General features: G+C 33.1%; 4 protein-coding genes and 4 pseudogenes across 24 annotated transcripts in view; 3 read left to right on the top strand and 5 right to left on the bottom strand.

The window, feature by feature from the left end:
* Window positions 1–64,190: 64,190 nt before the first annotated feature.
* LOC120607448 (uncharacterized) lies at window positions 64,191–64,309 on the bottom strand (annotated as a pseudogene).
* A 3,517-nt stretch (window positions 64,310–67,826) lies between these two features.
* LOC120607581 (uncharacterized) lies at window positions 67,827–67,942 on the top strand (annotated as a pseudogene).
* A 60,362-nt stretch (window positions 67,943–128,304) lies between these two features.
* On the bottom strand, window positions 128,305–178,674 carry TMTC3 (transmembrane O-mannosyltransferase targeting cadherins 3). Of its 3 annotated transcripts, XM_039869004.1 has the most exons (15): window positions 178,487–178,655; window positions 173,495–173,546; window positions 170,387–170,603; window positions 168,160–168,378; window positions 163,516–163,615; window positions 159,981–160,096; window positions 159,374–159,546; window positions 153,826–154,078; window positions 149,127–149,275; window positions 147,319–147,439; window positions 145,325–145,436; window positions 139,422–139,525; window positions 138,005–138,174; window positions 134,614–134,840; window positions 128,305–132,918 (listed from the first exon to the last, which is right to left on the bottom strand). In XM_039869004.1, exons 3-15 carry the CDS (start codon window positions 170,582–170,584, stop codon window positions 132,107–132,109), a joined length of 2,754 nt encoding a protein of 917 aa, XP_039724938.1. In that variant the 5' UTR covers window positions 170,585–170,603; window positions 173,495–173,546; window positions 178,487–178,655; the 3' UTR covers window positions 128,305–132,106. The 3 variants fall into 3 exon arrangements, with proteins under 3 accessions (XP_039724938.1, XP_039724939.1, XP_039724940.1); XM_039869005.1 differs by lacking the exon at window positions 173,495–173,546 and having other exon boundaries at window positions 178,487–178,674; XM_039869006.1 differs by lacking the exons at window positions 168,160–168,378; window positions 173,495–173,546 and having other exon boundaries at window positions 178,487–178,669.
* Window positions 178,675–178,749: 75 nt separating this feature from the next.
* Window positions 178,750–265,709, top strand: CEP290 (centrosomal protein 290). 16 transcript variants are annotated; one of them, XM_039868999.1, is made up of 55 exons: window positions 178,750–178,862; window positions 179,263–179,344; window positions 179,641–179,770; window positions 179,923–180,000; window positions 181,042–181,111; window positions 181,374–181,420; window positions 183,681–183,824; window positions 188,015–188,068; window positions 188,819–188,971; window positions 193,725–193,907; window positions 194,507–194,596; window positions 197,263–197,385; window positions 198,521–198,644; window positions 202,387–202,559; window positions 203,256–203,418; window positions 204,885–204,985; window positions 205,058–205,145; window positions 206,133–206,245; window positions 207,421–207,513; window positions 207,790–207,874; window positions 208,497–208,639; window positions 211,525–211,689; window positions 212,075–212,224; window positions 213,850–213,965; window positions 215,065–215,167; window positions 215,258–215,488; window positions 218,801–218,974; window positions 222,726–222,837; window positions 225,743–225,948; window positions 226,855–227,006; window positions 228,611–228,722; window positions 229,366–229,821; window positions 230,617–230,781; window positions 231,390–231,497; window positions 231,711–231,845; window positions 232,992–233,258; window positions 233,826–233,933; window positions 234,585–234,784; window positions 237,591–237,804; window positions 238,735–238,872; window positions 240,319–240,540; window positions 240,888–241,010; window positions 245,456–245,601; window positions 245,939–246,094; window positions 249,071–249,194; window positions 253,759–253,893; window positions 255,051–255,137; window positions 256,537–256,701; window positions 257,215–257,337; window positions 258,295–258,467; window positions 259,327–259,468; window positions 260,447–260,520; window positions 261,112–261,206; window positions 263,990–264,069; window positions 264,979–265,209. In XM_039868999.1, the coding sequence occupies exons 3-55, from the start codon at window positions 179,669–179,671 to the stop codon at window positions 265,207–265,209; spliced, it is 7,515 nt and encodes a 2,504-aa protein (XP_039724933.1). In that variant the 5' UTR covers window positions 178,750–178,862; window positions 179,263–179,344; window positions 179,641–179,668. The 16 variants fall into 16 exon arrangements, with proteins under 16 accessions (XP_039724933.1, XP_039724925.1, XP_039724929.1 ...); XM_039868991.1 differs by having other exon boundaries at window positions 179,263–179,347; XM_039868995.1 differs by lacking the exon at window positions 178,750–178,862 and adding an exon at window positions 178,891–179,072 and having other exon boundaries at window positions 179,263–179,347; window positions 264,979–265,709.
* Window positions 196,737–196,854, bottom strand: LOC120607636 (uncharacterized; annotated as a pseudogene).
* On the bottom strand, window positions 236,924–237,042 carry LOC120607562 (uncharacterized; annotated as a pseudogene).
* Window positions 265,710–265,959: 250 nt separating the features above from the next.
* RLIG1 (RNA 5'-phosphate and 3'-OH ligase 1) lies at window positions 265,960–276,787 on the bottom strand. Its single transcript, XM_039869007.1, has 7 exons — window positions 276,527–276,787; window positions 273,620–273,737; window positions 271,341–271,436; window positions 270,476–270,592; window positions 268,655–268,852; window positions 267,463–267,632; window positions 265,960–266,194 (listed from the first exon to the last, which is right to left on the bottom strand). Exons 1-7 carry the CDS (start codon window positions 276,614–276,616, stop codon window positions 266,006–266,008), a joined length of 978 nt encoding a protein of 325 aa, XP_039724941.1. The 5' UTR covers window positions 276,617–276,787; the 3' UTR covers window positions 265,960–266,005.
* Window positions 276,788–280,115: 3,328 nt separating this feature from the next.
* CUNH12orf50 (chromosome unknown C12orf50 homolog) overlaps window positions 280,116–288,358 on the top strand; it is a 33,924-nt gene continuing 25,681 nt past the window's right edge. For 2 of the 4 annotated variants that reach the window (XM_039869330.1, XM_039869329.1), the window contains exons 1-3: window positions 280,116–280,170; window positions 282,407–282,526; window positions 282,876–282,996. In XM_039869330.1, the coding sequence (XP_039725264.1) occupies window positions 282,515–282,526; window positions 282,876–282,996 (133 nt within the window). In that variant the 5' untranslated portion in view covers window positions 280,116–280,170; window positions 282,407–282,514. Of the gene's footprint in view, window positions 280,438–282,406; window positions 282,527–282,875; window positions 282,997–288,358 lie in introns of all 4 variants that reach the window. The other 2 variants (XM_039869328.1, XM_039869327.1) reach the window with 2 other exon arrangements.

Below are 288,358 nucleotides of genomic sequence, written 5' to 3'. Positions count from 1 at the left end.
TTTTAGAAAACAATAGTGAAATACAAAATTAAACAAATGAAAGTCACTTTCTATTGATACTGTGGGTTAAAATGGGGCATTTCTTCCTTTTTTAGTGTTTTCTTCTATGGCTGCCCACCATCTACACCTGTTCCTACACTGGGGAATCCCTTATTGCATAAATTTTGGTGGGAGGCAGAACCTAGGCTCTCACTTGGCAGCTCACAGTGGTTTCATATTGTCTCCGATGGCCCTTGACAACTAGGATGTGGACACATGACCTAGGATGCTCCAACTTGCTGATTGCCACTACAGAACTAGAAGAAGTGTGCAAAGATATGGGGACAATAAGAGACTGCTCGTGGTGGTGGTGAAAATTAAAGAGACCCCAGGGCAACACTGTCAAATTCTGTGTCTGGGTGTTCTGCCCAGCTTCTTTGATTCCTGATCATTTTCTGAGTCTGGTATTTTAGCCTTCTAATCTCATTTCAATAAGTTATTTATCTGCTTAAAGTATTTAGAACCACGTAATATCATAGTTTTGCAACTCTAAGCCCTGACTAAATAGAAGTTGGGAAGATTATTTTATAAAAACTTGTTAAATGTCTAATAGTGTATCATGCACTGTAGATTCAGCATTAAAAAAAAAAAAAGATAAAAATTCTTAACCTCTTCGAGCTTGCATTTTAATGAGTGGGACAGGGAAGTACAATGGGAAGACAACAAATAACGAACAATCCAAACAAGTAAAATACATATTATATTCACTGTGGAGAGCTATGGAGAATAATGAAGCAGGGAAGGGAATGGATTGCTGGTGAAGGGTGTTCAGCCGATGGAGATTCTATAATTTTAAATAGGGTGATGATGGGATGCTCAGTGAGAAGACAGCATTTCAACACAAGGAATAACTAAGGGCCTGAGGCAGGAATGTGCCCAGTGGTTTGCTATGAAGAAAGCCCGTGTGGCTGGAGTGGCATGAGAGACTGTAAATGAGGGCAAAGAAGTCCGGTGAAAGTGATGTAAGGTCTTGAAGCCATCGTCAGAATGTTGGCTTTTATCTTGAGTAAACAGGGGAAGCCATTGGAGAATTTTGAGCAGAGCCATGTCTTGATTTAATTTAGCTTTTAAAGGGATAATTCAGGCTGCTAATTTGAGAACAGAATGAGAAGGGGAGGGGTGTTGTAGTGAGAGTGGAAGCCAGAGAACAATGCATTATCTCAATAATTCCAGTGAACAGATGATGAAGGCTTCACTAGAAACAGTGAAGACTGAATTTGTTTTTTTATTTGTCCCATTCTGGTTACTTTTACTGTTAATTTACATTTAAGAAAACACTAATAGCTGGTCTTGCCTTTTTCACATTATAAAGTCTTCCTTAAATCAATGTTTTCCAAAAGCTCTACTTCCTATTGAAGAACGCACTATATAGTATATATTTTCCTGTTCACTTTCCAGTTTTTGTTTTAAGGATCCCAGACACACTACCATTGTCTTTGGATGGCTAGTGCAAGAGGCAGCTGCCCATGTGACATTATTCTGTCTCCCTCAGAGGATCCTCTGACTCCGGCTGAAATATCCACACCAAGCAAGTTACTACTCCGGGTTAAGACCCTGCAAGTGTATTACTTCCCATATGTACATTATATAATAATTTAACTTTGAATCACCATTAACGTATTAGTTCACATTAGTCTACCAAGAGCACATGAGAGATAAGATTTAGAAAGAAAAATCCCAAAAGGAGGAATCCAATGCAGTAAGGATATGGCTGGAGGAAGTAACTGAGGCCCAGGATTCAGGCTAACAAGGACAGTAGTTCTTCACCTGGGAGAGCAAAGAGAAAGTGACACCAGATTTTACATTTTTCAAAATTATATCTAGAGAAAGGCCCACTATTAAACACAACATAATTAGGTACCACCAGCCCAGGACCTAATAGAATTCATTGACCTAAAATTAATCCCTTTTATAAGTCAAGCAATATTTAAGAAGAGAAATATAACATGAACTGTCCTTTGTTCTTAGTGTCTCTCCCATTTTACAGGTATTCTGTGAGTTTTCCAATGGGAGGACTTGAAAATATTATTTTCCAGAGGCAGACTTCCAAATCCTTCTACTAAGACATTGGACTTGTGAGTAACTAAAGGATTGAGGACCAGGAGACAGAGCTCTAGGATAGATATAGAGCATGACATAAAGTCTTCCTGTCATGTATTTTCCAAAAAATATTTGCAAAGCTAAATTTCTATTCATGACCCAATATCTAATTATAACAGGATATATAAACCCCAGCCCTCTTAACCTAAAAAAGAAACATCTGAAATTATTCTCATTTTTTTTTAATGTCATGCAATAAAAATTGCCCTTTGTGCTCAATCCTTACTTCTTACAGTGTTTGCCATAGTCTCAGAACAAAGACACACCTGCCTCCACCCTCCCTGTCTGGCTCAGACACTCAGTAGGTAAATATTTGCTGCTACAAAAGGCAGTGTGCTGTGACAGAACAGCAGGAAGCGAATGAGAGTTGAAGATGCATAGATACTCCATGCACAGGTATGAAGACTCAAACCCTGGCTTCTGTACTTAAGAGCTTTAGAACACTGGACAAGGCCCTACATCTTTCTGAGTCTCAGTTTCCTTGTGTCAAAAATGGGGGGATAGTGCTTAGCTGGCAGGATGCTTATAAACATCAAAAGAGATCATATTATAAATGTCTGGTACAGTGTTGTTCAGTTAGAATATCTAGGGCTGACAGAAACATAATACTCAACTAAAAGTTACTTCAGTGCAGGCGGGCTATTTTTTTTCAAAGAACAAGGATTCCCTGGATTGGTTCTCATGCTCAATGGCATCAGAGATCTAGGCCGGTTTCTCTATAATTCTCCTGGCTACAGTAGCTCCAGGTATCATGTATGGCACGTATGTGACAAAGTCTAAAGCAGAAAGGTGAGTATTTATCTTTGCATGTCTCTCACAGGAAAAATCCTCAGAAGACCAGTAACATCCCTTCTGATTTCTTTAGGCTGCATGAGGTAACATGACTGTATAAGGGCTGCAAGCAAAGCTGGGACAGTGAGTATACAGCATTTTTCCTTCCTTACGTAAAGAGGACTCTGCAGCAAAAGAAAAACTGGGAGGGACATGGCAGTTGGATAGAAAGGCAATTATATCCATTTCTGGTGCGTGACTTAGAAAGCAGTTATGTTAGTTCCCTTCTCACTTCAATTGGAAGCACAATATAGCAGGTGTTGGCAGATACTTCTAGACCACTGTACTTTCTTTGAAGTTTTCAGTGTACTAGCTCACATGCCCTATGTCATATGGAGCTTTCTTCTTGACCCACCATCTAGATTCCTATTTCTCAAATATAACTAAGCTGCCTATTAAAAAAACAGCAATTGCAACAAAAAAACAACAAAGACAACTTCCTTTTCTTGCCAGGCTTACATCCGTAGGCATATGCTGCAGTTAGACAAAGGCACTGGCATGAAAGAAGAGCTGGGTTCCACACTATTGCTTGCCTCGGAATGCCAATAAAAGTGCACAGCTATCTCAGTTTTACCCAGATGGATTTACCTTTGATATGTAACGTGTTACTTCCCACTCGTGCTGGTCATATTCTTTTGTTCAATCTATTCCACGCAGTGTTTTTTGTTTTTGTTTTTTTCTTGAAAAAAGAATATTAAATGTTATAAATAAACCCCCTCTCTCAATTGCACAGTGGCCGGGAAGGACAGTGGAGAACAGTCAGTGATCTGGGAGGATCACAGAGCTAACAAAGAGGAAAGAGTCATGGACCATTTAGGCTTGGGGGACAGCACTGAAGTAAACTAGAGCCAGTGACTGTATTTAGAACATAAAGCAGCCAGTATTTTGCAAAGAGCAGGAGGAAAGCAAGGCCTTTGTTAAAATTAGTTGAAGAAGATGTAGGTCTTAGAAGATGTACTTAGAAAAAAATACACAGACACATTCAGAAGTAAAACCAAAAAATAAGATAGAGACTTCCCAGCATAGACAGCATGGGTGAACATATTATGGGATAGTGAAAAGACAGGACAGAGTCCTCTCCAGACTCAGGACAGAAACTATAATGCACATGGCCAGAAACTATAGTGCAAATGGATTCTTAATTATAAGAATTATAAGAAACTATATTGCACAGGACAGAAACTATAATGCACATGGATTCTTAATTTTTTAATGAGGAGAAACTGGAGGTTGGTCACAAGACCAGCTATAACCATATTATAGTTATTTACATATGAATCGACACAGGAAAATATATCAGTATAAGCATGTGTGTGTAGGGGTGTGGGTATACATGTGTGTCTGTGTAAATATAGATTTTTAATCCTTTTAAAATGAATCTTTTAGCCATTATGATACCTGTATTGGATGGACATTGATTATAACAGTCAAATTTTTGAAGACTAAAATGGAAAAACAGAAATATCTTGGATAATTTTTTAATCTAGGCTAAATTCTGTTTTAATGTGTTCTTTATTATAATAAAGTGTCCAGAGAAGATAGTTTTGATTTTTAAGATTGAGATACCTGAATTTATTAGTAGAAAGGAAAAATTCCACATTTGGTGATTATTTTCAAAATGTTTTCTCCATATTTGGTTGGTTCCTTCAAATACATTACAAACACTTTCGGTTAGAAACTGCTTCTTCTTTGTTATTTTATTTTACTTCTGTGTAGCACCTTTTAAAATACATTGCACATAAGATTTGATTAATACATTTTTGGGTTGCTCATTATCACTCACAGTTTTTAACTCATTCTTACACTTCAGCACGTTCACAAATAATATATAACTGTGCTTATTTATATTGGTTTTATATTAATTTGGACATTACAACATTAGCTTATTGATACACTCCCTGTGAATGTTTAATATAGTGAAAATGTGTTAATTGGCTTGTCCATTAACCATGTGGCCTGGAAACTCACAGTAAGCAACTTTGGGCATGCCATGGCCCTTTAAGAAAAACACCAGTGGTCATCGTTGTTGGTTCGTTAGATACTGTATCTAAACATACACAAAATAAAACCTTCAGGATTTTTTTTCAGGATTCTTAAATATCTTTTCATCACCACTTTAAAGCTCTGTTTGTGTGTCCAGATTTTTTGTCCCCTAAAGTAAACTTATGTTTGCCTGAAGAGAATGTACTCTATACTGAGCTGGGCTTGCAATGATCAGTCTAGAATTAGACTGCAGCCTAAGAATACTGGTGTTGCCCACCCAAATCTGTAGGGTAGATATGACATGCTGGGAGTTGTCCTTTCACTCTCATCGTTTTGGACAGCTGAGGACTAGGTACCCTATTACCCTCCAAATGAATGATGAGAGAAATGGGTTTAAAGCTTTCACCATCCCTATTATAAAGCAAGGAGGATCCCTGTTAAAACTTTTACAAAAGTGTTCATCAACCCAGTAAACACAGAGTTGAGAGTCAATAGCTAAAAAGAGTAGAGAAAGAGAGGAAGATCTTTGTTTGTTTACTCTTTTGCCATGTATTTTCAAAACACAATGGTGGGAGAAGGTTTGTTCGTTTTTCCCATAGATACTCCTTAGGGAATGCATTTAAACAGAACAAAATAGTCTTTCTATGACTCAACAGAAATAGAATTTGTAGTACTATTTTTTTTAGCTTAAATATGATTAGGTGAGAACATTCCTTTGTTATTTGTTTCCTGTACTCTAAAGGTGGCATTTAATGTAATCTTGTTTCACTTGGATTTCTCTCTGACAAATGAGAATGATTAATTTTTTTAACAAAAATTAAAGTATTTTCCCAAACATCTCCAGATAGACTATTTTTATTAATATAAGATGAAAGTATTTTGTTTCAAAGAACTAAAATAACTTAGGTATCCTCTTCGTGGTTGTAACATTTTTGTCAGGTATCTTGGATAGGTATTAGGAAGTAGTCAATAAATCGTTGAGCACTTCATAGGTGTTATTATACATAGGGACAGGGAGGTTCATTACAAGCTTAGATGCTCCCATCTCGGGCTTTTTAAAAGCATATAGCGTGGATAAGAGCAGGTGAGAAGCACAACTTTTAACCAAAGATATGACTGGAAGCCCCAATCAGAAGCTGGCTTTCAACAAGAATGAGGAATCATCAACCTGTTTAGTTCTTCCATTCTTGATATTTTATAGTATTTTACTTCTTCAGGTAACCCCTATTTAGGTGCTCCATTTCTCCTACTCATTACAATTTCTCTCAGTAGTTCAATTCCAAGTTAATGTGTTATCTGTCTAGGGACTATTCTAATGTTAAGTTTCTCCCACAAGAAAATGAGAAGAGTTGTTATATGTTAATGAAATTATAAACATGAGATGATGTACAATTTGGGCCTTAGTTACTTTTGAAGTCATAAAATTATTTTCATGTATTCCATTAAATATGAACTAAGCCTTTGCAAAAACAATACTCTTTCCTTTCATACTGCATTTTTATACTGTATTTTTAGTCCTGTTGATGTCCTGATAATTACTTAAGTATCTTTTAACAAAATGTATATAAACCTTTGTATTAAACCAAAATGAAAGGCAAGAGTAACCATTATCTTGGGGGAAAGGGCTTTCACAAGAATTTTAAAGTTAATATTATCTTCTTCCACTGGTTGTTAACATAAATGCCAAGGGAGAAGAAAGAGCAATAATATATGAATAAGACTTTAGAAAACATCCAGTGTCTGCTGGCCCTGTGCATACATTCCACAGTATACACTGCTAAGACTTGATATATATTATCTCTAGAATAACATTCCTATAGTTCATTTTAAAAGGATAGATCAATAAGGGTATTGTTGATGCTACCAAAGTATAATAAGGTACAAGAATTCCTTGTGGTTAAAATAACAATAATGGGGTCTCACTGGGGAAAAAAGAGAATTCTGTCAACATCACTCCTTTCATTTTTCAACCTTGAATTTTTTTGTTGTGTTATTCTGTAAAAGCCTTCAAGCTATACATTTACTATTTGGGAACAAAGACTAGAATGTTAGTGCTTATACACAGAGTTGAGATGAAATTGGACCACCATATAGAAAAGATCCTACACTAGAAAATGGACACATAGACTCCTCCAAATACCTCTACGTCAGTGAAACTGGATATTACAGAATCTCTGGAGCTGGCACTTTACAAGCACTTGTGTGAATTCAGAGGTCAGAAACTAAACCTGCAATTTTTATTTGTTGCCACCATGTGAAAGTGGTCCCCTAGCCTCAGCCAGTCAAGTCACTATTAACACTTAAGCATCAGGCAAAATAGGAAAAAAATAAGTGCACTATTCCTAATTGTGCAATTTTGATTTTGTATCATAAGTGCTGTGGCTCAATTATGTTAAATAGATCAGACAAAGGCGGAATGTAAGCTCAAGATGAGATGAAGCAAACTCTTGAGGGCATTCAAAGCAGTAGCCAATGGTCTGTGGACATTTTTAAAAAGTGAAAGCCTAGACTTCAGCCCTGACCTTCTAAATACAAATCTGACTAGGGTATGGCTTAGGAATCAGTTTAAGAAAAATTCTCAGTTCATCCTAATGCACAACCTTGGTTGAAAAACAGTAGTATAGGAAGATATTGGGAAAAGAATATCGTGATAGGAATTTAAGCAAAAGATGGAGAATCAGCATTGGACAGATACTCAGTTATTAGGCTGAAGTACAAAAGAGTATATTGTTCAAAAGGAAAGAGCTGAGATGGGATCACAAAGAAAACTCTTCAAAAATAGTAAGGATGCTTTTTAAAATTGATAAATAAAAAAGTTTCCCCTGCTAAGAGGAAGATTGGGTCTAGATTTAAGGATAGAAGTGAGCCTCCAGATATGGGATAAACAACTTTGATACAGTATTTGGAGGAGATTTGGATATTAGTCATGGAATCAAAGAGATGATTTTAGTATACCCTTCTTCTGGAATTTTCACTTCGGTAAAGAAAATTCACTTTTCATTAACCTGAAAAATCATTAATGGATTAAGTTAGCAGGAGATAGAACAAGGATGAGCAGGTTTTAAATTATAGCCTTTATTTGGAAAATACCCTCATTTTAACCTGCTCTAAATCAGTATGCAGGAATTCAAAAGGAACAAAACCACTAACAGCAATTCCTAGTGTACATGGCAACTAATTCACAGATCTTGGTCCACATCAATCTTCATGCCTTATATTTTGTACAATTGATTCAAAATGGATGCATGGTCAACAAATATTGACTAGCTCAGTATTTAGACAAGCAAACTCAAAATAACTACCTCTAAGTTCACCGTTGTTTATAGTAACTAAAGCAGCAACATGTATAAAATAGGACACCATGAGTTTTTATTAGCTCATTTTTCCATTAAAAAACACTTTATGCCAGTTGCAAAATGAAATTGTTTGCTTTCCTCTTGTTTCTAGCTTGGATACCAGTTGACAGTTGGTCGGCTGTTTCTCAGCCAAAAATTGTCTTTTGTATTTTAACTGTTCCTCTAAAGAAGCCTAATCCTGCACAAGAATTGCATGTTATTGTAGTATGTGTTCATACTTCAATGGCTTCCTTCCCAGCAAAGCACATTTGTTATTTTTCCTGAATGAGCTTAATAGGAGGTGATTAAAATTTGTCGTCACACCTAACATCTGCTTCAATATCAACTGCATTGTGCTTTAGAGTGGTAAAAGTTTCACAGACAAAAATATACTGACCCCGAAGTCAGTGCACTGACAACTCTTGCTGGAAAGACCTTGTGGTCAGGAGGTAACAGCAGAGCAGCAGAGGCAGGCTCATTTTTCTGGATACCTCATTTTATCTTCTTTATTCAATCATCTATACTTATGCAGAATACTTGTTCATAAACATTATTTAACTGTTTGGATAGGGAAATAATAAGAGTAAAAATGAAGAGCAGAAAGGTGAGGATGCCCTCAAGTTATGCTTTCAGTTTGTAGTTTTTGAAAGAAAAAAAAAAAATGAGCCCAGTTATTCTTTATCCACTTAATTACAGTATTAAAACTCAGAAAAAAAAAATGAAGTCCATGTAATGTGCAAAGCCATGTCTTTGGCTGTATGAGAGACAGATAAAGAAGTCAAGCCTGAAAGGAAAGGTTAGAATTTAATCACATGTTTTCTTGTTCCCCAAGTGTTTCACATGTCAGTATCCTGTCATATGCATGTCCTGTCATCACAAGAAGATTAAAAATTCAGCTGTAGAGTAGGACTTGAATGAATTGCCAAATATCTGATTATAAAGAACAGAATTAGTTGTTTTACCAAATATTGCAGAGGCTTTTAAAATCATACACCAAATGAATGACGCAAAGAAAATACCTTATTTCACTTTTACTTAACTGGATTTAAAATTTGTATAAGTAATAATAACACATCTGTTTAAAACACATTAACCATTTGAAACATGCAATGAAATGCTAATAATCTCCCTGTCTCATCTTTGGCTCTAACTTCATGAGTTTAGTTTGTATCCATGCAGGTTAGTGTGGGAAACTGCATGTCACTGTATGTTTATTTTGCATTTTCCTGACCTCTAATAAGAATGGATATTTTTTGATGTTTCTAGTAATTTAAAAACTTCCAGAATTTTCTAGAGCAGGGCTAACAGAAATTTCTATGATGGTGGAAATGTTTTATCTGTGCTGCCCCATATGGTGCCACTAGCCAAATGTGGCTTTTGAACACAAGAATTGTGGCTAATAAGACTGCGGAAATAATTTTTAAATTTTATTTAGCTTTAATTAATTTAAATTTAATTTTGTGCATGTTCCCTGTGGCTACTATATTATACAGCACAATATCTAGAATATCATATAAATATACAGTTAAAGACTTCTTGCTATATTATAAAAAATGAAGCCTCTCATACAAATTTCTCTGCAACCTAACTTTGTTTCATTTAAATTGTTTCATTTAAAATATGTCATAGACTTTAATCCAGGTCACTACATATATATCTAACATCCTTTTTTAATAGATGCATAACTTTAAAATCCATAATCTATTCAGCCGTATTCCTAATGATTATTTCTTTTTATTACTGCTGTTATACTTTTACAAAGTATTATAAAAAAAATCATGTATAATCATACAAACCTTTACCTTTGTGCAAATGGCTATATTAATGTATATTGTCAATAGTATGTACATTTAAAAATTTTAATAGTTACCAACAGATTACGATCTAAATCTTTCCAAAGATATTATAATATAGCACATTCTCATGAGATATAAATTTGTGGGCCAGTTTCCTTATATCCTTGCCAGCAATAGATAGTAATAAGCTTTTTATTTTTTGCCAATCTGAGTAGAAAACTGCATGTCATTGTAATTTTAATTTGCATTTCCCTGACCAGTAATAAAAATAAATATTTTTTAATGTTTACTGGTCACTTAAAATATGTTGACAATCTCTCACTTCAAAGTCATTATCTTCTGATTCTACCTCAAAAGTAAAAGCTAGAGATCTTAAACTAAGTGCATCATAAATGACTTTCTAGGTCTCAAAGAACCAACTTCAAATATGTAGAGTTGAGATTCAATTTATATAGATCTATTACTTAAAATTACAGTTTGCTACAGAACTATTTTTTTAGCATCCAAAAAAAAGTGTATCCACATGTACCTTATAGCTATCATATTAGACAGCACAATATCATAGTATCTAAAGTTTCAGATAGATCTATGGTTAAAGACTACTTGCAACATTAACAAATATCAAACATATTTTTATAAATTGAAAAAGAAAATTCAACAGCAGTGTTTCTTAAAGTGTAGTCCAAGGATCACTTGCATCAAATCAACTGGGGTGTTTGTTAAAGAAACTAATTTGGGGTTCCCATTCTAGACTTGATATTCTGGGTGGTATCCTGGAATCTGCATTTTAACAAAATGCATTATTTTTGTGCAACTAAAGTTCTTAAAACCACTTCATTTGAGAGACTAAAATAATGTAATATTATTTTTGTTGTTATTTAAATCTAACCAATTTTGCATAATTGAGACAAAAAGTAATCTAACATGAAAGTTAATTTTGGAAATAAACTCCAAAATACTTTTAGAGTAATGAACATACTTTTTGCCAAAAACATCAGTCTATATTAATAAGTATTAAAGTTTTTGTAGGCATTTGATGGCTTTGAGGATCAACCAAATAAATATTAAAGCAAGTGTTTTGTAAATAGACTTTTATTAATGTTATTGTAAAATATCACATAAAGTATTTTCTCAACCTTCTAATTTTAAATAACTACCAAAACACATGTTATCTACTAGGAAAACATGATAAAATTAAAGGACATTGCTTTAAATAACAAAGGACCAAGGTTTAGATTTGGTTTTTGTGTTTAGTTATGTGAGGCATTACTCTTAACTTCTCTGACAATGGTTAAATAATATGTGAAGTGAAAATTATAGTATCTATTTCAGAGAGTTGTTCTAAGAATTTAATCAATGATCATTCATGAAAACCACTTTGCTAATTATTAAGTGTTGATTACTATTATTATTTTAACAATTTAGGAACACTTTTAAATATGACTTTTACAGGATATCAGAAAGATAGTGGAATAAGAGGTTCCAGCCCTCATTTCCCAACAAAAAACACAAATTTGGCAAACACTCACAGACAAGAATATCTGTGTGGGATCCCAAGAGTCCAGTTAAAAAGGCAAAGCTCAGGACAAAGGGATGTTCCCTTGGCTCACGATTTCTTCCATGGAGAAAAAGAAAGAGCAAAGTGAGCACCGGCTTCCAGAGCCTTATGGGATGTTGTCATACCAGCTCCATACTAAAAATGTAAGGGGATGAGCTTGGCTGAATCACTTGGGAGGAACTAAAAGCAGGGAGAAAAGGAAGGGCTCACAGCAACTGGGTGCATAAATCTCAGTAGTTGGGTGTGGATCCTGCTAACTGGCTCAGGGACTCCACCAAGAGTCTCACTCACAAATTCCATAGGATGGACAATTTGCCTGCACATTCCCCCCACACACCCATCAGCCAAACAACATATACCTCTAGCATCCCTCATACCACCCCACGTACCCCACTACACTGTGCCCCATGTGCCCGAGAATGTGTGCAAACACCTGCAGACAGCACATGGGTCTCAGCAGCAGGTGCAGATCTTAGCAGCCAGCTCCATTCTGTAGGATTGGAAAAGATATAACCTTGAATACTTTAGGGCATTGCTTTGGGAAAATAAACAAGAGGCTCCCAGCATCTGGCCTGGCTTTGCAGGATGGAGAGAAGGGACAGACTCCTAAGACATTCCTTCCAAGAGAAAACAAGAGGATCCACACAAAAGATCTGAAAGACTCCCAGAATCTCTCACTAGACATACTAGTGAAGGTCTTTCTCTGCTAAAGCCAGTCAGTAAAGACTGGAGGAGGTGACTATTTCTTCAAAGGTAAAGATAGCAACACAAGTATTCAAGGAACACAAAGAAAGGAAATATTTTTTTTTTTGTTTTGTTGGTTTGGTTTTTAATCTTTACTTTCAATTCCAAATAATCACTTTCCTTTTTATTACAAAAGCACTAAACAAACATGGACAGGAACGAAAAATTGACATTTTCAAACTATCTGCCTTTAAAAGGTGTCTCAGTAATCCCGTCACCACACACATGTGAGGCATAGACAACAGGCAGACAGTTCTCAGTAATCAGGACTATACCATAAATGTGTGATCTTTTTACTTCACATATAAAAGATAATAAATGAATCAAAGCATATCACTAAAAAAAATCATCAAATCACAAAGGAAGACAGCAAGAGAGGAAGAACAGAACAAAGGAACAAGAAAATAGAAAACAATCAAATGGTCATGGTAAGTCCTTGCCCAGCATTAACTACTTTAAATGGAAGTAGATTAAATCATTCAATCAAAAGACGTGGAGTAACTGAATGTATAAAGAAGCGAGATCCAACTATATTCTGCCTACAAGAGATTCACTTTGGCTTTAAGGACACATACACATAGGTTGAAAAGAAAGGATAGAAAAAGATATTGTATGTAAATGTAAACCAAGAAAGTTGAAGTAGCTAAAATAGGTAAAATATATCTCTACACAGAAAACTATAAGAAATTGATGAAAAAAATTAAAGACACAAATAAATAGAAAGGTGTCCCATCTGCATGGACTGAAAGAATAATGTTGAAATGTGCATACTACCCAAAATGATATGCAGATTCAATGCAATCCCTATCAAAATTCTAATGGCATTTTCACAGAAAGAGAAAAAACAATCCTAAAATTCACAGAGGACCTCAAAAGACCCTAGAGTCAAAGCAGTTCTGGGGGCATCATACTTCCTGATTTCAAACTATATTTCAGAGTTATAGTAATCAAAACCATATGCTACTGGCATAAAAACAAATGCATAGACCAATGGAACAAAACTGAGAATTTGGGGGAAAAAAAAAAACCACACACGTGTATGGTCAACTAATATTTGACAAGGGACCCAAGAATACTTAACGGGGAAAAGATAGTCTCTTTAATAAATGGTGCTGGGAAAACTAAATATTCACATGTAAAAGAATGAAATTAGACCCCTATCTTACACCACTCACAAAAATGAACTCAGAATGGATTAGAGACTTAAATATAAGACCCGAAACCATAAAATTCCTAGAAAAATACATAGGAAAGAAATGTCTTGATGTTGATCTTGACAATGGTTTTTGAATATGGCACCAAAAGCATAAGTAACAAAAGCAAAATCAACAAGTTGACTACATCAAACTAAAAGGTTTCTGCACATCAAAAGAATCAACAAATTGAAAAGTCAAGCTATGGAATGGGAGAAAATATTTGTAAACCATATATTTGACAAGAAGCTAATATCCAAAATATATAAGGAACTCAAATAATCTTTTATTTGAAATAGGCAAAGGATCTGAACTGACATTCTTCCAAAGAAAACATAAAAATCACCGACAGGTACATGAAAACATGCTCGACATCACTAATCACCAGGGAAACGCAAATCAAAACCACCATGAGGTATCACCTCATATTTGTCAGAATGACTATCATCAAAAAGACAAAAGAGAAAAGAAACCCTTGTATACTGTCGATGGGAATATAAATTGGTACAACCACTATGAAAAACGTAGTGTAGAGGTTTCTAAAAAAAATAAAAATAGAACTACTGTATGATCCTGCAATCCCACTTCTGGTTTATACCCAAAGGAAATAAAATCATTGTCTTAAAGGGCTTTCCTAACTCCTATGTTTACTGCAGCACTACTTGTAATAGCCAAGACATAGAAACAACCTAAGTATTCACTGGTGCATGAATAGATAAAGAATATGTAGTATATGCATAAAATGGAATATTATTTAGCTACAAGAAAGAAGGAAATTCTGACATTTATGACAACATGAATAAATCTTGAGGGCATTATGCTAAGTGAAATGAGAGAAAGACAGGTACTGTATGACCACTTATATGTGGAATCTAAGAAAGCCAAACTCTCAGAAACAGAGACTAGACCAGTGGTTGCCAGGGGCTAGGGAGTAGGGAAAAGGAGATGTTGGTCAAAGGGTACAGACTTACAGTTATAAAATGAGTTAATTCTAAGAATCTAACATACAATAAGGCAATTATAGAACACTACTGTATTGCATATCTGAATGTTGTTATGAGAATAGATCTTAAATATTCTCACCACACACACACAAAAAAGATAATCATGTGAGGTGAGAGATACGTTAACTAATTTTATTGTGGTAGTCATTTCACAATATGTAAGTGTGTCAAATCATTACATTTTAAACCTTAAACTTACATGATGTTATATGTCAGTTATATCTCAATGAAGCTGGAGGTGAGGGGAAGACAGATTTTTAAAGAGAATCCAAAACCTAAAATTCCTAAATTATATGTAAATGTTGGGTGCAAAATACTCATGTGTGTATTTAAGTGACTTACTTTGAGTTCATAAGATCTAGAACAGAGATTAGAAAGTAGAGTGCCCACTTGTGTTTATCCTAGGAGACTAGGTAGATGTATGCTGTTGATGACAACTGCTCCACTTCTCCTTTCAAAATCCCTAATTGAAACATCTCAGATTCAGACCATACTGCCAATCAGCTTGCTGGACCAACTTTTTCTACCATGACCTGAATAATGGAAGCGATTTGTCTTCTGTATTTTTTCCCCATCTATTTACCCCATTTGGGATTCACTTTTCCCCCCTCAAGTTTAGATATCATGGCTTATCATTTTAATCATGATATTGCCAATTTTCATATCTTCTTTGTTCCTTTGTCCTTTTACTACATCTATCTGGCAAAAAAAAATTATCTTTATTTTTATATGAAGTAATATATCTGCCATATCTGTGCTTTAAACCAGGCAACTGAATGCTTCTGGAGCAAAACACACAAGTGACAAGTTGGTATGATTGTAAAGTGATGGCCATGTGCTTCAACAGTGCCCTGAATACTGTCCAGCAATTCTACTGCAGGATTTTATTCAGCTCTCAAACATTGCATACATGTTAGCTTTTCACACCTTTTTGACTTACTTCAATTTATAATACCTCTACCTTACACCTTCATTATTAGCAAATAATCTCACCTCCTACCTTAGAGAAAATATGTCAGTGGATTGAAATTACCTTAACTTTCCATTAACAAACATCCATATCTATGAGCCATTGCACTCTTACATCTCTTCCCTTCCTGATGCAGTTGTTAAGGTGCCCTTCCTCCTTCTTAGGGCCCAACTGCGCTCTGTATTCAGGATCTTACCCTCTGCCACCTTTTCAGAAGACTTGCCCCTTAGTGTGCTCTTTTCTCTTGTATCTTTTCACCTTCACTTACCCTGCCAGATATTCCCATGAGACATTTTCAGTTCTGTGTTCCACCTTTAAAATAATCTTTTGACCTTACATTTCATTCTATCTATGGTCCAATCTCTCCTTCCTTTTATAGTCATATTTCTTTTCAGAAATTATCTATACTTAATGTCTCCAATTCCTTACCTCCTATGTATTCCTTAATCTATGCAAGTTTGACTTCTGCTTGTATCACTCTACTGGAATGATCACTGCTAAAGTTAGCAATGACTAGGAGGGCCACATCATTGAAACACTTTCACTGGACAAACTAGGACATAAGGTCTCCTCATCCACTGATCTATGTGTTGCTAAATTTAATAACAATTTTTCCTCATCTTACTTAACTTCTCAGTAGCATTCAATTGTTCCTAAAATATGCTCTTCCCTAATTGTCTGAGAAATCCTTCCTACCTCTCTTCACACTCCTTAGTCTCCTAGTCCATTTCTTTCTCATTTACTTGAACATTGGATACCAGAGTTTTGCCAAGCTTAGTTTTAGACAACATTGATTCCCTCATTAATACTCTCTGCCCATATAATTCCACCAATTCCCATGGCTTGGATTTTCATCTCTATATTAATGCTTTCAGAGTTATCTATCCAGGCTAGACTTCTCTGAACATCAAGACACAGCAAACTCCCTAGTTGACAAATTCTGGTGAGAAATTTAACATAAGGATGCTTGAGAAAGGAAAATAATTTGACATTTCTTTTCACTAATGTTCTTTAAATATTTGTTAATGAAACTTTTTGTAGGAGAAAGAAAAAACTATTTACTAAGAAGATTATTATGCAGAAGCACTTTTTTACTGTTACTATGTTTAGTTACCTTGAAAAAATTGACAAAAACTCTCCCATATTTGATTTTTCTTTTTTTCTCTTATAGTTTTAAACACCTTTAACAAAATAATTTAAAAAATAAAGAGATTTAAATATAAATATTAACAAGATTTGTAATGGCTTTGAGGCCAGATCCTCATTATTGCTTCTCTGTGGTCACTATTAATTAAAAAGTTGTAGTATTCCTATCACTTGATCAATTTCTTCATATCAAAAATACTTGAAAGAAATAGTTGAAGAAAATTTAGGGTGATAAAAATAATAACTAATGACCTTGTATGGGTCACATAGCAATGTGAAGACACTTGAATCTTAAAATCCAGTTCCTGTGAAAGAATCAACTGAGAAAAATCTTTACTTCTACAAAAATATATACATATGTACAGACACATAACTGTCTACTCTTACTGAGTATATACTCTTCTCCAAGTTCTATACCAGAGGTTTCATACAAGTATACTAAAAAAAGAGCTCACGTTTTGGTGTTACAAAGATCTGGTTTTAAAATCCCATGTTATCACTTATTAATGGTGATATTTTGGACAATTTTCTTTTTAATTTCCCTAAGAATCATTTGCTTGTGTAAGTGAGAAACAGTAAATAGGTTGCTGAGAGATTAAAAAGAGTATATTTAAAATACCTGATACAGTCCCTGGCTCATAGCTCATAATAACAGGCTTTATCTTTATCATCATCATCATCGTCATCATCATCATCACCACCACCACCACCACCACTATCATCATTATTGCCTATATTATCTATGAACCCGCTTTAATTTATTTAATTTTATTTCACATGCATTTTTCTTGCCATGTACATGTGATAAAGATTATCATCCTCATTTTACATGGAGAAACTAAGACTCACAGTAATCCAGCTAATAACTGGGAAAAGGGGGAGTTGAACTCATGAATGTCTAACAATGGAGCCCCTGCTCTTCCCAAAATACTATAACTATACCGTGTAATTTGTCCCGATATTTTTTTAGAGCAACTTTCACATATCTTTGCTCACACAAATTCCAGGATCTCTGACTAGTTTGGACAAAACAAGAATTTCATAGTGCCAATGGAATAACGAATTGGGACCAGGGAGAGGTATGTGCCAAAATATGTGTACCGGTACCTTATTGAGAAGCAAGCTACTGCTACACATACACACATATGAATATATACTCATATCTGTGGCATTAAGTCCACATTAAAGTCTATTTCTATAATGTTAATGCACAATTCAAACTCAAGCGACACCATGTAATATTATATAAGTAGAGGGAAAGACTAATTTTTATCATTTTGAATTACTTTCCTGTAATCCTTTTTGAGGTTCTAGTTTTTAACAATTTTTAATCTCCTGTGCAATCTTAAATTTCCCGAGAAAATTCATCTGTAGTCTAAGGATATTCTGCTTTGTTGAAAAATAAAAGAACATATAATTATGGCATCATTTACGTAACTGGAGTTGCTGGAGCTTGCTTCTAACACAGACAAAGCCTCAGGAAAGTCTTGAAATGTGCAACAGATGGCATTGTCAATAAAAAACCAAAGCTGTGCCTAAAGTGCCTTTTGGCCAGGAAAGAATTGAGATGATTACACTTCTCCTGAGATAAATAGATTAAGATCTACAAGGCAGTGTTTAATGACTCTTAAAATTGTAACCGCAAGTTACTATATACATACCTTTGTTGTCACCAGTCAAAAAGTAGTTAAACTTTTTCCAAGATAACATATAAGTTTTCATATATGCATTCATCCTTTATAACCTGGAATATTAATGGATAAATAAGAAAAGATTACATATGTTTATTTCATGTCTGGATGGTCTGTTTAAACATCTGAGTTTCGTTGGTACATTGATTTAATAATAATTTCAGTGCATAATTTTTTGCTGTACTAAGGCAAAAGCAATACTGAGAACACAGGCATAAGTAGACAAAACAAAAAGAATCTTTGCTCAGCAATGCCAACTCTACTCTTACAGCAAGGAAGAGTACCTTTCAGCCCTCCTGAAGGTATTCTTAATTAGACATTCAAGTTCTCTACACACTTCATCATTTCGGTACTTGCCTAGAGACCTATAAAACCATCAGAGAGTAACATTTTGCAGTTTTAATGTAGAAAACTAAGGCATGTTACATCAAATCAAACTGTCTTGCAGTGAGCTGTTTTGGAAAGGTTAAGTTCCAACCTTTCATATTAAAATGCTCAACCACCCTCTATTTGCTGTAATGCATATTTGGCAAAATATGTGATGCAGGCTTCTAATATTTATGAGACTACTCGCATCTTTTATGTATGTATAAAAACATTTATCATGTTATTTTGATGTTTTTTGCACACAACTAAGAGACAACGTTGTTCAGTGTTTAAGAACACAGAATCTGAAGTTATCATAAGGATGAAGCTTAGCTCTACACCTCCTACTCATGTGGCTTTACACAAACTTTTTACCTTCTCTAAGCCTTAATTTCTAGTAGCTATTGCTTGTTTAATGGAGAAAGTATTATTTGCCTTCTAAGGTTATCATGAAGAAGGTGAGATCATTTATTAAAAGCTTCCAGTGGAGTACCTACCTAATTGTAAGTGCTCGATAAATGTGTGTTGAAATGAAGAAATGGATGGAGCTAGAGAGAAGAGAGTGAGAGAAAGGGAGTTTGATTCTTTCTAAGTTAGGGGTTGGAGAAATGATTGTTTCCAAGGGGTAGAAACATGAAGAAGCAACGGGTAAACACATAATGACTTTTACAAAAAACATGCTATCTAAATATCTCATAACTTCATAAAAATTACATAGCTCACTGTGAAGTTTTAGTTACTGGACAAATTTATTTATTTTTTATCTATATTTTTTGTTTTAATATTTTTTTCTCTTTAGGAGCAGGTATAGGAGATGTGAACTAATCTTGATATTGCAAGAGGGTGGGGATAATGTAAAAATGGAACACACCTAAAATTATGCTAAATTTTCCCTCTGCCTGGCAAAATCATAACAACGTGTATCTGGCATTAGTTTCCCACACCTCGTTACAGACCAGTGCCAAAGGAATCCCCAAACATCCAGGTACTGTTTTACTTTGGTCTGACGACAGTTGAAGTTTCAGTGCCTCCTGTTTCTTCTCAACAGAAAAGGACATTCATTTCTACCCAGCTCAAAGTTTATCTCCCTTGTACAAGAATGTGTATTCTATCATTAAATCTAAAACTGCCTTGACATGTTGTTATAATACCTTATGAATGTGGAAAGTTTTTTGAGACCTAATGTGAAACATGGGAAAAGGTGTGATCTGGCCACCCTTTCATATGTTTAGACTGGAACAACAAATCACACTTTCTCGGTTTGAGCACTATAGTCAACACATTCATTTTAACTGCTTTTCCTCTTACTATCCCTTTGAATGCTGCTAAACTGTATTACCACTTTCATTTAGAAATAATTGGACTTAGGAGGTATTTTGTTTTCAGTCTTTCCCATACAACTAAATTCTGTAGTGGAGTAACAACCATGGGAGAGCATCTGAAGTTCTCATTTGATAGGAAAAAAAAAAAAATGTCAGCAGGAACATGTCAGCTTTTAAGACAAATTTTAAAATATTTCTGCAGTGAAACAGAAGATCCCGGATATGGCAACTATTGAGAATTTACTAGATGGCAAGTACCATGCTTAGTATTATGCTTAATTATCTTTGATCCTTAGTTCAACCTTATAAAGGAGATATTATGATGAGAAAATGTCTGAGAGATGTAATTTACCTAAAGTCATAGAGAAAGCAAGAAGAAATTGGAGGTTTAGAATTCCATCTGAGTAAAAAGCTTGAGGAATACATTTATACGATCACATTTTCATGGGCAAATACTGTAGTTTACCAGACAAGTTTTGGCACTTAAGCTGAGCAAAGCATTGTCCTGGCACTGAGAATATACCAGAGAAAAAGCTGGAAACAATCCCTGAACTCATGGAGTTCCCAGTCAACTAAAATGACAGACATTTAAAATTTGCTTTTAGCAAGACAAAAATATCCTATGCATGTTCATAGGCTTCTCCTCCCTCCAATAGACAAATGGGAAATGAGAGCCTATTTTTCCATTCTATAACCTCCTTCCCTTGTAATAAGAGAAAGAGAATCCTGCTGGAAGAGATGATCAGTCTATATAACATATATATACTTTTGTTATTAACAGAACATTATTATAAAATATATTGTATAAAAACATTGTATATTTATAGATTTATGTGTCTGTCTGTCTATCTATCTATCTCTCACAAAGTTGAAGGTTTCATGCTCCCTGATTTCAAAGTATACAACAAAGCTATAATAATCAAAATAGTATGGTACTGGTATGTGTGCACACACACGACACATAGGTCAATGAAAGAGAATAGAGAGCCCAGACGAAAACTCTCACTTATACAGTCATTTAATCTGTGACAAAAGAGGCAAGAATATAAAACGGGTGAAATGACAGCCTCTTCAATAAGTGGTGCTGGGAAAACTGGACAGATAAATGCAAAAATATAAAACTTACATTGTATACAAAAATAAAACTCAAAATAGACTAAAGACCTGAAACCATAAAAATCCTAGAAGAAAACATAGTCAGTAAACTCTGTAACAATAGTCTTAGCAGTATGTTTTTGGATATGTCTCCTCAGGTTAGGGCAACAAAAGCAAAAATAAACAAATGGGACTAGATCAAACTACAAAGCTTCTGCACAGTGAAGGAAACCATCAACAAAATGAAAAGACAATTTAATGAATGGGAGAAGATATTTTGAAATGATATATCTAATAAGGGGTTAATATCCAAACTATATAAGAAAATCATACAAGTTAACATCAAAAAACACCAACAATATGATCAAAAAATGGGTGGAGGATCTGAAAATATATTTCTTCAAAGACACACAGATGGCCAACAGATATATGAAAAGATATTCAACATCACTAATAATCAGGGAAATGCAAATCAAAACCACAGTGAGATATCACCTCACATCTGTCATAATGGCTATTATTAAAAAGTAAACAGATAACAAGTGTTAGCAAGGATTTAGAGAAAAAGAACTCTTGTTCACTACTGGCCGGATTGTAAACTGGTTTGGCCACTATGGAAAACAATATAAAGTTTCCTCAAACAGTTAAAAATAGGACTATCACGAAACCCAGCAAAAACACTAACTCAAAATTCAAAAAGATATATGCGCCCCTATATTCACTGCAGCATTGTTTAATGTGGCCAAGAGATGTGATACACACGCACACACACCCACAGATGGAATATTACTTGCCCCACTTACAGACAGGCTCTTTTCAACCATAAAAAGAATGAAATCTTGCCATTTGTGACAACTCGATGGACCTAGAATGTATTATACTAAGTGAAATAAGGCAGACAGAGAAAGACAAATACTATGTAATTCCAATTATATGAGGAGTTTAAAAAACAAAACAATGAACAAATGAAACGAACTCATAGATACAGAGAACTGATGATTGCCGGGAAAGAGGGGGTGGAGGGGAATGGATGGAAAATGTGAAAGGAAATAAGAGGTGCAAACTTCTGGGTATAAATAGCCATGGGGATGTAATGTGCAGCAAAGTTAAATTTATGTAAACTGGTAAAAAAATTTACTGATCTTAAGTTCCAGCTGATGTTGAGGTCCTATCAGAAACCTAACAGTATGTGGCATGGAGTAATATTTGATGATATTAATCTAATATATATTAAAGCAATTCACTCAAAATTAAGAAAAACATGGATGATTGTTTAGTTGTTTTTTTTTTTCAACAATTCACTCACAGACATTTAAAATCTGCTTTACTTCCTACCACAAATAATGTTACTGTTTTATGAATAAACAGTTTAATCTTCAGCAAGCTCCTTTTCTCCAATTTATAGCACCTAGTTCAAAAAAACCCCAAAGAAGCCAGGGAACTTAGTCACAGATGTCAGCACTGAGTGGTAGCAAAAATAAAGAGCTCTGACTTCAAAGACTTAGAGAAGATTTGTCACAATGTAATAAAAAGAACAATCATTACAGACATCATAAATTGCAGAAAGGGCGGGAAACTCAGAAATGAAAATGGGGAGATAAGTCAATTTCCACTGATATCGTGTTTTCAAAGTTCCCTCACTCTTCAGCATCCATCCAGACATCCAAATATGTCCTTTTTTTGTGTGCCTGTGTCTCAAATTAACTTTGTTTCTAAAAATCTCCCCCTCCCACCAACAAGGCCACTCAAAACTCTCTTTCAGCAAGCTGGAAGAGAAAGACTTTTACCAATTGAGAGCTTTGTCAGTTGGGTTGTACTTTGCAGTAACAGTGCTCTCTTCCCACTTTTATCCTGGAGCTTTAAAAATGTATCTTTTAGGTTGGTCTTCTTTGATGTTTGCCCTATCCATGGACAGGCTTTTTCCACAAAATGACCCTCAGCAGGTATGGGGTTGCATAGTCCCTGGTGGCCACAAGCTTGAAAGAAGATTCCTCTTTTCTCAGAATCCCTAGCAATTCCTCGAAAAGGATTCTGGTTTCATGGCTGAACCCCACAGCTGTGGAAGAAGGTAGAGCATGTCTCAATTTGGGACACCACTAGGAGAGAAGGAAAACTTTTTAGAAGAAAAGAGGGAGGCACTCTGTTACCAGAAGAGCAAGGGTGCAATAATTCCAGAAGGCAGTTTGAAAGAAAACTATTGGAGAGCTCGGAACTACCATTCCCTCAGTGACCCAGATCTCTGGGAGGCAGCAGAAAGATACTAAACTCTTCCGCAAAAGATAGTGCTCGGCAACTACCTTTCCCCATATGGCTCTTTGGGGTAAAGGATGGTGAGGCAACCAAGACGTACTAGTCTCTCTCTAGTATATCCCACTGGCTGGATGGAGTCAGAAGTAATGGACAAATGTGTAAGTTCGTATCCTTTGGGAAGCAGATGTCAAGATAGATTTAGAAATGCAAGAGATTTACTGGAGGTAGATTTTAACTGTGAAAGATAAAGAAAAGAATGAAAAGTGACAGACCCAATGTGAAAATGAGGCCTGTGAAAGGAGAGGGTGCAGATCAGAGCATTGGCTGTCAGGGCCTCAGACTGCCATAGTTTTGAGAAAGACAGTTTGCTCCAGCACAGATTTCCCACACATGACTCTGGTGTCCCCACCATGCTCAGTCCTTGACTGAGCGCTGCCTAAGTAGCAACAACCTCAGCTCCAAAGCTGAGGCAGATCCTGAAGGTACCACAGCTGGATGCCGTTAGCTTCCCAGACTCCCTGTGGCAGGTTCTCTTGCGAAGGGAAGTATGACTATCATTTCCTTCATGGCTGCTGCAGCAAGGGAGCCTGGAAATGCAGATTGCTGTGTGCAACCCTCAAAAACAGAGCAGAGCAGGAGAAAGGAAAGCGAATCTAAAGGCAAATAGGGTAATGACTGGCACATGGTAAAGAAAGTATACGATAGAGTAATTATATTCAATAATTGTGGTAAATAATGTTTACAAGACCTAGATTTGGAAACATTGATCTAAGATTAAAATTGTCTAATAATTCTTTTTAAGAAATTAACTTTTTGAATAAACAAACTGTATGCATATGAATGTTAAAAACCATATGATCCACTTACAAAAGAAAGCCATATTATAGCCTAAAGAAAATAAAGCTGGAACAGACTTCATAATCACAGATTCAGCCTTTCTCCTCCTTTTGTAGATGTTGAAACAGTCTCAGATAGATTGAGTGAGATGCTCCAATTCAGAAAACTAGTTTGTAACAGAATCGATGCTAGACCCCAACTTTTTGACTCTTGTGAGATGTTCACATCAGGGATGCAATGTTTATATTAATTTATAAGCAATACTTGATAGCTCCACACAACAGAACCTAGACAACTTTGGATTTAAGTCTACTGCTGTATGAGGTGAAAAAACAAAACAAAACAAAAACAAAAAACAAAAAACTAAAAACAGCCTTATTGGCAGTTTATTCCTTAAGCTGACTTTATTAAAAGTGAAATTACAATCAACCAGCCACCCCCCCAAAATGAAAATACCTGTTTTATTACTTTGGCAGGTTTAACGAATCTCTAAAAATTTATGTTATTTATAACTTATTAGTTAGGTTAAGAAGTGTCAGCCTAGGAACAATCTACTAATTGATCATTTAAAATATTTTTATAACTGTTGTATATACATCTAGAAATATACTTTAAGTAGTTTTCTCATTCAGAAAAGGGCATAACAAAGGCATATTAAAAGGTCTCAGATTGATAATAAAGTGTACAAATAATTGTAATGAAACTTCAAGTTAATTGTCTTTATTGAGATTAAGGTACCATCCAATTATAGACTCCTTGAAGATTTCTAAATATATGCCATGTTATTTATCATTTGCCAGATAAACACTGTGGCTTTATTACTGCTTAGCTGTGGTAAAGTGTTGTGTTGTAAAATGTCAACGTGTAATATATTTGTTCACAAATAGTTACACCCTGGAATGTTGTAGTTTAATCACTTAGTCCACTAAAGAGACTACAGGGGATTATTATTTAAAGATATCTTAGAGAAATTGCCCCTAGAAGATATTCAAACACATATGCATTATCATCTGTAAAATATGACTAAAACGTGTAGAAATCTTGGTACATTAAATTTTGCTACACAAAATATACAAGGACATGAAAGGTTAAAGTTATAGAACTAAAAGACTGGATCAGTGTCTTGGGAGCAGTGTTATTATAATTTTAATTTTTGAAAGATATCTTGCACAACTTGCTGAGTAAAGTACTTAAAATGGCCATGGAAACAAAGAAAGTGATAGGAAAAAATATAGATAATTTAAAGTCCTTAAGAAATTCAAAAAGAATTTTATAAAAATACAGCCACTGCAACTTAATGAGTAAATATTATTTAATGATTATCAATTTATGAAAATATTTTACAGATTCTATCTCTGAGCAAAAGCCACACAGACAGCAGAAATACAGTTTCTCTGAAAGGCTGATGAAAGTTAACAACACTGCATTTGTCTATAAAAACAAATTAAGAGACGTAATATTTAGAACAGCCATGGCAATGACACCATAAAATGTTATGAGATTAAAAATTTATTTTAATGCATAGTTTTAAAAGTAACTTCCAATACATACACCTCCATAATATGTACTTTCAACAAGGCTTTAAGATATTCTGAATGTTAAAAATGTATTTGATGTACTAAGATGCAAGTACAATGTCATATTTTACGAAAGATATTCAGATGATCTTGGATGTATTGTCGGTAATTTCATATTTCAAAGATGATAGGTAAAATTCTGGGCATCTTGTAATATTTGTAACAATATAATTGTAAATATTGTAATAATATTTACAAGAAAAAAATAAAAGCCATCGGTGATTTATGAGCCATGAGAATTTTTTTCAATGATCTAATCTAGGCAAAATATGTAGTGTAGTTTTAAATTCTATATTGGGTTCTACCTAACTCTCCTAAATATACAGCAATTCACGATAATAAAGTTTCTGCAGTCCTAAGGTTTGGAAAATTGAAATATATTTTTGTTTCCCTAAGATTTTGTACTATTTAAAAAACACCTCCTATCATTTTCTTCTAAGTTATAACTGATTTATTTTTTCCAGATAAAGCGTTGCAACTGAACTTTAATGTAACCGTGCTAGCACATTTCCATCCTTTCGAAGGTTTGTACTTTATGTCATTGAATACATATTTTATTTTTTGCTTGAGTATAGCTGCAGGTATGCCATGGGGAAGGCCAGATCTATTCTCCCCTTTCCCTCAAAGTTTCTTCACACCATCCTTTAGGAAGAAGGGCACTGCTATGATAGATCAAGTTTAAGAATATTTTTTAACTGTGTCTAAAGAGCTAGAACTGGGAAGACAGTCACCATGTCAATTAAATTTTAGCAAGTTAAATGTTAGCATGCAGACATGAATCTTCCAGATGATCTCATGAGATGAAGCGAGATAACCTTCAGGGCAGCACTTTCCTGGGATTCAGCATGTCATTTCCACTCACGTGCCTCAAGATTTCAGTGACAGGGTAGTTCTGTCAATTAGGACAATCCCCCAAGTGACTTAAATTACTCTGTGACTTAAATAACAAAGATGTGTTTTTCACTCATGCTAAATGCTCATTGCAGATCATGTAGGGGCAGACACAGATGCAACATCAGTATCAGTCAGATATATAACCTCTACTTTTAGTTACTTACAATGCATGTTAATGCATTATATTATGAATTGCTTCTATTTTATTATGAATATTAATGCTACACTTAAAGTGGCAATTTACGTGTGTAGAGAAAAAATGTTAAAATAGTCATGCAGCTATTATAGTCAGAGGCAGTGTCTAATAATATCAAACATGAAGTACAAAGACATTTTTGATGTTCTTCAGAAAAAAATCATTTTGTTGGTGGGAATTAAACTAGAAGTTGATCTTGCTTCCAAAAGGAGTTGAGATGGAATGTGCTGTACTACCTCAGGGCCAGTAGAAAACAGAGGCAATTGTCAGAGGGTGCTCAGCAAAGGTAAGAAAGCAGTATAAAACTCCACATATTCAGAGGACAAGACAAATCCTGGCAAATGGATAACTGACAGCATTTTGAAGAGCTGGGTATATTAAGCAGTTATAAGGATTTGGTGGCGTGTGATTATTGCTGAACAGAGTATTATTTAATTTCTTTTTACCTTTCAGCATTTTTCAAGCATTATAAAACAGAAATGTATATTTCAGAAAAAAAAAAAGAAGCAATCAATGAGTCTTATTTAAAACTTTTAATCCATTTTAAAATTTTGGTGTAAGGAAATAATTTAAATATAAAATGTCATGGGGCATGAAGAAGTCAGTCTACAGAATTTGGATGGAGGCAGAGATTGGGGGAAGGGAGGGAGGGAGGGAGAGGGAGGGAATTAATTTACAAAAATAAAACTTCTCACAAAATCTCTTAGCAAAGTAGAATTACAAGGTTATATCAGATCTCCACCATATATCATTTGTAGTAGGTGGTACATATTAATGTTTCTATTAACCATATAGCAAAATGTCAATAGTTCTAATTCCCCACAGTTGGTGCCATCATCACAATAAAAATTTGTTGTCTATTGTAAAAGCATAAATTAGCAAATCCCATGCAGGTATGGTTATATATTGTGCTTTATGTCAGTTGAACCCAAATTTATAATTATAGACAAAGTCTGGAGCTCAGAATATAATGATAAGGAGAAAGAGAGCTATTTAGGGCTTGCCCCTGAGATATAACAAATTTTCAAAAGGACATTACCGTTAGTCTCTGAAAAGGCTGACCCTAGACATCAAGGTTCATAGAATCAGCAGAAATTCCTTTGCTCAAGCTTGTCCTGAGAGCAGCAGAACAGCCTCTCTTCAAGGAACAGTACAATTGTGACAGCAAAGACATCTGTAATTAAGAGCTGAAAATAAGGACCCTTTCTCTATTTTATGAGTACCACTTAAGCCTCCAAGATCCTCATGTGTCTCTAGAGATGAGAGATTCCTCTCTTCAATAATATGAGTTTGAATTTCCGAACTGCACAGGAAGAGCTGAGATCTAAGAAAAAGATCTTAAATCAATAAAAGAAAATGAGATCGCTTTGCCCAAGGAGGGGCCATTTGTTTTGTTTTAATTGAAATGTTTGACAAATAACATTGTGGAAATTTAAGGTATACAACACATTAATGTGTTACAGTTATCTGTTATGATTCCCATTGTAGTGATAATTAGCATCTCTATCACATAATTAACCTAAGAAAAAAAAATGAGGAAGGAAGATGAGGTCCCTAGCATCAATCTACTTTTGACATTCTGCCTCCAAAGCTGTCTTCCCCATTTAGAATACTAAAGAGGACTATTAGACCCTTATTTCTCACGATTCTTTCCGGTATAATTTTCATTTCTTATAAAGTCTTTCTATTTAATTTTCCTAACATGTTATTACCGCCCTCAGATTAATTCATAAGAACCTAAATAAAGCTAGACATTTCAATAGACAAAAAAAAAAAAAAAAAAAGGAAATGTGGTGATATTTCTTACACACTTGATTTTATTTTAAATTTGTTTATTTGTTTGTTTGTTTTTTGGTCTGGATATTCATTCATTTATTCATTCAAAAACACTTACTAAGTACTTACTATGTATTGGGCATGCTATTTAGTGCTGGATAAATAGTTATAAACAAACCAGCCATGTTCCCTACTTTCATGGAGCTCAAGGTGTATAGCAGGAAAAGAACAATTAAATAGTAGATATATTGGTTCTTTGAAGGAAAAAGATGGGATTATGGGAGAGAATAAGCAGATAGACCTGTTTTAGAAAAAACATGGTATCCATGGATTTCTAAGTGATGCACCAATGATGTGAAGTAAGAGAAGCAAAGAGCCATGAGGCAGGAAAGAGCCGGGCACATTGAGGAATTTAACAGAGGCCAGCATAACTAGAGAACAGTAAAAACTGGGCACAGTGGCATAACATATGGTTGGATATTAGGCAGAGCCTGAACTTGGCAGGGCCTTGCAGATCATTCTAAGTAATTTGGTCTTTATTCTAAGCACAGTGGGATGTTTTTGGAGGATTTTAAGTAGAGAGAGGTGATGCGGTTAAATAAATGGTTTTAAATGACCATTCTGGTTGCAGTGAGAAGAATGAAAATGAGGAAGATTAAGAAGGCAAGTGAACTGGCCTTCTAGCAGTGCAAATTCAGACACACAAATGGTGGTCTTATCAAGAAGTGATAATGGTGTGAAGTGGGGAAGTGGTCAGGAAGATATAAACATACGCTTTGGAGATTAAAATGAGAAGAGTTGAAGGTTTTAACACCAGAGTTTTGTGAGTAGATTGGGAGGAAGGTGATGTCCCATTTTTTTCACTTGGTGGATGCAAGAGAGTGCCTGCCATTCACTGAGAAAGCTGGATCTGGATAAAAATTGAAGTGCTCGGGGGTGGGAAAAAGATCTGTTTTGGGATATGTTAAGTCTGAGATCTTTATGAGACTTACTGTTCAAGTATTAGGATGACATTTAGACATATTAGCCCAGAGTTCAAACAAGATTTGTGGATGGAGGTTTAAATCTGAGAGCCTTTATGTAACTGTGATATTTACAGCAATGAGTGTGATAAGATCACTTAGAGAATACAGAGGGAGGAGAAAGGAAATATATATATGGAATGTTAACAAATGGTATGCAAACCTATCTACAAACTAAATTTCTAGGGAAAGAGCATGTAATTTGGGGGTCTGTTATAATTGATTTTACTATAATTCTGACAAATTTTAAAAATTGGAATAAAACAGAAGAAGATTATCCACTATTGACCTTGGCCTGAAGGTTTACTTCCTTTTCCATGGATGTCAATGTCATTAACAAAATTCCAAATGATTTTCTAGGAATCAGTGCATTTAAGAAGTAACTTGATTAGCTGAGCCACTGGGGAGTAAATGATAATTTACCATGACAATCGACTCAAAATTGATTATTACTTTCTTGAGCACTCTTAAATAAGGTGTTAAATTAAATTTTCCTTTTCAGATTAAGAGTAGTGGCTATGTTTTCTGGCTCTGGAAGTTTATTAAACTACATGGAGTATTTTATTACAGAGTATAAGCAAATCAGATACTGTAGAATTTCTCAGGCCAAAAGAGCTTATAGGAAATTAGAGTATTATTGCCGGGTATAAACATTATTATGTTAATTACTGTCTTCAGGTATTTAGTGGCAAGAAAAACCTTACAAGTTTGCCAAGGGTACTTCCAGACAGAGTTGTACATCTATTTTTGAGGAAATACTAGGCAGACAGCTTCAGATGCTCTCAAATACTGGAGCCAGGAAATATCTCAGGATAAAAAACCCTCCACTACATTTGTCATATTAAAATCCAACTATGCACAGAGAAAAGACAAAGAAACATGATAAACTGAAGAATAACATATGTTTAACACAGCAAACATATAAAAAGGCTTAAACGTCACATATTAGTTAAAAGCATTTGTACTTTTTTTTGGAAATCTGAAGAAAAGCATGCAGTGAAATGAGAAACAGAAAAAAAAAACCTCTTGGCGTTTTAGAAAATGCATTCTAATTCATAAAAATATAAAATCAGCTTTATTTTAACTAATAAATTTGCTATACATGACCTTCCCTGATATAATACATATTCTATCCAACTGCCACCTTATACAAGGCTGCAAATATCATAGGTATTTAGGTATTGTAAATAGTCTCAAATTACATCTCTGTAAAAGTCCTAAGCTACTGAAAAAAATAAATCGGAATATATTGGTGTTTACAAAATCCTTTTTAAAGTAATAAATGTGGGTGGATCACTTCAGTTAAATATATTTCTTGAACTAGCTTATTTTTTTTTAAAGACAATGGAAGTTTTAACAAAGTGACAAAATTAAGACAATTCAGTTTGTAGACCATTAGGCTTTACATTTGAAGATGCACTGTGATTAGAGAAAGAGATAGATTTTCCTTTGACAAATGCCAGTTTGATTTAAAAAATGAGATTAAATGTCAAAGACATACTGCTGGATATTGCGTGTTAGAAAACCACAACCTCAGATTTTATACCTACACTTAAAAGCTTGGCCAGAAGTCTAAGCGTAAAATATGAACGTGCCACAGCCCTGGGTCCGGTCATCCTTGGCTCTCACTACCCTGTTGCAACAGCTTTCTAAGGAGCTTTTTGTTTTCCTCGAGAACTATTTTTTTTTTGAGAATTTATCCCTGGTCAAATGTCTTGAACTTTCTGATCCTGCTCTTTTGTTTAATCTGATAGTTTAGCCAAAGACGATCGTATCCTAAATCTTTACTTGCTGACATCTTATTCAGCCTTCAAAGTTCTTCACAGAGAATAAATGTCCCATGTTCCTCGCTATTAGAAATAATTTTCTTGGTGCTTTTATGGACAATATCATCACAATAGCAGCATCATATGTTCAACACCTACTTTGTGTCAGGCACTGTACTAACTACGAGTGTTAAATACTTTTTCCAATTGACAAAAATCTTTGCAAGGAAGATACTACAATCCTTACTTCATAAGAAAAGAAAGCTGAGTCATAAGATTATGAGCTATAATTATTAGGTGACTCAAAGAAAACCAATTAACTTTCTGCCCAATGTTACTTGGTTAGTAAATAGGGGAGAAATATTTGGAACAGAAGCCTGCCTTTAAATCCCAGCGGTTAGCCTGAGTTGTCATCATATAGGATCATAAGCTCCCTCCAGGCAGAAATTAAGCTTTATTTATCTTCTTATCCTCTAGCATTTAGCACAGGCTCTAGCTTTGCATAGATCAGAGTGTCCATGAATAACAGTTGAATATGTGGGATCCTCTTTTTATTCTCTTTCTACTAATTAATGTGGTGAACTTTCAAATACTCATATAGAATGGACGATATAGTAAGACATGAAAAGCATTTCGATAGTTTATTTGTTCATGGCTGGATAGTTAAAATCTTTGGAAGTATAACTTTTGGAGATATGTAATTATCAAGAATTATACGTTGCTCTGTTAGCTAGTTTCTCCTGGAGGAGTTCCTTTAGCTGATGGGGTAGAATGATGTAACAGGTGACTTGGGGTTTGTAGTTTGGTCTTACGGGAGTTGAGATTGTGAAAGTTGGCAGAACTCATCCATCGGAGTGGGCCTAGAAAGCTTCATTGTCTGTCTGGGTGGTAGATACAATAGAGCAAAGAATGTATCAGCCCTCTTTGGAGAGAGAAGGGACTTTACCAGGCAAGGAACAGGGACCTAGAAATTCCTTAATATGGCATTCTAGGCCTATAATGATTGAACCCCTATTTCTCTCTAGCTCATCATGCCCATCTTCTTGCCTTCTAATCTCCAGTCATCATGAGAAACAGTATTTATATTCCTCTGAATAAGCCAAGCTCTCTCTCATCTCAGGGGTCTGGACATGCTATTTCTCTGCCTAGCAAACAATCTACCAAGCTCTCATTTCTCCATACCCTCTCCCTTCCCAGGAATGTTTATTTATAAAAAGGTCCAGATCACCTTAAATGTCACCCCCTCTAGGAAGCCTCTCTGTTCCCTGAAAGTAGAGTAGGTCTCATAGCACCCTGTGCTTTTCCCTATTGTAACACTTGCCACACTATTCTTGCATTGAACTTCTCTCACGCACTAGACTCTCATCATGTTGAAACTTATTAGATTATTGGTTACTGGGATGATTAATTTTATATGTCAATTTGGCTAGGCCACAGGACCCATATATTTTATCAAACATTATTCTAGATTTTTCCATCAAGGTATTTTTAAGATCAGAGTAACAGTTAAATCTGACCTCCTGGAGGAAGAAGAAATTTTTTCAGCAGATGATCTTTATACTGCAAATGTAAATCTTCCCTACATCTCCAGCCGGCAGGTCTATCCTGCAGATTTTGGACTTAGTAACCTTCATAATTGTGTGAATCAATTCTTTAAAAAATTTCTCTCTCTCTCTCTCTGAAGAACTCCAACTAATGCAATCACTACTGTATCTTCAGCATTAAGCATAGTGCCTGGAATATAGACTTGGTCAAATAAAATTTGATTAGGTTAAATAGATCTGACTTGAAAGAGAGAAAACCAATGCAGACATAATACCGAGACTTCTCTTTTAAGATTCAGGGACATGCACTCAGGTCAAGCTACTGCACACAGTGATTGGTTTGTTAAACTGAGAGTTCCTTTCTCATGATCTAGTACAAAAAAAAGCAGAAAATAAAGGATCCCCATCCGTTAACATTTTAGCCCATGGATTGCATGTAATTGGCACTCTAAGCGAACCTACTTTTAGCAGTTGTAATGGTACTTAGCCAACGGTCTTAAATGCAAAATTCTTAAAATCTGGCCGAAAGAGGCAAGTGCTTGATCTTGGTGGGATTATGTCAGGTTTCTCAAGTCATTAGGAAGGAGACACTCTCAGAAAGAAAACTCAGCTTTTCTGTCTCCCAACATCTTCATCATCATTTAAAATCTATCACACATCCTAGAATTGTAAAAGATTTTAGACTTGGACAGAATTCTTAAGAGTATTTCCCAACTCAGGTTCTTAAATATCCTATGTGAATGATGAAACGGTTATAGAAAATGACCTTATATAGTAGACTTTCTTGTTAGCCAGTCAAGTTAAACTTCTCATCTAGAGCAGCCTGGGCATTTACTAACCCCAAGAAATGCTTGGATGGGTTTGGATGAAAGATTCTGGCTAGAGGTTAGGATTTAGTACAGTTAATTCATGACTCTTAGAGGCAATAATTTTGTGTGCAATATAAAGAATAGGGAGGTCATTGGGCCCAATTTTAACTCATTTCTTTAAATGAGACTGATTTGTCCAGCTTTTCACTAATTTTGATAATTTCTCTGCTTTTCTTTCAGAAAAAGAGTGAAACAATACAAGCAAAAAAAATTATCAAGCAATTAACAAGCAAAGAAGCTGGCAGCATCAGGTAGTAAAAGATGAGAAAGGTGAAGGGAAATGGAAATTTGCAAATCCACAAACTGGATAATCCATTCTAAATCCAAAATCAGCATCATCTTTTTTCCCTAATAAACAGTTTCTTAGTTATATATTCTAATTTATAATCTAATCTTGTTAAAACTTTCATTCTACTTACAAAGTCTTAACTTGGCTCCAAGTTTTCTTTCTGTGTTCTTTTGAAAGGTTTTTCTGAAAGAGCTTATAAATAACTAAATATATTTTGGTTTTCTCAAACAAATAAAAGCCATGGTGACAAGTTTCCTGTGGATACTATATTTTTGCTGCAGGTATGCTCTTTTGGGCTCCTAGACCCACTTAACCCCATTCCAATGTGTGTGTGTATGTGTGTGGCGGGGACAGGTGGAGAGTAGATGCCTAGGGCAAGGCATGGGGAAAAGTCTCAGAGTTTCCATGCCCTTACCAGGCATTCCACTCTCCCAGCCCCTCCATGTGTTCACCAACCTAGAAGCCCTCCGAACTCAGTCCTTTATGGTTTTTGCAGCTTGACTGATTAAACCATTGGCCACTGCGGATTGATTCAATCTCCAGCCCCTCCCCGCTTCCTCACCCCAGGTCAGAGGGTAGGACTGAAAGTTAATCACATGGTTGGTTCTCAGGGCAACTAGCCCCCATCCTAAGGTATGGTCTAAAAGTCATCTCATTAACAAAACAAGACACCTTTATTGCTCTCATATCTTATATTCCAAAGGTTTCAGGAACTCTGAACCAGACAGGGGTTCAAAGAAGACCAAATAGCTATTTCTTATTTAAATTACAGTATCACACATGCTAAAGCATATTTTGAATGTGATCTATATAGTGTCAAAAATAGGTCTTCCCAATGTTATTTAATGTTGCAAACCAGTTAACCATGTGCTGTCCAATAAACAAAACAAAGTTGTTTATTTGGGAACTAAAATAACAAGCAGTGCATTCTGCATTAATTTTAATTTCCCATGCATTCCTCAGCTTCAAGGTTATTTATAGACTTTTTCCTGGAATAATTTGTAGTTTAATGGTAATGTTTAAAGCTACGGGAAGTGGCTTTTGATATCTTTCAATGTGAGGTTTTTTTTCTTTTCTTTCTTTATCCATTTGAGGAAAAATAAAGGATATGGATAAAATAATGCAGAAAGCATTTGAGTGGGAAACTGTGGTCCCCACTGATTAAGAACCACAGAAATAATAACTCTCATGCTGTACTTTATAAACTATGCTTTTGCATGTATTACCACAATTCCTCTCAGAATCAATGCCAATGTTTAGTGATGATCGAGTAAGAAAGAATCTACTTCATTAAAAGAAATCCCCCAATCCATCTACTTTCCCTTCAAGACTCTCCTTTTTTTTTTGGTTCTTTCAGTTGGATTTCTGCTTCACTCTCTCAGCAGGAGGTGCAGAGATTACATATAAATTCCAGAAAGTACTCTTACAGCCTTGTGCATTTTGGCATGACTAAATCAGAACAACCTTGTCGAAGAGCTCTGCAATTAAACTCTGAAGAAAAAGACAAGATCTGGCCTAAAAGCCACCACATTAAATAGCATATTTCCAAATCTATAAGCAGTGCCAAAAGATCAATAGCAAATGATACAACAAACAACAACAAAAAAAGACCTTTACAGAGTTTCTTACCCCAATAAAAATTGCACACTAATTTTAATGTCAACACAACTTTGTATGAGTCATTGCTGATGTTCTCTCTTTCTCAACCACTTGTCTCCTTAAAATTTGTAATTTTGCCTTTATCTCTTTTCTCCATTCTCATTTTGAGATATGCTTGTTGTTTTCCTTTGGTGCCATGGACCATTTTGCTCCAAGACCCTTAAAAGAATCATCTGGGATGATCTGCCTTCTCTTCCCATTATACTCTGACCTAGTAAATCTCTGCTCATCCTTAGCTATGAGGCCGAATGTAAAACCCTTAGAGAGAACTTCTTTATATTCCCTACCTCCAGTCTAAGCCAGTTTCCCTTCTGTATGGCTCTCATAACCCATACACCTTTCCAACTTCCCAACTTAACACAGGTTCTAATTAAATATTTAGTAATGGAATATTTGGTTAATAATTTTTTCTTCACTAAACTGTATGATCCATGAAGAGAATGACCATGCCTATTTTCCCATCATTATATCCATAAAACCTAGCAAGTATCTGCTAAATGACTGAATGGATGGGTGGGTGGATAATTGAATGGAAGGAAAGAAAGAAGTAAAAATAAAAGAGGAATGGATGGGTTCTCTTCTGGTAGATAAACTCTCTAATTCCAGCTACTGAGGGTATCATAATGTATAGAACAAATTATCCAATAGAAATGTGAGCCACATATGTCATTTTAAACTTTCCCATCGCCACATTTTTAAAAAGAAGCAAATGTAATTAATTTTAATATATTATAATTCACCTAACATATCCATAAGATTATAATTTCATCATGCAATCTATATGAACTATTTTAATGAGGTATTTTTTCCATATTAAATCTTCAAAACCTAAATGTATTTCACCGTTCTGGCACAACTCAATTTGAACTAGTAGTATTTCAAGTTCTCAAGAGCCACATGTCCTTGCAAAGTCTGGAGAGGCAGTGAAGCAGATTTGCTAGAAGATTATGTGCATGCAGAAAGATACTAGAGGGAAAGGCCAAGTACATTTTAGAAGACAAAGTTGAAAAGACACTGGATCAAAATAATTGTTTAAGTGAATGAAGAGGAAAAATTTTGAAAATAAATTGTCCTAAGTTTATTTGGGCTACTATAACGGTAATGCCACAGGCTGTGTAGTTTATAAACAGAATTTTATTTCTCACAGTTCGAGAGGCCGGGAAATCCTCTCTGGAAGATTCAGTGTCTGGTGAGAGCCTAATTCCTGGTTCACAGATGGTGCCTCCTTGCTATAACCTCATGTGGCAGAAGGGGCAAGGGATCTCTCTGGGGTCTGTTTTATAAAAGCACTAATCCCATTCATGAAGGCTCAATTCATGACCTAAGTACCTCTCAAAAGCCTTATCTTCTAATATCAATACATTGGACTTTAGGTCTCAACATATTAATTTGTGGAGCCAGGGGAGCACAAATATTTAGTTGATAGCAAGATGAACATTTCTGTTTAGTTTACTGTCTGGCCCTTATCTGAATATTATAAAATATTCAGGACGAGAAACTCTCACAAAAAATAAAGTCATTTTTTCACTAAAATTTCTGCAAGATAAGAACACATAGCAGTTGTGAGAATGCCACATGAGAAGGGGAAGAGTGGGAGGATACCATGATGGTTTAGGAAGGAGATCCAAAGGGGCAGGGGCAACAGTTTTTGTCAATACTATTTTTCCCTCAGATAATGTGCTGAGTGAGAAGTATTATTTATAAAATCCATCTATTTTAAAGCCAGCTAGACCTGGATTTTAATAGTGATTTAATAGTAGCTTTTCACCAGATACGCTATGCCTATATTCTCGTCTTTAGAAGAGATAGAATTATATTTAATTGAATAAATATATGAGAGAGTGCCATGTTTCTCCAAATATATTACATATATGTAGGGTGATCAATCATCCTGGTTTGTCTGGTGCTCTCTCATTTTTAGCACTGAAAGTCCTCTGTCCCAAAATCTCTCAGTCCTGGACATACTAGGATGTTTAGTAACCTTGTGTACATGTAAGATAATTTTTATGGGAATTCTTGTAATTTTAATAATTATATATATTAATAATATTTAAAATGTAGTTCTATACACACAAAAAAATGCCAGTTATTATTTATAAAGTTGGAGCTATAATGGGTAAGGCTGTGGGACTCTAACTGAGACCGGCAGTACAATTTACAGCATAGTGTTCTGGCATGAATGTCTATGAATATTTCAAACCTTCGAAAACTGAACTCTGAGAATAACTCTTTAGAAATGTGACTAATTGATATAATGTGTGTCACTAATGAATATTTCCATATACTCGATTTCCTTGCACATTGCTGAGGGTTTTTTGTTTTGCTTGCTTTTTTTTAAAGAGCAAAATTTTGGTTCTTGTGGCAAAATTTTGAGGGTAGGACATAAATGAGGATTGAAAGTATGGAGATTTGTATATGTAAAGCACCTTTCATAGGCCTAGTATATAGTGATGCCCAACAATATTTTGTTTTGTTTTCTCTTTCTTCTTGTGGTTAGTAAGAAAACTTAGTAGAAAAAGGCATTGAAATCAGACAAATCAAAATTTGAATCCCAGCACTGCCAATGACTGATTGGTAGACTTTATGCATGTTATATACTCCTTTCGGGTCTCTGTAAGAGGATCCAATTCAAAACGCCATGAGGATTTTCAATTTTATCAAGATGTCAGTTCTTCTCAAATTGATCACTGAATTCATTCAAGGTAATCTCAATCAAGTCCTAGCAACAATTTCTGGCTTGAAAGTAATTATAAACAGATATAATGCTTTGTATCAGAGATGGTAAGGTTCTGTGGGAGGAAATAAAGATCTGAAAAATAGTGACTCATATATGTTTTTCTTATTCATATAAAGTAATTCCAGGGATAGGCTTCCCAGGGAAATATGAAAGCTTTACATTGTTATAGATCCAAGATCCTTCTATATTTTGCTCTACTAAATGGAGATTGCATCTTAAAACTCGCCTTATAGCCAAATAGACCTGCTGGAGTTCCAGCCATTACAACTCCATTTCAGGTAGCTACAGTAATCAGAACAGTGTGGTATTGGCAAAAGTATAGGCAAATAGATCAATAGAGTCCAGAAAAAGACCCATATAAATATAGTCTTGGACAAAGGTATAAAGCAATACAATGGAGAAAAGGTAGTCTCTTCAACAAATGGTGCTAAAACAACTGGACATCCACATGCCAAAACAAACAAACAAATAAACAACAACAAAAAACAATGAATCTAGATATAGACTTTATGTCCTTCATAAAAATTAACTTGAAATGGATCACAGACCCATATGTAAAATGTAAAACTATCAAACTCCTACACAATAGCATAAGAGTATGTGATGACTTTTTAGATACAAAACCAAAGACACAATTCATGAAGAAAATTTATAAGCTGGATTTTATCAATATTAAAAACTTCTACTCTGCTCTGAGAAAGAGATTGTCAGGAGAATGAGAGACAAGCCACAAAAGATTGGGAGAAAATATTTGCAAAAGACATGTCTGATAAAGGACTGTTATCTAAAATATATATTAAAAAAAAAAAAACTTAAATTCAACAATAAGAAAACTAAGAACCTAATTTAAAAATGGGCCCAAGATGTGAACAGACACCTCATCAAAAAAGATATACAGATGGTAAATCAGCATATGAAGATACTCCAATCATATGTCACCATGGAAATGCAAATTAAAACGAGATACCACTACACAACTATTAGAATGGCCAAAATCCAGAACACTGACAACACCAAATGCTGGTGAGAACATGGAGCAACAGAAAATCTCATGCAGTGTTGGTGGGAATGCCAAATGGTTCAGCCACTTTGGAAGACAGTTTGGCAGTTTCTTATAAAACTAAACATTTTTACCATATGATCCAATAATCATGCTCCTTAATATTTACACAGAAGAATTGAAAATGTATGTCCACACAAAAGCTGCACATGGATGTTTATAGTAGCTTTATTCGTAACGGCCAAAAAATTGGAAGCAACCATATGCCCTCCAGTAAGAGAAGAGATAAACAGGTACATCCAGACAATGGAATATTGTTTAGCGCTAAAAGAAAATGATTTATCAAGCCAGGAAAAGAGAGGGTGGAAACTTAAATGCATATTACTAAGGGAAAGAAGCCAGTATGAAAAGGCTACATGTCATATGATTTCAACTATATGACATTCTGGAAAAGGCAAAACTATAGAGATAGCAAAAAAAATAAAATCAGTGATTCCCAGGGTTGAGAGGGAGAGAGGGGAATAGGTGAGGCAAAGAAGATTTTTAGGGCGTGAAAATACTCTTTATAATACCATAACAATGGATACATATTATTATACATTTGTCCAAACCCATAGAATGTACAAATCCAAGAGTATATACCAATATAAACTGCGAATTTTGGATTAATATGTGTAACTGAAGGTTCATCAATTACAACAAACGTACCACTCTGGTGAATGATGTTGATAATGGGAGAGGCTGATAATGTGTGTATGTGATGGCAGGGGATATATGAGAAATCTCTGTATTCCTCTCAGTTTTGCTGTGAACTTAAAACTCTTAAAAATTAATTTTCTTAAAAATATATAATCTTGAGGATTCAATGAGACAATTGATATAAAGCAAAATGTCTATACAGAGTAGGCACTTGGTAAATATTAGGCCCTTTTTTCCCAGTCTTCAAAGTTCCCATCAAATAGAAGAATCTGTATTCTTAAATTTTCTGTGACATCAGGGAAAATGTCACATCTACTTCAATTTTCTTCCAACTATCTTCAAGCGTTGAGGTATAATAGCAACTAGGACTGTTAGAACAAAACTAAACAAAACAACTCAAATATGTGATATAAAGCCCAATGCAATTATGACAGTATCAACTTAAAAAGAACTAATATGTTCCAGTTGCTGGAGGAAAAAAAAATATTTAGATGTCTTGGAGCTGTAATATGCTTTCTCAGTGAGTCTAGAAAAGCTACATTTCCATGTCTCTCAAAAATCTTTTTTACGTGTAAGAGTATACTCCTATAATTTTCTTCCTGAGGAGAGGATGAGAGGAGAGAGGAAAGAAAAGTATAAGAAGAAAGAAGTAATATTTTATGAGTGCCTTCTATGTAACAGGAACTGTGTTAGTACTTGACATGAAGCATTTAAACTGTAATGATTATATAAAATTCAAATTCATATAAAATCAAGGATATTAGGATGTATCTGCTCTTAGAAGTTAAAAAAAAGATAGTGATGGCCCAATATTCTTATAATAGCATTGTTTGGTTCAAACTCTTTTAGTTCTAAACATTTCAAAATATATTTTTATCCTTATTCTCAAGGGTCTGTTATTTTTAACTTTCCAGTACTGGCTGTCTTATATAAATATTTCTTTCTATTGATCTTAAACACTTTGAAAGTAATGTTAAAAAAACTACTGTCCATGATATAGTTAAACATAAAAGAGGAAATTGCGTGCACTTTAAATTGCAAAATAAACCCTTTGGTTCCAATCTGTGTACTGCTATCACTAACAATCAAAATAAAAATCTTGTGGTTCTATTTCTGTAGGACATGTTTGTCTCAGAGAAACATGTTGGAATCCCTTGGCCAGAATCTTTGCTGAAGACTATGTTTCTATGAGAATCAAGCCCTAATGTCCTAAGGTTTGTCACATTAACTCATCTTCTATGAATTTAGAATGATACTAGCTATATACTATGTATGAAAGAATTGAAAATAGTCACTCAAATAATTTTTCCGTTATATTTAATCTTCTCAAAGTACATCACATGAGAAAGATTGTTAGGTCTTTTCTTAATAAAACCATATGCTTTTCAAAACCATGTTGCCACTAAATAAAATAGGTGAATGTATAAAAGTAAATGTCAACTAATATAGGGAGGTCATGTAAAATGAGGAAACAGAAATCTAAAACCTTTGCTAGACCATTAGCAGCATGCTTTTCCACCAAAAGTCACTGACTCATAGAAGAAAAAAATACAAATTAAAAGACAGCTTAGAAAGCATTTCCAGTGCCTTTTAGAAAAAATACTAGAATTGCTGGATGCTTTTTTCTTTTCCTAAAGCAATTCTCAATAACAGTGAAACTAAACATACACAAAAAACAACTGTGAATAACGAACAATATAGCAATCAAATAGTTTCAGTATACGGCTAACCAGAGAGAGAGAAAGACAGAAAAAAATACTCCCCAAATTCATTCACATCTACACTCTCCATATTATTGGGCAAAATTATCACCCACCTAAGCACCAAGTTCACAAAATGTAGCCTAAGCCTATATTAAGTGTAATAGTCTATTTATACTTCTCCTAGCAAGAATCATTCCTCAGAAACCTCATTCTGGTAATCCACTACACTTGACTTGGCATAAGAAGACCAATGTTCAGGTCCCAACTACATCATCATTAGAGAAAATGACATCAACAATTTACTGAAAAGAAACAAGCTTGTTTACAGTAGTGTTATGTGAATGGCATTCTAGAGCATTCTAATCAATGGTAGCTCTATGAACAAAGGCCTGACTGACTCTGTAAGAGTGTATGGAAATGCAGTCCAGTGAAATTAAATGCAGAGGAAGTTAGATGGGGTGAGGACAAAGAGCCAGATATGTTTTGAACAGGTGAAGAGGTGATGCGAAAAAACAGAAACAGAAGGAGAAATCTAAGTGTTATTGACATAAATATAGATTTGCCAATATTACATAATTTTATCATACCACGTTTTAAAATTCTATTTTTGTCAAAATATTGTAACTATAGATGTAGCTCATTATTAAAAAATGATCATCATATAAATGAATTGACAAAAACATTCTTACTGATCTGGGCAACCAACCAATTCAGACCTACTTGTTCTAGAAAATATCTGCTTCATTTTCCAATATAATAAACCATTTAATATGACTCCTCATAACATCTACCTGTCTACTAATTCTATCATCTGTGTCATTTTGTTTCTGTATTGACTGACTATTCTCCTCATTGTGGGCTCTAGTTTCCTGTTTCTTTTCATATCTGTTATTTTTTATTGGATTTTATACATTGAGATATGTTGTTGTTGAGTATTGGATTTTTGCTTTGGCATTCTATAATTTTTTTTTTTCTGGAACACAATTAAGTTACTTGGAAACAGTTTGATCCTTTCAGGACATGATTTTTAGCTTTGTTATTTGCTTCCAAACAGTCTTTAGTCTAGGGCTACTTCAGGTCCACTACTGAGGCACTCCTCTTCTGATGACTCTATTCAATATCCTGTGTGTTAGGAGGCTCTCTGTTCAGGTACTCCCTATTTGCTGTGGCCTGGAAACTCAATGCAGGTAAAATAGGCAATTCCATGGTTCAACTCATTTATTTCCTCTTCTAAGGAATCACTGTCCCGCACTGCCTGTTGTCCAATATACAAAAACCATTGTTTCACATATTTTCTTTTTGTAAAGTTGTTTGAAGGGGGAAGGGAAGGTCTCCTTCTGGTATTCTATTATGACATGGAAGTATTACTTGCCCGCCTGAATATATCTTAATTCAGAAAACCTCAAATTCGGCCCAAATACTCTGCTTCTAACCTCACATATCTTTCTTAGCAAAAAATTTGTTATGATAGAGAAAAACATGAGACCTCTCCGTGGGTTAATCTTATTAACCTAACAACATTATACTACCCAATATTTCAAATTTTCTCACTTTTTTTTGGTATGCTGAAGTTTTTATTCTTGATAAGGATGCCATAAAAATATTTTAGATATTTAAATAGTATTCTGTATCATTCAGGGTCCATTCAGGAGAAAGAAACCACTCAGTAATTTCAATAGGTATAAGAAAAGAAATATTAAGTATTTCCAGGGAACTAGCTACTATAAAAAGATGAAAGAGAATTTTGAAGGATATTATAGGACTGGTGAAGAATACAGAAGGAAAGAATAAACTTGAAGAGAGGCCTGTTTCCCTAAGCTGAGATTCAGACCTCTTTGGAGAAGGTATGGTGGCAGCCTACTGGATGGTGATGAAATTAGCAGGGTTACCAATGGGTCAGAGTTGGTCTATGATCACTAAGCCAAGGCTGGTAGATAGGAAAATGTAGGCTGAGACTGGTATACTTGAAGGCGAGCACTGTTGTGTGTCCTGCATGCTGCTGCTGGCTGCCACAGACTGCAGTAGCCTGTTGAGAGTGGGTATGCCTGAATCAGAAAGGAAGTCCCTTCCTCCTGTCCTCTTACTCCACAGCCCTCTACTGGCAAAGGAGAAATGTTTACAAGACTGAGCTCCAGGATCACAAGCAGGGGACTAGAGTTAAATTTGGAGTTAAGAAGCAGTAATCTTTCAACTGGCCCATGCTATGATTTCTTTACTTTCTCTTCTCTTTATTTCCTGATGGGATAAGTGTGATTATAAAAAGAAGGAAGGAAATAAGAACCAACTTAAATGGCTTGACTAAAAACCACTCTGAGGCTAAACATATTTAGTAAATGTGAAAATTAAAGATGTCAAAATTAATATATTTGAAACAAAATGTGTCTGGGTATCCCCATAGAAAGTGTTTGTACATCTTTGGGATAAAATTCCTCTATGATTTAGCTCATGCCTACTTCTCTACATGCATTCCTCCCTGCTCTAGCAGTATTAAACTTCTTTCAGTTTATACCACACATTCTGTTGTTTCTCACCACCGTGCCTGTAGTTATTGTGTCTCCTCTGTTTAGAATTCCCTTTCTACTCCATATCATTTCAGGCATTACCTTAACTAGAAAGCTCTTCCCTGGCTTATTTAACTGTACTGAATTAAATGCCCCTCCTCTGTGCTTCCACAATATTATCTGTTTATCTCCATCGTCACTTAACTTATTTTCACTGCACTATTTTATTGTTGATTACATGGACTGTGACTATTAATCTGTATGTCCAGTATCTAACAAAATATGGTTTTATGTCATAAATAAATAATAAATAAATGAGACAGCCATAGTTATCCAGGAAAGATTTTATAGGATCTTGAAGAAGAGCATTGTAAAAGAGATGTATCCAGTAGAGATATAAAATACATGTTTGATAAGATTTGGTGATAAATTATGGAGGTACGGAAGAGAAAAAAAAATGCAGAAATTCTTACATGTTTTCTAATATTTTAGTTTAGGTAAATTGATAGGAATAATATTGTTAGAGCTAGTAAACACAGGAGAAAGGCAGACTTGGGCCTGGTGAACAGCAGAGTACATTGACTATATATTGTCATATTAAAAAAACAAATGAAAAAAAATAAGCAAACCATAGGCTTAAGAGTAAGTATACTTTTTCTATGAGGGACCAGAGAGTAACTATTTTAGATTCTATAGGTCTATGGGTCCCAGGTCTGGCTGGTCCCAGGTCTGGCTATGATCCAGGCTCACAGCTAGGAATAGGACCCCGGATTTAGAATATTACATTAGTGTAGTAGGGTGACTGTGCCTAAAATATGCAAACATAATTCATCTTATTGTATCACGCATGTGTGGCTGAATGCCACTATTGTACTTTGATATATATGGAGCCCATGTGGTCTGCTAGGGAGAAGAGCAGCAGCAGAAGTGCGCTCCCCGCAATAAAGTTGGTGCCTGCCATTTCACTCTCATGTTGGCTCCTTGTGCATTCTTCCAATTGGGTGTCTCACCACTGAAACCTTCCCTTCTCTATCAGCTCGGTGCTGACAAGGTCATACAGTCTCTGTCACAGTATTCAAATGTGCTATTTTAGCTCAAAAACAACAAAGGAAAAAATTACAAGTAGTGGTTTGGATTTAGTATATGAGCTGTACTTTGCCATCCCATGTGCATCTTTGCAAAATGCTTGAGAATTAGTGCATTTTCTTGTAAACTGATAAAGGAAACAATCAAGGTTTTGTTTCACCTTTCCTCTCTCACCTGCATCTTGCAGTTACCAAATAGCTGATGACAGGTTTCTTTTTAGAGAAGGAATCAAATAACAGATGCAAAAAGCAATAGAATATCATCATTTTACAACCCCAAGTGAATTAAGGAATCCACATAATTATCAATGAATGCTAGTATCACAAAAGAGAGCTATCCAAATATTGTATATCTCCTTAGAGAAGTATATATACTATCTATGAGCGGTCTTGCCAAAAATATAAAACAATCATATCAAGCCTCTACCTCTAATTACCAATTTGTGGAGTGCAGAGAAAGATGTTTAGTGATAATATAAGGACAGACTCAGTAAAACCTAACAAAATTCAGATAGATAACAAGAGACTCTATACAATAGACTGGTTAAAGAAAAAGAGGCTACTAGTTAGGTTTCCAGTCTGGCATGCAAGAAGCTGGAAGTTGCTGCCGCATCATTCTAACAAAAAGTAAAAACTTGAACTGAAAAAGCAACAACTCTTTCTTAGCTTCATACAAGAAGTGAGGTCACAGGGCAAACTGCTGTCCCCAAAACTGTAGGGACTACCAGGAGAATACAAAGAATCACAACTTACCAGAGTAAATACCCAGGAGCACAAACCTCTGCAGGAACCAGTGCAGGAAGGAAAATCAAACTGTAATTGACAAACTGCTGGAAGCTCAGTGTGGACAAGTCTGAGAGAGGAAAAACATGGAGGCCGCCCACACCCTGTGAATTTTACCTCTAAGAGTAGAACCAGGTTCTCACAGTGAATATGGGAGAAAAATCACCTTGTGCTTCTGACAGGGTAAGGGAAAAGGAACCATTTTGAAATACTCCAGAGCACTATGTTCTTAAGAAGGTCTGCTACAGGTGAAACTATTTAACTGGAGCCTTACCTGCTGAGGTTTTCTCAGAACCTAAATGACCTGGGGGAGGGGAACCAATTAAGGGAAAGGCAGGTTGCAAAGTGAGAAGCCAGGGTGAGATTTACAGCCCGAGTACAAGTTCACTAAAAGACTAAGACCTATTCATAGGACTAGAGAATGCTTCTCCTCCCCACCATGCCTTACCACCACATTATCAAAGGCCTATTTGTAACAGCTTCTTTTACCCAGTATATCATTTCTAGTTAGTAAGAAAAAATTATAAAACATGATAAAGGGCAAGAAATAGTTTGAAGAGACAGACAGAGCAAGCATCAGAACCAGACTCAGATGTGGCAAATGTGTTGGAATTAATAGACTTGAAAGGTAAAACTGTGATTGAGATGCTAAGAACGCAAACTTATAGAAACAGAGTAGATGGTGGATGCCAACGGCTGTGTGTGGTGGGTATGGGTGTGAAAGAGAGGAAGAAATATTGCTAGAGTACTAACTTTCAGTTATAAGACAAATAACTTCTGGGGATCTAATGATTTCATTTCACAATATAATCATTTCACAATATATACATGTATCAAATTATCACACTGTACACACTGAACTTACACAATGTTATATGCCAAATATATCTCAATAAAACTGAGGGGAAAAAAAAATGTTAAGAGCTCTAAGGATAAAGCAGACAGTATGCAACAACGGATGGGTGATGTAAGCAGAGAGGTGGAAATTTTAAACACCAAAAGGAACTGCTAGAGATCAGAAAAACTATAACAAATAAAGAATGTCTTTGATGGTCTTACTAGTAGACTGGTCACAGCTGAGGAAAGAATCTCTGAGCTTGGGAATATCTCATTAAAAATCTCTAAAACTAAAAAGCAAAAAGAAAAAGGATTAAAAAACAGACCCCAAAGTCCAAAAACAATGAGACAATTACAAAAAGTGTAATTGTATCAGGAATTTTAAAAGGAGAGCAAAGAGACATAAACAAAAGAAATATTTGAAACTATAATGTACTAATCTCTCTACTTTTTTCTTCTCCCCCTGAGGAGTTTCCCAAATTAATGTCCGACACCAAACCATAGATCCAGTAAGCTCAGAGAACACTAAGCAGTATAAATGACCAAAAACAAAAACAAAAAATCCACCAAAAAACTACACGCACCCACACATACACATATAAAACCTAACCTAAGCATATCATTTTTAGACTACAAAAAAATCAAAGATTAAAGAAATATTCTGAAAGAAGCCAGAGGAAAAAACATAGAATGTAAAACATCAAAAGTGAATCTAAATGTAAACTGTGGATTGTATGATTATGATTGTTAAGGGTATGGTTCTGGGCAAAGATATGCTAACGGCCAACTTCTGCTTCTGTAATCTGCTTGCTTGTTTAATGTTAACTAGGGTGTGGTTAATCTGTTTGCTTGTTTGATGTTAAACCAGGGTGTGGTTCTAGTCTTTATAAACTGCCTCTTTTGGGAGCTCAGGCTGATCTCCTCGAACCCTGCATGGTAGAGTCAGTTGCAGGCTGGCTAATAAAGGCTCATAATTCATCTCAATTGGCTCCGTGGGTCTTAGAATTGATCGCGTCACAACAATGATGTGTCCATGTAGGTTCATCAGTTGTAACAAATGTCCCACTCTGGTGAGAGATGTTGTAAATGAGGAATAATGCATATGTAGAGACAGGGAATATATGGCTAATCTCTGTACCTTCTGTGCAATATTGCTGTAAATCTAAAACTGCTGTAAAAAGTAAAGTCTATTTTTAAATTTAAAATAAAGAAAAATATGAAAGGGAACCTACAGATTAAATATATGATAGTTCTTTATTTGTAGACTGAGTAAAAAAATAAATATACAAAACTTTTTAAATTAATGAGATAACAAAAGATATTTAAACACTGGATATTTGATAATTCTGAGAAATTAGGTTAAATTTTTTAAAGTATAATAAAATTGTGAGGTTTCTTAAAAAATCTTTTTCTTATAGACACAACTAAAATATTAAACATGAAATTGTGTGGTGTCTAAGATCTGCTCTGAAACTATCAAGGAAATAATGTGAATGTGGCATTAGGGTAAATGAAATTGTTCATAAATTAATTCTTTTAGATGCAGGATGAAAGGAACATGAGGTACATTATACTAGCCTCTCAATTTTTGTATATAATTAAAATTTTCCTCAATAAAGAGCAAAACGATTCAAAAATTTCATACATACACACACATATATATAAAATGAATACTCTTACTGTGAATTATAATAATAAAATTAACACACTTGACTACCGAATTTAAGTTATAATACCAATACTTTTACATCTAGCTGGTTTTCCTCCCTAATCTCGTCTCCTTTAAGTCTATCCCTAGTGGTAACCATTATCCTGACTTTTTATTATTCCCTTCAGCTTTCATCATCATTATCATCATTTTATTGTGTTTCAGAAGTGATACTAAATATTTGGTTTTGCTTGTTTTTGAGCTTTAAAAAAATATTGTCACAATTTCATAATCTTCTGGAATTTGCTTTTTTCTCTCTATTATGATTCTAAACTTCATTCATATAGTTCATTTCACTTAATTTATATAGTTATATGAGAACATTTATGGCATAATTATAATTAATAATTTAAATATCTAGTTTCTAAGTAAACAAAAAGTTCTGGAGAGAAGGCAACATGACTTTTCAAGAGTTTTCTCATCTAACAAAAGATAAGCTACATGATAGGTATTTAATAAGTGCACATGTAATAAATCTGAACAATAAGTATTTGTATGAAAATATAGCTAACGTGCTTCAACAACTACAACAACAAAAAAGTGGAAATGATTTCCTCATGAAAAAATATTATTTTAAAGTTTTAAGGTAGTTTAGCTGTAAAAAGGCAGAAGTTAGAGATTCCTATACTAAATGAAGTTGAGTATCGACTAAATCTTTAACTTGAGGTCAACTTCTAAATTATCACATAGCATTAAAATACATGCTTTCTCAAAGAAAATCTCATTTATATTTAATTACATAAAATTTAAATTCTAATTTTGATATTCAGAGCAAAAATGTAACCAATTATTTTAAGAAATGAATAATAATAACTATTTTAGTTAATTGAAAATTGATAGATGACTGGCACTAAAACTGAGGGATGCCTTGAAGTCAAAGTTGATGAAGGAAAGATTAGTCTTCAGAAAAGAATGTGGCTCAAGTTTAAACATTTCTTTTTCTTATAGGAAAGATTTTACGCTTGGGATAGAGGCCAGTAATTTATTATGTTAAGTTTTCTTTAATAGCACTCTGGTTACTCTCAATATTCAAACACAACCACTTCACTGTACAAACTCAAGCATTATACTTTATTTTTATTACTTTTAGGAGATTGTCATACTATTGAATTTAGAAAGGGAAAACTAATATCCTCATTGATATTATTGTTGACCAAAGCACTTCTTTGCAAGAAGCATGTCTTGGCCAACAATGGCTATTGCTTCTTTAGATAAAGCCTTATAAAAAGTTCAGAAGGAAAATGATGAGCCACAATTTTAATACAGCAAATGAAACTATTGCTTAGTATTACTAAGAGCTTTTAAAGTTGCAGTAGAATTTGATCAACCTGAATATAAAGATAAATAAATTTATGTTAAATATTTCGTCTCCTTTCCAGTTGCCATACTGTTTGGTTCTTCTTCTGTTTCTTTCAGAAAGAGAAATTTTCTACTTTCAATGAATTTAAGAGAAAAAAAAAAGACAATATTATTCTCTAGGTTTAGAATTTTTATCTCTTCCCTTCAGTCGTAAATCTATTGTTTTTGTTGGATGCAATTGTGGACATAAAGATATGCATGAATCCCAGAAATTGGCAGGTGTTGACCCTTTGAGAAAATATATGTTTTCTGCCTTTAATAATTATTCCCATTTGGCTACCATTTTTTCATGGTACTCATGATTGAAGCCTCAAGCCTGCCAAAATTTAATAAAAATTGTGTTATAGGTTAGGCTTTGTTGCTGTGCCTATCATCCAGTATGACAAGAAATGATAAAGACATGTTAAATGGAGCTGGAATAAGGCTGATGGTTATTGAAATAACCACATGATGTATAGTGACAATGTGGACTTTCTCAATAGGCCAGAATTATACTGATATTGATATTTATATCCCTTTGGGGATTTTAAAGAGTCAAAAAAAGTCAGAGCCACTGGGCCCGTCAAGCAACCTCATCAGTTTACTTTTAGTATGTCACATTGATATGATCATATTCTCCATATGGCATAATATAAAAATGATTTTAAAGCACTGACCTAACATATTAAAAATTAATTGAAGGAATTCTTCCTTAATAATAATATTCTGAATACTACTGCTATTAATTAAATATTATAATCATCATTTTTGAAGTAAATGTACTTCAGTATATATCAGTTCCAAAAATATTTTGTAAGTCAATGAATAGATATTAAAATATAAAAATCCTTCACATTACCTCAAAAGAAAAATACAGTATTATTATTATACTATTCTTACTCTTAGATGATTAGAGATATCTTATCTATCTAAATAATTTCCTATATTATAAATAAAACTTGGGTCCACAGGACTTTAGAGTACTATAACAGGTAAGTACATGGGCAAATATAAAAGATATTTTTATTATATAAATTTTTTAAAAGATAATCAACTGTTTAAAATAAAAATGGTAGCAATATAGTATGGGTTTTCTATCAAATGTAGATTAAAACATATGACAGCAGTCACACGAAACTCAGAAGAGAGAAATGGAAATATACTATAAGAGTTGTATATTACCTGAAAGAAGATTATACTAAGTTCAAGACGTGCACTATAAGCCATAGATCCATGTCATTAAATAACACAACAAAGAATGTAGATAACAAGGCAACAAAAAAAGATAAAATAGAATCAATGAATACTAAATTAATACAAAATAAAGCAGAAAAATGTGAAAAGAGGGGATAACATGTGGAACAAATAGAAAACGAATAGCAAGATTATAAATTTAAACTCAGCCATATCAATAATTAGTAAATTGTAAATAGTCAAATCATCTCAATTAAAAAAGCACTAATTATATGATTGGATTTTTAAAAAAGCAAGACCCATATTATGAGTTGAATTATGTCTCCTTAAGAAAGTATTCAAGTCCTAACCCAGACTGCCTTATAATGAGATCTTATTTGAGAAAAGATTTCTACAGACATAATCAAGTTAAAATGAGGTCATTAGGGTAGGCTCTAATCCAATATGATTGGTATCCTTCTTTATAGATACAATTTGGAGAGACAGTCAAAAGACAGACACACAAAAGGGAAGATGATGTGAAGACACGGGGAGAACACCATGTGAAGACAGAGGATTAAACTGATGCATTTATAAGCCAAAAAATGCCTGAAGCTAGGAGAGATGCGCAGAACAATTCCCTCTCTAGCAACACAAGAGGGAACATGGCTCTGCTGATATGTTGAATTAAGACTTCTGGCCTTCGAAAACGTGAAACAATAAATTTTTGTAATTTTTAAAATAATTTTTAAATAATTTTTAAAAATTACTTTTGGCAGACTACTCCACCATCTTGACCAGAAGTTATAAATTTCTGTAATTCTAACACTTCCTTCTCAATAATGAATTAAACAAGTAGAGACAAAATTAGCAAAGATGTAGAAGACTAGAAAATAACATTATTAAACATATCTTAATTGACATTTATAGAACATTACAGCCAACGAGAGCATAATAATTGTTCTTTGTAAGTGTACATGAAAGATAAACCCTATTCTGAGCAATAAAAGAAGTCTCAGTAAATTTAAAATCACTCATGTCATATAAAGCATGTTCTCAGACCACAATGAAATTAAACATGAAATTAATTACAGAAAGATATATGAAAAGTTTTCAAATATTTGGAAATATAACAACACAATTCTAAATAACCCATGAATTAAAAAAATCAAGTGAGAAATGAGAAAGCGTTTTGAACTGAATGCAAATAAAAACATAATCTGTCAAAATTTGTAGCATACAGCTAACGCAGTACTTAGAAATTTATAGTAGTAAATGCCTATTTTAGAGATGAAAACATCTTAAATGAAGGGCTTCATCTTCTACCTTATGATATATCTATAAAAAATCCATCACTAAATTAGAAAAATTAATTAAAACTACATGGTCACCTCAATAGATGCAGAAAAAAAAAGAGCAAATAAGACCCTAAGTGAGAAGAAGAAATAATAAACATCAGTATGTATATCAATGACTCAGTGAAACAGAAACAGAAAAACAATATAGAAAAATCAATGAAACCAAAAACTACTTCTTTGAGAAAAATCAATAAAATTGATGAACCTATAATTAGACTTACGAGGAAAAAAAACCTAGAAAAACAAATTACCAATATCAAGGATGAGGGAGATGACATCACTAGAAATTTCACGATGTTAAAAGGATAATAAGAAAAGAATATGAACAATTTTTTGTCAATTAATTTGATAAGTTAGATAAAATGGACAAATTCCTTGATAGATACAATCTATCAAAGCTAACTTGAGAATTAATAGATAATCTGAATAGCAATACATCTATTAAAGGAATTCAACTCGTAGTTTACAAACTTCACACATAGAAAACTCTAGGCCCAGAAGGTTTCACTAGTGAATTCTACCAATAATTTAGGAATAAATAATACCGACTCTGTGCAAACTCATCCAGAATATTGAATATAAGGCCATCTGATATTACAATCAAATATATTAGCAGAAAAGTAAACAGAAAATCACTATCCTCAAGTTCTTAATAAAATTTTATCAAATCTAATCAGATAATAAATAAAGGATAATTTACCATGACCAAGTGGGGTTAATCCTATAATTGCACAGTTGCTATAACATTAGAAATTAATTAACATACTTCACCATATCAACAAAAAATTTCTTAAAAACCTATATAATCATCTCAATAGATGCACACAAAGCATTTGACAAAACTCTCACATCAATTCTTATAAAAGCTGTCAGCAAACTAGAAATATAACTTCCTTAACCTGATCAAAGGTATTGAATTTGTTTCCTATTGTTCGTATAACAAATGTCACAAATTTAATAGCTCAAAACAATGTAAATTTATGTTATAGTTCTGGAGGTCTGAAATTTAAAATGAGTTGTTAGGGCTATATTTCTTCTGAAGGTTCCAAGGAAGAATCTATTTTCTTTTCTTTTCCAGCTTCTAGAGGCTCCCTGCATTCTTTGGCTCATAATGAATGGAGAAATACATTGTTTATCCATATAATGAAATACTATAGAACAATAAAAAAGAAATAAACTACTCGTACACATACAAACATGGGTGAATCCTAAAATAATTTTGTTGAGTAACAAAAAAAAAAAACAAATAAAAAAATACATGCACTATGATTTCATCTACTAAAATTTCTAGAAATTACCGAGTAATCTATAGTGATAGAAACCAAATTAGTAATTATGTAAGCATGGTTGGGGATGAGGGTTGAAGAGGGAGGGCAGTGACTAGAGTAAGATATTACAAAGGGGCATGAGAACACCTTGGAGGAAATGGATATATTTATTATCTTGATTGTGGTTTTGGTTTAATGAGTAAACCTAAAATTGTACACTTAAGTATGTACAGTTGTTGTAAGTCAATCATATCTCAATAAAACTATTTTAAACCAAGTTAACCAAATTCTTTAACAGTTTTTGGCCTTTTATGTTCCAAGAGCTAACATTTATATTAATAAATAGTAAGTGTGCTAGTTTACATTGTATCTGGAATTTGGATACATATCCAAAATTTTTGACCTCAAGGATCATGTTATCAGATGTTAACTGTGGGTCAGATTCCACAGAATTTAAACAGCTTTGGCACTTCTGAAGATGAACCTAAAACAAATCAGAAAGAAGTTCAACTTCGTGACACTTAAGGAAGAACTAAGATCTATGTGATTGTTTGAGGATTCTGAGATGTTAAAATTGCTCAGATGTCTGAACACATTTATTTAGTGCTTTCAAATTCAGTAAACAAAATGATCATCACAAAAAGTCTAGTTAATATCCATCTATACACCTGAAACTAATATAATGTTATATGTGAATTATACCTCAATAAAAAATATTCGATAAACAAAAAACAAATTTGTTGCTGGGAAAGGAGCAGGGGAGAGAAGTTAGGATAGCAAAGGAAAACTAGTGGTGATGTTTAGTTATTTTATGAGTGTGAAAAAATAATACTTCAGATGTTACACCACAATAAAGATTCTTAACCTGTCATCCAAGAATCTCCAGGTTCCAGGGATGGGCTCAAAAACATGAAAATGTTTCATGGACACACGTATACTTTTCCTGAGAAGACAGCTCATAATTGGAGGCTTCATAATCCAAAATATTAATTACCATTCAATGATTAAATCAAGAAAATATTTATGGCAAAATTTAATGGAAATATTCCAACCTGTTTTGTCTTCTGTTCTTCATTAAGATAATTTTATGACTAGCTGGCTGATTTTTACCAGCTTTGTAACACATTATGAATCTCTTTTACAATGAAAAATAGGCTCTCGCCAAGTATGCTATTCAAAAATTTACAAAGTAAATGCTAGTCTTGCTTGAACAAAAGTGAACCAAATCTTTCTAACCAGTTCTTCTCTTATCACATGTATAGGATTATCAAATTTATTGTGGACAATCAATAGTTTATAATGTCAATATTATTACTGCAAATATCCTGTTGGGATAACATTCAGTAGATTAATAGAAGCTCCAATTTCATTAAAGGTAGTCAAACAATTTACCTAAGTGAACCACCTGCATGTGTATTCTGAAGTCCTTATGACATTTTAACATTTTTCAAAATATTTTTAAATGGTGATGGTTAAAGGTAAATATACTCATGCTATGTGTTAGGAAATATACACATATGTGAGTAAGCCTTCACCAGTCTTCAATTCTGTTTCCTTATTAGTCCTCTTTTACATTTTTTTCTCTCTCAGCTATTACATAATTTATAGCTATCATGATCTTACTTTTTCTGACAAAACCTTGTAATACATTGGTCAGTTAAATAATTTCTCAATCACTCTTCTCCAATCATGTCTGTAAATATCTAGAGGCTAAGAGCATACTCCTCTGCATAGTGCTACTATTTGCATGTATATTTCCATCTATCTCATCTACCCCAAAATGTTCTAAGCTATGTCTTAGAAATGAACCGAAAAACTGATTAGAACCCAATCGTAATTGTTCTGCTTTCAAATATTTATACTCAGTATGTTCCACTCAATATTCTTTCATTTATCCTCTACTCTCACTCTATTCTATCATTTTCTCCAACCCTTGTTAACGTCCAATGTTAACATCATTTTTATAATTTTTAAAGTCAATTTCTTATCAACCAGAGCCCTCTTCCAGTCTCTCAGCTGTAGTTATATTCTCAGCTATGCGTTTATATTCCTTTGTTTAATATCAAGAAGCATGTTTGTCTCATTTGTTGTGTTCAACTGCAACCTCCCTACCCTGTCTCTTCCACTTTGAGAAATAAGGAATGAGGTTCTGCCCATGTGTTTCTTTTCTATTCCTAATCTAGTTCAAAAGTATATCAACACTGGGGAAATAATTTGTCAGTTAGATTATCTCAAAAAAGGAAAATGAGAAGATTGTAGCAAAGGAGATAAAATGCATAAGCATGTTGCATGCAGAAGGCACTCAATTAAATGGTTTTAGTTTTAGATGTTGCTTATTATTCCGATACTTTATTGTGTAGTCTGAGTGTACCTTAATTTTAATTTCTGTCCTGAGGTCAATTTTTTTTGCTTGTTTGTTTATTCATTTTCTATATTCTGTACAAAAAGATGACTTTAATTTATGGTCACAATTCAAAAGTTACTCCAGCATGTATTTAAATGTTCCTCTTTTTATTGATTTCTTGAAATGTGATGAGCATTTTGGACACCTATGTAGATCCTTTTACAGCTTGAAAAATTGTTTTTTATTGAGTTTTTTATTATTACTTGTTCTGGTATGTTTTTTTTTCCTGCTAAATGTATTATATACATATATGAATTCTCTATTCTTTATATGCCATGTTTTCATATTCTCTATCATAATTTTCTTATATTTGCTCTTTCTCTCTACATTCTGAAAAGGCTTTGGAAGTTTCTTTATACAACTGACTTAATTCTATGCAATATCATTTCTACTCATTTGCCTACACAATGAATTTTAACCACGCTATCTTTTTCTTAGTTTCTTGAAATCCTTTCTTAGTCATTTCTCTTTCTACCTCTTTGTGTTATCCTCTTAACTGATCATGTTTTCTCCTTATGAGTTTCTGCTCCTGTTTCAAAGAGGACGAGACTTCTTATATTCTACTGGGAATGTCTACCTATTTTCTAAATCTTAGAATAAATTATATTTTAGGTTATTTTCAAAAATATCCTCTTCCTGTTAGTTTTCAGTTGCTGCTTCTTTTCTCTTGCTCTGCAGTATTTTTACACTGCTCTCTTTTGCTTCTTTTTCTTTAGCTATCTTTGAAGGAGGCCAAACCTTTTCAGTTTTTATGTTTGTCAGCAAATTGTATGGATTGCCCTTGGTCCAAGTCATACATTCTTGAGTAATGGTTAAATCTCTTTCAAATATACAGCTGGAAAAGGTTGATATAAATAACTCCTGAATAAATTCTCAGTTTCTTGCAAGGATATACCTAGTTCAATGGCTGTTATGCTTCCTACAGAAAATTTCCTGTTCTCGCTTCTGAATGATAAACGATATAAATTATTGCAATTCCCAGGACATATTCTTTCTCAGGTTTTCTGATAGCCTCCAATCCTTACTATAGTGTTTTATTTATGGAAACTACACCTCTTAGGTAGTAATGCTCAGTTACTAGACCTCCATTGTCCAACTGACTTTCTAAGATATTCTTTCTTTGAATTTTCTTTCTTTGTTAGGAGGCAAAAAAAAAAAAAAAAAAAAAAAGGAAGTGCAATAACACAATAAATGCATAATAGAAGAACAGTATTTTAATACTCTGCTTGCTACTGGTGTCAAGTATTCCAATCATTGAAACTACAGTGGATAGGTGCAAAGTATCATCTCTATTTAAGAAGTGAAATCTGGGTGACCTGTGAAGTGAACTTTAGTAAGATTTTTGTTCCCTAATCATACATTCTTGCATACTAAACAAAGACTTCTTCCAAAATCTGACTTTAGATTGTCTGTGGACTTCAGTGTTCAGTGCTGTTTTTATAACAATTTCTACCATTATCTTCATAGATATTTCAGTGGGAAGTAAGAGAGAAGGCACAGGAAACTAACAGCCAAATGCCATTTAAGTGAAAAGTCCAGGTGGGGATATTTTTGCTTCATTAATTAATTAATTTCTCTTTCTTGTTAACCAATATTAAAAATCAGTTTTATTTTGGTTAGTTGGACCCTTATTTAATAGTTTTTTTCATAGGCATCTTCTATAATTCCCAGGTTTCTCTGGTGTTATCCTTGTGTTCTTATTATATGTTACTACCAAGAGTTATATTGCAGAAGTAACAAAGGAGAAAAATACAGAAGAAGTTTGATAGCATCTGATTGGTTTACTTTTGCATAGTTTTCATCTGAATTTGTTTATTTTTGAAAAAATACTGGAAAAGTAATTAATGCTTTTTTTTTGGAAATTTACGATGACTAGCACTGTACCAAGTGCTTTGATGTTTTTTCCTACTTAAATGTTTGAGTCAGGTTTCTTACAGCAGTTTGCATCATTAATACAGATGAGACAAAATGAACCTCAGAGAAGTCAAGTGAGCTGTTCAATGTCATACAACTTGTAAGTGACAAACTAAAATTCAGCCCAGCCCACTCAGATAGGGAAAACTACTGAGTCTCTGGCCTTTTCAGATACCATATGAACATTTAACATATGAAAGCGGCTCACATATTTATATTTTGTGCACTGTCTTTAAGCAGATTCTTAACCAATATAAACATTAAGTGAATTGTGCTGATGACAACACTTTCGGCTCTTCGTTATTCTGCCTTGTGCTAAAAGACAGTTTAGCAAAGCGAATAGATACAATCTTTTGAAAAATCTTTCTACTCTCTCATAACACCATAAACTGTTTATAAAACTAAAATATTTGTGTCATCATTTCCTGCTTGTTATATAATAATCTACTATTTGAAAATACTTGTTTTGATAACTGGAGTCTGTTTTTAATGATTTTGGGAAAACTGAGTCTTCCAGATAGGAAGACTTTGAAAGAAAGTTTTGGGGCCTATTCCTACTCTACCATCTGGAAATGTTAGGGATCCTGTCCCTTAGTTATAAAATAGTCAACGCTAGCTCCCAGCAGGGTGCTACACCACTGTTCTTGTCTAGCCATAAAGCCTGCTGGGAGGAAATTGGAGTCAACTTCACTGGAGTAAAATTAGTATGAATATGTGGGCAAATATAGATTAAAGTTATAACCCTAATGGTTGAAAGGTGGCAACAGTGAGAAACAGTCTCCATAGAAACTCAGATACAGGCTATTAATGAGCCAGATAGAGAGAACTTGTGAGAGAGAAAGTGAGCCACAGAGCTGAACCATGCCAGGAATTCTGCTTGAAAATGAGACACAGGAGAACAAGGATGAGATCCAGCTCTGGAGAAATAAACAGAAGAGTATATTCGGACACAGACTCAAGCCAGCTGGTTGAGTCAGACAGTCTTGCCATCACAAAGTTGGAAAAGCAAAGAAACCCTGAATAGTAAGATGGTTCGGCACAAGGGAAATGATGTCACCCCGCCTCCCACCATCACCATCATACACACATGTATGTAGGAAAACACATCTTGTAGGAATGTACTTGTCCTTTCACAATGTTAGGGGATGAACAAAACAGGATAAGTAGCTTTGTGATCTTGTCAAAACACATCTTGTTCAGGCATTGTTTTATAAAAAGTCAGGTTTCTTACAGCAGTTTGCATGCTGACACTCAAGAGAACTGCAAATCTCCATTTTATCTTTTTATTTGATTATTTGCCCCTCTACAATAGCTGAAATAAGATCTTTGCCGATAGGTTGAACAAAGATGTGAATTTTGTGAGTAAAAAGGGCAACCTATATTACAGAATTGATTTTAGAAGAATAAGAGAGATACTAATATATATTGATGGTCTATTACATGTGAGATGACCATGTAATTACATATAGACAGTATATATTATTTAATAGACATCTGAAACTTGGGCATAAATACATATCAAAATACCTACTGACAACTTAGTGCTAGAGAACAGTGTGATTCAGGTATCAATGATCAACTCCTTCCAAGGATAATTGGTAACACTCATCCATTGTTCCTCTTTTTTCTTCTCACGTTAGTCACAGAGACAATCCATCCTGGACTGATCAAGTCTTTTTCCTAGAGGTAGTATATAAGTCACACCTATTTATCTCTAAGTTAAACATAAGTTTTCAAACATAAAGCATAAGAACAGCGTTCATATTAGTTCTCTTGCTTTAGCTGTGTCTCTGTTTCTTTAGTACAACAGAGCTCCTTGCAAATGGAAGGAGTTTACTAGGTTCACTTTCTTCTGAGTCACTTTTGGGAAAATGTCTGTACCAAAATAACTTTTGATTCTTCCCTGGAAGGTTGCTCAAACATATTTCTGACTATCGATGGAAAAAGAACAATGGCCGAGGTCTATAGAAAAGATTCTATCTTCTACATCCCTAAAACACTTTATGATTATTTGATTAAAAATTGAAAAGTTGACTATATCCTTGATAATAAAAGTTATCCAAATCAATTTCGTGATTTTACTACTTAATCACTTCATGGACTCTGAATTAGCTGTAGAAATTAGGTGATATGGAAATGTATCAAGATTTCCTCTTAGGAGTTATTTGATAATACTTATTAAAATTTTAATTGTACATGCCTTGGCATTTCTGGTTCTATGAATTTGTCCTTATATATGTACAAATCCTTAAAGATACACACACAAGCACACTTGTTGCAGCATAATTGGTATTTTTGAAACAGTTCAAATGCCCATAAATAGATATCTGGTATATTAGTTATAGAATACCATGCAATTTTAAAAGAATGTAAGAGTCATTATAAAAAGATATCCAAATTATATTAAATAAACAAGGCATGGGTTATTGCATATAATACAATCACATCTGTATTTAAACATATATGTCTTTGAAATGTTGTGTGTACATAAAGCATTGCTAGAAGGTCATGAATGTTATGGTTTACAATGCTTTACTCTAGAATGTATGCTAGAGGTCAAATGAGGAAAGGATGTTTTTCAGTATAAATGTTAGCATAAAAAATCATATGTTATTTTTATAATAAGAAGTTTAGCATATATTTTTCACCCAACAAACCATAAAGTTTGATAAAAGTAAGCACTCCTAACTCCAAGCCCCTAAAAAGGGAAAGGTCTTTTGAATGAATATAGTGATCCAAGAAAGAAATATTGGCTCCTATTTCCCATCTCACTTCTTTCCCAATCTTGATTTTATATAGGACCCTCTTAAGGTTTAGGCATCCCCCAGAGGATAACTATGATTAAAAATGAAGATCACGTAAGTGACATCTTTTGATCTTGACTTGCATCTTTAGTTTCCTAGGGCTGCTTTAACAAATTACTACAAACTGGGTGGCTTAAAATAACAGAAATTTATTCTCTCATAGTTCTGGCCATTAGAAGTTTAAAATTAAGGTGTTGGAAGGCCATGCTTTCTCTGAAGCCTCTGGGGGAGAATTTCTTCTTGCCTCTTCCTAGCCTCTGGTTATTGTGGGCAATCCTTGGTATTCCTAGGCCTGCAGCTGCATCATTCCAATCTCTGCCTTGATATTTACATGACATCTGCTCCCCTGTGTCTGTCGGTCACTGTGCGTCTTCTCTTTTTAAAATAGTTGGATAGAATTAGGGCCCATCTTAATTCAGTATGACCTCATTCTAACTTGATTGCATCCATAAAAACCCTGTACGTCCAAATGAGGTCACTTTCACAAGTACTGGGGTACAGGGTTTCAGCATATGTTTTTTGTGAGACATATTTTAACCCATGACTACTTGATCTTTTTAGATCCTCTGTATTAAGTTGCTTATTTTATAAGATGAATCCTAAGGGATTGGTGTGACTGCTGAATTAGCAATGTTGATCCCACAGCAATCTCAATTTCTAATGGGGCTCAAAGCCTCTAACTGTCCCACTCTCCATTCTCCTCACAAACAAGCTTTTCAGAATGTAGTTATATCAGAAATGAAGGCGTGTCTTTCCCTGGGCTTAACACCTCCTAAAACCCAATTTGAAGAGTTTCAACTACTTGGTTCAATTACTTTATATAATTTAGGATGATAATAGAAATAAAACATTTTTAAGACTTAAACTTGCTACATGGAACAAATGCTTTCTGATGTAGTGTGTATTTAAGTATTTGAAACTAAACACACAGAGTAGAATTCTTCTCTGTTAGCAAGGGGAAATAGCCATAACATAAAATGTATCAGCAATGTCATGATACATACAAGTCAAATACCAATTTTAATTTTTACTTCCCTCTTCAAGAATGGCTGATTACAAAGAGCCAATTCCATGGTCTCCAACACACTCACAGAAGTAAGCCTGTGTGAGCTTGCCATGTTAAAGCCCTTCTGCTCTTTGACTTTTGAGAAATTCCTTTGGCTGCTTAATTAACCCTATGAATATCCTAGGCCTCCAGCAATCAGGATGCCAACCTACTAGAGCACCCCTCTTGCTGCAAACTCACAAAAATGCTGGATAATACATTTTTTAAAAAGTTTTAAATACAAGCATACCTTGGAGATACTACAGCTTCTGTTCCAAGCCACTGCAATAAACTGAGTGTCACGATAAAACGAGTTGTAATCTTTATGCTGGTGGAAGGTTTTGCCTTCAATCTATAAAAAAAGGCAACAATTGTGAAGCACTATAAAGTGAAGTGCAATAAAAGGAGGTATGTCAGTAAATAGCTGAGCTTGCAGGAAAAAAATCCCAGGTGTCAGAAATCAAGAGAAAATTTAAAGCAAGAGTGATAAGTACCTAATCTTTAACCTTATAGAGACTTTAACAGCTAAGGCTAGTGATTTGTTGTTGTTTTGTTTTATTCCATTTTATTTTTAATGGATAATGTAGCTACATGGTTCAAAAATAATAACTCTATAATAAATAGTATTTTTGTCCTCATCCATCCCCCTTCTTCCCATAAATAAATTATTACATTAGTTTATTATGATCCTTCTAGTGTTCCCTAAGCAATAATAAACACACATCAATGTACATTTGTTCTTCCTTTATACACAAAAGGTAGCCTACCTTTTGTATGCAATCTTATGAGATTTGCTTATCTTTTTTCCAGGTAATAGTGTATCTTGGAGATATTTCTACATCAGAACATAACATTTCCTTGGTCTTTTAAAACACTGCATAGTATCCCTTTGTGTAGAAAGCAATTATTTATTGATGAACACAGGTTGTTGCAGTATGTAAACTTGTAATTAGACCATCATGTACGTTTATAAACATATCTGCAGGATTAATTTCTAGAAGTGGGATACTTGGATAATAGAGTAAATTCGGTTTATTTTGAGCTATTACCAGAGTGCTCTCCATAGAGGTTGTACTGTATGACAATGTGACCAGCCTGTAAGGAATGTGTCTTCCTCTGCAGACTGGCACACAAGGAGCATGTCAAATTTTTGGATTTTTTCTAATCTTATAAATTTGAAATGGCATCTCACATCTCACATTTGCATTTATTTTATTATGTATGGTGATGAGTATATTTTCATACATTTAAGGATTTTTATATTTCTTTTTCTCTGGACTTTATATCTTTTGCCCATTTTTCTACTGGACAGTTGTGTTTTTCTTACTGATGTCGTGGAACACATTGTACATGAAAAAATTATATAGGGACTACATAGGGAATTCACAAAGTACAGAAAATACTACATAAAGCCTGTACTCTGAAAAAGATGACCTGCAAAAAAAAAAAAAAATCAGAAAATAAATAATTTATGAAAATCTATCCACTAGGTCAAGGAAGAGACAGAAATTTCTGGGTGTTTCTCACAAGCCTATTTCTGGTTGCTCTAGGGACGAATAAAAAGCTTTCTGTGAGAAATTTCTGTGAATCCATATTTATAGTAGCTTCTTAGCATGGAGATTCTCAAAGCTTAGAGAGTAACATGAAAGTTGTTCTAGAGTCTGTGAAATTCTGGAATGCACTGAAAACTCTGAAATCAAATAAAGAAAACAAAAGTGTTTTTAATGGGCTATAATCATGAGAAAATTGAATTTTGAATATTTGGGGATTTACTTTGCAGTTTTGACCCAGGAACAAGTTGTTTATTGCAAGCCTACAATTTGCTATTCCTTAAAACAGAGCAAATATACATACATGTGAAAAACAATGTTCTTTAAACATTATTGTTTGTTTGTTCGTTTTTAGGCGAGGCAACCCTTGGTTGACCTCACAGACTGCAAGGACCTTGTCAGCTTACAATCCTTTATTTTTTTATTTTTTATGCCTACAGCACCCAGTCTTCCTAGGTGGTCTCCCATCCAAGTACTAACGAGACCCAACCCTGCTTAGCTTCCGAGATCAGACGGGATTGGGCTTGTTCAGGGTGGCATAGCCGTAGACTCTTTTAACATTATTGTTACTTTAACCTATTTTTAAATATTGTGAAATAGTTTAAACCTACAGAAAAATATGTAAAATACTATAATAGAAACCCAAATACTCTCATGAGTTACAACAAAGGTTAATACATTGTTTTAAGACTCAGGATAGGCTACTTATACTATGAAACAAACACCTTCAAGACCTCAGTGGCTAAAAGTACAAAGCTTTCTTTCTACCTCATACTTCATATTACTAGGAGTCAGCAGGGAAGTTCTACTCATTGAAGTCCCTCAAGGTCCCAGGCTGACAGAGTCTTTACTATCTCCTTCATCCCAACAAGAACTTTCTGCATTTGCCACAGCAGTGGGAGAGAGCATGAAGATTTGTACACCTGGGGGTAACACAAAACACATATTTGCATGTTTCATTGGCCTGTGCAAGTCACATGGCCATCCTTACACTCAAGGTGTGGGTAACCCTTCCTAGTACCTGTAAAAAAAAGAAGTACCAAAAACATGGGCAAGCATTTTTTTCAAAAAAAACTCAATAAAGAGACTGAATAGACTAAAATAAATAAATTTTAATAAGATTAAGTCAGAAAAAAAGTACAAATAAACAAGGGAGCATTAAGTTTGAAAGAAATTTAAAAGAATGTAGCATGAACAATGTAAATACTACTAACCAGAAGAAGCTATTACTAATGTCCATCGAAATAAACTTCAAGGTCATAACAAAATAGGTAGGAAGAACAGCTATAAAAATGAAAGAAAATAAATTCATTGTTTAAAACTCCCTTCAAAGAAACACTAGAACATTTAACTACAATTTTATACAAATTCTTCCACAAAATTGATTAAGAGAAAATACTACAACAAATTTTAAATGGCTAGTAGAACTTTGACAGCATAACCAAACAGGACAGCACAAAAAAGGAAAATTGCAGACCAATGTAATTAATGAAATGTTCTCAGAAAAACATAATGACCCAAATCCAGAAATATATAAAAGACAATGTATAATGACCAAGATTGCTTAACATTAGAGAATCTATTAATATAAATCACCATAACATAATCTCTTTTAATAGATTAAAGGAGAAAAATTGTATAGTTATTATAACCAATGCGATTAGCATTATATGTAAATCAACATTCATTCATGCTAATAAAAAACTAGAAATAAGAGAAATTGTCTTAATTTAATAAAAGGTATATGTAAAAAATCTTCAGCAAACATCACATATAATAATGAAATATTAAGGCATTTGCCTAAAAATTAGGAACAAGATAAAAATGTTCTCGCCTATTCAATGTTATACTGGAGTTCCATATTATACTGGAATACTGTATGAATGTACAATATTCAATAATTGCACTATTGGAGAGAAAAATATGAAAATAAAAAAGCTTATAAAGGAAAGAGAAATATGTCATTATTGACAAATGCTCTTGTTCTCTAAATATAGGTTTCCAAAGAATCAACAGAAAAATTATTCAAATTAATAAGAGAATTTAGTCATACTGTCATATACAAAATCAATATGCAAATACAACTAAAATTTTATATGTGAGTAACATATATTGAAAACACAATTTTTATACATTAAAAAATTACATGAATTAAGAAGATGGTAGTGGTACACACAGAGAAATTTGATTAATGTAACAAAAATGTGAGCCCCAAACAAATTCACGAAATCCGGAAATTCAAGCCATGACAGAGCTGGAAATGCAAATCAGTGGGAAAGGAGATACTGTTCAGCAAATATTACAGAGAAATCTAGTTATCCATGGGGAAAAAGGTAGATAAATACCCTGCTTCACAACATCAAGTTTAGATGGATCGAAGACTTAAATAGAATATAATGAGAATGTTTAATGACTACAAGGTAGGGAAAGAGTAATTAAACAAGATTTTTAAAAAGCCAATCATAAAGAAAAAGATTGATAAATGTGCTACATTAACATTTACAACTTATTTTAGTAAAAGACCCTATAAAGAGAATAACAAGACAAATAAAATAGTAAGATCTTGAAACAACCAAAATATCCCCAAGGATAAATAATTTCAATCCTAGAAATGTAATAAAGATATTGCATACATATTCATAAGTATAACGTAAAAATTTTTAATTGTGGTAAAATACACATAACACAAATTTTGCCATCTTAGCCATTTTTAAGTGTAATAGTTCAGTAGTTTTAAGTACATTCATATCGTTGTGCAACCAATCTCCAGAATCTTTTCATCCTGCAAAACTAACACTCTGTACCCATTAAACAGCAATTCCCGATTCTGCCCTCCCTCGGCCCCTGGCAACCACCATTCTACTTTCTCTGTCTGTATAAATTTGAGTACTCTAGGTACCTTGTATAAGTGAAATCATACCATATATGCCTTTTTGTGACTGGCTTATTTACTTAGCAAAATGTTCTCAAGCTTCATTGATGTTATAGCATGTATCAGAATGTCCTTCTTTTTTAAGAACAAATAATATAACACATTTTGTTTAACCATTCATCCACTAATGGACACTTGGGTTGCTCCCACCTTTTGGCTGTTGTGAATAATGTTGCTATGAACGTGTTCAAATATCTCCTTGAGACTCTGCTTTCAGTTCTTTTGAGTACAGAGCTCCAAGTGGACTTGCTGGATCATATTGATAATTTTATTTTGAATTTTTTGAGGAACTGCCATACCATTTCCATAGTGGAAATGCCATTTTACATTCCCACCAACAGAGCACAAGGCTTCCAATTTCTCCACATTCTTGCCAATATTTCCTCTTTTCTGTCTCTTTGATAGTAGCTATTCTGACAAGTGTAAGATAATATTTCATTGTTGCTTTGAGAGTTTGCATTTTCCTAATGATTAGTGATGTTGATCATCTTTTCATATGCTTATTGGCCATTTGTATGTCTTTTTTTGGAGAAATTTCTGCTCAAATCCTTTGCCAACTTTTTAATGGGTTGCTTGTTTTTGTTGTTGTTATCACATTGGTGAATTTTAAAATCCATAGAATTGAGCCAAATAAAAGTATAGAGAAATATATGCATTATAATTTTAGCATAAAGCTTGAAATAGGCCAATTTAAATATTGTGTTGTTTTCTTACTGCATACACATTTGATAAAGCTATAAAGAAAAACAACAAAGTAACAAAATGCAGGCTGTTGGAAGGATGGGGAAGGATGATTTGGAGATGAACACAAGCTTCACTAAGGTTAAGTGTTCTATTTCTTAATATTCACATTATTCACACAGTTTCATATGGGTATTTGCATTATTGTTTTTTTTAATAGTTCTTATGTATTATGTACAATTCATTTTAAAATAAAAAATTAATAAGGAAGGAAAGAAATGGTGAAAAAGAGGGCACTCATAGATTGAAAGCATCGGGATGTGAATTCTTCATTTAAAGAAAAAAATTACTAAATGAAGAATTTTAGGATGTGGTTCCATAGTGTAGTGGTTAGCGCATCTACTTTACACGCAGAAGGTCCTGGGTTTGTGCCCCAGTGGAGCCATAGTCCATGGTCTGTGGCCATGCCACCCTGAACAAGCCCGATGTCATATCTTGGAAGCTAAGCAGGGTCGGGCCTGGTCAGTACTTGAATGGGAGACCACGTAGGAAGATCAGGTGCTTTAGGCATAAATAAGAAGAAAGAAAGGAAGGAAGGAAGGAAGGAAAGAAAGAATTATGACCTGTGATGTTGAGGTCATACAGTGCATTTGTGTATAGGTACTTGGTATGCAAGATACAGGGACACAGAATATGCAATGTAGTTATCATTTGTGTCTGAACACAACAGGCGAAGCCAAATTAAGAAATCAGCAATGTAGGGATTGCTGTTTTGTATTAATAACAGCAAACATTGAAACCAATGAAACACAAATGTATGTGTAAACAATATTTCAAATGGATTTAAAATATTGAATGCAGAGTTTGAAATCATGATTAAAAAATATTTACAACCCGATCGTTAAGAATAAAAAGAAAAATGAATAAGCAAATGTCTCCCACATTTTCATCTTCATCTTCCATAAAAAGAATTGAAAATTATTGAAAACAAGATAAATGCAATCAATGAATAAATGGATAAAAAATTTCTGGTATGTATATATACAGCAGAATATTATTCAGCCATGAGAAAGGAGGATATCCTGCCATTTGCAACATGTATGCATGGCGTGCACATAACGTTAAGTGAGATAAGTCAGACAAAGAAAGACAAGTACTGTATGATATCACTTATATGTGGAATCTAAAAAAGTCAGACTGATGAAATACAGAGAGAGTAACATGGTGGTTACCAGGGGATGAGGGGTGGAAGATAAAACTGATGTTGTTTAAGGATATAAACTTGTAATGGGGAGTAAATAAGGCACAGAGGTCTAATACACAGTATAAGGAATATGGACAGTAGTATTGTACTACAATCATCAAACTTACTAAGAGACTAAACTTAATTATCTCAACTACTAAAAGAAAGAATAATTAATTATGTAATGTGATAGAGGTGCTAAATAGCGCTACAATTCAATCATATTACAATACATAAATGTATACAATTAACATATTGCACACCTTAAATTTACACAATGTTATATGTGAAATATATTCGACAACAACAAAAAGAAGAAGAACAACAAAAAGAAACATTACCATTAGGGGTGCTGGGGCACCAACTTATTTCTCAGTTCATAATTAAAGTAAAAAGTTAAGCCTTTATCCTGCCTTTCTGTAGGAACTGTATGATAGAAAGAGCAAATAGCCCTAGTAGATGAAGAAAATGTTCTGTCATTGAAAAATCCCAGCTAATACAAGTTGGCAAATGATGTAATTAAAAAATTACACTTTTTGCAATTCTTACATAAGTAAATGACTCAGGCAGTTAAAACAGAAAATAGATAGTTAAAACAGAAAATAAACAAACAAACAAACAAACAAATAAATAAATAAATAAATAAATAAATAAATAGCTGATAGGGAAATTTAAAGTGAAGAAATCAAGCTTTCACTATTTGAACTGCGTAAACAATTTCAGTGTCATTAAAAACCTGAAAGTAAATGCTTCCCGTTGTGAGGTGGTGTGATCAGGGTAGAATGACTTTTGAAATGTACTCACTTAAAAAATAAAAAAGAAGAAGAATTTAAGTCTAATCAAGTTTTAAATCTAAATTCTCTGAAAATTTTGAGTTATTAAAGTTAAGTAATACCATGAGGAAACATTCCACAGAGCAGCTCAAATGGTTTCTTTATCAAATCAGTTCATCTTGCTTTCTTTGTAGAATATTATAGTTGCTTCTAAAGGGATTTCTCTGCCTCTAAATTCTTATTCTTCTTTACTGCACAGTTACACAGATAATATCATAAAAATTTTTTGGCAAGCTATGAAAACAGAGTCACTAAATAACCAACTATTAAGCACCTACTGAGCTTAACAATATAGGTGTATAAATAAAGATAAATAATACATATAATTCCTTTCCCACCCACTTTAGCCTTCATCTCTTCTAGGGAAAAGCAGAGATAGCATGCCTTTTTCATTTCTTGTGTCTTTATTTTTCCTCTTTGTTCTTTTCATTTTTCTCTTCTGGTCATAGATGGCTAAAATGTCCTGCACTTTTGAAAGGTTTTGTTATATTTATTACTTTAATTATTCTAAATACCATTTAAATTAATAGATCAAAGTAAAAAGAACATCATAATAAAATGTTTTTATATCTAGTTCACACAACTCACATAAAAAGTATGAAGTAGGTTTAGCCATTATTTTCCAAATTTCATGAAGAAACTCGTTAATAAAGTATGTGCTCAAGAATGCACACTTACAAAGTAAAGAAGTAAATATTATTAAACTTTGTACTTCTATGCTAAATTTTTCTTGCCATTATAATCATAATAAGTCCATATTTTCAAACTAATTCTCAAAATTTAACAGTAAATATAGGTTAGGAGAGACACCTGAAGATAGTTTTACCTGATCAGAATTACTTTATCCACAATATTTCCAATGTGGAAAAGAACAAGATATTTGCTGCAAATAGCTTCCTAACATTTGGAAAATTTTAGTGATGATAATTTTGTTAATTTCTTCTTAGTCTCGTGCAAGTCAGTATATCCAGCATGCTGAGAAAAAAGTATGAAGCAGATAAGTCTAGAGAATGAGAATTATTTGTAGTATTAGAGTTCTGATTTTTAGAATTTTTTCAAATTTAATGGAGTGTGTTTATTTAATCTGAGGCATTATATCTCTATTATAAATGTAGGTCTGATCTGGAGGGAAAGATTTTATCCAATTCTGTTTAATGTCCTAAAGAAGCTAATTGTTCCTAATAAAAGTATTTGCTAGATTGAAGAAATTCTCGTAATGCATTCAGAAAGTTTATAAATAGTAAAAATGCAAATATTCCAACTCATCACTAGCAAATTCTGTCAAAGCTTTAAGGAACAGAAATGATTAATACTATTGAAAATATTTCAGATCAAAGAAATAAAATTCTAAAGTCTTCACAACATAAAAAAGAAAAACTATAGTTCAGACATAATATCATTCCAAAACTTTTAACTAACATAATAGCAAATAGAATTCATCTGAACAGTAATAATACAGTATAACAAAGAAATTAATGTCAGAAATGAAGGAAAGATTTAATTTTAGAATATCTATTAATATCATTTTTATAATAATAGGTTAAAAGACAAAAATTTAATCATCTTCAGAGATATCAAAAGACATTTCATGTATCTGCCAACCATCAGTATTTTTAAATCTTATTATATTAGATCTAATAGGTTATATCCTTGACTTTATATTTAAATATATATAAAATTAAGAAGCCATCATAAGATTAAAATTCCAAAAAATATGTAATATTACCTAGGAAGAGACAGAGACCCAGAATTTTTCCTCCTTCTTTATCTGTTTATGGGAGAACTCTTAGGGGTGACCTGGGGGAGACACATTGCAATGTTATAGGCAACAGGACGTCCTTGGCTGGGGCCCAACCGAAACAGACCATTTCCATAATTTAATGGATTGCTGCTGTGCCTGTTCAATTTTATGACTCGGTGGGTCAGATCAAAAGGAGTTGCATCGTGATTTGATATCCCATGGTCACCAGAAGCATGCCTAGAATTACTACTTTAATGTTGAGTAGGTTCTACTTTCTATGCTCTAAAAGGTATAGTCTTGTTCTAGAACCCCAAGGATCTCTAACTCTTCTGTCAGGACATGCCAGAGATTCCTTATCTATCATACTCACTTTCTACAACATGGTACTCGCATATTGAAATCTAGAAAAAATTTTTTGAAAAAAATACAAATAATCAAAATTGATCCAACTAAAAGTAGAAAGCATTAGATCAACAATCATTAAAAAAAAATGGGAAGAGTAGTCAAAAGTTATGTTCTAAAATGCAAATTTTATTATTTCAAACAGACTTAGAATTTTTACATTGATTGGGTTATAAAGTAAGTCCTAATACATTTCAATGTAAAATACATTTCACGCATTTTCTGACCACAATTAAATTAAGTTAGAAGTAGAAAATCTAAATTAAAAATTCTTTTTAAATATTTTAAAATATACTTTTAACCATAAGTTAAACTCATGATTGAAAGGAGAAATCAATTTATAAATTACAAAATATTTTAAACCAAATGAAGGATAAAGATAAATTAACTTGAATTCTGCTTGTTCGGGTAGGATGTTAGAAGTATGAGAAGAGAAATGACTGAGTTTCATTAAATTTAAAGATTACATTCACAGGAGTTGAGGTAACTAATCAAATAATTCTGTAAAACAAAACAAAAAACTCCACTATCCTATAAAGCAGTTGAATTGTAGTAATCATTTATCTTAACTTTGAACAGGCATGAAAGTTCAGTCCTTGTTAAAATTGTTAAATAGACTAGGTTTGCTTTCAAAGGCTTCCTATTTCTTCTTTTGGGACTCCTCTTTTTGTTTTTGCTCTCTTTTTCTATACAGAAATCTTAATACTCCTTCTTTGCTCTCTTCCTCAAAGTTTGACTCATTCAGGCACTGCCACATGAAAGCTATGTTCCAAAATAGCTTTCATGCTTTCATTTCTAAGTTTAAAAATCTGCTTGTGACTTATGGCATTTTCACCATACTGTTGAAGTTCACATGTGCAGTGCACTCCCGTGGGTATTCTGACCATGAGAGCTTTGACTCTTCCTTGTTCTCTCAACAAACAATTCCAGGACGCAGAGAACTCAAAAGGATATTGGTCCAAGAAAAAAAAAAGTATCCTCTTTAGTTTTTAAAGTATACCATTAGTATCAGTATTAGTATTTATTAGTATTAGTATTAGTATTAGTAGTATTAATACTAGTAGTAAAGTTGTGATGCTTTTCAACTGATCAGTACATCAGTGTGTGAAGACATCATGTTAATGAAGAGTGGTGACTTAGAGGAAGTAATTCTAATTAGGCCAATTCACCCTAAAGCATACATTACTGATGCTCTCTCTTAGAAAACGTAAATTTTTTTCAATCATTTTTATTTAGAAACATCACGATGCAAATTGAGAAATTTCATGCAAAATAACTATATAACTTTGTCTGTTTATATTTACCCTATTTAATTTTAAATAGGATAGTCAACATTTTATTGGGACAGGCTATTCTAACTTGCCAATAGCCCCTGTGGGAAGGAAGTCAGTTTACCTAGATGACAATTCATTTCTTTCTGTAGAATTGAAAAAATAGTAAAGGGTTAGATAAATACTGAAGGAGTTAAATTACTTGGATGTTCTGAGGATAAATATGTGCTAATATATAATAATACACAAATAGAGTTTTCTAATTAAAAATGAAGGAGGACAAGAAGGAGGAAGAAGAAACAAGAAAGAAAAAAGAAAGAAAAGGGAGGGAGGGGGAAGGCAGGCAGAAAGGAAGGAAGGAAAAGAGAGAGAGAAAGGGAAAGAGAGAAAAAAGGAGGAAGGAGAAAGGGAGAAAAAAATTAATGGCAAGACTTTGTGTCTTCAACAGATCAGCTCCTGGAGGAGGTAGGACTAAATCTTATGTGTTACTGCTTTTGAATCTTCTGTACCAATGTTTACATAGTAAGCATCCAATAAATACATGTTGGTTGTTAGAAATAATTAGCCTGCAAATATATGAGATATATGAGAAAATTTTTGTTTTCTTTTAGAAAAATGAAGCCAAACAAAAGGGAAAAAAATCTGAAGCTATGAAAAAGGAAAAAAAAACAACAACGAATGTATTTTTCACAAAGTTACACAAGCTACAGCAGAAGGGGTTCATACTTTTCCTATGACATGATTCCATTTGATGCTGTACTATCAGCATCAGCCCACTGGTACCCTGCCATGCTCAGGCCACTCATAGGTGAGACTATTGAGGAGAGACCTCCAGGAACTAAAAAGGAGTTATGAAAATTAGAGCATTCTTCTCTGCTTTTTCTTTGATAACTTTAATATTTTTCTAGGCACATAAGTTACTTTGCCACATATTACTTTCATGATTAAGTACTCAGAGAATTTACTGTGCCTAAAATGACCCAAAATGTGGGAGAAGGTTATAATTCTAATTTAGTCAGGATCTGAGTAAATTGACAAAATCTAGATAACTCTAGAATCAAGAGATGGTTCTTGGGAAAAGACTCAGAAAAATCCAGATGTGTAAATAATGTAGAGTTGGCTAATCAAAGAGAACATTTTTTTCCTTGTCCTTGCTCCTAAATTAACTATCATTCTTTCTCTGATAACCAGCTCATATAAATAGATTTAGAATATAACCATAAGGAATCAATTAGTTCAATAAGCATGTATGAATGCATCTTATGTCGCAGGCATAATATTAAATTCTGGGATGGAGAGGAATGACCCCTTCTCTCTCTAGTAAAGAATGGAGAGGAACGAATGGATTCTTTTATTTCACAACATATCCAAACATTTACTATGTACTAAACATATGATAGTTACGGAATTAAAGCAATGAAAAAGACAGATATAGACCCTGCCTAAAGAAGTTCAGCATCTAGTGAGGACACAAAATATAAGAAGCGATTAAGTATAATTTAATAGCATTAAGGAGATATAAACTATATGCTATAAAAAATAACTGATTATTGTAACAGATCATTTGCAATTCAAAGTTAAGTACAACAATAGAGGTATAAGTATGTGAAGTGGGAGCATAAAGGGCTTCAAAACACTGACTGAAGTCAGAGGAAGGCTTTCCAGAGAAGGTGCCACTTGAGCTGGAATGGAAAAGTTGAGTAGAACAGGCCAGATGAAAGATTTCAAGTAGGAGTTGCAGAGGGAAACTACATATCAGAAGCCATAAATATGTCAACAAATCTGGCTTGGTCAGGAAACATTAAGAATTTTCTTGAGAAGAACAGTAGGGTACATATCAAGGGGTGGCGTAAATAACACCAGAATGGGAGATTAGCTACCAAATGTCACAGGTGATAGGAGCAAGCCAAAAAAATTCTCACATTTTCCTGTAGGCAAGGAGCCAAAATAAGTACTTAAGCAGAAGGACATAATCAACATTTTCTTTTTCTTTCTCGCTTCCTTTTTTCTTTCTTTCTTCTCTCTCTCTTCACTTTCTCCTTCCTTCCTTCTCTCCCACCTCTTCTTCCCTCTCTTTCCTTCCTTCCTTCCTTCCTTCCTTCTTTCTTCCACTGTTAAGTAGAGTAAAGTAAAAAGGAGACATTGATAGAAGAAAACCCAGTTAGGAGATAATTGCTAAAGTTGAAATGAGCAACAATAAGCATCTGGAGAAAAAGTAGAGACTAGAAATGAAGTGGTAAAGATAAGATTGAAAAGCATTTCTGAGGTAGAATTCATAGGGTTTGGTTACTACATGAGTGAGTTTGTTTGGAAGGCAAGATACAGGGGTCAAATAATAAAATGTAGGACTCAGGAAGATTGAGATTTCCAGCCTGAAGCCTAATTAACATCATTGACTTAAAGGGATGATTCAAGAGAATGGTAATGTTAGGAACAAGGAAAGTTTTAGAAAAGAAAAAGAGATCTCCTTCGCAAATTTAAATTTTAGGTGTCTTTAGAAATATTAAAGAAATGAAAGAGGACATTTCAAATGGTTGAGTTTCCAGTGTATGACTCAGTGCACAGGGAGAAGTTTCTGCCTGCTCTGAGAATAAGAGTGGTATGTACACAGAAGTCTAGAGGTGGAGAGCGAGGAAGTTGAGGGAGTTTTCTAGTGAACACTCCTTCCTCTGATAAGAGGCATTGTTACCTGCTGGGTTCAGGATGAAGGCAGGCTGAGGTTAAGAAAAGAGATTGGAGTCCAGTTGAGCATGGGAAATAAAAAGAAAAACTTACCAAATACAAGTGAAAGATTTACCATGGAGCCAAAGTCAAGATGAGATTAAAAACTCTAAATGTATGGTTTCATGATGGTTTACAGCAAAAGAGGAGAAAGTAAATGGTTGGGTTATTCTAAAAGTTAAAATCTAGTTCCTCCATGGAAAGCCACAATCAGAAGTTTGTAATACTTTGGCACAAGCTAATAATACATGTACTAATATCTCTGGGATTTGTAAATATGTTAGATTTGGTTAGAGAGAACTAAAGTGCATTATTGGCTAGAAGGAACCAGAAAGATTAAACTGAGCTCTATTGATCATTAAAGTATCATTACTGACAGTTAGCAAACAGCTATACTAGATCATCTTGTGTTATTTTAGCCAGTTTAGAAAAGTGAACTTTATCTTAAAATATATCTCAATTAAAGATACAAAGCAGCTGATTGAATTTATTATTTTTAAATATTGCCTTTTCAACTGCAGTGATATTCTTAGAGTGTTCTGTTTTCAGCATTCTCTGAATAAAAACACATTCACATTATGAATTTTTATTGAACATAGCAAAAACTTGTTGTTCTTCTTGGTCTTTAATTATTTTGAGTATTATTAGATGGTATGATGCATAATGACTGGTCATTGATCTCTGTTGACCTGGCTCCAATGAATATTAAATACAGATGGAGAACTTGTAATAAAGAGCAAAACACATAGGCAGCTATTTTATTCCTTTGTCTCCTGATTCTTGAAGTTGAGAGACGTGACAACAGAAACATAACAGAGCACAGATATTCATTGCTTGATATGCACAGGCTTATCTTATTGGTTATGTGTGACCTTTTTTTGAATGGCACAAAAGGAATTGTTGGAGATACTGAAGCAAAATATTTATGCTCAAGTTTATCTAAGCACATAAATCTCCTTTTATCATGAAAAATTATATTTAGTGTTCTTTTGAAAGAGGATTAGCTCCTTTAAGGGTAAAAAGATGTTTTGTCAACAAGACAATTCCAGGAAATTATGCTCAAATTTGGAGGCCTGTGGTAGAGCAGCAAACATAGTGTATTGAAATCGACTTATGTGACTATTCTTGAAGTTATCTAGTTTCCAGAGCTCTCATCTCCTGATTATAAGCTCAGAATTGCCTCAGAGTTTATGTAAATGTATATGCCCCCTCAGAATCTATAGCTTTTTTGAGGTGCCTTATTTTTAACTTTAATGCCTCATATATACTTTTACTATCTTTTTCTATCTCTATTCTAGAGATTACAACATGTATGTTGAATTTAATATAAAATATTTGACTTTTATACTCCTCGTCGTTCTAGAACTTTAGAACACTTTAATTCCATTTCTTTTAGTGATAAATTGGACTATTTTTCCCAATTCTTCACTCCTTTTCTGCGATAAACACCCATAATCTTTGCATCTGATGTTAGAGTGCCCCCACTAGAGCAAGCTGAATATATTTCCATGATGTATTGATAGTCAGCTTAGCCAAGCAATTTGCTTCAGCCAGTGGCATGTTAGCGGACATGAGCAGAAGTTTTAAATGTGCTAAAATAATTTGTCTTGTATACTTGCACCGTTGTCATTGCCATGAGAAGGGAGTGCCCATGGTCGCAGAATCAGATGTACGGAATATACCTGATATAGAACTGCAGCCTGCAGTGAAGCCCAGTTGCACTGAGACAAAGTTCAGCTAACCTGTGGACCCATGAGTGATGTGTGTGTGTGTGTGTGTGTGTGTGTTTATAAGCCACTGAGGTTTGGAGATTATTTATTATAAAGTGTTATTACAGCACTAACTAATTAGTAAAATTCCTGTTTAGTTACTTATTATTTTATTAGAGAATAACTGAAGAAAATTTGACTTCTACTTAGTGGTAGCTTCAGCAAACTTTAAAAATTTCTCCAGTACTACAGCTATTCATTGTTCTTTATTTGTTCCTAATTGCTATATATGTAATGTTAATTAAGTGATTCTTTTAAAAATATCACTGTTACATAAATCTCTCCTTGAATAGTTATTCAATTTTCAAACATTTAAAATTTTTACACAAATTTTCTACTATACCAATAAGTATATTATTCATGTAAGTTTCTGGGTATTTTTAATCCCGTACTCTGTAAATTCCCCTCTTGTTTTTCCTATTAACCTAGAATTTGCTTACTATTGAATGACACTGTCTGCAGATCACTTAAAATAAAATATATTTTGTAGAAAAGACTTTTTTACAGCACATAATTTTGTCAAATAAGATAATTTATATAATATTGAATAAAGATTTCATAATTTCTAAACCATACTTTGTCCTACAAGGAGTGAATTATTAAATTGCATTCATTCAACCTAATGAAAAGCAGCTCGATAAAAATCTGAACTAGAGGTAGTGTTAGAAATGTAATGAATTATTAAAAAATTATTTAAAAAAAGAAATGTAATGAATTAAAGTATACAAGTTAAATATGTTAAATTAACTATTGTTAATTTAATGTTTAGAACATTATGGAATGTTTGGAAGCCAAGCATACAAGTTTGGAAAAGGATTTATCAATATAGCTTAGGTTTATGTGGATATAGAACTATTAAAGGAAATTCTAATCCTGTCAATTAAAAAAAGTAGCAAAGTAGGGATGAAAGGAGGTTAATATTGGGACTTGATGTGGGGATGAGGTTAACTCTTAGGAATTAAGATCAAAAGGTGAAAAGAAAGCTCTTCTGCGGCTAAAGGTGAAACCCTCTTCAAGAGAAGAGAGTGTCATGGTTCTTTAAGGGGAAATTGGAGGAGTGGCACCAAGATGGAATCGAGCTCCAAAGGAAGAGAAAGCTTTGCTTCAGTAACTATGCAAACGAGACTAATCTCACTGGGCCGACCCTGGTACCTGGCATTTGGAATCTGTGGCAAGGTGTGGTGGTGGTAATGACAACATTTATATAAATGAGATAAAACGGCAGCTGAGAAGGATCTGCGACAGTGTGCAATGGATTGGCAGTAGCTGGACCACCAGTGAAGAGTTTGAAAGACAAGGAGAATCAGGATCTAGAAGGATGCCCTTGGCTCCCACAGCATGGTGGTACTGACAACATAATTTGAGGTCATAGAGCTAGAACAGTATCTCTGGGGACTAACAATAATAATTTTCTATTATGTTGTCTGATTCTAATGATTAATCTTAATCCAAAGTAAGTAGATAAATCTTGTAACAAATTTAGATGCCTGGCTGCCAAGCACGCATTTCATTTAACTGACTTGATAAAGCTAGAGAGAGAGAGACGTAGAGGAGAGACTCTAAAATCAGACTCCTTGAATTTGAATCCTATCCTGCCATTCACTAGTTGTTTGACTTTAGTTGGTAAATTTCTCTGTACCTCAATTTCCTCATCTATAAACTGCAAATAATAATGGTAACACTTTCATGGGGTTGGTATGATGATTAAATTAGTTAACACATGTAAAAGACTTAGACCAATTCCTGGCATGAAGTAAAAATTAAATAAATTCTAATTATTATTATTACCCACTTTATCAAAGAGAGTATACGAGGCCCTCCCTTGTTTTCTTTTCCTATTCCCCTAAATAAAGACCATAATGAAAATACTAAGGAGTGGGAGAAAAGAACTAGATGTGACTCATGATAAATTCTCAATACTTTTGCCTTTGTGTACGCTTGCTTGAGAATGTATGGGGAGTGAGAGAAATACCTCTCTTCTTTCCTTCTCCTGGCTACAGCCTGGGAAACGAGGAGACAAGAATGCTCAATCTTACATTGTGGAAGAAAGAGACAGATGATAGAATTACCTTGGTAATGCCTTGACTTCTGGATGGGTGGTATGTTTGCCTTTCCCCTTATTCTGACTTTAGGAGGTGACTGCTTTCATGAAATAGTTCAGATTTAATACATTCATTTTGAAATAAACATTACTAAATTTGGAAGGCAAGCAATTTTAAACTAATGGAAAATGACCAGAAAAAAATGCAAAATACAAATGATCAATGTTTGTTGCATAGGAAAAATTAAAAATACAAAATCAATGTTACTTCATGATATAATACTAATGTGTAATTATTTCTAATTTTATATATACTTAATCAAATACTCATGGGCTAGATGAGTTTATAGTAAGTATTAAAATAGTACAAATAAATGAAAATGTATAATAGAGATCAAATCTTCCTTGGCACCACAAGGTAGCTGAATGAGACTTCCTAAGAATAAAATATTTAAGAAAATCTGAACATGAGAGCTGAGTGAATAAATTATGGCATGAAATGAACTATAATGTAGCCATTAAAATAATGCTAAAGATCTACATTTTTTGAAATCTAAATATGTTCGTGATATATGTTCTGTGATAAAAAACTGATTATAAAGCAGTTGTGTAGGTTTAAATAATTTTAATTATTTAAATTAAAAGGAGGGGGCAAGAATGTGCATGTCTCTGTATGTGTGTATGTCTACCAAACATTTTGAAAAATATATATAAAAATGTTAATACTGGTCATCTTTAGATAAGAGGATTAACATGGTGTTCTTTCAAATTATTTGTTATTAATACTTAAGATTTTATAACATATATTTATTATGCATTCAAGGAAAAAAGCATTAAAAAAGTATTATTTTTAAAAAGTTTGATTGAAAAATGTTAAGCTTATTCATAAAATGTAAAATTTGTTCCTGCTTTCATCTGAATCACTTTTGAAGGGCACTTGAAATGGTGATCAAAATTGATTGCAAAAATTAGAATGAATTTGTCTTTCACTCTTTTAATGTGTAAACTTGAATCAAATTAGACTTCCAGAAAAGATGATGGTATGAGTACACATCTGCATAGCACATGAATCAAAATAACAAGCACAACAGAAAACAATAAAGGAATCTCCATTTATAAAGAAATTAGCAAATTACCAAAATCCCTTACTGTATACTCTAAAATATATTTGCTGTTTAAAGTAATGTTCGATCTAAGTAAAAGAAAAATACTCAGCTCTGACCCATATCTTCCACAATCAAGAGTGGGATGCTGTTTGGAGAAGAAAGTAAGTGGTATCCCCCCAAAAATTCCTTTACTTGGAGATTGGACCCCTTGTAGTTTGGTTAGGCTTCAGGAGAAGTGTGGGTCACCATTTTGGATTCCTTAGACCAAGGGTCCTCAATCCCTGGGCCATGGACTGGTACTGGTCCGTGGCCTGTTAGGAACCAGGTCGCAGAGCAGGAAGTGAGCAGCAGGCCGGCAAGTGAAGCTTCATCTGTATTTGCAGCCGCTCTTCAGCACTAGCATCACCGCCTCAGCTCCACCTCAGATCATCAGGCATTAGATTCTCATAGGAGAAGCACCGGCCCCTGGGGCCAAAAAGTACCTGGGGACCGCCGCACCTAGACCATGAGCTCTGTGAAGTCAGGAACTGTAATGTTTGCTGTTAACAACCTTATCCTCAGTTTCTGGCATATAGTAAAAGTTGAATAAATATTTGTTGAATAAATGCCTCCAGTTGTTTTCCCTCCTTCATAATGGCAGCAGCGAAAGAAGAAACAAAGTGGCAATGTCATTTTAATTTAACAAAACCCAGTTTCATAACCAGAAGGAAACAGCTGCTCATCCACAGAGCAAAGTTAACCAAACAGACATAAATAAATATTCATCCGTCAAGTAAAAATCCTGTGAGCCTTAGAGCATTACACTGATATGGAAATCTGCCAGGATGACCTGAATTGGACTCTAAAATAAAAGAACAGCTAAAATCCAGGAGACTTGATGTTTGAAATAATGTGAAATCTCATGCTATTAATTATTGTATTGTTTTTAAGGAGGATGTAAGGAATCTTCCCAATAACTAAATTATAATGATAGACCCGTTATAACACTAGACTAAATGACAATCTTGCTTTTCTAGATGGCCCTTAATAAATTAGAGTACTAAGATATCTTCACTGATGCAGCTTTAATCAAAGACTTGTGGACTCAGACCAGCTCCTGAGAGATTGCACAAAAACTATATGAGACTCACAGGTCTGGTATCAAGCTGTGTCCTATGCACCAAGAGGTCACAGAAGTCCACCAGATTTTAGAATGGACTCAGGATTTTATGGCCTTGACTTCTAAGAATATTTTTCACATCTAAAATTCTATATTTGTTGTTAAGGTGCAAATTCATCAAAAGTCATATTACATCTAATTTTGGTTAGACATTTGTTAACATCACTTTGACAGTAACTTTTATTTTATTGTGGAAGAAAAAAAACATGACATGAGATGTACTCTTTATTTTATTTTTGCATTAGCTCACTTTTTAAAATTTAGTTTCAAGTATACAGTACATTGGTTAGACATCTATATAGTTCATAAAACGATCCTCCTAACTGTACCCTTTCTCCCCTGACCCTCCATCATGCCAATGTATTAATGCTAACTGTATTCCCCATGTCATGCTCTCCATCCCTGTGATCATCCATCAGCTACTAATTTGTACTTCTTTAGCCCTTCACCTCATTCTCCCAGCCCCCAAACCTCCTTCCCTCTGTCCGACACCAAATTGTCCACTATATTTGTGAATCTGTTTTTTATTCATTTGTTCTGTTTATTCCTCAAATTCTGCATATAAGTGAAATCATATAGTGTTTATCTTTCTCTGTCTGACTTAAATACCTTCTAGGTCCATCAAAGCAATATCTTTGCCATCCCCTTTCTTTTCAAATATAGGGGTCTTGTTTTCTTATCCTTTCAGCCACTCTATCTTTTGGTTGGAGCACCTAATTCTTTTCCATTTAAGGTACTTATTGATAGGAATGTGGTTATTACCATTCTTTATTCCTGTTCTTGATACATGTCTTTTCTTCTTAAAGAAGTCCTTCCAACATTTCCTGTAATACTGGCTTGGTGGCAATAAATTCTTTTAGCTTATTTTTGTCTGGGAAGCTCTTTATCTGTCCTTTAATTCTAAATGATAGCTTTGCTGGATAAATTATTCTCGGTTGTAGATTCTGGGTCTTCATCCTGTTGAATATTTTTTTGCCAAGCCCTTCTGCCCTACATAGTTTCTTTTGAGAAATCAGCTGCCAGTCTTATGGGTTTTCCCTTGTATGTAATTATCTGTTTTTCTCTTGCTGCTTTTAATATTCTTTCTTGGCATTTAAACTTTGGCGTTTTAATTATGATGTGTCTTGGTATGGGCCTATTTGGATCCCTGATTTTTGGAATTCTCTGAGCTTCCTGGGGTTTTATGTCCATTTCCTTCACCAGGTTAGGGCAATTTTCCATCATTATTTCTTCAAACAGCTGTTCAACATCTTGATTTTCTTCAGTTACGCCGATCAGACGAATATTTGGAGCCTTAATAGTGTCCCATATCCTTCTTAAATTATTTTTATAGTCTTGGCATCTTATCTCTTGCCATTCTGATTGCATGTCCTGATTGGCTTTCCTGTTCTCTAGATAGGGCATTTGATCCTCTTCTTTATTCACTTTGTGTATTCTTTTGTTTATTCCATTTAACATACTTCATCTCAAATAATGTGTTCTTCATTTCAGACTGGTTTTCTTTTATAATTCCCTTTTCCGTTTTCATGTTTTTTATCTCTTTGTTGAAATTCTCACTGAATTTATCTACACTTCCCAAAAGTTCATCGAGTATCTTTATAACTAGTGTTTTGAACTCTACATCTGTTAGATTACTTGACTCTATTATATTTGGATCTCTGTTCTGTTCTGTCATATGGTTTCTATTTCTTTGTCTTCCCATTTTGGCTGCCTTTCCGTGTCTGTTTCTATGTACTTAGCAAAGCTCCTAAGTCTCCCGGTCATATTAGTGTGGATCTGTGAAGTAGGTGTCCAGTGGCACAGTCCTGAGAGGTTGAGCTGCAGGCCAAACTTAGCCCAAGCCTCTCCCCGTCCAGGGCTGCCTGTTAAGATTCAGCAAGCAATCCACAGATGCTGTGCTTATAGTTGCCTCAAAAGACCACACCAGAAAACGAGGCCAGCTGCCTCCAGTGTGAGTCTAGGCACTGCTCAGCAAGGAGAACCTGACTCACTGAGGCTATATCAGGATGTGGCTTGGGTGGAGCCTCGAGTTGGGGAAGGCAGGGTTTCAGGGAATCCTCTGGGTGGAGCGACCTCTGTTATCCAGTTTGATGACATCTCAGCTATGGCAGTGCTGTGTCTGCACACTAGGAGAGGGGAGGGCTCAACAGGGAGCAATGGATACTGTCGGCACTTGTACAGAGTGAAACTTGCCTGGGCCCTCACTCTGAAAATGTCTCCCTGTAAGTCCCTCGTGTCCCTGCATGCAGCTGAATTGGCACTGGTGCCTAGAGCAAGTAGGTTCTTCACCATGAAAATCCGCTCGCGGATGCAGCCCCTTTAAGAGGCAACTGCTGCTGCCGCAGCCTCGGTCTCACTGCTGCTCAGACCGGGCAGCCCCGCGTCCTCACCCCATCCTACCTTCTGCTGTTGCAGGGTGATTTCTTGGACTTCTCACTAGTTATATGGCTTGTTCTTCTAGATCTCAGGCAATTTTTCCTTGCTGCGGCTCCTTGTTTCCATCACAACTTTGATTTGGTTGCCAGAGGGATGAACAGAGCCTCTGTCATTTACGCCATTTTTTTTCTCTCGAGATGTACTCTTTTAACAAAATTGTAAGTGTACTTACTATACATTATTGCTACCTATAGGCACTGTGGTGTACAGCAGATCTCTATCTTGCATGACTGAAATTTTATGCCTACTGAACAGCAAATCCTCGTTTCTCCCACCCACAGCCCCTGGCAACCACGATTCAGTTTTCTGCTTCTAGAGTTTGACTACCTTAGAGAGTTCATATAAGTGGAATCATGAAACAGGTGTATATATAACTCCGTATTTATAATTATACATGTATGTGAAATTACATCATAAGTCAAATTAAAATAAATAAGAAAATAAGTGCAATAAAAGTGTTAATTGGGACTGTAGAAAAACTAAATAACAAGATACCAAATAGAAATGCCTTAATTATCTATATATGCAACGTATCCTTGTTCTCAACAATCTATGACTATAATAAATTTATACTTATTTACTTACTCAAAAAGTCATAACTTATTTAGCTATAAAAATAATTAATTTGTCTTTTTTTTTTAACTCATCTGTGGGTGAAGACTAAATTATATACTTATAACAGCCAAGATCTTAAAGCAGAAGTGTATTTTATAGGGATATATTGAATAAATAAGGGAGGTCAAAGCATAACATAAATAACTGAAAAATTACTCTGGCTAACTTAAGCAAGAAGGTTAAATTTATTAGATTATTAAGATAGCACAGAGAAGTGAAAAACACTGAACCATCATCCTGCTTTGACAAAGTCTGGGGACAAAGGCTGCTCTGGGTCTTCAGCATTAGAAATTGTTCATTCTTCTCTTGAGTGTTGATATTAGCTATCCCAGTGCTAACAATCATCATTCTCCAGGTGACTCTGTTCAACTTTTGTATTTCCAAGAAAGAGAATTAGATTTGCCAAACTTAGATCGGATATCCCTGTCCTTGATAAATCGGCCCGGCAAGTGTTTTTGGGCAGGCGGTGGTGACAGTGACACAACCACAGGGTAAAAACTGAAAACTGAGCGATTGCTCCAATTTGTATCACTGCAGTGGGTTATCCTTGTAGACAGAGCATGTTCTCTTGGGGTAGAAATGGATGATGGTGCATAAAGAACCCTCTCTGAATGTGGCTTAACCACAGGTGGGATTGATTTAAGACTAAACCAAGGAGTTATATCTCTTAAATTTATCTGAATAAGCAGAATGTAGTATGTCAAAATCCTACAAGCCTGACCTATTACTTGGATTTAATATTAGAGCTCTTCCCTCTTTCCTTTTCCTCTAGCTTCTATTGAGAGAAACAGTGGCCACCTTTTTCTTTGCTCCATTTTTCTTAAGGTTGCTTAAGAAGTGAGACCTGATTTCTCAATGACTTATGCAGTTCTGTGTTTAGCTCATTAGATGTGGAAGGACTGCATCTTGTTGTCTCAGCACTAACTCTAAGAATCAGACAATATTGCACTAATCATTTGCTATAAAATACAAGATCATGTCTACCTTTTTTAACCAAAATGGTATATTCAGAACATAAACATAGTCCAACATCTTATAATTCTCAGACTTTCTCTCTTTTTAAGGTGAAATAATCATAAAAATATTGTAATATTTCCCTTATACAGGAATATCAGAAAAGACATATGGCCAGGTGTTTTAGTTATTTATTACTTCATAACTTATTATTCCAAAATTTTTAGCAGCCTAAAAAACAAACATTTATTATTTCACTGTCTCTGTGAGTGAGAAATCCGAGTGCAGCTCAGGCAGTGCCTCTGTCTCAAAGTTTTTAATGACATTGTTGTTAGGGTACTGGCGAAGACTGCAAGCTCACTTAAAGTCTCAATGGGAGAAGATCCTTTACCAAGTTATCTCATCATGGTTGTTGACAAGATTTAGTTCCATGTGGCTGTTGAAATGATGGCCTCAGTTCTTTACTGGGTGGGCTAGAGGCCTCCCTCTTTCCTTTGCCATATCAACTTCTCTATAGCGTAGTCCAAAACATACCATTTGGCTTCCCTCAGCAAGCAAGCGAGAATGTGAGAGAGACTGCCAAGACAGAAGCTATAGTCTTTTTGCAACGTAATCTTATTAGTGATATCCCATCATCTCTGCTACATTCTACTTACTGGAAATGAATTACTATGTCCAACCCACACTTAAAAGGAAAGAATTACACAAGGGTGAAAATCCTAGGAAGGAAGAATCATTGAAAGCTCTCTTAGAAGCTGCTTATGACACCAGGTAAAACTAGATCTGTGATTCCTTTAATACTGTAAATACAGGTTTATTCTGACATTCAGAAAATAGAAGCAAGTCATAACATAAAATAAAGAACAGTAAAGTAATAGTAAAACAGAGCTAGGACTTTGGGTAAAAAAATGAAAGGCATTTATTATTATGGTTCTATAAACCAAGAGGGAAAGTGATTCAATTGCTAAGACAGATTTTCATTGGCAAGCATGAGGAATTTTACACCACACGTTGACTAGGCCACAGATTTCTGTACAAGTTTTAAGAGTGTGCCAAGTTACCCTCTACAATAAGTAGCTGCCAATTATGACTTGTGGCTATCGATAGAGAGTTAAGTAAAAATATTGGCAGTATAGAAAAGCCTTGGAAAAGAAACCCTTGTCAATACAATAAAAATTTGAACAAGTATTAAAATAATTTTAACAAGTTTATTAAGATCCATAGGAAGAAAAATGCAACAATTTAAACAATTTTTATTAATATGAAAGCAAACTGGGGGCAAAGGAATTCAAGAGCTGTGAGCCTCTTTCAGCTCTATAGGAAATGAGCCAGTTACACCTCTTTATATGAAAAACAAGGAGGATAACCAAATTCCTTAACAATGAAATAATTATATTATATTATATTACTCTTCTTAATGAACTACTCTGATCCAGATATCCAGAATGAATGCCGTATGGGATGGGTGGAGTAGCTGAGAAAAAAAAACAACACAGAAAAAGAAAATTGACAGACACTGGAAGAACAACTTAAAACATCCAATTTGGATATGTTAAGTCAATAAAACATGTTCTAACTAAGAATTGGCAGATGGTCTATCTTGCTCATCATCCTGAAGATTCATCCTGAAGATGACAGGAAGCTCTCTTGTATGTTTTATTTCAAAAAAAATAATGAATAGATAAAGCTAATAATGATACACCAGTACCCTCTTTGAAAATACAGGAAAAAAATTTTAAGTAAACATTTTCAGATCAATTCAACAGAGAATTTATAGGAACATAATGATTAAAAGCTTTACAAAGATGTCAACAAACCAGTGGCCCCAATATTTCTAGCAATTTAGCAAGACTTATGGAATGTCAACAATGTGAGGAGCACTGTGTACCAGAAGGAGGAAGCCAATAAATCATAGTTTACATAATTATTTTGTAATTATTTATAATAATATTTATTTAGAAAAAATATTATTTAAAAAAATTGAAAAGAAGACAATATAAAATCACCCATGATAAACATGTTTAACATCTTGATATGTTTTCTATTAAAAATTATGTGTTTTTATGTATGGATATGTATATGTAAATTTTAAATATTGATATATAATTTTTATAAACTATTTTGCAAATTTCTTTTTTCCTGCTTATGATGTTAGGGTTTTTTTTCTTATATTACTTAATATCCTTTTAAAAGCATGACTTTTAGACTATACCTAGTATTCCATTTATGGTTATAACATAATTTATTACAGCTACTCATATAATAGATATTAGATTATTTGCAATCTATATATTTATTTTGTTTACTTTTGATATTCATGCAGTGATAAACATTGTAAAGCAAATATGTACTGGTCATTTATAATGCAGCATACAATGTCTGCTTTTAAAGTTCCTACTTTGGTGGGGAAAAAAAGAGGTTTAAACAATTTCATTGACATATGGTAAATTCTAAAAGACAAAATCAATTGCAATTCAAATACAGGCAATGGAGAACTACCTGCCTTCTAATTGTGTAAACCAGTGAAGGTCTCACAGAGATCATTTGCCTGTGTCTTCAAGGAAGAATATGAGCTTGTTAGATAGACCGTGAACTCAAGAACTCTAGACAGTGAATATCACATGTAAAGGTAGCATTTGAAGTGTGCTTTCTGTTTTCTTCTTGAAACAGTTGTCTCACGATTTCCATGACTAACAAACTCTCCCTCTCATCCTTTTATCTCTTGTCAGAGGGGAGTACACATATTTTTCACTTGTTTTCTGTTTCTAACAGATGGACTTTAACTCCTAACTTTAACTCCTAGCTTCCTGCCTCACTCCTCAACCCAGAAAAGATGGCAGGTTCTATTATGGTTGAAAGTCATTGGTCCGTACTTCATGTCAATCATCTGCTACCACTAAGAATTCAAATGTCTTCTCTTTTTTCTCTACCAGTTCATTGGAAGGCAGAAAATTTAAGTTAGTTTTTCAACGCCAAGTTTACCCACAAAAGAACTTTGCTAAGATATAGATGGGAGGTATGAGAGGTGCCAGGGGCTATCATAACATTCTAGTTAGTTCATTTAGCTCTCATAGGACTTCAAGAGTTCAGCATCGATTAAGACAATATTATAGTCTTTACTTTCTTACACCCTATTTCTCAGTTGGTTCTGCACTTGACAAAGAAAACAGGTTGCTATGTATTGACTACCTAAAATCCCAGTAATATGTATATGATTTGTAATCACATTTCATGTGCCATGAGAAGAATTAGTGGTTGGTTGGATACAATTGGTGAGGGAGCGAGAAGCTAAAATGATCCCCAGATGCTAAAAGAGAATCTTTACAGCAACAGTGGCAGAATAGGATAAATACAGTGATTCTGGGTTTTGCTTGTTTTTTTTTTTTGGGGGGGGGGGCGAGGGAGGGTGCTTAAGGTATCTGTGGGGCTCCCTGATGGACAAGTCAAGTAAGAAGTTATAAAAAGACTTATAGCCTTGTTATGTGAGATATACAGCCGTGTTATATGACAAGCCAAAAGTTCATTTCTGAACACAAAAGTTGATCATAAACCAATAAGGAAAGGAAGTCGATTTGCAGATTATTAGAGACAAAACAACATAATCAGAAATAGCAACAGTCCTATAAAAAGACTACTATGACCTAGAAAGAAAACTTTTAGTAATGAGAACTATTGAAGTCATTTTATTAATTTGAAACTCTGTATAATGTGAAGGAAAAAAGGAGCCATGACGATAATTTGCTGATATCTCTATTCTTAAAAAATGAAAGTATGCTAGCCTATCTCATTTTCCTCTTCTGCCCTAATTTCAACAGCATTACTATTACATCATTAACTGGAAAATGTCAGTGGCTTCAAGGCCTAAGTGAAATCTTACCAGACTAGGTAAAGGAAGTGTTCTAGATTATAGTTTAATGTGTAAACTCTGACAGCAGAAAGTACTCCAGTTTTTAAAGAATAATTTATGATTCAAAAGCAAGCAGGAAAGTGCCTAGCAGGTATGTGAAAGTATTAGCTACTAAAATAAAATATAGCTCCTAAGAGGAGTATATTTGCAGTGGGTGACAACCTTCCTTACCATTTTTCTCTTAATAAATATGTGTCTATTTGTAGTACTTTGTCATTTAGCTAGCTCACTAAAAGTAACACACAGTGTGTCACATAAAGTAGCATAATATATGTCAACCCAAGCTTCTGTAAATTTACAAACCCGAAAGGCCATTTTGCTATTTCACAGTGCTAACAAATGGTATTCTTTACAAATAGTATAAAAAAAATTGCAGGACTTTAAAAGAAGGAGTGAGAAATCACATCCAACTGGGTGACTAAAGATAATTTCAGAGAGGTCAAACTTAAGCTAGACCATCAAGAATTTTGACAGATGAGGATGTGGCAGAAAGAAAAAGACTAGTAACATGGATAATTTTCAAAGTACATTAAACATTGTAAAATGAAATTTGATATTTTGAAATCAGTTTTTTTTTCTCTCTCTCCCTGCTACTTTAACACTATTGGATTTTAGTCAGGTTAACCTCCTGAGAACCGGTAACCCAAATGAAAATGAGCTCCAGGCCCTTTTTGAAAATTTATGGCACTCATAAAGGGCCCCATCAATTCCTTTCTAATTTTCCTCTATTCTCATCTTTTTTGTTTGTTTGTTTTTTCCTATTTGGCTCTGATTTGTGGTCCTGGCTCTATTTGAAACTACATGTTTTACCTTTAGGGTTTCGGTGTCTACATTCAGTCTCTCTAATTGTTGGTTATTAATTCTCCCTGATAATTTATTGATATTCAACCAATCCTGTGACATTTCCCACTCTAGATTCTCTGATAGAATGGCTCTCCTTTGTTTTGGTCTTTTGGGACATACACCTGGTGACAGGAGCAGTTGGCACCAAGGGCAGCCTCACAGGAATTACATGAGGAAGGATTTAGACAATGTCAACCATGGAAGTTATGTTTGTTTTATTGCAATTTATTTTTTGCTGGTAATAAAACAAACACATGCTCATTAGAAGGAAGTATAAAAAGAAGAGAAAAATCATCTGCAATTCTACTACTCATGACAAACATTATTGACCTGTTGATATATTTAGTCCTAGTCTTTCTTCTGTTTGTTTATATACATATTTAAAAAAATAAGTGTGTTCATAGTACTTATACAGTTTATACCTTGCTTTTACATATTTATCATTTTATCATGATTATTTTTCAGTATTAGTAAATAGCTTTGACAAATGCTTTGTTATGGCTGTATATTTTAACATACAACATGATGAAAGTCTATTATTAGGCATTTATGGTTTTTTTTATTTTTTATTGTACAAGAAACCATAATATCTAGTGGCCTACATATGTGCAAGTCACAATCAAGGAACAATAGATATAAAACTAAATGTAACTAAAAATACAAGTTTTATACTTGCATCTTGGAAAAAAATCTTAGGGAACCCATTCACAGGTCACTGAAAGTTTTTGTGACATCTCTAATCATTTGAGTCTATATAAATATCCTCTTACTCCTTAAAGTTTTACCCACTAAGTATAGCATTTTTCAGTGGATCTTGTCTACAGCAAATATTACTGTGATATTCTAATGGTGATTTTCTATTTCCCTTATTTCTTCTGCATCAATTATTTGGAATTCTTCTATAAGGAAGATTTATCTCTTTCCTTTTCTCCATTTATTTATTTATTTATTCAGTCATATATTTATATCAGTATAGACTAATATTTTGAGGGGGTTATAATACAAAAATATAGCTATTATTTTTTTAAATTGTTCTAGCATTGGCCATTAGGAACTGTCAGATAGGCTCCTTTGTCCCTTTGACAAAATTCCATCTCTGCATCCTTTTTTTCTATCATCTATCTATCTGTCATCTATCTATCTGTCTATCATCTGTCTGTCTATCTATCTATCTATCTATCTATCTATCTATCTATCTATCTATCTATCTATCTATATTTCCTTACTTTATAGTATTATACAATGTGTTGTTTATTTTGAGTTTCCCCTGACCAACCCTAGTATAAACCATTTTTCCAAAGAGACCAGATCCCTTTTATTGGAGAATTATATTTAGTAGTCAAGATCTAAGCACTAGATATATTCATTGCTACTAGGATGTCATTGCTCATAGACCTTCTCAGCAAGCAGAGCTAGGAAATATGTGTTTGCATAACTACCGATGCACACATATCTATATTTATGTATGTATCTATCTGTATATATATTAAAATAAACATGAGTTTACACTATTACCTCCAACTCTAATCGAACATCACAAGGTTCATGCTAGTCTTTTCCCCACTTGCTTATTTGTAAATTCTTTTTCTGAGAAGACTTATCCACAACAACAGTACCATATAGAACAGTTCCATGCCCCTAAAAATTCTGTTGTGTAGCTGCTATACAGCTATGTTCTCCCTTCTTTTCTAATCCCCAGAATCTGATGATTTGTTGTCTATTCCTATAGTTTTCCTTTTCCAGATTGCCACATAAAAGAATCACATAGTTGTAGCCTTTTGGGGATCTAGCACTTTTTACTTAGCGAAATGAAGCAGTGTTTTAAAAGTATTTCTTCTAAGCCCCAGAGGATAGTGAGGTATCACAGAAGTCCCTCCCAGCAGGAGGTGAGAGAGATATAAAATGAAAAGCACTTTGAGTCTTCTACCCCTGCTTGATCAGAATAAATGTGCTTTTTTATCTGTTATATATGGGTTTCCATATGACGTTCTCAAAATGTTTCTACTGGTTTGAAAGTGTTTTATAAACTATGATCACTCTGTATTAAGACAATATTAGTAGTAATGGAGAGTTTGGAGTAGTTGGAAAATATGTTAGAGAGGAAGAATTGAAAATAATATGAAGGTATGTCTACACATTATTTTATTGGCATAGATTCAGCATGGTGCTTGGCATGTGGCAAATTCAAGTTTTGCTTTTTATAACTCTCTAGGATTTAAAAAAAATGTATTTTTGATCCACGGTTGGTCGAATCCATAAATGTGAAAACAGTAGGTATGGAGGGCCAACTATAGTTTGAATGTATTTAATAAATGTAACAAGAAAATTCCCAGACACTTGGGTTAAAGACTAGATATACATAGATATCATTCCTCAAGATAGATTCAGGAAAAAAGAAGATTTGGAAGAAGAGCTAAATCTTGATTTGAAATTTTTCTAAGTGGAGAGGTCCACTAATCATTTGGAGCTCAGCAGTTAGGTTTGAGTTAGAGATAGAGATTTGGTAGTTATTGGCTCATAACATTAACAAAATATATGGATGTGGATGAATTACAGGAGAGCATAAAAAAAGGAATAATAATAAAAGCTTAGAATGCTACTATATGAAACACTGATATTTACTAAGGTAAATATGGAAAGATCAGAAAGGAAACAAAAGAGCTATATTGCAGAAAATCCAGGAAAGAATGATATTACAGACTTCAAGAAAATGGGATCTTTAAAAGATTAGGATGTTCCAGTATAGAGAATGCAGTTAGCATTAATGTAATGGCTATGTGGAGAGGTAGAGGAGAGAAAGAACAATTAGGGGGATCGTTTTACAAACTATATAAATGTCCTACCACTGTACTTTATACAAAATGCTAATAAAATTATTTTTTTAAAAAAGGATTAGGATGCTCAACCACATCAAAGATCAAAAAAGAGAAAGTGAAAGACACCAACAGAACTGCTTCCTCCAGTTTTGACTGTTAAATGTTGCTGGTGATGACAAAGTGTCCGTGTCAGAAGTCAAAGGAATAGCAGTTGGTTAGCAGTAAAAGAAAATCAAGGCATATTAGAAAGAGTGAGTATATAGCCTACTCTCTCTAAAAGTTTGAATGAGAAGACGAAAAGAATTAGGAAAGAAAGAAATGGTATCTGGAAATTTATATGGTTGGTAAGCAGCATTAAAATTCTACTCAAAAACATTTAAGACATGGCTCGGTTTTTCATGTGTTTTAAAAATAACTGCTGTCATTTATTTCTCAAAATTACTCTGGTAAATGTTCATAAGTGTGCTTTAGTTAAAATTGTACTCGTTATATAAGATAATAAAATTACATTCAGTTAGTAGCAAATCTCTAGAATTTCTGGACTGAGATAACATAAAAGTTAAAGGTTTTCAGAGATAGCAAAACTTAGAACTGGCTCACTAGGCCTCCTCAGGGTCCTGAATACTAAAGGCAAAATTTTTAAGTATTTTGGATAAGAGTCTGTTGGATGAGACTATTTTCATCTTAAAGTAAATATCGACTAAAACAATCAGACACAAAAATTTAAATGTTGAGCCCTGACTCTTCTGGAATCAGAAAGAAAACAAAACAAGATGAGCAAATGTTAAAACTAAGTATGGATGATATGATAAATTAAACCATGTGGAATTTAAAAAGAAAAAATATATACATAATTTAAAGACAACAAACTAAAAACTGGGATAAAAGTGAGAAACATTGGTTATAAATTATTCTGATTAGCACTCTGACACTAAACACATCTATGCAATAGGTGTCAATTAACTCTGCCCCTTAGGAACTGGGAACTTAATCTCCTGAAGCCTCAAATGTCTCTGCAAGATTGGAATAGTGACAGCAACCTACCTATGGAATGCTTGTGAGGATGATGCTGTGAGATCAAAGTCTGACACAAAGTAAATCTTCAACAAAAAGTGATGATGATAATGATTTCATTTCCTCAGTCCAGTTTCTAAATTTACCTGATATCATACAGTGGTGGGGAGGGAGGGGATGGAGCCTAGGTATTAATGACAACTCTTTTTCAAGTTTATATAGTTTTAGAAATAGCAAGAGTTGCATCAGTGAAGTCAAATGGATTGAATTTTCTCATATTTTTAATATATCTTTAACCCCCAAACAGTTATGTCTGGAAAGCAAAAAAAAAAAAAAGCACCAAGAGACAAGAATCTCTGTACACTATTAATAATAATACTAATAATACTAATACTAATAATAATAATAATAATAAAACAGAAAATCTGTTTTAGGCATTTGAAGTTTACTTGGCACATTTAGGTTGATTCACACAGATTTGAATAGTTTACATGTATAGTCAAAGTTAAAATTTGTTTTGACATTTTGTTGGCCTACTTTTTGAGAAGTTTAGATTAATTCTTCATCAAATCTGAAAGGAAACAATTGTTTTGGAAAACTGCTCCTTGAAACCCTGAATTTTTTTTTTTTTTATCTTGATGAAAACACTATAATTCACTGATTAGTTTTCACTAAATTACTTGAACTGGCATACCTGTTTTAAAAAAAAAATTAACTGGAAAATGAATTTGGAATACCACCAAAATATAGAGAATGATCTCAAACAAATCTAGAGTAAAAGAAAATTTTTTTTTTATATAAACTAAATAGAGATTAAAAGCTAATAGGCAGTAAATAGAAGACACACCAGTTTTTGGCTTGAGGTTATTAAATGTACATTGATATAGATGTACATTATGATATAGAATAAGAGATGTGGGCAAAAGATGATGTAATTTCCTAGAAAATATTCAAAGAAACATGCAAATCGTATGTTATTTTCTCTTCTACTTTGAAATACCCTCCATGGGAAAGCAATTTAAGAATTTTATTTTATCTTTTAATTTTAATTATTCTAGTACTATTATGTTATTTTCAAAGTCAAAAATAAAAGGAAATGGAAAAGTAGAAACTAATCGGTTTATCAAAAAGCACTTTCTTTTTTTATAGTTATAAAATTATGTTATACTTTTAAATATTTTATGGAGTTGGGTGAATTTTTCCCAGTGGTAACATTTCTAATTGATTTTTATTTCAGTGAGAAAACATTAATTTATAATTAAAATTCATTTGTAAATGACTAGATAATAACATATTTCATCAAGTGAGGTATACATCAATTAGCAGATTCAAAAAAATGTAACTTATCTTACATATAAAAATTTACTAACTTACATGGGAAGATTTTATGTGTTAAGAGAGGATTGGCACAAGTGTAAGTTACTAAAGATGAGTAGAAAATAAAAATCTTTGGAATATTTGTATGTCAAATAAATTGTGATATAATTTGTATATCCTTCACTTTGCTTGTACCTCAATATAAACAAACAAAATATTTGTTTATGTATTTATATTAAAGTATAAATTATTGATTTATATTGAGGTATTTATTTATTTTTTATTTATTTATTTAAGTTTCTCACTTTATTAGGGCTTTTGCTTAAATATAAGCATTTCCAAAAGGTTTTCCCAGACTATTCTATTTAAAATATCTCATTACCTTACCTTATTTTTGTTTATAGCACTTATCATCATATAATGCTTTATTATGTATTTTATTTGTCTCTTTAATATAAGTTCTATGAGAGTAGGGACTTTGTTTTGTTTACTAGTGTCTCCCGGGACTTATTAAAGTGACTATAATATAAACATGTTCACTAGAAAATATTTGTCTAAATGAATGAATTATTATTTGCCCTCCCTAGAAGATATTGTTGTTGAGGGCCAGAATATACTCACCCTCTAGCAAAATATTGTGTCTTATACATGGTTTGCTTATAATGGAGAACTAATTAATTTTATTTAAATGCTAGAAAAATCCTTCGAGTGCTCAAGAAGATAATACGGCATTATGTGAAAAAAGCATTTTCACTCCCTAAGCTGTCTTTCATCTACAATAGGCATGTTATATAACATAAAGTAATGTTCAAAATTCTCCTCCAAGCTTGGATAAGCTGGTTTTCCAATGATGACTATAAGCAAAACCACATATATTGCTACTTCTCAGTGCTTTACCACCAACTGAAACTCCTCCTCCTTAGTGGGATTGTCTATATCTAGTCCTTACCTACCTGCCAACAACACTACTACCTCAAGACCTCAGGAAGACTTGATAATGTCTCATGACCACCTTAGATTATACAAATTTAATTTCTCTGCTACCCTCTTTCCAGTTTCTATTTAGTATTATGGATCTGACCAATTCTTTAGCTTACATTACTCTCTCTCTAAATTAAGAGGTTAATTAGATAAGGTACAAATTTCCCTTTCATGTTCTACCTTCTATGATTCCACATTATACAGCTCTTGGAAATTCTAATTAGTATATCAGAGAAATAATACATTTTGAAGTACTTTTATTGAAAGCATCTGTTTTTAAAATTAATTTTAACTTTAAATCAAGAAGTCATTTGATTATCAATTAAAACCATAAATATGATCTGCTACTAAGAGTCAATGTTTATTAACTTACTGCCATGTTCTAAGCTAAATAATTACTTGGTTATCACAGCAAAGCTAAATTAGAATTAATTTTACTTAGAATAGGTTGATCCTTCTAAGAATTTTTATGTGTTTAAATTATATTAGAGCATCTTATGATCTAGTACTCCAAATTTCTCTTCCAAACTGAAATTTATTATTATATATACTGCTTTTTTAAATTCCTACCAAATTTATTCTACCTGTTGTTAAGGCAGAAAGTGATTTCTCTTACAACTAGTAAGAGTATTATCTGCTAATTGTAAAAGTGTAGAGATTCAGGGAAATAAATCATTCAACTACTGGTAACATACTGTACTTCTTTCTAGTCATACAATTATGAAAACCCAAGATGATTATTTAAGATTATAAATATATAAAGTGCTAAATTACATTGTCTTTACCACACATTTTAAAACAACATCAATCACACTTTGTCTTTTTTGCTTCTGTTTTTACATTAAAATTGACATATTTCTACATTATCAGTCAATTTTCTAATAGTTTTTATTATTCTAACAATTTTTCTTATTTTTTAAAAATTTCTAACGGTTTTTTTATCCGCTTTTTAAGTTATCTACTACTGCATAACAGAGGAGCTCAAAGTTTATGGCTTAAAACAATAAATGTCTTATTATATCTCAGTCGACTGGGCTCAATTGGCAGTTCTGATATACTGTCATGTTGACTTGGGGCTTCAGGCATCTGAGAGCTCATCTGGGCTAGAATGTTCCAGGGAGCTCACTCACATGGCTAACAGTTGATGCAGGTTGTCAGGAACTCTGGCCTCTCCAAAGGGCTTAATTTCTCATGGCATGATGGCTGGGTTCTGAGAGAGAATGTCCCAAGAGTGAGCATTCCAAGAGAGAGGAAACAGAAGCCGCTATTTTTTTTAAAGGCTATATCTGCAATTGGCATAGTGTTGCCTCCATTGCATTTCACAAGATAAATAATAACATGACAATTAATGGGAGGCAAAATTAACTCTACCCCTAAATGGGAAGAATGAGAAATATGGTTCCGTATTTAATCCACCAGAATAATTATATAATTTCTACTTATATATGCACCATAATTTAGTCAAAGTTAAAAATAGTCTCTGTTAAAAACAACCAACAAAAGGAGTAAACCTATTATAATTAAAGCAGAGACACATTTATGCAACTTTTCTTTGTGTTTAGGCTGTTTAGAGTTCCCTCAGCTTCTTGATGTGTAAGTTTATGTCTTTTTCAATATTTGGGAAATTTTCAGCCGTATTTCTTCAAATATTTTTCAACTCATTCCTCTCTTTCTGGACTCCAATGACACAAATGCTAACTCTTTTATTCAAATTGTCCCCAAACAGTAACAATAGCACCTCTGTTTAGCTGTAACAACGTATTCTTCCCTTTAGGATGTCAAAAAAAAGCTGAGTAGAGAACCCTTACATGTCAGGGGAGGTTTGCTAAAGTAGAGATTTCAATAAAGTTCAGAGTCTCATAACACACGAAATGTGCAGAATACAATAAAAAGTTATGTGCTTCTCACATGGCTTCCACTGACACTGTAGTGGGAGAGGGATGCTCACTATTGGATCATGGTGAATGTTCTGGCTTCCCACTTGGTCTCCTCTGACACTTTGTATGCTTTGTATGGCTGGGTGGCAGTAGAAATCCAGATTTCACTAGGATTCCTTCCTGAAAAACCAGGAAGGACAGTGCCTGGTTGTCACCAGGTGGGAATGAAAGTCCCAGCTCCCTACTCAACCTTCTCTAACACCACTCGGGTGAAGCAGTTGAGGGCACCTTGTTACACCCAGGTAAGGATGGACGCCTAGAGCCCCCTTTGGGCTTTTGCTGACTGGAATGCAGTACAGCAGTGTTTTTTTTCCGTGGTATTTGGTGGAAGTAGGGTGGTTAACATCTAAACATTTTCTGTTTTGCTAGGTTGCCCTTTTCCTGGTTCCCTGACTAGAGAGAATAGGAAGTTTTTGTACTTCACTGTACTTAGCAAAAGGAAAAGAGAGAAGTATTCTTACTTGATCCAGAACTATGTTTTTAAAATCTGATTATTTTCACTTCAAGTGTCATGAACATTTTCAAATGTTGTTAACTGACTCTCAAACAGCAAAGATCTATACTAAATTATAAGAGAAATATTTCTAGAGAGTGGAATTAAATGTGATTTTTATTTTCTCTCTCTTTTTTTTTGTCTAAACTCTCATGTGAACATACATGCTTTTGTGGCAGGACACTGCTAGATATTTATTATTAGTTAAAAAAGTATTTTTCTAAATCAGATTAGCATTGCATATATCAGTTTAAAAAAAAGTACAATATTTATAGAGACAAAAATCACAAGAATTCTCTACATAGTTTAGAAGATTTGAAAGAAAAAATTTAAGAGCACTATGTCCTTTAAGTAGCACTAACTTTGTAAAAGTTAAATTTCTATTTCCTGACTTATACTTCTAAAATATTGAACGCATATCTCTTTGCATTCCCTCTCTTCCTCTTTCCCCCTCTACCACCTACGTATAAGAGAGAAAAACATTTCAGTGTGTTTTTTTTTTCTTGTTTTTATATTGAAAAGAACAAAGTTAAGAATATCCTTAATAATCTAGTTTAGGAACAGATGGCTATACAAAAATAACCAAGTTTACCAAACTGATGGCAAAAATGCCATATTTCTCCGAACATTGTCACTGAACAACAGAAATAAAATTCAAGGTTTTAATGCCTCTTTCCTCAGAACTGAAGAGCAAGAGCATGATCAGAATCTGTTAAAAAGAATAATTTCTCTGTTATTTACTTGATTAGTTAAACTAAAGCCTTAGCTCATAACTCATTCTACCTCTATCTCAACAGTCTAGTCATTGAAAACCCACAAGGCTGTGTCCTCTGATCCCCTGAGTTAGACAAAATAAAATTTCTTAAATTATTTTATCTTTTAGATTCCTCACCTGTAAAATGAGGAATTACATCCTTGAATGAAATGATTTTGACTCCAGAGATGAGAAAATGGCTATAACCTCCTGGGATGTCTTTCCTTACTCTTCACTCTGCTCACACCCTCTCATTACATCCACCACACAATTTAACTCCGCATCCTTTGTTAATTTTTATTACCCTAAACATATTTTTTACTTAAGTGATAAATTAGTTCAGTCAGCAGTTGATTGAAGAGAAGACTCTGAATTTATTAAAATATTGTTTTAGTATGAGTATTCAGTAATTTTAAATCTCTAGTGGAAGACTGGGTTCTATTCTTTTGATGTTGTTCAGAGTACCTATAAACCCTAAGGTAAAGAATTTATAGACATCGAAAAAAAATTTCTCCACTTGTAAAATAGAATCAAACTGAAGAACTTCTAGGAGTCGAGAAAACTTTTAGTAAAATTAGGAACCATAAGCTTAAAATGTTATTTTTTTAAGAGCACTATTATGCATTTTTGTTCCTGTTGATGAAGTCCAAATATCTAAGCTTTTTCATTCGTTGATGCATTCAACAGAAATTGTATTAAGTACTAAAATTTAAATAATTAATAAAATATGAAAGTAAGGGTTAATTCAGTGTCTAAAACTGAGTGGTCACTTACTAAATATGGGTTTGGTGGAATGGTGGATCTGAGGCCAGTTCCACTGAGAAGTGACTATGGATTACACTAGCGGCTGCCACAGACAACAATTTTAGCCAAAAAAATTCTATATTCAGTTTATTTAACTTTGGTCTCTTACATCATGCTCCACATGCATCTTTATTTTCAAAATTCTCTGTGGATTATGTTCAACCAAAAGACAAAATGTCTACTGACTTAAACAGACTACCCTTCCATTAAGAGCTTTTTAAGCAAGTCTCAGAATTTGATGCTTTTTGACAGCAATGGAAATAAATTATGAGATTTATTATGGATAGATTATATGTCTGGAACAAGTTTTTAAATTATATTTTATTTAAAGATGCTATGGTCCATCAGGAAAAAGATCACCTACTAAGAAACAAAAAAACTGTGAGCAGTTACTGAAGAACCTTATGTGTTTGGTCAAATTCTTCCGAGTGTCTGATAAAGGCTTTCAAAGGGCTTCTGATTGAATTATTAAAGTTCATCCTTATAACCTTTGTAAGAAAAAAGAATATATTATGATTAAATAGGGTCTAGCTGACAACAAGCAGTCTTTAAGTCTTCTACTAAAATGGCTTTAAAGTACCTTAATTGAAGTTGCTTTCAAAATTTTTATTCACTTATAGGAAATAATCATGAGCACATGGTGATCATTAGACCGACCAGAAATAAGGTTTTTCTTTTGTTTGATAACCATTTGTTTCTAGCACATTTATTACATTTTCCTCCTTATAGTGCTTTGACTGGTGTTTAGTTAGGATGGAAACACTGTAATTTTTGGCTAGATACAGAAGATAATTACTTTAGGATTACACTGATCTTTTCAGTCTAGACCACACACAGAAAGCAACACTCGCAGTGACAGCTTAAGCAAATAAAAGGATGACAATGTAGAGAATATACTGAATTAGCATTGATGTCAAATGTAACAAAATTTTATAATGTTCGGAAATTAAATAACTATTCTTATTAGAAAAACTGAGGCACTCCTCATTCACCAGACATCAAGGATAGTATCAGTCCCAATCACAATCCCATTAGGTTGTTGTTATTATTATTATTATTATTATTATTATTACTATTATTATTTAAATTGACAAGCTAATTTTAAACTGTATATGGAAATGTAAGACTCAGAATATCCAATATAGTCATGAGAAAGATTAAAGTTGGCAAGCTTATATAACCTGATTTCAAGACTTAATGTAAAGATATAATATCTGATCATTGTGGTACTGGCATATAGATCAAAAATTAGATCAATACAACAGAATAGAGAGCTCACAATTAACTGACATTTTTTTCAACATTTTTGGTTTTTGACAAAGGCTCCAAAACAATCCAATTAGAAATGAAAGTCTTTTCAGCAAATGGTGTTGGAATAAATAGGTATCTATATGAAAACAATGAACTCTAATGCCTAACTCAGACAACACAAAAATTAATTTGAGATGAATCATAGATCAAAATGTAAAAATATTATAAAAATGCTTAGAAGAAAATATAGAAAAATATATTTATGACCTGGGGGTAGCCAAATGTTTTTCAAATAAGACAGAAAAGGCAATAACCATAAAATAATAAAAAAAAAGATAACTTAGATTTTATCAAACTAATAATTTCTACTCATCAAAGACACCATTAAGAAAATTAATAGGTAAGTCACAGATTGTGAAAAAGTATTTATAAAAATTATCACCTAAAGGACCAATATCCTTTATTATAGATAGAGATAATGGCCATGTAAAGAGCATGGTGCTTTTGTTTGCTGTTGAAAGGTAGGAAATAATAATAAGAAACAGTGGCCAAGTCAACTTTGGTAAGAGGAAGTTCTGGCTGTTGAGCCCATATGTAGCCACCTATCCTTGTCATCATGGCTATTTTGCCTATAAGCTCATTGAGCAAGTACTAGGGTGACTGGAGAAAGAAGCATCTGACGTTCAGAGAACATGTCATTTGGACCACCTAATTATGGAGAAACTCCTCTATAGTAGATGCCATTTAGTGAGCATTCACATGAAACACAATTATTTTCACACTAGATGTCAAGCTTTAGCAGTCTATGCATATACACCTTTCCCTGACTTCCTTGCCACTAACCTTTCAATCCTGTTCTTCCTAAGTCCCTAACCATAAAGCAAAACCACCATCAATTTCCCATAAAGCAATGCAGATTCATTCTCCTGGTTATCTCTTTTCCAAACAAGGTAGACAATAAAATGTCCCACTCAGTGTTCTGCCAACTGGGATGATTTCCATTTACCATTTCCTTCCGGGCCACCCCTGAGTGGGCCTGTAATGCTACAGCAGTACACCAGTGGTTGGTGCTAGCAAACTGTGCAGAACCATCTGTAAAGCAGGCCTGAGTTTTATTCCTCTTCAGTCAACTAGTCATAAGGAGCTCATAAGATCATAGGTGTGCACTGAGAGAGATGAGACATTGCAGCAGGTGTTAGTGTCAGAGGAGACTAAGCCTATATACTATTTCCATTTGATGACAGAATGGTACTGTCCATGCCCAATTTCATGATCTTAGCGTCAGAAAATACCTGGTTCAAGATGGGTAGATCAGCCAGTATGATCACCTGATGTCCTATGGCTAGGTGTTCAGTCCCTACCAGGATCCAGTAGGATGCCAGAATATATGTCTCAAAAAAGGAATAATTATCAGCAGAAAGAAGCATCTGAAGTTCAGAGAACATGTCATTTGGACCACCTAATTATCCCTAAACTTTAGAGATCTGACATTCTCCTATTGTTGGGTTTGCCCCTAAACTTTAGAGATCTGACATTCTCCTATTGTTGCTTGCAAGAGGCCCCATATTGCATCAATATTTGCCATAGACACCCTTAGTATGATTGGATCTCCTGGGTCATGAGGCCTAATTGCCAGAGCATCTTATACTGAAACCTTAATATGTTACAGAGCCTTCTCTTGCTCTGGTCCCCACCTAATACCAGGACTGTCATGGGTTACTTAGCAAATGGTCCCAATTAACACATTCAGATAAGATATATATTGTAACCAAAATCCATAAAGGCCAGCAAGCATTAAGCTGCTTCTAGTGCTAGGTGGTAAAAGGTGCATCAACGCACATCCATCTTTGAGGAGATATATTTATAGGTTCCAAACCATTGGGATTCAGAAGTTTCAGTGAGGTTGCAGACCACTGACTTTTTGTGAGGTTTATTTCTTTCCCTCTGCTTTGCAAATATCTTACCAATTAATGCAGTCTATGAATTGTGGTTTCTGTTTTGCAACAACCTTAAGACAACTCTATCTGTGAACTTTCTAACAATTATTGGATTTCCTCAGTGGGTGAAGTTTTACTTAATTCCATGACCTTATATGGCAAATAGAATACCTTCTGTATTAGCTTCCCATTGCTGCTCTAACAAATTGCCACAAATTTAGAGCAATTCTGGAGGTCAAAAGTCCAAAATGTGTGAGCAGGACTGCATTCCTTCTGGAGAGAGGCTCTAGGAGAGAATTCATTTCCTTGCCTTTTCTAGCTTCTAAAGGTTACTCACATTGCTTTTCTCATGTCCCACATCACTCCAATCTCTGCTTCCATGGTCTCATCACCTCCTCTGACTCTGATAAGAATTCTTGTGATTATATTGAACCCACTCAGATAATACAGGATAGTCTGCCCATCTCAAAATCCTTAACTTAATCAGGTCTGCAAAGTTCCATTTACCATGTAAGGTAGCATATTCACAAGTTCTGGAAATTGAGGCATAGATATACTTGGGTACTATTACTACTCTGCCTACTACATCCTGAACTAAGGGCTGCCTAGGAAATATTTCAGAAGTAGTCCAATCCATTTTTTCCCCCTGTGGTTGTTGCCCGGAACAGCTATGAAAATCAAAGAACATATTTTTTCTTTGGCTGATTTCTGACTGATCCAAGAAATTTTTGTTTAACCCTTGCTTTGGTGTCTTGGAGCATAGTAGAGAGAGATGGTATTTCAGAGAGAGACAGCATGATATCTGAGTCTTGGTACCACTATTGACTTGGGGCGGTGGGGGGGCATGCGGGTAAGTTTTCTTATATGTAAAGTGATATCATTTTTACTGTAGAGATTAAATTCCATTATGTATGTTAGACACTTAGTACAATATTTGACATGAAAGGGAGCACTCAACAAATGAGAGTGGTTATTATTATTACAACTACAATTATTCATGTAGATTAGATATTCTCAACTATGAATGTCCATGAGAATCATTAAGAAAATAACAAAATCCAGAAACCACCTTCAGAGGTTATGATTTAATTGGTCCATGATGATCCTAGACATCAGTAATTTTTTTAAAAAGCTCTCCAAGTAATTCCAGTTGACTATCAGGGTAGAGAAAACACTGACTTATGTAAAGTTGGCTAGGATACTGACCAAATCCTTTTTGTATTTACCATAAAAATCATTGTGGCACATATTTTAAAACTCTTTTTTAAGTCATTATTTAAAAATATATTTTACAGATATAATTTGACCAAAGTACATATAGTGAAAGATACACATTGTTGGCAAAAGACTTTTTTCCTTTCGTGAGTTTAGAATTGAAAAAATATCTGATTTTATCTTTTGGCAAGTGGCGATTTTATTTGAAAAATTTTTTTATTTCTTTATTGGGAGTTCTTAATAGGCTTTCAACATTTTTTATGTAGTTTCTGAAGACAGTGAGAGATAATGACTTGTTTTAAAAATTATTACTTCATATTTAATGTCAGTATTTTAAAATAGATCAGAAATTCTTGTTCCCAATGTGTTTGAGGATGTGCTATTGTTAAAAATAATCTCTATGACTTTTGCCATTTGGCTTTAGAATGAACATTTTCCTAACATTATCTTTTGAAATAAAGGTTCTGATTGTGTCTCCATAAAACTAAGCAAGATGACTTAGTGAAATCAAAACAACCAATTGATGAGAGTAAGATAATTGACAGTTATTTGAATTTGTCCACCTTTCTAAATGTCATCTACAGATTTAAAAATAAATTATTAATGATGTATAGAAAAGAGATTTATCTTATAATCCAGTTTGCAGGGGCTGGGTTATTGTTATTGTTTCCTTAAAATCAGTATTTTAAATTTAGAAAAGTAAGTCTTTTTTTTAATTCAAGGAGACTCTGGCCCAGACTCATGCTTAGGTATCCTTAAGTAAAGCAAAATGAAGCTGCGTATCCATTAAAAAAATTATTCTTAAGGATAACTGGAACAATTATCTTTCATAGCCAACTATTTTTATTTCATAAAGACAAATAATGTGAAATAGAATTATCTTTTGAAATATGTATTCGAGTATGAAGTTAACCAAATTAGGCAAAAATTGATTTTTTTATTATTAGTGAAAAACCTATATATATTTTTTCCTTAGTAACATAAGTAGAGTGCATTACTCCCTTGATTATTTTCAAAAGAATAAATCCTCTTGATAAGAGTATCATTCTAGTATCAAAAAATATATATATTTTCTTATATTCTTCCAATTATTTACTATTTGTTTCAAATAGTAATAGTAAATAGTATTTGTTGCTAAATGAAAGTAATGTATTCTGTTTTGTGAAAAGGCTTTTTGTTTTCTTGTTAAAGGAAAGGTAATATCAGATCTTTTCTGTTGGTAAAGTTATGGTAAATCAGTAGTCTGCAAAATGAGAAAATCACATCCCAATAGGCATGCAAAGTAATACACGGGGGAATGTGAAGAAAATATTAGAACCTCTATTTATTATGTGTCTTTCGTGAAAACTGGAGCATCATGTGACACTCAGGCTTATCACTCTAACTCTAAAACTCTTCTTCCAGCATAGAATAGCCTCTCCCTAGAACCCTGAACCAACGCTATGCTGCCTAACCTGAATGTCATTTTTTAGGGTATCTCCGCTTACTTACTTCTCAGTTACATTCCTTGATACTTAGCTCCTGTCAATATCAGTAAACTATTTTTACAGATAGAAAAATGTATCAATTGACCAATGAAAATGCCTATTTAACTAAAATAAACAATCTGAAAGTACATATGCTCTGTTTGTAAGTTATATAATAAACATGTATTGTACTCACCAAAGGAAAAAGAATAGACTTGACAGTGGGTGGTGGTTGGTGGAGAAAGAGACAAGAAAGTAATTCTTCGTAAGATGATGGATAATAAAATAATCAACTTTCAGGCAGGCATTCAATATCTGAATCAGATAAGCCTAATGATAATTTTTTTTTCTTAGACTGTTAAAATAAAAGCTATGCATGAGAGCACTTTGAAGTACATGAATGTAATATATTCTCACTGAAGAGTCATAGAAAACCTGCCTCTTCTTCCTTCTGCACTACTTAAGAACGAGGCACTAAAATGCCGAATGGACACTCTTATGTTTAGGGATGAGATGTGTTGACTGGGGTGGAGCAGAGGGTGGTTATGACTGTGTGGACACAGTTGCCTGCTTTAGGATCCCAAAATTTTAAGATCTGTAGGATTTTCCTTTTATACTGGTCTGTTTCACTCTGTTACTAAGGAATGCATTTGATAGATGGCATAGGCTTAGCTGTCACTATTCTGGAAGCTGAATATAGGACCAGGATTGCGGTCCCATAGTTCACTCTGTATACTTTCAGTTAACCATCAAGTCTTCAGTATACGTCTCTAAGTCTAGTTCCAGTCTGATTTGATTTCTTCAGAGAACAAATTTCTTTTATACTACCAGGATGCAGGACAGTGGACACTAGCAAAAAAGTAAAGATGGAATCAAGATGCCTAACTGCTTCTCAAACAGACTTTCCAACAGTCTTTCTGTCTTCCTGCATGCTAATGCTTCTGGTTCCTGAATCTTTGTGTTTCTATGGCAATTATCCTCTTGTGTCATTTGACAGTTCTCTCTATACAAAAATAGATTTCTGCTTTTCCTGCCTTGCTTAAGCCAGTTACCAATTCATCCATCAGCTTTCCACATTCAAAAATTTGTTGACATCTTTTATGTACCATTACCTCTCATTTCTTTTGCCTCATCAGGTTTATTATACACTGTTGTTCTTTTACAATAGTTCTGGAAGAGAAGAGGGCAAACATGAATTCTCCTATATATTTAACCAGGAATTTTCCATCTCACTCTTTTTCTCAGACTCACTAGAAGTTTGCTCACATTAAAAGATTTTGAGCTAAATTTTCAGTATAGACCAAAAAGTAAACTTGAAAGACTAAAGTAACACACAAAAAATTAGTACTTAAGAAGTGATCCAGATGATCTGGAAGTAACACTGGGAACAACGTGTTATTAGAAAATTAATTATTAAATGGTACTACACTGATTAATGTGTAATTAAAAGACTTTGGAGTCCAGTAAACCTGGATTCAGTTTGGGATCTGCCACTTATTACCTGTATAACTTAGAAAAGTTGCCTTGGCTTCCCTTTTTGTAAAGTGAAGAGCACTAAAACCTTCCTGCAAAGGCAGTGTAAGGACTAAATTAAATAATATCAAGTACTTCATCTGATAGCTCACACAAATATGGTACTCTGTGGTTGTTATTATAATAAATTTGTCTATCTGTCATAATATTTTCTATACTCCTGAAGAGTTCTACATTTTATATAGTATTCTTATTGTTTTTATATTGTTTTATATTACTTTAATATGTGTATACCGTATTTAGTACATACGGCATATACATATTATATAGTACAAGTAAGTAATTTGAAGAGAAACTGGCAGGAGACAGATGTGGTACAAAACATAAAGGATTAGAACCTAAAGTTTCCTCTTCGAGTCACCTATTAGTATTCTACTCTAACTGCCTTCCACATCATAAAGACATTTCTACTAGTGCTGGTTGTTCAAAGTTATCCACTTGGCTCTCCTGTGGATGTCGAAAGGATTTGATCTACGCCAGAGAAACGAAAAAGTAAAATTTACAGCTCAGGTAAACTTGATTGTCATGAGGGTTGAGGTTATGAATTGACACTTTACTTGGCTTCTTCGTTGACTCCATTCTCTTCTTCTCTGAGGTCTTTAAGCTTTTAGCGTAAGTGCATCTTCAGAACCTCAGGCAAACTTCAACCAGAGTCCTTGACCAGGGATAAAGTTATAAATATTAAAACCACTTTCAATCACTTTTCAAGCCGGTCTAATTCCCCTTAACCCAGCCTCTCTTACCACCATGGGGTTATTGAAATAATTCTCTTACTCAAAGTCTTTTTGTTTTCCAGTGTAAGTTTAACATGGTGACAAACAGGATCAAAATGTTAGAATTATTTCTCGAATAATTTATACTGAAAATTTTAGTGAGAGGAAAAGAGAAGAGCTCTGCACATGCATGAAACTCTACCAAAATAAGTAACATTGCATGCAAATACAAACACATTTTAACAACTTTCAATAGTTTAATTCATCTATACTTATTCTTTTGATGCCTTTGATTAATATCTAGATTTATAGTCTGAAAATTCTCTCTGGGCATAGAGAAACATTCTCTTGTCTATTAGAAGACTGGGAAATAGATTTTCTACCCAATTATCTTTAATTATATACTTTGTCTTCTCAGTTATTTGCAAAGTGAAAGTGATTAAAAGGCAATTACAGATAAGAGACTTTAAAGACTTCAAGGAAAGGGATCAGGTTTGAAGATGAATTTACTTTTTGATGCTTGAAATAGATTGAAGGCAAGGGCTTTTTCATACACTAAGTTATAATTTTTAAAGTTTTATATGTAGAAATGTGTATCTTGTATATTTAGAGGCCCAATTTAATCACAACGGTCCTTCAAAATGAAAACTCTTTCCTGGCTGTGATAGAGAGAGATGCAGCAGACAGAGGATCAGTGAGATGAAACATGAGAAGGACTTGACCCACCATTGCTATCTTTGCAGATGGAGGAAGGGGAGCACAAGCTAAAGAAACTCCAGAAAGAAACAAAGTCCTGCCAACACGCTGGTTTTAGACTTGTGAGACATGCATTTGGCTTCTGACTAGTATTACTGAAAGATAATGAAAATATCTGTTATTTTATGTCATTAACTTGGTGGTAATTTGTTATGGCAGCAATAGAAAACTAACACACTGACTTTAGTAAATTGTATAATCTATGCATTTCTTCAATGTTCCAACTGTGTTAAAATAGTAATTATCTCAATGAAAATATTTTCCATAATAGAAAGGGTCATTAAAAATTTTTTAGTATTTCGTATGACAATCTAGGAGCCAATAACTTTGTATACAAAGTCTTTACTTATGAGAAGGCGAACAGCTATCTTCATGAAAAGTAAGTTCTAAAATTCAAAAGAAACCTCTAGTTATAAGATAAATACGTTCTGAGGATGCAATGTACAGCATGGTGATTATAGTTAATAATAACCTATTGAATATTTGAAAATTACTAAAAGAGTAGATCTTAAAAGTTCTCACCACTAAAAAAAATTTGCAATTATGTGAGGTGATGGATGTTAACTAAACTTATTGTGACAATTATTTTGCAATATATACACATATCAAATCATGTACATTTTAAACTAATATAATGTTATATGTCAATTTTATCTCAATAAAACTGGAAAAATATTTTAAAATTAAAAATAAAAATGTTTTCATAATAACAAAGAATTCATCCTATGTAATTTTTAAAAGTGATACGCAAAATTTCTTGTCACAGCCCCCAAATTAATTTATTTTCCTAGATCTCAGAGTCTATACTAGTCAGAGCTAAGTCCCAACTGATGAAATATTCTTGTTAAGGCTTCAAGAAGTGATTTTAAGTGGTTTGCAACATGTACTAAACATTTTTCAATTCCAGGAATTTCCTGTATGAATAAAACCAAATATCAAGATTCAGAAACAGTTGTTGAAGAAAATGCATCAACATCTAGACATTTACATCATGGGAAGAGAAAGTGTAATGGAAACAAAGGATTAAACTATTCATTTTCTGGGAATGTTTGCTTCTTAGGAACTAAAGGCAATTTTCCTACAGTGAGAAAAGTGGATTAAATACAAAAACTGAATAGAATAAAACAAAACAACCTAACATACTCACGATCTCCTATAACATAGAATATTTTCTATAATATGATAATTGTTAAAATATTTAATTAGAACTTCAGAATAAGGCACCAAGCATTTTTAGATTTCCATTGTGAAGAGCATTCAATTAGGGATTGTGAGATGATTCAGGAAATCCAGGATCTGATATTAAGGAGTTTACTCTCTGGGGAGTCACGGTAAGTGCAAATGAAATGACGTAGAATTACATGACAATTATCAAGAAGTGAACGGTATTAAAATGGCATAAGAGACTGATAGGAGTAAAATGTGATTAGTTAGGGAAGGTAAGAGATGGGCAGCTATACCCATAAGTAAATTGTGTTGCCAGGTGCATGATGCAAGTGAAGATCGACTGAGAAAGTCATTTTTAGGAAAAAAAAAAAAATTCTCAAACAGGCCTACAAGATGACTTAAATTTTTACCATAAATCTAACCCATTAACTATTCATTTAACCAGAAAATATTTATTAAATACCACACATCAAGTTGCATGGGTACTAGTATAAATATTTTCCTTTTGTCCTCTTTTCCTTCAATTTTGGGCCATTTTAAATATGATTGTTCTCTGGAAGAGATAACATTGAAAGCCATAATCAGATGCTAACACGTAATTATGACCCACACCTTCCATTCCTCCTTCATTCCCAACTTCAGTGAAGAATTTAAATCACCTTTTAAGTATTTCACAACTGTTTATTGTCTACACTTGTCTACCAGAGCAATCTTGTCTACATTGTCTACCAGAGCAGTCCTTTAAAATCATAATTCTCATCATCTTCTCATATTTACTATTTGCCCATCAAAATTTCCCTGTGCAGTGGCCTAATTCTTCAGGTCCTTGAAAAAATAGATAGCTAAAGTTAAACTAAAAAGTTCAGAAAATGACTAAAGTTTGATCATTTTTATGAATGGTCATAAATGAGAGATAATAGGTGATGATACATGAAGAAAGAGTGAGTTAATATATTTTTGAAAGACATCATTTTCTGTAAAGAAAGATAACAGTTTAGCATTTGTTATGAGCATGATTGCTCTATAGACAATTATTAAAAGTTTGGAACTTAAGGTAAAATAATCATTTAGCAATCAATCTCTACAAAGTTAGTAAATCATACCATGAGAATGAAGGGGCTTCTGAAAAAGATAAATATTAAAGGAAAGAAGAGAAGAACAAGGGATTAATTCCTGGATGTTTCTAAAGGGCAGTAGGAAAACAAAAAGAAATTAGAGAAAGAATATCAAAGGGAAAATAATAGAATAAATAGATGTTATAAAATTTGCATTAGGGCTTTAAAAAAAATCTATTTTACATGCATCCAGAGAGTTCGTGTGTGGGATGATATAACTAAAATAAAGTGTTGTATGAAATTCCTCCTGATTCTCATTTGAGTCAGGTATGTTTTGATATTAAGCAGGCTAAATGGTCCCAATTCTTCTTTTCTGGAAATTAAATAAACAAGAGCTGATTTTTTGACTGTTTATAAAAGAAGAAAATGAACTGCCAAGACAGTTAATAATATCATATATCTTTGAATTTGTTATGAAGGTATTTTTAACAGGCTCTACCCATGACACCTTGTTTTTACATACCCCAGGCAAATAATTTCTCAAATTTCTTATTCTTAAAATGGCTCATTAGTATTAGCTGGTAGCCAAACTACTAAGGAAGTTAAGTGATTTTTACCTACTGACTCATTAAAATGAAACTCGTTGATCTAATCTTTTTATTTATGTTGAAGTAGCTAAAGGCTAAAGGTGTTTTAATTTATCAATAAGAGTTTATATAGAACTTGACTATGAAGAAAAACATAATTTGGGGATGTTATCCAAGAACATAGACCCTGCAGGAAGAGACCGGAATCAAGGACTGAAAAAGCAAAAGAAGAAAGTTTATATAGCCCCACAGCTCTTAAATTTCAATTATTGAAATGTTTCAGAGGTTGATAAGCCCAGGGTTGAAGTACACTGCCACTCCCTATTCCATGCCCATTGCCATTGATTATACTCCACCTTTCTGCTGAACAGGGATGAACCAACACAGAACAATAGGTAGCCACTACCAATTGAGTTGAGCTAGCCTGCTATTTGAAAACAAATTGCCACTCCCAAAAGATTCAAAAGTTACACAGGAAAAGAGTTTGAAAGAGGCAATTTTAATGTACTTTCAGAATAATATATGACCATAGTTCCATTAATCCATCATTGAGGAGACTGGCACACTATTATCTATTCGATCTATCTATCATCTATCTATCATCTATCTATCTATCATATATTATCTTTCTATCTATTCATCCATCTATCCATCCATCCATCCATCCATATGTCCTTCCATCCATCTACTTTTTATTTTTATGTTACATTTCCCCAAGCAGAGGTTTCAGTGGGCTATTGTTTTAAAAAGAGCTTAAAACTGTCATTTTTAATTTCACTCAAATTAATTGTACTGTATAAACTCTAATTACATGTGAAGAATCCTTAATTACACTTATGATGATCTTATATTGGCTTTATTGTGATTTTTTTACGAATCTGTTTTATTTCATCTAATCTGCAGCATCCTCTAGTGCCAACTCTTTCAACTCATAAGAGATAGAGAAATCATTCATATTACTTGTATTTACCTGGAGTATTGCAAGCATGTGATTTGCAGTAGTAGGAGCTGGGAAGACAATAGGCAAGTCACTTAAAAGTACGCTGTGAGAGTTTGCTGAGAAAGAACTCGCTTTTCTTAGGGAAGAGGGAAAGCCTTCACAGAAGAGGTGATGTTTTTCAGAGAAATAAGGTTAGAAGTTCTTCAGCAGAAGAAAAAAAGGGCTTGGCATTTTTCAAAAGTATTCAAAGGACCCATGAAATGCAGAGGTGGATAATGAGGTCACTGTCTTAAGTAAGACCAGATGTGAGATGACTTTGGATACCAAGACAAATCATTTGGGGTTTTACACAGTAAATGAGTCGGGAGGGGTTTTTTAAGCTTGGCAGTAGTACATGATTAGATTTGGAGTGGGAGGGGTGTGAGTATAATTTCATTCTTTTATCAATTTAATTTTCTTTTACTTTTAAAAATTATTATCAAAAAAATAACTGTTTTAAATTATAAAATATAGATAATTAAAATCATGAAAAATAAAAATAATCTAAAATCTCATGCACTCAGAAATATATCACTGTTAACATTTTGGCAATTAATATAAAGTACTTTTCCTCATGAATTGAGATAAATAGAAATATAGAGACAGTATTTATTTAAAAGTAATTATACCTTTTAATGAATTATACTACACATTGCTTTTTGTAATGTTTTTTTTACCTGCTGGTATGTTGTAAACATCTTTCCATAAATTCACATCATTTTCAATTTTTCAATATTATAAACAATGCTGAGATAATGTTCCCTGTATTTATATTTTTATATATCTATTTAATTATTTTTCTAGGATAAATTCACAGAAATGGAATTAGCGGATCAAACAGTATACATATTTTAAATCTTGTGATTCCACTTTCTAATTATTTCCTCTAAAAGCCATATCCATTTATCCTGTTAGCTTTTATGGAAGTGTATGTTCCTCCCATGTTTGCAATATTTGGTACCATTTCTTAAATCCTTGATTATCTGATTGTGAAGAAGACCTCATTGTAACTTTTTTTTTGTACTTGTTGATTGCTCCTGAAGTTAAACATTTTTTATATACCTGCTGACTATTTGTTTGCATCCTTGGGGGACATTGTTTATCTATTAATTCATTTTCTACTGGAAGAATTATTCTTTTCTTTTTATTTGCAAGACTACTTTAAATAATAGGAGAGTAAACTTCCTATTTTAAATAATATATAAAGATATAATATATAATATGTAAGTATATTCTGTTATATAATATATATTTCAAATAGTCTTCCAAGTTTGATTTTTATTTATGATGTTCTTAAAGTGAAAATTTTTAATTTTTTGAAAATAAAATATACCAAGTTGTTTTTTAAGTTAGTGATTCCATTTATTATATCTGAAATTAATTTTGATAAACTATGTAACAAAGGCTGTGAACAGTCATCCCAATATCATACATTTAAAATTAATTTTCCTTATGAAACTAAATGTCACCTTTATCACATTTTAAATTATTGAAGTTAGTGTCATAGAGCAGATAAATACATAGGATTTGGCATCACAGAAAACCTGTTTCTACCACTTTGACTTCTTTAAGTCTTAAGCTTCCTTAAAAGGGAAAGATGAAAATAGCAATAGATAGTGTGTTAAGTAAGATTGTGCTGGCTGGAAAATGACTGCTTGGCTATCCCCCATGGGAACATAGGCTATCGCCCGTGGGAACAAAATGTTCTAACGATAAGCTTTCTACTTCTGTACCTTCTGCTTGCACAACCGACCTGTGGGTTGACAGTTAGTAAAAAGAAGAAAAATAGACTTTTGTGTTCAAACAGGATGAAGAATGGGGTTTAGGGCTTAAAAACCCTGTACCTCTACATTTCGGGGCTGCTTGATTTGGGTTCTGCGTACTCCTGGCAGACCCAGCTGGCTGAATAAAAAGTGTGTTTCCTATAACTCACTGATTTCTGGTGGTACATGTGTCTATTGGGGGCTGGCGGCTACAACAGATAATGCATGTAAAGCCTTTAGTACAATGTTTGGCTTACAATAAGCATCAGTAGATGATAGTGGTGTTACTTTTAGTATTGTTAGAATATGATTCTGGATTTTAATTCTCTTCATTAGTTCATGTATCAATTTTGTACCAACGTCATAGTTTTGATTAAGTATTTTGTAATTTTTAAAATCGAGTAGAGCAATTGTATTCGACCACTTAAATATTTGTTAAGTGCATTCTACATGCCTCAAACAGCTAGGACCTGAAGGTATATGATTGAACAAATCAGCACTAGCTCCTGATCAAGTAAGCCTACAAACACATCTTCCCCCAAATTTGACCAGTTTATGGAGATCAAAGTTTTTAAAAATATTCTTTACATTTTATTTGGTTCTAAAGACACCTTTACTCAATAGCAACATACTTTTAGAAACATCATCGCATCTAGTTTCTATCTACTCATGGCTAATTTCATTCACTTTAATATTGAGTTTATTAATTTGTCTCAAAAGATAAGTTTTTTCATATTCTTATTAAGATGAGATATCACTTATACAATTCTTAATCTTTTTCAGGAAATTCTTAATCTCTTGCAGAGTTCTTAATCTTTTTAGTAGACCTAGTTAAATTTTCTTTCCTCCTTTCTTTGGAAAAAAAGTCCCTCTCTCTCAAATCCTGATAATTGCCCAAAACTGGTGACTCAGATCCTCTAGCTATTGATAAGGATCATCAGCCCATTGTTAGCAGGAATGGTGTTAAGCTAGACAGGGCCTTTAAGTGTCTGGGAGGGGAGGGGACTTTAGGCCAAAGGTCTTTTTCACTCTTTAAGAAATATATTAACCAAGCCTGTTTCCCTTTATTCACTTAATAGGCAAATCAATAATAGAAATTAATAGATATATGGTTTAAATAATAAGTTTGTGTCTTTTCCTTGTCTAGGGACTGAGGTGGCACCCCACCCTGACTGAGGCAGAAAAGGAAAAAGCTCCAAGAAACTCCTGTAGGCAGGGACTACAGCCATTCTAAGCAGGAAGCAGATATGGAAGAAGAGACTTCCCGTCGTTCAACATCCATACTAATAATAAGGGGGTTCGTGGCTCTTAGAAAAGAGTTAGGCAGGAAAGTTAGTTAGGGGGATTCGGGTCTGTCTGCAAAGACACTAAGGTCTTCCTATCCTAGAAGGGGTCCGCCCTAATCTGCCCACAATTAAGCAAGCCAAAAGGCATTTTTTAACTCTCACAAAGAAACAAGTAAGCAGAGAATTAGGTACCAGTTTAAGCCAATCACTCGCACCTGCACAATGAAGACCTCTATGACCTTCAACTCACCTGAGCCTCATTATACCATCATTATAATATGGTGCATATGCCCCGAAGTTCATTAATATCATTATAATATACTGAATTCTGAGAACAAACGTGCACAGAATGCAAAATGACGAATCACTGAGTCCTAGCAACCTTAGTTGTCAGTCAAGGAAACCCGCCCCTCTAAGAAAAGTAACCACCACTGCAAATAGGGATAAAAACCCCAAAGGCTTTGTTACCAGGCCTTTTAAGCCACATTTCTCTTGCTCAGGCCAGCTTCCACTTCTGGAAGTGTACTTTCCCTTCTAATAAAACTTCTTTTCTGCTGTATTTCAGTGTCTTGCTCAATTCTTTGTTTGAGACATCAGGAACCTGGACAACGCACCAGGAGAGGATCCCCACTCTCCAGTAACATTATGACAATACTCCTGAGCATATCTTATAAGATTGGAATCCTCTTCTTGGATTAATCATGTTGGATATATGTACCTAACTTAAATTATACTATACTCACTTGACGTATAACAAAACAAATAGGTTTGCTGATAGATTTTTGAAAGGAGAGACAGAATATTCGAATTTGTCAATATTTAAACAGCACTGCTCAAGGGAGACAGATAATATAAGCAGGGAAAAGACATCATGCTTGAAAAGGAATAGACTCTTGGAAAGAAACAGATCTAAATTTCGTACTCCAGCTCTATCCATTCTCAAGATATATAAGAGATCACTGTAAGTTTTTTATTACTGCTGTAACAAGTTGCCACAAATTTAGTGGTTTAAAACAAACAAATATATTCTCTTATAGTACCGAAGGCCAAAATTCTAAAATCAAGGTGTTTCTAAGGCTATAATCCTTCTAGAAGCTCCTGGGGAGAATCTATTTTCTTGTCTTTTCTAGCTTCTAAAGGATGCCTGTGATTCTTGGCTCATGGTCCCTTCCTGCATTTCAAAGCGTATCACAACAGGGCTCTGCTTCCATCATTAATCTCTTTTTCCGCTTCTGACATTCTTCTCTCCCTCTTATAAAGATCCTTGTGATCACATTGGGTCCACCAAGATAATCTAGAATCATCTCCCATCTAAAGATTGTTAATTTAATTACACCTATAAAAGTTCTTTTGCTATATAAGGTAACATATTTACAGATTTTAGGGATTAAGACATGGACGTATTGAGGGGGCCATTACTCAGCCTCCTACAATCATTACACTAGAGAACTCATAACTAACTAGAGAAAGACACTCAGCTGATTCAAAATTTATTGACTCATATATATAATCTGCCACTTATATAAAAATAGTTTATTGCTTGTGTGTACATTTGGGCAAGTGCCAGTGTTCTGAACCTTGTGTCTTTCACCTGTAAAATGGAACTACTGCCTACTTATGTAATAGGGATGCTCTGAAGATTAAATGACATAGTACATAAAGAGCAGTTCCATTCTATCACACATACTTTGGACATTGTGCTAAAGAATGACTCTTTAGTGCAAAAGGGATAAATGTAACTTTTGTGGCATGTTTGCAGTCCATTGGAATTCCATTCTAGTCACATTAAAATTACTTGAACTAACTTACATGCTTCCAGAGAGAGAGAGAAATAATGTAAATGATATATGCCACTCCCCTGTCATTTTATCCAGTGGGCATGTGAAAGAATGACTTTGAGATGGATTCCTTGAGTCTGCTCTTCCTTAGACTCAATTTCTTCATGACTCTCATAGCATGAGCTTCTTGGGATCAACTGTTTAATTGTGTGTATTTTTTCAGATATTATTCCAATTATTCATTTGTACTATGAAGCAAATCTGACAAGATAAGTTCGTGCTCAGTAAATGACAGTGATTATTATTATGCAAATAAACAATTTTTAAAAATGAGTTTCATCAATAAACTGGCAACATTGTAATGAGGGAGAACAGCTTAGTGGGATTAACAGATTTTATAGTCAGATACATCTAAATTCAAATTCTGAAATTTTTATTAGCGATTTCTTTGGATATTTTACATAATCTCTCTAAACCTCAATTTTATCATTTTAAAGTATAAATTATAATTTTATCTCTTTAGATATGAGGATCAAATGAGAAAATGTACTTATACTCATCATATAGTTTGTCAGTAAATGATAATTTTTATTGCCTAAATAATATTCTCTTAATTTAAATATATTTAGTAAACAACTTTCTAAATAATACATTTAGGTGCTATAGATAGAAAAAAATGGAATAATTTAAATTCCATTTGATCATCTAGGTTTCTAAAGCATATATACTTAAAGGACCTATGGCTCATTATAAATTGTTTATTACTAGATTTTCAATACTACTATTACTAGTCAGGATATTTAGGGTCTCATATATGCTTACATGCACAAACACTAATGTATCAGCAATGAGGTAGTTTATAAGAATACAAGGAAATGACAGTAGCACAGTTCCTAATGTTAGCAAAAACATAGTCATTCTATGTTCCAGGTCTTCTGAGACTTGAAAATTTAGTAGGTTCTACAGATAAGTGATTCAGTGTCTTTGTATTCAACAACCATGGCTTAATTGACTCAACTTCTATATTTTCACCAAATATTTACTTTGGTAAACTTTTCAAGCCACCACGAAGTTACCTAGTTTCCCTCTTGCTGAGTCATTGTAAAATTATATCTGGCTCATATTCTTCCTTGATCCAATCCATACTAACCAGGAGCAATGGCAACCACAAAATGGAAAAAAAAAAAATCTATTGTCAAATGGGTCTGCTTTAAGGCTTTAAGGATTACCTCTACTGCCTATCCCCTGTCCTATCCCTAAACTATGTTTTGAGTCTCAAGGGCTTCTTTGCCTTTTTCTACATAACAGCACCAGTAGAGACTTCTGCATAGAAACTCAGGCTATGTTTCTATGTCTCATTATTTCAGCTATACTTTAAAGTAACAAGTAAAATGTCTACCTCACAGACCCTGTCCTCTGAGCTACACCTCGGTCATATTTGGCTATTCAAGATTTTCGAGGTGTTTCAAGAGTGTTTCCTAGATGTGATCCCATACATAAGCCATCTTGGAATAAAGATAACTAGTGACAAAGAAAGAATGATCAAAAGAAAACATACCAAAAAGAAGAGATCATCATGCAGAGGAAAAAATTATTAAAAGAACATATTACAGAATCATAATCCCTTTACTTCGCTTCCTGAAATCTCCACAACCTGCCAAAGTTACCCTGTATGTGCTGACACTAGGTACATTTATTCTAGGAAAGCAATGCCCCAAACACTGGACTTGAAGACATGGCCTCCATGGTAATTAATTTATTTCCTTTTTTCCTTTTAAATATTTCTTTTTCAAAACTATTTTTCCATTTGTTATTATGTTCTGGCCTATAATCAATTGTTACCTCTTTCACAGGTCTTTACTCTTAAACATTCTTCAATTTTTCATTGTATTTGATGTTCAGTTTTGTTTGACAAGAAATCTAAATGAGTTCAGAAACCCACGTGGATACCTGGAAGAAGAATGTCTAGGTGGAGAGAATGGAAAGTACAAAGCTTATGAGGTGGGAACTCAGCAAGGAGGTTGGTTGAGCTGGAGTGAAATGGGTGAGGAGAAGAAAGAGAGCAGATAAGCTAGGAGAAGGATCATGTAGGACCTTTTAAAATACATTGATCAGACATTTTCTTTTTTGCAGATTTTTGAAAGAGGATACAAAGCCCAAAAACTGTGGAGAGAAAAAAAAAAATCCGATATTCCTTTCTACTGTGAAATTTTATCAGTTCCAATCTGTCTTTGATTAATGTCAGACTAACACCAGAAAAACAACATGTTGCTTTGAAAAAGTGTTTTTCTTGGATTACAAAACACTGAAAATGTATTTAAATGTTTAAAAAGTATGTGTCAATAAATTTTATTCAATTTCATGTGACAGAAAACCCAATCCAAAAAGATTTAAGAACAAAAGGAAAGTAATTGCTTTTAGTATGTAAAAAAATCAGTTTTTGGCGTCTAATCCATCTTGATTTCCCAAACGATGTCACTGGGACCCAGATTCTTTCTGTTGTTTCTGTTTATTCATCATGCTCCTTTACTGTCAGATTCCATGCTTTCTCTTCTTCAAAGATGCCTGCTCTATTGTAGACTTTGATTGTCTCTTAATCAAATACGATGATGAAAAACCAGCAAGAGGTTCATTCTGGTAAGTTCCAGTGTCATACTAATTCTGATTATGTCATATACATACTAATTCCTGAACTTGGTTGCAAATGATTACAACCAGGGGATAAAATATTATTTCCATCACTGCGAGTCACATTTCGCTCCAGTGGAGCATCCCTGGATGGATCTCCAAATCGCACTAGAAATAGGCTGAACTGATATTGGTCAGCAAACAAACAACCTAGAAATGTATATTCACTTGTCTACCCTATCTTCCCATTCAAACATTTCTCTATCTACATAATAAAGTTATGCTATGTCCCACAGAAAACTCACTTTCAAAGCAATAACACTCAAAGTCTCCTTTTTTTTTTTTTTCATACAGCTCTAAGTTCAAAATATCTGTTCAGTGCAAAGTCCTCTCAGTCAGACCCATCTCTAACTCTCGTTGGCCCAGAGAACTAATGCTAAATATTTAGTTTAATAAATGCCAAAATACCCAATACACATTTTTTTTCTAGGCTGCCATCGGGGAAGGGAAACAATATAAATAGGTTGCTGGTATATATCATATCTTGTGTGACAAAGATTCCTCAACCTAGAAATGAAGTATACTTCCTTTGTCAACCAGTCTGGCTGTCCAAACTCTGCTCTCTAGAAGGATCTTTCTTTCATTGTTGAGGAAAACGTAGTTAATAACAGATTCATAAACCACTTCTTTTTCCTAGTATGGAAAACAGGGAAAGAATGACTTCTGCCAGACCTCCTTGCACACAGGAGTTCCTTATTTACAAAAAGGTTTTAGTAGAATATTTCTGATCCATCTTTTTTTTTTATTGTAGGAAACCTGAAATTTATGAATTTTAACTATAGCTGGTGTTCGCCTGTATTCTATGAATTGTTAGTAAAGTTTGATGTAAGGTAAGATCTATGATTTGTATGGGTTTTCTTTGACAATTTAATCTACTGAGTTAACACAATTGCTTTCCATGACCATGTCTGAGATACTCCCTGCAATTTTTGATCAGTGTACTTTGTTTAAGCTCAGATTATGGAGGCTAAGGTTTATTCTAAGGCTTGAGTAGCCATAAACTCTTGTTTGTAAGGCTTGGGATTTCTCTAACGGTAGTTTGTTTGTTTTTTTTTTTAAACTCAATATATTTTCAATCTGTGTCCATTCGCTGTACATCACAGGGTAGTAAACAAAGAGAGATATCATGAAGAATCAGTCTTTGAATCTGGAAATCACTTTGCTTTCTTGTCTTCTAGAAACTGACCACAGCCACTGTTAGGGCTTGAATTATATCCCCTTAAAAAATATGTCAGAGTGCTAATTCTTGTACCTTAGAATGTGACCTTATTTGCAAACAGGGTCATTGCAGAAATAGTCATTTAAGATGAGGTCATACTAGAGTAGAGTGGGTCCTTAATCTAATAATTAAGAAGAGAACACACACACACACACACACACACACACACACACACACACAATGACCTGTGTGTGGAGGCAGAGATTAAAGTGGTACATCTACAAGCCAAAGAAGATAAAACGATTACTGACAACTGCCAGAGTTAGGAGGAAGTTACGGAAATGATTCCCCTTCAATACTTCCAGAATGAATCAGCCCCGCTAACACTTTGATTTTAGACTTCTAGTTTCCAGAACTGTGAGACAATAAATTTCTGATGTTTTAAGCCATCCAAGTTTGTGGTACTTTGTTACGGCAGCCCTAGAAAATTAATACAGACACAATGCATTGCCAATCTCTTTAGCTCTGAGTGAAGGTCCTTTTTCTTAGTATTTGGACTGCATCTTATCCATGGGAATAATTCCTCCCCTTCTCAGGCAATGATTGCTTAAATCAAAGCATGTGGGAGGGGGCTGAGATACTAGAATACAATTTTCTCAACTCCAATTCCTGCTAAATCTCCTACCTCTGGTTTCGCTTGTGTCTATGTTAGCTTGGGGCAGAGAACTTGGCCTGCTAACCCTCAACGATCCCGTTACTGTAGTTGTAGCTATCTCGGACTTCAGCCTGCAGGTATAAAGGACCCTTATACCAAAAATAAAATAAAATAAAATAAAGAAATCCACTAATCTCTTTGTTTTCAGATGGAATTGATCCAGCTTAAAACTTTTCATGCTTGTTGGCCTTACTAAAGGCTCTAACGTGCTAAATTTTTCAAAATATTTTTTTTTTGTCCTGTTGCCTTGTTTAGCACAAGACGTGCAGTGGACAGTTTAACCCATTGTTTTACTTATGTTTAATCAAAATGCTAACTTCCAAGACTGAGATTGAGTGACCCACACCTTCTTATCTTTTCATATGCAGTTTTATCAGGTCTCTAACAATATCACTGTGACCGAATTTCTTGCCTCTGTGATCTGCCTGTTCTTATATAGGATCTTTCTCTATGGTGAGAAGATGATTTCCATAATTTTAAACTTATATTCTTTCTCACTTTAAGTCAATGAAGTGTTAGCAAAATCACGGGTCATTTCATTAGCCTTGATTTGCTCAAGTTCTCATTCTTAAATGAATGACAGTAGATGGATCAATACCAAATGCTGAAACATTGAATGACTTAGGTCTGAGTCATATGCTCTGGCCTCTATGCCTTTGGAAACACATGGACTGATCATGAGGAGGACTAAATCTCCAAATGGCCAGTTGGAGAAGTGGAGTAAATTTAAGCTGGATAGTCAGAAAATGTGCACTACAAATAATAATTTTACAACATTTTTATTAACATTTGAAAAATTTATGTTCTACTGTAGATTCTTCCAGTCATTCTGAGAAAATAAAAATCACTGCACCAGACAGATATAAAAATTTGCATTTGAATGTTCATCAACAGAGGAATGGATAAAGACTGGTATATCCATACAATGGAATATCAGTAATAAAAAGAAATGAAATACATGCAGCAACAGAGATGCATTTCAAAGTAATTATTCTGAGTGTGTATTAGGTTGGGCTGCAATAACGAAATGATGACGACTCGGAGGCTTAGACAAAAGCCATTTACTTCTGATTATTCTGGAGGCTGAGAAGTCCACAATCAAAGGGCCAGCAGGTTTGATTCCTGGTGAGAATCCTCTCCCATGCATGCAGACAGCGATTTTTTGGTTGTGTCCTCATATGGCGGGGAGAGAGAGAACTCTGATCTCTCTTCCTCTTCTTATAAGGACACTATTTCCATCACGGGGTCCCATTGCTATGACCTCATCTAAACGTAATCACTTCCAAAAAGCTCCACCTCCAAATACAATCACATTAAGGGTTAGGGTTTCAACATATGATTTGAGGGGAGACACAAACATTCAGTCCATCAAGAGTAGAAGAAGCCAGACCCAAAATTGTATGATTTCATAATATAAAACTGTAGAAAAGGTAAACTAATCTATCAAGGCAGAAAGCAGATCAAAGATTTGGGGTTGGGACAGGAAGGGAGGGGTGAGGCCGGAGGGATTACTGAGAGTATGAGGGTGTTTTTAGGGGTATGAATGTGTTCACTATCATGATAGTGATGGTTTCACAGGTGTGCATATGTGTCAAAACTGAACAAATTGTACACTAAATATGAGCAGTTCATTGTATGTCAATTATATCTCAATAAAGCTGTTTTAAAAATTTATGTTCTACTGTAGATTCTTCCAGTCATTCTCTACATTATTTGATATTTATTTATTACCAAATTGAGATCATAGGGTTTTTCTGTACACATTGCACCTATTTTATTTTACTGCATTTCCCATTTCCTTTAATGCATTTTTTAATATTATTGAACTTTTTTTGAAGTTTATCATACATCCAGAAAAAAAAAACATATATTCTGAATGGTCAAAATTAAATATATGTGTGTAACCATCACCCAGATCAAGAAATAGAACACTACCAGAATATCAATGCTCACCTCATGCTCCCTCACAACAAACAACTTATTTCCTTCCCTAAGGCGTAACCACTATCCTAACAGCACAAATTCATCTTGCCAACTTTTGAATTTCATATGAATAGAATCATGTAGTAGCAACTTTTGCTTTCTTATCTAATATTATATTTGTGAGATCCATTCATGCTGTTACATGTAGCATTCATTTATTGTATATTCATAGCATTTCACTGCATGACTATAATTTAAATACCTTGCCTACATTACATAAATATTTTTTTTTGAGATTGAGACTCATAAAAATAATATTGCTAAGAATATTCTTGTGTCTTTCTTTTAGTGCAAATGCATATGTATTCTGCCAATACATCTTAGAAGAGAATTCTGGGTCATGGATACTTTCATTACCCTAAAATGTTCTCTTCGGCTCCTTTGCTACAGCCCCTCCCCTGTAGGTCTAGGCACCCATTATAGATTTGTCTGTTCTGGGATTTCATATAAATGAAACCATACATAATGTATTCTTTTGTGTATGGCTTCTTTTGCTAAGATTCACCTGTGTGTGTGTGTGTGTGTGTGTGTGTGTGTGTGTGTGTGTGTGCAATTTTTTTTTTTTTTGGTAATTGCTGACAGCATTTCATTGTGTATATCACAATATGTTTATCCATCTACCTGCTGATGAGTATCTGGGTTGTTTCTAGTTTTGCGTTACTATGAATAAAGTTGTTATGAACATCTACATTATGGTTAAAGAACATCAGTCTTGGAATTTACTAAAATTTCCTTTGTGGTCTGATACATAATTTCTATAAATATTCTATATGTGCCAGGAAATAATAAATATTCTGTGTATGAAGTGTGAAATTCTGTAAAAAATTAATATTTCAAAGTTATTATTTGGCCTTTATCTGTTATTTTTTTCCCTCTGCTTGATTCATTAGTTTCTCAGAGGATTTTTATTAAAATCTTTAGTTACAAAATCTAATTCATCTACATTCTTGCACTACTGTTTTTGTTGCTTCATTTATTTTTAGGTTGTATCATTATGTGGCATATATATTTATGATGGATATATCTTCTTATTCCTTTTACCAGTATGCATTGTTTATTTTCCCCTTAAATTCTATTTTGTCATATATTAAAATTGCTAGTCTGGCTTGTTCTGGTTCATTTTTACTGGTAGACATTTTTTTGTCATACTTTTAACTTTTCTATATATTTTCAAGTGTGTTTTATAGACAACATATTTTTGAATCTTGTATTTATACTTCAATTAAATATATTATATCAAATTTAATTGAATTTAATTAAAATATGAAAAATAAAACTTTTTTTTAGGTCTAACTCCTTTACATTCATTTTAATTACTAGTATATTATTAGTCCTTTAGTCTAACATCTTTCGTATTGCACTTTCAATGTGCTCTGTCCTCATTACCATATTCCATTGGATAGAGTGGGTTTTCTTCTGGATTAAGTCATAAATTCTTTGCATGAATTTGTAGTATTTGTGTTTAATCTAAGCCCAATAATTATGTTTGTCTTATTGATGTCTTAAACTTTGCCAATGTTTTGAGTATATAAACCATTAACAAGATATCATGTCCCTTTGGTCTCTTCCCCCACCACCCCACTTCCCTGCTTCAAGTTGGATATATCTTCTTTTTCTTTCTTTCTCTTAGACAGAGTTAACTTATCCAATAGGCATAAAGTTTGGAAGAGGGGCTGGAGAGAATGAAAACTTGTGGATGTGATGTTCAATTAGACCACTGGATTGATGGAGCTTTGGGAAAATCTGGGCTGAAGATTGAGAATCACAACTGAAATCACTGTTACTAGGAGAGGAAAACCAAAGAGTGGGAGAGAGAACACTAATACTTAAGGTATAGGCAGAGAACCCTGCAAATGACATTGTAGATCCAATGAAGGAAATGATGTCATATAGATACCATGTATTAAAAATGTACACAGGTTATCTACTACTCAGGAATTAATTTTACAGAGACCACCATTCGGCCTATGTCCAATTTTTGCCGATAACTGTTACTCTGAAACCAGTCCCAAAGTTGCAGTCACTTGGCCTGCCAGGGCCCATAAAAAACAGGACTAGTCAGAAGTGGCCGTGTTGCAGTTGCAAAGCTTTTTTGTGGTCTCTCAATTACTTGCTTAGATAGGCAGAATGGTAGAGAAATTCCATAATACTAAAATAACTCCCACTATACTGCCTGAAACTTTACCAAGCAAGAGGTTCACTTAACTGTTTAAGATGGCTAACAATATCCACCTATCATTCATACTTTAGTGTGGATTAACTTAATCAGACTATTTCCTAATATAAACTAAAGCAATGAGGTAAGGAAGGAGTAAAGAAGACTGAGTTTTAACCGTGAAAGTTTTTAAGAAAGCACAAACAAGAATGGTTTGGGGAGGGGTATTTTGTTCAAGGCAGAAACATGCAGGTACCAGGTTCTTGGTAGAATATAAATGCTACTTGATAAAAAAAATATGCTATCCATTGGCAGTGATAGCAATGTTATTCATGAAAGAATTGGGTTCCAAAAACATGAATTTACCTTAGATCAAGTCTTTAGAGACTTTTAGGCACTAATATTTTATCATATGCTACCTCCCTGATGGTAGTGAACAGTAAAAGAGGAAGGTAGTACAATTTTAAGGTGTCTTAGTTTATTTGTGCATTTTAACAATTAAATTAATTCATAAATTTAATACTCAATAATTATATTTTATTTTAGACTACCTATGTACTTTTTGGCTTAGATGGTTGATGAATAAGCATTAATATTAGATTTCTAATAATTTGCTTCTTATATAACCATCAGTGACATTACCTCTGCTAACACACATATAAATTAAGTCGCAGGCATCAAATCCAAGTCTAAGCCTTGCAATTACATTAATAATTAACATCTATTATTTACTATGGGCCAAGAACTCACCTAAGCTATTTAAATATATTAATATACATAATATAAACATATAATTTTCTAAATTTCCATTTGTCGAATTCAAACAAATTTAGAAATGGCATAGAATTAAACTTCTGACATGTAAACATATTACCATGTTCCGGAAATAGATATTAACACTTAACAGTTAATAATTGCTTGTTAAGGAAGTTGTCCATTAATAAGGCCAGTTTTTAGTAAAACTAAAAGCATTTAGTTTCTTTAGCTTTCCTATCCTGACAATGCAATACCATGAAACCACAATCAAATACAGTAATGACAGCACTGGATGGATAGATCAGTACCATTGGTTACAGCTTAGTTTCATTCTTGGCACCACATAAAAACAATTAAGCCAATCACACAAACAAATCATTGCTGTTTAAAAGCACAAATTCACTAAGTGATGTTAATTATTGTACTTGTTAATCATGTTTAGTAAAGGCTACTTACAGTGTACATGTCTAAGCATGTACTATTTAGTTATAAAGATAATAGGTTATGTACGTATACATATCCAATTTAATACAATAGGATATATATGTATATCTTAATAACTTTATGAGAAACGTATTTTCCCTAACTTGCAGATAAAAAGCTGAGGACATACAGGTTAAACAACTTCCCTTAAGTTATACCACTAGTAAGGGTGGTACCAGGATTTGAATCCAGGCTGATCCATAGCTGAAACTCAGGGTTAAAATTGTAGCAGTGCTAGGAATTTAACACACGCCTTTCTTAAATGATTGCTAATAAAACTACCTGCCAGCTCATCTGTCATTGAGGGGTAGAAATCTCTTTCTTATTTTAACACTAAAAGGCAGTTCAGGTTAAGGCTTTAAAAAGTATCAATTTAATACTGAATATTTAGAAATATGGTACAGACACCACAGTAATATAAAATACAAAGAATTTTAAACTCCTTTCTTATAAACCTTTGACATAGATGGCTGACAGCTCCTAACAGATAAAATTTTAGAGAAAGGTACCAGATAATTTGAGGGGGTGAGTTCATTTTAAAAACCGTTTAGTCATACAGACAGTAAGGTTTTTAAAAAAATAAGTATGACAAATATATGGATTTCTGAAGTATAAATTGACATACAAATCTATATATTTTCATATTTTTCATTGAAACATCTTTAAAGAAGTATTCTGTAACTTGAAGTTGAGAGCTCAAATTAGATATAATGAAAGCCATGAAGTTTTAATAAAATTGTGTAATTTGCATACCAAGTATTTACATAAAAGCAAACACAAAATTGCAAACATTTTATCCCCATAAAATTACTTACTAGAAGAATTATAATGTTCCTAATTTTGAATGTAAATAAGGAAACACACATAAGCAACACAAGAACTTAATTCTTCCTAGCAGCAGTGAAACATAATTGCCTCTTGGGGATTGTCAAAGCTTTCCTAGAACTCCAAGAGAGTACATTCTTTTGTAAAGCAGAGAGAACTAAAACTATATCCTTCACTAGCACACAAACCTATAAGCTTTCTTTTACAAACTTATAGATGCTCACAACTCTGAACCATAGGTTAGTGAACTGGACTAAAATGTCCTTAACCTCTATTTTCCCAAAAAGGTAGTTCCACACGGGGCGGTGTGGGGGGAGGGGAGCGTGTAGCATTATCTTTTTGCACCTGAACAGCTTGAATAAAATTTCGATTGTTGAATTTAAAGAGAAATAATCATCTTACATATAAGTAAGCTTGGTGGAACTTATGAAATAAATACAGCAGGTCCTCAAGAAATGTTTTGTTCAACGTCCTAGAGTTATAACATTGATAAAAGAAAAAAACTGATTCCCTCCTGGGGCCACCGTCTGTGTGGAGTTTGCACATTCTCTCCATGTCTGCATGGGTTTTTTTTCTGGGTGTTGTTTCCTCTCACATCTCAAAGTTATGCAGGTGAGGTTAATTGGTGTCTAAACTGTCTCAGTCTTACTAAGTGTGGGTGTGAGTGCACCCTGTAATGGAAGGGCGTCCTGTCCAAGGTTGGTGACCACCTGTGCCCAAGTGGCTCTGACGCCCCTGGATCCTGAACTAAGTGGGTTGGAAAATCATTATTTTACTTTTTGTTACTTTATTAAATGTATGTATAGCTTACATTTATTTCAATATTTAATACTAGAAGTGTTTTGGGGTCTTTATTTAGAAGTTGGGTGATGTTTTTGTGACCAGAAATATGCCATAGAAACCTAAAATCAGCCTGTGGTAAAATTGGTTTCATTATACATAGTTTCGCTTAAAGTCAGTTTCTAAGAACCAACTGATGATGTTACATGAGGACTTACTTTATTAGTTATTAGAACATATTCCTTAATGGAACTTAAAACATCAAAACTTAATTGGGTTATATTACTCATTTAAAAAGTTATTACAGGAGACATAAAAGGACTTTCTTGAATTTAGAGCAGTGATTGTAACCCTGATCGCAAATTAGAATCACTTGGAGCAGTTTTAGAAAAACAATGATTCCATTCCTAAAAATTCAGATTTAATTGTTGTGGGAGGGGGTCCATATTAAGAGCCCTCCAGATTCTAATATAAAGCAAGGGTTGAGAAACACTGTTTTGGAAGAATCATTACTCAGAATGGATTTGATTTAAATATATGAAATTTAAATTATGAGCACTTCCTACATGGTAGGCACTGTTCTAAGTATTAATAAGGAGGAAATTTTTTTCTATAAAAATTATTTAACAATATATCGTTTATCTTTTGAATGGGTATATAACTTTATTAAAATATTACTCAAAGCTTTTATTATGGTCTTTCATGAAAGATTTCCTTCTTTTCTGAACTATACTCACCACTGTAATAGAACACACTGAGAAACTTTCTCAAGATATATGAACATAATAACAATATAGATTTCACTTTTCAAGTCATACTATATGAGGTATTCTCCACCTTGTATCTGGAGTCACAAAACCATAATATAAGAACTGAAATTAGGTATTGCTTTAATGATTTAACAGAATCTCCTGCATCAAGAATGAACTACCATTAGTGTCAGTGCTTGCTTTAAATTGCCAAAAAAAAAAAAAAAAAAAATCTATGAGAGTGCCTTAGGGAACCTAGTTAGAATGGGTCTTTAATGCAGACCAAGTTTCCTGTGACCTATTTATAAAATATTTCTTTAAAAAAAGTTACGGGAATGTTTTTTGAAACAATAAGAAATTAGTTATCTTGAAAGAAAGTTTTTGAAATACTGCATAATTAGATATTTGTTACTACCTCAGGATAGCTATAGCTTTAATATTTTATATCAAAACCAACTTTATTATTATGAAACTCATCTGAAATGCATTTTAAGAAAATTAGATTTAAATTAATAAATATTTGTATCTACTCTTTAGCAGAAAAGTTTTCACGTTTAAATGTGCTAAAACCAACTAATTTATTAATCTTATATTAGGCTAATTATCTTTCATAGCTAGACAGTAGGCCAAGGATGATGGAATTTTACTTAAACTGTACAATATGCACATATAAGAAAATGCAATAGCAATTTGTTTTCCATACTTGATAAAATTAAAACAACTTTAAAATTTTTATGAAAGCTCAGTAGTCAAAATAAATATTTAATAAAAATATACACCATAACAAGATATCAAGAACTTAGTGTTTAAAAATAAACTTTGTCACATTGTTTGACTTCAGTTAAACAGAACTCAGTTTAGTTGCTTAAGGTATCTAAGAACGATAAAAGTGTGTTTTTGGAAACATAATTAAAATTTAAATAACACAAGAGAGACAACACTAAGATGAAAGAGAAACTGTTTTAACTCAAAAGTTTAAATAAAGTTATTGAGACTTCTCAATGACTGTGACCCTAAGAAACACAAATAGTCTGGAGAGTGCAAGTCAAAGATAATTATGATTATGTGGTTCATGCTGTGAAATTCTGTGTATAAAAAAATGAAAATACAGTATATATGAGCACCATTAGGAATGTTATATGTGTATATTTATGTAATTTAAAACTCTACCTGATTAAAAATTACATGAGTGAAGGAAAAGCACACAACTATGAAAATACATTCTTGAGCTCACATGTCATATGACTTATTTAAAAATGTTTCACATAGCATTCCTTCTAAAAAGCAACAAAAGAATACAACATAAAGCCAGTATTCTTTTGTAGTGAAAGTCCCTTGATTAAACAGGTCACTGAAGAAAAGAATGTATTCAGTAAGTGTTTTCAATCGAAAGCCAGATTCCAACAGGTAAAGGAAAAAGGAACTCAACTAATAAAATAGCAAATGCAGAATGTGCCCTCAAGGGATTATCGTTCAGGCCTCAGATGATTTTTAATGGAGAGTAGTCAAGATTATTCTGCCACACAAATCTTCCTTCTATAATAAAAGCTACAAATTTGCCACCTATAACTTAATATTTCTGCTATAGTCACAAAAACTTAAAAAACTACGGTCATATCTTATATAATACATAATCCGGGATAAGACAGGTCTTTAACAAAAATCTTATTTTGACCCTATGTAGAGGCAACTTATGAAAGACTGTTTTGAATCCTTGCTATTTTTCAGAGCTCCCAGTATAAGCAATCACATGATATAGATGAAGTTCTTTGAAACCACTGTAGTATGATCAATAATGCTATTCACCATTTAAAATACGTTCAATTTCTTCCAGTCTTTTTAAAGCAGCAACTCTTTTCTTCTCAATTTCTTTGATATCTTTTGTTGTTTTGTGGGGGGTCTCTTTGTCTGTAATCTTTCCTAATTGTTTGTTGGATTTAGACTGACTTTTATTATCACTTGTTTTTATTATCTGAGTGGGTCTGGGTTCACTTCCGATTTCTTTAACATTTTCAGCTAGAATTTTTTCTCCTACACCTGAAGTCTTAGCAGCTGGGAATACTGGCTGTTCTATTAAACTAGATGAAGAAATTTTATCCCTGACTATATTCAAATGACGCTGAATATATTCTTCATGTGGTGCTAATGCCAATGTTTCAACTAGGCATCTTTCGGCTTTTAATAAGTCCTTCTCTTCAAAATAAACAACGCAAAGATTGTGTTTTCCTTGTACATTGCTTGGATCCATCTCTAAAATCTTTTCAAAACATTTTTTTGCTCCAAGTATATCTTTCTTTTGATTCATCAGAATGTCTCCCTTTAAAATGAGACCTTTAATATGATCAGGATAGTATCTGAGTAACTCTTCCAAAATTGGCAAAGCCATTAATTCCTTTGCAGTCTGAGAATATAGCAGAGCTAGATTAAACAAAGCACTTCTGAAGTCAGCTTGTAATTTTATGGCTTTCTTCATCCACATCTCTGCTTCAGTGTCCTTTTTGTCATCCATGGCAAGCATTCCCAGATTGAAATAACCATTAGCATCTTGTGGTTCTTCATTTATATAACTCAGAAGTCGTTTTCTAGCTTCAGGTCTGAGTTTAACCTCACCTATAATTTTTTTTTAAAGAAAAAAAAATATATATATATATAGAGTTAACAAATAAGTCTGAAGAAAAAAGCCACTATCATACATTATTTAGTTAGATTACAAAAAGACATCAAAACAACTAACTGTTGCACCTAAATCAAAAAGCAGAAAGCGAAAAGTGCTATCTTCACAGGAAAGACAGTGTGTTTGAAACATGTTTGAAATGTTAGCCCATTTCCTTTCCTTTAAAGCAATAAGAGTGCCTCACAAACCAAAAGGGGCAATATATCTCCTTATAGTTTATAAGCTAACTGGGAGTAGCAGAGGAAGAATAGAGAATTAAAAGGAAGAGGCATGAGATTTGCCAACAGACATATATATTCAATCTTGATTCTCTTTAGAATTTGACTTTATTCATTGAACAAATTATTTAATTACTCTGGGTTAACTTACTGAAATTTCTTAGAATTACATGATATACACACACACACACACACACACACACACACACACATATAAATGCTTAACAAACATTAACTATTATTGGATACACAAAATGTTTCAGTCTTACTAAATAGGATTTTATGTTACTTCAAACTTTTTAGGTTTCAAAGGTAAAAATGTACCATTAAATATAAAGCTTATAAGTATAAATATAAATTAGGATTTAATAAACAAATATTTATTGAGGTAATTTCTACTGCAAATAAATAAAAAAATTCAAGTTCTACAACTATGAACCTTAAAATACAATCTTGTGTTGGATAATGGGCATCTTTTATGATTACTAAGGTTAGCTATCTTTAGAAAAATATTAGCTGTTCTCTAAATTTATACTTTTTTGAATATCAAGCATACAGACCTCCCTCTATTCTTCTTTTGACAATATGACGAATACAGAAAACTTGTAGTAAATCAGTAGGCTTAAGTTCTCATCTTGGATTAGTTATTAAACTGGCCATATGATATTGGGGTAGCTGTTAAATACATTTGGTCCTCACTATCTAATCTACTAAATAGGAAATTGGTAAAAGTAAACTCAAAAGTCCGCTTTAGCTCTAAACTAATATGATCTTATGATTCATTCACTTTTTGCAAGTTTTAAAAAAGAAATGAAAAATATAGATTTTTCCAAACATAAAAATTAAGATTATAAATCAAACACGCTGCCTTCTTAGTACTAAAATTCTTATGTCAAAGATTCCGATTCATTATAATTAGTATTTTTTTGCTAAATTATAGAAAATCTAGAAAATTAAAATATCTCAGAAAACAGTAAAACTGGATATACAATGATACCAAAAGTATTTGGTCTTATAAATCAAGAGAAAAGAATATTTTTTTCATAAACATATAGTGCTTTTAGCTCTCTAGAAATAATTATGCTAAAAACTGTATAATTTCACATTATTTGAACAGTATATTTATACACAAGATTATAGTTCCATGTATAAAATGACAGAATCTATAAGGCATTCCTTAATAGACTGCCTGAAAAATCAGTCTTAATATATACAAGAACAATTAGTATCATCATATTGTCAGTACATATTATTTGAGAAGTTTATCTATGTTAAATATTCTTCTTACAAGTCATTTATACAGTTTTGATATTAACTATCCATTCATTAAATATTTGCAACAGGTAACAGGAAGTTTTATTATATTTCAAACGACAATGTGTTTAAATATAGAAATATTTTGAGAAAACATACCTGATTCTTGCATCAATATTGCAGAATTGAATAATGCTAGCTTATGCTTTGGATTTAGTTCTAAAGCATGATTAAAGTTTTTTAGGGCTTCATTTGGTTCTTTAAGTTCAATATGAACAATCGCCAAGTTGTACCAAAGATCTGCATTATTTCTGTCCAACTCTAGTGCTTTAAGATATGCTTCTTTTGCTTTGAGAGGTTTATTCATTTTTAAAAGCAACTCTCCTCTGTGGAAAAATCAAGCACAAGCTTTATTTACAACATTACCATGTCAGTTTGTAGATACTATTTTTCACAAGTTTTAACGTTTTCCACATATGCACAGCTTCCTATTTTCTTTTTAAAATTAGGCTCTTAAAATTTTCTTTCAAAAATAACCATTTATTCAAAGCAATCCTGAGAAAAAAGAACAAAGCTAGAGGTATCACACTCCCTGACTTAAAACTATACTACAAAAATACAGTAATCAAAAAACAGATGCACAAACCAATGGAACAGAATTAAGAGCCCAGAAATGAACTTACACATACATGGACAACTAATTTTTGACAAAGGAGACAAGAATATATAACGGAGAAAGGAAAGTCTCTCTAATAAATGCTGTTGGGAAAAGTGGACAGCCACATGTAAAAGAATAAACCTAGACTACTACTTTACACCATATACAAAAACTAACTTGAAATGGATTAAAGACTTGAATAAAAGACCTGAAATAATAAAATACATAGAAGAAAACATATGTGCTAAACTTATGGACCTTGGTCTTAGAGGGGTTTTTGTGCACTTGACCCTAAAGGCAAGAGATGTAAAAGCAAAAAGAAATGAATGGAACTATATCAAACTAAAAAACTTCTGCACAGCAAAAGAAACCATCAACAAAACAAAAAGGCAACCAAACTGAATGACAGAAGATATTTGCAAATAATACCTTTGATAAGAGACTAATATCCAAAATATACAAAGAACTCACCCAACTCAGCAATAACAAAGCAATAACAAAAAAATTAGATTAAAATACCAAGCAAGATACACAGATGGCCAAGAGACGTATAAAAAGCTGTTCAACATCACTGGTTATTAGCAAAAGGCAAATCAAAACCCCAAGTGAGATACCACCTCACAACCATTAGAATGGCTTTCATAAAAAAAACAAGAAATAACAAGTGTTGGAGAGGATGTGAAGAAAAAGGAACCCTCCTACACTGTGGGAATGTAAATTTGTGCAACCACTATGGAAAAATCATCAACAAAACAAAAAGGCAACCAAACCAAATGACAGAAGATATTTGCAAATTTGGAAATTTCTCAAAAAATCAAGAATAGAACTACTATATGATCCAGCAATTCCTCTTCTGTGTATTTACCCAGAAAATATGAAAACACTTATTCACAAAGATATATGTACTCCTATATTCATTGTAGTGTTATTTACAATAGCCAAGACATGAAAACAACCTAAGTGTCCATTGATGGGTGATTGGATAAAGACGTAGTATATATGTACAATGGAATACTTTTCAGCCATAAAAAGAAATGAAATAATGCCATTTGTGACAACATGGTTGGATCCTGAGAGTATTATGCAAAGTGAAATAAGTCAGATGGAAAAGGACAAAAAAGTATGATTTCACTCACATGTGGAATATAAAACAAAAAGTAACAATCAAAACAAACTAATAAAGACAATAGAATGGTGGTTGCCAGAGGGGAAAGACGTAGGGGGGAGGGCAAAGTGGGTCAAATATATGGTAACTGAAAGAAACTTGACTGTGGGTAGGCTCATGCAACAGACTATAAAGATGTCAAATAAAAATCTTGTATACCTGAATATTATATAATGTAATTAACCAATACATTAAAAAAAAATTAACAACAAAACACGCACAACCAAAAATAACTGTCTGAAATTGTCCTCAAACCTGAACTCATGAGTGGCAAATTTGGCTTAATATGTTCTCAAATATTATTAAAGAAGGAAAAAGCATGCCTGACATTAGAGAGTAAGATGTGGGGAGGTATTCAAGGAAGGGGAACAGAGAAAATAAATTCTTCGACTATATCTTGAAAGGAGTCAGACTAGACTATATCAGGAAAATGACAGCAGTTGGAGATCAATTTGTTAGGAAACCAAGTAATAATAGCATTTGAAGAAGGAAAATAAATTCAGTAGTGATGAGGAAAATTCCAATATTTTAATTTATGTTAGAAGTCTTACTACACACAAAAAAGAACATTTGAAATTTTTTTACACCTTTTTATATTAATTTTGTCTTCTTCAATGTATTCTTATAAAATGACCATTAACTGAAAAAAAAAAAAAAAAGAATTTAAAAAAACCGATCAGGTAGGGTAGAAGGAGCGCTAGTGCCACCTACAGATACCTTTGAGAAACACATCTGGATCTGAGGATCACGATTTGAAAACTATTTTACAAATCTTTCTAATACATTTCTATTTCCTGTTAGAGAGTTTAAAAAGTCATTTTTGATTAAGAACATATGTGCAAGTCATTTTAAGTATCAATATGAGTTACTTTTATTCTAATACTATTCTTTCCTAAAGTATCAGCATAGGAATGAAGTCAAATAAACAACTACTGATATTCTCAATAAGAGAACTTTTAGAATGGGTATTTGTCCAAAATGTTATTATTTTTTTTTTATGCAGAGACTGTTGAACAATTCTTTATGGATTAGCACATGACAAGTTTTATTTATAGACGCAATTCTGCTAAATCTAGGGAATTTCAAGAAGTAATGCATAATACCAAACAAAGACAGCTTCCAACTTATGAAGACACCAAAAAGTTATTAAATTTTAAATGCTTTTTCCTCATAGAAACAATGTTAAAAATCATGATTCGGTTTCTGGGCTGGGTTATAAAACAAAGTTTAACATACTATTTTCCTTAAGTATAATACAAATGAACACACAGGAAAATATATCAAGTTCTAACATGTGATGCCAAAATTTTTTTTTACTGACAACTAAAAAGTTTCTTTGTGGTAAAGGCATCAATAACCAGTCAATTCTCGGTATTTATTCAAGAAAGCTCCTGCGAGTTGGATATTAGAAGTACTTATTACAACATGTAAGTTTCAGTGTTTTAAATAAAATGAATTTGGTGATGAGAAGCAAATGAAACTAAAAAGGATCATCTTCTGATCTTTCTTTTATATGAGACCTAAAGTTTACTATTATAATTTATGAACTCTTGTAAATTTCAAATCAAATCAATTAGATTAGGTTGTTAGTCTAAAACAGGCTTTGTTTCTATGTTCTGGCTTGCCATCTAAAATTACTGAGGGGGAAAAATGTCAATTTGATGAAAATGTACGTGCAGATGTAGCTTCAATTTTCTACAATGACAGCTTAAAGTGAACTACAATACCTGCTAATGTAAGCCTGCTTGAAGTCGGGCCTCATGCTTATTGCTTGTCGATACAGCTGATCTGCTTCTTCCAGTCGGGACTCATTTGCTCGGATGAGGTTGGCCAGATTAATATAAACATTTAGGTGGTTAGGGGCAATTCTGGCTGCATATTTTTTACCAGGAATAATCTGTTCAGAAGAAGAGGCAGTTTCATAATTTGATATTTCATTACCAAATAAAAGTCAAAAGTAAGCAGGCCTAGTAGCTTATTTAAAATACATATAGAATATAAAAAGATAGTATTACTAGTTTTACTGCTATATTAAAATTATAAAAATGTGAAAGCATCTGTGGTATTCAAAAATGTAAATAAAATAGTATTTTGTAGCACTGAAGGTTATATTTTTCATTTATGACAGCTCAATAGAATATGCTTAGCTTTTTATTTATATGTGTCATTTTATGAACTCATATAAATCATAACATTTAGAGGCTAACGTCTCTTAGTATGTTTATGTCAGACCAGGAATAGAACTCGGGACTCTTTCCTCTCATGCTACCAGCAAAATATTTACTGATTGTGACAACAGGGTACTTAATTTTAGTTTAAAGTTATACTAAAACCTCACTTGTTGAGTAGAATTAGAAAATAAAATTCTCTTATTACTAATTATTCAAGTTATGTAAAGGTTATAACATACATGTTATATAGGGACCGAAATTTTCCATGAACATAATAAATTATATCTGATAAAAATCAATACTGAACACAATTTAACATTAGAATCTTAGGACTGAAATATTCTTAAGATATCATGTGGTCCAACTTTGTTTTTAAAACATTTATCAAACTATCCAATCATTTTAATATTACTACTACTATTATTACTATAGTATTAATAAATACTATAATTGAGAAAACTGTAGCTCATGGTAAATAATCTTTTCTGATGATCCACAGCTTGTCAAGGGCAAGATCAGATTTTTCAACTTTGAGGGCATATTGTGATATCCAATTATCCAATGAATCTTGTACTTATGTCATTATAACTGATGAACACAATGTAGCAAGAGATGTATCTATTTTGTTTTATTATTTTTTGATAGGAATAATGTTGAATTTAGTGCTTAATGTACATAAATTTTTTTCGCTTAAAGTCATTTAACTCGATAACTTATAATCAAGAATATCTAAAATTCATAACTTTATGGATTTAGTTTTTATAAACAGACTACACAAAATTTTTTTTTAATTACATGAGCTGGAAAAGTAATATAATCCTTTATAAGACTTGTAGTAATAGATGGTTCATTGGATGCCTTACTTTTATATTAATAAATTGAAGAAAAAGTAAGGATTTTCCATCTAGATAATCCTATTTAATGTGGATATCTACTAGATATGACACAATAGGAATAAATTATGACAACTTACTTGAGGCATCAGTGACTTAGCCATCATGTAAGATTCTTCAGCTTCTTTGGTTCTATTTAAATTTTTATAAGTTCTTCCTACATTCATGTGGGCACCAATATCATCTAAAATTTTAAAGAAATTATTTGTTGACAAATATATGAAATAGTATTCAATGTAAATGACTAAGACATGCTTCCAGTAACAAAAATACTAAGCAAAAAACGCAAAAGCAGGCTAAGGTTCTGCTTCCTCCTTAAAGTTTTTCTAATACAACTTACTATAACTTATGATCAATGCTACACTAGCAAGTTATTAACTAAAGTACTGTAAAGACAGAAAATACACATATAACATGAAAAAAACTATTTGAATAGACATGAGAGGGAATAAAAAGAGGTAATGAAGAAACTGACATCATTTTTCTTCACTATATTTTACTATACTACACTAATGCTTGCCTTCATTTCCTTAAACTCATAGCTGTGGAATTCACTCAAAAAGTATGGCTCAACTCTAAAAGTGAAGAGGATCTACAAAGTAAAAGGATCATAATTCCTAGATTTATTTCAAATATTATAACTAACAAATATGTGCACATGGTGGCAAAGAGATATGAAAAAACTTTGTGATTTTGTTTTTTTAAAATTTTTGTAAAATGTGGTTAGAATGCAAGTATAATGGAATTTCAGGAGTCTATGTTAATATATAGCAGCCCATCTCTCATAAATGATGATAAATTCCTATATAATTTATTTAAAACTTTTTAAAAGGTTGTGTTAATATTAGAATGTCAGGAACTTTTGTCTCATTTTGATATGGAAAATTGAATCCCAGAAATTTATTCAGGTGTATAAAAATATGCAATTTAAATAAGAAAGATATGAGGGTTTAAGATATGTTTCCCAGTAAATATTTCAAAGGTTTGGAATCAAGATAGAAAGAAGGGAGAAGATCATAATCAGACAAATTTAGGCAACATGAATCTCTAACAGACATGACAAGGTTTCAAATTATGATTACTACTTGCCTGTGACACCGATGATTTTGCAATTGTGGAATAGTTCTCTGCCTGCAACTCCCAGGATACATAGGGGCCAAGCATATATATCTTAGGCATTCCCCTAGGAGGAGAGTAACAGTCCTAAGATCTTGCTACATTATGTTTCAGGCTGGCAATTATGTGCACTGCGCAAAAACTGTCAGATACAGTGTGGATTTGGTTAGAGAACTGGGGGAAAAGGTTGGGGGAAGGGGGTTGATTTCTGTTTTGGGGATGTATTGCTGAATCACAGAGTCTCAGGAGAGGGTCAAGCAAAACAAAACAAAACAAAAAAAAGAAAAGGAAAGAAAAAATATCTTTAGGCTATCCATTTCCAATCCTGGCTGCAAACAGAATACCTATGTAGCTTTAAAAAATTAAGATACTTTAAGCCACACCCAGCTCTATCAAAACGGAATCTTTAGGAATCAAATTTGCAAAAATGTTTTTAAAGTTTAAAAGGCAGTTTCATGCAGAGCCAACATTGAAATTCATTGCATTACCAAATGCATATGAAAATAGAGTAGGTAGTCTTTGCTCTTTAAAGCTCAATTTATAAACATCAGATAAATTTATATCATTTACTCCAGAGGTCAGAAAGTTACCTAGGAAAAACTAAATATATATAAAACCCCCCAAAATAAAGTTTAGATTAAAAAAAAAAGTAAAATTATGTCAGCTAAATATTTAAAATGTTTCTCAAATCAGTCCCAACCAATAGATAATGTCTTTAAACGAGGTTATCTATTTGGATGATAGACAAAGAAAATTCCTACCCACTGGAATCAGGATTTTAGGAGTATGGCAAGGAGATACTATCATCAATGAAGACTTCAGACACTAGAGTCAGGCAGCCCCACTTTCTCAAAGAACAAAGATAGCAATTAGAAAGCCTTTAGCATCAAAAGGATTACTCAGTACAGCTAATAAAATAAGAGGCAAAGTCTCTAAGCAATTTCTTTAAAAGTGGCAAAGTTTTAAGATTCCAGAGGAGGAAATAGCATAACTGGTAAGGTAAATTTAAATTTGGGGGTGGGGGAGTTAAGGTTAAGAAAAGCAGGCAACATGTAAAATTCAATGACATTTAAATGACTAAAAAGCTAGAGAATTTCAAAGAATAATCCTGCTACTAAGAGTGCACTAGTCAAGCCAACAGCAGAGTGAATACAACAGTCTGTCTTCAATGTATATGAGGACTGGCAAGTATCAGGCAACTCTGTATCTAATAACTCTTCAGCCATCAACAGTGAAGTCAACTATTCCCAGACCTATGGCCTAAGCATCTATGTTGCTTTCCAGTATTACCTAGCCAAAGAAAAACTGTCGATTCATTTAAAAGGTAAATTTATAAACGTAAGAAACTCCCCAAAACTCTCTAAAAGTCATTTCCATCCTGATGGCATCCAACTTGAACAGGTCCCTGACTCTTTTCTGATATGGTCGCAAATATTCAGACTTAGATAAAAACAAAATCATTTATTTTAAGGCAAAAAACATACCTTAATTCTGGTGTTTGAAAAAAAAAAAAATCTACCCTTGTCTTAAAAAGGTGTTTATGGACACTGTAATTCCAGTTGCAAAATTTCATCTATGTAAATTAGGATTTTAAAAAAAAACTTGTACCATCAAAACAAAAAAATTGCCATCAATTGTTCATCTAACATGAAATGCATTATCATCTGGTCAAAGATCAGTGTATAGTTTATGTTCTTATTCTGGCTAAGCAAGAAAAGCCTTTAGACTGAATTTTTAAGTTAATTTTAAAATGTTAGAATCCCTACTCCATGTGATGCTATACTGTTCCAGGGTTTTAAATAGCATCAATATGCTTGTTACTCCAAATTTTTATCTCTAGTCCTGACCAATTCATTGCCCTCATCTCCAGACTTATAAATCTATCTTCAGCTGTCTATCTAACAGGGACAAAAAGGACTCCTGATTTCCCTCCCTAGAAGTCGTTTCATCTGTCAAATATATCTCTGAAGAATATAGCTAAAAAACAAAAAAATAATCCGAGAAGATTCTGAATGCCAAATTCGATGTTTCTAAGTTTATGTACTTTTTCGTAATATATTGTAATAAATTGGTTTATCTGTTTCCCTAGTCTATGGCTCATTAGAAACAGCAATTTTGAGAGTATGGTAGGGAAGTCTAAAGGAGACAGGTTCAGCAAGGATCTCAAAAACAACAAGAAGTGACAACTGACATTAAGGGGAAAAATTATTTTAAAGTTGAGTGCCTATACCTAGCAACATCCTGTGATATGCATACTATTCATTAGATAAAATTAAACATGCACATACATGACCACCCATACCATTTAGTCTTTAAAACAGTGCAATGAGAAAAAATTACTGTCCCAATTTAGAAATGAGAGATAAGGGTAAAGGGGCTTAAATAATGACTTCTAAGAAAGTACCTGTGTGTTTGACATCAAAGATAACTTTGCTCTCTAAAAACTCCTCGAAGGAATCTAAGATTTCGGAAAGTAATGAACTGGAACTACCATAGTTAGTGGCTATTGACTGTGATGGGTAAGACTGTGCTAGATGATGCAGAGGGACGAAGATGAATAAGATGCTTGTGCTGTCCTAAACTAGGGAGCGCCTCAGTTTAAATAAACAAATGTTTTTAATAAGCACACATTTAAATACATAAATATGATATAGTACTAAGTAGAAAATTACAAAGATCATAGGAAAGATACAGAAGTTGTAAGGAGCTTTAAAGATGAGAAATGATAGGAGGGTTTTTAAGAAGCCATGTAAAGTAGATTGCAAAAGATGGGTAGGATATGATAGTAGGTAGATGGGAAAGGAGGGACAAGAGGGGCGATTCTAGGCTCAAAGAACATGAACAAGGCAAAGAGGTGAGAAAACTCAAGATAGGTACCCTATATTTCAAGTAAAACTAAAATACATGAAGAGCCAAGTGAGATAAAACTGGAAAGCTAAACCATTAGTTATAGTTCTACAACTTTCTCTTCATCTTTCTATAACTGAAATTTGGCTCTGCCTTGGGGACATGGTTTAAACTGTAGCTCTTCCAAGTGGTGACTGTGTTTTTTTATCCCTTGTAATACTGGGCTTGAAGGCAAGGTAGGTAGGTGTCCTCCTTGATCCTTATCACTTCCAGATTATTCTCATTAAATCTTAAAATCACTCTTCTCTGAATTTTATTCAGGTCATTAAAATCTATTATCCACAATCCATCCTTGTTGCAGTCACCGATCTCTGGGTCATAGCTCCTGGTTCCTTGTCATTCTCTTCAATATCATAGTTTTCAAAATTCTTAGTGATTTCAAAATGAACATAAATGAATCTTCTAATATATGGCCTTGTTATCGTTTCTTCCAAAGATTTTCACCTCCATCTTCCTTTTAATAGTTACTTTAATGGCCACGGTCACATCTAATAGAAAAATAGGAGACACTGCCTGCCACTCCCCACCCCTCCGAGAATATTTAGAAAGGTGTTTGTGGCGGTACTTTTTGATCATCATTCTGAATGGAAAGTAATGATGGCCATTTGGTGGGTGGAGGTCATGTCTGGTACATATACTGAAATACAGTTCTGCACGCTTGAAACGCCAATAGCATCCTTATTGAAAAATATTTATACTCTAGGCTAGACTCTACAAAGATACCAACATTTTTTTTTAGACCTATAAACCATTGATCCTAACACCTTTCCTCCATCCCTCACTACTCCCTTCCCAACCCTTCTTAACCAGTTTAGATTCTGAATTCCATTATTACAACCACTCCCTTATCACTTTCTTGTTTAGTAATACACAACTGACAAAATCTTAATCCTATTTAAATTATCCATGCCTGTACCACTATAGCCGTAAAGCAGCAGAAGAAATATATAATCACATCAACTGGTTTAATTTTAAATGAAGTATTCCTAACCTTAAGTAGGGTGTTAGAGCTGTTTGGCAATTATACCACATTTTCCTTGTCTTGATCTTTGTTTCTCAAAGAGTGATCCATGGGCTAAGCATCGCCTATGAACTATTAGAAATGCACAGGTCCTACTCTAAAACTCTATACATCAGAACATGCACCATAATAAGATTTCCAAGTGATTCACACACATGTTAAAGTTAGCGAAGTTCTATCCTAGATAACTACTTCACCCCTTCTCCTATTCATAGATCTCCAGCCCTGCCTACCCCTTCCTCTACTGATTCTGTTTTCCGTTTCATTGAGAAAACAGAAGTAAACAGAGGGCAACTTCCAGAAGCTTCCTCCATGTCATCTATTCACCTGCCCATACCCCATATCCATATACTCTATCTTCCCTGTTACCACGGGATATTGGTTCTACAACTGAATGAAGCCCCTCACCTATGCACCAATCCTATTTATCTCTTTTTATCTATTCAAGGACATTGAGCTAGTAATTAGTCCCCTCACCTTCAATTATTACTTTTCCTAGCTTCGAAGAATTAGCTTTGTTTCTCCCAGCTTGAAATAAAAACAAACAAAAAAACTCTCCTATCATTCTCCCACCCTTTCCTGACTCCATAATCCAGCACTGCCACCGTTTGTCCATACACTTTTTAAAAGTTTCATTACCAATTATTCTTCCTCCACTCTCCTAAATTCATTCCTATCAAGCTCTTGTATCTATCACTCCACCAAAATTGCTCATCAGTGCCACCCAACAACTCCACAATGTTCAAAAAAAATTCCTTAAGTATTTTATATAAGTAGTTCTAATATTTAATCCAATTCAAAATAAGCCAGTATTGAACACTGGTAATATTCAAATCACTTAAAATAAAGTTTGAAAATAAACTCTACCTTATTTCCCCCAAATATCAAGATTTCAAAAAGAAAAGAAACTATTAAAATAATTTTATTAATACTGCTTACCTGGCTGAACATGGGTAGCCTGTAAGAAGTATTTCAAAGCTCTCTCGAAGTTCTTTTCATTTTCCAAAGCATGACCCACATTATTCCATAACTTGGCATTATTTTTATTTACCTTAAATATATAAGTACAGACAGAAATTAGTTACAGTTAAAAAAATAACACTCCAATTAACAGATATTTGTTTGATATACTATTAGGAATGAAGTGTTCCACGGAAATGTCCATGAATAGATAAATGTGGTCAAAAGGTAAAAATCTCCGGTTACGAGGTAAATTCTGGGGATGCAATGAACAGCATGGTGGCTATATTTAACAATACTATATTGTATATTTAAAAATTTGTAATAGAGTAGATCTTGAAAATTCTCATCACAAGAAAAAATAGTTTGTAACTGTGAGGTGATGGATGTTAACTACTTATTGTGATAATCATTTCATAATAAAAACAAAAAGCAAATCATTATGTTGTACACTTTAAACTAATACAAAGTTTATGTCAAAATTATATCTCAACAAAACAAGAAATCATTCAGATTTTCTCCTGGAAAAAAAAATGTATATATGGCTTCAATTAACATAGTTATTTGTTTGGTAAACTACTGGGATGGAGTGTTCCATGGAGATGTCCCTGGAGATGAGGAAGGAGCCAAATGTACATTTCTTCACCAAATTTACTCTCTCCCTTTCAACATCAACATACTAAAACCACAGTAATCTGATTTCATCTATTTTATTACAATTTTACTAAAAATATTATTTGATTAAAGCATAGTGCTGTTTGAAAACTCCTGCTCTATTACTTGTATTCTTTTGGGAGAAAAGATATTTGAACATGAACATATGTTTAAACCCTGCACTAATTACTTATTTTTAGGCTCAAAAAAAGTTACTTATGTAGTATATTATGGTAATGAGAACCCTGGGATTAAAGTTCTAAGTTGATCTGTGCTTTCAGAATTCACAGATGGGCGTGGTATTCCTGGTACCTAGTCAAAGAACTAGCTGCAGTGATTGGGAATGTGGTTTTGAGCATTGTCCTGGGAGTAAGGACAAGCAAAATTCCTGAAAATTAAGGGGCTTCATTAGTATTCCAGGAGTGCGGATTCATAAGGATGGTAATGAGGACTCATTTGTTTGTAGACTTTGGAGCTAGGGGAGACAGTGTAATTACTGAGTAGTATAAGAGGACATTCATCTGATTTTAGGTGTATGTCAAATCAAGAAGTTACACAGACTACTGGAATGAGGCAGTGATCTAGTAAAGCTAGTCAATGGAGAGTACAGAAATAGTCAAAAGGAAGTTCAGAATTTAGAGATTTAGAGAGGTAAGGGAGCACCTGAAAAAATATCTTGCTTGTAGCATTTATAGAAAACAAATTTAACGGTTTTCAAAAAGATCTTATTCCTATTTATGTTGTCTAGTCTACAGAAATGCTAAATTACTCCTTTCTGCGAGTTCGTATCTTTCCTATAGTATCATAACTATCAATTGGTTATCTTCTACATGGGACGGGGGGGTGGGATGGGGGGGGTGGCAGTGCCATTTTTTGCTATGTATTTTATTTCACTGAATTTAAGATGCCATCAATTATTAAAACTTGCCTTTATTTTATGTACCAATAAGAAAAAAGATCATTAATTAATTATAAGATGCCTTTCACACTGTAAGATTTATTCTAATTTCAGCAATGTTAAGATTTTAAAATGTGTACCTTAAGAACCAATAAAATATAGTATTCTTATTTAAATATTTTATTATTTGAGCTTCTAACAACTCTATAGCACTTAGGGAACTATTCATATATGCTGTGGACATACAGGTAAGTACTATTCAGAGCACTGGTTACAATACAGAACAAATAATTTTTACTAATCTTTTGGTGAAGTACTTAATATTGACAGTTATTGTCTAACTAAAAATAAAGTTAAAGCATTTTAGATATAGCTATAAGAAGTAATTGATGACATACTGTCATTCTGGATAATACTTTACCTTCAAGGCTGACATAAACAACGTATATTCAGACTCCCAATCCCAATTTCTGTGGAGTGTTTTTAAGGCATGAGTGAGTATCACCATAGACAGACAAACCCAGGATAACTTTTTTAATACACTGTTTTTGAGACAGAAACAAAACAAAAAAACATTGTCTATATCACCAAAAGCATTTTACCTTTTAGAACAGAGGTAAGAAATATGTTAAATATCTTCAAATGTTTGAATTTACTTTAAAGAATAGGGATAGCTCTAATAATCATCCAAATTCAGAGGGAACAACACTCAAAAAATTTAGGTATTATGAATACCATCTTCTACTTCAGTCTTCAGTTATATTAAGTATTCCAATATTTGACTTTATTTCAAAAGCTTTGTTGAGATTTAATAACAAAAAATAAAATCAGCTTTTAATTATGACTTTTCATATGTAGAGTCCTTTGTACCTTCATCTACAACTTGAATATTCTGCTTACAATTACGTATCGGACTGTCACAAAATTCTTAGAATCTAATTTTACATTGTAAAGCTAGATTTATTAAAAGTCATGGTAAACTTAACTCTTTATAAAATAGATGCAAATTACTTATACACTTTAGGCTAGTTTTGAGGGCTCAATTCCTCATCTATAAAAAGATGATTATACCTCAATAATCCCTATGGTCTAATTTAGTATTAATGTTCTGAGTCCATGTTTCTGTCCCGGTTATACAGTTTAATTTCTTTCATTTTAACAGATCCATTTAACCAGGATAGGAGGGTAACGATCAGAAAGTACATAGACATTGGAAGTAGTCAGATATCCATGTGAATGGAGACTCTGCTGTTTACTAGCTGTGTGGTCTTGTATAACTCAGGTAACCTGGATGAGCTTCAGTTTTAAAATTTGCAAAATAGAGTTAAGTAGTGTCAAGATTAAATGAAAAAAAAAAATCTAAAGGGTCTATCATGGCACCTGGCACATGGTAGGCATTCCCAATTTGGTAGTGATTATAACTAGATATGTGTGTGGAAGCTAAGAGAAAAGGTTTGGTAGATAGTAGTGAAAACTGTGAACATAGATGAGATCATCCAGAAAGAATATGCCATGTGAGAAAAATGGCTAGGAGTAGAACTCTGAGAAATAAAAAAAAATTTAAAAAGCAGGTATGGCAAGAAGAATCAGAGATTTGAGGCAGAAATGAACAGATGTGAAAGAGAATCGAGAGAAACTTTTTACAAATGCCAGGGAAATAAATTTTAAATTAAAAAAACTGACTAGATTTAGTTACTAGGAGGCAGGTTGTTATCTGTGTTAGTAGACGATATGATAACTATTCTGTTCCTTAACTGTTAGTTTAAGGCAATTAGGACATGGTGATTATGATGAAGATAGTATATGGTGATTATGATAAAGACAGTAATGATAGCAAGAAATTACAGACTGCTTACTATATACATTTTACATATCCTATTAACTCAATACAACTCACTCAAGTTAGTAAGACTATATCTTAGTTCACTGTATATGGAAGTGGCAATGGTCATTTTAACTTTAGTCTCAATAATATCCTTGTTTTCATTTGGGTCCAACTCAAAATATGTTATGTCTCAGGCTGTAAAATAAAATTACGTAAATATGAAGACCATAAGACTGCAGCAGGTGCTATAGAGCTTGACTAACTTGAATTACAGAAAAATGAGGAGACTATCAAGATGATAAACAAAATTTAAAAGTGTGACAAAATTGAACTAAATATTTTAAATACTTAAATGTATATTTGATTCTACAGTAAGCATTAAATGAACTAAAATATAAATTCACCTTTTGTTTGATATTTTCTGCCATCCATGGGCTACCAAAATACAGAACCCCATGCTAGGAACATATAATACTCGCTCAGCAACAACAAATCCAACTGGAAAAAAAAGGTTCGATGCAGGAATAAATGGTAATGCCATTAAACAAAGTGCCTACAAAGAAAAAGATAGTAAATTAAAAAGTATATGGACATTCAACAGTCAAATCCAAACATTTTATCCTTTAATTTGGATAATGTACTGGTGACCATTTTAAATAATACTATAAAGACTATTAATTTAAACCTAAAGAAGGCAACTTAGGGATGGTAACAACCAACAAAAATGTATGTCAACAGGTGAGATAAAGTCTTATTGAATGCTAACGCTTATAATTAAGGCTAATCCAATTAAGTAAAAAAAAAAAAAAAGCATTTTCTGAAAGCATCTAAAATAAGACTGATAATTTTTATACATATAATATGCATGTGGTAAAAATAAGTGGACAAAAAAAGATTTTAATAGGTTTAAACACCACAAAATCACAAAGGTTGACAAAATAGCTAAATGAGCCTGTTTTTATAATTTCAATATAGTAAGTAACCGCAGCATATTGGGAATTGATAAGCTGTTTCAGATAAGACAGTATACTACCACTTCTGTACCTCAGCATTATTTTGCATAATATTCTGATGAGTCACACATGTTTAACAGAGGCTTAGAATATGTATAAAAATAAAACTGCCCCTTTAAATCAAGTCTTTTATTCTTTTATTCTAAGGCTTCTAAGAAATTCTAATAAAAAATTCTAAAATTCTACCACTGTACATTATTTAAAAAAAAATTTTTTTTTGCCATTTTGAAAAGCATATGGTTTCTAGGTTATAAAGCCATTACAAAAGGTAGAATACAAATAACTACCACACAAATAACTTGTGGAAAGCAGCTGTCATCAGAACATGTTTCCATATTTTGTTACCCTGTTTTGTTTTATAGTACCTAATCGAATAAGTTGTTTCTTCAGCTCCGAAAGTCTGAGTCTTCTAACAGTTTGAGAGAAAAGAATGTCTTTTCTTTATTATACTTTAATAGTGAAATATAGATGCAGAGATGTCTCTACATTGAAAAGAATACTTTTTCCATGAATCACAACTTAATGATTTGTAATGAGGCAATATTGAATATGAAAAGCACTACCATCAAATTGCTTAGTATCATATCTATTTATGTCTGAAATTTTAATGTTTTCTTTTTTATTCAAAAAGAAATAACTCAACTTCTATTAGAAGTGCTTGATAAAAATAACCAGCTAGCTGTGAAACATATGTTTCTAACCATGTAATCCTTTTTTTTTTTAAAGAAAATATTCCCTATTAATTCATGGCTACACTAAAGCAAGTTCATTTGAAAGAACTGAGTTGTTAAATTGATCCAAAGATGCATCAGGGACTGATACATAAGCTACACAAAAAAGAAAAGCAATCTCTCAAAAAATCTACTGGTTTTTGGATAAAGAATGGTTGGATAATGATTATTAAGTTACTGAGAAGTTCTAATATGCTCTTTGTTAAGGTATGCCAACTTAGTTAAACAATGAGTAACACAATCTCCTTCTTCCAGTGATGTAAATTCTCTTTAAAAGGAAAGATGGTAGTAGAAAGAAAAAGAGTTAGGTAACAAATTTGTTTCACTTCTTACTTCCTATGCAACATAAGGTGACTGTTCACCTTGTGACTGCTTCTTTATAATACAATGGGGATTAATAATTATATTGCTGAGGTACTTATGACATCTTATTTAATAAGTGATTAACATAGTAAAGAGTACTTACTAGGTACTCTTTTGATCTACTTATCCCTTCTAGAGTTCTTCAAAAAATATCCCTATTAAAAATAGAATGTTTAAGACTATACTTAAAGCAGCTATACCTAAGGTCACAAATGTTCCTCTTTTTGCACATAAGATATAATTTATATAAATCTATATTTATTTCATTGACACTATCCTCTACTTTTTATTCAGCTTATATCACATATCATTTTTTTTTTATTTTCTAAAACTTTAAATTCATCTGCTCCTCCTTATATTACTTTTCTTTTAGCAGAACCTCAGCTTTGGATGTATTCTACCATATGTCTGCTTTGTCTGTATTTACTTGAGCAATAAAGCACTACAGCAGCTGCCAAGCTGAATAGATTAATCTCAAAAATCCATGATCACTAACTTCGAATTGACCATTAAGACTGCTCAGTATTCCTAGGGCTCTTTGATAGGTTCACTCTAACTTTCCTTGACTATTTTGAATCTTGACTATCTCAAACTTTCGACCCGTGTCACTTTCAGCAGGTGACCACACTTCCAAACTTAGAGAAAACTAAAGACATAAAACGAAACTCCCTTCAAGTCTGTCTAAACCTACTAGCATCCACATTCATGCTCATTTCCATCATTCCTGTACCATAAGGTATCTCCATGTATCTCAGGTCAAACTTGAGCTCTACATACCCCCACTCCACACAAATCTCACTATTAATTATCCCTTCTTTTATTTACTCAGCCACATACTTTCTACCTATTTTTAAACATACTCTTGCCTCTCAAATCCTTAAAAATATTCTCCTTTGACAACACATCTTTAAGTTACCACAACCATTCATTATGTTCCTCAGGTATAAAACAAATTCCCACACTCTAAGGAAAAGACTTTTGAAGCCATGGTAACGAGTAGTTGGTTTTCCATTTAATTAATCAATATTTCAACTTAAAAATATGTTTTTGTAAGCCAACCCATTAGTGATATCTCCTTGCTTCTAAAAGTCAGCCAACAGAGCGTTCCAATGAAAGTGATTCTAAGTGTGACTCAATCAATAGTCTCCCCCTGATCAACCACTCTCACCTCTGAAAGTCCACCAATTCTAGATCTCTATTTTTCCCCAAGTCCTATCTAAGTTCAGTAGTCTGTTACGCTTGAAGCCACTACCTAACTTGCAGTCTTCTTAGGCAGGCAATACATTCCAGCTTGTCTCATCTTCTGAAATATTCAATGTTAAATTACCTCAAAAGGTTATCTACACAAGCAACATTCACTTCCTCATCTCCTAATTAAATCACTCCACGGAAATAAATTTCGTTTAAGTCACTAACACACCTAAAAGAGGTCAAATCCAACTTTTCTACTTGACAGCATCTATTAGTGTTTACCATGGTCTTTCTTGAAACACTTTGCTATCTTTCTATCTGGTCTATCACCTACACAGGTTCATTCTCCTCTATGCATCTAAATATGAGTTTTTCAAGACCTACTTGTAGTCTTCTTCTCTTTCACTCTATTCAGCCTCTTAAACTATTTTCTAAGGCATGTATTATGTGTATGAATGAAATTCTAGGTACCAGCTTGTTACCATCCTTGAGAGAAGTGACAAATCCTAATTGAGAAAGAATGTTCTATAATCTCTCCATAGCTCTTCTCATAAACATCCTGGTTTCAATTACTATGCCAATCAATCAAATTTTGATGGGTAGCTTAGGTTTCTCCTCCTTTTTAGGTACAAAGTGATATTCAAATCTCTCCTAGGATGTTTCAAAGGTATCTCAGACTCAACAGATCAAAGGTAATAGTAAAGATGATCTACCCCAAACCCTATATTTTTTCAGTCTTTTCTGTATCTCAGAGATTGGCTTCAATTTTCTATAGAATTAAAGTTCCTTAGAAACAAGGATCCTTTATTTTTTCTTATTATCATATCCTTAGTGACTAAAATGCTGCCTGGTACATAGATTACAATAAAAACTTTTAACTGAATGAATAAATGACTCTAATGGCTCCAGTCAGAAATGAAATATTTGTGAAGTATTAAAAATACTTTCTGGCATATAGTAAATGCACAAAAGAGAATGTTAAAGATTACTGTTTTCAATAATTTAAAGGAAGAGGCATCAGAACTGTTATGAGTAAGAAGTGAGTAAGAAGGCAGAGTAAGAAAATTATAAAGAAACAGACTTCAGAAAAATAACAAAAGACTTTTCAAACAATCAGAGTTCTTTGAACATAGTAAGAAATACCGCAGGGAGTCATGAAAATCTTGCTATTGAGAACTGAAGAGCTATATATTTCTAGATGCATATCTTACAACAGGGGTCCCCAACCCCTGGGCCATGGACCTGTACGGAACCAGACCACACAGCAGGAGGTAAGCAGTGGGCCAGCCAGCGAAGTTTCATCTGTATTTACAGCTGCTCCTCAGTGCTAGAATTACCGCCTCAGCTCCACCTCAAATCATCAGGCATTAGACTCTCTGAAGAGCACAGGTCACTGGTGCCCAAAAGGTTGGGGACTGCTGTCCAAAAGGTTGGAGACTGCTGTCTTACACGACACTCTTCTCTGTGTCAAGGAAACCAAAAAGTATATAATATAACCCATTTCTTCAAAAAGTGTACAATCTAGTTAGGTAAAAGAAATATTAAAAAATTATGCCAAAAAGGATGCTGCATGATTTCAGAGTTCCTACCAATTAGAGAAATTTATAATCAGTTTTTGTTTTGTATGTTATATATATCAAATTATGCCTGCATATTAAATTTTGATATATAATTTTAGAAAAACCTAAAATAAGTACACAAATTAGGATAATGTTGAAAAAAAGATTGTTTCTAAAAAAAAATTGGATGGTCTCTTAAGTGATCAACAGGATGTAATATCATCTGAAAAATGAGCAGTCTCTTACCATTAAAACAGTCTTGGAGGAATCACCAGGGTATCTGAGACTGAATACTCCCAAAGCCCCCAAAAAGCAAAAGAAAGTAAATGTGGCAAGATTTCGAATATCTAGAAATGACTCTATAAGTGGTATTGTTCCCATGGTCCAATCACAGCAGAGCTCTGAAGGATTTAACAGAAGCCAGGCATTCACAGGAAGGAGGTAGTTAAAAGTTAGCTGCCTTGTAGGAGTGGGGCTTACAGCAGCTGGGTTATCAAACCTGTATGAAGGATGAAAAAAATGTCATTCAAACTGAAACACTTCTAAACACAAATTTAGTAAATAACATAAATAAAACATTGAACAATAATAAAAGCAATATTTTGTATGTAATTTGATTAAATAGAAAACAAATATTTTTTATGAATACCTCAGATTCTTGCCAGAGTTCAAACTGTCTAATCTTTATAAAATGTCTAGTTGAGAGTAATATTCATGAAGAACTGATTGAAGGGGAAGCAGGTTATTTCTAGTTAGTTATTAGCATAATTCATACATGCATACTATAATGAAACTCTGCAGAATACTTTCATTAAATTATGATTCTTATTAAAAGTAGAAAGTTTAATATCCATTGTTTTATTTGTTGTATGAACGCTTCTAAGAACACTAACCAATGTTCATCTACATGAATTTTCTTTTAGTTTTAATTGCTAATGAAAATTATGCTTTTAAAATTATTACGCTTTTCTCTTGTCACAGACAGAGAAAATTTTATAATTTATGAGCCTTTCCTCTTTGCTTACACTTCTAGGGAACTAAAAACCAAATTTCCAGTACAGAGTACAAACTGTATAGGCCTATGTAACATTTTATTTTTGTTCTACTTTTTCTCCCAGTATATATTCATACAAGCTTATTTCCTAGTTTGTATTTCCCCAGGCCATGATATACTTATACTTAATGTACAATTCATTAATTTAGTCTGTTTTCTGAAAACTAAGTCAAATCATATTTTAAAGCACATTTCAAATGAATAATTTAAGAATTTTAGTTCTTTAGGCTATTTCTAAATTTTACTGGCTATATTAACATGTAGTCCTCTAAAAACCAAATTTATCATTTTAAAATGAGTAAGTCAATGAAAAATCAACCTCTACCACTATTTGACTTGGTCTTCTTAAAACTATCAAATGGTTGATAAAAAGTAAATGCTACTTGACAAATTTTTTTTCATAATTGAATATCTATATATATATATGAAAAATAATAAATCTTGAGACTCAAGACTTGAATTCTCAAAATAACCAATAAAACTGAATACAAAGCTATCTTTTTTCCTATAATTCACAATTCAAAGTCCATTTTAGGATAGCTGATTTAATAATTGAACTGTAGGTAAAGAATTCATGTGAAAGCATATCAGATCATATTTTAATGAACTTTGCAGGGTAATGTAATAAAGTTTATGTATACAGACATATGTACTTACATATAACACCCCAAATACCCATCCAGACATACACAAAACAAATATATTCACACCTTATCAACCACATTTTTGTACTGTAGAATAGGAGATAGGACAACAAATTCTCTAATAAGAATGATAAACAGAACAGAACAAAAACACTGAAACTAAGAGGTAAAGAAGGAAATATAGAGTATATATTCGATTCAATGTATTTCCCATACTTTAATATTAAAATGAGTTGTTCAGTTTAGTATGGCTAGACGCAAAGGTAAAAGTTTAGGAAGTTGAAAAGCAATTATTCTTTAAAAAAAAATGCTACTGAGAAGGATAATTATATGAAAAATATCACAAAGACAGCATTGAACTTAAGATAATTAATTATCTGAACAAAATTTATTCTAACCAGGGCCAGCAAAGCACTATCATGGATAACAACATGAATAACATTTTGGCCTTTTGTTAGGGGGGAAAAAAAAAGATTCTTGCTTGTTATGTCAGTCACTTAAATAAAATTGAATAGAGAACTACTATAAATTTCATTTTAAATTTTAGGTGAAGAAGATGAAATGAAAAAAATACTAAATGTTAGAGTAGAAAAAAAATGATATGTAGATTGTTAAAATTTAGGATAACTTTTCCTTCTAGCCTTAAACAACTAAAAACTTGATAAGATATAAAACTTTTTTTTTTAACACACTGTGCATCACACAAAAGACAGTGGTACCTGAGAGAAGGAAGACAAATGAGGGGAGTCGGACCTGAAGAATTTAATCTGTGGAGCTGCAAAAGGGAACCTAGGTGGAGTCCTGTAGTATCTCTAAGTTGAGATGATGAAGCTGAGAGACCTAAGAGCCTAGTGGGCTGGAATTAGTAGGCAGAATATCATCAGCAAGAGGAAAGTTGCTGAGAAAGAAAACTGAGATCTGTAGGTATCTCTCCAGTTTTCAGAACTTATCAGCATAACTATGTGAGGAAATACTCGAGGTCAGTGCTGTGGGTTGAATCATACCTCCCTGAAATTAGTGTTTACCCAGCACCTTAGAACGAGATCTTATTTGGAAACAAGGTCTTTGCCATTGTATTTAGTGAAATTAAGATGAGGTCACACTGGATTAGGGTGTCTTAAATCCAATGACTGGTGTTCTTACATGAAGAAGAGAGAATACAGAACAGTTACAGAAAAGAAGGCCAGGTGAAGATGAAGCAGAGTCGATGATACAGCAACATGGCAAAGAATGCCAAAGACACCAGCAATCACCCAGAAGCTTGGAAAGGGACATAGAACAGATTCTTCCTCAGAGCCTTCAACTGAGCTGACACCTTGATTTTGGACTTCTGGCCTCCAGCACTGTGATAATAAATTTCTGCTGCTTTCAGCCACCCAGTTTCTGGTAATTTGTTGTAGCAGCCCTAGGGAAACTAACATGATTAGGAAAGTACCTCCTGACAAGATTAGATAAAAATTCCCAAATATCATACAGAACTGAGAATAGTTCCGCAGCAGCCAGAGTAGAAATCCTCATAACTCAGTCCATCAGGGAGTCTTGTGTCAGTAATGGAGCAAAGTTAGTCCTAACCTTGATGCTGCTGTGATCTCACAAAACAAAACTTAAAAGCAAGGCTAGAAGATGAAATTTTTTTTTTTTTTTAAATAAATGCATCCCAGAAAAAAGCTCCAAAATATTTATAGGAATACATTAATGATTCACATATGGCATCTCTTAAAAATTACCAGGCATGGGAAGAAATAGAAAAATACAATTCAAGAGGAGAAAAACTATTCTTCTAAACTGACTAAGAAATGACACAGATAATAAAATTAGTAGACTAACTTTAAGAACTTTAAAGCACTAGAACATGCAGAGACATGGAACACATTAAAATAAAGGCCAAAATAAAACTTTTAGAGATGAAAACAAATGAGATGAAAAATAACTAGAAGAAATTAAGGGCCCATTAGACACTGAAGAAAAAAGGTTAGTGAACCTGAAGGCATAGCGAAACAACAACAACAACAACAACAACAACAAACTAAACAACAACACAAAAAACAGCCCACAATGAAAATAGTGGAAAATAGTTTTGAGTGAGAGAATAAACAGAGCATTAGTGTGACAACTTCAAGAAGCCTAATATACATGTAATTGGAATTCCAGAGGAAGACAGGAGAGAGAAGACAGAAAAAATATTTCAAGCATACCTAAAAATTTTCCAAAATATATATAAAGTAAAACCGATAGAGTCTAAAGAGTTCAATTAACTCAAGCACAAGAAACAAGAAGATAAAATAAACAGTGACTGGAAGTTTGTCCCTTTGGACCATCATCACTCAAACTTTCAGTTATAATATGAGTAAGCCCTGGTGTACATAACACTGTATTATATATTTAAAAGTTAAGAGAGTACATGTTAAAAGTTTTTATCATAAGACAAAAAATCTGTTTGTAATTATATATGGTGATGGATGTTAATTAAACTTATGGTAATCATTTGTCTTTCTATATATCAAATTATTATGTTATACATCTAAAACTAATACAATGATATATGTCACTTAAGTCTCAAAAAAATAAAGAGAAGAGAAACATTGATAAAGAGAAAATACTAAAATACTAAAAGTGTCATAGGAAATGACATACTACATGCAGAAGCAAAAAGAATGATAGAATCTTTTCCACGGAAAACAGTTTAAGACAGAAAATGGCAAAATAACATTTTTATAGTACTGAATGAAAAATAGTCAATGTAGAATTGTGTACTTAGGCATAATATTGTTCAAAAATAAAGGCAAAATAAAGATACTGTTATATATGAAAGCTAAAAGAATTGATCACCAGCAGACCTGTATGTCAAGAAATTTTAAAGTCCTTCAGTCACAAAGAAAAATGTTACCAGTTGAAGATCTTGATCTAATAAAGAAATGAAGAACACCAGAAATGGTAACTCTATGTATCAATATCAAGGGCTTTTAAAAATTATTTAACTCTCTTCCAAAGATAATTGTTTAAAGCAGAAAATAACAACAAAGTATACTGAAGGAAAATGCATATAAATACCACAAAGAATAAGTCCTTATTTATAACAATTTTATATATTTACATAAGAATTTATTTATTATACATATGCTTATACTACATATGCTAACATTTATACTATATATACTTGCAATTATAATATTCCTTGAAGATAAACTGCGATAAACAAAGGATGTATACCAAAAAAGCCTAAACCAATCACTAAAAGAAATCATAGCAAAGATTTATAGTTAATAAGCCAATAAGGAGATAAAAATGGAATAAAAAAAAATCCAAAAGAAGGAAGAAAGAGAGAAAAACAGGAACAAAGAGATGGGGCAAAGAAAACAATTAGCAAGATGGGAGGTTCACATCAATTAATCATACTAAATGTAAAAAGTTGAAACACCTCAATTAAAAGATATTATCTGACCAAACAAAAAAGGAAGACCCAAATATATGCAGCCTATAAGATATCCACTTTAAATATAATGATATAGATGTAAAACAAGTAAAAGCACGAAAAAAGATAAACTATGTGACACTAACGAAACATAGCTTGGGTGGCTGGCTATATTAAGAACATGTAAACTTCTGAGTGAAGACTATTATTTGGGATAGAGAAGCTCATTTAATAATAATAAAGGGATCAATTTATCAAGAGGAAATTGTAATTCTAAATGTTTATGCACTTCATAATAAGAGTTTTAAAACACATGAAGCAAAAATTAATTCAACTGCAAGGAAAAATAGACAAATCTACAATTATAGTCAGAAATTTCAACGCTCTTAATTACTAATAGAACAAGCAGACAAAAATCACTAAGGATATAGAAGATTTAACACTTAACCAATTTGAGGATCACTATTATTTTGATTGTGGTAGTTGAGTGTACACATTATCTCAAAATTTATTAATTTGTACATTTTAAGTATATGCAGGTTTTTAAAAAATATTATTACTCAATAAAGCTGTTAAAAACCCTCAATGAAAATCAAAGACTTTCTGAAATATTTATAATCACTTAAAAATCTAAAGATAATTTTAAAAGGATGGAAAAACAACAAAAAACAATAGAATTCATACCTGGTAAATACTGGAAGTTGGGATTGAATAACCTGGACTCTAATCACAACAAGTAATAGTGTACTGAACATCAAAACAATGAGTTTTATTAGTGTCTGCAGCATAGAAAATGGAATGCCACCCTTTCCACGGAGAAACTGTCCAGCAGTAGTACATAATAATGGCAGAGTATACTGGGAAAGGAAAAAAAGTTTTAAATAAATAAAAATATACTACAGTGTTTTCAATAATGGAGTACTTTCTAAATGAAGACAGAAATTGACCATGATAAAATCAATATGGAACAGTCTGTGAAAATGATAAAGGATAAAACTGAAACCACTAATCTTACCAATAATTAATAATATTGTACAATATTACTGTGTATTTTTCCAAGTTACTTAACAATTCCGTTATTGATACTTGAAAATCAGTCTTTTAAAAGCTGAAAGTGTTTTAAAACATTAATTTTCAGTGAGTATAGGAAAAACATGCATATTTCTTGCAAATTTTTGGTATCATTGGCAAACAGATTTATAAAATGATATACTTAGAAAATAAGTTTATTATAGCAAATAGGATTCAAATGGGAAAAAAGATAGCGACCAGAAAATTTATTTCTCCTTACCCCCTGGGCAATAAATACTTCATACACACAGCAAATTCCCACAACTGTTATTCCTTGTTCTTTACACAATGTTGCAACAGCCACTAAGAACACAGTCAATGCAATTGGAGTCCACACTGCAATTTAAGAACAGAAAAATATAAAACTACACAAAACAATTTTATAATATCACAAAAGGATATTTTAAGATAGACAACTATTACGCATTACTAAAAAACTTTACTTATGATTCTATATTCATATTTGCATTATTTACCATTGACATACCTTATATTTTAAAATGTATTTAAATGGTAATTTTTGCTTTAAATATTCAAAACGAAACATAAAACAAAATTTGAACTAAAAAATTTTTTGTAGAAAGGAAAATTATCTAACCAATACTAACTTTTAAAGTAGGGTAGACAATATAGAGAAGAGAAACGTTAAAGCTTGAATGTCATGATTAAAGAACTATCAATTTGAAATAAGAATAAATAACTAAAACTGTCAGACAAGTGTCAAATACTTCATTTATTAAAAACTTGAAACTGAAAACTACTGGACAAAATAGAGTACTATCGTACTAACAAAGAACTATAAAAACAAACAGGTTAATAAGCATTTAAATTAATACTATTCTTTTAAAAACTCACAATAGAATATTCGCAAGTTCTACTTAAATAAAAAACTTACTTTATCGACTTTAAGTAAATATCCACTACTTAGTAGTAATGTGATTAAAGAAAAATGAATTGTGAGAGTAATTCTAGATCTACTACTAACTTAAGTTGCTTTGTGACTTTGGGGAATTGTTCTGAGCTTCAGTTTTCTTATTGGAAAATATCATCTCTTTTTTTTCCAGTTAAAAAAGAAAAAGCTAGTATGATTGTGTGACCTCAGTTTTTATTAAGAATATTAATCAAAGCAAAAACTCAAATAATTGACTTAAATCCAGGAGTAAATAAGAACACAACTCTGAATCTAATATATTTTCTTTTGGCATTGTGCTTAATGCAGAAACTTGTCTATTTTTGAAATTGTGTTTTAATTTTAAAGTACTCTATAAACTAAAATGACTGAAAGGAAAAACAACTTTAAAAAACCCCAAAACAGTGGTGGGGATAGTAAGTATAATTGTATTCTTTGCTCAAAAAAAGTGTCATATTCTAGTTAGACCAAAATCATCAATGTTAATGGACTAGATTATACCAAGGGCTGAAATATCATGCTAAATTCAACAAGAATTTCATAAAGGAAATAAATTAGTATATGATTATTTATACAACAAGTTGAACCTAAAGTTGGATTTTGAAGGATATCTAGGACATGAAAAAATTGGGAAAGGAGTACACATGAGTAAAGGAGTAAAGGAGGAATAAGCTTGGCAGATGAATGATATGGAGAATAAAAAACCCGGTGGTTATAGATATATTAAAAATTAGTAGAAAATAATGATTTTGAAAACTTATTTAAAAATATATCAAGTGTTTATATGACCAGTAAAATCTCATTTATACGGTCATTAAATCAAAAAATCACCCTATGCATAAGAGGGCAGATATAATCGTACCCATTTTAAAGACGAGGAAAGAATTTTGGAGGTTTAAAAATAGTTGTGAACCATAAAGAGACTATGACCTGAACTTGGTTCTTTTCATACTAAATTCAGAGAATCATCCTAATTTATATTTCCACTACAAGGAAGAGAAAGCAAATGGTTGCCTTCCATAATGTTGGATTCAATCTCAGCAACTAATAGCTCTAATAAAGGCAAAGCTTTACTGAAACCAGTTACTTCAGTTCTTCAATTCTTAGTTATAAATTGATTTTTATAATCGGATCTCTGCAGTTAAAGTTACCATGCGTGATTTTGTCCAAATACCTCTGCTAAATAAGTTAACCAAACAAAAAAATCTCTAAGTACAGTTATTTCAATCATTAAAATCAAATCCAATTTCAAAGTATAGGTTACTAATTTTACATGTGTAAAGATAACATACTTTCAGCAATCATGTATTCAAATAGTTATTTTAAGTATCTACTATATTTTGTGATGGAGAGTGATGATAAACAAGTAAAGATATATTTTGTCAAACAGTGACCTAAGCGTTACAGAGAAAAATATAAGATGAAGAGAAATAAAAACGAGTGAGGGAGAAAAGTGGTGCTCATGACATTTGAGCAGAAACCCAAAGTAATGGAAAAGCAACTGCAAAGGCCCTGAGATGGATCATGCTTATAAAAAAGACAGGAGAATGAATAACTTGGAATTTAAAGTGATTAAATAATTACAAAGTAAAAATCACTGCATAGTACAACATACATTAGACAGACGGGGGACATAAAGATGATGATGAAACTATCTGTAGTCTCAAGCATAAAATTATGTAATGTGGAATAAGAAGCAGCATAAGTGTTAAGAGGATAGAGAGGTCCAAAGCAGGTTTCAGCACCTTTTCAATTAGAATTTAAAATATAATACATTTATGTACTTGACCATTTCCTCAACAAATATATACTGAACACGTACTATGTACCAGGAACCATTCTAGGAAATGGAGAGAAAGTTATCTACCTAAATGAAGGTTATATTCTATTGCGAAAGAAGAAACAATAAGAAAAAGAAATATGTAAATCATGTATTTTCAGGTTAGAAATGAGTCTTTTGAGAAACGCAGGTTAAAGGGGAAAGAAAGTAACATATTTGGTTTTTGTTTTGGTGAAGTGGTGAACCAGCATGATCCACTGGCTCCTTTCCCAAAAATCAACCCTCGAAGATCGAGAGGAACTGTGGCTTCAAAGATATTAAAAACAAAACAAAACAAAACAAAAAACACAACTCAAAACACTAATTCTTGGACATTGAAGGTTATCTTAAATGTGTCTGTGGGGGTATTATGAAAGACTGCATCTAAAGCAGAAGAGTGAGAAAAAATTTAACTTCTGCTCTAGCCAATCCAGACTGCCTTGGATAGATCACTGTCTGCTCCTTTATTGTAGAATCTGCAGCTACACTAGCTTCTGAGTGTCCATGTGGTTAAATCAGAGCATTTCACAAGGTTCACTGAGTTAAAAAGTAGGTTTTATTTTAAAAGGTACAAATTGGCCAACCACTCTTAGGCAGTCATTTGTACACACACATCCCATCTAAATGCAGAGGAATGGTGGACTGACCTTTTAATTTTGCTTAAACAATATAATTCACAGCCTTCAGAGATGTTATTTATCCACAGAAAGACAACTAAAGTATTGGTACTTGTATCATTTATAGGTAATAGCTGATGGAACTAAGAATGACTCTAAAAATCCTATGTTCTAGGGTAATTTTTAAAAAGTTAGATCATAAAAATTTTGATAGTCATGATAAAATATAGACTATACTCAAAAAATTTTAATGACATTGCATACTTTCATAAGTCCATACATGCTAACGTAGTATAATATGTAAAGACAAACCGCAAGTGTAGCATGTTACTTAGATGCACTAAAAGTAAATAAAATTACTTGATCAAGTTTTACAGCTATAGAAAAAAATTAAATACTAGATATTTACCTATGGAATTATCTGGTCCTTTTGATTTGGTATATGACAAAAATGCAGCTAGAAAAAAGATAGATGACAAAAGTTCTGCTCTTCCCACAACACCTGTTACCTAGGAAAGGAAAGGAGTGGAGGTCACATTAATGAAGAGCATCTTGAAAATTTAACTATATATAATAGCAACAGCACTTTAACTAGAAACTAAATTGCTATAACTTTTCAACTGTACATTTTTCTTAGACATTCTTTGAGTGCCCTCATGTGGTGAATTTGTAGATCTTCCATAAAAATAAATTTATCAGAGATTCAGTTCTTTTATTAGCACTACTATTTTGAAGTAGTTACATACACAAGAAGTTGCAAAAAGGGTACAGAGATCCCCTGTAATATTATATAATTATTGTACAATGTTTAGAATAGTTCTTAATATAAAATAAGAAAAAAACTAAATACTTGTTACATATTCTCTTAAAATACAAGTGTTCTTAATATACGAGGTACTATTAAGTTACATCTCATAATAAACCTGCAAATTCAAATTTAAAAAGATAATGTTGAAAGTCCGTTTAAATTCTAGAAATTTAAATATAAAACACCAAGCCTCTCCCTTAAAATATTCTGAATTCACTGCAAAATTTAAAGCAACCTATCATTTTTCTAAGTTTATGGAAAAAAGCCTGTCTAGCTAGACACCACAAAAGGTTCAAGTAGTGGCAGAGACACACAATCTCCCTCCAACCCATCCCCACACACACACACACACACACACACACACACACACACACACACACACACACACTTTAAACATAATCTTTTGGTTTCAACCAAAATGAAATAATTGAACAGAGTCTTCTTTGTCCTGCTAAGAGGCAATTCTGGAGTTTCCAGATTAATAGGAAAAAGAGTTTGAGTATGACTTGGTAGGTAGGGGCTGACCAACACATGGCAACAGCAGAGACAGTTCACAATTTTGAAACACATGGAAATGACAGTATGAAACTACTGAATATCATCATTTGTTAGGATGTCTGTTCATGTTTGCAAATATTTTGATATATTTTCATCCCTTACTTAAACTCGCCTTATTATTTTCTGTCCTCTGAAACACAAACAAGGCCAAACTGACAAATATTTAAAATCTACATGCATGAAATAATTAGCAAAGGATAGAACTGTATTCATTTACATGTTACATTACTAATGCTAATACTCATCATATGTTCTTGAATAAGAAATGTTTATATTTCAAACTTTTAAATTAATTTTTTTTAATTCTAAAAGTTATCATTTACTTAACCAAGAATCATTAATACAAAATTTTAGATCCTGGAGGTTCTAGGAAGTATACTTGAATTTTTTTTCCTGTCTTATTGAAATATAATAGACAATTAGTTGCTTGTATTTACATGTACAATTCAATTAGTTTTTTTCTCAATTATATTTGGCATGTAATATGTCAGTTTTTTCTATAGCATAGTGATCAGAGATCCACATAATTCGCAAAGTGATCACCCCACTAAATCTAGTACCCCTCTTCCCCCTTACGTATTTATTAATTAGCCATCTTCCCCATGCTACACTCTACATCTCCATGCCTATTATGCAACTATCCTTTTGTACCTCTTAATCCCTTTGCCTTTTTTCCCCGTCTTCCCCATCCCCTTCCCATCTAGTAGCCCTCAAAATATTCTCTGTATCTATGAATTTCCGTTTGTTATTGTTGATTTTGTCCTTTAGATTCCACATGTACGTGGAATCATGCGATACTACCCAACCCATTTCGTTCACTGCAATACCCTCTAGGTTCATCAAGGCACTTTCTCCATTCCCTTCTTTTTAGTCTGTGTTTTTTAATCCAAAGTGAGTCTCTTGTAGGCAGCATATGTAGCAGTCCTATTTTCTTATCCTTTCAGCCACTCTTTTGGTTGGAGCACTTAATTCTTTTCCATTTAAGGTATTTGTTGATAGAAATGTAGTTATTACCATCCTTTATTCCTGTTTTTGATACATGTTCTTTCTTCTTAAAGAAGTCCTTCCAACATTTCCTGAATAGCTTGGTATTGATAAATTCCTCTAGCTTATTTTTGTCTGAGAAACTCTTTATCTGTCCTTCAAATTCAAATGATATCTTTGCTGGATAAAGTATTCTTGGTTGTAGATCCTGGGTCTTCATCACATCGAATATTTTGTGCCAAGCCCTTCTGTCCTACATAGTTTCTTTTGAGAAATCAGCTGCAGTCTTATGAGTGCTCCCTTGTACGTAACTGCTTTTCTCTTGCTGCTTTTAAGATTCTCTCATTGTATTTAACCTTTGGCATTTTAATTATGTGTCTTGGTGTGGGCCTCTTTGGGTTCCTGGTTTTTAGGACTCTCAGAGCTGCCCAGGGTTTTATATCTATTTCCTTCATGAGGTTAGGGAAGATTTCCATCATTTCTTCAAATAGCTCTTCAACGTCTTGTTTTCCTTCAGGTACCCCTATGACATTTTTACCTTTAATAGTGTCCTGTAAGTTCCTTAAATTATTATTTTAGTCTTGGCTTCTTTTTTCTTGCCATTGTGATTGAGTTTCCTTGGCTTTCCCATTCTCTATTTATGTCAATCACCTTCACTCTTGTTCCATTTAATATACTTTTCATCTCAGATAATGTGTTCATTTCTGACTGGTTCCCTTTTATAATTTCCATTTTTAAAAAATTTTTTTATTTTAATTAGTTTCAAGTATACAGTACACTGTTTAGACATCTATATAGTTTGTAAAATGATCCCAATTGCTCCCTCTCTCCCAACCCTCCACCTAACCAACATATTAACGCTAACTGCATTCCCTAGGCTATGCCCCATCCCCATGACCATCATGAGCTACTACTCTGTACTTCTTTAACCCCTTACCCCATTCTTCTAGGCCCCCAAAGCCCCCTCCCCTCTGTCCGGCACCAAATTGTCCACTATATTTGTGAGTCTGTTTTTGATTAGTTTGTTCTTTTTATCCCTTAGATTCTGCATATAAGTGAAATCATATAGTGTTTATCTTTCTCTGACTTAAATACCTTCTAGGTTCATCAAAGCAATATCTTTTTCCATCCCCTTCCTTTTCATATGTAGGGGTCTTGTTTAATCCTTTCAGCCACTCTATCTTTTGGTTGGAACACTTAATTCATTTCCATTTAAGGTACTTATTGATAGGAATGTAGTGGTTACTATTCTTTATTCCTGTTTTTGATACATGTTTTTTTCTTCTTAAAGAGGTCCCTCCAACATTTCCTGTCTAGCTTAGTGGTGATAAATTCCTTTAGCTATTTTTGTCTGGGAAGCTCTTTATTGTCCTTAAACTCTAAATGCTAACTTTGCTGGATAAATTATTCTTGGTTGTAGATCTTGGGTCTTCATCCTCCTTTTCCATTTTTGTTTTTTATCTCTTTGCTAAAGTTCTCACTGAATTCATCTACATTTCTCCTAAGTTCATGAGTGTCTTTATAACCAGTGTTTTGAACTCTGCATCTGTCAGATTGCTTGACTCTATTATTTCTGGATCTCTGCTCTCTTCTGTCATATGGTTTCTGCTTCTTTTTCTTCCCATTTTGGCTACCTGTGTCTGTTTCTATGTACTAAGCAAAGCTCCTAAGTCTCCTGGTCTTATTAGTGTGGATTTGTGAAGTCGATGTCTAGTGGCACAGTCCTGAGAGGGGTTCAGCTGCAGGCCAAACTTAGCCCAAGCCTCTACCTCTCTGGGGCCACCTGTCAAGATTCAGCAAGCAATCCACAGATGCTGTGATTACAGTTGTCTCACAAGGCCATACCAGAAACCGAGGGCAGCTGTCTACAGTGTGAGTACAGGTGTTGCTCAGCAAAGAGCATCTGCCCCCTGAGGATACACCTGAATGTGGCTTGGGTGGGGCCATGAGTTAGAGGAGCCAGAGTTTCAGGGAATCCTCTGGGTGGAGTGACCTGTTATCCAGTTTGATGCCATATCAGTTATGGAGGTGCTGAGTTTGCACAATGGGAGCGGGGAGGGCTCAAAGAGAAACAATGGATACCGCTGGCACTTCTGTACAGAGTAAGTCTTGCCTAAGCCCTCACTCCGATAACTCAGTGTCCGCTCCCGTAAGTCTCTGGTGCTCAGAGCGAGCAGTTCCATCACCGTGGAAGTCTGCTCGTGGATGCGGCCCCTTTAAGAGGCATCTGCAGCTGCCGCTGCTATGGCCTCAGTCCCTCTTAGCTGCTCGGTGGTCAGCCTTGCATCCTTGCCCCATTCTACCTCCTCCTGTTGCAGGGTGATTTCTTATTTGTCTCCCTAATTGTTAGGTTTGTTCATCTAGATCCCACGTGATTTTCTTTGCTGTTTGCTCCTTGTTTGTGTCACAACTTTGATTTGGTTGCCAGATTTGATTTGATTTGATTTGATTTGGTTGCCAGATTTGATTTGATTTGATTTTATCACCTATACTTTTTCCCCTAAATTAAAAAACTTTATGTAGTAGGAAGTTAAGACTCTATTCACTGGAGAGTTAAGGCTTATTACAGTAATTTTAGGGTCTTCAAATATTTGGATTAAAGTCAGGGTTAAATATTTTTCTTAAAAATATATACCATTATAATCATTGTGTCGGCACTGTAAAAAAAAGATGAAATAAACATTAATTTACAGTTTTACTTACTGCTTCTGTGTGTACTGGGTGCACTGCAAAAAGTAAAGAAGCAATCACACTACTCTTGTTGTCCAGAAAAAGTCTGCAGACTTTAAGAAATATCACACTGACTGCAGCATGAAAAATCATATTTAGGAGATGATATGACATTGGTTTCAGTTCACTAAACAGATAATTTAGGCGAAATGTCAATACTGTTAAGGGACGATAAGACTTGTGACTTCTCTCCTAAGGGAGAAAACAATCATCGATTACTGAAGTATCTTGGTCCTTCTGGGTATACAAACTAATCATTTTATTTACTAGTAAAAGTATATTTGGCTAAGAAATAACAATAAAATAAAGGAATGCCCAAGAATAACACAAACATAAAAGACAGTTTTATAATCTGTGTTTCCTATTTCTTCAGTTCAAAAACTAGGCAACTTCCTCTCTGATATGTAGTGTTCAAGAGAAGTAACAGTAGAGTAAGAGCATTTGACTATTCATTCCTCTTAAATATAGAAATTTTAAAAAAGAGTAGGAAGATAGTGGCATTAAGTTTGAGCATAGGATGCTCTCCAAAGCCTGCTCCCCAAATTACTACTAATACAAGCATTTTCTTACTGCTGGCTAGACCCTCAACTGGAAATAAAATGGAATGCTTACTAGTACAGTTTAAATAGTAAAAACAAAAAATACTGTTAGTTGTTTCATGAAAAAACACCTCCATAAATCCGAATATATTAAACCAAAAATCCCCAAAGTAATACAAGAGCAAAACTTTTCTAAGAATAAGAGAATAGACATCTTTGTTACTATAGTCTCTATTGGCAGTAAATCAAATTTCAAATAAAGTACCGAATTTCTTAATAAACCAGAAGTTACATATAACCAGAAATTTTTTTTACTTTAGACAAAATCAAATCAAATTTAAGAATAAAACATACAGATGAAAAATACATAAAATATTATCCTTCTTTAACAGCTACATTGGCACAAAAATCCTTACAAAGTTTTGGATGCCTGCACAGGCTTCCAGGCTATCATTACTTGATGATATCAATGATTAGGTCTTTGTGCTAATTCCAGGCTTGCCCAGAAACCTTATGGCATACAAATATTCAAAATCTCAATGTCATGATTAAAATCACAAGAGACACTGCCATAAGACGGGGAAATGGGCACATATTTCTGGGGGTCTCTGGTGATAAAGGGTAGGGGTCTAGGGAAATCAATTATCTAGAAAATAATGTATAATTTGACATTTTCCTCTCGTTATCAAAAGATTTATTTTTTTTTTAAAGGCTAGAATTGAGTGAGAACAGTAAGGCTGCAGAAAAATAAAGTCTGCTTATTTTAATAAGAAAAACTACTTATCATGTGCTTGTGACTAGGGGAATGATTACATTTCCATGCTTGAGAAACTTTCAAATTTGGAAAATGTGGAAATAGGCCATGAGTGATGACTGTCAAAATATATGAGAATGTTATATATTATGTTTCAACAGTGCCGGGTACTGTAGATAATCAATTTATTTATCCTCAAGGTATTATTATTTTATAGATTAGGAAAGTGACATGCCATCTAAAAGCTTTATTCTCACCTATTTCACACAGCTATTGTATAATAGAACTAAAATTAGAATACAATCAATATGATCCCAAACTGACAAAGATTTAATCTCAGTTTAACTCTGACCTTCAAAATACAATATTTTATACTGAGTTCTCAATATAAAATCAAAATAACTATTAGGTAAGAGATATGACACATTTAAAATTTATAATAAATCACTTTTTTTCCTGCAGAAAAATTGGAGATATGTTTACTTATAAATTTTACCCTTAAAGTCTAACTCATATTAAGGTTATGTGTATTTTTAAATGGTTAAATCTACCACAAGTAGTCATCTCTTTTGCCTCACTCACAAGAGACAAAAAAGAGAAATAAAGTCACTTAGCAAGAAAAAGACTTGTATTGCATCTATTGTTTCCCTAACACATTTGCTTTTCACACATACATGTTAAAAAGATTAAGTAAAGGTATGTAGCTAAGGGAAAAACAAGTACTACTTTAAAGAAGATAATCTTCAACTCCCTAGCTAATATATTACAAACATGTTATAGCTCATAAAATTTTGTGGAGAAAATCCATTAATTGCTATGATGACATGGTTGACAGAGAATAAGGAGTAATAAACTACCAAAATATTTTAAAATCTGAGATTCATGTAAGTAATACATAATTACTTACCTCAGACATAGGGGTTCCCCAGAAATCATTCTGAAATAAAGTTTTTAAAGGTGTAGATGGATGCAGATCTTTATTATCTAGTATTGCTGAAACATCATCAAAAACAAAACCACAAAAGAGGCTGTTCCAATAGCAGGCAGTAACCACACCTACTATTAAGGTTACTTCTTTGAGGTTAATATCAGCCATCTTTGCCATAAGCACTTGTACACAAAATCTGCAGAAAAAAAATTGTGAAGATAAAATGAAATAAGCAACATGGTTTTTTTTGAAATAAATAAATTTAATGAAGGATAAGTAAAATAAATATTAAATGCTAATTCTTCCAGAGAAGTAATTCTTCGAGGCTCAGCTCAAATATCACCACCCCCCCAAGAAGGATTAACTGATTACCTCTCCTTTATTCCTAAGAATTAATTGCTCCCTCAGTTGTGTTTTCAAACTTCTATTACAGTCCTTTATCTCATTTAATCTTTGGATGTATCTCTCTAGCTAATAAGATAGTGAACTCCTTAGTAACTGTCGCAGGTCAGGTTACCTGGGAATATATATATATATATATATATATATATATATATATATATATATATATATATAAAGATAACACTAAAAAAACTAGTAGGATATGCTCTAGCCGTACCTATATGAATCTTGTGAGAAAACGAATATTTGAAAAGACACCAATCATGGGTTTTCTGAAATGTAGAGGAAGCTTACATTTTAATATTTTATAAATCTAAAAATTATTACCTAAATTAGGGCCCAAATTGTAGCCTGCAGCCTTGCTCAGTTTGATCAAAAGCCTTTCAAAAATATTTGTCGTGAATGCCTTTACCCTAGGCAGTTAAACACAGTCCTATTGTCTTTCAGCCAGATAGATTTATTTGATTGATTTGTTATCTACTTGGCCTTTGGGGTATATGAGTTTATAATCCAGAACTAAATCCTGGTTTTCTTTTTTCTCATTAATCAATCTAGAGAATGAATGAGCTTTATACAAGACAATCTACAATTAAGTCATTGCTTAGAAAGGATTCATTTAAAGAATGATTTAGAGTAGAAAGGACTATATGGACTGGAAAATAGTGAAGAATCAATCCTAGGATAAAAATAAGGCTGAAAGGTACTTTATACTTTCCTTGAGTAGTATCATTAGCATCATTTCAGTGTTATCGCTTGTAGAGGGCCAAATAATGGCCCCCCAAATTGTCCATATCCAAATTCCATCAACCTGTGAATATGTTACCTTACATGCAAAAGACTTTACAGCTGTGATTAAATTGAGGATTTTGAGATGAGATTATCCTGGGTGGGCCAATTCAATAGCAAGAGACCTTATGAATAAAAGGAGTTAAGAGTCTAAAAGCAGAGGGCCCAGTGATATATTATGTCTGGCTGGAGATGACAAGCCAAGGAATGACAGCCTCTAGTAGCTGAAAAAGACAAAGAAACACACTTTTCATTAGTTTCCAAAAAACTCACAGCCCTACTGACATCTCAGTTTTAGTCTAGCGAGATCCATTTTGCACTTCTCATCTACAGAATTGGAAAATAATGTCTTATTTTAAGCTATTATGTTTGTGATAATTTGTTACAGTAGCAATAGAAAACTAATACATCACTGAAAGAGCTAGATGATCTGAGTCCTGAGGTATATCTTAGGAGTTCCGGTCAGATCAAAGAGGAAGAATACGGTAGAAAGGGTTGGTAGAGATTTAAAATCATATGCAAGATTTTGTGGACGAACAAGGAGGTGTGTGCAAGTTCGCTGACCAAAAATAACCTCACAGGTAATCTGATCATAAATTCCAAACTGGAAAGGTTATGGTGGGGTCATGCTCCAGGCCTATAAAAGGTTAATCTGCACCTTAAATAAACCCTGTCCATTGTTTTTGTGCACACTTTTGAAATGCCTCGTTTTCAGACTCCTTGGAGGCATAACTAACCTCCAGGGCGCACATAATATTGTTTACAACATTGGATGAAAAAGTTCAGTGAACAAAAGTAACCTCCTAGGATGATCCGAGGTAACTTTGCTTTCTCCCACCTTCATGTAATCTTACTTCTGTTCCTTTATGACAAATGTATAAGAGAAATTGCAAAATTGTCATTGTCTGGAGCATTTGAGATCTTGCTTCCCGGCAACATCATCAGTTTGGCTCAAATAAACTTTTATATAAAAATTCTCTACAGGTTTGGATGTTTCTTACATTGATAATTTATATAAGGTTATACAAGAACCTATGGAAAAGTATTAAAGTATCTTTAGAATCAGATAGGAAAACCTTAGAATATATTACTTTCTAAAGAAATGCAAAATTCAATCAAATAATCAGGAAAGGAAATTACTTGTACCTTTTGAAGAAATATAATTTAATATAATTAAAAGAAAAATTGTGTTAGGGCTTCTCTTTAATCCAGAAGTGACTTACCATCTCTAAACAGTATAGACTTGTATACACTTATTATCACACAAAAAAAGTTGACGGTGCTTGTTTAAAGATTGGAGAGAATGAACAGGTATTTATTTGCCTCAGCTTCTTCCTGAACGTACTAAAAATGATACTAAAGGTATCAATAAATAAAAAAAGCTAAAAATTCACAAGAATGAAGACAATTGGAAAGGGGATGATAGCAAAATTTGGAAGCTGGAAAGGCAAAAATACTAGTGAGTCAACAAAGCTCAGGAAAGTGAATCCTAAGCTGAAAGGGAGAAAGCTGAAAGTTTTCTCCACTTCTGCCAGCATAAATCTCAAAAACTGGCACCAAGGATCTTAATAAAACAAACAGCAAAGATGAATTTGCAAAGTTTAGACCATTCTCTCACTGGATACAAAGCCAAGTAACCTTTTCTCCTACAGCAAGGCAGAAGACTAGGGACTTCCTCTCTCTAGTAGGTGAAACACAGAATGTTTGGTACAGGGAACACAGGTGAGAACAAAGGTAGCATGCTGAAAGCCCGACAATGAGGGTTAAGTAAAAGTCTGTTTTTATTTTGAGATCCTCCACCTCTCTTCTATCAACTGGGCACAGAATCTGAAATTTTACATCACTGAAAACAAAGAGGATTCTAAAAGCTTTCAGGAAGAAAGAAAGCAAGTTCCATACCAAAGATAAGGAATCCAAACAAATCTTGTTTTTCCACCAACAACACTGGAAGCTAGGGAGAAAAAAAAATCCATAAAACAAAAAGGGAGTAATATTTCAAATTTCTGAGAATAATTTCCAGCTTAAAGTTCTGTATTAGTAAAGTAGAATTTCCCAAGTGTGAAAGTAGGATTAAAAATATTTTAAGATAGTCAAGGTCTCAAAAACTTATCTCCAATGTCTCCCTTAAGAGAGTAACTCTAATTAACAGAACACCAGATGTATTTAAATTCACTGAGTGAAGAACTATTTTACTCTAAAATCTGTGTGTGTGGGTGTAATTGCAATTCAGAAAAACGAAACAACTCAGGACATCCACCTCTGGGTAGGAATAAAGTTTTGTGTACAAACCAGAAATCTCTCAAAGTAATATCTATCAAGTCTCTGACTTCTAACACTTGAGATGACAAAACTGCTGTTGGGTTCAATGTTTTCACCATAGGAAAGTTTAAAATTAACAGAGGAAAGGAAGTAAATTAAACCTGTGGTTTTAATAATTTGAAATTATATCTAGGAATAACATGTATTTGATTTTTAGAGTACTTATAATGTTTAAGAGAATTTGCTACACACTGAGACTGACAATTTAAAATACCATATGTTACAATAATATAATACGCATAATATTAAATTATTTATCATGCAACTTCTACATTTAGGACTTCTGGCTAAAAAGTAAAAGAATTTTTAGCCAAGTTTAGAAATAGTTCTGGAATTTTTATAACAACTTGGGAATTGCTTTGGTGTTAAGTTTAATTTATTGGCTTTATAAAATTTAAGTACTGAGAAAGTTCTGCTTAAGTCAGTCATCTGAAGTCTTTGAATAAAAATATATATATTAGAATTATAAATGAAGTTTTAAATTAAGGCAATTTAACCAAATTTTAAATGTAGCTTATTAAAGACATTTAGTCTTTTTATTTGAAGTTACTTATTTTTTTTTTTAATAGAACTGACATGTTATATTATAAACAGAATACTTTTAGGTTGAATTTAAAGACTTAAAGAACACAAGGTTATAAAAATATTACTTAAACTTGGACAGATCCCATGATTTCTAAATATAGTTAGGTAATAAAATGTCATGCAGTTACTTTAAGTTGCAAAACAGTTTCATTCAGTAATTGAAATGCTCAATTCCAACATAATAATCAACTCTCTAAACTTAATTTAACTTTGAGGACTGTCCTCTGCTCCAGGCTTGAGCTCACTGGCTCATTTTAAGTAAGTACGTAAGTGTGTGTGGGTGTTTCTTATGTTAGGTGTTCCTGGGGTCTCTTATGAGCTTATAGTTAACCTGCTTAAGGCTAGATATCTAAAGGGTAGGTGTCTCAATTTAGAAAGCTAGTCTCTGCTACCTGTGGTCATATCCTCTAGTTACTAGAGTTTAGTAGGTTAACCTGAACTGCTTTAAATGGTGATCTCAGGAGAGCAGGAGTGTAAATCCCAATGCACAAGCTCTTTTCAAGTCTCTGCTTGTGTGTGTGTGTGTGTGTGTGTGTGTGTGTGTTTCTTTTTACTATCATGCAAGCAAGGTAAACCCAGAATTCATGTGGGAGAGGTTAGAAAAAGGGCCAAATAATAGAACTTTTTAAAGATTCTCCAAGGGGATCATATTATGAGAGAAAAGGAGAGCTAGTTCTCACGTATGTCATAAACTTAGTTGTGGAGCTATCTCAGGTTCTGTTCAAAACAGGTACCTGCAAGGGTAGAGGTTAAGGAAAAGGGAGAGCATTACATAAGAGTATACACAGAGGGAGGCATGATTCACTAGAGGCCATTATGGTAATAATGTAACACATCGCTGTTCAATGTTAGTTGCAGGACTTCTAAAGACCGGGTATTTATGTCTCACAAAATTCAGGTTAAATCCTAATACCCAATGTGATGACATTTTGAGGTGAGGCCTATGGGGAATGATTACATAACAAAGGTGAGGCCTTCACAAAAGGATTGAATGCTCTTATAAAAGTGATCCCTTGACCCTTTTGCCATGTGAGGACACAGCAAAAAGACACTCTCTATGAACCAGAAAGTGGGTCCTCAACAGACAATGAATTTGCTGATGCCCTGATCTTGGAATTACCAGCCTCCAGAACTGTGAGAAATAAATTCCTGTTGTTTATGAACCATCTAATCTAGGGTATTCTGTTAAAGGCAGCATAAAGAGATTAAGACAGGGAACTTCAAGTTTTTCTTCTAGGCACGTATGTATTTCCACACAGATACGTATGGTCTGAGTGGATGGGATGATTGATCTGTTTGCTTACAAAAATGGGATGTCACTATATATGTGCAAAAAATCCAACTGCAAATGGAGATCACTCATGAGCTATATTACAGACATATAAAACAATATAATTTTTTCAACAAAATTGTACTGAGTGTTACTTTTTCTAATACAACAGTACAACTATGGAAAAAACAAACATGTAAGAAAAGTTTATATGAATCTAGGAATATTTAGCCTGAAAAAGAAAGTCCTCTCAGTTCAATAATTTCACAATTATATCTTTCTCAATAAGAACAATCTACTATATTTTATTGCTACTTTATAGTTCAAAAAACTTTGGCACGCAAAGTTTGCAAAGTTTGCATTCACACTGACTCCTACTAATCTTTCCAGTTTCCTCAAGTTGAGAGAAGACAAGTGTCTGCTTGCTCTACACCGATTCCTCTCTATGAGAACAAGGCAAAACAAAACATTTACTATACATAGTGGATACTAAATTTTTCATGGGCTTGCATGTTTTTAGACATTAGAAAAGTAAGCTCATTTTCTTGATAAGGCAGCAAAAAGGCAATGGGAAGTAATATCTAAGGAACTCAGGTTGATTGCTACAGACAACAAGTAACAATTATAGAAGGCGAGTTTTTCTTGTGAAGTGATTTTGGTCAGATAAAATTGCTCATAAAACCGCAGAGAAGGAAGAAGGCAGGTCCAGGCCAGTATTCCAATAAAAAGGGCATTTATAAAATTGTCACATAAGTCCTTTCTCTTGGTGAAAACTGAATGATGCAGAAAATTTGATGAAAAATAATGGTGAGTTTTAGTGATTTTGCTCAAAATCAAAGGGAGTGACCAAACTAAAATTTGAGTTAAATTTCTTGATTCACGGTTAGGTGCAAATATACTATAAGGCAAGAGGACATACACAATAGCTAATTCATTTTTTGCTGTATCTCCAGTGTCTAGCAGAATGTACAAGCTTGAAAATATTTTTGGCATGAGTAAAGTCATTTAAGCAAGATTTGGCATGAGTAAAGTCATTTAAGCAAGATTTTGCATTTAGTCAGAACTGTAACTGAGATCTGGGTTGCAATCTTAGCTTCATTAATTATTAGGAAATTACTTAGCTTCTCTGAACCTGTTTTCACTTTTGAAAAATGAGAATAAAACTTACCATTTGACTAGGTACATTGAGTTCGTAGGAATATAAATGTGAACAAGAGGGTGAGGAAAGTAGAGGGTAGAAAAGACCAATACAGATAAAACAAGACTAGAAATGAATAAATAGGAAATAATAGTTATAATAAAAGAAAAAAAAATAAGGTGCTACAGCAGAAATAATTTATAGATTTCTACTATAAAAATATACAGTTTTAAGCAGATTATACAACATAATATGTGCTCAAGAAACACTGGATTTCATTCCTATCTTCCTCAGCTAAATTATGAATGAAAAGAACTGAACATGAAAAATATTTAACTTTGATAAACAGTTATATAATTAGAAGATGATAATATGTACTATGAATAGCAAGATTGATATTCAAGCACTTTACAAATATTGTTTCCTAGCATGACTGAGGCAGTATAGCTGTTAAAAACATGTCCTCCAGCCATAAAGATCTGTGTTCAATCACACTATTTAAGTTTGAGCTGAGTAATTAACCTCTCCAATCCTCAATTTCTTAACTTAGTTAGAAAATAAGGAGAACATAAGGACCTATTTCACTGGACAGTTATGAAGATTAAATGAGATAATGATAAAGCTACAGTAATCACAACAGTATGGTATTGGTATAAAAACACACAATAGATCAATGAAATAGCCCGAAATAAACAAGATAAGTAAGTTCTGCAGATGTAACGTAGAACATGGTTTAAAAAAAAGATAATGAATAGTATTTGGCATATCATCTTTCAGTAAAGGATTAGACAAATTATCCTTATGTCTTTAAATGTCTCTCTCAAAATCAGTATTTCTTTTTGTTTTCTACTAAGCTACCTCTAGTGAGCTATTACTCAACCACGTGATTTGGAAAATATCATATATTTTCAAAAGAACGATTTACTACCAATTATTCTAAGAAAAAAACTGATTAAAAAAAGATATAGATGAGTGGCATTAGTCCAAAGAGTTGAAAATGCCATATAGATTTCAAGTCTACAGCTTCTTAAGAAAATTACCTAGTAGTATATTGTACTCTAGAATGGCTGAGAGCAGCAGGATGAACAAAACTTGTACAAGAATTGTAAACACTTAAGAAGTCACTTCTTAGGTGCCTTCACAGAAGGGCAATCCTCGGCAACTAAGTGTTAGCAACAAAGTGGAGAGTACTGAGTCTCCTCTCTACCCCTAGCAGTGGTCCAGACAAGTTCTAACCTCTACTCTCTATAGCCATCTATTAACTTCTCAACCTTCAAGTCCTTCAATTCAAGAAGGTAAAGGTGCTACACAGGTAAGGCGGGCGGGGTAGGAAGATGCATTAGCCTCTTCTCAATTCTTCACTCGCCCTCAAATCATGACCTCGATTGCGCGGCCCCTCCTCCACTATAAAGAGGCAAATTCTGATACCGAGAAAGGCTAAAACTTTTTTCTTCTTGCAGAGAGCACCAACCGGGACGTCCCCTGCAAACGCCTAAGAAGGTGGGGTCTTCCCACCTCTTCAGACACCGACCGCTCCCATCGACTCCTCCCCCGCCGCTGACCGACGGTCCGACCTCACCTGGGAGAGGTTCCACTGGGGTATGGCTTTAGAGAAACCTCAGGAAAAGCGGGCCAGCGAGCGACGCCACCGAAGACACATTCATGGTCTACCTCGTTCAGGTCACTACCGCAGACGCGCCTCAGTCACTGCGCCTCCCGCCTCCAAGTCGTTCCCGTGCCGCCCGGGTACGGTCGCAACCTCCTGCACTGCACGCCGGGAAAGGCCTACCTCCGCTTCTCAGGCACTTCAGTTCCCAGGATGCACAAGCCTCCAGGAAGCACCGCACTCTGGGATTTGGAGTCCTAATCCCACGCCTTCTTCTCGTCTTTTACATAGAGTCCAGGGACCTCTCTGGGGAATCTAAACGTAAAGCATCACACCACGGTCGTGAAATGTAGGCTTCGCTTGCATCCGGGGTCTTATTCGGGCGGTGGCTGGGTGGGGAATCGTGTCGCCTAGCAGCTGCCGCCGCTATTGCTTCTTTCGGATCACTTGGCGAGATCCAGTGTTGTGTTGGAACCACGCTGGGGAGCGGTCAGGCGTAGTGGCGGGGCCGGTTTGGTGGATGCGGTAGATACGAAGCCGCTGCTGATTGCCAGGCTCGGTGGGTGGGTCTTGGTGAGCTGGAACGGCGAATCTTCCCATGCAGATTCTTTAATCCTTGTAATAGCCCAGCTTTCTACTACTTAGTCTTTGGTCCGCAATTCCTTTGCTTTTTCGCTTCAGCCGTGGTTACCCCGGCCCGACTGCACTAATTTCAATTATTTATGTCTGCACTTTTTTTTTACTCCCAGTTCCTGCTTCTCCGAATCAGGGGTCAGTTTCAGCCTTCCAAGCACCTCCGCGCTTGGCACCATTAGATGTTCGCGCGCTTTGGTGGTAAGGAACGTGGAGAAGGGGACTCAAAACCTTGGTTCTGACCTAGATTAATTTGAGCAAGGGAGCTGTCTGCCATATTTTATTTAGCCTATATAATATCTGATGGTTTGTGCCGACTGCTATTTTGATCAAGGCTATTTTACCCACATCTCTGTTATACAGTTAAGGTGTCATAGCCCTTTGATAACACCATACAGTTATAATTTAATTTATAAAAACTGTAAATTACTGTAAAAACAATAATGCTGTTTACCTTGAAAATGCTAATACCCACTTTTTTTTTTTTTTTACAGAAGGTAAAGCATTGCTAAAGAATTCAAGATGCCACCTAATATAAACTGGAAAGAAATAATAAAAGTTGACCCAGATGACCTGCCTCGTCAAGAAGAATTGGCAGATAATTTATTGGTTTCCTTATCCAAGGTGCTTCATTGATAAATAATACATAGATATATACATATGACTAAGATTAATCTAAGTTGTCCCTGAAATCGCTGAATGGTATAACTGGAAGAATTCTTATATTTTATTTAGGGGTTATGAAATATAAAACAGTTCTTTTTCTATTTACTTAGGTGGAAGTAAATGAGCTAAAAAATGAAAGCCAAGAAAATATGATACACCTTTTCAGAATTACTCAGTCACTAATGAAGGTTCGTATACAGTAGGTTTTAAAAACAGCTTTGTTAGAGAAATTTAAGAATCTGTTTTTGAAGAAATTAATCTGTGAAAGTACTTTGTGATATCTAAATCCGCTCTAAAAATGAGATATCTTCAAATCTGATTGAGAATTTTACTGCGCAAAACATTAATAGTTTCTGCGCTAAAGTTCCTAAAAGAATGTGTTTCTCCAAACAGATGGAATATGTTTTAAAATAACACAGGGAGGTCCTATGTTAATTGTGTTAACACAATTCTGAGGTAGAAATGAAAAATGCAGACGACTACTATAGGGATTTGTTAGAAAAGGAAGAGATTTAAGTATGAGAACACTTCATAAAGTTCAAAGAGTGATAAGTAGTTTTAGGTAAGTAGAAGGCAGTGCTAAAATGTTATGGAGATTCAAGAGCTGGAAGTTCCCATAAGCAAAAAACTGGGGATTGAAAATGTGTATATTCTTTGTATTTGAGGAGACAAATGCAGAAAGTTTATAGCAGGTTCCAGAGTAAACAAATGTTGGGTACATATAAATTGACAGCCTTGTCAAGGATTCAGAGTTGTATCTTATGCTGTCAGAAATGAGGAGCCATTAAAGATTTTTGAGCCACAATTGATAGATAAAAAAATATGCCTTAGGAAGGCTAAACTAGGTATGTTAATAGGACAATTTGAAGCTGTTTAGACAGAGCATTGTGAAGGAGGTTAGACATAAAATTATGGCTAGCATAATGACAATGAAAGGTAGTGGAAAAGAATAGAAGAAAAAAGAGTGGAAAACATTACAAAGGGAAAAGTTGCAATACTGGATATAAGACTTAAGAGAAAAAGGAAACAAAGATGTTTCAAACTGTTGAGAATACAAATTATAGCGTTAAAAAAGAAAGTCATGTATCCACTTAACAAATATTTGCTCAATGTCTCCACGTGACAGGCATGGAAACACTAAGTATTGGGATATCAAATAAAATCTTGAGTTTCAATTTTTACATTCTAGTGTAAAGGCATATTGCAGTCCCCCCCTTTTTTTTCTTTAGATGAAAGCTCAAGAAGTAGAACTAGCTTTGGAAGAAGTTGAAAAAGCTGGAGAAGAACAAGCAAAATTTGGTAAATGCCTTGGGGAAAGTTTATTTTGATGTTAGTGGATTCTGTTTATTCACTAAAGCTAGAGAATTATTAGCTATAAAGTATATATACTCAATCTTTTGAAAAATATTTGTAGATTTATTTCATGGGTCTGGTATAAAATAGTTATTTTCTCTTATCTTATTACTATCACGATGGAATCTTTAAAAAAAATTTTATTTGAAAAGTTTGTTTTGATGTAAATCTGACCAATTGAAACATTTATTTTTATTTTTTTAAATAGAAAACCAATTAAAAACTAAAGTAATGAAACTGGAAAATGAATTGGAGGTATGTTCTTTTGTATTCCTTGTGGTGTAATTGTTATTAATTTTATCTCAAATTATTATTTTCATAATTTTTGATAATTGTTGACTGGAAAAAATTCACAAGAATGACACTATTTGTTCAGTATATATTTTACATACCGATTATGAACAAAATAAAAACATTCAGTAATCTCATGGTGTTTACAGTCTAGAGAGATATACAAAGGATTACTAGTAACCAAAGTAAACATAGTAGAAGTAGCTTTTGAGAAAGCCAACATCCAAAATATGAATGTGTTAATAACTGAATAAGTTGAGATTCGTGAGAGTGTGGGAAGGAATGTGATACAAATGGATTAGCCTTTGAAAGGAGGAAAGACCTTCCTTTGTAAGAGGAAAGGAGGAAGAATAGATGTGTACAGAAACCTTTAGGTTTGTAGGTTTAGTGCCTGGAAGTTGAGAGGGTGAAGAGAATGTCATCTTCTAAAATTAAGAGTTGGAGATACATGGTCAAATTTTAAGAAAGATAAAGTTTGAAATATAGTGGTGAGTGAGCCGGGGGGTTACTGGATCTAGAGTCAGACAATTTGAGTTCAGATCCTCATTTTATGTGTTAGCCCTGTGAGCTTGGATTTATTTTTTATTCCCTACTGTATATCCAGCTTCTAGGAAAATACCAACCACTCTCAATAAATACTTATTAAGTGAATTATGAAGTCTGATTCATTCTGTTAGTGTTTGGTCAGGTAGCAGCTGCAGAATAAAGGGGTAGGGGCAGTTGGAGATATTGGTAAGAAAAGTGGTTGCAGTGATCATAATGAGGTCTTAGCTGAATAGGCAAGGAAATCAAGATTGGGGTGGTGGAGAGAAGTTAGGGAGGAGTCAAGGGATTTGAGGGCAGGTATACTGGGAATAATGCAGAGACTATTCCTGCTTGGACAAGGTCCTAGGGTGGGCATGAGAGTAGGAGGCTATACTGAATTCAAGAATCAAGTTTAAAAAAAAAAAATGAGACCAAGAATGAAAGTTGTGTAGATACGGGAATTGCTTTGAGGGGCTTTTGATGGAAGACTGAGCTATGTGCCAATAATTCCTCAATGAATTTTGTGAGCAAGTGACTTGAAGTTGGTAGTTTGCTGCTGTTATGAGTAGACAGAGGTTAAATAGCTGGATATCATGTGAGATTCAAAGCAGGAGGTGTTTTTACAGGATGGTGGAGGAGTGATAGCTTGGAAGTTGCGAGTTGGGGTAAATCAGCACCTTCTCTTGACCCTGAAGTATATGGGATGCAAATGAGTGTCTCCCAAGTGAAAGAGTTCCAAAGGAATTAGTATACTAAAAGGAGCCAATTGAAGCTAAGGCTAGGAGTTGGAAAAGATGATTCAGTAAAAAGGTTGAGGATGTAAAATACTAATTTATCTCAAAAGAGAATTTTCAAGAGCACAATGGAAAGCTTTTTGAAGGAGAGAAAGAATGAGAAAAATTTAGTTAAGGTAGAGGAGTAACAGAACTGTATGGTGAAGAGATGAATGTGAGACAGATTAGATGACCAAAAGGATTTGATGTTTTGGACTATGACCCAAAATAACAAGAAATGAAGTGAAATTGAAATGAAGTGGATTTCATCTGTTGCAAGATTTTAAAGATAATCTAAATCTGGGCTGTCCAATACTGTAGCACTAACAACTTGTGGCTATTTACATTTAAATTCATTAAAATTAGACATTCTGTTCTTTAGTTGCAGTAGTCACATTGCAAGTGCTCAATAGCCACATATAGATAGTGGTTACTGTACTGGATAGTGCAGAACATTTTCATTATTCTAGACAGTCCTATTTTTGGATAGCACTGGTCTTTGGTATGAGGGAAATGGTAGGTGGTAGGTTAAGAGTACTAGGGATCAATGACCGGGATGGAGGCTTTGGTAGTTTGTGGCCTGGTTCCAGAGCTCTGATGCTCAGGAGAAACCTAGATAGTTCATCACCTATGTTCTATGACTTTGCAGTTTAGTCCAGTACCTGTGGCTTAGAGGCTGTAAGAGATTCTGAGTGATTGATGGTCAATTCTTAGCTCTGGGTGATTTAGGAACAGCTTAAGGGATTGTCGCCTGCCAACTAAATCTTAAATAAGCTAAATTTAAAAAAAATGTTTATTAAGCTAACATGATTTTAAACATCTGCTGATTATAATAACATTTAAAATAGAGATAATTCTTTGCTTATTATTGATTTATTTGATCTCCAAATATAATGGGATTAATTTATACTTTTGTTTTATTTAAGATGGCACAGCAGTCTGCAGGTGGACGTGATACTCGGTTTTTACGTGATGAAATTCGCCAACTTGAAAAGCAGTTGGAACAAAAAGATAGGGAATTGGAAGACATGGAAAAGGAGCTAGAGAAAGAGAAAAAAGTTAATGAACAAGTAAGGCACATTTTTTTTTTGATGGATCTTAACTGTTCAAGTTACCTAAAAAATACTTGGTTATGCTCTTTATAATTACTGGTAATATAATTTTTTATGTTTGTATGTTATATGTGAAAATTGATGTATCTTTATCGCTAAGGTCTTTATATTCACAGTTCATGTTATCATCATGTCTTTAAAATATAATGGATCAGGTACTTCTAGTGAATATGATGTGGAGATTAATTTTCTATGTTTAGAGGTACATTTTTCTGAGAGTATTTGAATTGTTTACATAAAATTGATGATTTGTTCTGGAAAACTGGTATGAAGAAATTAATAGGCATTTAAAAAATTGATTTTCTTATTTGCTATAGTTTATTTTGGGGAAAAAGGTATTTTTTTTGTATTTATGCTAGTAGTAGACTTGGAAATTAATCTTTAATGATGTATTCAGTAACAATCAATCAGATTTCTTGTTTTTGGATGTACCTCATGTAATATATAGGTTCTTAAAAAGTTGTGTTGATTATCAGCATTTTGTAAATCAATACTTATTTTAAAATTATGACATTTCATCTTTTTATACCAGCATAGTTTGCTATTATCTCTTATATTATTCCTTGTTATTTATAAAATCACACAATGTTCACTTAAATTTTATTTGAAGAAAAAAAATTTTTTATAAATAAATTTGTATCTTCCGTCAGAAAATAACATGTTTTTATTTTGCCTCAGCTGTCAGTAAGCAGTACAGAATTTGGTGCCAAATTGTGGTAACTGTCCTATCCCTAAAGCCCAGAAGTTTTTTCTACCTTTTTGTCCTTTAAAAGATTAATGTTACATTCTGATATTCTTACTTGGTCCATTGTTCTTTTGGAAATAGATGGTTATAAATTTTAACTAAACAACAGTAATCATTAGGTGATGTTACTATTAATAAAGAATCCATTATAAATTGATTTATAAGGGATATAGCTATTTTACTATATAATTTGGAAAAATCATGCAATAATCATGTTATCTATATAGTTTTTGCAGTGAAAAAAGTATAGATTGAGTCACCTAAAGGTTAGGATTAAGCTCTGATTTGTTTAGGGCATTATTTGTTCAGTTGACTCGGTAAAACATAACAGACCTATAGATTTTTTAATAATCGTAGAGGATTCACCCTGTGATATACAGTAAAAAAATTCCTTAGGGGTATGTCTGTGAGGTTTTCTGTACTATGTGGTTTTTTTCTATCTAGCCCATATATTAGTTAACCTCTTATTATTCGTACCACATACTCTAACTAATGAGAAATACCTGTTCATTTGTGTCTTAGATTACCTTTATTCATAGAAACACACAGTGAAAACCTGAACATATGACCAATGTACCTTTTCAGCTGCTAGGTTCCTTGAGATAGAATATGGGTATGAGTTGCTTTGGCAATTTCTTTATGCCCTTAACAAGTCATTCAGTTTTACTGAGTAATTTACAGCATACCAAATACTGTGCTAGATATTAGGGATATAGTGGGCAACTATATTCTGCATCTCAGTGATATTCAATGTTAATAATAAATGTGACATAGAGCTCATATGATATTCTGGAGAAACATAAGTATATATGAATATTCTGTAATACTCTAGAGAAGGATACCTAAATTAGTCTTGAAATTCAGGAATTGATCTGTATCAAGAGACCTGAAGTAGGAGTTAGCCTAGCTAAGGGAATGAGATGTACGTTGTGGTTAAAGAAAGGGCATTCTGAGTAGAAGATACAGCATTTGCCAAGACCTGGAAGTAAGAGATAGCATGGTGTATTCAGCGAACAACAGTTATTCATTTTGGCTGGAATATAGATAAAAATACCTAGCGTAGAGTCCTTACTATGTGCCAGATACTTTATATGTATTAATTCATTATTCTTCATTTGATACTTATAGAAATAGGTGACATTTCCTTTATGCTACAGATGAAAGACCTGAGACACAGAAAGGATAAATAATTGCCCATGGTTATACAGTTAATGAATAGTAAAGCCATGATTTGAATTCGAACTTACTCAGCGGTCTCTGCTCTAAACCACTGTGCCATCCTGCCTTCCAGTTTTAACATTCATGATCGTCTGGAAAGATAAGCAATGGCTAGTTTCTGAGGAATTTGGTCTTTTTTCTTAAATGAGAATTTTAAACACAAGGATATCTTGATCAGTTCTATACTTTTAAAGTTCACTCTATTTGTAGAGAATGGATTGAAGGGGGCCAGGACAGGCAAGTGTATAATGGCCTAACTAAAGGAGTGACTGAAGGGGATTAAGGACACAGACACATTCGAGAGATGTAGATATAATTGGACATGATGAATGATTGGTTGACGATGAAGAGGGATGAATGGAGAGTCCACCTAATTTTCTAGGTCGGGCCATCAGATAGATGGATAGTGCCATTCACTTAGAAGGGACACAAGAGGAGTTGAGTTGTTGGTTTGCAATTATTATTTCAGTTTTATACGCTTGAGTTTGAGGTCTCTGTGTGCATATTCAAAAAGGATATCTGTGGATATAGAATTCACAAGAGATACTGTGTAGAGGATAAGGGTTTGTGGATCATCTGCCTAGATATTGAAGCCACGGAAATGCTCGTAAGGCAGACCTCTGAGATATAGAAATGTCTAATGAAATAGAAAGAGGTGCTTTAAAGGACAGGTCAAGAAAGTATAACAAAAGTGTGATATTTCAAAAACCAAGGGAAAAAAGCATCAGTAGTGTTAAGTGCTGTAGTGTTAAGTTCTTGACATCTCTCTTGTTAAAATTTTTTTATTCAAAACAATGTCTTAACTGCCATATAGTAATGATAATAAAAATAGGTGAACTTTTAAGATGTGTATAGCACATTGCATTTTATTATGAACTTTCTTTGAACTTTAATTTTGAAAACTTTTGTATTTTCATAAAGATTGTAAGAAAAACAACATCCATATGCTATTCATATAGGTTCACTAGTTGTTAACATTGTACCATATTTGCTTTATCATTCTCTCAGTATCTTTGTACACACAGATGTTTCTCTCCCTCCCTCCCCTATACCCCTCCTCTCTCCTGAGCCATTTGAGAGTTGATTGCAAATCTCATACTTCATATTTAAGTATTACAGATAATCATGATACTTCATTTTTAAGTATTTCAGCATGTCTCTCCTGAAAAGAGAATACCTCAGGAGAGGTATTCTCCACTATAACTTCTATATAATTAGCATACTCAGGAATTATAATATTAATTTGATAGAGTTACCTAATATCTGATCTATAATCATTTTTTTCTGTATTGGCTCAGTAATGTCCTTCATAGCCTCACCACCCAATATCCAAGGTTCCATCAAGAATTACATACTGCATTTGGTTATTTATTATAGACTTTTAAGTATGTTATAGTTGCACACCATTGGGATTTTATCTTCTTGAAATGAAGGGGAAAAGCAGAATAGTGAAAGGTCATAAGAGGGATGGGGTTTGGATAATAGAAGAGAAAACTCCATAATGGTTATAATATTTGCCTGTTTTGGGAAACTGAAGAAGAGTCACAAATGAAATCATTTATATGTGGAGAAGAGAACACTTCAGAATTTTTTGCTATTCCATGTGCTGAACATTGTGCAAAGGACTTTATATACATTGTACTTAATTTTTATATGAGCTTATGAGATGAGAAAACTGACTTTAAGAGATGTTAAATGACTTGTTCACATTTTACTTGCAATCATTGTACAAGGGATATAAATCTAGGCCAGTCTGATTGATTTCACATTCCTTTTTTTTAACCATTATGTTGTATTATGTTATATTTCTAAGTAATTTAATGTTCACTGAGAGCAGAGAGTATTCTAGCCTTGACAGAACAACTATAAAATGATAAAGATCTTGGTCAGAGAACTATTCATTATTAAGATTTCTGCTGGTGAAGTAGGTATGTTTTTTTGTTTTTCTGTATCCTTTGGTTAGAGATTTTTTAAAAATAATCTTTTAAACTAAACCTATCTTATCTTTCCTAATTCTTAGTTTTCAGATATTTTGTCTTATTTATATCTTGGATCATCATGTAGTCCATAGTAGATAAACATTCTTCACTTCATTGGAGATTTAAAATTTAAATTGATAAGCTGAAAATCTAGCATTGTATTGAATTGCCACTGAATTTTATTTATTTATTTTTTGCTATTTTAGTTGGCTCTTCGAAATGAGGAAGCAGAAAATGAAAACAGCAAATTAAGAAGAGAGGTTGGTAAACAATTTTAGTAATTGTAGTGGATCAACAAGATACTTGTAAAATAAGTTTTCATAAATTTATACAGTAACCAGAACTGGAAATGTCTAAGTAAGTGATATTTTCAAACTGGCTGATATTATGATAAGACTTTATCTCAGAAAAATAGAAAATAAATTGAGAGGTGAGGCCATTAAGTCCTACATTCATCTCTTAGGTCTACGTGGATAAATCTTGCTTTCTGTTTCATAAGCTATTCTTTACTAGTTTGCTAATTGAGTATATGACTGGATTTCTGTCTTATTATGTCTCTCATTTTATTCAGCAGTCTTTAAAAATTTTTGTTTCTCATGAAATCTCATCAGTTCTAATTGTTATTTGGTTCTTCTGAGCCAAATAATATTTACACTGTTTATCCTAATAGGCGTTCTTATCTTTTTAACATAGTCAACATGTTCTTTGTCTTTGTTGATAATATTCTTGCTTTTTTTGGTTATCCAAAATAATATCTCATTCTCCTAGAATTTCTCTTGTTTTCTTTAATTTTTAATTATTATTTTTAATTATGTGTTACCTTTCTCATTTCTAATGACCTTTTTCCTGTCCTTTTGTGGAGAACAAACGTCTAAAGAAAAAGGTGAGGCTTTAGGGGTGGTGAAACCTTGGGATTTTAAAGATAATGTTTTGACATCACTATTTAGAGGATGAAATTTTGTTTTTCTGGATAGTTTCTTAATAGAATATTGTGTTTGGTTTACCTTCAGAATGAACAGCTTCGTCAAGATATTATTGACTATCAGAAACAAATAGATTCACAAAAAGAAACACTTTTATCAAGAAGAGGAGAAGACAGTGACTACCGATCACAGTTGTCTAAGAAAAACTGTGAACTTGTTCAATATCTGGATGAAATTCAGGTAAAATGGATAGACGTCAGTTCAAAGCAATGATTCTTATAAAACTTTAATTTTATTATTATATAAATCTAATATTTAGCACTACATTTAAATTCTTTAGTATAAATCTGCAACTATATGTTTATAAAACATGAAATAAATTGCATCTTTGAAGTTTTGCAAAAATATTTTTGCACATTCATTCTTTTTATGTGCCTATCTTGGGCACTGTTTAAGAACTAAGATCCTTAGGTGCAGTTTTTTTGATATTTAATTTGATTTAATTGGTCAACGGCAGTTGATACTAAAGATCTATAAAGAATTCTCCTTTCTCCATCAGATGCTTATGACTTCATGTAATTTAAATTAATTATTTTTTTGTTTTGAAGTTGATTTTATTTATATAATCATAATAAACCTCAATTGATTAACAAAGAATAACAATTAACTATTTGAAGGATAGGAGGAAATGAGGTAATGACAGAGAAATAGTCAAATCCTCACTTACTATAACAGGAAATAAATATGTTTAAAATGGCTAAGTTAAGAAATAGCCATATAAGTATATTACTTATAAATATGACCATAAATACCATAGGAAGTAGCTTAAAGTTAAAATAAATTACTTCTTGGGTAGGGAAGAATGTTATTTTTACATTTATAAGCTTTTCAGAATTGTTTAAATTTTTTTAACCACGTATTTCTTATTCTGATCAAAAGAGGGGAAGAGGCAATGGCATTATGCTGAAAGCACAGAGAATGGGGGAGAGAGTGGTGCAAGATGAGGCTGAGGTCTTGTAGACCTGTAAGGATCTTGATCTTCAGTGGAAAGTCACTGAAGGTTTTGGGGGATATGTGTGTATGCCATGAAATAATTTTGAAAAGCACTGGTTTGTAGGGGTACAAGAGTATAATAGGGCATACCAGTTAGATGGCTATTTTTATAACTAAGATGAGATTTAGAGGTAGCTTAGCTACAATAATAAAAAACACGATTTAATAAATTTGAAATTTAGAAAGATTGATTATAGCAACAGATAACATGAGAAACTGGATATAATGAAAAATAACTGAATCCACATGATGGGTAGAAAATTATGTATAGTTCACATTAGGTAACTTTAGCATTATTATGTAAAAATAACCTCAAATCATATTCAGTGGGACTGTGGTATTAATTACCAGGCCCTCCTACATAAGGATTTGATGAAAACACTTAGGTATGACAAATAGCTTTGCTCCATCCAGGGTTCCATGACAGAATATTAAGAGACTACTTTAAGGTCAAGAGACTACTTTTCTAATTCTCCGACAGATACATAACTAGTACCATTGTAGACGGATAGAACATTTTAAATTAAATCTCTCACAAAACCCCAATTGAGAAGGGCTGATAACAAGGATAGCTTCTGATGTGATTCAATCCATATTTTTCTTTTTTTAATGCCCAATTCTATTGTCTTTTTTTAAGTTTAAAAAAATTTTTTCAATTATAGATGTATTAGTATCAAATGAACAACATAGCGATTAGATTTTTTTTATAACTTACGAAGTGATCACCCCTATAAATCTAGTACAGATCTGACACTATACATAGTTATTACAATATTATTGACTATATTTCCTATGCGCTACTTTATATCCACATGACTATTTTGTAACTACTAATTTGTACCTTTTAATCCCTTCCCCTTTTTCACACATCGCCCACTCCCTCTCCTATCTAGAAACCATCAAAATCTCAGTATCTATGAGTTTCTGTTTTGTTTTTTTAGATTTCACATGAAAATGAAATCATGTGGTATTTGTCTTTATCTGACTTACTCCACTCAGCATAATACCCTCTAGGTCCATCCGTTTTGTTGCAGATGGCAAGATTTTATTCTTTTTTTATGATGGAGTAATATTCCATTGTATATATGTACCACTTCTTTATCCATTCATCTATTGATGGACACTTAGATTGCTTCCATATCGTAGCTATTGTAAATCATACTGCAATGAACATATGGATGCATATGTCTTTTCGGATTAGTGTTTTGGCTTTCTTTTGATAAATACTCAGAAGTGGAATTGCTGGTTCGTTCTTTGTCTCTTGATATAGCCTTTATTTTAAAGTCTATTTTGTCTGATATAAGTATTGCTACCCCAGCTGTTTTTTTGTTTCCATATTTATGAAATATCTTTTTCCATCCCTTCACTTTCAGTCTGTGTGTGTCTTTCGATCTGAAGTGAGTCTCTTGTAGGCAGCATATATAAGGGTCTTGTTTTCTTATCCATTCAGTCACCCTATCTTTTGATTGGACCATTTAATTTATTTACATTTAAAGTAATTGTTGGTAGATATGTACTTATTGCCATTTTATTATTCATATTTTTGATTTTTTCCTTATTAAAGAAGTCTCATATTTCTTGTAATACTGGTTTGGTGGTGATGAACTCCTGTAGCTTTTGCTTGTTTTGGGAAACTCTTTAGCTGTCCTTAGATTCTAAATGATAGTTTTGTTGAGTAGAGTCATCTTGCATGTAGGTCCTTGCTTTTTATCACTTTGAATTTTCATGCCAATCCATTCTGGACTGCAAAGTTTCTGTTGAGAAATCAGCTGACAGTATTATGGGAACTCCCTTGTAGGCAACTGCTTTTCACTTCTGCTTTTAAAATTCTCTTTGTCTTTAACCTTTGGCATTTTAATTATGATATGTCTTGGTATGGGCCTCTTTGGGTTTATCTTGTTTGGGACCCTATATTTCCTGGGCTTGTACATTTATTTCCTTTGCCAGGTTAGGGAAATTTTCCATCATTTTTTCAAATACATTTTCAATTCCTTGCTCTTTTGTCATTCCGATACCCATGTCATGTGAATGTTGGCATATTTGATGTTGTCCCAGAGCTCCTTAGACTATTCTCACTTTTTTCAGTTTTTTTTTTTTTTTTTTTTTGCTGTTCTGATTGAATGTTTTATGCTACTGGATCTTCCAAGTCACTGATTCAGTCCTCTGATTCATCTAATCTACTGTTGATTCATTCTAATATATTCATTTCTGTTATTGTATTCTTTATTTCTGATTCTTTTTTATATTTTTTATCTCCATTTTTATGTTTCCTGTCTCTTTGTTGAAGTTCTCACTGAGATCATTGAGCATCCTTATAACCAGTGTTTTGAACTCTGCATCTGGTAGATTGCTTGTCTCCATTTTGTTGAGTTCTTCATCTGGAGTCTTGTTCTGTTCTTTCATTTCAGACATGTTCTTTTGCCTCCTCATTTTGGCTGCTTCCCTGTGTTTGTTTCTATTTATTAGGAAGAGCTGCTATGTTTCCTGGACTTGGTAAAGTGGCCTTATGTAGTAGATGTCCTATGGGGCTCAATGGCTCAGTCTCCTTGGTCACTTGAGTTCGGTACTCCAGATATGTCCCTTCTGTGGGTTGTGTGTTCCCTCCTGTTGTAGTTGAGCCTTGATTTCTGTTAGCACGTCAATGGGAGGGTTTGACCCTCAAGCTGATTGGTTGTGAGGACTGGCTAGTGAGTACAGTAGAGGAGCTGTTGTGCAGGGGCTGACCCTATAGAGCAGGAATCACTTTAGCGGAGCTCTGATGCTTGCTGAGTATACCTTTTGTTTGTAGAGGTGGTTGGCTGGTGGTACTCTGGTATTGTCTGAAGCTAGCCACCAGGTTTGTTGGTTCTAGGACCTCTTGGGAGGGGCTCTGGTGCAGGCCAAGGTCACCCGCTGCCTGTACCCTGCTCAGGGCCACTTGATCTGAGTTACAAACTAATCTGTAGATGGTTGTCACTTATGCTGGGCTTGGAGGTGCTTGGGAGAGGCTAAGCTGTGAAATAAGGCTGGCTGCCGCTAGTGCTGTGCTTGCGGCTGCTTAGCAAGTAGCACAGGGCGCATTAAGGCCAGATGCTGTTTGTTTGGGGTTTGTGAACCTTTGAGAGATTTTAGAAAAGTCTGCAGCATGAACCGAGACAGGCCATTTGTATGAAAAGCTACAGGAAGTGGCATGGGTGAGCTCACAAGTTGGGTGGGGCACAATCTCAAGGAGTCATCAGTGTAGGGCTATCTGTGTTAGCTACGTTGGTGGAGACTCAGATACGACAGCCACCTGTGCCTGCAGGCTGGGCCAGGGAAGGGCTCAACAAAGGAACAGTGGCTTCTGCCAGCACTTCCGTCTGGGAGAAAGCTGTCCCTCCAGCCCTCGTCCTGAAGCCAGACAATTCAGTTACTCCTCATATGTCCCTGGAGCCTTTCAAACTGCTGCCTTAGTGCTGGAGCTCAGAGCAAGTGAGTCCATCAGTGCATAAGTCCATGGCAGATCGTTTAAGAGGAATTCTTGGGGCTCTAGCCATCCTCCGTCTCACTCAGCCATAATCTCCGCTGGCTTTCACAACCAGAAGTTGTGGGTACTTCTCTTCCTGGGTTGGGTTGCCTGGTGTGGGGCTGGGACCCCTGGCTCTTCTACAGCTGAAATATCTCCCCTGATTTTTAACCTCCACCTGTGGGTGTGGGACAAGCCCATTTCATGTCTCTTCCCCTCTTACCATTCTCAGTGTGGCTTATTCTATATATCCTTAGTTATAGGACTTCTGTTCAGCTAGACTTCAAGCGATTCTTGATGGTCGTTCTGTAGTTTAGTTGTAATTTTGATGTGGTTATGGGAGAAGGTGGGTGCAGTGTTTAACTACTATGCTATCTTGACTGGCAGCCTCTCTCAATTTAATTTTAAGTTAGTTTCTTATATTATTTTTAACCATAATGTCTTTAACTTTCTTAGACTTTAACGGAAGCTAATGAGAAGATTGAAGTTCAGAATCAAGAAATGAGAAAAAATCTAGAAGAGTCTGTACAGGAAATGGAGAAGATGACTGATGAATATAATAGAATGAAAGCTATTGTGCATCAGACAGATAATATAATGGATCAATTAAAAAAAGAAAATGATTATTATCGCCTTCAGGTAAGAATTCCTGTTGGACTGATTTATTTGTGCAGACTTCATATTACCTCATTATTTATTTGAAACTAGATAGTACTTTAACTTTCTTGGATATGAATTTCTGTCTTACGTTGTAATATGTCGTTTTATACTATAATATGTTGCCATGCTGATATATTTGTTTATATGTGTTTCTCTAATGTTCTTACGCATACCTTGTAATTCTTGCCATGTAGAGTATATAGGTGATACCTGAAAGCAGTTCTGCAAACCTAATAATTATGGGAATTTCTACTAAAGACTCTTAGCAGTCTTATGGACCATAAAATTTAATTTTACACCTTAAAAAAAATGTACTATTAATATCAAAGAAACCAATAACATTGTTCACTATTTACATGGGGTTAAACTTATTTAAGAAAATATAATAATGCTTAAAAACATAATTATACAACTGTGAAGATGCAGAAACCATTAAACGTCTCCTCTGGCTACAGAACTGCTCCATAATGAACATATATTTGTAATGTATATGTATATATGTATAAATATTCATATATAATAATATGTACATATTGTACTAATTTGCAACAATTCTTGAAATAATTGTTGCCCTTTAGGTGCAAGAACTTACAGATCTTCTGAAAGCAAAAAATGAAGAAGATGATCCAGTCATGGTAGCTGTCAATGCAAAAGTAGAAGAATGGAAGGTACTTTTTCAGTTGTTATAATGGCATTTTCATTTGTAGTTTAGTTTTCAATATTTTGTCTTAGTTTTCTTTAAAGGCGTTATAATAGTTATTAAGCATTTTTAAAAGTGTATTAAATGTCTTAGCTGGAAGAACTCTAAGAACTCTCCTGCGTAGTACTCTAGCTTATTTGTTGTTGATTTGAGTGCTTCCACCAGTTTAATGAATTAAACTTGAAATTAAACTTTTTGATAGAAATCTAAATCTAAAATATATTTTCATCTAAAATAGATAATTCTAAATAAAATTCATTTTTTATATATATAAAAGTTACCTTGTGTACATTAGTTATAGAATTCCAGGTTAAATTTTAGTTTGGAGTCAGTATTTCTGACTCTCCTTTCGTGTCAAATTAATCAAGCTGTTGGCATTCAGTGAGAGTGGGAGTAAGAAAAGGGATCTTTCAGAATCACCTGAGACGTCATTTCAAAAGTCTCTTTCTCCTCACTAGTCTCTAATCCCAGGCAAATCCTCCAGCCTTACCATATCAGAAGCTATTATTAGAATGATTGTATATTTGGAAAAAAGTCTGAAGTGATTTTGCATAAATGATTTTAATTATAAAAGCTATCACATGTATAGTCAGTGTTTCTAACAGGGTTGACATAAATCTTATTGGCTATTTGGAATTGATTATCATCAGAGAAGCTCAGATAATCTATTTTAAACAAAAGCAGTAGTAGCACTGGAAATGAGGCCTATAGAATCGATTAGACGTCAGTAAACTTTTTGTGAAAGGCTAGGAAGTAAATATTTAGACTATCTGGTCTCTAGTATAAGTACTCAACTTTGTTATTATAGCATGAAAGTAATTATAGACAATACATAAATGGATGAGCAAGGTTCTTTTCTAATAAATCTTTACAAAAACAGGTAGCAGGCCAAATTTGACATGTAAGCCCTCATTTACCAAGCCCTGGGTGGCGGGGGAGGGGGGGAGGTTGGGAGGAGAGTAGTTTTTACCGTACTTAATTTTGTGGGGAGAGATGATAGCATATCTATTCTTCTGCACTTTACTTTGTTTTTACTTAATATCTTTTTTAAAAGCCTTATTTTATATCAGTACATATAGTATTGCATTGTTCTTTTTAATGGCGTGTAATTTTTTTGGCAGATGTTATTTATTTGAATACTATTATGTGATGCTTAGAAGGTTACCAGTTTTTGCTGTTGGAAATAGTGTTTTAATGAATATGTTCGTATAGTCATTATTTTGGAAATGTATATCTGTAGAATAAATTGCTACAAGTGTAATTGTGGTACATATTGCAAATATATTTTTCCAGTTTGTCTCTTGTCTTTTGGCTTTATAGTATTTTTTACTATGAATTCTTTTTGTATATTATGTAGATTAATTCATTATATTTTTAAGGCTTTTGGCCTTTGTATCATAATTAGTAAGGATTTTGAATATAAAATTGTTTTATCATATTTTCTTTTAGTGTCTTCTAGTTTCATATTTGCATTTAGATCTTTGAAGCATATATAATTCATTTTGCTATGAAGAGTGAGATATGGATGTACTAGAGCTAATCTGTTGTCCAAACATTATTTGAATATTTAATTATTCTCTTACTGAAATACAGTTCTATTTTTATTACATAGAAATGTCTAGTGAATTTTATTTTATGACTTTCTTATATTGACCTATTTTCTAACCATGTACATTTGTTTTAATTATTGTTATGTTTAAATATTCGAAAAAGCTATTTTCATTGTTTTTCTATTTTTAGACTCTTCCTTATAAATGCATTTTGTTAACAGATTTTAGTAATAGTTCTTAAAAATGTCTTAGTTCTTTTATTGCGTATGAATTAAATTTATAAATCAACTTATAGATTGATGTCGATATTTGGTTTTAATAGAGGAAAAACAGAAGCTATCTTTCCTTTTTTAAAAAAATCGAGATATAATTGACATAACATTACATTAGTTTTAGGTATACAATGTTATGATTTGATATTTGTATATATAGCAAAATGAACATCACCACAATGAGTCCATTTATAACATCCATCACCATACATAGTTACAGTTTTTTTTTTGAGAACTTTCAAGATCCACTTGCCTAGTTATTTTTACATTTGCAATACAGTATTTAAAAAAATGGTGGTTAGATGCCACAAAGTAGGTGGCAATGCTGTAACCGTATGTATGTTATCAGGCCCTAGGGCCTCTTGTCAAGGGGAAGGCAAATCTTCTCTCCTTTCATTCAGTACTGCAGGATATCTTTCATTCATTCAAGATATTTTATGCTTCTCAGTGGCATTTTAATATTTTCTTTATGAAGATTACTTGTATAAAATTTTTTGTTATTGCATGGAGGAGATATTTGAACTTCTTGTTTTGAGAATGGGTTTTGAAACCTTGAGATTGTTTAAAGATTGAATTCCTAAAAAAAAAAAAAAAAATTACAGTGCATATAATCATTTCTTATTTGAACTTCAAGTTGTACATACAAAAGGAACAATGATTATTTCAATAGTTGCTGATACTTTCTCACTTTAAAGAATTTTATTTCCTATATTTTCTTGAAATCTTCTAATGGTATATAATAGACTATCATAAATGAGGAATGGTTTATTAATTTCTTTTCATGTAACAGATCCTATTTTGTTTATTTCTAGGTAATTTTGTCTTCTAAGGATGATGAAATTATTGAATATCAGCAGATGTTACATAACCTGAGGGAAAAACTGAAAAATGCCCAGCTCGATGCTGATAAAAGTAATATCATGGCTCTACAACAGGTAAAGCCTCAAAATTTCATTTATCAACAAATGTTATTAAAGTTGGCAATAAAACTTTGAACTATGTCTTATTATATCACCTGTGCCTAATCTAGGGGCTTGCACTATTAGTTATGTAATAAAGACTTTGACCATCCAATCCCATGAAAAAATTAGAATTAAGTTTCGTGTTAGGATAGAATTATTTCTATGTATGTTGATGCAGATAATACATTCATTGCTTTGACTGGGAATTATTTAATATGAAACTATTAAAAACTTTTAGAAATTTAAAAATACCTTAATACTCTTATTAAAGTTTATTATATTGTACTCTAGTGCTGAAATATCCTATACAATGTGAAATTAGCTAAAAGTGTGGTTATAATGTGACTGTATTACATAAAGATTTCATTTTTAGTACACATATGTTCATATAGAAAGAAGTTACATTTTCATTATCTGTACTCTTTATTCATAGTACAAAAGAAGGAAATTTAGGAAGTATTTGGTGAATAAGAACGATTTTAAGGGACACATACATATATATTTTAAAATATATATATATATAAATATAAAATATAATATTTATTTATTTATTTATTTATTTATTTATTTATTTATTTATTTTAACCCTTACAGCACCTGGTGTTCCTAGGTGGTCTCCCATCCAAGTATTAACCAGGTTGGACCCTGCTTAGCTTCCGAGATCAGGCGAGATTGGGCACGTTCAGGGTGGCATGGCTGTAGACTACATTTTTTTTTAACAAATATTATTGAGTGAAATACTACAGAGTTAATAAAGTAAGAGAGAAGGCACAGGGCAAACATAAACATACAAAAGGTAAAAAGATGGAATTGGATAGATAACTAGGAAAAGTAACATAAAAATAGTTCTAAGAAGTCGCAAATATTAAAGAGTTCTAGAATTCCTATTTGCTGGAGCGTTAGCCATTATCTTTAAATATTAGAGTGATAGCAGTGTATATAATGTTGTATAGTGCATTTAAGGTATACAAAATAGTAAAAGGCATAGTTTTGACCCACGAAAAATATATTATACGACCTCGTTAAAAAGAGTAATACCTACTTTTTTTCTTTTAAAATGTTAATACTTATGAAGAGATAATATATAATATTTAAAAATAACTTATAGGGTATACAAGAACGAGACAGTCAAATTAAGATGCTCACTGAACAAGTAGAACAATATACAAAAGAAATGGAAAAAAATACTTTTATTATTGAAGATTTGAAAAATGAGCTCCAAAGAAACAAAGGTAATTGAATATTTTTTAAGTATATAGTTAGTTTATATACTGCTACATTTTAAAAATATTTTTATTAAAATCACATGTCAATAGATATATTATTGATTTTTCTCTATTTGAATTTTATTTTCAAAAAATTGTTCTGTATACTAACTACTTTATATATGATATTAGTATTTAAATTTGTAAATGATAGGTTTTTTATAATTTTTCTCTGATAAAAATTACATTAAATCTATTACCAGATTGGCTGTATGGAAGAAATGAAATATAGTGGTATAATTTATTATATTTATTAACCCCTCTTTATAATTAACCTAGAATGGAAGAGAATAGAGTTTTGATCAATGTAGCAGCATTGCCGATAGTTTTCAGAAGTAATTTGACTTGGCAGCATTTGACTTAACCTTACTCAACTTAATGTCTTATCATATTCTTCCTACTCTGGGTTACATGCTCTGAATGTAAGCCTTTAAAAACATCACTGGTTTTATATTTCCACAGCACTACATACTATAGTTATTTGAGAGCACATTAATGCAATCAAGTCATAATGAGTTCATGATGTATTTATTATAATTGCTGAAGATAAAAAATAAGGCACAGAGGGGAAGTAGCAAGTGAATCTATGTGTATGTGTGTAATTGTGAGTGAAATAATAGTGGTGGTAGTTGGTTGTAATTTAGTTAGGCAAAAGCTTCACTGAGGAGATATTGGAACAAAGACTTAAAGGAGGTAAGGGAGTGAGCCTTGCAGATGTCTCCAAACTATATAGTACTATATAATAGTACTACTCACACAAACTGGGATAGTGCAAAGGCACTGAAACAGGAGTATACCAAGCCTGTGTGAGGAACAACAAAGAGGCCTTTATGCCTGAGCAGAGTGAGAAAATAGGGCAGTCGTAGGCGATGAGATCAAAGAGGCCATATAATGTAGGACCTTACAGTTCAATGTGAGGAATTTGGCTTTAATTTTAAGTGAGAAGGACCACCAAAGAAAGTTTCTGAAGATAGTAGTGATATAATTTGATCTAGGCTATGTCTGCTATAAGAATGTAGGAGTGGTAAGGACAGAAACAGAGACTTGTTAATAAGACTGTTGCAATAATATTAATAATAAAAATAATAACCTCTGGAGAGGTGATGGTAGCTTAGAACAAGGTAATAGCAGTGGAGTTATGAGGTGTAGTTAGTTCTGAAAGTATTTTGAAGGTGATAAAAATGGAATTTGTTTCCAGATATAGGATGTGAGAGAAAGTTTTCAGGACTTTCAGTCTGAACACTGGGGAGGGCTGTGGAAAGATCAGGTTTAGAGATGATCAGCTACTTAGTTAAACAGGACATGTAAAGTTTAAGATGCTTATTAGACATCTGAGTGAAAATGTTAAATAGGCCCTTGTATATAAAAGTCTGAGGTTCAGGAGAATAATCTAGGCTAATGATATAAACTTGGGAACCATGTGCATAAAAATGATAGCTGAAATCAAGAGGCTGGCTGAGATCATCAGGGGAGAAAATATTGGTAAAGAAGAAAAGTCTAAGTACTGAGCCCTGGAATACGTTTACTTTAGAGACTGCGGAGATGAAAACGAACAACCAGAGGAGACTTTAATGGCCAGAGAGATGGGAGGAAAGCCAGGGACATGTAGGGTTCTGAAAACCACACGCGGAATGTCATCAAGGAAGAGAATAAGCAACTATGTTCAGAGCTGTTTTCATTGCTGCTAGGTCAGTAAGAGCACTGAAAATTATTTGACCATTGGATTTAGCAGTGGTCATTTTTGGTTTAAGAGAATGGTTTAATATGAAACAACAAATATAGAGACTTTCAAACATAGAACTGTTTTTATGAAGTAAAGGAGAAAAATAGAGCGATTGCTTGAGGGGGAAGAAGGGTGAAGAAATGTTTTTCTTTTTAAAATGGAAGAATTAATGTTTCTAGATTAAAAGAAAAGATCTATTAAAGAAGAAACAATTGATGAATTGATGAAGCAGGGGAGGGAGAGAACTTCTGGAGCAATATCCTGCGAAGGCAGTGGGATGGTAATCTAGTATTCTAGTGGAGTAGTTGGTCTTAGGAGCACAGAGCATTCATCCACAATAACAGAAAGGAAGGTGAATTACATAGATACAGATGTAGGTGGCTGGATTGATGTCCTGATGGTATGAGCTTGTAGAACTTCTCTGTTGATTGTTTCTGTTTTATCAGTAAACAAAGAAATGAGGTTCTTGGCTGAAAGTGAGGATGGGGGATATGCATTAGAAGTTTGAGAAGAGAGTAGAAAGAGAAAGTATGAAATGGTCATCTGGAAGAATGAATAGACTAGGGAAATGTACGATAGTTGTGAAACACCAAGGCCCACTTGATATATGTATTTCTATATGTGTGTTTTATGTATGTATTAGAATTATACTTCGACAGTAGTTTAGACTATTTTAAAAAAAGAATTGACATTATAGATTTTGCATATTCCAGCCACCAGGAGAAAAAGTGGTGGTTGATCTCTGCTATCAAGTAAGGAAGAGGTCTTATCTAATGAAACTTCAGTTAGTCCATAGTCATTTGACCCCTAAAACTCACAGAAGGTGTAATGGAATATACTGTTTTGTTTAACTTGTAAATATGACAGCTAATGGTTTTCTCTCTTCATTGGTTAGGATTAGGTTTAGCTATCAGAAACATCTGAAAAATGGGAGCAAAATTATGATAGAAATTTATTTCTCACTTGTACAGTGGCAATTAGGAAGTGACACTTCCTAATTCTAGACCATTGTATAAGGGTGTTGCCTTCATTTGGCTTATCCAAAATGGAGTTTTACTTCCACATCCATAATGCAAACAGCAGGATGAAGGAAGAGGGGGCAAGAAGCAAAGAGCACATCTGGATAGGCAGGTAAATATTGTGGAATAACTCAGCTCTGTCTCCAGCTAGGCTGGAGCTCTGTCTCCAGCTAGGCTGTTCTCTCCAGAGAGCAGGGCTTATTTCTTACACACATGTGATCTCCCACACTAGTACAATGCCTATACATAAGTATATGCCTTATAAATCAGTAGATGTTTATTACGGACGAATATAAGAATTATTTGTGTCAAGATATTTTAGAATGATAGGAATACTATATTTTGGTTTAGCAACAATTTTATTATTATAAAATAATATAAGTAGGGATTTTTTTAGCTACTTTAAGACTAAGTTTAGCAGCAGATGACAAGATAAATGTAATAATGGTTTAAACAGAATAGAAATGCATTTTTCTGTGATAGAAACAAAGTTGAGGCAAAGTTGAGGGTTAGTGTAATAGCTGCACAAATATTAGATAACCTTTATCTTGTTACTTCACCTGTCTCAACAAGTGATTTCGTCTCATGTTCTAAGAAGACTGAGTTCCAGCCTCAATATTGCATAATTCAGCTGGCAAGAGGGAGGAAAGAGAAAAGAGATTCACTTCTCTCTTTTAAAAACATTTCTTGAAATATGCACATGGACATTCTGTTTCTATCCCATTACTCACATGACCACACATAGCTGCAGGAGTATAAGTGAAAATTTAGTGTTTATTTCCAGTGGCCAGTTAAAAATGCATACTTCTATTGCAGCGGACAAAAGGGTGGTTGAATATTAGGGACAAATAGCTGGCAGTCTATTTTAGTGACATACCAATTTTCCTGCTGTCCATATTGGAACCAGTGATTTAAAAGAATAAGTAGTCAATTCAATTTGTTTATGATTTTTATTTTTACCCTACAGGAACATCAACACTTTCTCAGCAGACTCATTATATGAAAATTCAGTCTAAGATTCAAATTTTAGAAGAGAAAACTAAAGAGGCTGAGAGAACAGCTGAACTGGCTGAGGCTGATGCTCGGGAAAAGGATAAAGAACTAGTTGAGACTCTGAAGCGATTAAAAGATTATGAATCGGTATGTATTTTTATCTTACCAATCAAGGACTTTAGAATTATTCTTGCCACTCACAGACGGTTCTGTGCCATTTACTGGGTAAATTTGAAAACATTTCAGAAGTATCTTAATGATAAAGCTTATCCTAATTGATTTATACTAAACTATTCAAGCTTTTGGGTCGCACTTACTTTTCGGCAGGGGAATTGTTTTCAAACTATTCCTGCAGTTAGTCAGCTTTGATGAGGCAGCAAGATTAGATTCTTTGTAATCTGTGTCATTGTGACACCACTGGTTAGTTCGATAAAAGTTACATCAGGAACAGTTTTGTTGCTTACATTGCCAATACGGCCTAACTTTGTACTTTTATATTTTTAAATCTGATTACCACTCCGGCAACTAATGACTTATATATTGTAATGGTATCACTGATTCACCCCTTCTATTCCTTTTCTATGTTTTATGAAGTGTTTTATATGTAATATTTTGAATCACTTTGCCATTAGGATGCTGTACTGGGAAATTTTAACTGTTCTATTTTCCATCATTATTACTGGATTTATTTTTTTTAAGCACAATAAAAAATACAGTTTAGTGATGTAAATCTTAGGTACATATGTACCTCCCCTCAGACTTAATAAGAAAATAAATTCATGCATTTGATAATTTATTCAAGTAAACCATGTTATATTGAAATTAGATTGGATATTTCTCTAGGGAATATATGGTTTAGAAGAAGCTGTAATTGAAATAAAGAATTGTAAAAACCAAATTAAAATAAGAGATCGAGAGATTGAAGTATTAACAAAGGAAATCAATAAACTTGAGATGAAGATCAATGATTTCCTTGATGAGAATGAGGCACTTAGAGAGCGTATGGGTAAGTCATCTTTTAAGGTATGTAGTTTGCTCAGCCCTAACTATCAAGTAACTTAGTTTTTATTTATTATTATTATTTTTAAAAAGAATGCTTCTTTTAAAAAAATAAACTCTTCTTTACAAATATTTAAAACAAATAAAAAGAGCTGTTCTGATTGAAGCTGGATTGGGATTTGATGGGGTTTGGATGATGGGCCTGGAGCACTACTTTATGCTCAGTAATAATTACTTGGTTAAAAAGTGAAAATCTGCTAATACCACATATTAGAAGTTAACCCTTCAATTTTTTTCAACAAAAGTAAGGTCTGTATGACCCATTTTAGTTTTCAAAATTCTCTTGTTTCAGGTGAATTTATGAGGACATTCAGAAATACTATTTAAACCTTTTTAAGATTTTAGTATTTTTATAATTTAGACTGCTTAAGTTTTTCTTTGATTATTTTAAGGTTGCTACAGATTCTAAGAAGTGATTGGTCAATATAGCTTGAGAGTTTGTATATTGATTTCAATAAACAGTTCATTAGTGAATATTACTAGTTTGAATGTTATGACAATCTTAATTGTTACTTTAAAATGAAAATAAAGGTCTAAATAAAGATTTCATTATACTTAATAAATACCAGTTAATGCTTTCTTAGAATTGAAATGTAACAATCTGTAACAACTAGTTTCTAGAGAAAGGAAAAATCAATATTTTACACAGATTTTTTTTTTATGTGTGAAAAAGTATCTAATTAGGACCCATATTCACACTAAGACCTCAAATTAGACTTCTGATTGTTTGACCTGTCAGATCACTGCAACTTAAATCTAGAAGTTCCTAAAGATGATTGAGCTATCCAGATTCACAAATACCAGATTTTTTATATTACAAAATCGTAAAGTTTGATTTATAATTACTTGAGATAATCCTGATATCTGATTTTCAGAGCATAGCTGCCTAAGTAATATGAAGTTAGGAAATGGGCTCACTGGAAGTGTCAGACTAGTTATGATAATATTCTTGATACTGATATTAATAATGACTATTGTGTGCCAGGTACTGCACTAAGTATTTTATTTCAGTTATTTTTATTATACCCCTGACAACAAGCCAAAAAAAAAAAAAAATACACTGTATTATCCCTATGACTTAGTTAATAGTTGAAAGTTGGAATTAAACCGCTCTGTTTTATTCCAGAGTTTCTATTCTTAATTGTTTTTATAGTACCTCTGTTACAGCCACACATGGAAAAGACAGATCCTAATACGTTCTGTCAAGATTTCCATTAATAATTGTTACACTATTTAAATTTGAGAGATTACAATTCAAACATCAGGAAAATGCTTGCACAAAATGTACCATTTTTAGTGATACTGACTAAATAAATTATAACCAGTTGTTTGATGATAACCAGTTCCTCTATTAAGTTTTTGTAGTTCATTTGAATGTTGATAAGGTTTTCATCATACTACTTTCTATTTTAGGCCTTGACCCGAAGACAATGATTGATTTAACTGAATTTAGAAATAGCAAAAGTTTAAAACAGCAGCAGTACAGAGCTGAAAACCAGATTCTTTTGAAAGAGGCAAGTGCAGTAGTCAATTGTTTATTTTCCTGGTTGAACTAAAGAAAAATACTAATAGTTTATACTTTATAGATTGAAAGTCTAGAAGAAGAACGACTTGATCTGAAAAAAAAAATTCGCCAAATGGCCCAAGAAAAAGGAAAAAGAATTGCAGCTTCAGGTATAGTCAGTTATTTCAAACCTTGGAAAATGAATTGTCTGGATCTGAAGTTTTCTGTATGTTAGAAATATTATGTTAGAAATATTATTGCTATATTACTGCGATTCTGATACAGGTTTAATAAATGAAAATGAGATGGCCTGATGGACAAAAAGTATGAGTGTTATTGGGTTCAGTCCTAAATCTGAAACCAGTAAAAAAAGAAAAACAATAAAACAAGTGAACAAAAAACAAACTTCCGAATCATAGACTTTTGAAAATTTATAGTAGTTTCTATTAATTTCTATACAACTTCAATAAGGTGTGATTAGTAATAATAAAACTTAGTAATTTTTATGTTAATATATGTTACTGTTAATATTTTCTCTGTCCTTAGCTATGCATTGAAAACTTTCTTTGTACATTATTCTTTACTACGTAATATTTTGTGGAATAAAAATGAAGATTTTTATTTGTTTATTTTACATGGATAAAGATAACACTTGGTTAAGTTTTTAAGTAGCTATTAAAGACCATAGGGAAGGAATTTTTTTAACTTGGCGCAAGTCCATAAGTACCTATAAATAATAGTATTTTTTCTGTGTTTATTTGTTTTTGGTTTTTTAGCATTATGGTTTCTACAATGCATCAACAAATTTCTAGAAGGGCAAAACTTTATAAATGTATTAACCAGTTTGACTCATTATTCTTGTCTATTTTCTTTATATGTGCCTTTTAACTATTTTAGTATAAATTAATACTTTAATATATAGAATGGGCAAGGAATTGTATAGAAGATAAAATTTTTATTAGTTTCTCATATTAATATCTTATTAAAAGTGTTAAATCAGAAGGTTGCATAGTCACCATGTGTCTCAAGGATTTTGGAAATAATTATTCTGCCTTTTGTTTGAATTAAAACTTGATTCTAGTTTTTAAGGATTAAAGTATTGGAATAATAGGAGAATTATTTTTATGTTTCTAATTTGTTATATCTTTTATATGTAGGATTAACTATTGAAGATCTGAACCTAACAGAAAACTTTCTTCAAGAAAATAGAATGGGAGAAAGAAAATTTGATTTCATGAGCCTCAAAAATATAAGTGAGACACAATCAAAGGTAAACAGTATTTGCTATGGCAAAGAGAATAAAGAAAAATGTTATCAGTTCTTCCATTTCTGCCCCATTATCTCATTTTGGACATTGCTTCTTTTTATAGCTGTTAAATAAAAAATGTTTTCTTATTTAAAAAATCTGTTGTTTCAAAGATTGATTAATGAGACATTATTTACTCTAAATACAGATTAGGAGTTCAGATAAAATAGAGCTGCTGCATAGGAGAGCATCATTCAGTATTCCACAGTCATATCAGAAAGTGCCAGAAGAGAATATGACCATAAGATCATTATCAAGAATGTTATCTGAAATTCGACATAGTGTAGAAAGTGAAGTGGATCCTTTTGTCTCTTCAACTAGACATTCTTCATCCATACAAGTAAAAGATAATAATTCACCTCCAGAAACTATTACAATAAGGGAGATTTTTAAAGCACCATGTCTACAATCTTTAGGAAATCTAGAATCGTTAGTCAGTACCTTTAGTAGGGAGAGTCATGAAGAAATAAACAACTACTTATACTCTACTTCTGACAACTCTGTGAAGAAAGTGTCAAGAAGCTGTCAGGCACTTGAGAAGACTAGTGTCACACAAAAGAGCAATTCATCTTTACAAGCCTTATCAACAGCTTCAGACTTAATGAGAAAGTTATCACTTAGGCAAAAATCTGCAATATTTTGTCAACAAATTCATGATAATAAAGCTGACATGGATAAATCACAAGTAGCAACATGGGAAGATGAGCAGGTTCATACCCAGATAAAATGTGCTGATATCAGTTTGAAAGAAGATAGAAGAAAAAATGAAGTACCCTTACAGACAGAGATTTTGAAAAGTAAACTTGACGTTAATCTTTCAGACTCCGTGCCTATTACCACACAATCAAAATTATCTCAAATAGATCCACTTGAAAATCTTATAGAACAGCTACGGAGAGAATTAGTATGTCTCAGATCTCAGGTGAGCTTTCCTCCAAATTATATTCCTAGGATTGCTTTTTTATTAACTCTTTTTAATTATTTCCCTAACAGAGTTCTATAAGTAATAATTACAATAAGATTTTTTTATGTCTCTGCATTAACATTCATTTATGAACATTCTATATTTAAAAATCAAAAAATGCAATACATTTGATATGAACTCACTGACTTGCCTAATTTATTAAATATTTCTTTAGAATGAAGTCATAGCACAGGATTTATTGATCAAGGAAGCACAGAGTAGAAATGCAGAAATTGAGCTTGAACGTCATAGAAGCCAGGCAGAACAGGTAGTGTAAAGGCGGACCATTAAAAGACATGATTGTAGTACTAAAGACAGAAACTTTCATTATACCTGTTTGCTTTTTGCCATGGGTGTTGAGGGAGGGAGAAGGGGGAGGAGGATTACCTTCTGTTGTACATTTTAGATTTTATGATTGCTGCAATGTCTCTATATCTTGTTTTTGGTGTGGTAAACCTCAGTTAATCAACCTTTTTAAAACTTCAAAACTGTAAACTGAAATTTTGTAAAAAAATTAATTTTATTCTGTTTATGTTTTGTTTAGAACGAATTTCTTTCAAGAGAACTAATTGAAAAGGAAAGAGATCTAGAAAGAAGTAGAACAATAATAACTAAATTTCAGAATAAATGTAAGTTACTGTTAACTCTTATTTATCTATATTTATTTATCCTATACTGAAAATCATAGGTTTGAAAGGACTTTAATACATTCTCTGTTTTCTAATCTCCATAATGTGTAGATATTAGTCTCATTCATCCATTTGGTTTGCCTTGCTATATTCATTTTCAGAGGATATTCTTAATCTGAATTTTTTTGTGATAAGTAACTGTTTTTTCTCTTGTTCTCTAATGAAAGTAAACAAGTTTTTAAAACATTTAATGAGTAATCGGGGAGATCGCTTTATAAATTACATAAATGTCTAACCATTGTACTGTATACCTGAAACTAATATAAAATAATGATAAAAAATTGTTTAAAATTTTTAATATAAAGTGAAGGCAAAGTGTGCTTACAATTTATTTCTTTGCGCTATGAGATTTATATGTATATGTATATGATTTCAATAGATATATCATTTAGCTCAACTATGCATGTATTGGATTTGTAGTTGAACTTTTTTTTACATTTATCTGTATTGCATTTTAAAACTGGGTTATTTTTACTACATGTGAAATATTTGTCATCTATATAGAATAGTGTAAATTGTGAAAAAGATCTATTCATTCAATGAGAAAAATATGTTATTTTAGTAAGAGAATTAGTAGAAGAAAATAAACAACTTGAAGAAGGTATGAAAGAAATATTGCAAGCTATTAAAGAAATGCAGAAAGATCCGGATGTTAAAGGAGGAGAAATATCTCTAATTATTCCTAGTCTTGAAAGACTAGTTAATGTAAGTTATTTTTTCATATTAATGGTTTTATTTTATTGTTTCATCACTTTAAAGATGTTGTTCCATTGTCTACTGGTCTCTATAGTTTCTGTTGAGACATTTGCTGTCATTTGAGTCATTATTCCCTTGTATGTAATATGTATTTTTTCTTAGGCTGCTTTCAAAACTTTTTTTTTTTATTTGATTATTACCACTTTGACTATAATGTGCCTGTGTGTGTGTGTGTGCGCGCACACGTGTGTATATTTGTATACATGTATATGTATCTTGTTTGGGGTTTGCTGAGCTTCTTGAATCTGTTTACTTATACTAGTCACTGCAGTTGGGGAAGTTTTCCACCATTCATTTCTTCAATTATTTTCTCCTACTCCATTCTCTCTGAGACTCTAGTGAAGGATGTTAGACCATTTTGATACTATCCAAAGGTCTCTGAGACTATTCATTTTTTTCCCCTAATTTTTAAAATTTTTTTCTTCTCCCAATTGTATAATTGCTATTGATTTTTCTTCAAGTTCACTGATAACTTTTCTTTGTTATTTTCATTCTTCTGTTTCAAGGGCCAGCCTGAGACCTGGCAGAGTTTTTACACATACTTCGACACTCCCTTTTATTGACTTTTTCCTTTCTTTCTAAGATTCCTCTATCATTTTCTTATGCCTTTGGGCTCTATCTTCAGGTTTTCTAGGTCAGATGATGGGGTCACTGCAACTGCAGTCTGTCTTCAGAATAAAGCCTTAAAAATGGCAAATTAATTCCTTGCTGGTCCTTTCAAGTTCCAAGTCCCCTCCAAAATCTGCTTGCTTTTATTTCCTAGAACATTTAATTAGTTGTTTTTGTATTTACTTGTTAAATGAGGGAAGGTAGGTCTGTTAGGACCTTATGACATAAATCTACAAGTGTAATAGAATGTAGTAAGAATATTTTAAATACCTAAAGACTAAAGCATTACTACAGGGAATATTTTAGCAATCAAATAATATTCTACTTATATTTACCATATAGGGACTTAAAAACTTTACAGTATTAATGAGTGTTACATAAACTTGAATAAAATATACATTTTAGATTCAGTTTCTTAATATGTCACTTAATCTGAACATATTTAGTATTCGTTACTATATTGTTTTCCTAATTTCTGCTTAATTTAAATAGAAAAAATCTTAATGTTTATAGAATTGCTTTTTTAATGATAGCTAGTCAATAGTTGAAACACTACATTATTAGCAGAGAGAAGGAGAGGTACTGGTATGTTAAAAAGTTTCTGAGGCAAGAAAATCATTTGACAAAATTTATGAGGCCCGTTTGATTCCCTTTATATGTTACTCATTCTGACTTTGTTTCTCTGGTTGACAGCTGCTTTGCTTCTGCTACTTTGAATGTCTAAAATGATTCTTGCTTTCTTATGTGAACATCTTTTGTCTATGATGCTACCCACTACCACCAATACCATCTCAGATCGAATTTTATTTTCCAAGGGGAACTCTACTTAGTGATCAAGTACACAGAATGAATAGCACAGGAAATTCTAACGTATTTTACTTGGCAGCCTCTGGCCTCCCCAGGACCACTGCTTCCATGGGTTTTATTTGCTTCTCTTCTGGGTTGTCATTACTTTTTCTGATTGATATGCCCTTTCTCAAATTTACAAATGACCTAATAATGCATCCTCAAGGAAATATTCAGAATCAGTGACACTTTAGATTAGGTAATTCTGGTTATTGCTACATTTTTCAGTGTCCTTAATCACCATTTAATTCAGTCTTATAATACCAAGAAGCCACATAGACAACATGGTGCTATTTTTTAGCAAAACAACTAACTAGACTACCTTGTCCATCAGCGTACTTTCTTATACCTACTTTTGTCTTCCTGATGTCTCCTTTGAATTAGTATAACTTATTATTCCACGTGGTCTGCTCTTATCTCCTTAGGATAAAGGCTTATTTTTATAAATCTGCTGCCTGGAGTTAAACCCCAGATCACTCTCCTGAGTAGATTACATTTAGTTTTACTCCTCTTACCACTTTGTCTCTACATTCATTTCTGAAGCTTTACTTTGACTTTAAGAGTTTATTCCATATAGTTCTTTTAAAGTCCAAATATATTTACATATATGTATTATGTACATATGTACATGGCTATGTGTATATTTATGCATGCCATTGTTGGAGAATTAGGCTAGTGAAGGTGCTTTGATAATTTAATATTTGACATTATTTTTGCCTATCCAGCACTCTTGGATAATACTATGTTATCATACTTAGCTTTTGTTATCATGTATGCTTCAACTGTGTGATGTTACAATGAAAAATTCATTTAATTGAATGTAGTAGCTATTTTATTCCTTTTCTCATGCTTTAAATTCAGATACTGTATAGTTTCAAAACATTTACTTATCTCTTTCATTTCGACTGTATAAAAACCTTGTGAAGTGGACAGAGCTAACATTATTTACTCTTCTTTAGAGATAAGGAAACTACGGTATAAAGAAATCTAAGTCATTTGCCTAGCTAGTAAGAGATTAGTTAAGATTTGAACTCTAGTCATCTTACTCCTTTTTGGTTATTTTACTAGTCTACCAGTCTACTAAGATTAGCTAAATGTTTGTTAATTGTTATAATGAAGTAATTACTATGTTTGTTAATTGTTATAATGAAGTAATTACTATGCTTGGTTCACATAAGGTTCTTATGAATACCGATGTAAGTTAAACTAGAATTTTATAAATTTAAATTCATTAATAAATAGATTTGGTATATTTTGTTATTTTGCATGGTAATGGTAATAGTAACATGCTTAAATGTGAATTTTATTTAAAGGTAGATTTTTTCCCTATGATTTAAGTGTTTCTTCACATTTCTTCAATGTAATCTAAAATGCATTAGGCTATAGAATCAAAAAATGCAGAGGGAATCTTTGATGCCAATCTGCATTTGAAAGCCCAAGTTGATCAACTTACTGGACGGAATGAAGAATTAAGGCAGGAGCTCAGGGAATCTCGGAAGGAAGCTATAAATTATTCTCAGCAGTTGGCAAAAGCGAATTTAAAGGTGAGAATTTTATTAAATAAAATAAAAGAAAATGCTAAGCATATGAACATAGGTTTAATGTGATACTTTAAATTTTTTTAAATGACTACTTAATGAGGAAATCCCCCTTGAAATAATTCTTTCAATTTTAAGAAAACTCCTGTTTGGATTTTTCTTATAAATTCAGTGTAAAAACTAGTGCCTTATAATATAAAAGAACACAGAAATCCTAAGTGTATACTGGGCATTTCTAAGTAGAAATTATTATGGTTAAATGAATTCTTGGCAAGGCATTCATATATCTACTTTTTAAAAATATCCAGTAGAAGTGTAAGTTACTGCTTTAAACTTGTCTATCTTTGGGTGTAAGAGATGCAATTCTCATTTCTGAACTGTTTGTTTCCAGGTAGATCATCTTGAAAAAGAAACCAGTCTTCTACGGCAGTCAGAAGGATCAAATGTTGTTTTTAAAGGAATAGAGTTACCTGACGGCATAGCACCATCTAGTACCAATATCATTAATTCTCTGAATGAATATTTAATACATATCTTACAGGTACTGAAAATTTTGCATGTGAATAAGAAAAATAATTGATAACATCTTTTTAAATTTAGTCCGTATATTCCTTTGAATTCTTAGAATATTAACAGTGAGATATACTTCAATGGATTTTAATGTTAGATGGAATGTTACGAATAAAAGCAATTTATTCCATTTATCTGCATAAGGAGCATGTTGACACATCTTGTTCGCATGAGTATTATTCGTATGAAATATATGACTGACAGAATAATACGCAGCTACTATAAGGTAGTAATGTATAAATGAAGTGAGCACTTTTATTTATTGCTAGTTGGAAAAGCAATTTAAATGAATAAAGCCTAATACAGTGTTTTAGTGTATTGATTGATATTGATCATTTTTTGTATTAACTGCAAGAAAAACTTTTTAAAACACATTCACTTTCTTCCCTTTACCCTATAAAGTGATAGTTAATCTATAAGCAAATTAAAAAGGGTACTGCTTGCTCTGTGTTTCTTTCTCACTTTTGCTATGTCATTGTCATTATGAATGGCCTAATGAGAGTTGCTTTCATTATTTCATTTGAAGTGTGAATACCCATGACATCACGTGCATTACAGTATAATTACAAAAGTGTGTTCAAAATAAATGAAAATATGTTTTTGATTATAAACACTTGTTTCTCATTCCAGATAATCTATTTCTGAATAGACTTAAGATAATCAAATTATTGTTTTTATATTTGGGAATCACATTAGTTAATCTTTTTCTGAATACTGGAATTTATGTGTTATCTGAGTCACAAAAGGACAACCTTAACTACTTATTAGAGCATTATTTTATAATTTGTGTTACACATTACTTTTAAATTCATAATTTGAGCATTCTTTATGATTTCTCTCATTCTTCTGCAGTATAGGGACACTGTCAGCAAATAATGGCATTAGGGTATCATCATGTTGCTTGAGATTAGATTTTTTTTTTATATTTATGTAAAAAACATGATAAGTACTGTAGTAGAATAGAGAGCAATGATTGGGCATCTGAAAACTTGTTCAAAGTGGTAAAACAGGTACTTAGACTCTCAACCCTAAGACAGCATAGAGTGAGGGAAGTAGCAAGGCCTTTGGAGTCAGACAGACCTGACCTCCAGTGTTGCATCTGTATATATGTAAAGCATCTGGCATCGAGCTTGGCATATGCGCTTAGAAAATGGTTGCTAATGGTAATGCTAATGAGTTTTAATGTTGAGTAAATTACTTAATCTTTCTAAGTCTCAGTTTCTTTGTCTTTGAAATAAATAATTGGAAAGGATAATTTGAATGAGATGTGTGTATGTATATGTTCACAAAAAGGTATGTGGGGCTGAGTAACTAGAGGTAAGTTTGCAACTACTGTATCTGATCATTTTTGTGGTTACTATCATATGTGATAAAATTAATTAACCTGTTTTATAGTAACACACACATTGCCTCATTCTATAGGCCTTAAACTAAGATGTTAAAAATAAACATAGAAATGATCTGTACTGCTTATGATTGTAGGGACTATTCTCCTTTATATTTTTTTTGATAATCTGTCAGAATATAAATTTCTGTCTTCAAATTTAAAACGTATTCTGATACATTTTTTATTCTTATTTCTAAACCTATTTTTAGGAACTAGAATATAAAGAAAATAAGTTAAAGAATGTGGAAGATTCTCTTGAAGACTATAACAGAAAATTTGCAGTAATTCGTCATCAACAAAGCTTATTATATAAAGAGTATCTAAGGTATAAGTGTAAGCAAAACATTATAAATATAATGGCAGCATTTTCTTATTAATGATTTAAGTAACTAAAAAGTATTTAGATACTTCGTTTTACCCTTCCTTCTTGCCTGTTCCCCTCCACTTAGTCTGTGTCTCAGTTTACTTATCTATAAACTTCTGTGATAATACTTTTTTCATAAGGTTCTTATGAAACAAGTGAATTATATGAAAATGCTTAGATATGAGCATTTTATAAATGTCATGGCACGTATGAACACTTTGTGTCAGCTGTTAGCATTATTTTTCATCATTGCCATCAAATTATTCATATATTTTCATTGGGAACGAATGTGTTTCTCTTTATCTCTGCCATCCCATTTATATCAACAAAATAATTTCCTTAGTAATAATTAGAATACCTGATGAAAGGTGATTTAAACACTAAGGGTGATTATTACCTGATTTAACAAGAAACCCACACAGCTAATTGTAGGGTAGGCCATATTTAGGAGTATTATAGTCTCAGTCGTATTGTCTCCTACTGTGATTATAAAATAGGTACAGGAGTTCAAGGAAGATGGAACCATTTTGCCCATTAAAGAAGAAGGGCATTTTTTTCCCACATAACTTCTTATTTTTGAATAAACAGTTTTTCCAGTGGCCTCTGGCAAACTTTGACTCAGATTTTATTAGCCAGAATTGGGCTAATGAACTGTCCAAGTCCAAACTCTTCAGTGGCAGAGAGAATGACGACACCATAATTGTTTTATGCCAGGCAAATTGCAGATGACTAGAATGCCTCTTGGGTAGGCAACAGTGTCTGACATACCTTCTTTTAGGTCTAATGATTTCTAATTTTGTTTTTATTCTAAATATTTTGCAAGTGTTTGCCACTCAAATTTAAGAGTAAAGTCAGAATATTGAGACTTGATGTCCAGAATATTGAGACTTGATGTCCAGAATGTCCAGAATGGAATTTTGACATTCTCATGTCATTAGGTATTGAGTAGTTATGATGGCTCCTGTTTTATGAAAACTTTTAAATTTCTGTAACTTAAAGTTATATCTTTCTGCATTTTAATGTTATTAGATTTACTCTATTGTCATTTTATTTTTTTAAGTGAAAAGGAGACCTGGAAAATAGAATCTGAAACAATGAAAGTGGAAAAGAGGAAACTTGAGGATCAAATCCAACACGATGCTATAAAAGTAAAAGAATATAATGTAAGTAAAACACTTTTAACATCAATTTACAATATTGTATGAAGTAAGATAGCTAGATTCAACAAGTAATATAAATGTGTCTTTGCACAGAATTTGCTCAGTACTCTTAAGATGGATTCAGATGAAATGAAAAAAACACTTTCAGAAAATAGTAGAAAAATCACAGTCTTGCAAGTGAATGAAAAATCACTCATAAGACAATATACTACTTTAATAGAAATGGAGAGACAACTTAGAAAAGAAAATGAGAAACAGAAGAATGAATTGATATCAATGGAGGCTGAAGTTAGTGAAAAAATAGGACGTTTGCAACGATTTAAGGTAAATCTTTTTTTGTCTGAAAATTTTCAAACGTGAAAAAGAACACTGTAATGAACACCTATCACCTGGATTAATAGTTAACATATATTACATTCTGCCATAATTGCTTCATCTGTTTTTTATAGGAATGTTTAAATTATAGACATTTCTCTCCTAAATATTTTAGTGTGCATCTGTAAAATCAAAACTTTTTTTAATAACCACAATAACTTTATTACACCTAACAAAATTGACAATAATTCCTATGTTATGTAATATCCAGACCGTATTCACATTTCCTCATTTGTTCCAGGATCTAGTTACAGACTTTGCATTGTATTTAAATGTTATGTCACTAGTCTTTTTAATATAGAATCCCCCATTTTTTTCTTCCCTGAAAAATGTTGATGACTTATGTGATTATTTTTTTGTGTGATTTTACGTGTTCCTGTATCCGTTGTAGTTACCAAAGTTACCTCTGAAGGCTTGATAATATTCAGGTTAAACATTTTTTGCAAGAATACTTTATATATAATAATTTTTGCTTAAAAAGTAATATTTTATCCCTTCAAGAGTGTCTGGTAGTCCCATGTTTCATGATAGATCACTGTGTTAATGGGGAGATATATCTACTATTAAATGATATTAGTTAACTGTTTGGAGATGTTTTGGTACCATGCAAATAACCAGTTTGTCATTTATCCTAATAGCATTAGCATCCACTGATGATTGTTATTTCCTAACTCAGTTATTTCATTAGGAGTTGCAAAAATTATGATTTCCTACTTATGCTCTCTTGTTTAATAATAGGTATTCTTTTGTAAAATAAAGACCTTTCTCTTATTAGCCCAGGTATTTCGTTATCTGGAAGTACAGCTGCTAATAGAAAGATAAAATCTTCATTCTTTCCTTTTAATGATGAGTTTTCAGAATACAGCATTGGTGTACTCTGCCTCTACTTGGACCCACTTGCACTCTCCCTCACCCCCAACTTCCTCTTCTTTAAGTATCATAACAGACTTACACACATTGAAATACTCACTGTTTTAACAGTTGGAGTCATTCTTCTTTTGTCTCAACTTTGGCCAGTGGGAACCCTTTAAAGCTGGCTCTTGTGTTCTTTTGACAAGAATCCATTAGTCTTTGAACCAGATTTCAAAGATTGGTTAGTTTTCTGGTACAATAAGATGCCCAAGATTTTCCTTGTATACTCATCCAGACTTGGAATAAGCCATTTCATTAAAAAGCTCTGGTTCTTTTTATTGGAGAAGGCGTTTAGATACCAAAAAACTGGGCACTAGGAGTCATTGCTCTCAGAGTGTCATTGGTGCTAGTTTCTTTCATTTGATAAATTAAGAAAATATGTATATATTTAAACCATGAGTTCATATTGTTACTTTCAATTCGAATTTAACATTATAGGGTAAGTAATAGTATGGAGTTTTTAGTAACTTTTGATTTTATGCTTGTATTTCTGTTTTCTTAGATGGAAATCTTTGTTAAAATAACATCAAATCTAACATAAAAATAATTATTGTTTTATCTTATAATGTCCACACATTAATTTGAAAATAGTAATCTGGTATTGATATTAACAGTAACAACAGCAGTGCTGCCGGATATAGTTTAAACTTTTCTTACAGTTCTTATTTTCTTTACAACGTATCTTACAAAAAATGTATAGTCAAAGTAACATATTCTGCACTAACTTGAAATAATTCCCTTTGTGTGGTTATGATATAAATTTGACATACAGTTAGGCTCATTTGATGTCTTTTCGATTTCAGGGATCATTTTTTTCTTGTTTTTTAATTTGAATTTGAATATAGATACATTTACATATTCAAAAGATATAGTCAGAGAAATCTTCTGTTCCTATACCTTTCACTCCACTTTGCCCCACTCCCTATAGGTAACTGATTATCCTTCTGCTGTTTCCTTTGGCAAATATTAACAAACACAAAAAGATGTATGCCATGTGTACTCTTCTGTACCTTGCTTTATACCTGATGTTATATAGCTTATTGTAAGCACTGTTTATGTTCAGAAGAATGCAAAGTAAAATTAAAATGAACTTGAGTTCCTTACCATCCCTTTTTAAATATAATAATGGGTGCAATTATTATTCTATTAAACTTATTTTCAATGTGATCTTAAAGCTGAAGCCTGATGCAACCAGAAATCTATTGAAAAATGAAAGCTGTTTTTATTTGGAAATATATTAAGGAAATTTTGAGACGTAAGACATGTTCTTGTTATTTTTGTGTTAAGTTTTGTAGTATATACTTTTCTAGAGTATTACAAATATAACTAGCATTTGAGAAGAGGGAAAAAAAAGACCTAGAATTTCCTTCCTCTTCAACTTGATTGTTCAACCTAGGTTTTTTTTCCCCTCAACAATTAGAAAGCCAAAAAAGGGGTGGGGGGCAGGTTATTTTTAAGGATGGGTAGTATAACTTACCCTACCCACCATAAAGGAAAAGTGAAACCAAATCCCAGGGGGTAATGTAGAATAGAATGTGCTTACTTACATGGAGAAGTTGTCAAAACCAGATCTGAAGCACCATTACAAATATTTTTTTCTCATTACTTCAGAATGAATTATAACTATAAATTCTTTGTCTTCCTCACTTAATAAATTTTATTGTTTCTTGCACTACCTCTTTGTCAGTTTACTTTGGAGAGAACTAAAAGTTCAGACATTTATTTTTGGTGTTAATACAGTACCTTTGAATAGTAACTTTTTATAGCTGTGTAGCTAATGAGTAGAACATGAGCCAAGTAACTTAAAGGCTTTGATATTATTATAGATAGCGATGATAGACAGGACTTTTTCTCCCTAAATGTTTCCTTCCTGTGAACAAAACATTTTCTTTTATTATAGTCTTTGTAACTATAATAAGCAGAAATAGCCAAGCCGTAAAGGTTACTTGTGGTAATGCTAATTTTGCTATTTAGGTGTCAAACTACAAGTTATTTTTTAATCTTATGAAATTTTGAAAAGGAAGCCAAAGATACATTCTGTGTGATATATTTTCTTGCTGCTGTGTGTTATGCTTTGCTCATATTAACTGTATTTCATTTTATGATAACGAGTTATAAGAGGACTTTATTGTTATTTTTATTATGATTAAAAATTACCAAATACTGTTATTTCTGATATGAAAGAAATTAATAATTATTGCAATATTTTCCTCACATGAGAAATCTTATTTTTTAAATGATTCTAAAATCTATTTTACTTTAGGTCTTATTATCTTTCTCAAAAGTGGCTAATGCTTCACCAGAAAAAAAAAATACGTGAACTTAACTCAGTGTATCCTTATTTCACAGGAAATGGCCATTTTCAAGATTGCTGCTCTCCAAAAAGTTATAGATAATAGTGTTTCTCTGTCTGAACTAGAATTGGCCAATAAACAATACAATGAACTGACTGCTAAGTATAGGGACATCTTGCAAAAAGACAATATACTTGTTCAAAGAACAAATAACTTGGAACACCTAGAGGTAAGTGTGATTTTTGAACCTTGTGATATCAGCAATTTTTCTTGGGCGATATCTATATGTGCAGGATAACTTTCAGACAGCTTCATCTAGGTCATCCTCCTTAGTCCACTTGAATGGTTTAACTGAATCAAACTTCCTTTTACCAGGCACTTAAAAAAGGAAAATGAGTATGGAACAAATAGGATATTGTAGTCAAAAGGAAGCATCATTAAGTACTTATCCCTTTCTTTTCCCTCAGTTCTCAGAATAAATTATTCTCTCATGGTCCCTGGCTTTTCTGTTCCTTGGGATGTATATAGCCAAGAGTGGATGAGGTAGATAGATACTAATGGCTCCTCCTGGACCATGGATGAGCTCTATAAATTCCCATTCTTATGGTAGAGATACAGAAGAGTAAGATGGAGTATCGAAAGTTTCATTCAGTCAGTGACTATGGCCCAGACCCTTTGTAGTTCTCCTAGCCACTTAACCTCCATACCTTTTACAATAGGCAAAACAAGATCCTGGTTTGTTCATCTTCCTCATCAAAAATAGGGCTTTGTGTCATTTGGCTTATTCTCTTATGATCCTCTCATGAAGAGGGATACGATTGAATTTTGTTGGCTTAAAAGCCTTTACTGGCTTAGGAGGACACATTCAATAAAACAGGTTATTCTTAGCTTTCAGTGACTCCTACAAAATTATCTGTCATTATTAATATCTACTAGAAGTAATCATGATGAGTTTTTTACTTTTTTTTCCCAAAGAAGTAATTATGTTGATTTTTATGGAAAATTCTGAATATTTAAGTGTGGTAATAATTTTCTTTTTTCCATTTTTGATATCTTTTGTCCTCTCCTCTCTGTTACTAGAATATCCTAAGTAATAAATCTCCCGCAGATGATATATCAATGAATAGACTTTATTTTCCTAAAGAATATTTGTATTTTTATTATATCCCTTTCTCTCCTTAACTTACCATATCTCATAGTTCTGAACATATATCTATCCCTGTTGGCAATGTCTTCATTTTATTCTTTTTTACCTTTATTGTGTTAGTCATTTCTCAAGTCCCTGTCTCCAGTGTTATGCCTTTCTTACCATCTCTAGGATTTTAAACATAATTTTAAACATAAATCTGACCATGTCACTCCCTTATTTAAAACGTATCAAAAGCTACCAGTCACTTAAAGAATAAATCAAGTTCCTTTTGTGATTACCCTTCACTTCACAGCATCTCCTGTGATGCTCTAAGGAGTTTCACAATTAATGTTTTAGAAAATGAACTACCTGTTTTCTCCAACACAGTGTTTTTCATTACCTATATTCTTTTGTACATGCTTTTTCCTTGTCTAGAAAGCCCTTCTCATCTCCCAGTTTATCTGCTCAGTGAATTTCTGTTCATGTTTTAAAACTTTTTTTAGATATTATTTTTTTTTCTGAAACATGCTTTTTTATAGAACAAACTCACTCCCTCTGTCTATATTAGTTTTGTATCTAGCTCTGCTATTTATATTGCATCATATTATATGTGTTTATATGTCTGCCTCCCTTACTGGAATATATATAGCCTCATGATATCAGGAACTCTGCTTAATTCATTTGTGTGTGTTTAGTACCTTATTAGAGCTAATAAATGTTGATCTCAGAGAGTGATTACTGGTGTAGAGCCATGGTGCAAAGGCCATCATATATGATTACTAGGAAATCATCGATGCCTTTTAAGAGTAAAGTTTCTGAGAATAAGGTGATTAAAATTGAATTTTAGAATATAAAGACTGTGGGTGATAAGGAAAAACAAAAACTGAATGGGTGATAAGGCCATAGAAAAACTGAAAATTTGGTAATAGATGAAAAGAGAAATAGATATGTATTAAAGTAGAATCAAGAGTTTTACCACTCTTTTTAAATTTAGGGCCTATAGGGAGAGAATGATTGAAGATTAGAGACAAGACTGGAAATAAGTGAGGGTGGAATACCAGGGCAGGAGGATGAAAAATGGGATCTAGAGCAAAACCAGAGTTTTTCTTTGAAAGAGTCTAGAAATAAAAGAAAGAAAAAAAAAAGAGTAGAAAGATATTTAAAATACACTAAGTCCTCTTTTGCTTTTCTTCTGTGTATTTACAGTATATAGAACTGAGTTAGAATTGTGCATGTTACCAGAAAATCAAGTTTATTTCTTCATCTCGTTTTTCTTTTCATCATAATATCCTCTTAAAAAAAACTCACTACTCTGTTTTATTATTCTTCATAACTCTTATTACCTCACATTGTGTTATATATTGGCTTTCTTTCCAATGACTCCACTAAAACAGAAGTTTAAGATGGAATTTGTTTACCGCTGAAGTCTAGTGCTTAGACTACCTAGTACATAGTAGGCATTCTAATTATTAAAAGAAAGGATACATGGGCTTACAATATTGTACTTATGTGCCAGCTCCTACATTTACATCTCCACCCTGACTTCTCAGAGCTGTCTCCTACTGTATGGAATTACCTACTTTGCAACTCATGTTTCAAAGAGATCTCAAATTTAACATATCCAAAATGAACTCCTAATGTCTATTTCTCATACTTGTTCCTATTTCAATATATGCTACTATTATCTACTCAGTTAAGGCATATACCTTAGAGTTATTCTCTAGTCACACCTTTCCTCTGTCATTTTTATTTCCCAAATGTAATTAATTCATGTGTCCTCTTTTTCCCATCTTTACTGCTATTAACCATAGTTCAGACCAGCATCATCACTCATCTAGACTTTATAACATCTTCCTAATTTCTGATTTCTCTGTTTATCCCTTTATTCTCCATATTGCATCCAGAACAATTGTTTGAAACTTGCTCCTTAGCATCTTTAAATGATTTCCTATTATTTATTAAGTTTAATTCCAGTTTCTTATTTTAATATACCGTGCCTAGCCTGGCATGGCTGTTATCTCACCAACTTTGCCTTATACCGCTCTTCACTCTTATGTTTACTCACTATGCTCAAATCCTCTAGCACTTCAAACTTTTTCCTACTTTAGAGCATCTGGGTTTACCAGTACATAATTTCTTTTCATAGCTTATTTCTTGTCATGACTGGCTTCTTCTTAAACCTTAGGTTTCAACTTAAATACCACCTCATCAGTGGTTAATAGCTTCTTTAACCACTCTTACCTAGATATGCCTCCTTTTATTATGACCTGGGCCCATATTCTGTTTTCTTTCTAGATCTTGACATTTTTAATGTTTTATTTGCTTACCTGTTTACTGTCTGCTGTCTTCCATACCCTCCCCAACTCCTGCCATACACACATACCCACAGACAACAAATGGTAAGGCTTGTGAAGGCCAGAATTTTGTCTGTTTCTTTTCACCATGAACATACAGCACCTGTCACTGATGGCATACTGGGGATGCTCAGTAACTTTGTATAAATGAGGGAAGTAAACACTAGTTTGTGAAGGTTATAAGGCTCTGAGCATTCTAGCTTGGTCAAAATAAAAATGGCAGAAGCTAATGCTCAGAAGTTTAGGGCCATATATTAGATACTCAAGATTTTGCTTATTTTAGAATAATGTTTTATATACATGTGTGTATATTTATATGTATATCCATATGTGTATCTATATATCTTTTACATGTCAGAGAACTTGATTTTGTAAAAAAAAAAAAACCACTAGCTTATGAGTTTTAGTAGATGCTGCATAAAGTTAAGACAATGTCATTTTTGTGGTATTAGTCTGAATTCTAATGTAGTTTCTCAGTGATGTTTCTGATTATTCAGTGTGAAAATGCATCCCTAAAAGAACAAATGGAGTCTATGAATAAAGAATTGGAAATTACCAAGGAAAAACTTCATACTATTGAACAAGCCTGGGAACAAGAAACTAAATTAGGTAAGTGTTATGACTCTGATAATATAAAATGATTAAGATCTAATAATGAATACTTTTCAATTAAAGTTTCTTTTCTATACCAGATGAATCGAAAATATTTTGATAAAAATGAACTTTCTGCCTAACAGTTTAACAGGCATTTGATGAGTAATATCTTGTACTAATCTATACCAAAATTTGGTTTTGTTATTAAATTAAATTTGTTCCAAATAAAACCATATATGTTAAAAATTTAAGATGAATTTAGATGTTTTGAACCATTTAATAATCAAGACTTGTGGTAATTTTGAAATACCTGTATTTTAATGACGGTATTATGAGTTCTTTCACTTATGTTACTACTGTTGGAGCAATCAGAGTTCCGGTAACACACCTATAGGTCCTTTTCACTGCTGAAGAAATTAATTTCAACTCAGCGAATATGAGAAATATTTGTTTATTAAAAACACAGTATGAGGTATAAGACAGGTCAGTCCTATACCAGCTAGCCACATAGAAATGAGGTTACATACCCCTGGGGTGTGGTTACAGATTATAGCCAGGGAAGATGGAAAGCTGTAACCCTGAGGGAGGGAGAAGTCTGCATTATATTTGGGGGCTGTGATGGGGTGGTTCCAAAGGCATTCCTAGGTGATTGGCAAGTAAAGTCATCTTGACTGACACTTGGCTGCTTTATAACTTTGCCTAGTGCGCTCATGCTCACCCAGAATTCAGTCTGTTATAATTAGATTCATGAACTTCCAGGCATAGTCATGATATTAAGATGATGGTATAACAAGGCTGAAGTTCTGGCAGTATTTTCTGGGCATGCGTTTGTGGCCAGATTAGGCTAGCTAAGACTATGACCCTCTTTTCCTTTGTCTCTGGGAATGCAGGAGGGATTCTCTAACCACCAAGAGGGTTCTTTGGATGGTCTCTGGGCTGGGCCCCTATTCTTTTGTTCCCCTGTTGTTCATGACTGACCAGCTACCTAACAGTTATATTAGGAATATGTCATTTGCTATTTTTTAAATCAAAGATCACCATATAGCATCAAAATTTTTGAAAAAAAAGTTATATTACCAATAGGTCCACTACTATATTATCATTTTTATATTACTTTATACGTGTTCACATATTACATATACTTTAAATTATACTAAACATATGTGTTGTATTCATTAAGCAGATATCAAAATATTTCCAATGTTTTACTCATTATACATATAAATATTCCTGCAGTATCTTTCTGTTTGAGCGATTAAACCACTAGCTTTTCTTATTTTTGCTATTGCTTATAGTGCTGCAATAAACATCTTCATATATATTTAACAGAGATATTAATGTCTCAGAGGGTATTAAAATCTCTGTGGCTCCTGCTAGGGTTTTCCATATTAGTTTTTCAAATGGTTATTTTTGTTTATGACACTTAAATCATTTATCTCACTAACATTGTGCTTTATAATTTTCAAATAAATTTGCTTCTTCGGTTAAGATGTGTTTATGTGTTGGTTTTCTAGACCTTGGATCTCTAATTGTGTTCAAGGTTTCTGTAACTAAATGGAGCTGTGTTATTAATTGGCAACTGAGACATGTAGTTTAGAGGAGTCTAAAATAAGCTACTTTTAGAAATATAATTTTTAATTCATTAAAGATTTAAAGTGAATTGACTTCCATGTAGCTCCTACATGAAAGACAAACTCATTTAAACTAAGATGTAAAAAGGTATTACATCAAATTTTAGTAAATTCTTGGTTAGTAAATTCTCTCTACTTTATCAGTTTAACACAAAAAATCAAAGGAGAAGGGGTTTTATGTTCTTTGTATATTTATATGTAGTGCAGCTGTTTTCTTTAATTCATGGTGTTTACGATTGCCTGAATGAGTTCCATAATGGACTGGTATACAAACACTTTTAGCTTCTTTCAGTAATCTGTTACTATTAGTTATTTTATCACTGCTTGCAGCAGCTATTTTAAAATCATATATTTAAAGATACATAGAGAACAAAATGAAGTACTTCTAAAACAGACAGACACCAAAACAATGAAGCTACAAAAACAGGCATTATTGCTGTTATAAAAGACTATCTACAAAGAGAATTACTGCTTAATTTCTTAAAATAATTGACTTCCCAGAACATATGATTAATTGATTCTCAAAAGAGAAAACACTTTCCCAAATTTTGTATTTTCCTGGAGCATGTCTATTATGCTCAGCAAAGGTATTAATTTTCTCCTCTAAAAAAATGACTGATTAACTAATGATAATCCTGTGTGATGCCTTTTCATGATAGATAGTTTTGTTGTTGTTTACTTTTCATTTAACCATAGAGTTATGTCTAAAGACAAGTGATACAACCCTCTATATATATTTAGGGTGTAGTAAGTGATAAAATAATTTAAAATATTTGATAGTAGATATTTACAAAGGCTAAATAATACTCATGGTTAAAGAAAATGGTGAAATCCTCAAGTCATATGGCTTCATCTTTTACTTTCAACTTGACTCTGTGAGACCTTAAAAATAAATTCATTGTACTTATATTCACAAAATAGTGTTTCACTGAGTTGCTTCTTATACAGTTTAACTCCTTTCAGTTAACAAAATGTTTTATCTACCCTTTATTGATTCTGTACATGTGTCTACATTACATCTTTTACATTATTTCAGTACTCCTATGAGGAATAGTTTTTATTATCATTTGCTTGATGAAGAATGTAAGTGCCAGAGAGATTAAATGGGATCAGCAGAATGTAGACAGGAAATAACAGAGCTCTGACTGGAATCCGGATCTGTCATAATTCAGAAGGCTCACATGTTACCCATTGAACCATATTGCTTCCTTATATATGCTGTCTAAAATATCTAGGACATAATTTTGATAAGAACAGCATGAGATTGACTTTAAAATTGTTGCGTATAGGAAATGAATCTAACATGGATAAGACAAAGAAATCAATAACCAACAGTGAGATTGCTTCTATTTCAAAAAAAATCACTATGCTGGAGATGAAGGAATTAAATGAAAGGCAGCGTGCTGAACATTCTCAAAAAATGTATGAACACATCAGGACTTCATTAAAACAAATGGAAGAACGTAATTTTGAATTGGAAACCAAATTTGCTGAGGTTTGATATTATCATTTTTATCATGTAATTAGAAAATAAGGAATTAGTCATGGTAGACATTGTATTATGTAAGATGTTTGTTTATATCTCTGAAGTAACATATTAATATAGTAGTGGTTTATGTAATAGATAAAAATAGAAGATATATTTTAAAATTTGAAATGTTTTTAAAGAAGATATTTCTGTGAATGAGTTCTTATTTCTCACCAGTATTACATTATTAGATTTAATATGCAGAAACAGATTATTTGCTTAATAATAGAATTACCTTCCACTATCATTCATTCATTTAACAAATATTTATTGAGTGCCTACTACCTTCCAGACACTGTGTAGGGGCTGGAGTTATAACAGGAAAAAAAAGTACTGTTAATAGTAATCTTCACTCTCAGGGACTTTATAGCCTAATGGGAGATTTTAGACTTTTTTCACATGGTCAGAATTATTAAAGTGGCTAGCAATAAAAACTTTTTGAAAATATTCAACAGTTTATGATAAAGTAGCACTCTTATAATGCTTGTTTTGTTTATGTTGTTCATTTTAACTGAGTCACGAAATATAAAGATTTTATTAACTTATTTAGATTTATTTATAGATGATATAATTTAATGAAAATGTTTGAGCATATTGCATTCCCAGTAAATTAAGAATATCAGCAATTCAGATATTATTAGATCGTGAGTTGCCTAATATAAATGACTCTTTGTGAGTTAGCAAATAACCAGAATTTACAGAATTTACCCGACTTTTTCTCTCTTTACCCTATTCTTAGTACTTCACACTCAATTTAGTATCTGGACCAATGTAAAATAAAGAAGACTACAACTTGCTAAAAGCTAAAATAAAAGGTAAACAAACATCTTCAAAAACCGATGTATCTGAACATTTTTTGTTACCTTTTCTTAGCTTACCAAAATCAACTTGGAAGCACAGAAGATAGAACAGATGTTAAGAGATGAATTAGCTAATAGTGTGAGCAAGACAGTGAGTGATGCTGATAGACAACGGATTCTAGAATTAGAGAAGAATGAAATGGAACTAAAAGTTGAAGTGTCAAAGTAAGTGTGTGTAAACTTTCTGGGCATTCAATTAGATGTGTCTAATTTGTCTTTAAGAAACTGAATTACAGTGGTATGAGGGTAATATTTTTAGTGGCAGTTGATACTGATTTCTTTTTATATGAACATGGTTAAATAATAACAACGTAGATTTTTAACAGGCATAATTAATAATATTGAAGAGGTAATAACTTCTCAAGATTTACAGATTTTCAGAGTCCAAGAATAGTATTGGAGAAAGCGCTGAATTTGCAGTCAAGACCTTATGAGGTCTAGTTATTCTACATATTAATGGTTTTTTGGTGGGTAGGGCTATTTAATTTATTTAAACTTAAGTTTTTTCACTTTATTAAGGGAATAATAGTATCTCATCTACCTATTTTATAATGTTGCTATAAAAATATAAAGAAAAATTCAGATTTTGATTCAATTTTGGGTGTCTACTACATATACTGTGCTAAGTATTAAACATATTAACTAATACAATTAAACTTAATAATCCTGAAATAGCATTGTTATTTTCATTTTATGTATGAAAAAGTTTATTTGCTTAGAACACAAAATATATGTAAGGAGTAAATACTGTGTACGAGGTAGATGCTGTGAACTCATTCTCTTTTGTAATTATATGTTACTTCAGTAGTAAAGTATGAGGATCCATGAGTTGATCTTTCAGGCACAGATAATTCATTAGTAATAAAGTTTTACGGCCTTCCCATAGTCGTAGCTATTTTTTGGATTCTTGATAGTCCTATGGGGAATATTAGTCATTCTTAGCCATTTTTTATTCTTCCTCTTACCTCATGGACCTCACCTTTTGAACCAAACTAAGCTGTATTATTAATTTTATTATATTTTAATTAATCAACACCAACATAACCAGCAGAGCTTTTAATCAGTTTGAGAAAACCTGATTTATCTGTCATACTGAGCTAAAATTATTCCAGCCCAAAGTAAAATGCATTTTTCTTTACCTGTGTAAACTCATCACAGTAGTCATATAGGAAATTTAATAACTTACCATCAAGCTCCTCCTTTTATTGTAATTGTAGTAAATGTATAATCTTTCTTTTTCATATTTCTGATAACTTGTAAATTAAAATAACTCAATTCAAAATGTACATTAATCCACCTAGGAACCTAGTAATTTTAAATTTCTGTATTCTTAACATACAGTTATATCAAGTAAAGCTATTTAATACCTTATTCTAGCTATGCCAAACTATGATAATAAGTTTCTTATGAAAAAGGTGGGAGAGAATTCTTTGGCCATGAACATTTGGAAAATGCTATATTTGTACAGTTTGAGATGATTTTTCACTTTAAAATTTCTCAGAATATTTAATATGATATTATGTATTATGAATTTTCAAGGGGTAGGGATGCCGGGAATGTAGTTTTGTTTTGTTGTTACAGAACAGTGTTAACCTCTCACGGAATTATGTTTCATGAAACAGTTTAAGAAACTTAGCTTTAGTTTTTCATATAAAGAGGAGATGCTGGAAACTAATGGCTTTTCCAAGGATCTAGAAATTTGAAATCCTGATACTGATTTACTTAGAAAATATACCTAATCATTTCTGAAATAACTTATCACTTCCTAGACTGAGAGAGATTTCTGACATTGCCAAAAGGCAAGTTGAAATTTTGAATGCACAACAGCAGTCCAGAGAAAAAGAAGTAGAGTCTATCAGAATGCAACTGTTAGACTATCAGGTATGGACAGTATTGGCTCATCTATATAGATTTTTTCTTTTTCCTAAAGTCATATTAGATATTGATGATTTTATAGTTTTAATCAGAATACATCAAATAGAGGTTCCTGTTCTTGTTCATTGTAACCTGATTAGAAAAACTCTTCTATTTGAAATACCATTCATGATACAGAAAAGTATTTAAATGCCTACAAATGCATCGCACTGGCTGCTGATCAAACTTATGATAGTGAGGAGCAATACTAAGTCTTTCATAACAATATTTTGTCTTGTAGCTTTATATAGCTTTTTACAGAGTCTCATAAGTGTTTTTAGAATTTTTTTTTTAAAAAAAACATTGTCCATATTAGTATTATATCAATATTATTATTTACTTACAGAAGTTAAAAAAATGCAGTAATATTCCAACCGTTACTTAAATCCCAGATTTGGATTTTAAATATGTTTGGTTCTAAGTTTTGTATTTTTTTGTTTTGTGTTTTTATAATTCTCCGGTAATTTGTATTAAAGCAAGGTTAGATTTTTGTAGGATCTCATATAGCACACTTTTAAATTTTATTTAGTAAATTGTGATGTTAAATCCATGATCAGTTTCATTGGAAAAACGTGAAACTTACTACAGATATATATTTTTTTTGTATTAGGCACAGTCTGATGAAAAGGCACTAATAGCCAAGTTGCACCAACATCTTGTCTCTCTTCAAATTAGTGAGGCAACTGCTCTTGGTAAGTTGGAGTCAGTTACATCTAAATTGCAGAAGATGGAGGCCTATAATTTGCGCTTAGAACAGAAACTTGATGAAAAAGAACAGGCTCTCTATTATGCCCGTTTGGAGGGGAGAAACAGAGCAAAACATCTGCGCCAAACAATTCAGTCTTTGCGACGCCAGTTTAGTGGAGCATTACCCTTGGCACAACAGGAAAAGTTCTCTAAAACAATGATTCAGTTACAAAATGACAAGCTGAAGATAATGCAAGAAATGAAAAATTCTCAACAAGAACATAGAAATATGGAGAACAAAACGATGGAGATGGAATTAAAGTTAAAGGGGCTAGAAGAGTTAATAAGCACTTTAAAGGATGCCAGAGGAGCCCAAAAGGTAAGACGCTGATTTTTAAGTTCAGTATTTCCAAAAGAGTTAATAATAATTTTAAGTTCTTAATATGTGCCTATATGAAAGATGCTTAATATATGACCAAAATTCCAATTATTTATTAATTTAGACTTTATAAATTAGGAGTTTTGCCTATTTGAATATCTAGTTGTAAAAATAAAATGAGACTCTTCTAAGTAATGGTTTCAGTAAGAATTCTTAGATTGTATAATATTAAAGCATTTTAAATATTAGAAAAGTATGTATATTAAATACTAATTATAATTATTCTTAAATAGTACAGTGATTATCAGTTGACATCTACTCTTCCTAATTATTTGAAATTATTTACAAATAGTAGACCCACATTTATTTTTCAGTATAATTTTCACCCTTGTTAGAAGGTAAAATTAAATGAAAAATAATTATCTTGCAACTAAATTTTATTCTCTAGTCTAGAATTATTTAGGATTTCCATTTTTGAAGGTAAAACCAATGTTTCAGTTACATTCTTAGAGTAAATACCCAATAAACATGAAAATAAATGAATAAATGAAAGTGAATGTTAAGGATATTCACTCAAACATAATTCGAAGAATGTTTAATGTTAAGATACCATATATTTTTAGAAAATTTTATGGAAATTCTAAATAAACTACCATGTGGCTCAACCAAGGATAATTTTGTGTTATTTTATTATAGAATGTCCATTGATTTGAATTGAAATTATTAGGATCTGTGGAGAAATATGTTATTTACTTATGTAGCATTTATATTTGTATATGATTTATAAATCATTAGGTAATCAGTTGGCATGTGAAAATAGAAGAACTCCGTCTTCAAGAACTTAAACTAAATAGAGAATTAGTCAAAGATAAAGAAGAAATAAAATATTTGAATAATATAATTTCTGAATATGAGCATACAATCGGCAGTCTGGAGGAAGAAATTGTGCAGCAGAACAAGGTTTCATTTTATTTTTTCATGTTTTATTGTTAAGATTTTAAACATAAGAACATAATGGTGTATGAGTGACTACACCATTCTCCTAATTGAGTTTAGCTCACATTATTGTGGTATAAAATATTCTATATCTTATTTTATAAACCATCCTGAAAATGCATATTTATGTTGTAATAGTAATCTTAAAAGGAACAACATATGAGCACATTTATCTCCTCCCCTCATTAGTAAATATACAAGGTCCATGGTGAAGGGAGTTGGCTTTGTTCACTGGTATGTTTGCATTACCCAGAATAGTGCTTGGCACATAGTATATGTCATTAAATATGTTTTAAATGGATAGATGGATGGATAGATGAATGCGTAGTATGGATGGACTGAAATTCTGGCTCCACATTTGCCTGTCTCTGTGATCTTAGGCAAGTTACTTCACCTCTCTGAGTTTGCTTCCTTTTTCCAGAAAATATGAGTTTGCTTCCTTTTTCCAGAAACTATGAATAATAACTGACCTCAAAGGTTATGAAGATTAAATAAGAAAATGTATATAAAGTTTTCTGTTATTTGCTTGGTGAGTGTCTGTGTGTGTCGGACACAAAGCTGTCTTTTTTCAGTTTCATGAAGAAAGGCAAATGGCCTGGGATCAAAGGGAAGTTGAGCTGGAACGTCAACTAGACATTTTTGACCGTCAGCAAAATGAAATACTAAATGCAGCACAAAAGGTGTGAGTGATTAATCCTGTTTCCTGCTCTGTAACATGGCCTATAATGTTAACTGATAGAATTGTTTTCTAAAATCAGGTGGAATTTTAATTTGTTTTCTTTTTGTGTTTTAAATATGTGGGGTTTAACCATCTCTTGCCATATAGTTGCAAAAATTAATATTGTTTTTTTTCAATGCTACAACTGTTTTTTTTAACGCTATTTTTTAAATAGTTTGAAGAGGTTACAGGATCAATGCCAGACCCTAGTTTGCCCCTTCCAAATCAACTTGAGATTGCTCTAAGAAAAATTAAGGAGAATGTTCGAATAATCCTAGAAACACGGGCAACTTGCAAATCACTAGAAGAGGTAATTAGAAAAATTTGCGTTTTAATTAGTGTATTATTGGGTATGTAGAACTTTCTAAATGACATTTTTAATGAAGATGATGCATGCAATGATGAATCTGTTGGCAATTCCACTCTCCACTGCTACTCTCCCATAATATTTCCAATAAAGGACAACATATATGGCTAATTCAAATTCATTATTTAATCACTACTTGGCATTTTGGGGCATACTGATCAGTAGTAGTGAGCATGAAAGAAAACAAAAAGAACATTTGATTATAGTTTTATGAGCAATATATTGCCTTCTGTATGATCAAGATTTTTCATCCTTATTTTTGTTTTATTTGAAGTCACGTTGTATTCTCTATGAAGGAATTTTAGTTAATTCCTTTTGTCAGTGGTTAAAGAGTTTGAAGGAGCGTTAGAAATTACTTCTTAGTTTAATCTAGGTCCTAAATTTGATTAATAGGTCATCTATTAATGTTTATTATACAGAAAATGATAAACTGAATATGATTTTTATTTTAATTTACATCCAAATGCATTAATTGTAAATACATGTACAAATAATTTTGCTAGTAAAATTGTATATTTTTAATCAACTGAGGAAACAGATTTTCTTTAGTAATTGTAAGATTTGTCATTTATGTGAATTGCCACTGATTACTTCATTTAAAATATCTGCCTTAATCTTATTGAAGAATCAATGTTATTTTCATAAACCACAGATTATATAATAGTCATTCATTGACTTGGGCCACTATAGTTTTAATTTTTGTACTCAGCTGACTTTTATGAATTTCTACTACTATGATAGCCAATGGACTGAAATAAAAGGAAGATTTATTAATTTCCTTTCTAAATCTAGCACCGACACACATTTCTAGTTCTAAAACTACAAGATCTTTATAAAGTACCTTAAATTTCATTTTTATTATAACAGTGAAGTTTCTAATGTGATAATCTTATAAATAAATAAAATATTTACAGATAACTGTTACATAGAAATGTAATCAATATATTCTTATTAAGTATTTGGCTATTATAAGTATGATGTGAAAAATAAAGAGAATCTTTTTAACTTATAACTAATCTAGAATTTAGGTGAAACATTTTTAGAAGAAAAAATATGCTTTAATAATTTATTATGATTTGATCATTTCAGAAGCTAAAAGAAAAAGAATCTGCTTTATGGTTAGCAGAGCAAAATATTCTGTCAAGAGACAAAGTAATCAATGAACTGAGGCTTCGATTGCCTGCCACTGCAGAACGAGAAAAGGTTATAGCTGAACTAAGCAGAAAAGAGCTAGAACCACAATCACATCACACATTGAAAATTGCTCAACAAACCATTGCAAACATGCAAGCAAGGTTAAATCAAAAGGAAGAAGTGTTAAAGAAGTATCAACATCTTCTGGAAAAAGCCAGAGAGGTATTTTATTATGTCTTGCTGTTCTATTTATCATGTTTTTTTTAGTCAGTTCAGCTCATTTCTTGCTTTCAAATGATTCTGTTTAGGAATTGTTAACTTTCACGTGGTTGGATTACATGTAAACTGGCAGTTTGTGTATGTGAATCTTTCTCTTGTAGACTCACTAAACCAGGAATAGCTGTCATGGTGAAACCATATGAAATCGAAAAATAGCAGTTGAGTTTATAGGTAAAGATCGAGGCAATACATTGGGATAAAATCTGTCACACTAGTAATCAGATTTGCTAGAATTTGGGGTGGGGGAATCTACATTTAAAAATTTCCTATAAACAAGTTAAAGGTGATAGATATGTATTATTCTGATATTAAGATTAAATTATGATCTGAGGCTGGACTTAGCAACTTGAACATGTACTAGTGGAAATGCATACTGATGTAAATATATACATGCAGATAGTTTCCTTCTCTGTCTCATAGGGATTTTGGAAGATTAACAATTTTAAAAGATCTTTAGAATGTGAATTTAAATCATAATGTAAGATACAGTTTTGATTTTCCATAAAACAGGAGCAAAGAGAAATTGTTAAGAAACATGAGGAAGACCTTCATATTCTCCATCATAAATTAGAACTGCAGGCTGATAGTTCACTTAATAAATTCAAACAAACAGCTTGGGTAAGATTCTAAGAACTTTGTTGTATTCTTTATAGATTTTTGAGACCATATAATTGAAAATTTAGCTCTCATTTTTTGTGGTGAGGGGCAAGGGAGTAGAAGCCATCCTAGATTTTGTTGTCAGAATAATCTAAAAACATAGTTCTAATCATTCTTCTCCCTAGACTTACATCCTTCAGTATCTCACTGCTACCTACAAAATCATATTAATATTCTTTAGCCATGTACTCAAAGCCTTCCATGATCTGACTTTAGTCTTTTTTTTTCTTCTCCAAATTCTGCTTATTATAAGCTTACCTGAACCTGATTTTCATGTTCTGAATTCAGGTCATACTTGCCTCTTGATATTTGTTTTCTGTATTTATGAAATGATATATCTTTCATCTCCTAATATGCAAACCTTAGTATCCTTGAGCCTTAACTCATTAATTCAGTCTACATTTGTTGATCCTCCACTACATGTATATACTTTGCCAGACACTGGAAATACAAAGAATATGATCTCTATCCTTGTTTTGTTTAAGATTTCATTGCCTATTAAATTTTAGATTAGATATTATTTTTCATTATTTGAAGAACCAAATTAAAATTATGGAATAAGTGTGGCATTGAGTTGTACATATTCATGGCTAATTTATTTATATTTCATAGGATTTAATAAAACAGTCTCCTACTCCAGTTCCTACCAACAAGCATTTTATTCGTCTTGCTGAGATGGAACAGACACTAGCAGAACAAGACGACTCTCTCTCCTCGCTTTTGATCAAACTAAAAAAAGTATCTCAAGATTTAGAGAGACAAAAAGAAATCACTGAATTAAAGATCAAAGAATTTGAACATACCAAATTACGGTAAGTCTTAAAAATGTGTTATAAAAATATGCAAATGTAATAATGGTATAATGAAGATAAACGTAAGCATTTTCTATGTTGTGCATTGTTCTAAAAACTTTATGTACATTATCTTATTTTATCCTCTGGACGACTTATGACAGGTTATTATTCTCATTTTTCACAGAGGAAACTAGGCCATGGGAAGACTCAGTAATAACCATGGGAGGAGGTGGAAAGTCACAATTTGAATTGAGTCAATCTGACTTATGTGCCAAACCAGATTCTTGTCCAGAATCTTGTTTTTAACCTTGTTAAGCTTCCATTTCATCATCTGTAAAATGGAAATGACAGTACTTACCCTGGCTCTTTCAGGATAGTTATTTAAAAGCCAAGTTGATACTGTATATGAAAGTAATTTGAAAATTGTAAAGTAAAAAATAAATATAAAACTTTTGTTTATACATCTGTAACAGTTTCTGGCATACAATAAAGGTTCAATAAATATTCGTTGAATGAAAAATTAACTCTTTTTATTAACTACAGTGACAGTAGAGAGTTCACAGCATTCATTCTCTGTATTAGAAATTTTAAACATTGTTCAGCCAGTTTATCAGAATATAGATTTTAAACCTAAAATAGGTTTATAGTTATGTATTTTGCAGTCATTGTAGAACTATCTCTTTGCACCTCAATTTCTTATATAAAAAAATGAGAAAATTGAACTACTTGTAATTCTTTTCCAGTTCTGAAGCTCTTATTAGAACTTTTGATTCTTTATTCACTTATCTAAGATAACTGACAAAATTAACACTACTTTTGCTTTATTATGCTGACACTTAGAAATTAGTCTCTAAAAAAGAATCAGCAATAGCATGTGGTACTTTTTAAATCTAATTTTCTCCACTCATTAAATTTTATACATGTGATGTTATTTTTGATATAGTCTCTGTCATGTTTTAGAGTATAAAATTGCTTTTGCTTTTGAACCTAATTCCTTGTTGTAGAAAATAATCCTCTTTTGAAATTTTTATATATATATATATATATATATATATATATATATGTATGTATGTATGTATGTATGTATTTTTGCCACATGAAATACTTGAGTAGTTGTTTTGTATTTTGCCATGTCATTTTAGTCTAAAATTATACTTTTATTCTATGTGCGCAAATTGGTATTGTCAATATAAGAACATCCAAAACTGTAGGAAAATTTTGTGAGTTTATTAGAGTTTGAGCCAAACAGAAGATATGCCTGGAAGCAAAATCTCAACAGATAGAAAAATGCTTCAAAAGAATGAGTTTACATCTTCTTTTATGCATTTGGAATTAAGGAGAGGACAGCAGGGAAGATTATATGAAGGTGGTAGAAAGCAAGGCAGGGATTGGATTACAGGCTAATTAACAAGATTATGTGCTCTCTTGAAGGCGTCTGAAAGGCCTGTGAACTTAGACCACAAAAACAAGGGACAGAGATTACTTAAAGCCAAGATAAACTAAAGAAGTTATAAGCCTGGAGCTGTGATTGTCCATCATGAACTGCTTGGTTAGGAATTTATGATCAGATCACCCTGAGGTTACTTGAGGTTAGATTTATTATAGAGCCTCTTTTTTTGTCCCCAGTATGCATATTTTAATATGTTTTAGGCAATACAGATGTGTGTTTTCTTTAGTAAAACTTTAATTATCAGTTTGATGATTAAAGTGACAAGTTTTTTGCTATAAGCATCAAGTCTCAGTGTTTTAACTTTTGTTCATAGTTTAATACAATCTTCTCCGTCATAATTTATGATATGAATATCCATATCTATGACTTTATTAATGCAGTATCTAAATATACAGTAAACGATATAATTTAGAAAATCAGAAATGAGTGAAAAAGAGGGATAATTGAATTGACTAAGTCTGCTGATAGTATGTACTTCTCTATAGATATAGATATTAGTTATGGCTTATAATACTAGTGATTTTGGAACCATAAACAAATTAATAATACATGTGATTTCTGTGAAAGTTTACATTTTATCTTTGCAACATGGCAATATAGGACAGTGGTTCTTTTTTTTATTATTTTTTAGGCGAGGCAACCCTTGGATGACCTCACAGATTGCAAGGACCTTGTCAGTTTACAATCCCTCATTTTTTTATTTTTTACATCTATAGCACCTCGTCTTCTTAGGTGGTCTCCCATCCAAGTACTAACCAGGACTGACCCTCCTTAGCTTCCAAGATCAGACGGGATCAGGCTTGTCCAGGGTAGCATGGCCTTAGACAGGGCAGTGCTTCTTAACTGAGTTACCAAACCAGGAACATTTGGTAATTTCTGAAGACATTTTTGATTGTCACACCTAGGAGATGCTACTGGCATCAGTGGATAGAAGCAAGGGCTGCTGCTAAAAACATCTTACAATGCACAGGACAACTTTCCCCACCCTCACCCTCACCCCACACACAGAATTCTCCAGTCAAGTCAATAGTGCTATGGTTGAGAAACCCTGATTTAGAGGAAGCAGTCTCATCTTGTAGGGCACATAGTATTTAAAGTACTGTTTTGTTCATTTTCTGCATTATTTGTCTAGAGCCACAAAATTACTTAATGCAACTGTTAGCAAAAATAGTAATAGAACTAGAAGGAAAAAGTCTATTTTATGTTAAATTTAAGAGTAGTTAAGTGGGATAAAGAATTGTACTTTTTGATTTGGATCAAGACTTAGGTTGTAAGAATACTTAACGACCAAACATCTGCTCTTCAGATAACATTTGTATCAAAGTGTTAATTGCAGCAACTACTCTACTAAATACATATGTGTGCTTATATTAGGCTCCAAGAAAACCATGCAGACGAAGTGAAAAAAGTGAAAGCAGAAGTAGAGGATTTAAAGTGTCTTCTGGCCCAGTCACAAAAGGAGTCACAAAGTTTAAAATCTGAACTTCAGGCTCAAAAAGAAGCAAATTCAAGAGCTCCAACAACTACAATGAGAAATCTAGTAGAAAGGTTAAAGAGCCAATTAGCCCTTAAAGAGAAACAACAAAAAGTAAGTAACAACAGAAAATGATCAACATTCCGGAAGTATATGAAGTTGATCGCTTTTAGAGTAGACTTGTAAAAGAAGAGCTGCTGTCTGTTGTAGTGAGTAGTATGAGCCTTATCTTACTCTTAATCAGTCTTTTAAAATAATTTTTAAATAACCTTATTGTTAGTGTTTAGAATTCAGTTAAATTCAAATACAGTCCAATTTATCTTTTTATTTTGTCATCAGTCTTGACTATAGGACAAAAGGGGAAACTTATATTATATCCTCTTTTCTACTGAGCTTTTATGCTACTGGGCTGTTTTGAACAATTTGAATAGTGGAACAATTTTGAACAATTTAGGGATTAAGAGGGAGATATGACAGTGAGTAGGAAAGATTAAAGAAGAAAGTCACAATGATAGTTTTATGAGAAGGAATTGGTCAATAGATTAGACAATTTATTAGTTTTTGAAAATTTGGTATACCTCAGATTTGATATACTCAATTGTTTTAGAAGATGCTGTTGTTTTCTATGCTAGCTCATGAAATGTACTGGCAAATTTAAGCCTTTTTTAGTCCTGTAATTTTCCTATTCAAATCAATTTCACATGGAAGTATGTACTGAGTAATTTAGGTAAATATCTAAACTTGGGTATTTGAAAACAAAACATACCTGGTTTTTGTAATACAAATTGCCTAATTCGATGCTGGGTTCCCAAAATTATTATCGTCAAGATTTTGAAATCTCATAATTAGGCAAGAATTGAGTTCAATTACTAAAAGAAATTCATTTGAAAAAGTTGGGTTCTTTGTGAATTGTGTTTGATTAAACACATGGTATTCTAGGAAAATAGTTGAAATTTAATAAGGCTTATTTATTTTTTGTATTACATATTACTCATATAAAATATTAATTTTTCAAAAAAAATGTATATATGTTGTAATTTTTAGGCACTTAGTCGAGCACTTTTAGAACTCCGGGCAGAAATGACAGCAGCAGCTGAAGAACGTATTATTTCTGCAACTTCTCAGAAAGAGGCAAATCTCAATGTTCAACAAATTGTTGATCGACATACTAAAGAACTAAAGGTGAAACATCAACACATTCATTAATATAAGAAAATTTTTGATAATTCCATTGGAAGAGAATCCACTCTTTTGGCGGGGGGGCGAAGCGGGGGACAATAGTGTCTCAATGTTCTACGCTGATAATAACCTTTATTTGCAGAGGATAGGCCATTATAGACTACTCTTCCTAACATAATTAAATTTAAGAAACATTTTACTTATGATTTTTACTTTTTATAGATAAGTGAGATAAGTGTGTAGAATGTTTTTTGTTTAGTTTTCTTTCTTTTGCCATATCAGAATTTTCTATCTAGTCTTTGCTAGTTCATGATCTGAATTAATTACCATTCCCTTTTTACTCCCTGAAATAGTTTATGGAAATTATATAGTCCTTGATATTTAATATATAGAGCTGCCTGGCTCTGCCTACCTCTGAAGTCTTTTTTTTTAAGTTATCGTATTTTGGCAGTGTATTTTATCATTTTCTTACACGATTGTTAGTGTTGGCAATTTAAACTTTTTTTCCAAAAAAATATATTTCATAATGATTTTCAAATTCTAGGTAAAATGAAAAATCTTTTTACCTGTTGTTTTTGTTTGTAATTTTTATTTACTCTTGGTTAATTTGTATATGCCCTTCACTGCCATTTAACTGTATGAGGACTTGATTTTACTCAGATTTTTAAAAATCTCCCATTGTACCTATCAAAATTATGAATATAGTTGATGTTAAAAGTCCATTAAGTAATAAATATATAAATATAAAGGAATAATCTTTTGTTGATGTCTTTTTTAATACTTTTCTGTTTGCCTGAAATTCTCTTCTGAATTCGTCACATTCACGTTCTTTTTCTCAAAGCCTTTTCTGACTTCTCCAGGAAAGTTTGCTTTTCTTCTAATAGCATTATAATGCTAATTTCCTATTAGTGTTATTAGTAATACTTTTGGCCTGTAATAATTTATTCAGCAAAACATATATTATGTTGCCAGTATCTCCATCACTGTTACTGTATAGGACAGCTAGGAACTCCTTTCTGTATATACTTTTTTAGGTATACTGTCTAGTATTACAAGTTACCCTTTCATGCCTTGTCTTTACAAAGTAGATTCGAATCAGAGATTTTTACACTACTCTCACAGAGTTTAAAACATTATTGTATACATTGATATGTACTTGTTTCAGCCATAATGAAACATTTACTTATTTTATAAAATTTTGGTTCTTGGTGTTTGTTCAAGATGAACCACTTCAGACTGTTTTGTTTTATTTTTTTTCCTCAAAGTAGACTTGGTTCATTGGAAATGAAGATGGAAAATATATGTAGTTTGTCATTTTTTTTTCTTGTGTACTTCAACATTTGGATTAAAACTTTCTTAAGTTTAATGGTATATTTTCATATTATATTGCTTTTATCATTGATACTTGGTGATGATTTATGAATTAAACGTTTCTTTATCTTATATCAGTCACAAATTGAAGATTTAAATGAAAATCTTTTAAAATTGAAAGAAGCTCTTAAAACAAGTAAAAACAGAGAAAATTCACTAACTGATAATTTGAATGACTTAACCAATGAACTACAAAAGAAACAAAAAGCCTATAATAAAATGCTTAGAGAGAAAGATGGAATCGATCAAGAGAATGATGAACTGAAAAGGCAAATTAAAAGACTAACCAGTGGATTACAGGTAATTTTATATTTAATTGTGGTCTCATGTCTTTGATTTATAGTATATAGATAGCAGTTGATTCCTACTTTTTAATTTTATATAATTTGTTGAAATTAGCTTTCACAACACCTTGATTAATGTAGCTAATTTCTTCAATGATCTCTATTATATTTGTAATTTTAGGGTAGCATATCTTACTAAAATGCAGAAGCAGCTTCCATGTTATATATCAGTAGTGTTTCCACTATATTTGGAAAGTATAGTAAGCTGTAAAGTCAGAAAATTTCTGTGAATGGCATATTTGTTGTGTATTTTGTTTGATACATTTTTACTTATAAAATGTTCAAATACATCTTATTTTTCAGGGCAGACCTCTGGTAGATAATAAACAAAGTTTAATTGAAGAACTCCAAAAGAAAATTAAAAAGCTGGAAAGTCAACTAGAAAGAAAGGTGGATGAGGTTGAAATAAAGCCTGTTAAAGAGAAGGTATGTGAAGAAACATACTCATATGGACTAAGTTAAATATGTAATCGATGAATAGCTAATATACTATATTAATTTGAGGACCTAATAACTATAAATGATGCTGGGTAAGGTACATAAGTCTAAGAGAAGTTTCTGTTCTTTAAGTATTTACTATACTTGTGGAGACACCTGTAATGTAACTCTCTTTTATTATTAAATTTATTGGGATTACAGTGGTTTATAAAATTATGTAGGTTTCAAGAGTCCAATTCAGTAATACATCATCTTTATATTGCATTGTGTGTTCACCACCCAAAATCAAATCTCCTTCTGTCACCATATATTTGATCCTCTTTGCCCTTATCTACCTCCCCTCTGTGCCCTCTTTCCCTATGGTAACCACTAAATTGTTGTCTGTATCTGTAAGTTTTTCTTTGTTTGTCTTATTCATTTATTGCTTTCAATTTTGTGTTTCACATATGAGTGAAATCATATGGTTCCCAGCCTTTTCTGTCTGACTTATTTCACTTAACATGATAATGTCAGATCCATCCATGTTGTCGCAAATGGCAGTATTTCATCTTTTCTTATAGCTGAGTAATAGTCCATTGTATATAAGTACCACAGCTTCTTTATCCATTTTGATAAAAGGACACCAGTTTCCATGTCTTGGCCACTGTGAATAATGCTACAGTGAACGTAAGAGTGCATATATCTTTATGGGTAGATGTTTTCAAATTTTTTGGGTAGATACCCAGAAGAGGGATTGCTGGGTCATATGGTAATTCTATTTCTTAATTTTTTGAGGAACTTCCATACTATTTTCCATAGTGTCTGTACCAATTTACATTCCCACCAGCAATGTGTAAGAGTTCCTTTTTCCCCACAACCTGTCCAACACTTGTTATTAGTTATTTTGTTGATAATAGCCATTCTTACAAATATGAGGTGATATCTCATTGTGGTTTTGATTTTCATTTCCCTTATAGCTAGTGAAGTGGAGCATCTCTTCATAGTCTGTTCGCCATTTTCATGTCTTCTTGAGAGAAGTGTCTGTTTGGGTCCTCTGCCCATTTTTTTTCATGTTTCTCACTGCCTCTGTAATTAGATTGTTTTTTTCTTGTTGAGTTGTATGAGTTCTTTATATATTTTGAATATTAGCCCCTTATAGAGGTGTTGTTTGCAAATATATTCTCTTGGTTGCTTCTTTGTCTTGTTGATGGTTTCTTTTGCTGTACAGAAGCTTTTTAGTTTGATATAGTTTAGTTTGATATATCCCATTCATTTATTTTTGCTTTTACTTCCCTTGCCTTTGAGGTCAAATTTAACAAATCTATTCTAAATTCAAAGTCCATGAGTTTAGTACCTATATTTTCTTCTATGCAGTTTATTGTTTCAGGTTTTATATTTAAGTCTTTGATCCATTTTGAGTTAATTTTGGTGTATGGCGACAGATAGCAATCTAGTTTCATTCTTTTGCAGGTGGCTTTCCAGTTTTCCCAGCAGCATTTATTGAAAGGCCTTTTTTTCCCTCCATTTTATGTTTTTGGCTTCTTTTTCAAAAATTATTTGCCCATGTATATGTGGGTTCAGTTCTGTCTCATCGGTCTGTGTGTCTGTTTTTCTTCCAGTGCCATGATATTTTGATTATTTTTGCTTTGTGTAGTATATTTTGAAAATGCAGTAAATTCGCAAGATACAAAATCAATATACAAAAATCCATTCTGTCCCAATATACTAACAATGACATCATATAGAAAATAGGTAATAAGGTTAAATGTTTTAACAATATATTACAAAAAAATGTTTTCCCTGTGAGAATTCATCAGTGTCAATATGATTTTGGTTAAGATGTTTGCATTAATATACATAGAACCACAGCATACTTGTTGTCAGAAGCTTCATTGGGAAAACTGCAAGATCACAATGTCTTTACTCTTCTAGATTGCTCTCTTTGCTGCCTCTATACTTGGGCAGATGTCTAATCCTTGGATACCGGTTCCTAACCTGACTCCTATCAGAATACATCAATAGCCGTGTAGCTTTGCCTGGACTCCTAACATCCGTGCTTCACTTATTTCTGCTTAAAATAGATAATACTGTTTGCATTGCCAGTTTCTCAAGATTATTTTCATAATGAAATATAATAATATGTGAAAGTCTTTTGTAAGCCATCATTTTGTAAGCCATCAAATCCATACCAGTGTGCAGTATCATTACTAACTAGAAAAAGAGAACACAGAGGGTTCCACTAATATTAAAATCTATATCCAAGAATCTAGTGAGAATATTCTTTCAGATTCCACAGTGCTGAGCACTTCTAATATATGAATGTTTTTATACCCGAAGAATGCTTTTGTATTGAAGTTTCAACACCTTTTTCTCTGTAAACAATGTTTGTAACCTATTTATATAACAAAACCCACCCTCATGCCTTGCAGTTCTATTTTCCTTATGCAGCTTTACTTTTCTCCATAGCACTTATCACTGTGTATCTGACATACTAGAGATTTACTTAGCTGTGTGTTCATCTTTTGGACTGTAAGCTTTGATGGCAGGAACTCTGCCTGTGTTATTTACTGTTGTGTCCTCAGCACCTAGAACAGTCCTTGGCACGTGGCAGATGCTGAATATTTGTTGAATGAATGAAAATTTTAAAATGTAATAACATTATTCTGAAACTGATGCATAAGAGGATATTGGTACAGAAAATAAGAAAAGAGAACTTTTCTCCCCATCCTCTCTCCTCCCCCTTTTCTCCCATCTAGAACAGACCCTTAGTCTTTGTCTTTGTTGTCTTTGTTGCTCTTGTTAATTTTTAAATTACTTCAGCTTTTTTCCCCTAAGTCCTTCAGAGAGTAGTGTCAGGTGGAGTAGGATTGCTTAATCCCTACAGAGCCTTGTATGCTGCAGAATTATTTACTCACATACCTTATTCCTCCAACTGATATCTTCCTGGAGGTACACAAAATTTCTTGTATATATTTCAGAGAAAAAGAAGTTAATGACTATCAAACACTGAAGTTTTTACATGTTTTTAAAGGATATTTGTTAGCTGAACTAAATAAAAAGTAAAAAATTACCTAGTAGAAAAGATAATTTTGATAGGGCAACTTATCTTAGTTGGCATTTGACTTTAAGCTGGGTATTTGACTTTAAATTATGGTTTTTAACCCTTTCAGCCCCAGCATTCTTTTTTTATAGTAAATATAATATTTCATAATGTCCCCTTTACTATTCCAAATGAAAGTCATTGTTAATATAAATTAGTACCTACATGCATAATTTCAAAAATGACATTGTAAGTGCCCTAAATGAAATATAAAGGAGAAACATAAAAGGAAAATAATTTATAAAAATAATACATATGTTTTTCATATTTTAACATATAAATGCACTGGCATGACTACACATATGAAGTAGTCTTGTCCTTACACCTTTAGGTAATGGTAATGTGATTTCAGATCTACAAATATAGGCTGATACAAATGTATTCTATTGGCAGCTCATATGTCACAAGGGATTGCCATTTGTCATTTGATTTCCAAAATGGTAAACAATTGTTAGTACAGTTTTCAGCAAAATGATCTCTATAGACTTTCTTTATATATGGCTGTTGTTTCCTAGAAAATTTAGTATATATAGTAAAACCATTAAAATATTGCTTGGTGGAATGAAGATATAAGTTCTTTGCTCAAATAATTATGAACAGAATTTTTAGCTATATGAATGTCTAGTAACAATTTGAAAGTTGTTCAGTACATGGATTGTTCTGTACTTTCCTTAGGCACTTTATCTCAATTATAGCAAGCCATGACACCTACTTCTGAAAGGCCCTAGTTCTCTCCCCACCTGCCAAACACTTATCACCAGCTAACATAATTTTTCTTTTCTTGTTTTTCGTCTATATTGTGCTCCCTTTCCCTAATGCACTCACCTAGCCAACATAAACTAGACTTCTAATTCCATGAAGACAGAGTTTCCTGTTTGGTTTATTCATTGCTTTTATTCCTAGTGTCACATGGTTAGCACAAAATAAATATCTGTTGATTAAGAGAAGTAATATATACTGATGATTTGAAAGGTCCCTGATGTTAGGAGATTGCTATGGGGTGACAAAATTGGGTTGGTCATTTATACATATAGAGTCTTTGTTAGAAGCTTACTGTAGTCGTGAACATCTATATTAAAATCTTAATGTAAAGTCTTCCTTAAGGGTATTGGTATTAGTCCAAACTGTTTTCCAGAATTCCATTTGTCAAGTTATAGAATACAGAATACTTAAACTGAAGGGCATTTTTGCTAATAGCTTGGCATGCCTCAAGATTGTAGAAGTTAGAACCTATTTACTGATTTTTTAGGAAATATTGTTTAACCATTGTTATAGTGAATTGTAATTGATAACTCTTGAAATGGAATTAAAAATAATATTGGTAATTTTCTTCCTCCTTTATTATTATTTACAGAGTGCTAGAGAAGAATTAATTAGGTGGGAAGAAGGTAAAAAATGGCAAAGCAAAATAGAGGGAATTCGAAACAAGTTAAAAGAGAAAGAAGGGGAAGTCTATATTCTAACAAAGCAGTTGAATACTTTGAAGGATCTTTTTGCCAAGTAAGTTTAATATAAACCTAATTAATTATGTGTAAAGTCTTTAATTGACTTGGAAGACATAATTTTGTTACACTTGATAACAAAAAATTTCCTAGTTTCAATTATCATTTATTATCTATGATTCCCTTTTTTTCTTTCTTGAAAATGTGTTTTAAATATATTTTAACAATTTATAAATGGAGTTTCCTATAATTTTCAAATAAGTTAGCTCATAGCAAATATAGAATGATCTAATTTTTTGAATATTGGTCTTGTAATGAGTAAGCTGCAATTTAATAAACTGAACAAGCCAAACGGTGGATGATATAGTTTAATGCTTCTATATTAAATCCCACAGAGCTGATAAAGAGAAACTTACCTTGCAGAAGAAACTAAAAACAACTGGCATGACTGTTAATCAGGTTATGGGAGTGCGAGCTTTGGAGTCAGAAAAAGAGTTGGAAGAATTAAAAATGAGAAATCTTGAGTTAGAAAACGACGTATCATATATGAGGTAAGGTATTATATGAAAATATGCTGTCCATTATAATGAGAGAAAACTGGTTGACCGTAGAAACTGATATAATAAACGTGTTATTTTAAGCTTGGGTTGATCACGTTTTCATGTGTGTTGAAATAGTCCTCTTTCTTTGTATGCTACATAATTCTGTTGTATTCTTGAACTTTTGAATATTATGGTGTATGACTCTGGATCTTGGTTAAAATCTATGGGAAAATATAGATATTTTCGTTTTAGCCGGCAGTTGGTCTGGATAGGTTCAGTCCTCGAGTTCCAACCTGTTTTCTGTGGGCTATGATTCCAATATCAGTTTTATTTCAAAGCCTTTACAATACTATTCACATCTGTTCTGTCTTTGTACCTCCCAACTGACAGTCTGGTATGTGGGCCATTAGTTTTTTCTGTTAATTCAGTTTTCAGAGTCTTTGGTATTCTGATAAGATCAGATCCATACATTCACAGCTCAAGGGTAAGCCCAGAAGTTCATAAACAACTTTATAGTTGTTTGAGCTCCTCCCTATCTGCAATATCCCTGATACTTTCTATTCCCCTTTTGGTGCTTTGAACCAAATCTAACACTTTAGCTACCCTGTTATACTGTGCACTTCAGCATGTTTGCACACATTTGCAGCCAAGCAAACAACAGGAAGGTGGAAAAGGGGTGAGGGGAAGTAGCGAAACTACTTTCACCCTACACTCTTACCAATCACAGCTCTACTAGTTAGAGAAGATGATTCCCCTCTCTGAAAATTTTGCTTCCTTTGGGTTCCCATTGCTGTCTCTGACACTGCCTATGGGATTGCTTGAGGGTTGGGCTATGGAAACAACAGAAGAAAAAAATAATGAGGGATATTTGCACCCTCTATACTAGAATTTTCAGGCTTTCCTAGAGCTCCTCCCTCAGCAGTCATACTTATTTAATGTTTCAAGTGATGTTGTGTTCAGGCTAGTAAATACTGGAGGAAAAGAAAAGAAATTCACCACCTGTTTAGTGATACTTCAGATTCTGGTATTTTGTCCCAGTCTGTAAACTATTTACTTCTCAGAGTCCTCAAGTAGATGCTCCATGCATTTGGGAGAGGCAAGACTGGATGCATTTAGTCCAGTGTACCTGGAACCAGAACCCCCTATGTCATTTCTTTAGCAGAGCCTTTGAGATTTTCTTGTTTTGCTATCTCTTTCGAAGCTTTGTCTTCTGACATAGTCATGCAAAGCAAAATAAAATCATGTCCTAACAATAGCAATTAAATTCTGTGTAATTTTCTATTTCATTCATTTCTTCGTAGATAAATTAGATTATTTTTACCTAATTTGTTTCTTCCTCTTCTAAGTGATTACAAATGATCTGTAATAATGTTAATGTTCATCGTCAATATCTGGTACTACTTATTATATTTGGATATGAGGAAACTTACTGTTCTTAAATGTATTATAGTTTGTTTTCCTTTCTATTAATTTTCAAAGATTACCATTAGTGCTTCTTTATTAATGTATGCTGTTGTGGCAATATTAATGTAATATGAACATATGAACCTCAGCTCCTTTAGAGGAACACTCATCAGAGTCTAAGTTAAATTCCAACTCCTTTCTTTTAAAGTCAGTTTCTTAAATCCTTCAGAATTTTTCTTGATGGAGATGGAAAAAGATGATTGAAAAATTCTTCTTTCTTTTGACATCTATTTATATATAGTTACTATCTGATCCTAGTGGTGGCTCCTTCCCTCCTTTTTTTTTTTTTCTTAGTCTAAATATATATTCAGAGCAAAACTAAACCCTTTTCTCCTATTCTCCTTTGCAGTTTTCAGAGGGATCAAAATATTTGTTTTGCACCTTCTAATTCTTTCAGTGGTTTAATTGCTCTTTTTTTCCCTCTAATAATGTGAATCTTTGTGGGCTAAAGTATTTGGAAAAGACTTTATAAAAGAGATTGAACTCATATTCTGTCAGTGCAAGTGTAAATTTCTGAATTTTATGAATCAAATCTAGATACTGAAAGGAGGAAGGACATTCCAAGAAAGCAGAACCCTTGCAGAGACATAGAGGCAGGAATAAATCATTTATGAGTAAGAGTGTGTTATTTGCCCTCGTAAAGGAAGACTTCTGGACAATTAGGTTGAACTGTCAGAAGGTCTGGCAGACCACATAGATGAGTGTAGGCTTGAAGTGACAGATTATTATCTGTCACAAGAAAGAGCCTTTTTAAATCTTTGAGCTTCTTGAGAAGCACATGGATGTTAGTGAAATTATTATATAATGTTTTTAAAAGAATGAGTATTTTACCATTTAATCTCACTTATATGTGGACTCTAAAAAACAACAAAAACAGAAACAGACTCATAGATACAGAGAACCAACTGATGGTTGGTTACCAGATGGGAGGGTTTTAGGAGACTGGGTGAAAAAGGTGAAGGGATTCAGAAGTACAAATTGGTAGCTACAAAATAATCGCAGGGATGTAATATACAGCATAGGTACTGTAGTCAATAATATTGTAATAACTATGTGTAGTGCCAGGTAGGTACTAGACTTATTGGGTGGGTCACTTCATAAATTATATAAATGTCTAACCACTAATATAAAATATTATTGAATGTTAACTCTAATTTTAAAAAATGCAAAATAAAGCCATGAAAAAAAAAAAGAGTGGATATTTTAATTCAGCTACCTTATACAATTTCATGTAAATAGATGCATGTTCTTTAAAAATGTTGATGTAGTTCTATAAGTTAAAATACACTTTTTTAACTCATAGTTTAAAGAAGCCCTGCAATGAATCATCCATAGAGAATCTTTTTATGATATAGTTATGGCCTAATTTAATTATTGTAAAGTTTGCAAGTTTTGTAGAATTTAAAGTAAATATAGTGTTAATAAATACATTACATATTTTTTCTTTCTTGTATCTTAATATAGTAAAACAGGGAAAAATTGAAGTTTGTGTAGTAAAGAGTCTGTGGTTATTGTTTATAGGACCCATCAAGCTCTTCCTCGAGATTCTGTTATAGAAGATTTACGTTTACAAAATAGATACCTCCAAGAAAAACTTCATGCTTTAGAAAAACAATGTTCAAAGGATACATATTCTGGGCCTTCAGTAAGTGTACATCTTTTCATTTTTCTGTTTTAAAGTTTAGAAATGAAATAAATTTCTACCTTTATCTGGTCAAAACCTGTAGGTCCTTGTCCTTAAAATTAATGCAATAAGTTCAACTTTTATTTTGACTAGGTAGTGATGTATATTATTTTCTTTAATCTTACTTATATAATAACAGTAAACGTAAGATTTCTATGCTTTGCATAAAACTTCATTACAAATGATTTCTAGAAATTTTAAATGCAGTTGCCATGAGTTTTGCCCTGGCAAGAAATAAGTAGATAAAATAGGAAAATATGTTATAATATGTTATAGCATTATTTACATCAAATGTGTGCTGTTTCTAGTTTTTCTTTATAGAGTCATTAATGTAAAATTGTGTGTTGTATCTTATTTAAGTCACTTAGTGTGTGTATTTTCGTTACTTTTTTCTTCTTTTCATGTTTTTTCTCTTCTGCTTCAAGCAGAATCTGTTATGTGACACAACTCCGCTTACCAGTGTTAATAAATACAGGCATAATAGTTTTCACAAAAGGAACACTTTACATAGGAACAAAAGAAAACCCATGACAGTGCTCAGAATTAAAAATGAGAAGGGAATAGTAGCCACTGACAACTTAAATTATCAGGTACCTAGAAATATTCTGCAGTATTACCATAATGAAGAAAAAAACAAAGCAGAAGATACTGTACATCCTACTGAATTAAATACATCTGAGGCAAGACCAAACAGTAAATCAAGTCCATTTAGGCCAACTAATGGTACATTGGCAGATTTTAACTCCAATTTTGAAAATGAACCAGATCTTGAAATTGAGAAAATTAATCAAGACTGTTGTGAAAATAATAAGCAGGAATGTCAAAACAAGGACAAGAATGAGCTAGGCAAGGATGAGAAAGAAAAGGGACACATAGCTGAAGATGTAAGTCACAACGGCCACGTGGATCCAGAAGAATCCTCTGGGGAGAACCATGATTATGGCACAGTTGCTGCTGCAGTGAATCAGTTTGCTAAGGAGGCTGCGCAGGCAAACTCTGAAACTGATGCACCAGTCCAGCCAAGAAATGACGTGTCACAGGTTTGAGTACATGGCAGTCTTTTATTTCTTTGTTAGCTGAGTTTTCTTATAGCAAGTAGTATATGTATGTAGTGCAAATGGGAAAAAATTGTGTAGGATTTGTAAGAAATATTTACTGTTAATAAACTTATCCTTAAACTCTAACATTTGACTAGTACTTACAAAATTAGTGGTTATACATTTCTAAATTCATTTTAGTACTCTGTTTTACTATTGATGCTCACTTAATATGATTAGATAACAAAATAACAAAAATTAGAAGTGTTTGCAATTATATTTTGTATATATATATATGATGAAAATATTCATCTTCTCCAAAAGCTTGTAAATTGATGAATATCTTAAATTTGTTGTGTTTTCTGTTCTAATCTTCATTCAACATTTAATGTGTATCATATACAAGGACATAATATGAGAAAAATTGTTTCTAGTTGGAAAAGAGATGAATTCTGTTTTTAAGTATACTAAATTTCAGGTGTTTGTGTTCATACCTTATGTATAAGACATAGAGTTTTAAAGAGTTTGAGAAAGTAGGCTAGAGATTGGAAGTTTACCAACTGGAGAATGAAGGCTAGGATTTGATCAGTTTGTGTATCTGGTAAACAAGCAGTCTAAGATGTAAATGTATCTACAATGAAAGATGTAAATACAATGAAATGTTCTGCTCTTTTGGTATTAGTGTTGTGTTTGATGCATCAGAGTTGTAAAGAAGGATGAAAACTAAGATCTTGGGTTGAACCAGGGAAGGGGTCTCTGGAGATGTGAGATTAGGTAAAGTGTTGCCGAGTAAAGTTAGATTGGAGGAGAATTAAGATGAGTTGATAAAGAAGTAGAACACTGTAGTTAAAAAATTCTGCTGGGGATAGGAAAGCAGGAAGAATAAAATAAATTGTAGAATTAAATGGTGGTTTTTCCAGTTATAGAATGTGTGCATATATGCCGGCAAACAACTTATAATAGAAAATGAACCTTAAGAAGAATGAAAAAGCCCTGAAACTCAAAAAAACTAATTTTCATCATATAAATTTCACATATAGAATAATGTTAGGAGTATCTCTGGAGGAGTTAAAATCCTTTGATTAAATCATTCCACTAATCTTTGAATTTGTAATGTATGCTTAGGGTGTTTAAAGTTTTAGAAATGCATAAAAATATATTGTTAAAAACTGAATAAGTTCATAGAAAATATAGTTACAATATTTTTGCTGATAAAATATAGGTATAATTAGAATATTTCATATGTAGATTTTAACATGATGTGATGAGAGGGAACTTTAAGCACATATATCATATAACTGACTTCAAAAGAATCGGGAAAAAAATCAGGGATGGCAAATTATCGGAGTATGATGCTTACATTGAAACTCGGACTGCTCCAAAGTTATAATTTAAAAATGGTATGTATCTATGGAAAAGAAAACTCTAATATAATGAAACAAAATGTTGACTGTAAAATGTTTGAAAATATCTAATAGACCAAATACTATAGGTATGATTGTAATCATTATGATTGTCAGAGATACTGGACCCATGGTCCTCTGAATATATAATATAAAGTAATATTAGAGAATATTCATTGGGTATTATATCAGCTACTATGTAATGCTTTACATATGTTAAAATTAAATGGCACTTTCAAAATGTAAAATAATACACATTTCAGGTACTTAATTAGTAGAAAATGAAAAGATATATATTTTTCCTACTTATAGACAGTGGCCAAACTTTTAAAATCAGTCTTAAAAAAATGAGTCCTATTCATGCTTTCAAATATTCCAAGTTGACATCACAACAACCTTTATCCTAAATGATAAACTTTTTATGTACAGAGTGGTATCAATAAAGTGGTGTTCGTTTACAAAAAAAAAAAATTAGAGATGTTTGTTCACCTTAGAAATTTCTACTGCAGCATGATGTAAAATCTCACTACAAGTAAAATTTCACTGTGGTAAATATCAATAAAAATTTGTTAAACGATGCTGTGTGAGATTCTAGTGTACAAGTTCCTTCACTGGTCTTTTTGCCATGTATTATAATAGGTGCTTTTTTCTGAAGAGAAAAGGGAGCTTACATGTATTGCCATCTATGTTTTATTAGACGCTGTGCCTACATTTAATTTTCACAATACTTTGCAGAATATCATTCGTATTTTACATGAGAAGCTTGGAGAATAAGTAACATCTCTAGTGATCAGGGAGATGGAGAACAGGATTTAAATGCAGGTCTAACTCTACAGTTTATGAACTTACTATGTACATACTACTTTTGGTCAGTTTACATTATGGTACAAAATCAGACGTTTGCTCCCAATTGAAATCAAATAGAATTTACCTTTTTTCTTTATTCTTTCCACCTGAGATACTCCAGTCACCTAAGTCTTCAAAACATCAACTAAAATTGAACATTTAAATGTTAAAAGAAAATGAATGAAAGTAACTTAATTCTTATTTCATCCCATTTTCCAGGTTTATAATGCTTCTTTTCCCCACTAGATAATAAGTAATTGAGAATTTGAGGCTTCTCACTTTATAGAAAAAAGTAGTCAAGCACAGATTTCTCTTTCACGTAATCTGTAATTTAGAATGAGAAGTAAAATCGAACATAAATAATAACCCAAAATGGATTCTTGCCAAGAGAAATACAAATATAATGTTACTGTATTTCAGAGGAGTTACTGATTACTGTAGCTCAAAGAATGAGGAAAAACTTTTTGAAGGAGGAAAGAATTGAGGCTTGTGTGTATTAGTTTGCTATGGCTGCCATAACAGAGCATCATAGATTTGATGGCTGAAAACAAATTTATTCTCACATTTCTAGAAGCTAGAAGTTCAAAATCAAGGTATCAGCAGGGTCGATTCCTTCTTTAGGCTGTGAGAGAAGTATCTGTTCCAGGCCTCTCTTGTTATCTTGTACATAACCCTCTTCCTGTGTATTCATATTGTCTCCCTTTGTTACATGTCTTTGCATCCAAATTTCCCTTTTGTTTAAGAACACCAGTCATTGGATTAGGGTGCACCCTATTTTTTTAACTTGATTATCTCTGAAAAGACCCTATCTTAAATAAGGTCATTCTGAGGTAGTGAGAGTTAGGATTCCACCGTATGAATTTGGGAGTGGGGTTGGGGGTGAAGCATAATACAATCCATAACAGATAACAATTATACTTTATTTTTAGACTAAAAAAAAAAAAACAAATTACATTTGTCATTACGAGAGTATATATGGAGGCCATTATATGTGTGGACATTATTGTTATAATAGACTTTGCTTTCTATATTAGTTAAAATACTACATTACTTTTTCTACTGCAAGTTTTATATTCCAACTTATTTATTTTTGGTTGTTTTCTCTAGAGCTCTCCAATTTTCTCATATTTCTTTGACGAAAATTATTCCATTTTAGCATAGTGTTTTCTTATTCAGTATGTCTTCTGCAGCTTTTATTTATTAAACCTTAAAAATATTCCTAACTTCATTTTCCTGAAGACTTCAGAAATAGAATCTGATGATCATTGGCAAAGAGAACAGGAGCTTCAGAAGGAAAACTTGAAGTTGTCATCTGAAAATATTGAACTAAAATTTCAGCTTGAACAAGCAAATAAAGATTTGCCAAGATTGAAGGTAAATTTAACGTTCTTTATTATAGTTAGGAAATCTAATGCCTGAAAATCTTTTTCTCCCTGCTTGTTATGCTTACCATATTAGTTTATGAAGAAGTCAAAAACTCATATTTATAAAGTAACATGGTAGTGCTATACTTTCTACATTTTTTCATTTAACAATTGTTTGTTGAGGCCTGCTTGTGTCAAGCACTCTTCTAGGTGCCGGGAAACAGCAATGAAATAAATTCTTGCACTCATAGAACTTATATTCTAATGGAGAAGGCTGATAAACAAGTCAAAATATAGTATGCTAAGTGCCACGGAGAAAAAGCATGATTGGCATGAAGGGGCTGTACGTGTGTCATGTGGGGTTATGGGAACTGCTGTTTAAAATAAGGTAATAAGGGGAAAGGTTTCTTAATATCATGACATTTTAGCATCTATAGGAGACAGGGATGGAAGCAGGTCGTGCAAATACTAGAGTTCCAGACAACAGACATAATCAAATGCAAATGCCCTGAGGCAGAGGATGATTGGTGTATTTCACTAACAATTGTCACACCTTAAAATATTAGGCTATCTCTTAAAAAATTAAGTCTTTAAATTAAAACTATATTAGGATAATTGTCTCTTTTAGAAATTTTACTTTGACATTTATAAAGTTTATCTTTAGTTTTCCAAAACTTTTCTATCCTATTTATGAGAATCTTTTTTTTCTCTTGGCTGGCTAATTGTTTCAGTTCTGTTTTCTAACCTAGAATATTAGCAATCTGTTCATTCCAGTGGTAATCGTATAATTATTTTCCGCTTTTCATTCTGAGTTTTGCACTGCTAGAACCAGTGTGTGAAGTTCAGTTTGTTTCTCCATACCATATGGGTCAGGATCTACATATGTAATTTATGGTACGGTTAAAATCAGAGTCTTAAACTCAAATTTATATTATATATTAAGGCAACAGTGTGGAAAACATGTCTTGAAAATCATATACAAAATATTCTTGTATTTATATACTTTAAGTCAACATTTGTCTTTGTTCACAATCCTCCTTGTTGCTCTGCAGACTCATTGGTAAGTTTGGCTAATTGAAGAGATTGCAGGTTCAGGTGAATTGTTTCTTTCTTTTCAAATAGCTATAACTATGTTAAATTGTTAACATATTTGCTTTAATTTTATAGAATCAAGTTAGAGATTTGAAGGAAATGTGTGAATTTCTTAAGAAAGGAAAAACAGAAGTTGAGAGGAAACTTGGCCATGTTAGAGGGGTATGTGAGAATATGCCATATATTTATTTTGGTTTCAGAACTGATAAGCTAGAAAAGAAAAATAAGTTTAGATACATCATAACAGTAGTGATATGCTTTTACTAGTGTCTACAGTTTCAGTTTTTATTCTGCTACATCTACAATGTAAAACATTTAAGCTTTTCTCTGTTTCAAGTTAATGTATTTTATCATCTGTCATACCTTATATGCATTTTATTTCACTTGGGCTCCACATTATCTTTTTTTGTTGCATGTCTCTCTACACATTGAAAACATTTAACTTTCAGGAATCTGCCTTCTGTTCATTGAGGTAACTACTAAGTGCTTCTTGGTCCAATTCTAACATTTTGTAACTATATGTATGATGTCCATGGCAACTCTGTAAATAGGTTTCTCTTTTCGTTCCATGTTATCTTGTATTCACTTTTTTCAATGAATAAATGTTGCTTATGAGGTCAAGACCAGTAATTTAAGCCCCTGTTGATCTCTTGTTGTTAAGTGGCACAAGTGGAAGTAATCATAATGACAAAAATTTTTCAAGTAATAACATTAAATATATCTTATTTTTACCAAAAAAAAAATATTGAGTGTTACCAGAAAAGTATTTAGGACATATATCTTGTTGATAGTCAGCAACATTCATTTCACAAATAATCTATTTGTTAATTTACTTTTTTATCTAAGTTTATTATGAAAGCATACAGCATTAAAATTAGGTAAAAGTTTATATTTTGAGGTTATTCATTGCACAGTATGAATACTGACTAAAATGTCAAAAACAAAGTTATTTGACTTCACTTTTGAAAAACTTTTTATTTTAAATTATAAACAGTTAAACTTATTAATTGGTGCCCCATCTCTTTTGATAACTTTATAACAGGTTTTTTATTTTAGAAGTCTCTTCTATTTATATTGGACAGAAACTTAATTTCTAATCAATGACTATTAAAGAAAATTACCTCTATTATGTTGCAATTCAAATTCAATAACTCATGATCTCTTTAAAGACACAATTTTTCTTTCGTGATTTTATTTCATATAAAGAAAACTCTGGTATACTGGAATTAACATTAGTTAGCTAAATAGAATATTTAGGTTCTTGGGTTTATTCATTTGCAACAGACATCAAAGCTAGAATACCTGATCTGTTACTTAGTAGCTTCATGACTTCAGGAATATCAAATTCTTTGAGTCTTGATATTCTAGTATTTAAAGTGAGAATTATACTTCCTAAATCATAGGGTCATTATAATGATGGCTTGAAGTAATACAAGCTTTGGTTTCAAGTGTTAGGAATCAAAAATATGAGTATAATAATGAACCTGCTATATTGTTGGTACTTTATATTATACGCTCTAAAATATTTGATTAAATAAAAAGTTAACATATTCTTTTGTAGTCTGGTAGAAGTGGAAAGACAATCCCAGAACTAGAAAAAACCATTGGTTTAATGAAAAAAGTAGTCGAAAAAGTTCAAAGGGAAAATGAACAGTTGAAAAAAGCATCAGGAATACTGACCAGTGAGAAAATGGCTAATATTGAGCTGGAAAATGAAAAATTGAAGGTAATATTTTAAATGTGATCCTTTGTATGTACTATTTTACTTCATAATTTTTATTTTTTAGGAAAATTTTAAATATACTCAAACTATATAAAATAGCTTTAATGGATGAGTCAATATTTTACACATATTGGACACTAAGAGTAGTTAGAGTTGCTCGACTTGGTCATATTATTATTTCTTGACCAATGGTTCTTACTCTGGCAGCATAAAATAATTACCTGTATCTGCTTTTTTAAATATAGGTTCCTAAGTCCCCAGTCCTGAGATTAATTAGATTTCTCTGGGGTGGGTCCTACCATAGGTATTGGTATTATTTATTTTTTAGTCATTAGATCATTCTAATGTGTAGCCAGGGTTGGAAACCTCTGCTGTAGATGACCAGTATTAGACAGAAGACTTTAATTCTACTTATATCAAATATGATTTTTACAACTACTTTGAATTAAGTTTTATAAGTTTACAACATCATCTTTTATTTCATTGTTTTGATAACATAGGTTTTTTTTTTACTAGGCTGAATTAGAAAAACTTAAAGTTCATCTTGGACGACAGTTGAGCATGCACTATGAATCCAAGACCAAAGGCACAGAGAAAATTGTTGCTGAAAATGAAAGGCTTCGTAAGGAACTTAAAAAAGTATGACTGTTATTAGTGATTATAATTATTGTTATGCTAATTAACTAATACACCTTGAAAAAAACAAATGAAAACATTGATGAGCATGTTTATTCAGAGTAGATATTAAAGGATTTAGGAATCATGTTTTCATGCCTGCCATCTGTTTACCATGAGGAACATTAAAAATAAAAAATTAATTAAGAAGCAGTATAATGTAGAAGGTACATGGCTGGGATTCACATCTAGCTCTGTCACATTCTAGACATGGTAACTAGGTCAGGCTACTAACTTCTCTCTATCCCCAGTTTCCCCATCTATAAAACTGGGAATAGTACGTGTATTTCACAGAGCTGCTATAAGGTATATGTTGTTAGTATTTGTACACATGACCTAGAACAATGTCTGATGTACAGTAAGGAGTGTATGAAACTGTTTTGTTAAACAAACAGTAAGATTCTAAGGGGTAATATATATTACTTGTCCAGACAAATAGGCATTATTTATATGGATGACCCAGTGAATAAATTGAAGTTAATATTTTTAAACTAGTTATCTGAACCTACTGTGCTTTAAATGTGGATGTTGAATAGTGAAAATAATCTGTAGTACTTACACAGAGTTTGTGCTTATAGGTGGGTCTCTAAGTATTAGAGTCAAAACAAAACTAAAGACACAAACTATCCCATTATTCTGTAAATATTACAAAGATGACAAATTTAAAGTGACCAAATAAAATGACAAATTTAAACTAGAGTAAAATACTTGTAAATATATTTTTCTAATTAGATCTGTTGTTCTAATTATTATATTGCTGTTTCAGAGTAAAGGAAACATTGGATTTTAATTGGAATTTTAATCAGCATTTAGAACTTGATTACTTTTTTCCTAATTTATAGTGATAATTTTGAATGTATTACATCTATGACAGCATTGTTATGTTTTACCATAATATACTAATTTAGTTTTTAATGATAGGAAACTGAAGCTGCAGAGAAATTGCGGATAGCCAAGAATAATTTAGAGATATTAAATGAGAAGATGACAGTTCAACTAGAAGAGACTGGCAAGAGATTACAGTTGGCAGAAAGTAGAGGTCCACAGCTTGAAGGTGCTGATAGCAAGAGCTGGAAATCAATTGTAGTTACAAGGTAAGAATAAATAGTTTAAAACTTGCACAAAGTTTAATCAGTTCTAATTCAGCCATTATTATTTTGACAGAATATAACACTATTCTGATTAACTTAGTCTTTCCTGATGAACTGTTTGGTTGTTTATTTTACCATGATACTTATTCTTTTCTTGTCCTAGCATTGCCAGTCTTTTTTCTTCCTTAAAGTGTTTGACTAGTTTGGGTGGCAGGGCATGGGACAGAGGAGAGCTGGAACTGGGCTGAGGGTATTGGAGCTGGGTGGGCATCATGAAGCTGCTGTCATCCATGAGCCTGGACTGATGGTGCCCAGCTTCTCCTGGGTGCTGCATTTGTCCAGCTACAACTCACCTTTTTTTGTGTTCATTTTGTACAAGAATAAGCCAGGCACAATTGAGCTGTCTGTTGCACTCTGTGACATACAGGATCTGGGCTGTGCTAAAATTTTAGTGTTACATTCTGGACAACTTGTTCTTCAAATAACCCCAATGAGACAACTTCAGCAACAGCTTTAATGTCTTACTGGCTTCTGCTTTCTGGCACTTGATTTTCTCCCATTCCATGAACCTTTTCTACAAATATGTGCGATCCTGCCTGTCAAATAAACTCTGTGGCTATGAAAGGGGTGATGTTTACAACCCTAGGAAACACCAAAATCCTCTATTTTAATTGGCCTGTCTGTTAGGGATACATAGTCGTTCCTGTCACCTAATGCTAAATAAATACGTAGCAAAAGATTTGATGAAAAGAAACAGTATAATATTTTTTATATTATTTTTAGTGCAGTAATTTGAACTTTTAAATCAACAAGAGAAATTATTTTCCATGTCTATACCAATTATTTTCCTTTACACTTTTAGAATGTATGAAACTAAACTGAAAGAACTGGAAACTGATATTGCCAAAAAAACCCGAAGCCTTACTGATCTGAAACAGCTTGTGAGACAAGCAACAGAGAGGGAACAAAAAGTTAAGAAATACACTGAAGACCTCGAGCAACAGGCAAGTAATGTAATTTTTCTTGACATGTTAAATAATATATTATTTCTTAAGCGACTCCTTTGCCATGTCTTACATAAACTCTTGACTAATTTCTCCCCTGGAAGGCTCATCTAAATGAATAACACCAACACCTCCAACACTTCCAGTCTAGTCCATTCTAGCTTCTCTCATATACCTGAACCATTGCAGTAATTTCCTAACTAGTAGCCCTGCTTCCATTCTCACCTTGTTTCAACTCTTCCCTATCCCTGACCTGTTCTTCATATAGTTACCAAGTAATCCCTTTAAGGCATAAAGCAAATCATAGCAGTCCTATCCTTAGACTCTTCTAATGGTTCCCCATTACCCTGGAATAAAACTAAAATTCTTTTCCTAGCCAGTTAGGACCTACATGGTCTGGCATCTGGTTTCCTCCTTAGCTTCATCTTTACTTTACCCCTCATTCACAGTGTTCTAGCCACACTGACCTTTTTAGTCCTTTGAACAAACCAAACTATTCAGGCTTCAAGGCCTTGTACTTGTTTCCTTCGTTTAGAATAATATTCACCTAAATATTCTCATAGCTCACTCCCACACTCATGTCTCTACTTAAATGAAGCTCCTCAGACCTTTCCTAACCCTATACCACTAGCATTACTCGATAGCCCTTCCTTGCATCTGGCACTGTTATCATATCACATGTTCATCGTCATTCCTCACTAAAAATGTGAGGACCTTGGGAACATTCAGGAAGGGAGTTTGTTTCCCTCCTCCCTCTCCACACTGGTGTATCCTCTGTGCCTAGGACAATGCCTGGCATGCAGCAGTTACTCAGTAAATAATTGTTGAATGAATAATGAATAGAGGACATGATAGATGTATGCTCATGTGTGCTTTTGACAACCCAACTTTTAACATTATGCTTTACTGAAAATGTGTATCTTTATACAACCTCATATTTCTATGGCAAATTTTCTCTTCTTTTTATTGTGCCCAAAGATTGAGATTCTCAAACATATTCCTGAAGGTGCTGAGACAGAGCAAGGCCTTCAACGGGAGCTTCAGCTTCTTAGGTACATTATCTGTTGTTATGACAACTTTTTTCTCTTTTCTTTTTTATTATCTTTTAATGTAACCAGGTTTACTCTATCTAGAAAGATTTTTCAGCTTTGCTACCTAAAATGCTTATCATTTTTTGCTACTTAAAATGCTACCATTTTTTTACATGATGCTGGAAACAATAACAACAACAACAAAAAAACAGTAAACAACATCCTAATATAGGTGTCAGGTTTGTAATTTAGTTATTTAAACTTCCTTCATGGCATAGAATGTACTAAAACCCAAATTTCCCAGAGACTATTAATGAAAGAAAAAAAACAGTCTTTACTTCCAGGGTTCTGTGTAGCATACTCATGAGGCTCCGCTAATAACAGAACTACTCTTGAAAATGACATCAGGTCAGATTTTAAGAAAAACATTAAGAGTTTTGATTCCGTGATCTCTCTTTGAGAATGGTATTATTGCAGCAGTAAGAGTATATGAGTAAATGTGTACTTTTATAAATATCAGCAATTTCTAAGCACTGTATAGTTCATAAGAAATGTCTATATAATTTGTGGAGCAATGCCTTTTTTTTTTAATACATTATCATTGTGTTCTAGATTAGCTAATAGTCAACTGGAAAAAGAAAAAGCAGAATTAATCCATCAGATAGAAGTACACAAGGACCAAAGTGGAGCTGAGAGCACCATCCCTGGTAATGCATTTTATAACATATTTATAGCATGTTAGCTAACACAAGTATTTGAATTAGGGTTTGCCTTTTTTGTTTGTTCAGATTTCTGCTGTCTTCCCATAAAGTTAAATCCCTGATATAAGTTTTTAGAGCTGTCTTTGTCCATGCAAAAATAACATTCCCATCGAGTCCCTTGTTTGTAGTATTGAGTAGCAAGTACTCAAGTGTTTTTCTTAGTTCCATATAGGTGTTACAGATTTTATCTTAACAAGTGCTAAGTGATGAATACTAGGTCTTTTGCTTTCTGTTTTTAAGTATAGACCCTTTTAAGCCCTTTGAACATTTTCTTCTAAATGTTGTCTTCTTAATTTAAAAACTAAATAAGTAAACAGAGCCTATATTCTTTTTTCCTTTTACAAAGTAAAAGAAATTGTCCTTCTACCCCCTTCCATTCACATTCAAGAGAAGTGATTACTAATCATTCCCCTGTTCCTGTGCTTATGTACGCATGTATACATACATACATAATTTATATGTACATACGTTCACACACACAATGAATAGTTGATCATCATTATTTGCAGATGCCTTATGAATTCACTTACTAAAATTTACCTGTAACCCCATAATCGGTACTCATGGTGCTTTTGTGAAAATACAGAGCAGTAAAAAATTTGTCTGACCCACTTTTTCCCAGATGAGCTCCAACAAGGTGAGGCTCTGCACTGTTTCAGCTTTCATACAGAAATGACCAGAGGATGGACATGAGGTGGCAGTGCAGCTTAGGGCAAGAAGCACTGGTTCTGGGGCCTTTTGGACTGGGTTTAAATCCCAATTCTGACACTTGTTAGTGGAGCAGCCTCAGGAGAGGAGAGTCACTTGACACTTCTGAACCTTGTATTTTCTTCTGTAAAAGAAAGAAAATAGAATCTACCAGGATGAGTTGTTTTCAGGATTTAAGAAATTTAATATATGTGTATGTATATGTGTATTATATACATGTGTATAGATATATATCTATCTCTACCTAGTAATCTTTTTCCCCAAGAGCAGTGGTTCAGTATTCACTAATTTATTGTTCTTGTTGACTTTATAGACCATTAACTACTGCAAATAAGGAGAATCAGTTGTTGGTACTGTTGTTTATTATATCGGATAGCCTGATGGAAATGCCAAATTCTGTGCTAAAGCATTATGCCAGTTTATATCTGAACAATATTTGACCATTTCATATAGCTTTTTCAGTATCCTACCATGTAGTCCTGTTGCTACTTTGTATTTAAGCTGTTATGTATGAGTTGTGCCACACACTATTCTAAGTGCCTCATAAGCCTTTTATAATTTCTTATAACCCTGTAAGGTGGTTACTGTTGTCTTCATTATACCTGAGATAAACAGATTCAAAGAGGTTATGTAACCTGTCCCCAAGATCACAACAGGCAAGAAAGTGGCAGAAGCAGGATGAAACCTAAATCTGGGAAACTCCACAGCTCCTTTCTATTCCCTATGCTACATTGCCTCTTCATGACTTAAAGTATATATAATCTCTCAACAGTACCTCTCATAGAAGCCAGCTTGGTATACTAGACTAGACACAGTACCAAAGACCTGTTAATGCCATTGACATTAGGCAGTCTCTTTCTAAAACTGATTCCTGAGAGGGAATTTCTGAATCCTCATATTCCTTATCTCCAGGAGATAAGGATACCTATCATACCTCAAAGATTTAAGGCTCAACATCAAACTAACTTTTATAAACCCTAAAGCACTCTTTAAATGTAAGTGGCCATTCAGCTGACTTGGAAGACGCTACACATTGCAACCTGTGTGACATACAGTGTCCCACTGATTAAGACATCAACTCTTAAACACTTATAGCGTCTAAGTGTTTAAGAATGAACTCTTAAAAATTCATTAACGCTTTCTGTAAAGGTGAGAGAAGTTTTGAAAAGTACAATTCTGCTGACTGAATTCCCATAAGAAAAGATGAGGAAAATATTGCTTCTGTCCAACTTATAATTAGAGGATCATTTCAAAGGCAACATAATATACGTCCTGTCTCATTCATGAAAATGTGTTTGCTACCCATTATTTTCTCAAACTTTAGCATTAAAAGTTTTCCCCTCAATGGCTGTAAAAATTTGACCACATGACACATTATATGCAGTGTTTAAAGAAAATAGCAGACTAGCAATTAAAGCAAAAATACTATTTGCCCATTGATTCTCATAAAGTTAGAGCTATGTTAACTTGGAGTCAGGGGAGAGGTTGATCCATAAATTACACCAAAGCCCTTGTGCTGTTTGTATTCTTAACATTTTCCACCAAAGTATCAGGACTCATTCATGTTATCCATCCTGCTGAGCACATCTGTCACATAGTAATTAAACAATAAACGCATATTGACCTACATGGAATAGCCAGTGCTGTTGAGGAACAGGAACATTTGGCCAGCTTATGGTTATGGTCGCTTACCTAAGTTTACTTATTTTTGTTGTACTTTTATTACTTATTTTCCAGGCGCTAGAATTTTTCTCTGGAAAATAATTTCTTCCATGTAAAAAATTAACCTTACACTTCTAATACCTAGCAGATACATTTTCTCTTTGCTATAGAATTACAATACCTAATAGAGGCAGCATATAGTATTCATAGTCTTAAGTGTTTTACCCATAAAAAGCCATTATTTTCCAGGCTCTAGTTTCATAAGTTTTCTCTTTATTTGCTAAAACAAATCATGTATCTTGATCTTATTCAGAGTGAGAAAAAGCTAAATCTGATTTTTATAATTTTTTTTTTGGCAGATCCTGATCAACTAAAGGAGAAGATAAAAGATCTAGAGACACAGCTCAAAACCTCAGATCTAGAAAAGCAGCATATGGAGGTAATTAAATATTTAAAATACCTAATTAGTGTTATGTTTTGTGAAAACGGCTATTGAAAGCTTTTTATGATCATCATATTTGAGTTTTTATACTTATATTTGACATTGATATTACAGAGTTCATTATATTCATCTCTCAAAAATATTAAGAGCTATCAGAAAAACTGAGACATAAATAGTATTAAAAAGTAAATTTACTTTAACTGTCACGAATATAGTTCATTATTTTAGTATTTTAAGTTTTGGGTCACATTGTGAACAGTGTCTTTTTATTTCCCTTTGAAATCCTTTTCAGGAATAGTTCCCTTCCGTTAAAGAAAGATACTTGCTATGCTTCATCTCTTAAGAATCTGTAAACAGATCAAAAGAGCATGGTATGACAGTTAGTGATCACTGGCTATTCTGAATGGTCTTTAAAACTCAAATTTTCTCTTCACCAGATGTGTAACTCCTAGCCAGGCTGACGCCCTATATTATCCTGTATCATAAACATATAAGAAGTTGACCATTATTCATTAAAAATTAGGTATTTGTAAAGAAAATATAAATGAAGACTAAGAATCTTAACGAAAACAATTTCGATGTTGTGAATAACCAAGTCTTTTTGGTTGCCTCACTGAGAATATCTATGCTTTTGAAGAAAGATTAAATTCTCGCTAATTTAGAGCTAATAAATTTTAGTCAAATACTAGGACATAACTTACAGAAAACAATTTTTGATTTGACAGTTAGTTACTTATACTGTACAATGAAACCTTATTAACAGAATCTTAAGAAAATACTTCTACCTTTATTTTCGACTATTCAGGTTACTTTGACTTTCATGTTTGCAATTAAAACTCTTTAGTTCAAACCTAGAGTGTATTTTATAGCTATATATGCCTTTTAAATATCGTATGTTTCTATTAGGAGGAAATAAAAAAGCTGAAGAAAGAGCTAGAAAATTTTGATCCTTCGTTTTTTGAAGAAATTGAAGATCTGAAGTATAATTATAAAGAAGAAGTAAAAAAAAATATCCTTTTAGAAGAGAAGTTAAAAAAACTTTCTGAACAATTTGGAGTTGAATTAACTAGTCCTGTTGCTGCTTCTGAACAGTTTGAAGATGAAGAGGGAAATCCTGATAACTTCCCCATTTATTAAGGGCCAGCTATAAGTGTAGTTTTAAATTATTTAACTATTTATTAACTTTATAAGTTAAAATTCCATCTGGAAATCAAGCAAGTCTCTGACCTACATGATTTCCTTTCCAGTATCTTGTGCCTTTACCTAAATGAGAATTTTTAGTAAATAAAATTATATGAAAATTTTAACACATTAGAAAAGTATATTTTTGAAGAGTTTTAGAATAAGTTATGACTATCAAATAGGCAATTAGCTACAGTGAATTTCTGTAGATTCATAATGTTTTGATTAAGTTTTAAACAGTATGAGGGTAAACTTTACTATTTTAACATTTAAAATTGGAGATTTATATACTTACTTACATATTTATGTGTTAAAGTTTTCAAATTTTATGTATATCTTATGTATATAATTTTATGTATATATCTATAAATATGAGGTTAAGCCATGTGTTGTTAAATGTCTGGCAAGATTCAATTCAGCTTAAAATAATTTTGAAAATAAACATTCCAAAATTGTTGGTTTGTTATCTTTAAATTAGTACCCAGTTACAACGGACAGAATCCAACCTATGTACAAGCTGACGACCTTACCATTATTTACATTTTTTATGTCCAATGGTTAAAATTCATTTGCTGGTTCTAAATACAATTTTGAATAGGTATTTACAACTGAGAAATTCATGTCTTTAAATGCTAGAAGACATACTGCTATATTAGACATTTAACAATAAATAGGAATGTTTTAAATATGGCAGAATATTCAAGATTCAAATATAACAACAATAAAGCTAGTTTTTAATTGTATTACCAGTTTATATATCGAGTATTACATCTTTGAGCCTACCAAATTTCTGATTATCTATTTTTGAAAAATGATTAAATAAACATTTAGTGTCAAAAGCACAATCATATCTGTTCAGGTTCATGTTGATAATAACTGGTTTTGAATTCATGTAAGTATCTGGAATTGGCCAGCATAAACCGAGATGATGGCGATGGACCTGAAAAGAGAAAAAAAGGGTATCAGCTTTAACCTGTATTATCTCCATTCGCTAACAAATATTTAGAGTGCCTATCATCTGCTAGGCACTATTTAAGGCTCTATCTTATCTTTTTTATTTTTATACCTGTTCTCCTGACATATATTTACTTATTTATTATTGTCCATCTTCCCCATTAGAATGTGAGCTTCGTGAAAGCAAAGGCACTGTTTTGTTGACTATTTCCAGCACTTGGAAACATGCCAGGAACATCATCAGGGGCTTCATAAAAATTTAATGAATAATAAGAGTCTGTTGCTGAGTACAGAAGCTAGCCAGCTGAAAAATGTCAGTGGGGAGGCATTCTAACCAAAGAGAATATCATGTGACACATGGTGTTTTTTCTCTGCAATTAAGTACAGTTAGAACATATACAATGTGGGTGTGTTTAGGAGATGGGAATGGAGGCAGTTCCAGAAAGTTAAACAGGGGCCAGGCCATGAAAAATCTTAATGTCATTAAACAGTTTAATGCAGAGAAGTAACATTCTCATTCATTTATGAAGAATGAACAGGACAGGGATAAGGCTGAAAGTTAACATTTAAGGGGACAATATAATAATTCAAGCATGAATCTTGGTTTAAATTAAAATTAACAGCTAATTGGTTGGAGAGAAATATAGATTCAGTAAAATCTTTAAGAACTGATAACTAGATGTATGAAGTAATGGAGAGTGGAGTTAAAAATGATATCTAAGTTGTTGGCTTCAGTGAACTGTTGGAATCAGCAGGTGATATGACTAGGTCCAGTTTTGAACATGAAGAATTTTAGGAACCTGTGAGAAATCAAATAAACAAGTCCCAGAGACAGAGCACAAAGTGTAAAATAATTCATTCTTTATATATTAATCGACCCTTGATATTCTTTTAACTCAACAAATTCTACAATGAAGTAAGTTTGGGAAATGCTGAATTAAACTAAGCACAGGATGTCTCAGAAAGCACTAATGTGCAACATAAATTTTGAAAAAGGAACTATGTAGTATGCAAGGTTTTCCAGGCATTTTATAACTTTAATTCTGAAGCACATCTAGAAGAACCACTGCCCCACAGAATAAATACACACTGGGAAACACCATCATATAAAGAATGGTAGCACATGAGATGTGGAAATTAAAATTTCTTTACTGCACCATCAGAATTTCTGCAATTTGTAGAAAGTAATGCCACTTCTACTTTGTTTTAGGAATATAAGATGACATAAACCCAAAAGATATTTTCTGCCATTACCTTGATTAAACAGCCATCATTGCAATGCCATACTATTCCTTCAATTTTACCCTCTTTGCAACCTTCAAACCAAGACAATAGGTCATTATGCTTCAAGGTAGGTAGATTTCTTATTTGAAATGCTCCATGTGGTATAAGAAGATGTAATGGATGCTTCTTGCTTCCCAACCCTAAACGGTAAAATCCTGCCATTAGCCATAGAAAGGTTTCAAAAAGAATGAGAACATTTACCTCTAAATAAAAAGGCCTTTTAAAATATTTAAGAATAAACTTACCAAAAAGGTTAGTTGGTTTCCTTGAAGAGAGATATACTACAAATACTCTCACTCAAAAGTGGCACCTTACCCCATTAAATCTAAATTCTAACTTCATGTACTCTATACAAGGGGACCAAAAGCTATATGAACTATGGGTGAAATCCAGCCAGATGCCTGTTGTTGTACGCAGTTTCAATGGAACACAGCCACACTCTTATTTACGTACTATCTATGGCCTGTTTCAGAGGTATGGCCCAAAAAACCTAAATAGTTCCTATCTGGCCTCATACAGAAAAAGTCCACCAACCCCTTTTATTCACCATTAGTCGCATTCAATTATAAGTGTTTGCCAAACAGCCACGCCATAACTCTGATAACTTGTATAATTATTATCTTAGCTTCTTTCCACTTGCCAATCAGTCTGCTCCTGATTGCTATATAGGATTGTGCCACTCCAGCCTTAATGTTCCTGGGTCTGTCTTCATCCATCACCATCAACAACGTACTCCTAGGTGCCCTCAGGACTTGAACTCACCTCATCAGAGCTTGATATGCCATTCACTGCCAATTCTTTACATAATTTATGCTTAGCTATTAATGCTAAACTACTCAGCCACTGAAAAGCACATCATGATTTTCATTCAGCTCAGTTCACCTAAATTTTAAAAAGCAACGAAAAGTTACACTTGAGTAATTACCTTTCACATATAGTTTTATAATGTTATAGGGAAGGAGAGGCTAAAATCAACCTTTTGGATTAATAAAATTGTTTAGATAAATTTCACCAGACACAAAATAGAAATGGCTATAATCCTAGGCTACATAGCTCAAATTAGTTATTTCTGTAGTGTGTATGTGTTTTTTAAGTTGAACCTAGGAAGTTCTCTTTATAAATGACAGTTACTGGAAATGAACAGAAAAAAGGCTTTGCTCACCATATGGGTTTCCATTAATATTTGTTCCTATAAGCTCCAGTGTCTGTTCTAAGAGGTCTGATAGTGGCACTGCACTAATTTCCAAAAGACCAGAATCATCAGGATGATGCTTCAGTACTAGGGCAATTTCAAATTCATAATTAACTACAGAGGAATGCCAGCAATACTGTTTGTTGTTTTTCTCCACAGGTACCCAACCTATCATTTAAAGAAAAAAGTTTATTACATTGTTTTTCTTTGCACTGAGACTTGAGACTTTTTATTTTTGTTGTAAATTTTCCATATTTTCTGGATGTTCTATCACACACAAGTATCACTTTTAAAATCAGTGAAAACAGTTTTACTAATTTTTTAAATCATAATCATTTTTTAAATTGTTTCATTTTAGATTCTGTTGAGGAATTAACTTATTTACTACAGAACACCCAGCATTCTTTTACTAGAAAATTCACCTTTTCAATAAGAATTGAGCACCATTCTAAACCAGCATTAAAACTTTTTTTTTTTTTAAGTTTTCTTTCTACCTTCTCCAGTTTCAGGGATAAGACATATACAGTAACTGTTCCACAATTTGTTGTTTCAATATTTACTGAAAGATTTATTGATTCCACATTTATTGACTGCTATTGCTATTCCCCTCCTAATTTCTATTGTCAGGATAGGTGTCCTCATTATGGAGAATTCCTTACAAGAAGAAAGAAACTGGCATATATGCCACTATGACCATCATATTTCTGGCCTTGATTACCCAGATTTCTGTAATAACCTCTGTTGATTTCATCTCCAGTGAAACTCACATATTTTTATCATAGTTCTATTTAAGAAATTTAAGTTTAGTTCTGCTGTACCCCTGCTTAATAATCATCTTCTGGGTAAACTTCACATTTCTTTAGACAGGATACAAATCTGAGCCCACTCTACATCTCCAGCTTCCATTTTTATAATCTCCTCAAATGTCATATACTCTAAACGTTTCAGCCAGAATGAACTGTTAAGTAAACTTTCCAAGATTCCATGGATCTCTTCCTGCGTCTGCCTAAGCTGACCTCCCCTCTTCCTTGCCAGTGAACTTCCTGGTTCTTAAGCTTCAGTACAGATGTCTCCTCTCCTCAGAAGCCGCCTCTAACCACCACAGATTGAACTAGGAATTATTCCTCTTTTCTCTGACCGTACCCTATGTATTTTTTTCATTCTTAAATCATACTATTACTGGTGGATTTCCCCTAATGCCTACAAGATCGTTGAAGATAAGGTTTCTGATCTTCATTTTTATATTACCAGAACCTAAGAATGCTTTGCAAATTACAGGTACTCAAGACATGCCTGTTAAACTGAACCTTAATCTGAGGTATCTTTTTACTCAGCACACTTTTGCAAAAATATTCCCATCCCCAGTAAAACTACTTGTGAGACACCTATTCTCACCTTACTTAGCTGAAATAGTCTTCTAGGGTCTTTGCAAAAAATATGCACATGTTGTTATTCCCCAACCTAAAAGGTAAAGGCTTCTTAGTATCTCATTTCAGATTACATCAGTCAATATACTGTCTATCTTGACAAATGAAAGGCTATTGCCACTCAACACTATTAATTTTCAGACTATAATCGACTGTCATCTTAGAAAAGATTCTAAACCTGACAAGACATTCTTGATGTGAAACATCTTTGGTAAAATTGTTAAACTTAACATAAATTAGACTCAAATAGATAATACTATGAAAAAAACATTAAAATCAAATTCTGTAATTTCTAATCAAATGGATCTTTTGTTCTTTATACTAGTAAACACAAAACTGCATTTTAGAAGAGATTTCATGATACCAGGAATGTGTCCATTTTCATCAGGCATCGGATTTCCATTTAATTGTTCTGTATCTTTCGCTGGTATCCAGCACTCTGGAACAGGTTTGAAGTCCTCATCAACATTCCAAAAAAATTCTAAAAGAGTTAGATAATTGTAAAAGTGGCTATACTTCAATAAATATAAAAATATTGAAAAAACAAACTGGTGACGGCTAATAAACCCCATAATATCAGATATCAACTCATTATTCTCCATTATCATCACAATATGACTACTTCGCAAGATTTAGGTACTAACACTTTAAATTTCCAAATTTGGACACACCACTTTTGTAAATAGGATAAAAGTCTAACTAAAGTAGCCAGTGTTCTAATATGTATAGATTTATAATGAATTTTTAATGCACTATGAATACAAATGTATGTATAAAGATTATATATACAAATGAGTAGATATGCAATGATGAGTGTATATATCAATATTTAGAGGCATTTTAATGTAATATTTAAAATATCAGTAATCCTTTGAGACTTGTGCCTGATTTATAAAATTACATTTTGTCTCTTAGGTAGACAAAATTAATGTGTTGTTCGTTATTTAATACACACACACACACAGAGATATGTGTGTGTGCGTGTATATATATTAATTTGTACATTTTAATGACACTAACATACTATAATGAGTCACAGAAATATTAAGAAAACATTAAAAAAAGAATAATCGATAATATTCAATTCTAATTTTCTTCTTTTTCCAAAGGTCCTAAATTGTACAAAAGGATATAATGTATAGAAACACCACAGCAAAGAATAAGTCACAAATTTCAGCTATTTAAATAATAAAAAGCTTTAAATAAATTTTAGAAAAAGATTCACTAACCTTTTGAGTTTTGTTTTGAATGTATAAAATTTTTAAATCTTTTCTCAGCTAGCTTGTTAGGTTTTCTATCTAGCCGAGCCCAAAGGTATGGCTGACCTAAAAAATTAATAAAAGAAAAAGTCTTAAGAGGCAAATAGTAAAACTTTCCTTGAAAGACATTTCAGAATAAAATTTTTCAATAAACAGTTGGGTCATCTCCAAGAGAAACAACCCTAGAAAACAAAGTGAAATGCAGTATAAGAGCCACATCCTACCTAGCAATACCTGATGTTGTAAGAAGACTTAAGTCTTTGGTAAAAGAATGATGAGGATGAGACAAGCAAATATGTGACCCTTTCATAAAGACATTCCAAGCCATATTTTATTATAACTAGCATTTGTGAGAAACTGAAGCTATACAAAATGGAAATATAACCAGATAATTGTATTCACACCTTCCCTGAAACATTTTAACTATGATGGTTAATTCCCGAAGATCTGGAATTAGGATAAACTATTTTGCATGGCTCTGACCCCTGGTCAAGGCATGAAACAGACTAATAGTGACAATCTGTAATCATGGGTACAAGAAGTTTCAGGGCACTGTGCCAGCATTCATCATTAATGACAAGGAGACTAATGAATTGCACCTGGTCTGAGACTCCTGGAGAGCTCTGCTATTGAGGCTGATTACTTAGCAGGAAGATGCCCCTGTGACCAACAAAATACAAAATTACCCAGCTGAGACTCCATTTTATGTTGTTTCTGAGGTGTTCCCTACACACCAGAGTTTCCTGATATGAGAAAGTGTGTCCTGCCAGGGCCTAGAGGCCGGGGCAGGGGAAGAGGGGAGACAACGGAGCTTTCACCTGGCTTCTCTTAACCCTTTGTTGTGAAATAGTCTTTGGCTGTGATGTAGATCCTTACTTTCAATATCGTTGCTATAATTATGTATCCTTTATCTGTAATAAACTGTGCATTTGAAGGAATTGTCATTTTAGGTCCTCTTAAATTTCTTTAGCAATCTAACTTTATTCAACTGTCATCATTGTACATGATCACAACTAATGATGCACACTGAAGTTCCTTAATGTACAGAGGAACCAAATTAAAATTATACTGTCATTTTGGTTAAATGGATATCTTTTTTTAAGTAAACAAAAAAATTCATTTCACATAGATTAAGATGGCTACTATAAAAAAAATAACAAGTATTGGTGAGGATGTGGAAAAATCAGAGAACCCTGTGCAGTTAGTAGGAATGTAAATGGTGCAACTTCTATGGAAAACAGTATGGAAGTTCCTCAAAAAATTAAAAATAGAACTACCATATGGTCCAACGATTCCACATCTGGATATATACCCAAAAGAACTGGAAGCAGGGTTTTAGAGAGATATTTTTTACACAATGTTCATATCGTTGTTTACAATAGCCAAAAGGTGGAAGCAGCCCAAGTGTACACTGATGGGTGAATGGATAAACAAAGAGTATTATTCAGCCTTAAAAAGGACGGAAATTCTGACGTACTACAACATGGATTAACTTTGAGGACATCGTGCTAAGTGAAATAAGCCAGTCACAAAAAGACAAAGACTGTATGATTCCACTTACACGAGTTATCTAATTAAAATCGTAGAGACAAAGTAGAATGGTGACGGACAAGGCCTGGAGGGAGGGGGAATGGTGAGTTGTTTAATGGGTAGTGTTTCAGTTTTGCAACATGAAAAGAGTTCTGGTGATGGATGGTGGTGACAGTAGCACAAGGTAAACTGTACACTTAAGAATGGTTAAGATGATACATTTTATATTATGTGTATTCTCACAATTAAAAATTTTAAAAATGTATTTCAGAAGATATTTCCTGATACCAGAAATGTGTCCAATTTGCATTCAACTATTCTATTTCTCTTGCTGGAATTGAGAGGTAACTTCACCTCCCAAAAGAAATCATAAAGATTATTTCTCTCTTTTCAATGAATTTTTTTCCTTAACATAGTTGACAATTAATATGTAAGTTCTCTGAGCCTCACTTTCCGTATCTGTGAAATAGCTTATTGTGCAAAAAAGAAATCACACACATAAAGCAATTATCATACTTTATGGCCCTTCATGGGTATTAAGTACACTTTCCTCCCCCAAGAAAAAAGGTATAGTATAATAAGTATAGCAATTGTGATTTTATTATTTTGCTATTATACTTAGGTTTCTAAAGATTTATGAAGAGCAAATGCCCCATTTCAGATATATATAGTTTGTAAAGTGATTAAAAATAAATATTTGTAGTATAGTTTTATTTTACCTTTGTAGGTAGTAACATAACAACATGTTCCATCCACTTTTTCTGTTGGAATTGCACTGTATATATCTGCATCTAATGCCTTGTGACTTATAGTTTCAGTTGCCAAAACTTTAAATGGCTTGAGAGAGGGAGAGAAAAAAAAACTGGTTTAACAAAGACAACATCTATACCTTCACACACACTCTCACCTGAAATGTTCTTAATTTCACTAGTTCTAAAGGGCAAACTCTTATTTATCCAAGACAATTTAAAAATATTTTGTCCATGAAGTTTTCAGGAATTGCCCCCTTCTTTTCATTCTGTCACAGCAATACCTGTTTTCCACACAGATTTTTAATTATTTACATTTCTTTATCCACCATAATGAACATGACACCAGGAACCATGTCCTAGGTAGCACTGCATCGCTAGCAGAGGTGTTCGGTGTATTCAATCATTTACTTGACAATTATTTGCTAAATGCCTCCCTTGGATTAAGCATTGTCGCTGGCCCTGGGAAATACAGAGGTGAACAAACCTGCCCTAAGGAAGACAACAGTAACAAAATGCATAATACAATGTTAGGGGTGATAAGTTCTAAGGGGAAAAACAAATGGGGACCCTTTCAGCTTTACTAGTAGTAAACTGTGTATTCAATTTATGTTTTTTTACTGACAGGAAGACAAGCCAAAAGAGCTTTGAGAATGAAGGAAGAGACCATTTCTGTGGTTCCTACCAACTTTTCATCTGTATTTTCATTTCTGAGACAGGTTTATGCCTCTGTTTCATAGTCTAAATTATTTGATGTACAATTCGTCTTACATAATGTAAAAAAACACCACACAATATAAACATATACTGCCGTGTATGGGCTTCAGACTAATAAGTGGAAGTCCTGTTTTAGAGTCAAGTAAACTTAGGAAATTAACCCCATTCTGGTACTGACAGTACTTGTAAGGTAAAATGGATGGGGGACTTACCACTAACTATGACTTCAGTATCATAGGCTATCAATTTAATCTGTGGTAGTACAACCAAGAAAGTCTGGCCCAACAGAGAGAGAGAGAGAGAGAGAGAGAGAGAGAGAGAGAGAGAGAGAGAGAGAGAGAGAGGTGTGTGTGTGTGTGTGTGTGTGTGTGTTTAAATTTATCAAAGATCCCAGAGAGAAGGCATTGCTCATGGAGCTCTTGAGTACAAATATCCCTTCCACAAGAATAAATGATCTGCCATTCTCTGCTACGGACATGTCCAAAGGACAACATAAGATACAAAGGGGTACACAAAGTTCTCCTTCTCTACCTGCCATTAAAGACTTTAAACTGTGACTGGAAAAACAAAGCATGTATGTGTAAAAACTAGACAGCAGAGTGATCCTCTACAATTTCTGGGTAAGGAAAATCACTGGGATAACTAAGATTTCACACAAAAGATCCAATTCAAAAAATTAAAACTTCTGGAGGTGATCCAGGCAGAGTACATAGCCTTAGCAAAATATAGAGACAGGACTGTGCCTGGTACACTCAGAGGAAAAAACAGACTTTGTTGAACGGAGAATTCACTTTAAATTGGGTTAGAGAATAGACTGGGCCTGATAAACAAGAAGCCTTGAATTATAGTTAAGGATTTGTATGCTATGCTATAAGCAATACTATAAGCTATTAACTGCAGAAGGAGACAAGCGGCTTATTTTTCCTAGTAGAGGGTACTTTTACAAACTACACTTCCCCGACCCAACGTACAAAGTTGAGAACCACAGCTACAGTGAACCACTATTCAGGATGACAATGTTTCACATGGATTAGGTCTTTTTTAGGACTTAAAAAATGAAAGCCTGACAACTATTTTAACAGTAACTGAGGGAGTTTGACTAGGAAAGCGCATAATGATCATTCTGGTGGCAAGAAAGAACAATTAGTGCAATAAGCAGCACATAAATAAATATTAAGAACCGTAACAACAGTGATGACTATAGAAAGGACAGAAAGAAATAAGGTGAAAAGCGTCAAGGTGAATGGAAAACTGCCATGAAATGATTCCAGAGTTCCTGCTTTAATTCAACAAATATTTATGCAGTGGCTGCCATGTGTCAGGTCCTAGAAACTGGGGCTATAGACATGGCAGTCTTAGCCTTAAAGGTCTTTCAGTCTGGAAGACAAGGAGGCCAGTGCAAATAATGTCAGGAGGCCAGGGGTCTTTGTCAAATATACATGCTGATTTTGTATGAGAAATTGGAAGCACCCAACTGAGAACTGAGGATTCTGCTATCAAGATTTTGCTATAAAGAACCTTCTGTATACAGGTTATTAACCCACCCATCTTTACTAAGGGTCTTCTATGAATAAAACACGGTGCTGAGAGAATAGAAAACCTGGAGATAGAAACACTAAAATTAGCATCAAGTGAGTAATTACTAGTATCAACACGAGAGGCCTGATCTTTAGTGACCTAATTAGGTTAGTTGTCAACACTGATATCAGTCCCCAGGTTAGAACAGGTAAAGTAAATCTTCTAAAAACTCCACTTTGTCACCACATTCTCGGGGGGCGGGGAAGCTTGTACTGCAGTGATTATTTACTTATAAAGGTTTTTCTCCAAAAGGTGGTAACCAGAGAAAAAAGAAATATTACTTAAGATGTGGGTTTTCAATTTCCTCGCGAGGGCCAGTCTGAATCGCCTGCTCAGAAAAATTCTTTTGAAGATTTTCTCCACTGCAACTGAGAAGAACCTGGAGCTCAGGGTGTGCGAGACTCCTCCCCTCTCCTCCCGCCAGCCTCCCCCACCCACGCCCCAAGCGAAACCCGCAAAGAGGTCCCGGCCTATAGGGCGGCTCCAACACGCCCAGGCGCCCTAAGCCGGGTTCAAACGCAGTCAGCGCCCTGGAGAGAAGCCTACACGCCGCTGCCCGGCGGGACCTGCAACCCTCAGTACCTGATGCTCCCTTTTGGTGGAGGGCTCCTCTTTCACTTCCGTCACAAACACACACGGCATTTTCCGCTGCACCGAGCCCAGACGCCTCATGGTAGGCCTAACATGCAATGAGAAGAGGAAAGCGAGCCTGGAACAGCGCCGGGCACGGGTAGGCTAACCAGTCAGCCGCTGCGCTCAAACCACGCACACTTCACGCTCAAGCACACCGGCACGGCCCACGTCTCCCAACACCGAGCGTGAGGTGCGGACGTGAGCCCGGAAGCGGCCTCTTGGCCGCGGTGCCTTGTGGGAATTGTAGTGCTAGAGCCGAAACGCCCCCACCTGCCCTGCTGGAAGCGTCCGCACCAGGTTCTAAGGAGCTTGAAAAAACGAAGATCCGTTTCTGGTGTGTGTGTGTGTACTTAACCACACTTAGTAACCGATGATATTTATGAAAATTAAACAATATCAAGTTATAAGTAACGCATCATTTCAGCGGTGATTTTACATCATTCTGGTGAAACCTTTTTGCTGTTCTCTTTAATAAGTTCCAGGGCAAAGCACTGTAGAAGTTTAGAAAGAGCCAGAGACATCCAAAGGCAGAATGAACATTGATTTCCCAGGAAGAATGTTAGAAAACGCTGCATTTAAACATCTGGGACAAAAGAATAACGATTACTATTTGGATAACGCCTCCGTATGCGGTGTAATATGGTAGAAATTGGACCTGATGTTATTTACGGAGTGAATGTAAAGTTTAGCTTTAAACTAATCCAAAGCACACAATACCAACAACCAGATTTCAATCTCATTTTTTTTCATAGGCATCTCATTTGTCTTAAATATGAGCTCCAACTGCCGTGCTAAAAAACAAAACAAAACAAAACTGACCATTGCTCAAAAGAATATTGGAGGGTAGTGATAAGTCAATGACTAAATAAAATAAATATTAAATATTTAGTAATAGCCTTTCTATCTCATCGAAGCTAGTAATTCTCAGTAGGGGAGTTTTGACTATTGCCATTTTTCATGTTCTTGGACAAGGCCCAGGTTTCATTTCTATAATTGTCTTGTCTGCAGGTATCATACTGTTCAGCATTTTCCTGACTTAGCCCTTATAAAATCAAACAACTATACCTCACTTGGAATATCTCTATATAAGGGAGTTCCCAAATATTCCTAAAAGTATTCCAGTTTTTGATTGCTGGATTCAAAAGAGAGGGAGGAAAGAAGAGATTTGTCATTTCGAAGTATTTGCTTTCTCTTCTGCTATAATTTATCGTAGGAAATTACAAAATGGCCAAAAAAAAAAAATTTTTTTTAAGGGAGTGGGAGGGCACACCTGATGCTGGCTGTGAGATCTTGGGTCCAGAACCTTCTTAGCATTTTATAGTCAAGAACCAGTGACTTTTTTGTTCCTCCAAAGGAATCCTAAAAAGTATCTTGTTTCATGAGTCTCAAGGGCATAACAATTAAATAACCCTCATAACTATCAACTGTCATTTCCCAAACTGCCACAGAATCTTCTAGGTCCAACATTCTGTCATTTCTGAGAAAGCATCATCTAAAACATTCCACTTGCTTTTTGAATAGTAGCATCAAGGATAACCGTTCCTCCCTCAGGAAGCATTGTTTATTTCCAGTGCTTTTGGTTTCATCAGTTTCCGGAGCAAAGTCTATGACAGAAACAGGAGTCCAAGTCAGGAGAGAGCCACAGGACCAATTTTAAGTTATAAACTGACTCCTTCTTTGATGGGTAGCAGCCAGCAAGCAGCTTTGCCTGATTCTTGTAAGGCTGAAGAGTCATCATGGAGTAACTACCAGCCCCTTCTCTTAAAGTGGTATTATTGGATTACAAGTTGAAGAAAGACTTTCTTCTCTAACGGTTTTGTTAATGTTCTAGCATACACCTAAGATGGAAAGATCCTTAATGCTAGGCTACCTCGGCCAACACGAAACATTTACAGAATTTTTGAGCCAACCCCAAGCTGAGAAGGCAAATTTCTCACTACTCCATTACAAGGAGTAAAAATCCTCATGGGTATGGTATAGCTTTCTCTGGAAGGTTAGAATAAATTTTACAAAAGGAAAGAAGTGAATAAGAAAAAAAAAGAAAAGAAAAGAGTAAAAAAGAAGAGATTAGGGCTCCAGGCATTCTAAAGACTACTAAAATGTAGAGATCTATTCACTGTTCTTTGCAATGACAAAAACAAACAAACAAACAAACAAAAACCACATTTTGATATGATTTTTTTTTGCTGTATCTAATGGAATATAGTTGTTCACAACAAACTTTAAGAGGTAAAAACATTAGTTCAGCCTTTTTTCAATGTAAAACATGGATTTTCACAATGGCTTTAGTCATGGCTTTACATGTAATTATGCAATAATGGTGGTTGGTAACAGTATTTGGAAATAGTCCAATGCAGCTAAAAGTTGATAGGTGGGAAGAGAATTTATCTGGTGGCAAAGACCACTTAAAGATAATTTTTAGGGGTGTTTTTCCCAGTAACCTATGTGCTTTAGATGGATCCATTGCGGTAGAGTTAGAAGGTAGGGTAAAACAAAAGTCAAGATGTTAGATTTTTCTATCAATCTTTGCTAATATTTTCAAGGGTTTAACCAAATCTTTATTCCCTATCTTTTCATTCACTTTTAATACTGCTCAGTTCTTTTTATGATTTTTATCTTTACTCTTTTCTAAATTTTATTTTCTTATTTTATTTCCTAGATTTTTACCCCAAAGCATTGTATTCAAAAAGTTCATACCAAGCTAGTCTGTTTTACTTAGGTAAAATGGGAATCCATATCACTTGATCTTTTACTTTTCCAGTTAAGAGTACATTGCAATTTAAAAATACATTTTGGTTTAGTGTAATATGTCATCTCTTTGACATCTTCTAAATTACCTACTATGAATATTTTCATTAATTTCTAATTTTTTAATTAATTTCTAGTACTTTTAGTAAAAATACTAAGATGAAGAAAGACCTCAGTAATTGCTGATTGAAATGTCCCATTCTGGAAATCAGAGTACTTCACTTTGCTTTCAAGAAATGCTCAAAATTTGCAAGTGCTCTGGAATCTTTCTGCTTTAGGAGAAGAGCTTCCTCCTTTCATGATGGATGAAAAATGAATGGAATAGAGCTACAAGATGAATAAGTAGTCCAATTTATTTTCAGGTACCTAAATATTTTAATAATAACTAAATATCACAATCTGAATGATATTTTTTCCAAGTCAGTGGATAGCTGTGAGTACACATTTAAATAATTTATCTTAAAATATAGATAAATTATTTAAAATTTTAGTTTTATTTTTAAACCATATATAGAAATAAGATTTAGAAAATAGCCATATTTATCTGTGAAATACTTAATACTTTTAAGTTATGAAATTATGACCTCGTTTATGTTCCATAATCAATCAGAACATTGAAAGAAAGTGTACTATTTTATTTTTATTAGCCATTTTTTGTTAATAGACTAGAATTGAAGAAGAGGAATACTACACAGTATTCACTAAGGTAAACTAACCTACAGTTACATGTGAGGTCATTTCTGATGAGCAAACAATGGATTTGGTAACAATGAGGAAAATTCTGGAAGTCTGAGTTTGTGTGCTTACTAGCAACCACTTTGAACATTTCTGCAAAGCTAGAGAAGGTATCTTCTAATTTAAATTTCTTTAAGAATTATCTATTGTGTAATATACTGTCAACAGGAGGTCAGTTTTAAAGGAATACTACTGATAGCCTGAAAGACTGCGGAAAAGAAATTCTTTTTCCCCCTTACACACTGATAGTTCTTATATTTATATTCCTGCAATTTTTATATTTAAAAAAAAAACACATTGGATTAGCAGCAAGAGAGTTGAAAATGGCAGAAGTTGGGAATGACTGCTATTTCTTTTTTAATTCCACATGCATAAAGGTAAATATTATACAATTTACAGTACTTCACATGTTAAAGCTTTTTAGTAGAATGGAGGAAGATATGGCAACAATTTGCTTTGCTGAATCAAAATTTACTATTTTCCCGTAAACTATTTTATGTATTTAAAATCTGAAGTAAAAGCTTACCATATATTTTTGATATATTGATATCTCTGAGGAAATCTGGGATAATTTAAAATTTTGATTTGTTTGAAACTACCCTTGCATATGCCAGTTCCATGCCTACGGCGTTTTTATCTTTGTATGACACTCTCACCTGTATGTGGCTCTTTGAAACATCAAATTCCTAATATTGAAACATCATATGATACATCACACTGTTTTGGTTAATGTGATTTCATTTATATAAATTCAAATAAATTCAGGTCACTATCAAACTTAGTTTAATAAATCAAATTGATTCCTCATTTGAAATTCATTAACCCAATTACTGAATTTCCTCTGTCAAAAGTCTAAATAACAGCAAACATTTAATATTATGGAAAAAGGAAAATAAGTAATTTAAACAAATTAGTCAGATATGAATTAAAGTTTATAAAGTTAAATGGGAAAAAATATTTAAGAGATTAAGATTAATGGATCACAGTGAAAGCAAATAAATGTAGAAACTCAATGCTTGGGCTTCATGTTCATGGCAGAATGAAATCAGTGAAAGATGTGATGAGACTGGTTTAAGGAAATTTGAATCAACCTCTTTGACTGTAAGAGTTAAATCCACTTTTATTGCCTGTTACCTTATGATTAAATCCTTATATGAAAAATAATAATAGAATTTATGTCCTTTGTGGGCAGAGAGTTTGTCTGCTTCACTGCTATGTCCCTGAGTACTCAGGACAGTGATTGATGGGTAGAAAGTTCTCAATAAATAATTAAATGAATAGATAAAAATAATAATAGCAATCACAATACTGTATCTCACATAATTTTAGCAACAAATTGTGAGGAAGGCATTTTATTCTCCTTTTAAAGATGAGGAAACTGAGGCACAAAGAAGGTGAGTAATGTATTGACTTAGTGACTATGGACAAGTAATATAGCAAGGCGTTCAAATACTGGTTTATCTAGACTCTATGCATTACTCTGTACTGCAAGATCCACAGATCCACTTTTAAAAGCGGAGAGAGTAAAGATGAGAGTAAGAGAGTGATGAAAAATAAAAAACAATTATGGAACGTGTGTCAAAAGAGGGAATAACTTAATGGAATAATTTTATTGTACATTACCTACCTCTCTTCCCAAAAGACAATGACCTATAGTTTTCCAACTGTGGATCTATGTGTAAAAGACAAAGAATAAAAAAAGTAATAGCAGCCCATTAAAATAATCTACATCTGCTTTCGTTGGTATATAACGATATTGATGTGTGTTTGTATTGGCACAATTGTTTTATCTTTGTAGACCAAGTGCACAAAGCATATATATTTAATATAATGTAACATAATGTGATAATTACATAAAATTCCACAATAATCTAAAGTTTAAGCTCCATTCACTTTTTTTTATATTAGCACACTGAACAGTATCTCCATAGACTAAGAAAACGTTGTTTAATTAAAAAAATTAATAGAGATCTTCACAATTAGAAAATGGCTGGTGATTCTTTCTTTTTTAAAAATTCTGGCTTTCTTCAGAAAGAGTTATTGTGTCATTGGATTGTGTTCTAAAGCATCACTGGTCTCATATATCTATGCTGAATGAACCATATTGATTAAATGATAACAAAAAATAGCATTTTACCAGTGAGTTGTGGCATGTGTACTATTTAATTTGATTATACTGTTAGTCTCTCACTAAAATTAGACTAATTTTAAATTTTAGATTTATGGTCTTATATTTGTAGTACTTTTTTGTGATTCTAATTTAATCTCATTTTCTTTAATTTACTGTTGTGGAACACTAACATTAATATATTGAGTTTTCTATACTGCTTACTTTTTTTCTTTTAGGGTTCCCAGTGCCGATTCCGACACTGTGAAGAGGCCCTTGGCAGTGACACTGTGTGCTCATTATGGAGAGAAGGAAAATGTTTAGATCCACTTTGCAGATTTAGACACATGGAAATGCAGGTAGAATTACTCAGCATCATCATATTTGTTAAAAAGTTCTCCCTTCCACTAATATTAAACGATATTCTTATCATAATAGGGAAAACATAATTCTTTTTTCCGCTACTTAATTTTAGGCATTTTGCAGTTTACTCAACTTAAAATCTTGGAAAAAATGGAGGAATATATTTTAGGAATAGTCATTGCATCTTTTAAATAGCAGAGCTTAAAAACGCCAAAAGGCAGGAAATACACACTATCCTAAATCAGTAATTGCAGTAGATTTTGTCACATTGTGTTACATTGTAGCACATGGTATTTATTATGACTATTGTATCTAATCATTTAATTTCCCCACCTCTTTGTCTAGCAAAACTGCAGTATTTCATGCTTCTGGGAAACTCAGCCTCTTGGTTGTGTGAAGATCAGTTGTATCTTTTATCACAGCAAACCTCGAAATATCAATGGATTATTTTTGCCACCAAGTAGCAGTGAGTAAATATTTTTTAGTAACATAGACCATATTATAATCTGGTTTTGGAGTAGTAGCATAGAATGACACATTAAAGTATGCAAAATAAGTAATGCGGTTTAATAGCCAATGGATGATTTGGGAGGATTCTACCAAGAATCATGAGCTGAAATTTAGAATGACCCATCAAGTAGCTAACAAGATAAAGTATATGAAGAGCAAGTTAAACTTCCTCTGACTGTGTGTATCTAAAGTGGATCTTATTTATCTGAAAAGCAAGATGATGACTGACCTCACTAGGTATAAGAAAACTGTGTCTCTGCAAAGCATCACACAACTGGAGCCAAACTCAGTGAGGTTATAGCTTTGCTATTTTCCCTTTGAATATGCAGAAAACTATCTCAAAAGTGAGGAGAGCAAAGGCATGCTCTGGTTTGCACACTTCTGCTTTTAGAAGAGCAGTTATATAGGTGGTTCTTCTTAAGACTTTGGTGGTTAAGAAAATGTGACCCAATTACTGCAAATGCCATGGCACAATTCAATACAACTAAATGATACTGAGATTCTGCTGTGTGGTAAAACTTACCCTAGGTTCATGGAAGGTGGAGGATGGGGGATTCAGAGGACATGATGCCCTAAAACAGTAAATGGCAAGAACTTTGCTTAAGAAATTGGTAGTGTCATGTTTCTCTGATATTGTAACTACTCCACTCTCCTGCTATGGCCATCATATTTCTCCTGATGGAATAGTTCTAGAAATAAGCCTACAGGATATCAATCTTTTGGGATTTGAAAATTTGGCTTCAGATAATTCTTGACTAAAAACTTGACCCTTTTGTTATGTTCGTCTGGAAAACTCTGACCTCATCATATTCATCACACATGCAGTACCTTGATCGACATTTCCCTTCCTCACTACACTGTAAACATGATGAGGATGGAGATCATGACAGTTCCCTTACCAATGCTTTGCACAGTGTCTGGAGTACAGCTGCTCTGTAAAATTGGACATATGGATAGATGAACGGGGGATGCAAACATGACTACTGAAAGATAACCTACTGAGATGAAAATTTTGCACCTATTAAGTAATTAACTTGGCCCCATTGGTCTACTTACAGTGTGATTTTATTTCATGAGGAATGTTGTACTAAATTCTTTATATCTAGTTAATAGTTTGCTCCCTAATGGTTGATGTATAAAATTACTATCTTTCAAACCAACTCATTCAAGACTGGAAGGAAACAGACTGTGTGTACGGGCAAAGAAGGAGTGGAATGTGTAACTGATAATTATTTGGCTCCCCACTGTAAGACATGCCCTGGGCATGTGCATTACCCACAACTAACTTGGCTACAAGTTGAAGATTCCCATGATCTATCTTCTTGAATTGACCATTTGCTAGAATAGCTCACAAAATTCAGAAACATGTAACTTATGTTTACTAGGCTATTATATAATAAAGAATATCATAACAGATACTGATGAATAAGTAGATGAACAGAGACATAAGAGGTGCTCTGGAAGGGCTGGGGCACAGAAACTTCTGTTCCTGTGGAGTTCGGGTATGCCACCTTCCTGGTATGTGGAAATGTTCAACAACCTGGAAGCTCTCTGAATTCCAAGCTTTTGGGATTTTTATGAAGGCTTCATCAAATAGGCATGATTAATGATTAACTAAATCTCCAGTCTTTACTTCCCCAGAGGATGGGGCCAAAAGTTCCAAGTTTCTAACTGCAGTTCTGTTTTTCTGGTGACCAGTCCCAGTCCTGAAGCTATCCAGGAGCCCACCAAGAGTCACCTCATTAGAACAAAAGGCACTCATATCGCCCAGGAAATGTCAAGGGGTTTAGGAGCTCTGTGTCAGGAACCGGGGTCAAAGACCAAATATTAGAACAAAAAAATCCTCCCAGTGATCTTGTTACTTAGAGAATTACAAAGATTCTAGGATCTCTGTGCCAGGAACTGTAGACAGAGACCAATATATGAATTTTCTATTATTTCACATCAGTCAGTACCAGAAACCTCATCTCTCAAGTGACTCACTTCTGTCCTTACTGGTCCTTTTCATCTTCCCCTCTCTAACCTTCTATTATCAGCATAATTCTTTCTCAACTTTTTCCTTTACCTTTTCCTTCATCTTTATACTTTGAGTAATTTCCCCCTGTGAACCTAGCTTTTCCTCTGATATTCTCCAAGTGGTGGCTGTTTTTCTCTCAGTTCTCAAGTACCACTTGACCTGGAAGTGAAATAAAAGCTTTCCTTGGTCCCCATAGCCAATTTCAGTTTGTTCTCTGTCACTTTTCCTTAAAACTATCAAATTTGTACTTCATGTCAGCAGCTTACATTATTATTACCTCTCAGTGTTGCTGTTTTTGCTTTTGTCTACATCTGTCCAGGATCTTCCTCCTTGTTTTTCAAAAGTATGAACTTTTGGCTTATTGTAACTCTAATAATACTCCTGCATCAATTCTTGGTGATTTCAATATATAAATATATGACCTATCCATCACCCTAGGCTCTCAGTTCCTTGAACTCAGTTCTTCCACTGATCTTATCCATCCCCATCTTACGCTCTCTTAGTCACTCTAATTGCTAATTACTGCTCCCCTACCCATGATCTCAATTATATGCTTCTCATCCTATGACCTATTTTCTATTTCAATCCTAGACTCCTGACTTATGCAATTCTTCAAACCCACTGGGGCCTCCAGTTCATTGATTAAACCATCTTTTCACAATCCCTCACCCTGGATATCTTTCCTCACCTCTGTCTGGTAATGTGTCCCTTGCACACACCTTCCACACTCTTTCCACTTTCTGGCTTCACTGTACTTGTTTGGCAACCATAATACTGGTTAAACACAACTCTCTACCTATTCAGTGATGGAATCCATTACAGCTGAACATTGCTGCAGAAAAATATACAACCACTCTCATTGGATTAATTTCATTACCACAAATCTCAAATGAGACCTTAATATTGACAGCCAATCATACTTCATGATACTTCTCCAATTCATTCATACTCTTCCAGACTATTTTAGAACTCTTCCTTTTCCTGAAACTTCCTCCCTGTCCTCCCAGGTGATGACCTTATGTCCTCCTAAACCGAGAAACTTTAATAAGAACCTTCACTGATTTCTATCACCACATCTACTTGCCTCTTCTCCACTCTTTCCAAAGATAAGCTATTTATACTCCTACCTAAAGCCTATCTTTTCATTCATTAACTAAATCTTACCCCCTCTTGTCTACTCAAGGACACTGATTCAACAATTCTTCCCTCTCTCTTCTACATTATTATTATTGTTATTATTATTAGATCATTCCTATCAGCATACAAGCATGTATTTATTTCTCTAATTATTAAAAAAAATTCACTTCCCTTGATCCATTCACAAGCTACCACCCCATTTTTTTCTTTCTCTTTGTAGCAGTTCTCAAAATCGGTATCTATCCTTGCTGTTATAAAATCTACTCCTCTCGTTCTCTTTTAATCCCATGTAAATCAGACTTTTTAGCCTTTTTTTCACCACTTACATACAAACTGTTACATTCAGCGATCAATTCTCAGTTTTTATGTAACTTGAACCATCAGCAATTCACACATTTAATCCCCTTTCCTCATGGATATAATTTTTTTATATAGCTTCCAGGATACCATACCTTCTTTGTTTTATTCCTACCTATCTTGTGCTGTTTTTACTCTCCCTTGCTGATTTTCCCTCTTTTCCCAACCTCTTACATGTGGAATGTTCTAGAAGTTATTCCTTCATTCTCTTATTTTCTCTGTCTACTCCCTTGACAATCCATCCACCTAATGGCTTTGATTATAACCCACATGTAAATTATACCCCAATTACATATCTATTCCAGAACTCTCTCTTGAACTTTAGATACCTACAGTCAAATTTTCACTTGGACTTTTAACTTGGATGACTAATAGATATTGCCCATTTAAAATGCTCAAAACTTAACTCATGATTTCACCACTATACTCCCAAACCTGCTATAGCCTTTCTAGCTTGGTTTGATGGCAATTCTATCCTACTTGCTCATGTCATCTTAATCATTCTCAAATTTTCTGTTTCTCTCATATTACACATCTAATCCCTATAGAAATCCTGTTAAATCCTGTCTTACTATATCCAGAATCTGACTTTTCTCATCATCCCTATTATTCCCACCCTGAACCAAGCCACCATCATCATTTCATGCCTAGATTACTGCAATAGCCTCCTAACTAGTTTCCCTGCTTCAGCTCTTGTCCCTTTATATCTGTTCAAAACACAGTTGTTAGAGTGATACTACTATGCGTAAGTCAGATGTCACCCCTCCAATGGCTTCTCATTTCTTTCAGAGTAAAATCAGTCCTAACAAAGGCTTAAGTGACTCTACTTGATCTGGTGCTCTGTTATCTCTGAATTTATCTCCCACAACTCTTCTACCTGCTCATTCTGCTCCAGCCATACTAGTTTCCTTGCTTTTCTTAGAGCATGCTAGCATGCTCCTGCTTTAGAGGCTTTGCATGCAATATTTTTCTCTCAATATCTTTTCGGCTAATACCTCTTCGAAGCATTAGTCAAATACTACCTTTTGATGAGATCTATTTTAAACATACTAATCTGAAATGTAATTAGCCTTCCCACTTCCTCCTATACATTCCCGATCTTCTTAGCCTTGCTGTACTTTCTTTTTGGCATATCCGTTATCATTTTCTCAGATACAGTATAATGTACTTGTTAATTACATCATTGTTTGTTGTCCATCTCTTCCTTATAGAATGAATGTTCCATAGAAGCAGGAATCTTTCTTTTGTTCACTGATGAATCCCAAGCTCCTAACATAGGAACATAGTATCACCTATCACACAGTGGACGGTTCTAACCTAGGAAGTTCTGAACAATATGTATTTGTGTTAAGCAGGCAACTATTTTCTCTCTGCCCAGACATGTTTCTGTGTATTAGGAAAGAAGATTCAATTTCTAGACTATAGGAAACTACCAAGCTCAGTTGAATTATGTATTGAACTACTATATCATCTGTTCATTTTGTAAATATTTCGATACCTAAAAAAGTATAATTTGATCTTTTGTAGACCAATATTTCCTACAATATTTCCAGGAACATCTATCCACTAAGGTTCATATTAACCAAAACTTGGACTATAAATTTAGACAAAGATTACATTATAAAACTATACCTTTATGAAATCCACCTTTTAATGTTCCAGTTTATGACAATTCTTTTGTAGCAAAATATAATCAAGTATTAATTCACACAGCACTGTGCAGTTTATATGTGTGATTTTGTCTCTTAGTAATATAAGATAAAAGTTAGACATTTAAATGTGCAACCTGTGAAAATTTCTAGGGCCT

Source organism: Pteropus medius, unplaced genomic scaffold (genome assembly GCF_902729225.1).
Source record: "Pteropus medius unplaced genomic scaffold, Ma_sr-lr_union100, whole genome shotgun sequence".
Taxonomy (NCBI): domain Eukaryota; kingdom Metazoa; phylum Chordata; class Mammalia; order Chiroptera; family Pteropodidae; genus Pteropus; species Pteropus medius.
Note: the sequence above shows the minus strand (reverse complement) of the source record. Positions and strands in the feature narration are given on the sequence as shown.

Bases quoted from the DNA above. Each gene is read 5' to 3' on its own strand.
- RLIG1 (XM_039869007.1), bottom strand. From the start codon at position 276,616: ATGAGGCGTCTGGGCTCGGTGCAGCGGAAAATGCCGTGTGTGTTTGTG. The intron at 273,738-276,526 runs GTACTGAGGGTT...CCCTCTCTCAAG, and splicing joins CCACCAAAAGGGAGCATCAG to CCATTTAAAGTTTTGGCAAC. The intron at 268,853-270,475 runs GTATCATGAAAT...TTTAAATGATAG, and splicing joins TGAAAATGGACACATTCCTG to GTTGGGTACCTGTGGAGAAA.
- TMTC3 (XM_039869005.1), bottom strand. From the start codon at position 170,584: ATGGCAAAGATGGCTGATATTAACCTCAAAGAAGTAACCTTAATAGTA. The intron at 163,616-168,159 runs GTAAGTAAAACT...TTCCTTTCCTAG, and splicing joins ACCCAGTACACACAGAAGCA to GTAACAGGTGTTGTGGGAAG. The intron at 138,175-139,421 runs GTAAGTTGTCAT...TCTTCTGAACAG, and splicing joins CTAAGTCACTGATGCCTCAA to ATTATTCCTGGTAAAAAATA.
- CEP290 (XM_039868995.1), top strand. From the start codon at position 179,669: ATGCCACCTAATATAAACTGGAAAGAAATAATAAAAGTTGACCCAGAT. The intron at 181,421-183,680 runs GTATGTTCTTTT...GTTTTATTTAAG, and splicing joins AACTGGAAAATGAATTGGAG to ATGGCACAGCAGTCTGCAGG. The intron at 233,934-234,584 runs GTAAGATTCTAA...TATATTTCATAG, and splicing joins AATTCAAACAAACAGCTTGG to GATTTAATAAAACAGTCTCC.